This window comes from Delphinus delphis, chromosome X, assembly GCF_949987515.2.
Source record: "Delphinus delphis chromosome X, mDelDel1.2, whole genome shotgun sequence".
Lineage (NCBI taxonomy): Eukaryota > Metazoa > Chordata > Mammalia > Artiodactyla > Delphinidae > Delphinus > Delphinus delphis.
Window position 1 is genome coordinate 113343774 of NC_082704.1, and position 260329 is coordinate 113604102.

The following is a 260329-nucleotide window of genomic DNA, read 5'->3' on the forward strand; positions in this document are numbered from 1 at the left end:
TTTCATTATTTATTTAACAAATAGTCACTTGGCTTTTCTTTTCTATCCTTTTACATTCCACCCTTCTGTGTCTTTATGCTTTATATGTGTCTCTTATGAACAGCACATAGTTTGGATTTGGGGTTTTATCTAATCTAAGAAGCTCTGTCCTTCTCTGTCCTCTGAGGAATGTTGAACCATTTATACTTATTGTTACTACAGTTATATGTGGATTTCTTTTCATTATTTTGAGTGATCTAGCTACTTAAATTTTTCTTTGTTTCTTTTTTCCTTTTTCTATTTTCCATTTATTTAAAAGGTAAACATCTTATTTCAATTATTTTAGTAGAAAGATTTAATATACCTACTTGACTTCAATACTTTGAGTGTAATCACATGTTTAGACTCCTCCTGACAATCCAAAGTACTCAGAATACTTTAACACCATAGATACAACCCGATGTTCCATGATAGGTCATATATTTAATTCCACTTTATTTATACTTTATACCACTTTATACCCCCCTCCATTGTCATAATTGCTCTTATTATTATGGGGTTATTTTTAGACAGTCATTGGGTATTTAAAATTACCAACCTGTTTGCCAATTTCTTAGTTCAACATGACTTCCTAGATACTGATTCTTCTTTCTAGGTTTGATTTCCTTCCCACAGAAGTACATCTTTTAATATTAAGGGTTTGTGAATGGTCAACTCTCTCAGACTTTATTGGGAAAAATCTTTATTTCACCTTTAGTCTCAATAGATAGTAGTATGATTTTTTAAATGTTCCTGCTAGTCATTTGATTGTTCCTCCTTTGTCTACATTATCTGACTCTTAATTCCCCCTCATCCTTTAAATTTTCTCCTTCCAAATCTCACATTAGCACATGTTGAGCACTCTTATTCTATCCTTCACTTTCCTTTAACCTGTATTTCACAATTTCTCTTCTTTTTATCTCTGTGAGCTGAACTCTGGGGAAATATTTAAATCTATATTTCAATTCCCTAACTATTCCTTTAGTTATGTCTTATCAATGGCTCAACTTGGTTCAGCTATGAATAGCATTTATATAGTGAAATTATTGAGCTAACTAAAATTATAATGAAATTATACTGGGAAAATGAGTGTATAGGAAATGTTCATGAGTGTGGTGGGGTGAAGAGATCTGAAAGAGGTAATTCTTGATTTAGGATAGTGAAAAATAATTAGATGATTCCTACAAGTTAAAAAAAATTAAAAGTAGTAATATAAGCATGTTATTTAAAGCTATAGAGATAAACACCAAAAAAAAAAAATTAAGAAGTTGAAAATGTTGCCTCTAAAGAAGGAAAAGGGGTGAAGTAGAGGCTGGGAACTGATATTTAGTCATAATAAGTCTTGGGAAGTATTTGACTCTTTAAATTACACACAGGAATAACTGATAAGGAAAACTAAAATTTTTTTAAAGTGGCTGAATGGAAATGAAACTGTTGAGAAGAGTTGTGCATATTTAAAAATCAAGTAAGAGGAATGAATAGGTGGAGCACAGGGTATTTTTAGGGTGGTGAAACTATTCTGTATGATAGTATAATGGTAGATACATGTCAGTATACATTTGTCCAAATCCATAGAATATACCACACCAAGAGTGAACCCTAATGTAAACTATGGACTTTGGGTGATTGTGATGTGTCAGTGTAGGTTCATCAATTGTAACAAATGTGCCACTCTGCTGGAGGTGTTGATAATGGGGGAGGCTGTGCATGTTGCAGGGGAGGAGCAGGGGCTATATGGGAAATCTCCATATCCTCCTCTCAATTTTGCTGTGAACCTAAGACTGCTGTAAAAAATAAAGTCTATTTTTTTAAAAAAATCAAATAATTAGCATGTTACCCCACTTGCAATTTGAAAGTATAATATTAAGGTAAAATGACATCCTCTTGGTACTTGCAGTCAATTCTAAATTTTTGCTATGAATCTTTTACCACTAATTTGCCATGTTGAAGTTCGTAAAAAGAAACCCCTAACCTACATTTGTTTCTATATCCCATGCTGTAATTTTAACGTTTGCAAAATATAGAAGTACCAGTGGGAAAACTTGTGTTAATAAAATGTCTTAACATTTTTAACTGCTGTAAGATATTTAGAAAAATAACACTTTTCAACAACTGGTACAGCAGTAAATACTTAATTTTACTGGTGACCCAACAAATTTGGAGGTACTTGTCCACCACTAAATTGCTCTGTCTACCTGCCTGGTTAAGACGACAACTTTCTGGGCTTCCCTAGTGGCGCAGTGGTTGAGAGTCCACCTGCCGATGCAGGGGACACGGGTTCGTGCCCTGGTCCGGGAAGATCCCACATGCCGCGGACGGCTGGGCCCGTGAGCCATGGCCGCTGAGCCTGCGCGTCTGGAGCCTGTGCTCCACAACGGGAGAGGCCACAGCGGTGAGAGGCCCGCGTACTGCAAAAAAAAAGGACAACTTTCTGTCCAAAGTGGCAGAAATTGCTCACAGAGAAACAAGAAGGTGGTGAACTCTGATAAAGTACCTGTCACGGTGTTTCTAGTGACTCAGTAGAGATTTGCTAATAGAAAACTGGCTCAGTTATAAGATGAATAAGTTCTGGAGATCTAATATACACCTTGGTGGCTGTAGTTAACAATACTGTATTATATACTTGAAATTTACTAAGAGAGTAGATCTTAAATATTCTCTCTCTCTCTCTCTCACACACACACACAAAATGGTAACTATGTGAGGTGATGTTAACTAACCTCATTTCATAACATATACATATATCAAATCATCATGTAGTACAATGTAAACTTACAGTGTTATTTGTCAATTATATCATAATAAAGCTGGAAAAAATAAAACACAAATTTGACCCCCAAAAAAGAAGGAAAAAATTCTATTTCCTGGGAAAAAAGAGAAGAAGTGAAAGGATTCAAACCAGCACCGTCCAAAGGAATATAACATGAGCCATACGTGTAATTTTAATTTCTCCAGCAGGCACATTAAAAAGTAACAAGAAGCAGGTGAATATTTTATTTAATCCAATATATCCTAAATATTATAATTTCAACAAGTAATCAATACAAAAATATTAATGAGAGATTTTATATCCTTTTTTTGTACTAATTCTTCAAAATCTGGTGTATACATTTATAGCACATCTCAGTTTGCCCTAGCCACATTTCAAGTGCTCAAAAGCCACACATGCTAGCATCTACTATCTTTGATAGCATAGGTATAAACTACCACCTTTTATGTCCAAGCAAGACTCAAAATTGCAGAAAGAGAATTTACTACAAAAAATGGCAGAAAAGCAGGAAAATCTGATCAGAGGTGCCTAGGTTAGCATTTCAGACAAGAGAGCTTCTCTTTCTATGTCCAAAGTCCCCTTGATCAGGATTGATCTAGAGCAGGGTCAGCAAGTTTTTTCTATAAAGGGCCAGATGGTAAATATTTTAGGCTTTGCAGGCCACACAGTCTCTGTTGCAACTACTCCATTCTGCTGTTGCAACATGAAAGCAGCCACAGACAACACATTAAACAAATGGGCATGGCTGTATTCCAACAAAGCTTTACTTATGGGCACTGAAATTTGAATTTCATATCATTTTCACATGTCATGACATTTTTTTTCAAACATTTAAAAATACAATAAACATTCTTAGCTTGTGAGCCCTACCAAAAAAGGTGATGGGCCAGATGTGGCCCACTGGCTGTAGTTTGCCAACCCCCTGACCTGGAGGACAGAGATTAAGAAAAGGGAGTGCTAAGAGGTTGTTTTAATTACAGACATTTGCTGAAGAATGAAAACTAGAGCTTTGGAAGCTAGAGACAGAGAATGTGAAAAGAATAACAAGACTTAGTGTCCAAACATCTCTGTTTTGACATGTCTAGGTTCTTGTACCCTAGTCACATTGATTCCTCTCTGGTCCTCAGCTTCTTCTTGCCAGCTAGATGATTAATTACCATGGCAACCCCAATGAGTCCAACAATAGCTCATATACTCGTGCTGCATTAAATCAAAATTGGTAATATTTTGAACAGAGTCTGGGCAAATTTATTATTTAAAATACAAGAGGAATGGCTTTGTTGAGAAATAAATAGGATTGCAGAGAGATATAAATAGCTTTACACTGGTATACTAATTTGGAAACAACTCTTACTATAAATAAGTCAATTATCATGCATTACAATAAAAAGCGATTATATGTGACAACCCTGGAGCCTAATTCTAATTATTATTTACATTTTAAAGAAATAATAGATGCATATCTTGAAATATTCAAAATTTCAGACTCTCCACTATAATTAGCCAAAATATGTGTAGTTGTCCAGTATTTCACATTATTTCTTATTTTGTCTTATTTTACAAATCTTCCATTAAATAAATCTCAAGAAGGCAAACTCAGCCAAACCTTTAACCTAATGTAAAATAACTGCTCGGACATAAAACGTTAGTTTTCTTTAATGAATTAGATTTCAGAATTAAAGTGTAAATGGAAAGACAATTTGTTGATCCTATTTTCCTATTAATAATAATATGAGGACTTTTTCCGTCATGACCTACCCCAAGAATTTCAACCAAAAAAAAAAAAAAGGGGGGCCTCCCTGGTGGCGCAGTGGTTGAGAGTCCGCCTGCCGATGCAGGGGACACGGGTTCATGCCCCGGTCCGGGAAGATCCCACATGCCGCAGAGCGGCTGGGCCCGTGAGCCATGGCCGCTGAGCCTGCGCGTCCGGAGCCTGTGCTCCGCAATGAGAGAGGCCACAACGGTGAGAGGCCCGCGTACCGCAAAACAAAAACAAAAACAGAAAGAATGAAAGAAAGCAGCAACAAAATTAGCTATAAGTTGCAACTTGAAAGAGATGGTATGGATTGGCCTCCCCCAAACTATTCTTACCTCCATCCCTTTTCCTTTGACTTTCTCTATCATAAAGACTAAAAAGCTAACGTTTATTTAACTTCCAGTGTTAGAGTTTGCCACGTCACATGGTTCTAGCCACAAGAGAAAGGCTAAAGAAATCCCTGGGCAGAGTTACTTTACCTGAATAAAACTAGGAGAAGCCCTTTGTTCTTCCCTCTTTTCCCTGCCTGGAACAGAGGAGTAATGCCTGGCAGCACAGCAGCCATCTTGCAACTCTGGTGACAAAGCCACTTGCTAAGAGTAGGAAAAGAGAAAGCTAGAAAGAGCCTGGATCACTAGACACCATCCTTGAGCCCTGGATAATAATCTGGAAAGTCTTCCTCGGTACTTCTTATTTTGTGAGGATAATAAAATTCTTTCTTACTTACACAGTCACTATTTGCTAGGTTTTCTGGGGGGTTTTGGTTTTAGTTTTTGCAGGTAATTGTATTTGTAACTGATAAACAAGTAAAACAAGGCAGGATTACTTGCCATCTATTATACACCAGTGGTTCTCAAACTACAGCACAGATCAGAGTCACCTGGAAGACTTATTAAAATTCAGATTGCTAGGCTCTAGCCCCAGAGTTTCTGATACAGTAGGTCTTGGATGGCTAACAGGAAACTGCATTTCGAACAAGTACCCAGGTAATGCAGCTCTGGCTGCATCAGGGGCCACACTTTGAGAACCACTGGATTACACAATAGCATTTCATAACATAACATAACACACAACATAGTATAGCATAGCATACCACAGCACACCATAGCACAGGACTGCATAATACAACATAATATATATAACATAACATCCAACTTTCCAAGTTCCTATTTCCCCGTTGCTTTGTTTTTGGGTTTTTTTTTTAAACATCTTTATTGGAGTATAATTGCTTTACAATGGTGTGTTAGTTTCTGCTTTATAACAAAGTGAATCAGCTATACATATACATATGTCCCCATATCTCCTCCCTCTTGCATCTCCCTCCCACCCTCCCTATCCTACCCTACTAGGTGGTCACAAAGCACCATTGCTTTGCTTTTTAAAAAATAAATTTCTGCCTGATCTCCAGCCCAAATATTCCTTAGTAATCTTAACTCCAAGTGTAAAATAAGTCACAAAAAGATCAGTAGATATTATAGTTCTGCTCCTGCCTGAAGCTAGAATATAGGGAAAGAGCCGTCTAGTACTTGCCAGGCTAGACTATTTGCTATGTCATTTCCTGGCACATAATTATGCTGCTTGCTGACAACTATTCTACCTTCTGTCCTTCCGTAAATTGTAAATGACAGTTTGGAAGCTGTTGGCTGAAAATTCTGAGAAAGAAACCTTTACATGGAGCAGCAAGGATAAAATCATGGTCAATTTAGAGTGGTTGCTGATAAGCTAGACCTGAGAAACATTGTCAAATTAGCACACTGCAAAAGAAATGACACTTCCTGTCCCTTCCTCTTCCCCACTTCCACTCCTACTACCTGGAGTCTCAAAGCATGTGATCCACTCAACAATTCAAATTTCATTGGAATGAGTTAGAAAGACTAGTGCTTGGAAGACTTTTGCTACCTGCAGAATAACACACAGTTGAATTTTACACTTAGGGTGAAGAGAAAAGTTTCTATCATGCCCATACGTTGCCCTATACTCACAGCCTGCCCCCCTCCCCATTATGACATGCTTCAAAAGCCCTCAAGAAGAGTCATCCTTTGAAGACTTCCCTAGTGGCACAGTGGTTAAGAATCCTCCTGCCAATGCAGGGGACACGGGTTCAAACCCTGGTCCAGGAGGATCCCACATGTGGAGCAACTAAGCCCGTGCGCCACAACTACTGAGCGCACGTGCCACAACTACTGAAGCCCGTGTGCCTAGAGCCCACGATCTGCAACAAAGAGAAGCCATCGCAATGAGAAGCCCGCGGGCTGCAACGAAGAGTAGTCCCCTCTCTCCGCAACTAGAGAAAGCCTGCACACAGCAACAAAGACCCAACGCAGCTAAAAATAAATAAATAAATTTGTTAAAAAAAAAAGTCATCCTTTGAGAAAAGCAATTCAGCCATTTTCCAGGTCAAATATATGGTCTACTTTAGCTCCGCTCCCAGGAACTGGTCAAAATAATCCTTGTGCCCTAGTAGCTACATGTTTTAAGCCCTGCTTTGTTAATCAATTAGGGGTGATGGATGAGTCTAATTCACCCGTCACTCATCCACTCCCTGTTGTGTCCAGGATCTTAGTGAGTGGGACAAAAGAACTAGTGTGACTTAAATAACCAAGCCTGGCCAGGCTTCACAGAAATTCAGAATTCGAGGATCAGAAAAGCTCATTAGTCCTCCACAAAATGATATTTAACACCTTGACCTTCTTTTACCACTGCCCCACCCGCTGAGCTAACAACTCATGGGTTCCTGGAATATACTTCTATGATCACTTACATTCCTTAAAACACTTGCAGACCTTAGCACCAGGGATTTCTGGTTTTAAACCCTCTCCAGTACCTTAGTCTTCCAACAAGTTTTGATTCTTTGCCATTTCCCATGAGAAGCCTGAGAATAAGAAACAAAGTATAGAGCCATCTCTCACTGTTCCTTCTTGATCTAACTTAGCTTTTCAAGTGTAGCCAAAGCTACACTCGTAAGCTTCCCTTTAAAACAACTCCAGCCGCAGATGCTTGAGAGTATACTTTATATAAGGTATTGTGCTGAAGGCACAAATTATAAGAAGCCAAGCGTTCAACGGGAGGCACAAAGCACCCATGTAAAGCGACTATAGAGGAAAAGTCATCCTCAAATGCGGGCAAAGTGGACAGGGCCTCACAGTGGACATGAACTTGCAGGAAAGGTAGAACATAACTACACAGAGAAACTTCTGAGAGATGGGATTCCAAGGAAGGGGAACATCTGGAGTCAGGAAACAGTGAGGTATGCTGGAAAGAACATGGGTTTGAGGGTCAGGCAAATCTGGGTTTGAAGCCACTGCCTAGATGTGTGAGTTGAGTGAGTTACTTCAATGCTCTGATGACTCAATTTCCTTACGTGTGAAGTAGGAGTAATAATACTTCTCTTGAAGGATTGTCCTAAAACTACTAAAATTTTTTAAAAGGATGTAAAATTTCAACATACAGCTCAATCAATAGAGCTATTATAGCAAAATCCCAAGTGTGGGCTTAAACATGAGGTATACCAGGTAGGACAAGTTTGGTTGGGGTGAGTGCTTTCCAGAAGGGGCTTAGACATTAAAAGGAAAAACTGAATCAGTAAATTAAATGCAGATTTCAGCAGGCCTTGAATTGCCAGGCTAAAGAGTTTGAACTTGATTCTGGAGACAATATGAATATGAAATCTATCAAGAATTTTTTAGGAAGGGAAGTGACATGTTCAAACCAGTTTGTCCAAGTAATTAAGACTCTTCTTGTACTGACTGGAACTGAGGAGATTAGATGTTATTCTCAGGTGGGTTAATTTCCCATTCGTGCCAAACTAGTGTTCTACTCCAGCCGAGTATCTGGGGCATTGCAGCTCTAGTAGTCAGGCTAAGCTAAGTAACGAATTAACTCCCAATCTCAGTGGCCTGACCCAACAAAGATATATTTTTTCTCAAACTTCAAATCCAGCACTGGTTCATGGGGCTCTGCTCCATATAGTAACTCAGGAATCCAAGCTGATGGAGGTGCTACCATCTTGTCACACAATGATCTCAACACAAGATTTCTAGGGCCACTGCAACAGGAGAAGAAAGAGTTGAGAGGTGATACAGAGACCTTATGGCCAGGCCTGGAAGTGGTACACTTCACTGCTGCCCACATTCTATTGGTCATAACTCAATCTCAACCTAACTGCACAGGTGGCAGGGAAATGTAGAGGAACACATGCAATGTTAGGCAAGCAGCTCACTGCCACCAGGGAGCCACCCCTTCCTTTTATACTCCTCCCTTTATGCCCTTCCCTTATGCAGCTGCAGGCCCACCGCCCTAAGGGCTCCTCAGAGGCTGTAGCACGTGAGGTCTTCCCTCTAAGTTCTCTTTAAGTCATTAAGTCGAGCTCCATTCCACAGTGCAGTTCAATGAAGACAGAATATTGCCCTTGTCCACTGAGCTACTGAGGGTACAAAATAGGCAGATCCGGAAAACTTGATAGACAAAGTTATTTCAGATGTGTCTGCTCTTCAGAGCTTACAAAGTATGCATAAGAGCTGGAAAGCTCTTGGAAAGCTCATTGGAAAGCCAATGATGTAGTTTAAAAAAAAATTCACCGGAAGGATTCCAATGTCTTTAGTGAGGTGATAAAGTACAGATGTTCAGTGTGCCAAGAACACAAAGAAATTATATATGTACAATGGAACAACACACCAAAGGTGAGTGACTATACATGAATCATTCCAACTAATCCATAAATAAAAACATATACCAATACATTAGTCCTTGCAGAACAACTGGATATGTCATGTGTTTAAAAAAATTCTTAGGTGAAAGTTTGAGAAGTGATGAAAGTTGGATCTTTAATACTATTACTAAGAATGACTCTCTTCATAAGAATGTTTACTAAGTGCTAAAAATCTTCAAGTTGCTTTGCATGAATTAATTCATTTAATCTTCACAACAACCTATGTGTCGATGTTATCACCATTTTGCAGATGAGGGAAGTGAGATTCAACTGTTTAATAACTCATCCAAGGCCTCCTAACTAGTAAGTGGAAGATCTAAGATTCAAACGTAAGCAATCTTTCTAGAGAAATTGAACTTCATTATTGTGCTTGGCCTCCTATATAAATATACCATATCTGGGATTCTGCAGACCTACTGAAACCTCCTGAGGCGCCTCTCAAAACCTCAAGGTGCACCCGAAGCCCTAGTGTGTTGTGAAGTTCACTCCAGTGCCACCATGCTCCCCAGCATCTGGCCAAGAAACACAGTCTTTAGATATCACCTTTCACAAAGCTACTCATATGGCTATTTGGCCTCTAACTGATTCAGACTTTGGGAGAGATTGGAAGAGGTCTGTCCAAGAAGAACCAGATTACCCTGCTAACCTTGGACAAACAGCAATAAAAATGAAAATACTATCACAGACACCGTGAATCAAAAGACTTGTATTCTAGTCCTGATTCTACACTTTCCTAGCTGTGTAAAACAAAGTCACAAATATTTATGGAGCATTGTTCTGGCTATCCACTTCTTAATAACAAACCACCCCAAAATTTAGTGGCTTAAAAGAACAACCATTTTTATATCTCATGATTTTATGAGTCAGGAATTTGGGCAGGGCTCAGCTGAATGATTTCTCTGCTCCTCATGTTATCAACTGAGATTACTCAGTGGTATTCAGCTGGTGGGTGGACTGGTCTGGAGGTTCCAAGGTGGCTTCTTTCACATGTCTGGCAGTGATAGCTACAACACTAGGCTCACCTGAGACTGTTGACTAGAGTTCCTGAACGTGGCCCCTCCAACATGGTGGCTTCAGGATAGTCAGAATTCTTATGAGTTGACTGGTTTCCCTCAAGGTAAGCATTCCAAGAGACTTAGAAAGCTACAAGGTGTATTATTTCCTAGCCTCAGAGCTTCAGAACATCACTTCTACCACAATTTATTGATTAAGAAAGTCACTAAGTCTAGTTCTAAATCAAGGAGAGAAGAAATGGATTCCACCTCTCAGCGGGAGGAGTCACAAAGAAAGAAGCCATTTTGAATCTACTGCAAGCACCTACTCTGTGCCAAGCACCGTACTAGTCATACATACATACATACATACATACATACATACGTAGACATACAAGGCCCCTGTTCTCCTGGGGTATATGTATGCTTTTCAATATAAAATGAAACATTTTTATTATGAGATTGTATATTTTCTTTGATTGTTCATTTAAGATAGGGCTCCTCTTGATCCCCCAGGAGGATAAACTGGTCCTATAAATATTAGTAAAGCCAAATAGTAAATATTTTGGCTTTGCAAGTCATACAGTCTGTGTTGCAACTACTGAACTCTACTGTTTATAGCCCCAAAGTAGCGATAGACCACATGTAAATAAGTGGGCATGACTGTGTTCCAATAAAACTTTATTTACAAAACCAGGCATTGGTCTTGATTTGGCTTGCAGAACACAGATTACCAACCCCTGGCCTAGCAGATAATAGGTGCTCAAATAAGTACTGGCTGGATGGACAAATTTTAAAGCCTGGAATCTGAAGAAGTTATTTTTAAAAAATACTTGTATGATTTTTCATTACTTCAAATACTCATCTGTTCCTTTTCACACAGGTTTCGAGAAGCCCAAACTGACATTCGGGTCAGCCCCACAGGACCTCATGGACATCAAGGGTCTAGGCACAAAGGGATCAGGCCATATGACCCATAATCTAAGCCTGGATTAGGAAAAGCAGCAAAAAACTTCCAAGTGGCTAGATCAGATATGGGAGATCAGGAATTCAGGTTAAGAACTCAGGAACAAAGGGACAGTGTGTCCGTTTTAGCGATTGATTTTATATACCATGTTTCATCAACTCTAAAATGGCATTTATGGGTTGGGGGGAATGCTGCCAATTAAATAATGAAACACCCTAGCCTATAAGATGCACCCCAGTTTCAGAGGTGTTAACAACTGGGAAAAAAATGAATGCCGGAGAACCAATGAAATATAAATTTTCTCATTCATTTGTCCAGGAAACAAATGAAAGCAAAGTATCATTTATAGTGCCTGTAAGTCCATAGCACTTTCCATAAATATTTCTGTGCGATCCTTACATCCATTTAGAGTGGTTCATTATCCTCCTTGCTTTCTACATTCCTGCCTCCGTAGACCACACTTGGTTTCTTGGATAGGCCATTCTCTTCCCACCCCAGGTACCTTGCAAATACTATTGCTTCTCCCTGGACCCTCATCCCTTTCCTATAGTTCATCCCTAAACGCCTTCAGGCATCAACCCTGTGGTTTCTGACTAAAGAAAACATTTTCTGGGCTTCCCTGGTGGCGCAGTGGTTTAGAGTCCGCCTGCCGATGCAGGGGACACGGGCTCGTGCCCCGGTCCGGGAAGATCCCACATGCCACGGAGCATCTAGGCCCGTGAGCCATGGCCGCTGAGCCTGCGCGTCCGGAGCCTGTGCTCCGCAACTGGAGAGGCCACAACAGTGAGAGGCCCGCGTACCGCAAAAAAAAAAAAAGAAAACATTTTCCAAGCACAATGCTCACATTGCTATAGTTCAGCAAATCTAAGATGTCCTTAACTCTAAGACACACAACTATTTTCTATACCACTAAGAAAGAAAAACAGAACAATTAAATCATGACCTACTATCAGGCATAATACACATCTCAGTTTCACAGTTGTTTAAATGTGTGTGTGGCGGGGCGGGGGGATGTGTGCTTTGGAAATGATGAAATCTGTAGTTCAGTACAAGTCAGTGATCTTCAGAAAGACTTGATAGCTGAGCTAAAAGGTGGTGTCGCCTTCCATACTGTTTGCCTTTCAATACAAGGGATGAGATGAAGGAAATTTTACTCACGAAAATTCCTAGGGAAGCTGCAAATGGTGGGAAGAAAGCCCCAGTTGAGAACCACTGCTTTAAATGATGGGTCCAAAGGACACCAATGGTTGTGGGGAGACCAGTTAGGAGGTGGTTACAGAAATCCAGGGAAGAGAGAATTGTGACATGGACTAGAGTGTGGTTTAGAGAGAGAAGAAGAGTCATAGTTGCTAACTTTCCTTGCAACAACCTATCTGGTAGGTACTATTAGCACCATTTTACAGATGAGGAAACTAAGGAACAGAGAGTTTAAGAAACCTGTCCCCAGTGGGAGAACCAGAACTCAAGCACAGGCAGTTGGTATATATTTTAGAGCCAGAATCAACAGGACTTAGTGATGACATTAGGTGGGAGAAGGAAAAGGGGAATAACAAGGTTACTCCAGTTTGGGACCTAAGTAATGGTGGACGGAGGTGACATTTACTGAGTAAAGAATACTATACGAGGAACAGATTGTGAGGGGAGAAGAGAGAGAGTCAAAAATTCCATTTTGGACAGTGTTACATTTGAGGTGCCTGTGAGACATTCAAGTGGACGGATCAAATAAGCAGTTGGAGTGGCTTAGAATTATTCTGGATAAAATTCTACAGTTGTTCCCATTTAAAGTTTTAGTTCCAGTTGTGGATAAGATCATTAACACAGAGTGGAGAATGAGAAGGAAAGTTGTGTAACTTTCCAACTGCTTTTTCTGCTCCCTTTTGCTTTCTTCTCCTCTCCTGAAAAATTTTCTGGCTGACTGGCCACTCTTTTAAGGAGATGTAAAGGCCAAGTTTGGCCTTTCATCTATTCCATGTTGTTCCATTATTCAACACATCACCATTATTTGGCATCTTCTTTCCAGGAGACCTGTAACTCAAAGAGGTCTACAGTCCAGGCCATAAACAGCTCTCAAAAATCTCAGATTGGTTAAGAAGAGGCAGCATAATTAGTAAGAGTTCCATCTCTGAAGTCAAAATACAAGGGTTTGAATCCCAGCTCCATAATGTATCAGCACATGAACTTGGGGAAGTTACTTAAGCTCTCAAAACCTTACTTTCTTCATCTGTAAAATGGGCTTGATAATAGCTCCTGAGCTCGTTGGCTTATTTTGAGAGAAGCACATAGCAGGGTGCCTTGCCCATAGTAACTGGTAAATAAATATTAGCTGCTCTTATTAATTCAGATGAACCATAAGTAAATGGGCCATGTTGCTTGTAAAATTTCTTTTAAGCAAAGTCAATTCTAAACACTGACATAAAAAAGAGAATGACAGTCTCTCGGCAAAACTAGGTAGAGAAACGCTAAAAGGAGGTGAATTTCTGCAGCGTGAGAAGTAAGATTGTGGTTACTTATGTGGTAGGATACTGTTAGGAGCCCTGAAAGAGCTCTATGGCCCATCCTCACACTTCATATTTCCTGGTGCATGGGACAAAGCCTTCCATTCCTCTGTTCAGGCATTTGGGGAGGAGTAGGCAGTTAATGTGATCTCAGATGAGTATAGCAAAAGAAAAGAACTAGGAGGCAAACCCCAGAGAGCAAATCTCCACTCCTTCTCAGATCTACAGACAAGGAATGATTTCCCTATTTTGGACAATAAATGGACTCTTTTGGGCTGAGATGATCACAAAGATACATGCCTGGGCATTAAGGCTGGGCCGCAGAGACCCTCATTCTCACTGGGCATCAGAACCACCAAGCAAGATTCTGAATGATACCTATTTCCTCCTGGCTCCAGGAAATATCAAATGGCGAAAGCTCTGCCAGAGTTCTCCATCTCAACACTAAGACCCAGCTCCACTCAAAGACCAGCAAGCGACAGTGCTGGACACCCTATGCCAAACAACTAGCAAAAGAGGAACACAGGGGCTTCCCTGGTGGCGCAGTGGTTGAGAGTCCGCCTGCTGATGCAGGGGACACAGGGGGTTCGTGCCCCGGTCCGGGAAGATCCCACATGCCACGGAGCGGCTGGGCCCGTGAGCCATGGCCGCTGAGCCTGCGCATCCGGAGCCTGTGCTCCGCAACGGGAGAGGCCACAACAGTGAGAGGCCCGCGTACCGCAAAAAAAAAAAAAAAAAAAAATTTTCGATCCGTGATCAGTTGAATCTGTGGATGCAGAACCTGCAGATATGGAGGGCCAACTTTATAGCAGAATGGGCAAATAAAATGTAGTAGATTCATGCCATGGAATACTACACAGCAATGGAAAAGAGCAAACATCTGATACACACAACAGCATGGATGAATCTCACTCATAATGAAATAAGTGAAAGAAGCCAGATACAAAAGTATCTACTATATGATTCTATTTACATTAAATTCAAAAACAGGCAGGACTCATCTATGGTGATGGAGGACAGAAGAGTGGTAACCCTCGGAGTGGGGCGCTGAACGAGAGGTGTTCTTCGGAGGTGTTGGGAATGATCTATATATCTTGACCTGAGTAATGATAACACAAGTGGATGCATATATAAAATTCATTATGTTGTACACTTAAGATTTTTGCTCTGTGTGTCCATTTACTTGTTTGTTTTAAACTTCAATTACAAATATTAAAAAGTCCCCCAAGCGATTCTGAGTTGTGGCCAGAACTGAGAACCACTGCCATCAGGCTACCATGTCTGCCAGAGTATCATTCTACCCACATCCAGCTTTGTCCTCAGGTAGCAGATTTCGCCATGTCATTCTTTGCTCTCATAAAAACACTTATGACACTTCTGAGAGGCTAACAGAGAAAGCACTAAGTGCATCTTTTAAAATTCCTAACGAGGCTGTTATCTTCATTAATTCAACTTTTCTGCACTTTGCAGTTTCTAAGAGTCGGGAATTCTCTTGTCAGTCCTTCAACTCTGTAGGTCCAAATGTCCAGAAAGAAATCTATGGCATAACAGCTGACCTCTTAACATCCCCCTGGTCTAGAACTTTCTCTTCTGCACTGCAAGTCCATGCAAAAAATTACAGAATAGTAGAACTATGTAGGAACCCGAGAAATAATCTACTCTGAGGCCCAGACAGGAGAAGTGATTGGTTACCCAACAAATCAGTAATCTGACTCTCATACACTGACACTCTGACACTTTGCCATTAACATGCATTTTTGAATAAGAAATGCTGTCCCCTCAGCCACCTGGTGAAACACTGGTAGTGATAGCAGAGGCCTTGGGAGATTTGGTTGTTGCTCACTTAATGTGTTTTTAAGCCAAACATTAGCTAAAAATGCACGTTTTATTTTTAGCATTACACTTGGCCTGTGGAAATGCAACCAATAATCTTGGAGCCCCCGTGTGCCCTTGGTCACTCATCTGAAGGCACCAGAGTATCCCACACTAGCTCAATCTGCAGTGAAGAGAGTGAAAGAAGGGGGAAGTGTTACAGTGCAAAAGACACTAATCAGATATAGAGTTCCATTCCAAATTTGCCTCCTACCTGACCTTAAGCAAATCACGAAAACTCCAAGAACCTCAGCTTGTTTATCTATAAAATGGGAAAATGAGCTATGGTTCAAATATTTCACTGACTTATTGTAAGTTTCAAATTGAGACAAGGTTTATGAAACTACCACAAGCCTCTACCCAAACACACAAGGCTTCCTCCTTTTTTTTTTTTCTCTTCATGATACTAAATATATCTGTGAAGTCAAAGGAGGAGAACAAAGCTGGGAATGTGCAGATGGATGGTTTCTCTGCTAAAATATTTTCCAGCAAAAGACATCTTGTTAACAAGCTACTCTGTATACTGTAACATGTATTTCACAATTTACCTACCTCCTGCAGGCTGTCAAAATAATTGGCCTATAATATTTCTAAAATATAGTCAGCCATCTCTGGATTTATTATGTGTATATCCATTTGCATAATGATGGCTGAATTTACACATCGTGCATCTTTCCAGACTTTAGGCTTCTATTACTCTTTCTTTTAAAATCACAAGTCTTGTTATGGAATGTAAGAGTGTCTGAGCATGGTTACCATTTTCTTCAGCATAAAAATAAGTGATGGAAGCAGTGCTCCACTGTTAGCCTGGAGATGAGACAGTAGTTACCACTGATAACAAACTTGGAATTTCTCTTGCATTGGCCAGAGAAGAGATGGTTCCAGATTTGCTACTCAATTCTGTCAAGGCAGCAACCCCGACCTCAGTAAGCTGGCAGAATACTTGAGGCAGAAGGATTGCTGCCCGCTACCATTTTATCTGCTATCAGGAAAAGATCTTATTACCCCAATCCAAGGTAAGTGGAAACAGAGAGGCGATGGCCCCAGCAGATAGCGATCAATGGCTGGTACTGCTGACTGGCTATCCCGAAGCCGTCCCCAGCCCCATTCTCCCTTGCTGCCTTACACTACAGAGAGTGGAAAGTCAAATGCCTTCCCATATTCCCTTGCAGCTTTGGGTTGCTGTATGACCCAGCTCTGGCCCGTGAGCCACAACTGAGTTTTTCAGCTTTTTGTGTCCATAGGGTATATCTCACTAGGAATATATAGTCAAATTACTGTGGTTTAAAGTCATGTGAAATATTTCTTCCCTCTGTACTTTTGCCGCTAACTTACTGTACCTTTAGATTTGTCGGTTTCATTTTGATTTTTAGGAAATGCTTTTAAATTTAATTTTGTTTAGAGTTATGTAAAGTGTTTACATGATTGCAAAGTCAAATCTGCAAAACGTATTAAATCAGAAAGCCCAATTCCTATCCCTATCTCTTCTACTTGGTTTCTTCCTTACTCCTACATGTGACTACTTTAAAGATTTTGGCTTCCTTTTCCACTGGTGTTTTGTTTTTAATTTTTAAATAATTCTAGATTTACAGAAAGTTGCCAAGATAACAGACAGTCCTCATATACCTTTCATCCAGCTCCCTTAATACTACATGTTACTTAACTGTGGTACATTTGTCAAAACTAAGAAATTAACATTGGTACAATACTATTAACTAAACCATAGACTTTCTTCAGATTTCATTGTATTGTTGTTGTCCCACTAATGGCCTTTTTCTGGGCCAGGATCCTCCTTTACATTTGGTTCTTATGACTCCTTAGTCTTCTCCAGCCTGAGATGGTTTGCCAATCCTTCTTTGTCTTTCATGATTTTGACACCTTTGGAAAGGACTGGCCAGTTATATTATGTAATGTTCCTTAATTTGAGTTTGAATGATGGCTCTTCATGGTTAAATTCAGGTTATGCATTTTTGGCAAGAAAATCATAGACATGATGCTATACCCTTCTCAGTGCATCATATCAGGAGGCACATGATGTCAGTTAACCCCATTATCAATGAGGTTAACTTGGTTAAGGTAGTATCTGCCATGTTTCTCCACTGTAAAGCTACTATTTTTCCCTTTGTAATTACTAAATATTTGGGGGAGATACATTGAAACTATGCAAATATCTTATTTCTGCTCAAACTTTCATCCACCAATTTTAACATCCATTAATAATTCTTGCCTAAAACAATTATTTGCGTAGCTTTTGCCAAATGGTGATTTTCTATTTACATCATTCTTTCTATATTTATTTATTTATTTTAATTAATTAATTAATTTATTTTTGGCTGCGTTGGGTCTTCATTGCTGTGTGCCGGCTTTCTCTAGTTGTGGGGAGCAGGGGCTACTCTTCATTGTGGTGCATGGGCTCTAGGCGTGCGGGCTTCAGTAGTTGTGGCACACAGGCTCAGTAGTTGTGGCACACAGGCTCAGTAGTTGTGGCGCACGGGCTTAGTTGCTCTGCGGCATGTGGGATCTTCTTGGACCAGGGCTCAAACCCGTGTCCCCTGCATTAGCAGGCGGATTCTTAACCACTGCACCACCAGGGAAGTCCCTATATTTATTATTGAACTTCTATCAAAAACAGAACTTTTCTGCCTCTTTCAGTTATTTTTTTACCCAATTATTTATTTATATCAGTATGAATTCATGGATATTTATCTTATTCTATAGGTTATAATCCATTACTATTATTATTGTTTTATTGCTCATATTTTCCCAGATTTGGCCATGGAGAGTTCCTTCAAGTTGACTCTCCTGTCCTTTCAACACATCCCCATGATTTTTCAGCACTTTTATTTTCTGACACCACAAGATGTTTCGGCTCTTCCTCTATCTTCCCTGCCCTAGTCCTGGAGTCAGACATATCTCTAAGGAATTCTGGTTCCTGTTATTGGAGAATAGATTTGGGCACTATGTGTGCTTCTTGCTACTGGGGTGTCACTGAATGTCATCAAAATTAAATTATTTTGCTTTGCAAAAGATACTGTTAAGAAAACGAAAAGCCACAGATTGGAAGAAAATATTTCTAGAATACATAACTATCTGATAAAGGACTTGTCCCAGAGTATTAAAAAAAAAAACAACTCTCAAAACTCAATAGCAAGAAAACAAACAACTCAATTAAAAACGTGCCAAGAATTTGAACAGACACTTCACCAAAGAAGACACGTGGGTGGCAAATAAACATATGAAGAGATGCTCAACGTTGTTAGTCATTTGAATATGTGAATTAAACCATAATGAGACACTACTATATACCTATCAGAATCGTCAAAATTGAAAAACAAAAACAACTCAAATATCTTCCATTGGAGAATATGAAAGAAATTAAAGATGAAAGAAATTAAAGATGATACAAATAGATGGAGAGATATACCGTGTTCTTGGATTGGAAGAATCAACATTGTGAAAATGACTCTACTACCCAAAGCAATCTACAGATTCAATGCAATCCCTATCAAACTACCACTGGCATTTTTCACAGAACTAGAACAAAAAATTTCGCAATTTGTATGGAAACACAAAAGACCCCAAATAGCCAAAGCAATCTTGAGAACGAAAAACGGAGCTGGAGGAATCAGGCTCCCTGACTTCAGACTATACTACAAAGCTACAGTAATCAAGACAGTATGGTACTGGCACAAAAACAGAAATATAGATCAATGGAACAGGATAGAAAGCCCAGAGATAAACCCACGCACATATGGTCACCTTATCTTTGATAAAGGAGGCAGGAATGTACAGTGGAGAAAGGACAGCCTCTTCAATAAGTGGTGCTGGGGAAACTGGACAGCTACATGTAAAAGTATGAGATTAGATCACTCCCTAACACCATACACAAAAATAAGCTCAAAATGGATTAAAGACCTAAATGTAAGGCCAGAAACTATCAAACTCTTAGAGGAAAACACAGGCAGGACACTCTATGACATAAATCACAGCAAGGTCCTTTTTGACCCACCTCCTAGAGAAATGGAAATAAAAACAAAAATAAACAAATGGGACCTAATGAAACTTAAAAGCTTTTGCACAGCAAAGGAAACCATAAACAAGACCAAAAGACAACCCTCAGAATGGGAGAAAATATTTGCAAATGAAGCAACTGACAAAGGATTAATCTCCAAAATTTATAAGCAGCTCATGCAGCTTAATAACAAAAAAACAAACAACCCAATCCAAAAATGGGCAGAAGACCTAAATAGACATTTCTCCAAAGAAGATATACAGACTGCCAACAAACACATGAAAGAATGCTCAACATCACTAATCATTAGAGAAATGCAAATCAAAACTACAATGAGATATCATCTCACACCAGTCAGAATGGCCATCATCAAAAAATCTAGAAACAATAAATGCTGGAGAGGGTGTGGAGAAAAGGGAACCCTCTTACACTGTTGGTGGGAATGTAAATTGATACAGCCACTGTGGAGAACAGTATGGAGGTTCCTTAAAAAACTACAAATAGAACTACCATATGACCCAGCAATCCCACTACTGGGCATATACCCTGAGAAAACCATAATTCAAAAAGAGTCATGTACCAAAATGTTCATTGCAGTTCTATTTACAATAGCCCAGAGATGGAAACAACCTAAGTGTCCATCATCGGATGAATGGATAAAGAAGATGTGGCACATATATACAATGGAATATTACTCAGCCATAAAAAGAAACGAAATTGAGCTATTTGTAATGAGGTGGATAGACCTAGAGTCTGTCATACAGAGTGAAGTAAGTCAGAAAGAGAGAGACAAATACCGCATGCTAACACATATATATGGACTTTAAGAAAAAAAAATGTCATGAAAAACCTAGGGGTGAAACAGGAATAAAGACACAGACTTACTAGAGAATGGACTTGAGGCTATGGGGAGGGGGAAGGGTAAACTGTGACAAAGCGAGAGAGAGGCATGGACATATATACACTACCAAACGTAAGGTAGATAGCTAGTGGGAAGCAGCCACATAGCACAGGGAGATCAGCTTGGTGCTATGTGACCGCCTGGAAGGGTGGGATAGGGAGGGTGGGAGGGAGGGAGACGCAAGCGGGAAGAGATATGGGAACATATGTATATATATAACTGATTCATTTTGTTGTGAAGCTGAAACTAACATACCATTGTAAAGCAATTATACTCCAATAAAATGTAAAAAAAGAAAGGAAACAAACTGGTACACATATATAATGAAATCTACTTAGCAATAAAATGGAACAAACTACTGATACAGGCAACAACACAGATGAATCTCAAATGCACTCTGCCAGATGAAAGAAGCCAGACCAAAGGCTACATCCTATATGATTCCATTTATGTGACATCCTGGGAAAAGTACAGAGACTAGATCAGTGTTTATCAGAGGCTGGAGTTAGGGGAGAGGATAATTACAAAGGCGCACCAGGAAATTTTGGGGGGTAATGGAAATATTCTATATCTTGTTTGTCATGATAGTTACAAAACAGATATGTCACAGTGGGTACATGAATTGGTCAAATTTCATAGACCTGTATACCAAAAAGAATGAATTTTCCTATATATAATTTATTCCTCAATTTAAAAAAAAAGCAGGGAGGGATGCAGACAGGAAATTCAAATCAGAACTCTGAAACTCCAGATTATCTATGTCTTGTCAAATGCTGCCCACCACACTTAACAGGGTGCCATTTAAATTTTCTATAACTTTCTGTGCTTCTGTGATCAGAGGCCCGGAAATAGCCATGAAGCATCATGTGAATAAAGTACCTTGTACATTTGGAATAGGGTTTTACAAGAAAAGATGAGAAAAGCAGCTCTTCTTCTATGCTGATAAAAGGTGTAAGAAGTAAACCATGTTAAGAGGCTTAAAGACCTGAGCTCTGGAAATCTTAATTTAAGAGGCACAGGTGGGGCTTCCCTGGTGGCGCAGTGGTTGAAAGTCCGCCTGCCGATGCAGGGGACGTGGATTCGTGCCCCCGGTCCGGGAAATTCCCACATGCCGCAGAGCGGCTGGGCTCGTGAGCCATGGCCGCTGAGCCTGCACGTCCGGAGCCTGTGCTCCGCAAAGGGAGAGGCCCGCGTACCGTAAAAAAAAAGTAAAAATAAAATAAAAAAAAGAGGTGCAGGTGGGCCAAACTCTTTTTGAATAAAAGGCAGAAAATCTTCCCCAGCTTTGTCCAGGCCGGTGAGTCATTTTGGGTGAATCTGTTCAGAACAACAATTCTGCAAGGCAACAGGCATTGCTCATGACGGAGGCGGGGAAGAGGTGCTCGCCCACTCTGAAGAACAGCTGTCTCCCCTGTCCCCTCTAAACCTGAAGTCAGGTATGTTCTTGTCTTAACGTCCTCCTCCCAATCAAGCCCACATCTTTTTCATCCAGTACAAATCCCTTAAAGTCCCTACTATGCTAATGAGGCCAGGAGTCTATAAACTGTGGCCCATGAGCCAAGTCCAGCCAGCTATATGTTTTTGTACGAACTTTGAGCGAAGAGTAGGTTTTTACAATTTTTTAATGGTTGAAAAAAAATCAAAAGAAGAATAATACTTCATGAAGTGTGAAAACTAAATGGAATTTGAATTTAATTAATAAAGTTTTAGTGGAACACAGCCATGCCTGTTTGTTTCTGCATTGCTTATGTCTACTTGAGCTTCACAACAGCTGAGCTGAGAAGCTGCTAAAAAGACCATGTGACTCACAAAGCCTAAAATATTTACTATCTGGCTCTTTACAGAAAAAGTTTGCTGACCCTTAATTTAGGCATGTTCATTCTGTTGGCTCTAAGTTGATGTCTACACTATAAATTTATAAAAAGACAAAGCCCAGAAGCATCCTTTACACAGTAGATCACGTCTCTATGACATCATAACAAATTGTGCTCTTGTACAATACCTTTTGCTGCTGCTAAGCAGGATAAAGAAATGTAGAATTGCAGGAGGAAAAGAAATAATTTGAGAAACACATGGATTCTTTGTTTCTAAAACTACTTAAGTACCCCATAGTTGTACGCGCTCCTACAGGAAATTTGTAGAGTTCAAAATAATAACTATTCATTAAGTACTGGTTCACAATATCCAGTCACTCAACTCAAAGAACATTTTACCAGTCTCTCAACTCTACAAGCTACATTGTCTTTCCAACAAAAGTGTAACAATCCTATCCAGAGCTGTGAGGGCAAGTTATACTGATTCTGGGCATTTGCCTCCTCACCTGTTTATATTCTAGCACTGCCCATATTTTCTTTTGACATTAATCAGAATATGAGGCCAAATGATATAGCAAAAGGAGTGCTGGACCCAGAATAGGATTTAGAGTCTAAAAATGTGCATTTACATCTTGGTTATACCATTTACACTGGATGAATTTTGTAACATCTTGTAGCCCTGATGTCCTTATCTATAAAGTGTGAATAAAAATTACACTTCACAGGACTTCTAAGTAGTAATAACTACGTGCAAGCATCATGCTTACGTTATGATGATGATGATGATGATGATGATGATCATGATGATGATATGTTCATTCTGTCTTCTGGTCCCCTTCCCTTTCTGCTCCCTCAACCTCACTAAAATTACTTGTCTGATATTGGGAAAGCCATTCTGTTAAGTAAGAGAGTTCCTCAGCCAGTGTGGCCAGCAAATCATTAAAAAAAAAAAAATCAGTTGTTTAAACATTTTGATTAATTGTTCCTATAAACTCACTTAACTAAAGTTTGGCCCTTAAGCAGACAGAGACTAAACAGTTTAATATTGCTTTTATTCTGTGCTTAGGAAAATAGTCTTGTTTTCAATTAGCAGGATCAAAGATATCTCACTAATAGGAGATGATGATCAATTAATTACGAGCTACACTGCCGTAAAGAGAAAATGCTCACTTTTCTTGCGCAGTCATTATCCCTCAAAAACACTGGGGTGTATCATCAAATACAGAAATGATGATCAGATCTTAGGAGTTCTGAAGTAACTATTTAAAATGTTATTAACCGTTTCCATGGAAAACATACCTATTAAGGGCCATAAAGGAACAAAAACAATTGGCTCTAGAAGTCGTTGTGAATAGTGTCAACTCCTACGTACATGGGCGAGGCACTGGGAATTTAATAGCACTGAATTGGGGGTCAGGGGCCTGAGTTCTCATCCCAAATCTAACGCTAACCAGTGAAATGGGCAAGTGTTGCTTTATGAGCCAGGTTTTGAGTTCACAAATGTTCTCTCTCATGCAACTCAGTGAGTGTGCCTCTTGAGTGTTCTTGGCTCAAATCAGGAGGATGTTCCTTCTAATAAAGCAGTGATTGAAAGGTTCAAAATTCTAACAGACATTGGTTATAAGCGTTGTTGGGTTTTTTTTTTAAACAATCTCTTTTGTGCTATTGAAGATTGTATGCAATAAGAATCTGATACCACTCACCGAGTCTCTTGGCCACCTGCTTGTGAGGTTTCTTTGCTTTAATTGTCTCCTATGACCTAGCAGTAAACACCCCATCCCAAACAAGGTCAGGTCCCCTTGGATGAGTCTTGGCCCCAGACAAAGAGATCTGCTTTGCTCTTTAATACCTAAAATGATTAAGAATAATGACCTGAGAAAAAGAAAAAAGCAACCTCTGATATCGAAAACTAATCTGATGTTCACAACTAGACCTCAATATTTTTACAAGCTCGTTTGAGATTCACAGCCAGGACATTTTTGTTCTCCTGTAGAACATAAAATCACAGAATATCAGCCTCAAACAAGGTTACTCTGAGATCACGATAAAATGAAATGAAACAAGACCACTTCATAATTTTAAGCACAAACAAAAACAAGGTCACTGTGACACCCACAGAATACCCAATCATAGCACTATCCTCACTTTCTGACAGCAACCCATCTAGACCAAACTCCTGCTTCCTTAGATTCTCCCCTCACTCACCCCACTGGAACCCAAATCTTATAATATGTTCTAACACCCTCTTACTAAGGGACCCCATGATTCCCTGCAATGAGTAATAAACCCAATTTATTTAATCAAGTGTGCTTACAGTGGTCTTTGACTAAAAGCCATTGACACATCCAAATATATCTTTTCCTCTCTCAACTGGGACACCTAGAGCCAGGCTGATAGAAATACTATAAAGGCACAAGCACACCAAAAAAAACCTCACCACACACAGCAAGCTATAAAGACTTGGCAGAACAACTTTGCACTCCAGTTCCTGTCCCTTTTGTATCTTTTCTTTATCTCTTGGAAATGAAATCTCCCAAGCTTCATCTACAAAAAGAAGAAATTGGACTAGAAGGGTATTTCCCAAACTATGTTCCTTGGGAAACCAGTGTCCTTCAAATGCTGACAGATGTTTTCAGAAAGGATCCTGTGGGAAAACGTGCTTGAGAAACTCTACAATCTAGAGTAAGTCCCCTTTCATAGTTCTAGTTCCCATTCTACAAGCTACTTTGAGAGTCATTTTAACCTCCCTTTACTTAAATCTCAGTTCCTTACCTGCAAAATGGTTGTTGTAATATGCCCTGCCTATTCCCCAGTGTTTGGAAGCAAATTAAAAATGTGACAGAAAAGCCTAGTCCAGAAATCAGGCCAAGAGGATGTGTCTGTGAATTAGAGCGAGCACAGTGAGGAAGGGGAGGCTGGGTATTCCAGGGCTATGTCTGCATGACAAATCAACCAAAAACTTGCATAAATTTATTATGTTCACAGATTCTATAGGTCAGGAATTTGAACACTGCATTATAGGAATCGCTTGTCTCTGCTCTACAATGTCTGGGACCTCGGCTGGGAAGTTTTGACAATGGCTGGTGGCCACAGTCACCTTGAAGGCTTCCTCATTCACCTGTCTGGTGGTTGAGGCCAGCTATTGGCTGAAACACTTATATATGGCTTCTCCATGTGGTCTCTCCATGTGAGCTAGTTAGAGCTTCCTAACAGCATGATGGCTGGGCTCTAACAGAGCAAGAGGGATGTGCATGGCATGTTTATGACCTATCCCAGAAGTCACATAGTGTCACTTTTGCCATATTTTAATGGTCAAGGCAGTCACAAAGTTTCACCCAGATCAAGGGGAAGGGACATAGACCCTACCACCCAATATCAAGAGTGTCAAGGTCACACTGAAGAAGAGCATGTGGGATGGGAGACATTTTTGTGACCATCTTCAGAAAATACAGCCTCTTACTCTGGGGCAGATGCAAAGTCAATGAAAAAATACAGATTCTTGAAGTCTGGCTGGAGGAAGAACAAGAGGAAGAAATCAAGGATTTTCCCAGATTTCAAGTCTAGGTGGAAAAAGAATAACCACAAAAGGGAAGGCTTGAGTCAGAGTCAGTTTGGGGAGAAAGACAGCTCAAAAGATGTTCCCAGTAGTTCTGCCTTTTGAGTTTGGAGAAGATATGAGCATGTTTACTGGCAGAGATAATGGAGCCAAGAGGAAGACTAAAGATAGAAAATGGGGGAGAGAAAATTAATAGGACAAGATTCTGGAGGAGACAGATGTGACGAAATACTCAGATGGAGGTTTAACTTCACATGGAGAAATGCTATTTCTCTGAGGAAATAGGGGGAGAGGATGGGGGAAATAGAACAGAATTCTGAGACATTTTGAAGTACAGAGAAGGGAAAACGGCAGATCTCAAACTGAATAGCCTATCTTCTCAGGGAAGTAAGAGATAAGAAAATCTGTTGAAATTAACATGAGATGTCTTAAAGTCCATAAGGAATAGAAATGACTAGGCAAGAAACTGAATAGGATATCTGTAGGATATGACTCAAGTAGTTCTTATTTTTGAAAAAAGTTGAAAGAATGTTAAAATGATAATTATTGACACTGGGTGATGGAATATGGGAATTTATTATACTGTTCTCACTAAGTATGTGTGTGATTGAAATTTTCATAATAAAATGTTTAAAATTTTTAAAAGGCTTTTGAATAATACACTTATCTGGTTTGTTTGTTTTTTTAAAGAAACTTATAACATTGCATTTTTATTTGTGGGTTGTCAATAAAAATGTTTCCCTTAGGTCAATGGCTCTCAATGGTGAAAGGATTTTCTATTTGTCTCATACTTATTACTGCCCTAGATAAAAGTTCAATCAATTCACATGTACCTGTAAAACCCTCTGCCTAATATTTTTTAAATGCCTGCCGTATACTTTAGGCAAGTTCTGAGATGATTTTGTTTATTTCCCCTAAAAGCACATTATTGCCTTTTGTTGAACTAAACAAAAGTCTTTTATTTCTTTACTATCGTTGTTATTATTATTATTACTTAAGACAAGTTGGTTGCAGGTTGGGTTTTTTTTTTAAAGGAATTTTTTCTTTTTGTTTCTTAATTTATTTTTGGCTGCATTGGGTCTTTGTTGCTGCGCGGGCTTTCTCTAGTTGTGGCCAGTGGGGTCTACTCTTTGTTGCGGTGCGTGGGCTTCTCATTGCGGTGGCTTCTCTCATCATGGAGCACGGGCTCTAGGCGTGTGGGGCTTCAGTAGTTGTGGCATGCAGGCTCACTAGCTGTGGCGCACGGGCTTAGTTGTTCCACGGCACGTGGGATCTTCCCAGACCAGGGCTCGAACCCGTGTCCCCTGCACTGGCAGGCGGATTCTTAACCACTGCACCACCAGGTAAGCCCCACAGGTTGGGTTCTATTCTGTCCTTTTCACAGCGATACCCACGTGAAGAATATCACAGGGTTTCCAGTCTTGTTAGATTTCTTCTTGGCATTGGGAAAACATTGAGCTGGCAAAATAAATAGCTCAAATCTCAGAAACATGTTAGAGTGATATGGAATCCTGTATGCTTCACAGCACTAACCAACAACCATTTATATTCTTGGGGATTGAAGGAAACATATTAAGAAAGGATATCCTTGCCTTGTACAAAACTGTCACAGCCAGCTAGCAAGAAATATTAAAGACTGAAGAAATATCCATGAAGCAGCCACTTGGTTTTCTGAATCATGTCAATGATACCCAGAATTCATCAAGTTCATGGTTCCACATCTTGGATTGTGAAAAGTAACTAGGAAGTGTGCGTGATTTTGACCTTTAATCAAGATCTCTTTTTCTGCATTATATTAGGAATAATGAATTGTCATAAATATCATGTGGCTCAAACCAATATTCTGGGAAAATGGCTGGTGGGTTTTAGAAATTAGATGGCAAGCAACTCAAAATCAGATACTGCAAGTATCTTAAAAGGAGAGTAGCCTAGCTTTCCAGCTTTAGATCTTACCAAACCATCCACATGCTGACCAGGCTCCTGTTCAGGTAAGAAGCACTAGAATGAAGAACATATTTACATAATATGGTGGATGAAAAATCTGAACAGGATAGAGGGAGAGGGAGAGAAGACCTGGGAGATTAATGAAAGGGAAGACTCAAAAGCATGAACTCAAGGTCTGAGGGCCAGAAGACATCATGCATCCCTTGCTGAGGGGTCAAATTATTTCTTTCATATCAGGACAGCAATGCGAAGACAGAAAACAGGAAAATTTTCAGTCAAATGTATTTTACTGGGCAAAATGCATTTACTGTAGCCAACTTCAGTCTCAATGACATTTCATGGCAATTTGAGGATTACAAAGGAAAAATTACTGACATCAAATGACAGCACCCACTGACACTATTCCTCCCTTGACTGACATTAATCACAAGTTGCTGTCTATAAAGGAATTTTTATTTAATGGAGAAAGAAGCATATGCCACTTTATCTTAGCATCTTACTAAATAGTAGTTCTGGGATTCATGTGCATGGACTACAGACTATGTCTAGAGCTCTGCTCCTGATTTTGATGTTGGAAAAATTGTGAAGAAGTATAATACATGACAAACTAGGGGAGAGAAAAAGACGGAGAGTGAGGCTGGAGTGGGACTGGTGGCGATTCTTTCTCTAAATCCCCTCACTTCCTTAGTGGATATAAAATATGAGCCAGATATACACAGACACTCTTAGTGGCCAGAGAAGAATCATCCCATCCTTTCCTTTTTGGCTTTAATGAGTTCCCAAAGATCTAGTCAAAGCGTCTGTGTTGGATGGACCTAGTGGAGATGCCACTCATGGTTCGGCCCTTGTCCAATCATCCCAGGAAAAAGCCTTGTCCATGGATAGGCACAGCCATACCACGCAGCCCCTGTACTCTCCAACCCTGTATGACACAGACCCATGGCCCCAGTAATGGAGGCAGGGGCCCACCTTGGTCCAGCTCCAAGCCCTGACACAGACTAACTCTTGTGCTAAAAGAGGGAGGAGTAAGTGCAGACATTAGCTCAGCAAAATTGATTCCAGGCATTGAACATGAAGCAAATGTTGAAAGGAAAATATAATTTTTGTGTCCAGGTTTCCCTAACTGTGGTAGGCTGAACAATGCCCTTCCCCAAAGATGTCCATGACCTAATATCGAGAACCTGTGAATGTTGTTACCTCATGTAGCAAAAGAGATTTTGTAGATGTCATTAAGTTAAGGATCTTGAGATGGGGAGATTATCCTGGATTACCTGGGTGTGCCCAATGTATTCATAAGGGTGCTTATAAAAGGGACACAAGAGGAGTCAGAGAAGGAGATGTGATAGCACAAGCAGAGGAACAGAGAGAGAGAGATTCAAAAATGCTACACTGCTGGCTTTGAAGACAGAGGAAGAAGCCATGAGCCAAGGAATGCAGGTGGCCTCTAGAAGCCAGAAAAGGCAAGGAAACAGATTCTGTGCTAGAACATTCAGAAGGAATGCAGTCCTGGAAACCCATTGCAGACTTCTGACCTCCAGAACTATAAGATAATAAATCTGTGGTGTTTTAAGTCACTGAGTTTGGGGTCATTTGCTTCAGCAGCACTTGGAAACGAATATGCCAAGAGCCCATACAGACAAGATGAGATCAGTTCACTCCTGGCCCCTAAATTACAACCACTTAAGTCCTAGCTCACTTGTTAGTAGAAGTCCAGCCTTTCTTTGACTCCTCTCCACAAATAAAAGGGAAAGTTTACTCCTTCCAGGAAGTTGCCTTGGTTGTTTCCAGCTGACTCAGTCCCCTCCTGCTTTGAAACCACTCCTTCCCTCCACCCATGGGGCCACTGATGACCCTGCTGCTGGTCACCGTCCACCCCCAGGATTCACTTCCCTTGCATTCCTGCATCACTCCTTTGTATTGCTTCACCCAAAGCATGATCCTGATCAGCTTCCCTAATTTCCGAAGTGAAATGCAAATGCAAGGGTGAAGCTTGTTGTAATAAGAAAAAATAATAAGTAATGATAAAACTACTAGTTGAGGAAGTTACAACACAGAAGTAACCATCTTAGGTTGGATTCCTTAGAACTGGAACCTGAGATGAGAATTCTTAGGCATGTGATTTCTTCTGGGAGAGAGCAGAGGAATGAGGGAAGCAGGATGAGCCAGGGGAAGGAGTGAAGTTATCATGGGATCTTACTGGGAATTCAGCTTCAACCTGATTCCACAGGGAATTCTGGCGTACAAACCACACCAGAGGATAGTACCACCTCGAAGGCAAAGGGGCCAGCCTTCTGTACCCTGTGTCAGTCCGTCGTTGGCCATAGCCACTTGGGGAATGGGGTAGCATAACCTCCCAGATGAGGAGACTCCCATTCTGCTGAGAAGAATTCTCCAGATAAAGAGGTAGGGATGAATAGGCAAACCCATAGTTGCTGAGGGATGCCATCAGGGGTCCTTAAAAGGGATGTGCGTGGGCACCAAGTGCATCCATGACAACAACCTATAACATAGCTCACAACTAGTCCCGGAAGAGCACCTCTGCCCTGGCCTGGCCTCACCACTGTTCGAAAGAGTTAACTTTACTCTTCATTTTTCCACCTCCTTTTCACTCCACCAACAGAAACGTCCTTGAGCTGTCTCTTCTCCCTGGAGGAGAGGTCCCAGAGACATTTCTTTCTCCCTTAAACACATCACCCAGTCCTGTTTCAGTTTCAGGATTTTCCAAAATGATTGACAGCCCTCACTCCCTAATCTTGGTCTTAGGACTCCAAGAAGACACTGGAACACAAAGGCCCAACATTAGTACATTTGTCCTAGTTTGAGTAACATGTGTGTACGGCACCAACAGTCCAATCTACGTTGAGCCAAAGTGATTAGCTCATCATTTCCCTTTCACAGCCATTCAGTCCTCCTTGGGGAGGTAAAGATTAACCCTCCACTTTATTCCTGCCATGCACAAACAGCTCCATAAGAACAAGCAATAACATGCAGGCACTGAAATCTATAAACCCCTTCCTAGGGAAGAACATATCACCAAAAAGTGTTATTCATACCGCAGGTAGCAACACATTAGTGGTCTTGAGAAAAAATTAATGAAAAAAGGCAGACTAGAAAAGATTAAAATTCATTTCAAATAACAAATGTACATGCTGTTTCATGGAGCAAGACTTTGTTTCAGTTATATTTATTCGTATATGTATATTCAAACATTTGTATGTCTGGGTCATGATGTATTTCTTATTATAGGTAGGAGTCAAAAAAAATTGGGAAAAAAACTCACCAATGTAAACACTTTTCACTACACAGATAACTTCTCTCATTTTCATCTGGAACAGATTGGTTTCTTGATGTCACTGGAGGTTTAGAAATCTTCATTTATTGTTGTGTGTCTTTGCTTCATGTCTACAAAAGAGAAAGATCCATCTGGGTATTTGCTTTCCCCCAAACAAGAGAACTGTCAGCTCCATTCCATATCCCAAAGGTGAACTGAACTCTACTTCTCTACAAAGCCTGCTTTAAACTTTGAAATTATAACATTATGGATTGAAGTAGGTAGAATTATGTCCCCTAAAAAGATATGCTCAAGTCCTAACTCCCAGTACCTGTGAATGTGACCTTATTTGGAAATAGGGTCTTGGCAAATGTAATCAAATTAAAATGAGGTCATACTAGGTTAGGGTGGGTCCTAATCCAGTGGCTGGTATCCTTGTAAGAAGAGGGAAATTTGGACACAGAGACACACAGGGAGAATGCCACGTGACAAGAGGCAGATATTGGAGTAATGTGTCCACAAGCCAAAGAATGCCCAGGATTGCCAGAAACCACCAGAAGCTAGGCAGTGGCAGAGAAAGATTGTTCCCAAGAGCCTTGAGAGAAAGAATGGCCCTGCTGATACCTTGATTTTGGATTTCTTGCCCCCAGAAATGTAAGAGAATACATTTCTTTTGTCTTAAGTCTCTGGTAGTTTGTTTCGGCAGTCTTAGGAAACTAATACATGGGTTTTCCTATTTCTACACTCACCATTGAATTTTCAAAGATCTTAGCAAATATTTACATGTACCTACTTGAATATTCATAAAACATCTCTGAAAAGATAACCAAGAAACTGACAACACTAGTTGCCTTTGGGAAAGGGAAGTGGGTAGCAGTAGAATAAGGGAAGGAAATTTTTTACTATAATACCCTTTTGAATTTTAAACCATGTGATGTATTATCTATTTTTAAAACAAAAATAAAAATTTTGAAAATTTATGCCTCAAACAACCTACCTAGCAATCTTCCCCACCTCCCCAGAGATCACTGCTGACGGAAGCCTGTCCCATTTTTTTCGAACGAAGATGTAAAGTCCTAAAAAGAAGGATCACCCTCTTTCACAGAGAACACCTGGTTCACAGTCATTTCCCTTTTGTACCAAAAACCCAGGAAGGCTAACTGTCTAGTCTTATTCAGAGATATCTTTAGTCATCTGCCTCTCTTTCCAAGCTATTTGCTTAAGGATAAAAAGGTACAACACTGGCAGCTGAAACAATGTTCCTATCTATGATATCCTTAATTACTGACTTAAATGAAGAGCTATTGTCAGATTTCCTCATTAAAAGACATATTTTATGAGCAGATAACTCACACGAATGATTTAAGAAGGACAGATTCATCAGACAGTTTGAGGTTGAATCTAACAAAGTATGCAAAGTTAATTATATAATTTGAAGTGTTGGACAAAATGGGTCCAAGGGTCTTTCAACATCAAAGCCTCTAGTGGAGAAGGATGCAGTGTAACTGGGTCCTTCAGCTAAACTCTCCCGTGAGACAACTCTGTACAATACTGGTGATCAATGCATATTTCATGAATTGAATAAAATTAAAAGCATAAAGTGAAGAGCTAGAAGAGACTCTAGAATTCTTAGGCATGTTTCCCCAGCAATGCTCTGAAAATGGGCACTGGGCTGTCTGGGCTGGAATACTGACTTCACTTTAGCCAGGCTTTTTCTATGCCTCAGTTATCTCACCTGAAAAATACAGTGGATATACTTTCTGCCTCTTAGCGTTGTTGAGTAGGTGAAGTATATGCAGTAGATGCACTTGGTACCTTGACCAGATTCCCTTTACAAGGCCAGAGCACCCATCCCCTAGCAGGGGAGAATGTGGATACCCCAGCTGCCTCCGTCTCTGCAGAACTGCCCCGGACTGATGGTAGCCATGCCCTCCAGTAAGTTACCCCACCCCATGGCCCACAAAGACTGACTGATATGCGGGTACAAAAGAGACCCCTCCTCTCAAGGCAGGGATAACTCCAAGGTGTGGTTTGTATTTCAGAGCCTCTCTTTAAGGAAGCAAGACCGCGCGTGTCCTCGCTCACCTTCCCCCACCCCTCTCCTTTCCTGCTTCCCTCCCTCCCTCCCAGGTTCTTCCTGAAGAGCACGCCCCGCAATGCGCCCAACTTCCTGCTTCAGGCTCTGCTTCTAGGGAACCCAACCTAAGAGAGGAGGTAGAGAGCTTCAAAGTTAAGTGTATAAACAGTCAATCCAGTTTCATCGTTATTGCTTAAACATTCAAATTTAGAGCAAGCACAAAAGCAAAGGACCTTTGACATAATCCACCCCCAAAGGCTTACGGAGGAAAGTGGTGATACAAAATCTGAAAAGACAGAAAATTACTTGGGTGAGTCTATTCCCAAACTAAGACTGAGGAGACAAACCAGGAGCCAGAAAGAGATAGACTGGCCCTGCTTAGATTTCTTTTAAAAACTAGAGACCCTGTGGTGAAGGCCTAAAATTAATATTATGCGCTGCCTTGAGATCTGGTGAAATCAGCAGGGTCTCCAATAGCCTAACTGCAAGTGCCTCTCCCTACTCTGCCACAAAGATCCTCTAGCCAAACAACTCTCCTTATCACAGGGCCCAAGAACAGTTCCCTGCAGCCCTCAGAACTATTCAAACAAGCCAATCACATCCTCCTACAGAAGCCAGGGTACACCTCACCCTCTTGATACCATGAAGCCTGCCTCTCACAGGCCCTGGTTGTTCGCTCTGCTTCTGAGTATAACTCCCATGTAGCCCTACATGGCACGTGGGATCCTCCTGCCCCAGACTGTGAGTATGTGTGACTAATAAACCATTGTCCATCTCATCTCTCCAGTGGTGGATGCTGTGTGTTCAGCCATCTCTATAACTCCATGGTGGGAAGCCATTCATCACCAGTGGGGTAAAGAGAAGGCAATGAAAACAGACCCTTATTACCAGGGCTTTTAAGACTTCTTAGTTTTTTAACTTCTCCATTGTTTTGTTAAACTTGTCAATTTTCACATATGAAATTGAGAAAAGCCAAGTGTGTGTGTACGTACGTATGTGTCAAAGAAACAAGATTAGGTTGGAAGAAGCTGGAAAACTGTCTTTCTCTGTAGCAAACACAGTAAAGAGGCTGTGTGTGTGGATAAGAGGCAGGGGTGGATGAGGCAGAGCTCGCTTGGGCCAGAGGGAGAGAGGAAGAAACGAACAACTTGCCGAGACAAAGCTGTGTTCTAGGTAGAAGCCTGGCCGCTCCCCATTAGACCAAGGTGCTTCCCGTTAGAACAGAAACCAAAAATCAGTGGGAACGGATCAGAGCTCAAAAGTAAAGGAAGTAAAGGTGCTTGGGCAGAAACGAAAAATGAATGAAGAACAGGTGAAATATACATTATTCGTCAAGAACTCCTGACACTGTGGTTCTTATTAATGCAGAATGTGAGGGATGAGGTTTGGTTTCTCTCACTAGTTTTAGCTAAGGTCATCAAAAATTTTCGCTGCCTTTTAAGTACACAGTACCTTGACCTTGATACTCAGCCTAGTTATGAGATCACTGGGGACAAGTTGAAGGAGGTGCCCATTTCTAGAGCCTTACAGGAGAAACCTTTCTGCTAATCCCCAAATCACATCCCTGTGGACTTTTCATTCAATTCAACTCATGATTTAGGCACTAAGCACCTACACTATACAATACCTAATGTACCGTGTTTTTCCATATGTGCACCTATGATAGGAGAGAATCTGCCCTTTTAACAAGCCTAAAGGTGAGTCTTATGTGTCCAAAAATTTGAAAAGTAATACTTGAAAATATGCAAAGGAGAAAAAGGGAGGTGAAGCACTGACATTAAAATACAAGAATGTCCTTTGGGGGGCTTCCCTGGTGGCGCAGTGGTTGAGAGTCCGCCTGCCGATGCAGGGGACGCGGGTTCGTGCTCCGGTCCGGGAAGATCCCACATGCCGCAGAGTGGCTGGGCCTGTGAGCCATGGCCGCTGAGCCTGCGCGTCCGGAGCCTGTGCTCTGCAACGGGAGGGGCCCCAACAGGGAGAGGCCCGCGTACCGCCAAAAAAAAAAAAAAAAAGAATGTTCTTTGGAAAAAATGGGTCAGAGGCATTTCTCCAGAGAAGACGTACAGATGGCCAACAGGTACATGAAAAAAATACTCAAAATCACTACCAGTCAAAATCACCTTATACCAGTCAGAATGGCCATGATAAAAAAGTCTACAAATGGGGAGTTTCCTGGCAGTCCAATGGTTAGGACTTGGTGCTTTCACTACCGTGGCTCAGGTTCAACGCCTGGTCAGGGAACTAAGATCCCATAAGCTATGCGGCACAGCCAAAAAAAAAACAAGTCTACAAATAACAAATGCTGGAGAGGGTGTGGAGAAAAGGGAACCCTCCCACACTGTTGGTGGCAATGTAAATTGGTGCAGTCACTATAGAGAACAGTATGGAGGTTCCCTAGAAAACTAAAAATAGGGTTAGCATATGATCCAACCACCCCACTCTTGGGCATATATCTGGAAAAGATGAAGACTCTAATTCGAAAAGATACACGCCCCCCCAGTGTTCATAGCAGCACTATTTACAATAGCCAAGACATGGAAACAACCTAAATGGCCAGTGACAGATGAATGGATAAAGATGTGGTATATATATATATATATACACAATGGAATACTACTCAGCCATAAAAATGAATGAAATAATGCCACTTGCAGCAACATGGATGGACCTAGAGATTATCATACTAAGTGAAGTAAGTCAGATAAAGAAAGGTAAATATCATATGATATCACTTATATGTGGAATCTAAAAAATGATACAAATGAACTTATTTACAAAACAAAAATAGACTCACAGACATAGAAAACAAACTTAAGGTTACCAAAGGGGAAAGGTGGGGGGAGGGATAAGTTAGGAGTCAGTGATTAACAGATACACACTACTGTATATAAAATAGATAAACAATAAGGACTTACTGTATAGCACAGGGAACTGTATTCGATACCTTGTAATACCCTACAACGGGAAAGAATCTGAAAAAGAATATACATATGTGTGTGTGTGTGTGTATGTGTGTATATATTATATATACACATATATGTGTGTATATATATATACACACATATATGTGTATATATAACTGAATCATTTTGCTGTACACCTGAAACTAATGCAGCATTGTAAATCAAGTATACTTCAATTTAAAAAAATGGGTCAGAAGGAGTTAGTCTTTAAAAAAACAAGATAAAATAAAATGAAATAAAATAAAACAAAATAAAATACAAGATCACATAGATTGAGTCACACTATTAATGGACCAACAGGAAGGACAGAAGCTGTTGAAAAGAGGATGAAGGTAACTGTTCAGCCTCCTGAAAGATAGGGAGGTTAACCTGGGCTTTGAAGGTGAGTAGGATTTAAATTGACATAGAAAGCATTCCACACACCCACACAATAATGGAAGTAAGCATTCAATGCAGCTAGTATTCATTAATTGCTAAAAAAAAAAATGGCAAACGTCTCAACAAGTACACAGTGGTTGCCATTTTTATTTGGCTGACTCCCTATTTGAGGGAAACAAGTGACCAAAAAACCTATTTAAATACTTAAAGCATAAAAACCACAACTAAGTGGTACCGCACTAATTCTTTATTCATGTGAGATTTGACCGTGTAGCTCAGGCAGTGCCACCAAGGACCTGGTTTCTCACTATGTAGTTTCTTCTCACCCTTCCATGCTGTTGGCACCATCCTCAGGGCTTTCATGCTGATCCCTTGGCTTGCCCCTCACTGCAGCAAAATGGCAGCTCAAGTCCAAACCTCACATCCTCACACCAACTCTTCAGGACAAGAGATGGTCTCCTTCTATAGCCTCTGCCTATCTTTCAGCCCCATCCTGAATCATGTTCTCACTTGCTCTCTGCACCCCAGCTCCATTGGTCTATTTCAAGCTCATCAAATATGCTATTCTTACTTCTATCACAGCACGTGGGCTTCCATGGTGCATTCTTCCTCCTCTTCACCTAGTTCACACACACTCAAATTTCATCTCCCAGCATAAACTTCATGACAAGGTCAGCCCCTGTTATATGCTCTCAATACATAGTGTAGTTCTCCTTCGTGGCAACATATACATATAACCATTTGATTAGTGTTTGTCTTTTCTACAAGAAAGAAACCATGTCTGGTTTGGTTTATCATTGTATCCTCAGCATCAAGCCAGTGTCTGGACAGTGGGCACTTAATACGTATTTGTTGATTGGATAGTTGGATGGATGGATGGATGGATGGATGGACTTGGCTTCTAAACACGGCCATGTAACTAATTAGCTACATAACCTTCAGCTTTTTTGAGATTCAGTTCTCTCAACTGTGAAATGAAAAGGTTGGACTAGTTGACCTTTAAGACCCTTTCTGAATTTAAAGTGCTGAATTCATAAAGTGTTACTGGCAAGAGAATTTCTTTAACTGTAAGTATGGTGGAAACAAACTAAAAAATGGTGTTTTGGGTTACTCTGCTGTCCTTTTACACTTGTCATTTTTAATCTAATTCTGACTTTGTGTGGGTCTCATGCAGTAGTTAGCAATCTGGAGAAATTGATATCCTACAACTGTTACTGAGCAGCTGGAATTGCCAAATAGCTAATACAAGTTAGAAAAATATATATTGACAGTCTAGGCAGATGTTAAATTAAATGTTATTGAGAACATTTTACACATGTTCCTTTCCCTACCCTATCCCCCCATATTTGCAATATTCAAAGTAAAGGGTGGGGCTTCCCTGGTGGCGCAGTGGTTGAGAGTCCGCCTGCCGATGCAGGGGACGCGGGTTCGTGCCCCGGTCCGGGAAGATCCCACATGCCGCGGAGCGGCTGGGCCCGTGAGCCATGGCCACTGAGCCTGCGCATCCGGAGCCTGTGTTCCGCAACGGGAGAGGCCACAACAGTGAGAGGCCCACGTACCGCAAAAAAAAAAACAAAAAAAACAAAGTAAAGGGTGGATTCGGTTTGATGCACTGCTAAAAATAAAATTTCCATCTTTGAGTGATGTTTAGTACAAAGCACTATTATCATATTGAAATAGTTTTATCTTGAATTTACAAAATAACCTTGCTGTATCCAAATTCATAGAAATTTGATTAGATCCTAAATATATTTTCATTCAGGGTCCAATTCATATCCATCGATTTCTGCATCTTAAAAGAAAATATAATTCATCTTTTCACTTGACATGCCTATGAAGCACAAGATAACATTTCCTACCTGCTCCCCCATTCAACATCTGGATCTGAACTATAATTTGCCTATAAATAAGAAATGAGAATTTTGATCAGGCAGCTTTGCAATCTGTTCAAAAGAGTCTGGGAATACTTGATTGCATAACAAACCTCCAAGTAAATCAAGTGGTGTTAAGACAGTTTAACTACTATACAATATTTTATTATATTCTATCTCCCCTTAAAAATTTATACTTTCTAATGAAGTGATGCAGCCAGAGTATCGATAAAGAGAAAGCACTATGTGGAAAGGTCCTTGTGAAAAGAAACTCCCCTGTTGAGGAAACCAAGGCCCCGTTGTTCCTCTTCTAAGTGGCTGGGGCAGGAACTGGCTAACTGTTCCCCAAACCCATTTCCGTATCCTCCTTGGCTCCCAGGTAGACTGCATTTCCCAGCCTCCCACGTGACAGATTCCTGGCCAATGGAATGTAGGCAGGAAGTTATACACCCCACTTTTGGACCTGGCTTATAAAATCCTCCCTTGTAATCCTCCACCCTCTTACCTCCCACATATGAAAGATGGCAGAGCTAGGTATGCCTTGTTTTGTGAACACTGTGTAGGGCAGAGCCTCTCTCCACTGTCTCATACTCTCAACCAAATTATGAGCTAGCTGAAGAGAGACTACATTATAGTATCTGTCATTCTTCTCAGTATCTTAGGCTTCTGAGCACAGCACACTACCAGAAGCCTCCATTAAAAATTTGCTATAGGTGATTATTCCTTTTCCCCCATTTTTTCTTCATTTTAAAGACAGAAGAGTAAAGAAGAGGGGAGATCCTGACATTCCATGACTTTTTTGCCCAAGAACCATCTATCCTTGCATAAATTGGGCCCATAAAATACATTGGCTGCAAGAATGGAGAAAACGTTTAGCGTCTTCAAATGAGTGTATTAGTCCACGTTCTCATAGAAGCATATGCCAAGATAAGATTAAACATACAAGGATTTTACTAGGAGAAATGCCCATGTAAGAAAATGGAGAGTGAGCCAGGAAAGCTAGAGGGTCATGAGACCACGACGCGAGGCTGACCCAGAGTGAAGAAGCGAGGGGGAGAAGGTTGGGCAGAAGTGTGCTGCCATGTAGTCTAAGGAAGGTTTGGCAAGGCCATCAGGGAGTCCTCAAGCCAAAGCTGGCCATCGGAGGAATCCCATGTCCCTCCAGAAAAAACCTGCCTTGGTACTTCTGCCACACATCATTGGCTGGGAGCACCCCTTGGGAGGCAAGGCCTTGGCTCAAACTTGGGGATGGATTTCAGAACCCAGCAGCTGGGGCCATCAGTCAGTTATACTCCCCACAGTTCTTCAAAGCACATTCTCATCGCTTCTACAGAGTGTTCTTTTAAAGGTAACATGAGCTTATCCATCTTATCTGTATATCTTTTTGTTTTAATAGATTTTAGCCACTAGGAAAACATAAAGGATCAGGACCAGAAAAAACTAGTCTCCATGATGGGCCTTGTCATAAATTTTGTTTTTATCAGTCACCATCAGTCAATCACATAATGCTCCCCCATTGAATAGAGGCTCATTAACCGAGTTAGGATTTATATTCAGCTGCTAGTTACGGGGACTGGAGATTAAAAAAATGGTTTAACCAAGACAGAGGTTTATTTCCCTCTTATATAAAATAAGTCTGTAGTTAAGCAGTGCAGTGATAGTATTGGGTTGGCCACAAAGTTCGTTTGGGTTTTTCTGTACATCTTATGGAAAAACCTGAAATAACTTTTTGGCCAACCCAATATAATAGCTCTAAAGTATCATCCTGGACCCAGTCACCTACTGTATTTCTATTCCTTCATTCTTAGAGTATGATTACCATCCTCAGGTCACTTCATGTTCCAGAATGGATTCTGGGAATCCAATCATCATGTTTGTATTCCAGTTAGGATGGAGGGGAAGAAGTGAAAACAGAAAGGGACATACACGCTAGCTACGTGCCCCTTTAAAAAACAAACAAAAGTAACTATTCCTGGGAAGTACCACTGTATGCAGACAATTTCAAGATACAACTCATGGGCAACACTTTGCTACACAGGAGGCTGAGGAATGAATTCTTTAAGCTGTGCAGAAAAATTCCCCAACTCTTTTCATAGAAGAAGGGGTATGAATACTGGGCAGGTATTCTTTTTCCCAGCCATTTCTCGGGTTTGGTTCTGAAAAGAAAGTTTTTTTGTTTGTTTGTTTGTTTGTTTGTTTTTTCGGTACGCGGGCCTCTCACTGTTGTGGCCTCTCCCGTTGCGGAGCACGGGCTCCGGACGCGCAGGCTCAGCGGCCATGGCTCACGGGCCCAGCCGCTCCGCGGCATGTGGGATCCCCCCGGACCGGGGCACGAACCCGCGTCCCCTGCATCGGCAGGCGGACTCTCAACCACTGCACCACCAGGGAAGCCCAGAAAGTTTTAATGTAAAAAGGCTGGTGAGGTTTTTCCTCTGCTACTAGATGAATCTATTATATTAATGACAGCCACTGATCCAGTTCAATTGCCTTCCATAAATTTGCACATATTGTTTATTGGTTGCCTTGTCCATATAACCTGTTCATTCTGTACTTTCTTTCCTCTCTGAGGAGAAGTAAATTTTCTTTTTTTTCCATTATATTAGAGGCCTTCTAAGCTATCTGCCCACCCCATCAGCTTCCCTCTCTGAGAACTGCTCTCCCAGACAAGAGTGCTTCCTGAGTCGTATTTCTAACTACCTAATGCATCCCTGACCCTTGAATATTGGGTCAGGAATAGAAACTAAACCAAGCTGAACAGACCCATTTCTCTCTTCCGAGAACTGGGATCTGGAATCAAGATCACACCTGTCTCCACTGGACATCTGAATAAAGGAGATGTAAATTTATTTTATTAATTAATTTATTTATAAATTTATTCATTTATTTATTTATTTTTGGCTGTGTTGGGTCTTCGTTGCTGCGCACAGGCTTTCTCTAGTTGCGGCGAGCAGGGTCTACTCTTTGTTGCGGTGCGCGGGCTTCTCGTTGCAGTGGCTTCTCTTGTTGCGGAGCATGGGCTCTAGGTGCATGGGCTTCAGTAGTTGTGGCTCATGGGCTCTAGAGTGCAGGCTCAGTAGTTGTGGTGCACTGGCTTAGTTGCTCCACGGCACGTGGGATCTTCCCGGACCAGGGCTCGAATCCATGTCCCCTGCATTGGCAGGCGGATTCTTAACCACTGCACCACCAGGGAAATCCCAAGGAGATGTAAATTTAGAAATGATAAGGACAGACATCTGCCATGTTTATGGAACAGTCAAGAGAGCCAGTTTGCTGACAGAGGAGAGTAAAGCAGAGATGGCACAGCTCTTACTTTGCTGTAGTTATGTGGATCAATCCCTTCCACAGATATTTTCCCAAATATTACATCCAAGTAGATGAACTGGAAGGACCATAAATAGCTGGTAGCTAGTGTCAGGTGCATTCCAAGCTACCTCTATTATTAGGATCCAACCGATATAACCCCAGCCTTTTCTTCTATGGTCCTTCCAATGTGGTACACTGGAACCAGCATGAGATTTGTTGATTTTTTAATGTGTTCCCTGATTCCTATTCCTATCCTTAGTGTATATTTCTTTGAGTAGCTATCTGTTACTTCCTATCAGTAGACTCATCCTGCCTGCTGTATGTTATCACAGCTACTAGTGATAAAGATAGTGATACGGTTTGGGCTTGTTGGATTCAATTTGAGAAACTGAGTTCATTTGGAGTTCTACACTATGCTAGGTCTGGAGAACAAATAGATAAATAAGACATGGACCCTGCCCAGCAATTTATAAGTTGCTATCATAAGTGACTCTCAACCAAGTTCTGGTACTGTATTTGCATGTCAAGTCATATCTAGGAAAAGGAGTTAAGATCTCTCAATTGGAAGATGTCCAATAGCTTAGAGGCAGAAAGGGATGATGACTCCACTGATTTCTTGGAAAAACGAAATCCTTTCAAAAGTTTTTCTTTTTCCCCTCTCTGAGCTGATTTTTACCTACACCCCTCTGTTTGCACTTGGTGTATAGATAGCTCCACTGAGAAGGGGATCAAAAAGAATGCCACAGCACTTTTTTTTTTTTTTTTTTTTTTTCGGTACGCGGGCCTCTCACTGTTGTGGCCTCTCCCGTTGCGGAGCAACAGGCTCCGGACGCGCAGGCTCAGCAGCCATGGCTCACGGGCCCAGCCGCTCCGCGGCATGTGGGATCTTCCCGGACCGGGGCACGAACCCGTGTCCCCTGCATCGGCAGGCGGACTCTCAACCACCGCGCCACCAGGGAAGCCCCAAAGCACTTTTTTGATCAAAATGCTATGATACTAGAAATCAACTATAAGAAAAAAACTGCAAAAAACCCAAACATGTGGAGGGTAAATAATATGCTTCTAAGCAACCAATGGCTAACTGAAGAAATCAAAGAGGAGGAGAATAAGATTCCACAAGCCTTGTGGCCAAAAAAAAAAAGTAATCATGAGGGGAGGAGAATACAAATGCAGGGTTTTAAAAATTTATTTGAAATTAAGAGATAAGCAACTTAAAACAATCATACACACGCGCGCACGCACACACACACACACACACACACATAGACTGCTATACAAAAACCTCATGGTAACTGCAAACCAAAAATCTGTAATAGATATACACACAAAAACAGAAAAAGGAATCCAAACATAGCGCTAAAGATAGTCATCAAATCACAAGAGAAGAGAGCAAAAGAAGAAGAAAGGGGAAAAAGAGACCTATAAAAACAAATCCAAAACAATTAACAAAATGGCAGTAAGAACATATATATCAATAATTACCTTAAATATAAATGGACTAAATTAAACAACCAAAAGACACAGAGTGGCTGAATGGATACAAAAACATGACTCGTATGTATGCTGCCAACAAGAGACTCACTTCAGATCTAGAGACACAGACAGACTAAAAGTTAGAGAATGTAAAAAGGTATTCCATGCAAGTGGAAATCAAAAGAAAGTCAGTGTAGCAATAAGTATATCAGACAAAATAGACTTTAAAATAAAGGCTGTTATGAAAAAGGACACTACGTAATGATCAAGGAATCAATCCAAGAAGATCTAACAATTGTAAATATATATGCACCCAACATAGAAGCACCTAAATATATGAAGCAAATATTCACAGACATAAAAGAAGTCGACAGTAACACAATGACAGTAGGGGACTTTAACACCCCACTCACATCAATGGACAGATCAGCCAGACATAAAATCAATAAGGAAACTGGCCTTAAATGACATGTTAGACCAGACAAACTTAATTGATATATAGAGCATTCCATCCAAAAGCAGCAGAATACACTCTTTTCAAGTGCACACAGAATATGCTCCAGGATGTTCACATCCTGGATGTCTAGGACCTAGGTCACATGCTAGGTCACAAAACAAGCCTTAGTAAATTTAAGAAAATTGAAATCATGTCAAGCATCTTTTCTGACCAAAATGCTATGAGACTAGAAATCAACTACAAAAAAAAAAACTGCAAAAAACACAAACACATGGAGGCTAAACAATATGCTACTAAACAACCAATGGCTAACAAGAAATCAAAGAGGAAATAAATACCTAGAGACAAATGACAATGAAAACACAATGATCCAAAACCAAAGGGACACAGCAAAAGCAGTTCTAAGAGAGAAGTTTATAGCAATACAACCTTACCTCAGGAAACAAGTAAAATCTCAAATAAACAAGCTAATCTTACACTTAAAGCAACTAGAGAAAGAAGAACAAACAAAACCCAAAGTTAGTAGAAGGAAAGAAATCATAAACATCAGAACAGAAATAAATGAAATAGAGACTAAAAAATAATAGAAAAGATCAATGAAACTAAAAGATGGTTCTCTGAAAAGACAAACAAAATTGACAAACCTTTAGCCAGACTCATCAAGAAAAAATGGGAGAGGGCCCATATCAATAAAATCAAAATGAAAAAGGAGAAGTTACAATCAACACCATAGAAATGCAAAGGATCATAAGAGACTACTATGAACAACTATATGCCAATAAAATGGAAAACCTAGAAGAAATGGACAAACTCTTAGAAAGGTACACTATCCCAAGACTGAACCAGGAAGGAATAAAAATATGAACAGACCAATTACCAGTAATGAGACTGAATCAGTAATTTAAAAACTCCCAGAAAACAAAAGTCCAGGACCAGATGGCTTCACAGGTGAATTCTACCAAACATTTAGAGAAGAGTTAAGACCCATCATTCTTGAACTATTCCAAAAAACTGCAAAGGAAGGAACACTTCCCAACTCATTCTATGAGGCCAGCATCATCCTGATACCAAAACCAGACAAAGATAGCACACAAAAAAGAAAATCACAGGCCAATATCACTGATGAACATGGACACAAAAATCCTCAATAAAATATTAGTAAACCAAATCCAACAATACATTAAAAGGATCATACACCATGATGAAGTAGGATTTATCCCAGGGATGCAAGGGGTTTTTAATATCTGCAAATTAATCAACGTGATATACCACATTAACAAACTGAAGAATAAAAAACATATGATCATCTTGATAGATGCAGAAAAAGCTTTTGACAAAATTCAACATCCATTTATGATAAAAACTCTCCAGAAAGTGGACATAATGGGAACATACCTCAACATAATGAAGGCCATATATGACAAACCCACTGCTAACATCATACTCAATGGTGAAAAGCTGAAAGCATTCCACTTAAGACCAGGAACAAGACGAAAGTACCCACTCTCACCACTTTTACTCAACATAGTTTTGGAAGTCCTAGCCACAGCAATCAGAGAAGAAAAAGAAATAAAAGGAATCCAAATTGGAAAGAAAGAAGTAAAACTGTCATTGTTAGCAGATGACATGATACTATAAATAGAAAATCCTAAAGATGCTACCAGAAAACTACTAGAGTTCATCAGTTAATTTGGTAAAGTTGCAAGATACAAAATTAACATACAGAAATCTGTTGCATTTCTATACCCTAACAATGAAATATCAGAAAGAGAAATTAAGGAAATAATCACATTTACCATCAGATCAAAAAGAATAAAATACCTAGGAATAAACCTACCTAAAGAGGCAAAAGACCTGTACTCTGAAAACTATAAGACACTGATGAAAGAAATTGAACTCTACACAGATGGAAAGAAACCGTGTTCTTGGGTTGGAAGAATCAATATTGTTAAAACGACCATACTACCCAAAGCAACCTACAGATGCAATGCAATCCCTTTCAAAGTACCAATGGTATTTTTCACAGAATTAGAACAAAAAACTTTACAATTTGTATGGAAACACAAAAGACCCCGAATAGCCAAAGCAATCTTGAGAAAGAAAAACAGAGCTAAAGGAATGAGGCTCCCTGACTTCAGACTATACTACAAAGCTACAGTCATCAAAACAGTATGCTACTGGGCTTCCCTGGTGGCGCAGTGGTTGGGAGTCTGCCTGCCGATGCAGGGGACACGGGTTCACATCCCGGTCCGGGTGGATCCCACGTGCCGTGGAGCGGCTGGGCCCGTGAGCCATGGCCGCTGGGCCTGGGCGTCTGGAGCCTGTGCTCCGCAGCGGGAGAGGCCGCGATGGTGAGAGGCCCACGTACCGCAAAAAAAAAAAAAAAAAACAGTATGCTACTGGCACAGAAACAGAAATATAGATCAATGGAACAGGATAGAAAGTCCAGAGATAAAGCCACACACCTATGGTCAACTAATCTATGACAAAGGAGGCAAGAATATACAATGGAGAAAAGATAGTCTCTTCAATAAGTGGTGCTGGGAAAACTGGACAGCCACACATAAAAGAATGAAATTAGAACATTCTCTAACACCATATGCAAAAATAAACTCAAAATGGATTAAAGAAAAAAAAATGGATTAAAGACCTAAATGTAAGGCCGGACACTATAAAACTCTCAGAGGAAAACATAGGCAGAATGCTCTTTGACATAAATCACAGCAAGATCTTTTTTGATCCACCTCCTAGAGTAATGACAATGAAAACAAAAATAAACAAATGGGATCTAAATAAACTTAAAAGCTTTTGCACAGCAAAGGACACCATAATCAAACAAAAAGACAACCTACAGAATGGGAGAAAGTATTTGCAAATGATGTGACCAACAAGGGATTAATTTCCAAAATATACAAACAGCTCATGCAGCTCAATATCAAAAATAATAGTAATAATAATAAAAAATAAACCCAATCAAAAAAAGGGCAGAAGTTCTAAATAGACATTTCTCCAAAGAAGACATACAGATGGCCAACAGGCACATGAAAAGATGCTCAACATCACTAATTATTAGAAAAATGCAAACTGAAACTATCGATACAATGAGGTACCACCTCACACCAGTCAGAATGGCCATCATCAAAAAGTCTACAAATAATAAATGCTGGAGAGGGTGTGGAGCAAAGGGAACACTCCTACACTGTTGGTGGGCATGTAAATTTGTGCAGCCACTATGGAGAACAGTATGGAGATTGCTCAAAAAACTAAAAATAGAGTTATCATATGGGCAATCCCACTCTTGGGCATATATCCATAAAAGATGAAAACTCTAATTTGAAAAGATATATGCACCCCAATGTTCATAGCAGCACTATTTACAATAGCCAAGATATGGAAACAACCTAAATGTCTATCAACAGATGAATGGATAAAGAAAACAAAAGAAAAAATCTACAGGTAACTACTTTTAGGTGGTTTTCAAATGAAAAAGCTCAGAATTATGCCAGGTTATGAAAGTTTATAAAAATTTTAATGCAAATACAAGGAAACAGCAATACTTTTTCTTAGTCTTCCCTTTTCACTCTGGCCCACCTTGCTGTTAAAAAAAAAAATTGAGTTTCCTACCTTCTGGAACTTTTTATCAGCAGGAGGTGAGAAATCATATAAATTGCTGGAAACAAATGGTAACAGTCAGTCATTTCTTTTATAATAGACCATTAGATTGGTGTATTTGCATGTATCATCAAATTCTCTAATGGAATGACAATGCTAGAGAGATAGTCTAATACAATTAGAATGTAGGCTTCTGGGATAAAATTACTACATGTTTTCCTTGGAGGAGGAAAAAATGTATATCCTCTACCATGAAAATACCAGTGAGAAAAAAGAAGCTGTTCTGAATGATTTTGTCCAATATAACATTTTTCTATCATAACAAAATTCTTATGAATTTCACATTAGCCAGTGATTTGAAGGCAGGCATCTTCCAGAGTGAATTTTAAAAAAATGTAGGGCTTCCCTGGTGGCGCAGTGGTTGAGAGTCCGCCTGCCAATGCAGGGGACACGGGTTCGTGCCCCGGTCTGGGAAGATCCCATATGCTGCGGAGCGGCTGGTCCCGTGAGCCATGGCCGCTGAGCCTGCGCTCCGCAACGGGAGAGGCCACAACAGTGAGAGGCCCGAGTACTGCCCAAAAAAAAAAAAAAAAAAAAAAGGAGAACACAGGATAATCAAGATCAGGAGCATCATCTTTTATTCTTTGATGCAAAAGGCAGATGCTTTATGAATACAGTTATCAGTGAAGGCCAATGTTATGTCTCTAACAAGGAACTGCAGGAGCATTCACCTGAGCAATGCTTCTTTGTGGCAAATGAGAGCTGGAACTACATACAAACTCCCAAGTGGGACAGAACCAGAGGCATGCCCTTGTTCAGAGTTGCACATAGGTCCATCCCAGCCTAGAGGTTGGTTTTCAAGAGTTTCTGGCACCAGATTTAATTTTCACACCTCCTTTTCTTATCAGTACTTGGAAGTACTGGTCAAACACACCCTATCCCCAATGGAAGGCTTCCCTGGTGAACACTGCTCCCTTCTACTCCCTCAAATGACAGAACGATCCCATCACTCCTTGCACTGTTGTCACAGCTCCCATGGCACCCTGACTCACTCCAGAGAAATTATAAAACCATATGGAAATCAAACCCAATATAATTCTGCATCTGGAAGAGTTTGGGGAATACCTTCCCAAGCCTGTAGTTCTATACTAACTTTTTAAGTGAACCTAAGCATTTTGGAGACTTTATTTTTTAAATACAACATTAAATTAACATATTAAATGTTATGCATATATTCTATAGAAAGGTGGGAATAGTAAAAAGAGAAGAGAGAGCTAGAATTAAAAACCAGTGGCTTGGACTTCCCTGGTGGCACAGTGGTTAAGAATCCACCTGCCAATGCAGGGGACATGGGTTCGAGCCCTGGTCTGGGAAGATCCCACATGCCGCAGAGCAACTAAGCCCATGTGCCACAACTACTGAGCCTGTGCTCTACAGCCCGCAAGCCACAACTACTGAGCCCACGTGCCACAACTATTGCAGCCTGCGCACCTAGAGCCCAAGCTCCGCAACAAGAGAAGCCACCACAATGAGAAGCCCACACACCACAACGAAAAGTAGCCCCCGCTTGCTGCGACTAGAGAACGCTCGCGCGCAGCAATGAAGACGCAACTCAGCCAAAAGTAAATAAATAAATAAATTTATAAAAAGAAAACAAGCTAAGTGAAAAAAGCCAGTCACAAAAACACAAACAAACAAACAAACAAAACAGTGCCTTTAACATGTATTTTAACAACATGAATAATTTAAATCTGCCTCCTGGAATCAGAAAAGACATTCTGAAATATTTTCCAGAGATGAATTTTGGTTTTTTGAAATTTAGTGATAGGATGGGCTTTAGCTATACTCAAATGGATTATTATAAATGAAGTATAGTTAACATAGGGGATGCTAGAACCCCAGAGGAAAAATATTCAAGAGAAATATGCATTTTATTACAATTCAGAAGCTTAAAAAACAATTTTTTTTGTTATACTTAAAATGCCTATGGTGTACTATATTACAAATGAGGAAATAGAGTGTGAAATTAAGTGAATTGCTGAGTGGTCAACCAGTTTAAGTACATCAAATGGCATATTCACTAAACTGGTTATATCATGTTACTTATTCTAGACAGACCCATCATGGGATACATACACTTTGAAAACAACCCTGAAGAGTGTAAAGCTATTGATATGTTGATGAATGCTTTCTGCAGATATTCTCCCAAATGGTATATCCGAGTAAATGACCGTAGATAGTTGGTGGACCCAGTGTCAGGTGCTTTCCTAACTACCCTTTTATTATCATAACCTGACAGATACAATCTCAAACATTTCCCTCTCTGGTCCTTCCATATGGCATATGGAAATCAGCATGCAATTTGGTGATTTTTTTTTTTATCCCCATCCCCACCCCCAGCCCCAGTGCATATTTGTTTGTTTGTTTCCTTGTTCATTTATGCATTTGTTTGCCAATCTGTGAGCAACCTGAGATCAGTAGTTCATCTCAGTCAGCATCCTCACTGCCAGAGACATGATAAGCTTCTAGCAAATGTTTGATGACAGCAAAATTATGAATCAGTCCCTTATCAGTGGTGGGATCTTGGGCAGTAAATGGAAATCTCTGAGGCTCAAGTCTCCTCATCTAAAAAAGTGGGGATTAATAATAATACTTGCTTACATTAGAGTTATTTTAAGAAACAAATGAGATTGTTAGACTATTTGGCTTTTATTGCATTGTCATCATCATTATTTTTGCCATTATTATTCTCATGGTGAATTTTCAACCTTTATCCAAGAAGAGAGATTGACTCAGTCCTCTCAATGTATATGACTAAATTTGAACTTGAAAGATGGAGCCTGACTCATGAGAAGAGGATAATAATGGGCACTATGTTTTCATTGGAAATTCTGAGTTAGCAGCAAGAATCCTGTTTGTTAAAATTCAGATGCAGATAAATAATGAGTAAGGTTCAGGAATAATTGCAGAGTATCCATGGTTACAGAAAATGCTGTCAACACCCATTGTTCTATATATACCTTGGGAGATATGTCACCACATTTCTATAAATAGAGTAGAAATTGATTCATTTCAACCTTGATCATGTGCAAGGCTCCAATCTTCTCAGGAATAAAGGAACTAGACTTGATGTAATGGGGGAATATGTAGTTTAATGGGTGTAATGGGCCATATGTCTGAGGAAGGTCAACAGAGCAAAGAAGAAAGAAAGTTTATGAGAGCAAATGGGGCTTCTGAGTCTCCAGCAGGCGACTCCTTGGGGGAAGAATGACCCTGAGAACCTGAACAACCTCAAGCTACTGAAGAGTTTCTCCTGACCACTCATTCAGTTTTAAATACAAAACAAAAAGACGACTGGAAGATTTCTAATTAAACATGACAGGAAAAATGATCTTTTAGAAAGGCCATAAGGCCAGAAAGAATGAAAGAGTGGATGACAGCAAATGAGAGATGGCCATAAAATTTTAAAAGCTGGAAAGCAGATGGCTAAGTGGTAAACGACTTAGCATAAACGTAAAATTCGAGTATCTATAAGGATTCAGGGTCAGATAGCAGTATCAACAGAAAAACCAATTTGAGCTGCAGAATCCCAGGAATGCTTAGAAATTGGCAGCACCAAGTACTTCTGAAGGTTGAGTGGCAAAAGGCTAAAACATAACCATAGCCGAGGGCACTAGTACTGAACTAAAAACAGAGGAATTAGTGATATCCTCCCAACCTGCCTCCTACTTGGCTCTGAGAACACCATCAGCTGCTCACTTACTTCCCAGATAAAGAGAATGACCCCTGAGAAATACTAACATGTTTAGCATTTGGTTAGTTACAGATGCTAACATTTGGGGGTCTCCTATGAAACATTCAGGCCTCCTCTTTGTCAAGCCCCACCAATGTACAGTTTCCACTAAACTAAGCTTTTTAGTGTTTTACTCTTAGACAGACTACCAAGAATTCCTATTTAAAGAAATTTTCTAACATGACAGACAATGAATATATGGAAAAAAGGAAACCAGAGAAAACAGAAACAATGCAGAGAGCAGAAGAAAACTAAACCTCACTATAAGTAGTATCTTCAAATGATAAAAGACTGCATCATCCAAGAAACAAGGACAAAATACTATACAGTAAAGAAGCAATCCAAGAAGAAATAAAGAGCTCTTGAAAATTAAAATATAACAGAAGATAAATCAATAGAGGAGTGACAAGAGAAAGTTGAAGAGGGACTTCCCTGGTGGCGCAGTGGTTAAGAATCCGCCTGCCAATGCAGGGCACACGGGTTTGAGCCCTGGTCCAGGAAGATCCCACATGCCGCAGAGCAACTAAGCCCATGTGCCACAACTACTGAGCCTACGTTCTAGAGCCTGCAAGCCACAACTACTGAGCCCGTGTGGCACAACTACTGCAGCCTGTGTGCCTAGAGCCTGTGCTCTGCAACAAAGAGAAGCCACTGCGATGAGAAGCTCACACAATACAACAAAGAGTAGCCTGCGCTCGCTGCAAATAGAGAAAGCCCGCGCACAGCAATGAAGAGCCAACGCAGCCAATAAATAAATAAATAAAAAGATAAAGTTGAAGAAATTTTATAGAAAGTTGAATGGACAGAAAAAGAAAGAAATGGAACATACCAGAAAAAGGATAAGAAAATCAGAGGATCAATCAAGGAGGTCCAAGATTGAATTATAAGAGTTCTAGAAAGAAAGACAAGAAAATGGAGAGGAGAAAAAAAAAAATCAAAAAAATAATTTAAATTTCCCAGAACAGAATAAGGGGCCAAGCTAGCACCACGCCCTTGCTAAGGTATTATTGTAAAATTTCAGATCACTGGGTATATGAGGAAGATTCTAAAATCTTCCAGAGAGCAAAAATAGCTCACAAATAAAAGCTAAAGAAGTAGACTAGCTAGAAGAAAATGGAGCAATGCTATTAAAATTCTTTTAAAAAATAGTTTCTATATAGAACTCTAAACACAATCATATTATCAATATGTTTTGAGAGTAGTTTAAAAATATTTTCAGGGGCTTCCCTGGTGGCGCAGTGGTTGAGAGTACGCCTGCCGATGCAGGGGACACGGGTTCACGCCCCGATCCGGGAAGATCCCACATGCCGCGGAGTGGCTGGGCCCGTGAGCCATGGCCGCTGAGCCTGCATGTCCGGAGCCTGTGCTCCGCAACGGGAGAAGCCACGGCAGTGAGAGGCCCGCGTACCGCAAAAAACAAACAAACAAAAAATATATATATATTTTTTCAGACATGTAATGTCTCAAAAACATGCAAGGTCTAAAAAACCTCAGGAAGCTACTGGAGTGCTGTGATCTTGTGATTTATAATAAGAAATACATATTTGCTCTTCCTCCAGGTCCTGTCACACAGCTCCTAAAACCCTTGGAATTTCCTGTGTTGAGAGGGATAAAGGTGTCTTTTGTTATGTTAATGAGGAGACTTTTGCCAGTGGAGCCAACCTTGTGATTAGAGGGTTGCAACTTTCAGCCCCACCCCACCCCAACCCACCCCCACCTCTGGGAGGGGTGAAGGGCTGGAGATTGAACTCAATCACCAGTGGCCAATGATTTAATCAGTCATGCCTAATGGAGCCTCCATAACAACCTAAAAGGACAGGGTTCAGAGAGCTTCTGAGTTGGTGAGCACGTGGAGAATGGGGAGAGAGAGCGAGCTCAAAGAGCATGGAAGTTCAGAGAGCATGGAACTTCCACACACCCCCTTTCCCCATGCCTTGCCCTCTAAATCTCTTTCATCTGGTTGTTCCTAAATTAGATTAAACCTGTAATCTAGTAAGTAAACTGTTTCTCTAAGTTCTGTGAGCCACTCTAGCAAGTTAATCCAATACAAGTAGGGGGTCGTTGGAATCAACAATCTACTAGAGTCAGTAGGTCAGAAGCCCAGGTGATACCTGGACTTGTGATTGGCCTCTGAAGGGCGGGGTGGGGGGGGACACCAGTCTTGTAGGACTGAACCCTTAACCTGTGGGATCTGATGGTATCTCTGGGTAGATAGTGTCAAAATTGAGTTGAATTGTAGGACACCCAGCTGGTACTGGAGAACTGCTTGGTGCTGTGGAACCACAACCCCCAACCCCACCCACTACCACTACCATTGGAATTGGTACCTGAATCATTAGATGTGCTCCACCAAAATGAGGTAGTAAACTAAGACAGAAGATAAAGGATCAAGTAAAGGAATCAAAGAGAGGAGAGATGATAATTCTCTTTCACCAGGATGAGGGTGAAGGGAACCACACAGCTAAGAAGTGAACCCAGAGAACCACTGATTCACATTGGAGAAAGTGGATGGAGGGCTCCAATAAGGATAACTCCAAACACAAAATGAAGCAGTAGATTACCACCAATGTTTGATGTACTCAAAGGGGAATGATGCTTCTGGAAGAGTGTTTGGGGATGAATTAGAGAAAGGTATATAGAAAAAATATAGGCCCAAAATGATACAATTATTGGGACTTCCCTGGTGGCGCAGTGGTTAAGAATCTACCTGCCAGTGCAGAGGACACAGGTTCAGTCCCTGGTCCGGGAAGATCCCACATGCAGCGGAGCAACTAAGCCCATGCGCCACAACTACTGAGCCCTTGTGCCACAATTACTGAAGCCCATGTGCTTAAAGCTTTTGCTCTGCAACAAGAGAAGCACCGCAATAGGAAGCACACGTACTACAAGGAAGAGTAGCCCCCACTCGCTGCAACTAGAGAAAGCCCGTGTGCAGCAGTGAAGACCCAACACAGCCCAAAATAAGTAAATAAAATAAATTTATGGAAAAAAAATGATACAATTATTAGCTCCAGAGAAAACAAGTTTTCCAAGAAAAGAAACGTAATAATTGTATACTACCTTTACAATGTATACTATTTATGCATAATAGTTACAAAATCACAACATGAATACTGAATTCTGATCTAATTTTCTAAAATTTGGTATAACCGTACTGTAGGATGGGATAGGGTAAGCATGTGTGTTCTGGAACTCAGTGTGACATAGGAAGGGGAGGTAAGAGAGTTAAATCCTCAGCCTCAGTAGTAAGAAATCAATTAATAACATTGAATTAGAAAAAATTAGAAATATCAGTGTTGATTTAAAATAAGGAGATAAATTCCAGAAAAAAATAGTTAATGCAATCAAAAGTGGTTGACTCTTAAAAGTGGGTAACAGGGATGCAAAAAGGTGGGAAAAGAGATTGTTCATTTTCTTTGAAAACCTTGTAGAACCATATGAATTTGTAGAATCATATAATAAAAATGAATTTTTAAAAAAAATTACTGCTGTACATCTTTTATTTCCCCCTCAGATCTACTCTTTGTCCTGCTCCTTTCATTGAGTATCCTGGGAATTTGACTCATGTGGACCACACCAACAGTCTTAGTTGAATTGGCTATACAGCAGAGGTTGGAGTGAGAGAGAAAGACTTATTTTCACAACTCCAGTTGGGTGGTCCATAAAGCTCTCTCTCCTCTTGCCCTCCAGACCTAATGGCAATAATAATTCTAATGATCTATCCTCAGGTACTGCACTCTCCCTTACGATTTCCCTCCATTCTACCCACATCTTTAGAAATAGTCTCTTCATTAGAATTCTCTTTAAATTACATCATTTGAACGTGTCATGTACTTCCTCCCAGGACCCTGACTAACACAGAGCTTTAGCTACATCTGCATCTAGATTGACTAGAAAATAGATGATAATATTTTCTTAACTTTTAATAACAATAATAATTTATTATAACAATAACAATGTAAATAACACATACACACCTTCCTTCATTATAAATCTCTGGAATCATGGGGTTTTTTTAGGGTAGTTACAGGTTCACAGCAAATTTGAGAAGGAACAGAGATTTCCCATATTCCCCTGCCTTCCACACATGCACAGCCTCCCCCATTTTCAACACCCCCATCCGAGTTCATCACTTGTACATTTGTGACAAGTGATGAACCTATGTTGACATATCATAATCACCCAAAGTCCATAGTTTACATTACGGTTCACTCTTGGTGTTGTATATTCTTTGGGTTTGGACAAATGTATGACATGTACTCAACATTATGGTATCATACTGAGTATTCTCACTGCCCTAAAAATCCTGTGCTCTGCCTATTCATCCCTCCCTTACCCTGCCACCAACACCTGGCAGCCACTGATCTTTTTACTGTCTCCATAGTTTTGCCTTTTCAAGAATGTCACATAATTGGAATCATATAGTGTATAGTTCGTGTTGTTTCGAGGTCTTTTGTTCTAGTTACATACTCATAGAAAAATTAGAAAATAAAAAAATTAATCACCATAATTCCACAAGCCTGAGTCAATCGATATTGATATTTTGGTGTGGAAACCTAGAGCAAAGTAATAATTAGGCACTCCTTCAAATGGATATTCTTTAGTGATGCTCAGTGTTTATATAGAGAGGCAGTGTAGGGGAATGGCAGAGCATTAGGATGCTTGCTAGTTCCAGCCTCTCTTAATATTCCCAGTAATGCAAGTCCAGTCCCCAAATTCTACACTTCACTCAGCTCTACTCTGAGTTCACCATCTTCACCTCCAAGCAACTTTGCAAAGTGTTCCTTCCGATCATGCACAGTGCTGTGTGTAAGAGAAGTTCTGTCAGTATTCCATCTTGGCAACATTTCCGACGATGTTTTAGTGCTCCAATGATCTTTTACCCACCCCACTTCTTAGCCATTGGTACCCTGGGATAATGTCCATGCCTTTTTTTCCGCTTTGGCACCAAACTAAGCATGGTAGCAAGAGATCATTTCAACATTGTCAGCGGCAGTGAAGGCAAACTAAAACACGATCTCCGCTTTTCCAGCTAAAATGTCAGCTTATCTTGTTTTACAGTCACCTCCACAAAAGTTTCTCTGTGAAGGGTTCACAAAGAGATATTGATTTTGATCCACAGCTGATGTAAGGGGGAAAAATCAGTGTTTATATATAAATACTTTTAACTTGGATGGGTGAGATGGACTATAGATTAATGAAGCTCATCAACAGAACGCCCTCACTCATCTCCCTGTGAGGGGGGGGAAACTTGTGTAATCGAGGAGTCAAACTCACTGCTGTTTAACTTTATACTGTTATTGCTAAAAGCACAGGAGCAATGGTGACATCTTGTGTCAGGTTAAAAACTAACAGGATCTTAATTCCTTGTGGTGTCTACTGGGAGTACTTCAGAAGAGTCCCGACTAACACTCATGTGTATCTGCTCATTTTAGCTGCTGACCAAATAATAAAACAGGGGCATTGGTTTTTCAGGTGCAGAGATTACATCTTCAGGAATGATGGGGAAAACTCCACTTGGCATTTGACTGATCTAACTGCCACCTTAAGAACAAAGCAACCAGGAGTGCCAGTCTAGTTCTTCAACTCAGCCCTTACACGTTGCCAGGATATCCTTGTAAAACACATGGGCTCTGGGCCCATCCACCATTATTCTGAAGCAGCCAGAGGAGAGCTGTGGAGTTCTGTAATGATTGCAATTAGTTATCTTACTGCTTCGAGCATTTTCTTCATTTCTTTGGCAAGCCTTTGAATGTCACATGACATGACTGGAACCTCTGGAGCCCAATAGATGCCATATCAAACACTGCTGGCAGCAGATGCCTGGGAAGCCAAATCTTTTTGTTTCGTGTGCTCTTTATGAGAGCAGTGGTTCTTAACCGTGGCCATACAAAATCACCTGGGGAGCTTATACAAATATCAATACCTGGATCCATTCCAGACCAATGAAATTAGAATTTCTGGGAGTTGAAGGCAGACATTTTTGAAAAGCCCCCAAGGTGATATTAGCATGCAGCTCTCACCTGGCTCTCCTGCCCTGTTAAACCAGCCACCACACTGTGAAGAAGCCCATGTCACATGGAGAGGCCATATGCATCCTTGTGTTTAAAGATCTAGGCCTTAGTGTAAATCTCTGATTATTTTTTCTTAGAAAACAGAAGACAACAACAAAAACTTCTTAGAATTACTGAGTCAGAGAGCATCCTTTAAAATACATATACTGATTACAAATCATTTAATTTTTAAATTTTCATAATTAAAATAATTTAATTATTTATTTTGAAAAATTTGTTGCCAAATAACTTTCCAGGAAGGTAGGTCTTTCCTCGGAATAGTCCTCTGTTCTTGCCATCTTCAATCCCTCTCCTCCCATGCTCCCTTAAATTCACATCAGTTATGCCTTTGACCCCATCACTCCACTGAAGCTGCTCTCCATAGTTCCAAGTTCACTAGTGATCTTCACATTGTTGAATTTATGGCTAAGTCTTCTCTTACTCTGACCTAGAAGCAACGTTTTGCACAGTGTATAATCCCTTCCTGATACACACTTCTTCACTTGGTCGCCAGGTCCCACCCTCTTTTCGTTTTCTCATCTCACTGGTTGGATCTTCTCAGTCTCTTTGCTGGGTTTTTCTTCTTTCCCTGTAATGCTCCAGGGCCCAATCCTGGCTCCTTTTTTTCTTTATCTGCCACTCCCTGTATGATCTCAGCCTGTCTCAAGGCTTTAAATTCTACAAAATGCCTTTAACTCCTCCAAATATATCTCCAGCCCATACTTCTATCCAAACTCCAAGCATCTACATCTGACTGTGTACATCTCAAACTCAACATTTCCAAATCTTTTCCCCCCAAACCTTCTCTACCAGCAGCCTTCCCATCTCAGGTAATGGCAGTACATGTTTCAACTGCTCAGGCAAAAAATCTTGACACATTCTCAAGTCCCCTCATCCTCTGTCATTCCATATCCAATTCCTCAAGAAATCCTGATGGCTTTACCTTAAAAATATATCCACAATCTGATCTCCTCTTAACATCTCACTGGTACCACCCTGGTCCAAGCACCTGGCCTTTTGCCTGGCTAACTATAATACCCTCCAACAGGTTTCCCTGCCTAAACTTGTCCCTGCCACACACACACTCTAGCAGTCAGAGGGATGGGAACTTCTGTAACACGTGAGGGGGAGCAGAATACATGACCACCAAATATGCCTCTTTGGCATGTGAATTATTTTGTTGCAATTGATGGGATATAAGCCTCAACTGCCCAACTTGCTGTTGGGTCTCATATCTTTGGGGGTCCCACACATATGAAATTAAAATGTTTTCCTGTTAATTTGTCTTATGTCAATTAAATTGTTACGCCAGCCAAAGAACCTAGAAGGGAAGAAGGGAGAATTTTTCCACCCCTACACATGTCAGATCATGTTGCTTTCTCTGCTCAAAATTCTCCAGTGACTCCCCTTTTCCTCCCACATCCACTGTCCCTTTTCCTGCTCCACATTTTTTTCTGTTGCTAGTGTCACTTCCTAACATGCTGTTTGGTTTGTCTACTTATTCTCTCTTTTGTTTATTGTCTGTCTCTCCCCACTAGCATATAAACTCCATTGGGGCAGGATCTCTGTTTTCATCACTCATATATCCCAAGCACCTAGAAGACTACCTGGAACAATGAAGGCATTCACTGCATGTCTGTTGAATAAACAAATGAATGAATGAAGGCTATTACTCTTTATCTTGAGACCGCTGTGATCTATATGGGCATGTAGACAAGGTTTGTCTACCTGGCCCTCCGCTTCTTCATGCAAGGTGTATCATCCTCTAGTTTCTCTTCAGTTGTTCAGATACCCTCCACTCAGGACTCCTTTCTCTCACAGAGGTCTAGACTCCAAGATTAGGCCTTGTTCTTCTCCTGCCCCCATTCTGTCAGTCTCCTTCCTTCCATCTATGAATATTAGCAAGTAGTCAGCAGTCAAGTTTCCAATTCAAGTCATTCCAGTTAAACTAATTCATGAAGGTCTTTGTGCTTTCTTATTCCCTTCTCCAAGTCCCCTCTCTGAGAGCCCAGGCTGAGGATGAGCCTAAACGTTAGCTAAATTCGCTGTATCCTTTAGTTCTTTAACATTATAATATGTTACTCCCTAGAATATTTGTATTTCAAAGATAAACGCTCCAAGAGGGCAATGCTTACTTGTTGACTAACTCATACGGTATCCTAAGCCTCCATTATTCAAGATTTGGAACATGAAAAAAAATGATTTTTGCAATAAGAAAAGACAAAGAGAGGTAGGTAGTCCTTTTGAGACAGGAGGGAGGGGGACAGGGCACAACCTTTGAAAAGAATGACATAGCCGTTGAGGATATGACAAAAACTGGTTAGAACCAATTAGGCCCAAGCTGGAGGAAGATTCGACTTCCTGTACACTTTGAGCCTCATTATATGCTCATTGTAATACATTAGCATATGCTAAATGACACACCCGCAGGTGCCATGACAGTTCCAAGGCTGACTATAAAGGGCAAAAAAGTGGGTGGTGGCCCAATCCCTGGAAATCCCCACCCCTTCTCCGAAATAGTTGGAATAATCTTCCCACTCGTTAGCCTATGAAATTACCCAGCCCATAAAAACTAACCACCTGTAAAACCGATAGCTAGTGGGAAGCAGCCACATAGCACAGGGAGATCAGCTTTGTGACCACCTAGAGGGGTGGGATAGGGAAGGTGGGAGGGAGACACAAGAGGGAAGAGATAGGGGAATATATGTATATGTATAGCTGATTCACTTGGTTATAAAGCAGGAACTAACACACCACTGTAAAGCAATTATACTCCAATAAAGATGTTTAAAAAAACCCCAAAAAACTAACCACCACACACCTCTGGTGCTCTCACCTTCTGAGACTGATTGCATTCTGTCTATGGAATGTGTATCTCCCAGGGCTTCTCACCTTCTGAGATGGCCCTCACTCTGTCTATGGAGTGCGTATCTCCCTAAATAAACTGGCTTTCCCATTTAGTTCTTGGGGCAGAGCCCCCTTATCTGCCCACTTGTATCCCTCACAAGCGTTCTATATTAATAAATCTACTTCTTGCCTATCACTTTGCCTCTTGCTGAATTCCTTCTGTGCTGAGACATAAAGAACCAGAGCTTCAGTAAGTCCTGACACCGGGTGAGTGATTTTAATTTAAAGACAGTGGGTTCAAGTCCCAATCTGAATTTTGGCTGGGTTGGAATCCCAGCCCGTGGGTTTAAGTTCCAATCCAAGTTTTGGCTGGGTTCGGGTCCCATCTGAGGTGCGATTGGGTTCGAGTCCCAATCTGGGACCAGGTGTGCGGTTTCACTTTCATTTATTGATTCATTCATCAAATATTGATTAGCAACTATTATGTACAGTCACTGTGCTAGGCACTGGGGACAGAGTGGAGAACAAGACAGACCAGGTCACACTCCCTTTGGAGCTCCAGTCCCATACCTGGATTTAAATGCTTTATGCAATGGCTTTAACATTAATTAACTAATTAACATTAAATCACATTAAATAACTTACATTTTTCTTCAGCGGAAAATGCATAATCTCCTTAATTATTAGAAACCACCGTGATGGGTTTTTGCTTCTTTGCCAGTCAAACAAAGCACAAAGGAATCTTATGCTACTAATGAACGGACTGTTAAAATAACCCACGAGATAGGTTTGGGAAGAAAAAGCTGATATCCTAAGCAAAGCCAAAACATTATATTACCATCAAGTCAATAAAGGACCTCGCTATTCCTCTGTTCTGAGCCAGAACCATCCACAAAAGGATTAGAAATGGCACAAACCCAAACTGACCTCTTTCTATTCCATCTGTGTCATTTTTTTAGGCTAAGATCACAAGTCCCATTGGTCAGGCTGTGAGCCTCCTCTGTTCTTTGTTTTATAATGTGATGATTGGGCCTTTCACACGTCTTACCTGACATAATCAGTGAGCCATCCTGTGAGGAAAGCATTGCGATCTCCACCTGGGGATTGGGAGAACAAAGTAATTAGCACAAGACTACCCCTGCTACAAGTGCTGATGCTAGTATTTTAAAACCCAAATCTGTCTGCCTCTTGAGCTTATTTTATTTTCACTGTGACGAAATGTCTCGGATTGTAAGTTTTGTGAAATTGAAATAAATATCTTTCTAGTTCTGGTGTCAGAATGGAAGGGACTCTTCTCTGTTCAGACAAGAACCAAGAGGGGACTTAACTGGTTCTTGAAGTTAACAGCAGTGGAAATAAGCATCAGTGACAACAGAGCATGGGCAAATCATTTATATTTTTTCCTGCATCTAAGTGTCTTTAGGTGATAAATGGGAATAATAAAATAGAAAAAGCTCGAAGGAACACTATACAAATCAATCTAGTGTTTATGACAATTTGACAAAAGAACACTAAAAATTCTTATTATTATATTTCTCATCTATGTTAACAAGACTATTATTAAAAAAGAAAACACCTGGAAACAATAAACAACCAAAATGTTCATAGATAGTACTATGGATAAATGAACTGTGGTATGCTCACCAAATGGAATATAGGAACAGTAGTAAAAATGAATGAACTTCAGCTACAGACAACAACATGGATGAAATGATGAATGTTAAAAACTTGAGAGAAAAAACACTACATATGTTATGATGCCATTTTGATACAGCTCAAAAACAAGCAAAACTAAACAAACTGTTTAGGAATGCATCTATATATGGTAAAAGTGTTTTGTTTTTAATGAATGGGAATGCAAAATTTAGAAGAGCAGTTATTTTTGCAGAAGTAGAAATCAATGGAGGAGAGCCCAGATATTAATGTTCTAGGCCCTGTGTGTCTATATTTTAATATTTCTCACAACTTACATATATATTATATACTACATTTATTATTTTTGCATACATAAAATATTATGTGATACAAATTTAAGTTAAAAATATATTTTCTGTCATAATATTGTGAAACCAATTTTTTTTTAATTTTTAAAAAAATTTATTTTATTTTTGGCTGTGTTGGGTCTTCGTTGCTGCGCACGGGCTTTTCTCTGGTTGCAGGGAGCGGGGGCTACTCTTCTTTGTGGTGTGCGGGCTTCTCATTGCGGTGGCGTCTGTTGTTGCAGAGCACAGGCTCTAGGCACGCAGGCTTCAATAGTTGTGGCACACGGGCTCAGTAGTTGTGGCTCGCAGGCTCTAGAGTGCAGGCTCAGTAGTTGTGGCGCACAGGCTTAGTTGCTCTGCGGCATGTGGGATCTTCCCGGACCAGGGCTCGAACCCGTGTCCCCTGCTGATTCTGAACCACTGCGCCACCAGGGAAGCCCTGAAATTAATTCTTAAAAGATCTTAAGACCAATCTAGTTTCCTTGAAAAGTTAAAAATTTGTAAAAATTGAGAAATAGGGATCAAGTGAAGTCTGAATCCTGGTGCAAAGGACTCACAATGCATTCCTCCAGCTAGCCTTTGGAGAAGCCCTTATCAGCTGATACAGCAGTTTCCTGAAACAAAGGATCATCCTTCCAACCCAACTCCAAACATCTTAGAATTACTGAACTGGCTCATGTTAGCCAGCCAGCTCCCTTCCACCAGATAAGACCATTTGACATATTATGTAAACACTTTTAGAGTTTATCTTATTCACCACAACAACTCTTCAGTCTGACACACTGGGCAGTCATTTTTTCAAAGACTGGGAAAATAATGACTGTTATCAGCAACTTCCCATCATTCTTTGTGTCCTTGATGCTACAAGGAAAGAGTTCATGAGAGAACTCAGAAGTGCTGGAAAAGCCTTTTGGGGCCTGGATTTATAAGGTGGTTTTCCTTCTGCGTATAATTCCCTGCACTTTTTGGTCTGTTTCTAAGGAGAAATAAAATGACTTGGCTTTTAACCCCTCTTATCCTCATGTCTGTCTTCCTGGACAGGTTAAAGGGGAGAGGAGTGGCGGGGGTGGGGGCGCGGGGAGGAGGAAGGAGAAGTGGAGAGGGAGGAAGGGAAGGAAGAGGAGAGCATGTGACAGGGGAGGGGACGTGGGGAGGAGAGAGGGAGGGGAGGGAGAGAGGAGAAAGTGACTTAGTCTGAGAAACCACATTTCCACATGCTATGCTAGATTATTTCCACATGGGTCATCTCATTTACTTCTCCTGACAACCTTGTGAGGTAAGTCAGGAAACTTGAAACTCAGTAAAGATAGAAGCCTTAAAGTGACAAAGCCAGTAAGTGATGGGATTTAACTCCAGATCTTTCTGACTCTGAAGCCAAACTCCTTCTAAGTGCCCACCTGTGGGAATTGGAATTTCAGAACAAGGTAAAGCACCAGGGGGCAGAGGCCTGGAGCACAGCAATAAGATGGGAACCCCAAATACGTGCACATCAAAAATTTCGTCTCACTAAAAAGAAGAATATTTGATCATTCTTGGACTAGTTTTGCTAGCAATTTCATTGAACACAAGGTAGACAAAAAAATGGGACAGACAATTCTTAACAGCTGAGAACTGGTTAAACAGAAGTGTGAAGAACCTTTGAAGAAAGAGATAGCATTATCTAAAAATCCAAAAGGCGAGGAAGGTAAAACTGGATGTAGACTTTAAAGAAACACATTTCTACTGATTCACAGAAAAGACAGAATCACAGAAGAGATAGTATCAGGGGACTCAAATTCAAGCTAGAAGCTCTAAAAATACAGTTCTGTATATGTAATAAGAATACTGTAATACCACAAGTCTGAAGTGAAGAAAGAATTAAAGAAACAAATTTTGCTATGAGCTCAGATGTTTAAAAGGTTAAGAAATGGTCACACAACCTCTTCCAATTCACTGTGACTCCAGCGAGGATTTCGGGCATCGAGAACAAAGTGAAGGTAGCACAGTCCTTGCAGTCAAAGTTCCAAATTGGAGGGCTGAAGGGCTCTCCTGGTTCTCTCTTGTGCTCCCCGCCAGAGTGCCTCAGTCATAGTTTGAGAGATCCCCATGGCACTTATGAAAAGGTCCAGCAGAAAGAAATGGGAGACGGCAGCTCAGTGGTCACTGGTGTCTAGGTCTTAAGTCAAAAGAGAAAAGGGAGTTCTTGACTTTTCTACATGACCCAACGCAGGTAAGCAGTTAGGGATGCAGAATATGCTAGGGAAAGGACTATGCTTTTACCATCCAGGGTCCTGCTACGAAACAAACGGCGGGGGAGCAGAACAGGTTACCCCACAATGTGCCACTTTGGCGTGTGAACTGTTTTGAGCTGGAGGCAATCAAGACCCAGTAGATTCAAGAAAAACTTTTACCTCTCCCTTAACTACCTAAAAGAATTTAAATAGGGGGCCTGGCCCAGAAAGAGAGCTACTACCAGAGATAACTTTTTATCTGAACGACCTATCTGTATGGCAGAGCAAACATCTGCCCTTCTTATCATCCTGTGAATTACACCCCTCCCCTTTTATCAACGTTTTTTTTTTTTTTTTTTTTTGCCATACCTCTTGGCTTGCGGGATCTTAGTTCCCGGATCAGGGATGGAACACGGGTCCTCCACAATGAAAGCACAGAGTCCTAATCACTGGACTGCCAGGGAATTCCCGGCCCCCCTCCCCTTTGAAGCCTCAGGCTCCTATCCCGTTCCTTAGCTTGGGATGGGCTATAAGCCTCAATTGCCTGACTTACCCTTGGGTCTCATTTTTTATATGGTGCTCCCTTTACGTACAAAATTAAATTTGTTTTTCTCCTGTTAGTCTGTCATATGTCAATTTGATTCTTAGACCAGCCAAAGAACCTAGAAGGGAAGAAAGGAAAATTTTTCTATCCCTACAACCATGGGGTAAGTGAGAGGGTTTAATGAAGAACCCTCTACGGCAAGGTTAAGGTAAACCAAAAAGAAATGGTGCAGTGTCATGGTGTGAGCAACTCCCTGAAAACTGAGCTCTGGGAGAAGGGCGCCCAGGCACAAAAGCCATCATCAATGCAAGAAGGTGGCTAATGACAATCCATAAGGAGGGAAGGCGTGAGTCAGAATATATCACCCATCTCTCTCTACTACCCTCCTCCAATGTCCTGCTTGTGCTTCCCATTGCCAGAGGGTAAATGAGCCCAGTGATGAGGGCCACATAGCAAGGCAAAGAAGCATGGGGAGTAAACCCAGAGGGGCAAACAGAGTAGCCAACGCAATCATTCAAAAATTATGAGTATATGCAAAGATTTAGCTACAAGGAAATTCATCACAGCGTTTGTAAAAGCAAAAATATGGAAATGACCTAAATATTACATAGAGAAAATAATTATGTTACCCACATGAGGGCAGAGACAATCTTGCCTATTTTTGTATATAAAGTGCAGCAATTGGAATAATGCCTTGCATAGAAAATATTCCTTAAACATTAAAAATGCTAGTGTAGGGATATATTTATGGACATGGAAAGATGTTCATAATTCAATATTAAAAAACAGGTTACAAAATAATGTGGTAATGATCCCATTTTGTTTGATAGCTAGCTACATAGATAGATACGGGATGCAGGTTTGGAAAAACACACAAGGAGATGGTTATAATAATTAACGATGCTCTGAGGGAGATTGTGTTTCGTTTTGTTTGATTTGTTTTTATGCTTCATTTTCTGATATTCCTGTAATGAATACAAATTGCTTTTATAATAAGAAAATACAGCTTTTTTCAGTTTTATTTATAAAACAGTGTTCATTTTCCTGGTGTTTTCCTTTCCCTTCCCTGTGTCATCTCTTGCTCCATAACCTTGAGAGTGGCAGCAGATGGCTGGGCAGGCATGTAGATCGAGGGGAAGGGAGGGAATCCCACCATATGGGAGTCATGACTCACAGCTTTCCCAGCTTGCGGAGCACCGAGGACCAAAATACAGAAGAGTGGTAGGGGCCTAGGAAAACCTCCTGTTCCCAAGGCTTAAACCCTAGGAAGCTGAGAATTATAGTACATGCTGAAGATGACTAAAAAGTATTTTTAAGCTGCACTGGAAGCAAGATGAACAAGCTGGGAAGAGCATCACTGCTAAGGAAAGATGTCACATTACCAGAGAGCAGGGAGAGGAAGCAGTCAACTCCAATTTTGCTTTCATGTCAACCATAAATAAGGCTTTCTTCTCCTTTTCTCTTTCTTGGCCATCGTCATCATCACCGTCACCATCGACACCCCCATTATTCTTGTAACCTCCTCCAAAATCACTACCATTATCATCGTCCCCATTCCAGATAGTAAACTTCCTAAGAGCAGTAAAATATGCCTTATGCTTATATATACACTGGAACATTTAGCACATGATTCTACATAGGATAAACACAAATTGAATTGACAAGGATGAGGGCACTCTTATCAAGTAAGCAGAAAACGTGACACTGGTAGGAAGACTTGATATACTGCATGAAAATCTTATAAACTTTAGTGAGCCAGTATCGCAAAGGGCCAGAACTTTTTAATCACGTACGCTCCCCCCAGTATATTTACATGTGTTTAGTTATAAATTTTATACATGGTCTACCTTATTAAATATTTACATATAAATTAAAAATTTTAATGAAACCGGTAATATTTGTTTTCCACATCCCAGTGGATCATTTTGGGGTTTACACACCCTGCATGGGAGACCACTGTCTTAGACAACAGAATCAGAATCAAAAGTTTCTGAAGCAAATCTATGATGGTGGCTGTAACCAATAACAGGAGATTAAATATAGATGAAGGTCAAATGTTGCATCTGAGTTCCCAAATTGAGCCCAAGTTGAGGAATTTAATATGCAAGGACACTCTTGTAATACTAAGACATCACCACCAGACGACTTCTAGGTCTAGTAATTGAAGATGAGTGGACTGAGCAATAAGCAGCATTTAAAGAAAAGCCAACCTTGACAATTAATCAAATGCACCAGATGGTGCCCCACTCTCGCTACTATCACTATTTAACATTGCTGTATTAAATTAGTGTGTTTTCTTTCTAGGGATTTCTTGAAACAAAATAAGGTTTCAGAGGATAGGAGCAATATGTGCCTGCTTCCATCACTTTTGGAAACTGCTTTGATACCAAGCAATCAGAAATTCTCATTTACCTGGGAGAGCCCTGCTTTTCATCCCTTTGGGACCAGCATCCCAGCTCTGGGTTGCTGGTTATTAACTGCAGCAGGAGGAGGCATCCTTACGAGTTCATCAGCGAGCGTGGTTTCCTTGAACAACTCCACCCAAATCTGAACGCTTATGTCATAACTTCAGATCAAGTTATAGAAACTCTGTAGAAACTGCCACCCCCCAAAAGTGGGGTTGGGGCAACCAGAGTGTGTTCTGGGTAGAATAACCTTTGGGCCACAGTGGCTTTGTATAAGGTTATGGTAGGACAGAGTAGAGAGAACAAAGGCTTTGGAGTCAGACAGATCTGGGATGGAATCCATCCACACTGCCTGTGTGACAATGGGCAATCTACTGAACTTCTCTGTCACAAAAGGCAGTTGGTAAAATGCCGTAAGATTTTCTAGGCTTATTGTGAGCGCTGGAAAGAATATTTATAGAGCATCAGGCACAGGATCCAAGCTCTCCATTCACTCAGCCATGCCTGTGGATGTGAATACCTGAGGCACTTATTTAAAATACAGATATTTCTCCCCTAGAGTTTCAGATGTCACAAGCCCAGAGTGAACAAAGGATAAACCAGGGTGAATATTCCATCATTCCCTGCCTCTAGAGGAAACTTTATGTTTTAAGAAGTCCCCCTCAGCCCCCAGGTGATTATTATTGTCAAACAAGCTTAGGAATGCCCTCACCAACAGTTATTTACCATTGTTGTGCCCACTGCTGTGTCACTGCTATTTTGTTCCTTCCTGCCACCCCGCAGCACTACTCCAGTGTGCCGTCGTTATGGACTCTGCCTACTTTCTTCCACCAAGGAAAATTCCCTGCATTTTCTACTCCACTTCCCTCCTCCCGCCCTCACTCCTCAGTCAACCTACTCTCTGCCATCTGTCGAGTTGGAAAGGTGTGAGTGGATGGATTCACGTGAAGGCTTTGAACTGAAAATGACTTACTTAGTTACGCAGGCCAGGGAGTTTTTCATAATAAGCGGCTTAAACTCGAGAGATTCATCCTAAATAATAGCAGTACTGGCCTGGCGGCAGACGTTTTGAGAAGAAGGATCTCTCAATTCCTGCCATGGCCTACTTGCTGATTCATCTGTATGTATGTAAGAATCAATGGAGAGCTCGTTAAAATGCAGATTCTGTTATTAGATACTGGATCTAAGGTGGGGCCCCAGACTTTGCATTTCTAACAAGCTCCTGGGTAAGCCGATGCTGGTGGTCTAAGGACATTCTGAATGTCAAGGGGTGGGTAATGGTGAAGAAAAGACCTACATCCCCAAAGGCTTGGAAATATACCAACACCTAGAGACTAATGTGATCATGAAAGTCTAGAGTCTCTTAACTTAGGTAAGCACCAAGAGATAGGCCTGTTACCCATACACACACACAACCCACAAACAACAAGTCAGAACTTTTCAACACCTTCAACAACTTAAAAATCATTACTTTCCACGAGGGAACATTTCCGCAGAGAAATGACAACTAAGAGCTCCAAAGTTTATTGTAAAAGCATTTTATGCAGTTATTTTCAAAATTACATCTCAACATTCATAAAAGGTAAATAGAGGTAAATGTGTTTGTTTTACACATGACAGACAATACAAGAGCACCAAGATAACTGTTGAAAGAGCCAGCCCTCCTGGAACAAAGAAATTTCCATTCACCTGTGTGGCACAGTCAGCTCCACAAACGTAAGTAAAAGGTTTTCAACATGTTCAGCTGGCTTCTGCTGTTAACCTCCTGGAGGAAGTTAAAGCACAACGTGAAACAATAAAATACTGAATGTGAGAGCTGGGGACAATGGAGCACAGTCCTGGTGTTCTGGAATTTGAGCAGTAACCCATTTGTAAACCTCGAAGGTTTCTGCAAAGCGGCCACAGGCTGATCTAAAAGGTCACACGGTGCAAATTCCTTAACTGCGATCGTCTTTCGAGAAGACAAGCTCCACCTTGGGTGTGTGAGAGTGATGCTTCTAAGGACACTGACATCCATACAAACATATCATTTGACTCTGAAGCTCCATACATTATCTTTTTTTAAATTAAATAATTAATTGATTGATTTTTGACTGCGTTGTGTCTCGCTGCTGCACGGGGGCTTTCTCTAGTTGCAGCGAGCAGGAGCTACTCTTCGTTGCGGTGCGCAGGCTTCTCTTGTTGTGCAGCACGGGTTCTAGGCGCACGGGCTTCAGTAGTTGTGGCGCGTGGGCTCAATAGTTGTGGCTCACGGGCTCGAGAGCACAGGCTCAGTAGTTGTAGCGCATGCGCTTAGTTGCTCCTTGGCATGTGGGATCTTCCCGGAACGGGGCTCAAACCCATGTCCCCTGCATTGGCAGACAGATTCTTAACCACTGCGCCACCAGGGAAGTCCCCATACATTATCTTGAAAAGCCAGCTTTGGCACTTGCGCAGATCCAAAGCCTCTTCCTAGGGCAGCTGGAACTTTCTAGATCAACATGAAAATGTTGGTTTACAACCTGTTTAAAACGGCCACCACTTACAAGAGGACCCCGGCTATGCCCCTGATCTGGAGCCCATATTGCCCCTTCCGCAGAAAGCTTTCCTCCTCTCCCCGGAAACCTGGATTTTTAGCCTGCAGCTGCTGAGCTACCAGGCGGAGAAAAACAACATCAAGCAATGTCAGGCAGAAATTTTCACTGTGTCTGCAGTTCTGGTGGTACTGGTGGGAAGATAATACTATGTCAACCTTATACAGGGATAATCTTCTTTGTATGCTCCCACTCATTAGATTTTAACCTCTAGTGACTTTCTGAACTAGAAAAGACAAAGGAGGAGTAGCCTCTTTGCTGTTTAGGTTGGGACAAAATGGGATAATTGTATAGTTTACCTCTGGTACTAAATGCATGACTCAGATTTATTTTTCTTTTGTGTTTTAGTTTTTGGTTGACCTATAACACACATACAGATAAGTGCACAAATCATTATGTATGAACAGCTCAGCAAGTATTCACAAACTGATCACATCCTTTGAATCAGCACCCAAACAGGAACTGGAGCACTGGAGCAACCCAGAAGTCCCCTTTGTGCCCTCTTTCGGTCACTATATCCTCCCCCTCCCCAGGAACGGCTATCCTGACTTTTAATACTCTAGTTTGGTGTATTTTCGAACTTTAAATAAAATTCTAAAAACTGACTTATTTTTGAAACATGAAATTAAAAGGTAATAATATTAATACCAAATTTGTTTAAGTTGGTTGTTTTCATGGTAATCTGAGAGTCCGAAAATTAAAGTGTCTCCTTTAGTCCAATCCAATTGCTATGGACTGGACTGTATCCCCCCAAATTCATATGTTGAAGTCCTAACAACCAAACTGACTGTATTTATAGATAGGGCTTTTAGAAGATAATTACGGTTAAATGAGGTCATAAGGGTAGAGCTCTGTATAGGACTGTGGCCTTATAAGAAGGGGAAGATCTCTTTCCCTTTCCCCTGTTAGAATACAGCAAGAAAACTACAAAAGGCTACCATCAACAAGCCAGGAAGAGAGGGCTCACAAGGCTCCGAATCACCCGGCACCTTGATCTTGGACTTCCCACCCTCCAGAACTGTGAGAAATTAATTATTATTGTTTAAGCCACCCAGTCTGTGATGTTTTGTTATGGCAGTCTGACCTAATACATCCATTTTCCTAAAAATGTATTTCACTTTTTTTAGTAAGTTTATCATTGAAGACCAGCCTCTACATTTCAAATTAATGCATTTTTTTTTTTTTTTAGTTTTAAGAGAAGTTGGCACACAAAATTAAATTGCTACTGCCCAGTAAGAAAACAAGGATTTATTAGATAAACATAAGGAGATCTATACGCTAAGTGCTGGGGTGCAAAGACAAAAAGGCAAGATCTCTCTCGTCTAGGAAATTCACACTTTACTTGGGAAATTCAATCATTCCAAGCCAACGGCAGATATTAATGGCATCGCTGACATAGGTTTAGGTGCCCTGACTTTGAAGTAATGTAATAAAACCCTGTCCTTGCCACCACCTTTGAAATCAGGGTGGTAGCTGCAGTGCCTCACACTAAAAGTAGACATCCAACACATGTTGTTGATTAAAGAGGTGGCTGGAGGACTCTGAAGTGTAGCTGGAGCAAGAGAGGTGCCAAGAGGTGGCTCTCTTTAATTAACACTCTGTTGGGAAGAATCAGGCTCCCGGTGGAATCACCCATAGTACCCAAAGGGAGTGCAGTGATCCTATTTGCAAGCCAGTGTGACGAGAAGTGTTTCCACTGAGTCATATTTTCAAAAGCCATCGTTTTCCCCTCCTGTAAACAAATGCCAATTAATGTGTAGGATGCGACTTTCTTAGAGTCGAATAAAAGTAACACAGCAACCAGGTGGTCTGCAATGTGCCACTTGTGCTTTTTATTTACAAACCTATTGCATGCCACTTGTGTCGTCAAAGAAACAAGAAATAATTAGAAAGGTAGACTAATAGGGAAAATAAGATGTTTGTGATATCTGGGTCCTCCTCATAGCTCAAAAGGCACTGTTTGTTATACTGCATCCAAATATAAAACAAATGATCTGTCTCCAACATAAACTATTTAGACTGAACACCAGCCAAATGAAAGCAGCTGCCACTAGATTAAAAAGTCATTTTCTCAGCCAACTCAGATTAAAAAAGAAATATTTTATGAACATATTTCTTCAACTCAAGCAGATTTTTATTATTCTGTGTTTCAGCTGCACATAAAAATAAAAACAGCATCTCCTGGCATGACCATTTGTCAGAAATTTAATTTCAGATAAACAGATGGTGCTGAACTAAAAATATTAGTAGGGTATCATCTGTAAAATTCAAATCATTTTAGTATGTGTTGTCTTTAGTCTTTTTCTTAAACAAAGAAGTTTCTTTTTCTAAATTGATCACACCAAAATATAGCTCATATTCATTTTCAAGGATCTTGAACAAGGGTCTCTTATGTCCCCATCTCTAGGGGCTCTTGACAAGAAATAAACTTAGAATATACTGTTCCTTCTTCACTTCACTGCCTGGAGATAAATCTGGATAAAATTTTAAAGGCTACAAATTGAAGTTAGAATTCTCTTTACTGGTTGATTTACTTGCTATTCAAGACTTGGGCACATTTTGTGCAGCTGGGGGTCCAAGTTCTACACGACCAATGTCAGTGAAATGAAAGGAAACAGATAAAGGAGAAAAGGACTGGCACAGCAAACAGCTGAAAGACGACTTTCCCAACTTCCATTAGTTATTAAAACAAAAAATTAAAACAGTCCCTCCAACGGCTCAGTGAAAGTTCTACCCCAGGACCAATAGGCACAGCAACTCTGGGGACCAACCAAAGCTCTCACTGATTCGAAGCATAGATTGGATTAGAGTGCATTTCATTATGTACAGTCTTACTGCACAGCACATATCAGGTCGAACCGCGTGAAACTGCCAATAGTCAACCAGTTTTGACCAACATATATTTCAACCTAATATGGAGACTGCTTCCAAAGACCACTTCATTTCTAACCCTACCCATAGTACAAATCAAGAACATTATTCAATATGTACCAAGTCGTATAGGAGGTGCTTGGCCATTTTTGGCTGCTTCCTTGCCCTTAGAAACCAATTCTTTTCCTCACTGGTCTAATCATATCTAATTCTCTAACACAACAGAGCTTTTTCACCAAGGCTGTGGACACCTTTGGAGTTTGTGCATAGGCTTCAGGGTGTCAGTGAAAACTTAGATATCGTATACATAATTGCGTGTGCATTTTGGAGTCGGGATTGGGCAAGAGAAGTGAGTCCACAATATTTACAAGCTTTAAGAGAAGTGAGTCGGTCAAAATTGTTAGGTAGCTGCTCAAAAATCCTGCCTTGTCCCTGAAAACTCTAGCTTATGTTGATCTCACTCTGGAAGCAGTTCTGAAAGACTTAATGTACTTAAACATAAATTGGCTCACATGCTACTTGCTGGTTTGAAAAATAAATGTCTTCTCTTACAGATCAGATAGAAAGTTCCAAGAGGCATAGTTCTTTTATGCCTCTTGTATCTCCCCTTAGTTTCTAGCACAAGGGTTTAATCTTACAGGTTAATTAAGGTTTTTTGTTAACAAGTAACATGTATCATTGCTCCTTAAAATTATTAAAAAATTGAGTTTTCTAGTGAAAATTCGTCTACCAACACATACTTCTACATTTCTATAGTTTACATTTGGACTTGCTTATTGTTCACAGGAATTGTTTTATTTGTAAAAATAACAATAAAAATATATAAAAAATCATTATTCAGAAAAACATAATTAAGAGTGCAAATCTGATATCAAAAGTCGATTGCAATACACGGTAAAGTATGTAAAAATTTGAGTCTATTCCTGCTGCCACCAGCATCCATAATTATCAGTTAGCTGGTTCAGATAAATAAACAGCTGTGATATTGTTTTTCTGAGAAATAGAAGAAGGCCAAGCCCTATTTGGAAATACATTGGTAGCCTTAAAAGGATTTAAAATACATATATATATATAATTTTCCTGGATTTACACTACCTTAGATGAGTGATTCTTTAAGGCAAGTTTTCTCAAGCTTGGTACTACTGGCATTTTGGACCAGATACTTGTTTGTGGTGGGGCTGTCCTGTGCACTGTAGGGTATTTAACAGCATCCCTGGCCTCTACCCATGAAATGCCAGTGGTAAGCCCTCCTCCAGTTAGGACAACAGAATATATCTCCACTTACTGCTAAATGTTGGGAGGGGGCAAGATCACCCACAGTTAGGACTTCAGAAGATTTCCTTAAGGTTTTTACTCAGTAGCCAACCTACCCCATGTGTTTCTCCTTACCTAATGAAGAGGAGAGCCTCGCTAGAAATAATAAGGTTTTTCCTCAAAGGTTTTGGGTTAGGGTTGCCGGATTTAGCAATTAAAAATAGAAGATGCCCAGTTAAATTTGAATTTGGATAACAACGAATAAGTTTTTAGTATACATATGTCCCAAATATTGCATAGTGTTTAATCTGGCAACCTTATTCCCAGTGAAGTACTAATATAAATAAATTGCTAGTTCCTGACAGGGGAAAAACAGTATTAAATAGTTACTGTGACTCTTTTCTACTCCAATGCTGTATTAAAGTGATGGGAACTAGGTTGTGTTGCAAATAAGTCGTTTAGTCGTTGTTTTTGTTGTTGCTGTCCTTTAAAAAAAAAGGATAACATACCTCACAGTCAGCGAGTGACAGTGAAAACAGCACATACTTTGGAACCAGGCAGCTTTGAGTTGGAACTTGACAATGTCATTTTTGAAGGTGTGACCTTCGACAAGTTAACTTCTGAGTCTTCACTTCCTCTTTTACGAAAAAAAAAGTCCGGGGTGGGTGAGGGGATTATAATTCTGTTACTGAGTAGTTGTGTGAGTGTATGATGAAGTGAGGTAGCTTTTTAAAGATGAAGTGAATATACATAATGTTGCTGGCACTGGGCACTCCCTGGATGTGTGGGGCTGACGACCTAGGACTCTAGGAGGCTGTGGACCGGATGTTCTTCTGGCGCTGCACCTACCCCAGATGTAACCGCACAGGCTCCAGGCAGCACCTGCCCAGGGCAAAAGAGGAAGCCGAGGTTGCCCCGCATAGCCACCCATCACACCTGACCCATAATAGCTCAACGACCCACTGGAGCGGGGTCCCGTGAATAGGGCTGGGAGCAACACTGAGCAGACAGGTGTGCAAAACCGAGAAAAAGAGAACCACAGCCTGACATTTGTAGGGCTATGGGCTATGGTGTTCAACTCCTAAAATGCTCTTCTCAAAAGAGCGTTTCACTCAAATTTTCCCCCTTGCAATTGGTCTGACAATGTAGAAAATATATTGAGCTTTTTTTTTTTTTAAAGATACTTCCCTATATCTCTATTTCTTCATCTGCAAAAGGAAGGGGTGGGGCAAGTTTGAAAAATTATGTGATTCCTCCCTCCAAAGGCCCAGCTGAAGTCTCGGCTCCTCCTGAAGGGTTCTGCTCTGAAAATCCTGCCAGCACTAACCTCTCTCCCTTAGCTTTTACTGTCTCTACCATTCATTAAAGCAAACAATCTATCACAAGCTACTTCATATTTTAAAACATTATATTATCTATATAATGTACACAGAATAATAAAACAAATATCTATGTATCCACTGCTCAATCTAAGAAATAATGTTACCAATGTTTTCAAGGCCCCATCTGCATCCCTTTCACTCCCAGCAGTAACCACTACCTTGAATTTTGTTAATTACGTATCCCCTTCTTACTACTCCCTTGCTTTTCTTAATAATATTACAACATATATATCTATCCCTAAAGAATATTTGTTTAGAGTTGCTTGCTTCTGAATGTTATATCTGTGTTTTCATACTTTATATTCTATATTCTGTGACTTCTTTTACTCACTAGTATATTTGTGAGACAGCCATGTTGATGGGTGAAATTGTAGTTCAACCATGATCACTGCTCTACCATATTCTATTCTGTGAATATATTACCATTTACTTATTCATTATTCTGTCAGTGGACTATTGGGTTGTTTTCAGTTTGCTGCTGTTTTGAATAATGCTGTGGTGGCCATTTTTTTCATGTTTCTTGGTGCACACAGACCAGGGTTTCTTTAGAGTATAGCAATAAGGCCATGGGGTAGGTGTATCTTGTCTTTTCTAGATGATGCCAAACTGTTTTCCAAAGGGGTTTACCAAGTCATATCCTCACCAGCAGCCTATCAGTTCTCCTTGCTGCATGTCTTCCACACTGGGTATTGTGAGAGCAAAAAAATTATTTTCTCTGCTTACAGTGGGCAAAGAGACCATTCTCCCACCCACCCCTTTTCTTAGAGTACTTCGGAAAACTTAGGGACAGAGTGAATCTGAGCGCTTACTCTAACCTTTCGAACAGAGATAAATCTCTCTAGGGATTAATCCGAGTCTCCAGGTTTTTGTTTGTTTGTTTGTTTGTTTTTGCGGTACGTGGGCCTCTCACTGTTGTGGCCTCTCCCGTTGCGGAGCACAGGCTCAGGACGCGCAGGCTCAGCGGCCATGGCTCACGGGCCCAGCCGCTCTGCGGCATGTGGGATCCTCCCGGACCAGGGCACGAACTCGTGTCCCCTGCATCGGCAGGTGGACTCTCAACCACTGCGCCACCAGGGAAGCCCCGAGTCTCCAGTTTTTACAACAGAGTTATCTCCAAGGCCAGGACCAAACAGTCTCTAGATGTGTAAATAGGTGTACCTCCGGAATTAGCTAAGGGCTCTCTTGAGGGGTGGGTAGGAGACTTTCAGAAGGCACAGTCCTTTGTCTCTCTCGGAGATAAGAGAAGTCATTGTTCTTTCTTCTGATGTGCTCTTTAAATTACACGAGATTTTGTCCTAACTTGTCGTCTCTCGCCTGGACCACCTGTGTCATGTGTTTTCTCTCTTCTATACTGGTACGGAGGTGATCTTGCTGGCAGGATTGTTTTGTTTCTCCAACATATTATTCTTCCATCCATTATTAAAATAATTAAAAAATTTTTGGAATAAATTTAGATTTGCAGAAAAATTATAAAGATAGCATAGAGAGTTCCCATGCACCCCTGATTTCCACTCATTGGAAATTTTTATTTAGTTTAATATCTAGTATCTTGTATTACTTGCATATCATGTATATTATACATATATTATATTATATATTTGCTTATATGTATTTTTGTCTCTGTAAGGGTCGTGGCAAGGTGTTGCTCTATGTTTCAGTACTTACTATAAGACCTTAGCTATGAGAGGAAAGGCCCTAGCTGAATTTGAAGGCAGAGGTGGGAGAGGGCCAAACTGTTCCCCTAAGAAAATGAAAGGAACTTCCAATATTTGTCTCCTGAGAGGAACAAAGCAGAGAAGGGGAAGAAGAGGAGAGCTTAACAAGGACACAAGCTGATACAGAGCTGCAGAGGGGGCCAAGGAATTGTTTTAATAGGATATCGAATGTTAATTTTAAGTTGTGTCCACTGTAAAGCAGGGATGCACAAAATACACATTTCAGCCACATGCCTAATGGCCCGAGCAAGGCCAGAAACAAATATTCTATCCTAGAATGAACTTCCATACATAAAATTTTATTTTAAAATATTACAGGGCTTCCCTGGTGGCGCAGTGGTTGAGAGTCCGCCTGCCGATGCAGGGGACACGGGTTCGTGTCCCGGTCCGGGAAGATCCCACATGCCGCGGAGCGGCTGGGCCCGTGAGCCATGGCCGCTGAGCCTGCGCGTCCGGAGCCTGTGCTCCGCAACGGGAGAGGCCACAACAGTGAGAGGCTCGCGTACCGCAAAAAAAAAATAAATAAATAAATTACAATTTTATTATTAAAAGCTATCATAGTCATTTTTTAAAGTGTGAGGGTTTACTGTAGCTACAGAAATATCTGGGCTCAGACAGCTGCTGGCCTGCTCTTTCAACCACTGCACCACCGTCTGTAATTTTGTACCAAATGGATATTCACTTTCAGGTGAAGTCAGAACGGGCACACCGTGTTTTTGGCCAGCACCGCCAGCATGGAGTTCTGCCCCTGGTGATGCTGTCACCGATTTAATTAAGTTTCTTTCCTAATAGTAACTGACCAAGGTAAAAATTTACCTCTTTAAGTCCAACGTTAGGTCGATGGTGATAGTGCAATTTCACTGAAGCAGGGTCACCAACCGAGCTTTGTGCACAGTTTAAATAAGATAAGTTCTGAATATTTTCAGGAGCAGCCTTAAGATTGTTTTTCTTGCTCTGGTTTTTTATTCCTAATATGTGTACAGCACTTACAATGCTTCACATGCTCACAGGAGATAAATTTGTCCTCAAACCTTGGACGTGGAAATGTGGCATTGGAGCAAATAATTGGCTTTCAAGATGACAAAACTATCTCTGAATCTCCACCTGCATCTCAGCTTTCATTGAATTCACACCAATTTCAGCATCTTCACTGGAGAAAAATGATGGAGGTATCTCTCCGTCAGGTCATGGAGAAAATACTTGCAGCTTCAAGGCACATCAGTCTGGTTAACTGCTTCAGTAACTTTCAGCAAATAACTACCTTCTCTGCAAATAACCACTGGCTGCTAATAAGCCCTGCTATGTTGGTAACGTTACCTGCAAAATACAGAATTAAGGTTCCTTTGTCCAAGTAACATTTTTAAAAAATTCGTTAATGCTGCTTTTATATCTTGTTTGGCTTGCAGTTTGGAAAGCACCTTGCACACTGTTAGGGGAGGAGTTCTTATTTATTAAAAGCAACAATGAGTTAAATTAATACTTCCTCAACTTTAGTGATGCCCAAGGATTCTGATTTGGTAATTTGGGGTAGGACCCAAGAATTCACATTTCTAATGAGTTCCCAGGAGATGCAGCTGCTGGTGAGGGGCCCACACTTGGAACAGCTCTGAGTTAAATCATGACCTTGTCCCCACCCACTGTCTTCAGCTGGGGGTCTGGTTTGCTGCAGGGGTGTCCGTCTGCTTTTCTTATTTTGCCAGTTTCTAAGCTTCTTTCCAAAGAAACCATTCAGTCCTCTATTTTTTTTTTAACAGCTTCATTGAGATATAATTCACATACCATATAATTCATCCACTTAAAGTGTACAATCCAACGGTTTTTAGTATATCCACAAAGTTATGCAACCATCATCATAATTTTAGAATATCTGCATCACCTCCAAAAGAAACTCTATATTCTTTAACTCTCATCTCCAACTCCCCCCAGCCCATGGCAACCACTAATCTACCTAATGTCTCTATGAATGTGCCCATTCTAGCCATGCCACAGAAACAGAACCATACAGTCAACCTCTGTACTTAAGTGTTTTCTTGTCAGCAACACAGCAATATTTGTCACGACTAAACATGATTAGAAAAACAACTCCGTCGGGCACCATTCTTTAAGAGATGAGGCCCTGGGGACTTCCTTGGTGGTCCAGTGGTTAAGACTCCGTGCTTTCAATGCAGGGGGCCCGGGTTCGATCCCTGGTCAGGGAACTAGATCCCGCACGCATGCCACAACTAAGATCCCACATGCCACAACTAAGACCCGGCACAGCCAAATAAATAAATAAATATTTTTTTAAAAAAGAGAGAGAGATGAGGCCCTTGCGTTCAGGCCCTTCTTCCTGAACGGTTATTTGGATTTTGAAGGTTTACTGCTGTGGTGGGATCTACTTATCTTACGTGGCCACCACCCCACCTTGTGAGAACGACTCATTCTTTCTCTTGGAGGATTCATCTTCACTGCTCCAACTGTGTGGTTTTAATGCCACTGCTAGTCATAATACCCTCCTCCCAGCTCCCATCACCCCGCCTCCTTAACCCATGTTATGGACTGAATTGAATGTTTGTGTCTGCCCAAAATTCATATGTTGAAACACTAACCCCCAATGTGAGGGCATTAGGAGGCAGGGGCTTTCAGAGGTGATTAAGCCATGAGGTGGAGCCCTCATGAATGGGATTAGTGCTCTCATAGTAGACGAGAGAGCTTGCTTCCTCTCTCTGCTCTGCACTACGTAAGGACACAGCAAGAAGGTGGCCATCTGTAAAGCAGAAAGAAGGCTCTCACCAGAACCCGACCATGACGGCACCCCAATCTCAGACCTCCCAGCCTTTAGAACTGTGAGAAATAAATGTTGCTTGAGCCACCCAGTATATAATATTGTTATAGCTGCTTGAGCTAAGACAACTCAATTCATAGGAGAGGGTACATGACCCAAGCTTGCTCTGTCAGAGGCCTTCCCTGGACATTTTCAAATCAATCCTAAGGGAAGGGAACTGTGCTGGGAGGGTATGAGCCCTTGGGCTGCCAACAACCAGTTTCAACATCCTGGCTGAGATGGGGAGGGAGTCAGAATCTTGAGGAGAGGGGGATCCAATCTTGTCCCAGAGGTTCCCAGGGCCACCGTGGTTCTTCTTGCTTCCCTAAGACTTGGTTTGTTCGTTCAGCCTCTATTCTAGAAGTATGGAATGGACCCCAGTCAGGCCTGAAGGCTCAGACCTAGAAACTCGTGGTAAATTCACCTTTAATGTCACCAGTCTCATGGCAAATGAGGGATGTACCTACTTCTTATATCTTCTATCCTCTTATATCTCTGTGTCTACTTCTTATATCTGGTGAGCAGGCAAGCAGGTACCCAGGCTCTCTCCAGTATGATTGAAAGGGACTAAGAGAGTAAAAAGACCCCAAGAGAAGAGAAGAGCAAAGTTCTCACTCTGTGCTCACTGTCCTTAAAGGGATCTTGGAGGAATCAGGATGCGAGCTGCGTCGTCTCCTGCTTTGTGAGGCTGTTGGGTGCAGCTCAGTTTCTGTATCTTTTGACATCAGAGGAAACATATTCCCTTAACTGTGTCTATGGGCATCTTTCCACCAATCACATCACTGTCTCACTGAGACTCACTGTGCAATGAATTATCCCAAGATCCTTCCAATAAATCCCTTTTAATCTAAAGTCCTTTTTGTTTGCTTTACCACCTGTTTTGAAAAGTTCCAACTATACAACTACTGATGCTAAGAAATTTAGTCATCACCCTGCTTATCTAAAGATAAGGCATTCATTATACTTTTGTGTAAAACGTGACTGTATGTAACTGTCAAGCTGAACACCAGGTACCAGCTACCAACCCCAGAGGAGGACTCCAAACACTTCTGCCTGTTGCGTGTTGGGGTTGGGGTCGCCAAGTGAAACACAACACAGTCAAGCCCCAGACGGAATGGTGCTTTACCTACGTAGAGAGGGGACAGAGCAAGATCAGCTTCGATGTGGGTGTTGGTCCCTCGTGGCCAGCAGGTCCCCAGGGCGGCCAACACGGTGCAACTGGCCTATGCACACCCCTCTTATGCTGCAAGAGAAGGACCCTGACCCTTCCCTGTGGAGCCTGAAATATTGAAAGCTGGGTGCATGCCTGTGGGCCGTTGACATGCACACGTAAGCAGAATGAAGGAACACTCAGTGAGCATGAAACGGGGAAAGATATTCCACACAATGCAGAAAGCCCAACACAGGCTGTGTGCGCTCTTTACCTCTTGGTAAGGAAGTGTTCCAGGCCCAAGGCCGTTTCTTATCTGGCTGAGCAGAGGGTCAAAAGATTGCCTCTTGACCCTGTCTTTCCCAACAACAACCATGTCACTTGGAAACTGGCTTGCAAGGTATAGACACCCCAACTCAAATAGAATTGGTTCACAGAACTGATAAAGTCCACTAGTAAGAGTCCCAGCTCCATTTATTTGTGACTCTTTCCTCTGCCTTCCTACACAATACTGTCACCATTTTAAGACTGGCATTCTTTATGGAAGCAAAATGGGTGCACACTTTGTCTCTCCTGACATTAAACTCTTCTCTACTTGGACAAACTCAGCAAAAAGGGGAAGGGATTAAGGCTGCCACTTGTGAGAAACAATCTCAAAGTCTGCCATGTTGATCTGCGCTCTGTTTTGACTTAGATAATGGTTGAACTTCAAATGTACCAAGTATTGTCAATGAATGAACAGGGCTTCTTTGGAGCCCTGCCCCAAAGAAACTCAGTCTTCTAGTCAACACACAAACAGTTACTCTGAATATAATATTGAATGCTAATTTAAAGGTAACCCAGGAAACCCAGAAGAGGGTACTTAGCCTAACCTAGAGTGCTGTAAAGGCTCCCTAGTAAATATTTTACCTGCACTTTGAAGGTATTTCCACTTGGGACTTTAACTCCATGCAGACATTCCATGAGGGTAAGGCCTGACCCCACAGTATCCACTTATCCTGGCAGGGACTAGCTCTCATGCCATCCTAAATCTGTTCCAGAAGAAGCCTTTGCATAATTGTATTTTAACTGGTTAGTGGGTTTCTTGTTTCCATTTTCAGCCAGTTGTTTGTTCTCTTCTTATAATCTCTTTCTTTAACTTCTGACAGTGTAACAATCCTATCCTGCCCTCCTCCATTTGTTCTAACAGCTCTCCGCCCTCTCCACCTACATGTGAAAACTTAATTTTCATTTTCCAATGTATGGAGACACAGAAGTACTTTTCAGAGCAAGTCTGACAATACTGGGAAGGTGAGAACTGACATTTATTAAGCACCAACTATGTGCCAGAAACAAGAGTAGGCTTTTTTACACCCATTTAATTCTCAAAGAAGTCTGTGAGACAGATATAGTATCCCTGTTTTACAAATGAGGAAACCGAGGCCCAGAGAAGATATGTTACTCATAGAATGTTATACAGCTGCTTAGTGGAGTGGCCGAAATCTCTACTCAAGGCTATCTGATTCCAAAGTTTTTCCAAAGCTACGTTCTCTTCATTACCCAGTGATTTCAATTTTGGCTGCAAGAAAAATCATCTGGAGAGTTAACACACACACGCGCGCGCTCACACACACACACACACACGCGCACCCCAAGACCTCGGACCCACTCCTAGAGATTCTTATTTTAAATGGCGGGGGGGGCTCAGTATTTTCCTTCAAAGTTTCTTGGATGATTCTAATGAAAACCCAAGCTCAGAACAAATTATACTAGAACGTACTGCCTCACAAACCATATCAATAAATTTCATGAAACCTAGCAGAGGCTGGACAGCACTTCAATCTCAACAACTAAAAATAGCTAATAGTGGCACCAATACACAGTATTAAAGGAAACTCAGGGTAATCTCACCTAGGATGCTTCACCCATGCAAAGTGCTTATGATAGGCCTGGGACCAAGATAGACAGCACAAATCAGATCCCGGAAGCCTGCTCTTGACTTTGCTTCTGAGACTCTGTATGATGGTTGTGTTCTCAGTACACACTGCAAATGCCCTGCCCCATGTGCCCTTGGCTGGGCCTGGGTTCACCTGCAGCTGCTGGGAAAGACAGCCTTGTACCTGCTGACAGCTCCGTACCTCCAGCAGCCACCCATCTCTCTCCACCTCTGACCCAAGGCTTCACTAGCACCTTCAGAGCTGGCTCAGCTGTGCAGGGCGTCTAGGAAGTGTCACGGATTTATCATCCCCAGGGAGCAGCCCTTAACCAATGAGGGACAGAAGCCTGTGGCTAAACACCTCTGCTTCCCATCCTCAGTGGGACGATTCAGAGGATGCTCAGTTCCCTTGAGCTTCATGTGCACACAGTTATAATTACTCACAACTCACCCTTTTTGCTGACTTCTCCCTCGCCTGCCTAAAGGTGCCCCACTCCCTCACTTTATGCTTCCTGGTGATCCTGGGATCACCCCCCTAGTTTACTCCCTGTACCTGAATCCTAGTCTCAGGATCTGCTTTGGGAGAATCAGACTAGAATAACCTCTAGGCGCTTCATTTTAGCCTCAGATATAAATAAGCATTAGGCCGACAATGATACTAACTTATATTTGAATATTACTTTATAGCTTACAAAGAGCTTTCACAAACACTCTCATTTTGATCACTAAAGGAGAATATTTCCTAACACCATCACAAGGGGGGTTGGAGATAGATACAATTCTCTTTCATTTCTTAAGAGAAAAGTACGCCATTATCATACTAAAGACAGGCATAGATTAATTTTTCCCTGTATGCATGCACTCTGCTGATTCTGAGTCTGCTAGTGGGTTCTTCATAAGAAAAATGGCCAATTCAAGCAAATATTAGAAATAATTCTATTGTTTTATACAGCGGATGCTCAAGCAATTAGTGCAACAATGTTAGTGTGTTTTTTTAACTTCTATTGTGAATAGTCATTCATGCTCCATCATGTAAAATTATATGTTAAAAATGTGTGTTGTGGAAACATTTTTCACTGAGATAAATACAATTTAACATGGGTCACAGACTAGGGATAATGGAGAAGTTCAACATTTTTTCTGTCTTCCTGTAAGTGAAATAAAAATGAGACAGAAAGGGGGAGATCATTGGGATTGCACCACAAAATGTAATACACCTTTGCCATTTCTTTGCAACATACAATAGATTCTGCTGGGTATTAGAGCTTACAGCAGTCTTAGCTATAGAAAACTTTAAATAAAATTGACTGGCTCAAGGAAAGGATATTATTATTTTGAGAATAAGAACGAGCAAAAATGCACAGCTCTCTCTCTGAGTCTAAATCCTTAATGAAATGGATAATCCTGCAGTAGAAGAATTCAATTTAAGCTATTATTGTCCCATCTGTGCTGAGTCAGGGCTGGCTACCTTGTACTTTTCTTCACAGAAAGTAGGTCTCCTTTTCAGTAGAACTGCAATCTTTTTCTCTACAATTTGGACCTTTTTACTGCTGGTTGGATTTCTATTATTAGTATTTTAAGGAATTTTAAAGCATTTCCTTAAAAACAAGATTAGAGGTTTTAAGTTTATATGAGAGGTACCACATAAACCATGTAGGTAAGGTTCTTTTAGTTTTATACTTACCTTTACTTTTAGGTTTATATTTACTTTTCAAGAAAATCTAGAAGATTGCTTAAAATGTCTAAGCTCTAACATCCACAACTGAAGCCTTGAACTTACAGAGTTTTTTTTTCTTAATCCATTGGACCAAAGAGAAGCTGGATTTGCTAGTGACTGCATATTTGACCTTCTCAGTATAGTCATAGTTCCCCCAATACATAACAATTCCTGTTTTAGCCACCAATCCCTACTGGAACATTCCGTGTCAAAATGGGGAGACCAGTGGGTTGGGCTCAGTCTGTAGTCTAACATTTTTATTTTTGATAATAATAGTAGGGACATGTTCACATATTAATTAAGACAGTAGTAGTGTTCCTGATCATGACGCTAATTATTACTGCATGCTTAGGATAGACTGCAAAATAGTAAAATGTAAAAAGTACATATATTCATCCGTTTTCCTGTGCTAAATTAATATGACATTTATCTTGGGGAAGTGGGAAGATGTAACGCTCTTTTGTTTTTGTTTTTTTTTTTTGGCTGTGCTGTGAAGCATGTGGGATCTTAGTCCCCCGACCAGGGATTGAACCCGCGCCCCCTGTCTTGGAAGTGCGGAGTCTTAACCACTGGACTACCAGGGAAGTGCCTGTAATGATCTTTTCAACATTTTTGGGGGGGACTTTTCCTCTTTACCATTGGCTTTTGGATTGTAAATGGAAATCAGTTTTCTGGAAAAACTCGAAATGCATTCACATCTTCTTTGAGGCAGATTTTTATCTCAGAGGTGATTATTTATTAGCAGCATTCCAAAAATGCTATCTATTGGGAATGACTGCCCTCATATGCACTTATTTTTATAACTTACCAAACACTAACATGCTAGTCTGCAAGTGACTTCAAGAGAAAAAAAAAAGTGTTTGAAATGGATTGTACTGAAATTAATAGAGACTGCAATTTTGGTGTTTCCTATCTGAGGACTGTCTGAGACTCAGTTTAGTTGTTTTAGAATCATCCAACGGCCCCACACTAACTTGCATTTTATGATTGTTGCTCATGAGGATGTCATCTTATCCAGATGAGGCATTTACATTTTACTCTGGGTTTTGGAACAATTCCTGCTTTTCTCTTTGCTAGGGTAGACATATTTTTGATACATGAATTTGTGAGTCTGAAAAGTTTTGAGTAATCAGTTAACTTAAGTTTAAACACTACCACATAACACAGAATACTTGTTTGTGTTTTCAAACAGCAAATATTACTTTAAAATCATGTCTGCTGTAACGTTCAGATGAGTTTTCTTTCAACACTTGGAAACTATAATATTCTCGGATGTTTTATTTATCAGCTCCCTTTCTCCTATTGCTGTTTGCATGTTGAAGGAACAGTGCAAGACAAAAGATTTAAGTTTAAATCTGGTGAATGCTATAAATGGTGGTGACTGGAACTGGACCGGGGCACAGATATTCCTATGTCACTTCATGTAGTTTTTTCTGCGTCTGGCTAAGAGTTAGGTCCTTCAATATCAGCTAAAACTGTCAAAATTAAGTCAGTTGTGAAAAGTCAAGCCTTAGGAGGCATTCTTTATCTGAAAATCTGTAAGTATTATGCCCAGGCCCCCAGGAGAAAATCTGGTGAACAAGACTTTGCAAGAGTAGATTCGAATTTTCTAATGCATGTTTCCCAGCTGGAAACAAATCACTTTTATTACCTTTTTCTTATTTTTCATCTGCAATTTGTGGACTCATAAATATTATACGCAGTTGAAAATTGAATGGAATTCTATGATTTACTTTTTCATAAATTTTTTAGAAAGTAATTGGCTTGTTCTTTGGTTCTCTCATGATATTGAAGATGAAAAATATTATATAAGCATTTTGATGGATTTTGAGGTTTTAAAAAATTAATGGTGTGGAAGTTGACTCTGGAATAATACGGTTTCTGATTTGGTGTCTAAATTGTACTTTTTCTACCCCCACTCCCACGCCCATGTACTCACTCCGTTCCTTTTTTTTTTATTTTTTTAATTTTTGGGGTATAATTGCTTTACAGTGGTGTGTTAGTTTCTGCTTTATAACAAAGTGAATCAGTTATACATATACATATGTTCCCATATCTCTTCCCTCTTGCCTCTCCCTCCCTCCCACCCCTCCAGGCGGTCACAAAGCTGATCTCCCTGTGCTATGCGGCTGCTTCCCACTAGCTATCTGCCTCACTCCGTTCCTTAACTGCATTATGTGTGGCACCTGGAGGGGAAGGTGCTCAGTGAAAGCTGCTCCTAACAGAGGAGGAGAGAGATCAGTACATCAAGCAAAATATTTGGTAACCAGTGGTTTTTGAGTTTGCCGATTTAAATAGAAGGAGATGTATTATTGAAATTTTAACATTGATCTGTTATGGGATGTTGGAAATACATCCAGGCAATTTTAGTGCATTCCTTAGTAGGCTACCTGGGTAGACTCTGGTTTCTTGTTAAGAGCACTAGTAGCTATTTTCATGTTGATTTTCCTTAAGCAGGCATTTATTCTTTCTAGCTTTTGTTACTCTTTGAAGGAAAAACTAAATCCTTAAAATTAATCCCGGGTTAAAAAAATATATATATATTAATGTGTTAACCGGCCTAGAAAATCTCTGGTTTTTTTCCACAGGTGACCCATCTGACTCACTGATGTTACTCACACACACACAAAAAAAATCACAAATATTATCTGGTTAGGTTTTAACTCATCTTTCTGGTTTGCTTCAATCTTTTAAAACCCTGATTCTAACTTTGGTATCCCTTCCACTTGGGTGTCATCTGAAAATTTGATCAGTTTGCCATCTCAAGAGAGACGGATGGTCTGCTGGACGGGCCTGGGCCTTCCCTCAGGGAGCCTAGCGACAGGCTGTCTCACAGGAAGAACCTCAAGGTATTCAGCTGAGAAAGATTTATGGTGTGCAAATTCCAGGTGCCTCACGTCCTAGATAAGGATGAGCCTCGCTTCAGCAAGGCCATTCCACTGACCATTAATCCAAGTTCTCCTAATTCCTGATGATGTGCTCCCGATCCAGTGCCTCTTGCCCTTCTCAACTTCTCTAGAGGCACAGTGGAGCAGAGTCCTCCTGGAGCCAACCCTTGGTGCTTCCAACTGTACCCTGCCCCCAACACTTCCCACGGAAAGAGCAGCTGCTGTGGAAAACAGTTCAGTAGTTCCTCAAAAGGGTAAGGACAGAATTACCATATGGCCCAGCAATTCCTCTCCTAGGTATATACCCAAAAGAATTAAGAACAGGTCTTCAAACAAAAATTGTTCACAAATGTTCAGGGTAGTACTATTCACAATAGCCCAATGGTGGAAACAACCCTAATTTCCATCAACTGATGAATGGGTGAACAAAATCTGGTATATCCATAAAATGAAACATTAGGCAGCTATAAAAAGGAATGAAGAACGTTACTGGTGGTCCAGTGGTTAACACTCCACACTTCCACTGCAGGGGGCACAGGTTCGAGCCCTGGTTGGGGAACTAAGATCCTGCATGCCGCATGGTGCAGCCAAAAAGTAGGAAAAAAAGAAAAAAAAAAAAAAAAGAATGAAGTACTGATACAGGCCACAACATGGATGAACTTTGAAAACATTATGCTAGGTAAAAGAAGGCAGACAAAAAAGGCTGCATATTATATGATTCCATTTATACAAAACAACCAGAATAAGCAAATCCACAGACACAGAAAGCAGATTTGTGATTGCCCAGGAATGCGGGTAGGGTAAAATGGAGAATGAGAATGGGGGTTTCCTTTTGGGGTGATGAAAAAGTTCTGGAACTAGATAGTGGTGATAGTTGCACAAGATTGTCAATGTACTTAATACCCCTGAACTGTATACTTCAAAATGATTAAAATAGTAAATTTTATATGATGTGTATTTTACCACAAAAAAATAATAATAAAAAAGAACAAAGTGTATTTTACCACCACAATAAAAAATAATAATAATAAAAAAGAACAAAGCCATCTAACAGGGTGACCATTCAGAGCATGTCCATCCATCTTGTCTAGGAGGGTACAAGACCTTGCCAAATACTTTGCAGAAATCTCTGTACACTATTTGTACCACATTACTTTGATCAACCGGCCTAATATCATTCGTGAAGGTACGAGTAAAAGGAAATCTGATAACTTATGTGATATTCTTTGTGACCCCCACTATCCTAGCTCCTACAGCTCACTAAGTTCCTGTGTGGGTGCTTACAAATCATTCTTTGAGTACTGTAATCACCCGGGAGTAACATCAAGTACACTAGGCTGTTATTTTTGGCACTGTCTCCTTTTTCAGAATTAGGACACCCCCCCCCCACGCCCCTCCATTCCTCTGGTTTTTCTCCTCCTTCCCAACCACAGGCATTCAGGGTCTCATTTGTAAGTTTTCTCTGATGGTTTATCACATTCACCTGGGCCCAAATTCTAGCACTTACAGCCAATCCACGCTGTACCTTGTGTGGTGGTGGTGGTGGTGGTCTTCTTCTTGTTTTTATCTCACCTCTCACTACTCTCCTCTTCACTCACTTTACTCCAGTCACACTAGTCTCCTTCCAATTCCTTACATCAGATATGGCACGCGTCCTCATGCCAAGCTCTAAGATTTGGCACTCTCTGCCCTCTCTGCCTGGAAAGCTTATGCCCCAGGTTCCACTGGTTCATTCCCTCACTTTCTTCAACTCTGTGCTCAAATATCACTTTGTCAGAGAGGCCTCCCCTGACCAGTCTATCTGAAATAGCGACCCCCAAGACCCCTCTCTCATTTTTCTCTCTCACTGTTTACCACCTTCTGACCTATTTGTTTATCTGCTTATTGTGTGTCTCCCACTGTCACTCTCTTCCCCCACCTCGCCACCTGACAGATTTATGTGTTTATATTTGGGTTGTCTGCCTCTCCTGCGATATCATGGGGGCTCAGTATTATTTATTTAATAAATCAAGATTGGCCTTCAACTCTCCCCTGACCTGTTCAGTCCATCAACCAGGAGTTATTGAGCAATCTTTATAAGCCAGGCACCGTGTTAAGTCTCTGAGCTACGTAAAATGAAAAGACATGGTTCCTGCTTGTAAGTGGCCTCCGGACTAGTCAGAGTAGGTCATAGGAGAGGCCACGATCTAGGGAATGTCAAGGAGTCCTCACTGAAGAGGTGAAAAAGGCTGAGGTTTTCTGAAGGCCAAGGAAGGTTTCTACAGGTGTTCGAAGTCATCATTGAGGTGGGAGAGAACACAGCTCATTCAAAGAACTTGAATATTCTGAGGCTGGAGCCCCAGAGGCAGGGGAGACAAGGGTAGCACTTATCATCACCTGATTATTTGTTTATTCTTCATCTGCCCCCACTCTCTTCGCCTTAGTTCTTGGGCTTATCACCTCCTGGGCAAGCCCCAAGGGCCTGACCCTGAAAGGCCACTGCACACAGTTTGACACCTGCAGGTGATGGAGCATGTGGTCAAGAAGACAGAAAGGGGAAAGGAGGCCTGGAGCCCAGCAGCTATGCTGTTTGTACAAAGCCCTCATTATTCCTGCTTGCAGACGGCTGTAGTACTTAAGAAAGCTGCCAAGTCAGATTAAACTCAATCAAGAATGTAGAATACGGGTCTTAGGTTCAACAGACAGCACTACTGGTGAGGGAGTCATTGCTATACAAAAGCCTCCGTGTTTCAGTGTAGGCTGGAGCAGGGCAGTGTTCAGGGAAAGGCTGGGTAACCAACCCAGCAGGTAATTGAGTCTGTTCTTTTCTCTGTTCTACTAATGATTCATTAAGCAGAGTGTACTGCTCACTGTGATCCAGACTCATGACTTCAAATCAAACAGAGGAGGCCAATTTTTCTGCAAAGTACAGGAAGGAAACAATCAGTGCCCTGGGCTTGGTTAGGACAGGCTACAGAGGCAGGAACCCCGCAACTGCTTTGCTCTGGGCAAGGCATTTTGGGAAAACTATAGCTTCTTCCTACAGAATGGGTTGTGGAAAAAGTTGAGGCTAATAATAAAGACATGCCTTGGACTTGGTTACCATCACACAAATTTTTTTTTCACAAACTATAAATAATTAGGAAGTTAGGACATTTTAGCTGTAGTTAAATGATTATGTTAGGGAAAGAAACAGACAACTGGCACTAAATTTTTTAAAATAGAAACATTATAGTGTTAAGAAATTAAATTTGATCATTACTTTAAGGGAAGCTGAGGATTATCGGAAAATTACTGTGTGATGAATTAATAATAATATTCACATTCCATGGTATACCTACTATGAACTAAGCATTATGATAGGTTATTAGCATACTTTATTTCATCTTCAAAATAACTACCTGAAGTATACATATATTAATAACCTCATTTAAGAGATGAGGAAACTACCGTTCTGAAAGATTAAGCAAGCTGACTATGGTACCCAGAAAAGCCAGGATTTAAAGCCTGAGTCTGTCTGGCTTGGAAGGGCAAGTTTTATGGTTTGTATGTTGCCCTGAAAAGCTCTTCCAGCTTTTGTGGCAAACATCAAGTACCTTCCAAATCAAAGTCCTATTGGAGAGAGACTAGGATAAGAATTAGGAAAGTATTTTTACTTAATGTGAATTTGCAATGATGGAAATCATAGTAGGGAGGTGCAGTTTCCTTAGCAGTAAAAACACATGATTCTTCACTCTTAACTTAGGAGATATCCAAAAGCAAAAAGAAAGCACTTGAAGGAGAGAAATCGCCTCAATTCAAGGCTAAATCATGAATATAAATGAGATATAAAATAAGAAAGCATCTTCATGAGAAACACAGAGAAGCTTCAAGAAAAGACCCTCTTCGTTGAGTCCCTGTGTGTTGGGCATTATGGGGTAGATCCAAAGCAAATTCCAGACACTGGCCTTCTAGCCCATTTGTGCCTGACTATTCTAGACTTCTGACATATAAATCAGGAAACATTTCCTTTCTGTTTAAGATGGAGAGAAACAACACCAATACGCATACCCACAAATCCCAGAACAACAGCTGCCCTTGAAGTGGGGTTTTCTGGATCCCCAAATTGAAAAAAGCCTTAAGGTTCTGAGTGTCCAGCCCTTCACATAGCAAAGGAGTCCCCACTGCCATGTCATTTGTTTGAACATCTCCAACAACTGGGCGCTCACCTACTTTGATTCGACTCCTAATTATTAGTAGTTACTTGTTTATATTTTATCTGAAATCTACCACCCCAGTAACTTTCATCCGTTGATGCTCATTTTCCTCTTGGAACGAAACAGAATTCTGTCTTATGTCCCATCTCTTTCGATGCTGTAAGAGAGCCATCCTTTTGCCCCTAAATATTTTACTCCCAAGCTAACTATCCTCACTCATTTCAGCTGTTGCTCATATGCCATGATTTATAGCACTCTATGATATGACTCCTATGAAGGAGTTGAAGTTGGTCTATGTCCCTCATGAAATATATTTCCCAGAATTGAACATAATAAATCAAAGTATAGTAAGATTGATTATCAAAAGCAAAGAACAGTCAGAATACTATGGATATATTTCTAATTAAACAGCCCAAGATTCCTTTGGGTTCTTTTTTCTTCTTTTGTTTTATAGCCTTATCATGCTCTTGGCTCTTATTGCCTTCAGGCTACTAACATCCCCAAGTCTTCTTTTCTACATGCTGCTATTTAGCAAGTTCTCCTTATATCCTTAACTTTGGTTCCAAGGATAGAACACTAAAACTTGTCCTATTTAAATTTCATTTTAACAGAGATGACCACTTCTGCATTTATTTACATATTTATCCTGCCTTTTTGCAAAAGATACTAGCTGATACATCATCCCTGGGCCAATGCCAGTTTGGAATCTGCTTTGTCATCTGATTTATTCACACTCCCTCCCAGACTCTTGTTCTCTATACACTGATACCCAGGTCCACTTAGCCCATATCCAGGTTACTTAAAAAGGACCATGCTAGGAAAGGAACCCTGGTTGAAACAGATCTTCAACAAAATTTGCCAGATTTGACAGAGATCCATTAATCAGCATTCTTAGGATAGAATGATTATGCTGCTAAATTATCCTATCACCCATCCAGTTTCTCCATCTTCTCAGCAAGGATGTCATGAAAGTGTTTGAAAAATGCCTTGCAGAAGCACAGAAACGCTATGTCTGCAGGATTCCTTTGACCTACTAGCCTAATAAACATATAACAAAAGAAACCAAAGCCTGTCTGTCAGGCTGTCTCTTCTCAGTGAATTCGTGCTGGCTTCTTTAAGGATCACCTCCCCTCTCTCTGGGAGTTCACACACCACCCATTTGATATTCTTAATAGAGAATCAATATTGAAATCCCCGTTAACATTTGCATCATCTACCTTCTCCCCATTTTTGAAAACCAAGACATTTGCCCATCTCCTGTCTTCAGGAAGCACTTCTATTTCTAATCTATGGGAAAAATAGATTACAAATGATATTTTAAGGATCTCTTTAAAAAATTGTTTTCATATTCTCAGATATGATTTGTCCCAACCTGAAGACTTGCATTCTTTTAGCTTACATCCTTGGAATGGGAGTGATGGTGGTAGGGGGAGAGAACAGTTTCCCTGAAGAATGGGGGTACTGTTTTTAGAAGGAGTGAGGGATGCTGGGCAAACAAAAGAGATTCCACTGCAGCAGTGAACCTTCAAATTCAAATATACTTCAGCAAGCCTTGGTTCTCTCTAGCTGGTCTTTCTTGCATTAGTGTTACAGCTCTGTGCTGTTCTTGTGGTTTGAGTCTTTGATTGCTACCTCCCTCTTCCCAGGTTTTTATGTGTCCTTTACATTCTGAGCTCCTTAAAGAGACTTAGCCTCTCTCACCAGCACATTTAGTCTCTTGGATTACTTCCTCCACTATTATTAATAAGAGGCTCTAGTCCCTTCATACAGACAACAGTCCCTTCTGCTTATTTGTAATTGACATTTCCTGGAAGTTGACGCATTTATTCGGTTTTATTGCTTTTAGTAGGCCCTGATCCCATTTTCGCAGTTTCTGTTACTAACATGGTTGAAAAAAAATTAGCCAAAGACCAGAGAAGATAAAGCCGTCGAGGGCTTCTGAGGTTAATAGGCTAGAAAATAAATTATTCCATTATCAGGATGGAAACTGAATCCTCACATTAACCTTCCTAATTGCTGGCTTACCTTGTTTTCATACTTTCTAAGTGAACAGGAACAAAGCCACTTGCTGCTGTTCTCATTAACACTAATGATCAATAAGTAGAAAAAATTTTTTTTGCTGATTCTTATATTTTGTTCAACATTATGTAGGCTTAATTTAGAGCTTATTAGGGCATTGCCAGTTTTGCTCATTATCTCCTCTATAAGATGAATATGTTTCTTAGGCAAGTAGTTAACATGAAGCAACAATGACTGACTCAGTTTTTGTCATTAAGCAAGGCTTTCAGTTATGTTTACTGCTGGGGGTGGGGAGGGAAGAAGCAAGCATGAGCATTTAATATTGACTTATTTTAGATACTCCCAAGAAAAGGACAAGACGTACTTTACAACAATTTTGGCACTGAATGTCAATGACCAGAGCTGACTTGGTGTACAAGGGAAGTGTTTGCCTTGCATCCTCCCCTAAACTCTTCTGAGGTTCTTTCCAGCCATTAAAATAGTGCTCTGAAATGAAATTCCGATGCCTGCTACAACATGGATGATGAACCTTGAAAGCACTATGCTAAGTGAAGGAAGCCATATACAAAGGACCACCTATGATATGCTTCCATTTATACAGAATGGCCAGAATAGGTAAATCTATAGACAGAAAGCAGATCAGTAGGGGAATTCCCTGGTGGTCCAGTGGTTAGGACTCGGCGCTTTCCCTGCCGTGGCCCAGGTTCAGTCCCTGGTCTGGGAACTAAGATCCCTCAAGCTTTACCCTGCGGCCAAAGAAAACCCCCCAAAAAACAAAAAACCAAACAAAAAAGAAAGCGTATCAGTGGCTGCCAGGGGCTGGGGGATGGGGGGAGTGTTCGGGAGATTGGAAGTGATGACTAAGGTGTGTGGGGTTTCTTTTAGGAGTGAGGAAAATGTTCTGAAATTGACTGTGGTGATGGTTGCAAACTCTGTGAATACACTAAAAGCCATTGAACTATAAATGGGTGAACTGTGTGGCATGTGAATTACATCTCAATAAACCTTTTTTTTTTTTTAAATCACACCCTACTCCTCCTGCTGCCATTATATACCACTCCCTCTTTCTTTGGAGTCTTTAGCAACTGAGTCACTGTCACCTTTTCCATCAGGTCCTGCTACCATCCCAAATGACTCTGACATCCACATAGATGACCTACTACTCAACACCCAAGCAAGTCCCTTCCTGGGTCTTCTCTGCTCCAGTGACCTTCCCCTCCTTTCTACTAGGCCATCACTCCGCCCTTATTTGTTGCATTCCCCACCCAACCTCCCACTTCCCCACCTCTGAAACAATGTCACAGGTCCCTCTCAGAACACGACTCCCAACACTTCCAGCTGGCTCTAATTCTAATCTGGCCCTGGTGGGCGTAGGGTTCTCCTCTTCCTCGACCTCATCACTTTGCCTCCTTCTGCTCCATCATACCAGCATCCACCACCTCCCTCCTGCCCTGAAACTCCCCGCTTTCACCACCACAGCTCTCCTTGTCTGGCTTGAATTCCACTACTTTGGTGTCTCATCCTTCTATCTCAGCCGTCTGGCAAATCTCAACCCTCCACCAATGCACCTAATTCCAGAACGACCCAGCCACATTTCTAGTCTCCACTGTACACTCAGTGCCCTCAGTGATCCGTTCATATTGCGCCAGAAGCCTCTCTCCAGTTCTCCAAGGTTTCTAGGAGAAACCTGCTTCATGTTTCTCAACCCATCTCCACCTCCCTCTTCATGCCCAGCAGATAATCTTCCCTCTGCCTCTATGTCAGAGAGGAAGAAGCTGCTTCCCTAGCACCAAACTATGTGCTTGCCTACATCCTTTCTTCCTCCCCCACCATTCACTGGTCTGAGCAAAATGGAAGAAATGCCCCTTTTCTTATTTAGCCTCTAGTGTGTCTGGCTTACATCACCTCCTCACTACTCAGTGTCCTTGTAGGACTGAGTATTTAACTCCTTTCCCCCATATCTTCAACCTCTTCCTCTCTATTGGCTCCTAGCTTGTCTCTCCCTCCTTAAGCAACAGCAGCACCTCCAACTTGATGCCACACCCCCCTCTCCAGCTCTCTCTCTTTCCGCCTCTTTAAATACAAACCTCGGGACTCCCCTGGTGGCAGAGTGGTTAAGAATCCACCTGCCAATGCAGGGGACACGGGTTCGAGCCCTGGTCTGGGAAGATCCCACGGGCGGCGGAGCAACTAAGCCCGTGCGCCACAACTACTGAGCCTGCGCTCTAGAGCCCGTGAGCCACAACTACTGAGCTCGCAAGCCACAAATACTGAAGCCCGCGCGCCTAGAGCCCATGCTCCGCAGCAAGAGAAGCCACCGCAATGAGAAGCCCGCGCACCGCGACAAAGAGTAGCCCCCGCTCGCTGCAACGAGAGAAAGCCCACATGCAGCAACAAAGACCCAATGCAGCCAAAAATAAATAAATAAATAAATAAGTAAATTTAGTAAAAATATATAAATACATTCCAACCTGCTGCAGTGTTCCTCCCAGAAAACAAAAAACTACATTCCATAGCCAGGCTTCTGGTTGTGATGTAGATTCCAACAATCAGGTGTACCTATGCGAGATTTGGAAGGGAGAAGTGATAGATCATGAAGAGGGGGCCTCACCTCTCCTATTTCTGCTGATGAGCATGGTTATGGAAGCATCTGGCTTTCAGTGGCAGTTGTAGAGGGAGTCCAATGTCCAGTCTCTAGCCACATGAGTGAAAAGAAGGAGCACCCATGGCATCCACTTTGCTGGCAGCAGATTCCTGATTTCTTGATCACAGCAGAGGATGTATAGGCTTGAAGCCAGCAGTTATGAAGACAGCTTCTTAGCATTCCAGCTCACTGATCATGGCAGACACAGTGGCTCCCTGGCAGTCAAGTTCTGCAGTGTTATTCTGGAAGGTTTTCCTGGAAACTCAGCCTAGATTTTGCTCTTCCAATCATATTTAGACTGCTTTTGTTCATATTAGTTAGAACGGTTTATTTTATCTTCAACTAAACTCGGACTACAGTATATCCTGCAGTTAACCACATTTCACCCTGAGTGATTTTTCTGAAACTCTAAAACTCAAATCCAATAATGGCGCTGCCTTTGCTTAAAATCCTTCAGTGTCTCCCAATATCTTTATATAAAGCCCAAATGTTTTAATCTTGTTAAAAGGTCCTGTATAACCTGGTCCTCTTATTCTCTGCAGACTTATCTTTACCCAGGTACTCTCTGACCACAATGACCTTCTATTCAGGTCCTTAAGAGAGTCACACACCCATCTCTTTATCTTTGTACATGTTACTCTCCCTGTGCGGAACACTCTTGCCCAACTCACTTGTTTTGTTTTGTTTTGTTTTTCAATTTTGGCCTAAAGTCTGTGTCCTCCAGGAACCCTTCTCAGATTCTACCACCTATCACGATCACCGAAACTCTGGATTAGGCCCTCTCCTATATGGTCCCTTAGCACCCTGGCCTTCCCCCTTTTGAAACACTTACGTTACTGTATTGGGACTGCCAGTTGTAAACTGTGCCCTCCTGCCCTAATACCATATGCACCTGGCAGAAGGTTCCATGTCTAAGTTGTTCTCTATGTTATCCCCAGTACCCAATGAGTACCTGGCTCAGACATAGGCATACAAATTGAAGTAATAAAGAAACTGAAACATTCTAAGCAGAGGGTCTAATCTCTATTGGATTTATGTTTCAGAAAAAACACTCAGGTGGCCACATGCAGAAGGAATTGTAGTAATGGGATCAGATGGAGGGGAGGGGCTGAGACGGAAAGTCCAGTTTGTTGGTCTGACCTAGGGCAACATTAGTGGGGATGGAAAGGAGGAGATTACTTCGTATGCTATGGTAGGGGGAGGGGAGCAGAAAATCTGCTAACACTCAAGAAGCAATGAGACAGGGGCTTATTAATTTTTCTTTTGGCGTCAAAGTAATTAACATTTCAAAGTAACATTTTCTGAGCGTCTACTCTATGCCAAGTATTGGATTAGATTCTGTGATAGAAAGATTAGTAAAATACTATCCCAATCCTGGAGATCACAAGGGTTTCAGTCCACTAGTGGAGACACAAATACTTTAGTACCAGGCTGAGAGATAAGAGAAAGAAATGAAGAATTTATGTTTTGAGGGGCTGTGGGTGTGTGGTTTTTCAGTTTATTTGTTTGTTTTTGTCTAAAGATAATGGGCTAGTAGTTTATGGGCAACAGACAGTGGACTATGGTGGGAAAACACTGGCTGGAGACAGAACACAGGGCTCTTAGTTCCTCATCTACCACTAATGAAGTAGTATGATATTGAGCAATTTGTTTACTTCTCTGGGGCTTAATTTCCTTATTTGTAAAATGAAGTTTTTGAGTGAAATCACTTTTAAACATCTATTATTTTACGTATTTGTTATATTTAAAAGGTGTGCATTATTTCTAAAAGTTTTTCAAATCATTCAATTAAAATGTCTGTGTATTCTAAATAGTGCTTTAGGATAAATGTTTTAACTTTGTCCTATATTATTTAGAAGACAAGGATATAATCTGATCATAAATCAACTGTCATCTTTGGTTTCTTGGTTCTAAGAAACTGACAACATCATGCACTTTTGACAATTAGGGATAGTTAGCCAGAATATGCTCCCCCCGTTACCCCCATTTCCTTGGCTCTTTCATCCACATGATTTTTAAAATTTTGCATTATCTACTGCCTGGTACAAATGCTATGTTTTGCCACAGGAATGTAAAGCTAATGAAAAATCTCAAATCAGTCTTTCCTGCCCCTTTGATAGATGAGTAGTTTTAAATTCTGGACTCAGACCGTATGAGGATTCTCTTTAAATTTCAACAGAAAGGAGACACATGGAGGAGCACAAAAAGCAGGTTTAGAATCGAGACAAAGAGCTAGCCACTTGAAAATGCACTGCTCTACCCATCACTATGGCTCCTTCTCTTCGTAAGGAAGTGTGTAACAGCTTGCAAGGATGGCCAGTAATACTAGCAGTTTTAACAGATGAACCCGGAAAAATGACTGGCTTAATACAAAGTTATTTCTCATTCACTTAAAGTAAAATTGGTGGTAGGAATGATGATGGTGGTAGTGGTATGTGCGTCTGCTCCACGCAGTCATTCAGGAACCCAGGCTGACAGACTCAGCCATCCTCAAAACCCTACTTCCAAGGACACCTCGAAGTGTCAACATCCAGAGAGCAAAAGCAGTGTTGAGGAGGGAGGGAGGGAAGAGGCTTTCCTGTGGAGGGTTTTCTGGGCCCAGACTGACAGCACTTCCATCCACACTTCATAGCCTGATCTCAGCTCCATGGGCACACCTAACTGCACGGGTGGCTGAGGAACAGGGTCTAGCCGCATGTCATGGAAGAGAAAGGGCAGATTTTGATTACTACGTAGTCGTTTCTGCTTTATCCAGGGATATGGATTCTGTCTACCTGGTCCCTCTCAACTCTCTCCTTTCCACCTCATGTCTATAATCGCTAACAAAGTATTCAGAGGTGATTCCTACTTGGCATAAGTAGTTGGAAAAATTTTTAGAGTAGTGATATTCATCACGTAAGCATCTGACTTTTATGGTGCAAACTTCAAGTTTCTCTAAGTACTCTAATCTCTAACTTAGACTACTACAGTACATTAGTTTGTACAGGGCACACCATGATCAGAAGCCACTATGGGTTGTGCATATAGACTGAACTTCAGGTTCATATAACTGAGACTATTACTCTCCCAATGGTATCAGACTTAATGAGGTCAGCAATAAAAAAATTCAGATCTCAAGTTTCCTCTAGATCATTTGTCTGGGAAAGTTATATATCACAATTACTGGCTTTGAGAACTTTCCTGTTATATGTCATAGCTTTTTTTTGGTATAGAGCAGTGGTTCTCAAAGTGTGGTCTCAAGACCAGCAACATCAGCACCACCTGGGAACTTCTTAGAAATACAACTCTCACCACAAAACTCCTAGAAGAAAACATAGGCAAAACATTCTCTGACATAAACCATAGCAATGTTTTTTTAGGTCAGTCTCCCGATGGAAAAGAAATAAGAGCAAAAATAAACAAATGGGGCCTAATTAAACTTAGAAGCTTTTGCACAGTAAAGGAAACCATCAACAAAATGAAAAGAAAACCTATGGAAATGGAGAAAATATTTGCAAAAGATGTGACAAACAAGAGATTAATTTCCAAAATATACAAACAGCTCATATAGCTCAATATCAAAAAAAACAAACAACCCAATAAAAAAATGGGCAGAAGACGTAAATAAACATTTCTCCAAAGAAGCCATACAGATGGACAACAGGCACATGAAAAGATGCTCAACATCGCTAATTATTAGAGAAATGCAAATCAAAACTACAATGAGCTACCACCTCACACTGGTCAGAATGGCCATCATTAAAAAGTCTACAAATGACAAATGCTGGAGAAGGTGTGCAGAAAAGGGAACCCTCTTACACTGTTAGTGGGAATGTAAGTTGGTGCAGCCACTATGGAGAACAGTATGGAGGTTCCTTAAAAAACTAAAAATAGAGCTACCATATGATCAGCAATCCCACTCCTGGGCATATATCCAGAAAAGACAAAAACTCTAATTTGAAAAGATACATGCACCCTTATGTTCATAGCAGCACTATTAACAATAGCCAAGACACGGAAATAACCTGTGTCCGTTGATAGACAAATGGATAAAGAAGATGTGGTGTATATGTATATAAATACACATACACATACACACACATACACACACACACACACACACACACACACACACTAGAATATTACTCAGCCATAAGAAAGAATGAAATAATGCCATTTGCAGCAACATGGATGGACCTAGAGATTATCATGCTAAGTGAAGTAAGTCGGACAGAGAAACACAAATATCATATATCATATATATGTGGAATCTAGAAAAATGATACAAATGAACTTATTTACAAAACAGAAACAGGCTCACAGGTATAGAAAACAAACTATGGTTACCAAAGGGGAAAAGTGGGGGAAGGGATAAATTAGGAACTCGGGATTAACAGATAGGCACTACTATGTATAAAACAGATAAACAATACCTACAATGAAAAAGAATCTGAAAAAGAATGTATATATTCTGAATCACTTTGTTGTATACCAGAAACTAACACAACATTGTAAAACAACTATATCTCAATTAAAAAAAAGAAGAAAAAAGAAATGCAATTATCAGGCCTCATGTCAGACGTGCTAAATCAGAAACTCTGGTGGTGGGGCCCAGCCATCTTGTGTTTTCACAAGTCCCCTAAAGAATATCCTAGAACCACTAGTCTAGTTGAGTTAGATTACTGCTGAAACATCTCATTTTAAGGACCAGGTCAAAAGATAATTATTTGAAACTGTTTTGTTGAAAACATAGCAAATCTCTCTGTAATACTGCTGTGAATTAAGAGTATTGTGGAAAACTGACAGAATGAAAAGACTGCTAAGAGCCCTGGGAGGTCATTAGGGCGAATAGTTTCCAAAGGGGTCAGTCACAGACATCTAAGGTTCTATGAAGCATCTCTAGGGGTTTCCTAAAAGAAAATGTATTCATATGTTTGGTGACTGCTCCCCTGACCATCCAGAGTTTGTTGCCAAAAGACATGGAATTTTGTGTCAGGAGAAATAGTTTTGGAGCTTTAGGACAGAGTCAACATCTTACTCATCTTTGTATCACCATTATCTACCACAGTGCCCAGCAGAGAGCAAACACATAATAAACATTTATGTTAATAAATGAATGAATTGGGACTTCCCTGGTGGCGCAGTGGTTAAGAATCCGCCTGCCAATGCAGGGGACACGGATTTGAGTCCTGGTCCAGGAAGATCCCACATGCCGCAGAGCAACTAAGCCCGTGCGCCACAACTACTGAGCCTGCGCTCTAGACCCTGAGGCCACAACTACTGAAGCCCATGTGCCCAGAGCCCGTGCTCCACAATGAGAGAAGCCACCGCAATGAGAAGCCCACACACCACAACAAAGAGGAGCCCCCACTCGCCCCCGCTCGCCCCAACTAGAGAAAGCCCACGCGCAGCAACGAAGACCCAAAACAGCCAAAAAAAAGTGAATGAATGAATGGATGGAATAGTCATCTCATGGATCCCGGTTTTAAATAACTTCCACTAATATTCCAGAATCACTTTGAAAAAAAATCCCGTTTGGATAGTTTATTCTAGTTACTTTGATGAATACTGACTGCCTCATGTATGTGGCCAGTCTTTTCAGCAGTTAAGGATTTTACCTATCAAACATTAAGAATGCCTCCAACTCCAACCCCTCCGAGAGAAAAACAAACATATGAAGATAAGTGCTTGTTCCATTTCTTGAAATGTCTATAAAATATCTCCATTGCTGCATGTTAACCTTTTCAGTGACTAACTCAGGGTTTCTCAACCTCGGCACTATTGACATTTTGGGCTGGATAATTCTCTGTCATGGAAGCTATTCTGTACATTGCAGCCCCATCACCAACTCTTCCCCCACCCCCGCCCCCCTGCCCCACTGTGACAACCCAAATGTCTCCAGACACTGCCAAGTGTTCCCTGGTGGGGGATAAAATTGCCCAGCTTGAGAATCAATGCTTTAACCCAATATTAAAAGGAGAAGAGTCATTCTCCTGCATTTTATTCAAAGCTATGGAAACAGGCGTCAAGAAAGAACGTATGTTCCACATTTCCCTTTAGCTCATTGTTGAGGACTTCAGCAGTGACAGCTCTATCTATTTGAAATGATTTGGTTCACAAATCCTCATTATTTTAGGCCAGTTTTCTCCTTGGAACAACTTTATCTTAGAAGATGCAAATTCACAAACTCTGAGCATCTTTTTACACTTACTGTGATCTTCTACAATGATTCAGCACTGAATTTCATTACAAAACATTTTTATTTAATAAATTTTATATAATATATAGACTGGCTAAAGGAACACTGTACAAATCCTTAATACAGTGTTAGCACTAACAGAAGAATTTTTATCTACTTCATTACAATATTTTTAAAAATTATCTAAGTAAAACCTACAGTAAAATAAAATGTAATAATAACCTTTATTACATCCTACCTCAAGATTCTGTCTCTGGAAAGAAAGTCTTCATTGCATCTGGAATTTACTTCTTGGTATTGAAAGAATATGCTAATAATTCTATTTCTTGATTCACGTTGGATCGTATCTATTTTCTTCCTGTTACCGCATGAGGATTTAGCATTATTTCAACATCCCCTCACGTCTGTCCTCCATATTCTCAAGATAAATATACTACAATTTTTTCTTAAATCGTCAGTGTTTAATCATGAGCCAATAGTGTACCCTGACATCCTCGTTGACATCCTCACGCTACTGTCCCCTCCCTTATTGTCCATGTGGGTCTATACTTTAAACATTCCTCTTCTTTTTTTTCATTTAATGGCATTTTGAGAGGGAGAGGAGATAAAAGCATATAGCCATCACACATTTAACAGGAAACTAAAATTATTTTTGAAAACTTATAAAAGACTACATATAAAGTCTCAAAATTTTACTGTTAAAAGGTAGAATCTCTACTTTACCCTCACCTCTTGCATTTAGCACAAATAAAAGCTAGGCACTTTTTTTGTTGTTGTTTAAGAAACAAGTGATGTTAAATAGACTTACTCTGATCATTTTGTAATATATATATAAATATCGAACCATTATGTTGTACACCTGAAACTAGTGTTATATGTCAATTATATCTCTATAAAAACATAAATAAAAGCAAAGGCAGGTTACCAGAAAGACTTCAATTCTTCCCCTTCTGTACACTTGGGACACAGTTACCATTCCTATTTCATGATAAATCTGTTCTTCTCTCTTCTGACCTTGCCGAATTTTCCTTTATCTACCTGGGACATTGAAACCTGGGAAACATCTGGCAGCCGTGCACCATGAAACTACGTGTTCTTGTTCCATGAGAAACGGTACTGTAATAAATGTTTCCTGTATCAAAAAAAAAAAAGTATAAAATCTGATTTTTAGTTTTTCATAAAAAATAATTTTTGTACCATCAATCAATAACAACCAAGAAATCAGGACCACCCAGATAACAAAAGCAAAGGACTAAAAAAAGAGACCCTATTAACATGACAGATGAAGAAGATACCAGGTGAGAAGAATCAGCTATATAACAAAGCCCACAATTTGGAAATTGTGGGAATCAAAGTCAAACAGTTAATTACCAACAAAGACAATAACAGTGCTTCTTTTGTCTTTCACGGTGAACGCACAATAAGCTCTTAATACTAAGACTGGGAAATAAACCATCTATAATCTACTGAAAAAGACCATCTGCTTCTATAAATTTTGTTCTTATACACTTGCCAAAAGAAGAGAACATATTAACAAAATAATGGGCCCTGCACTGTTAATTGCTAGGTTGTTTGCAGTTGTGCTGTTGCTATTAGAATTTAATAAGCCATTCCTTCTGCTAAATTAATAAGCAGCCAAGATTATGTAATAGCTGCTTTCAGCTGCTAATTATTTTTCCCATAATTCCCTACCCTCCCTCCCCCCAACCTCCACCTTTTCTTGGCTAGGAATACCAGAGACTGCCAATATGTCATCAGCAAGTCTCCCGTCCTCGTTTTCAGAACCACAGACCAACATCAGGAGCATAACCAATGAGCTTAAACTTGGAGGTAGTTATCTCAGGAACCTTGAGGACATGAGTTTTGTACAGAAAAAGAGAAAAGCAGCATTTGGATTCAGAGGGCGAGTTTTCATTACATCGTATTAGATATATCTTTGACTGGCTAATGGCATCTGTTTTGTGTAGTAAGGGAGAAATGGGGCATTAACATGTGCCTCTGGGGCAGGATTGGTCCCGTTGCTGAAATTTGGGCAGGGGGCCTAAAGACCTACAGAAAGCCAGCTCTGTGCTTTGTGTCGACCACTTCTTTAATACTACAGTATATACGTTTAGCATACACGTTGGTAGGAAATTTTCCAAGCAGCATAGCAGCGTTTAAAAGGGAAGGTATTCCAGAAAAAAAAAAAAAAAGGAAGGTATTGTATATTTTTATTTTGCCAAAGAAGGGCATTAAAAAAATGCCCCCAAATTCCTATTATATACTATCTTAGTTTTATAGACATTTTAACACACACAAAAAGAACCCAATCTCTAATAAAGGATTCCTTTAGATTGATTAAATTTAGCTTCCTGTAAAACTTAGCATCTCTTTTTCCCTTTGGGCCGTTAAAAAATTCGGGCGACTATGTTTGGGAACCTCTGCAAAAAGGGCATAGCTTAACAAAAGCAATTTTCTAGCTTTCTTTGTAAGAACCGAGGTGACTGGGGTAATGAATAGCAGTCGACATGAGAAACCCGTGGCTGTTCAAGCAAGGTCACTTAATCCCGTGGGGCTCCCCTTTCCTCATCTGTAAAAGATGAGTCGGACTGGATGATTCATCCATTCTTTCATTCAAAAAAATATGTACATCCATTATGTGCCAGACACAATGCTCAGCACTATGGTTCTAAACAAATCTACAATTTTATAATCCTTATCAGTCAGCTCACATTTACTAGTGGTGTTATATACTAGGCAGTGAACTAGGTTCGGATACAAAATGAAGAAAATTCAAGATGTGCTAATGGGCATATGGATGAAAGAGGGATTCCTTCTTACAGGGTTTGAGGGTGAGGCTTCATAGGAGCTGTGACATTTGAGAGCAAGGGCAAGCCAGGCAGAGCAAGTCGTCGACAAGACTAACTGGAACCCAGGCGGATGTGGGGGAGGAGAGGGGAGACTCCGTGTGAAAGAAGCGGGATCTTGAAATGAGGTGCTGTCTAGGCTTTTCAGCTGAGAACGGACAGTAACTCCTCAGGTCCGCAGCACTGAGGACGTACGAGGCAAGCCCCGGGAAGAGACACTTGCACAGCTTGGGGCGAAAAGGTGTCTAGGGCTGTAGCAGTGCGATGGGAAGCAGGGGTCGGATTCCGGACGGTTTTGAGGCAAAGTAATTGTAAAGAGCACTCTAAACGCGTGCACGAGCTCCAAGAAAGAGCTGACTTATTTTCCTCAGAGTTGCAGCACCCCCTCTCTCCCCTCACCAACATCACCAGGCATTACACCGCCCCGTCCCACCCTCTTGGGGCACGGAAAGTTATCCGAGCTCGAATGTGGTTCTTGGCAGTCCAGATCTTCCCTGCCCCGCATAGCAGGGTCAACAAAGGGCACCGCGAAACACTACCTTCTCACCACAAAACAGCCGAGACAGCTGCGCGCGCGTCCCGGTGGCACACTCAAGAGTGCGCAGGCGCGCCGGCGCCGGCAGCGGCCGCTTCCGGGTCACGTGGCCTGGCTTCCGGTTCGGACCACCCCCCCCCCCTCCCCCCCCCCCTTGGTAAAGACGCGGCCAATCGGCTTCCTCGGACTGGGCGGTCACCTGAGCTGTCTCCGGTGCCGTTGGCAACAGCCGAGCTGCGTCCCGCGCACCGCCCAGCCCGCCCCTCTGCTCGCCGCAGCCCTGGCTCCTCCCTCGTCCGGCCCCCGGGGCGGGGTCTGTCGGCTCGCCCTCCCCTAGCCGCTTAAGCCTTCACTCCGCGAACCGGGTCCTCTCCCCACAGCAACACGGCTTCTCTTCCTCAGCTCAGCGACAGGGGCTTCCCCTCAGCCGCCGCCGCTGCCGGCCGAGCCCCGCCGCGCCTGCGGCCCGCGGCCGCCGTAAGTCCCGGGAGGCGATCGGGGGCGCTGGGGACGGGGAGCGGGGAGGGAGGGTCGGGCGAGCCCCCCGCTGCCCCACGAGCGCCCCGACGACCCCACCCTGCGTCCGCCCGCCCGGCCCGCCACTGGGGCACCGCGCCTCGAAACTCACTTCTCTTCGCGTCCGCGCCCCTCTCCACTCGGCGCCGCGCCCCAGGATGCGGGGGCCAGTCTCGGACGCTGCGGCGGCCCCGCGGCACCTGTGGTTCGGAAATCGCCTCAAGTTTTGCGGGGCATTTGCGGGCGGGGTCGGCGGCCGGGGGCGACGGCGACCAAGGACCCTTGGCGCCCCCTGCGCGGCGGCGGTTGCCATTGTCTGCCCCGCTCCTTGCCTGTCACCTCGCCCGGGCTCGATCGGTCAGTGATGGAGTGCGGCCCCCCGTGGGGCGGCGGGCAGGCATCGGAGACGGCCGGACCGAGGAACGCTGGCCCCGAGCCCGTTCCGCGGCCGAGCCCATTGTTTTTAATACCAATCTCCAGGAATTGAGGTGCTCTGTGATTTGTGGCAAAATCAGAGCGTTGGTTTTTAACTAGAGGAAAGGAATACTTGTGCCTTGCGACCGGGCACCGTCCCATGTTAACATATAATTTATTTTCAAGAGAGTGAATTATCTATTCGTCATAAAAAGTGGTGGTGGGGGAGATGGGGGAGCCTGCTATAGCCTCCCTTGAGTCCTTGAGTTCCGAAAGCAAACCCCCAGCCCTCCTGGTCATCGAGATCCTGGAATACGGGTCTGTTCTTTTCCAAGTTCTGCTAACGGGTTTGCATGAAACGTTGTCCAGTTGATGCTTTACTTGCTGTCCCCTTCTAATGCCACTATCTTAACAGGACTTCTATGTGAGGCACTTTGACATCAATAAACAAATATTGTTCGTTTACTTCGTGCCAGGCATCCTTTTTAAGTGAGGTGTTTTCAGCCAATTTTAACTTTAATAAAGTTAAATTGTTGCATCGTAAATTTCTAAATATCTTGATGCCCGTTTGGATTATTACAAAAAGCGGCAATGATTTCTTAGCGAAATTTAGGGCCCATTTTATTCAAATTGATTGTATAAATTCCCCCACCCCATGTTCATGGTGTGGTGAATATTAAGAGTCAGGCTGAATCTTACTTGCAGTAACTAGTACTGGAACATACAATAGTTAAAAGAAAAAATATATATGTATCTGAATTCTACCTTTAAATTACCTTTGTAGAAACAGTGCTTATCTGTTTGCAGTTGAGAAGACCAGTTGAATTATACAAGAAGGTTTCCTTAAAAACTAAACATGTAGACTAATCATCATTTGCAGATTCCAAATAAATATATACAAAACAGTTTGTGTAAAATACACTAGAATTCAGCATCCACTCCATCTGTAGATGCTGTGTTTTTTATCGTTTTAAATGAAGTATTTCATGTAATGTGTGTAGCTCTTAGTTTGGCTTTTTAAAGGTTTTATTGTCTTAGGTAAAATTATATTAACTCACTTTATTGTGTGTATATTTATGGTGGGATTTTTAAAATGAGATAAGATACTTAAATCAGGCTTTTATTAAGAAAAATGCATTTATGGGATTTTTTTGGTTTATATTTTAGATTTTTTGTTTTGCTTAAAATATGTAAGCATAAACTGAAGAGAGCATTCTAAGTTATAGCAGTCTGTCTACAAGTAATTCGGTCTGGAACCAGGACGGCTTGTTCTGTTTAGGGTGAAAAATAGTAGATCTGTTTCTTTCAAATGCATCTAAACCAGTTGATGTCAACAATTCTCTTTTGATGCATATACATGCATTCCTATAGCACAGGTACACAATAGTTTCTTAAATTGCAAGAATTATCTTTTTCATCAGAATTTTCACTTCGCCTGTTTTTGTCCTCCTGTCCCGCCCCCCCAAACTTACGTGGAACCGGGTGGGGTGGGAGGATTTGCATCTGGTGGGAAGATCTTTCTATAAGAATTTCCTGCTATTTTAACTGGCATAGAAATATTGATGGCTACTCATCATTTGTTAGCTAAACGCCCTGTCCCCCAAAGCTTCTCTGTGCAGCATGTCATCTTAACCTTAACTTTATTGAATCAAAGTATTGTCTGTAATCTTGGTTCTGTTTATCTTAACAGATGCAGTTTATGTTGCTTTTTAGTCGTCAGGGAAAGCTTCGACTGCAGAAATGGTACGTCCCATTATCAGACAAAGAGAAGAAAAAGATCACAAGAGAACTTGTTCAAACCGTTTTAGCACGGAAACCTAAAATGTGCAGCTTTCTTGAGTGGCGAGATCTGAAGATTGTTTACAAAAGGTATATTTTGATTTATCAGGAAGGTGAAATAGAATCAAATGTCAGATCATTTATAATGTGGAAACTGCAGACTTTTGAGGGATGACATTTATAAATAATGATTAATAAAGGTATAGATGAAATAGTCTTAAGGTAAAGCTTTGTATTTTTAAGATAACTGCTGTTTTGATTTATTACCCAGGCTAAAATGTTAAAATTATGGAAATCTTTTTACACGAAATTATGTGACTGAAGGCATGAATGATACTTCATGCTTAATCATCTTTTTAGGAAATTTGAAAGAATTCATTTCTTTGCAGGGGAAAATAAGATCAGTATTTTAAATTGTGTGAGTAATTCTCTGAATTTAGATAAGCATTTACCCTCCACCACCACCTTCTCCCCACAAATCTGTAAAGTAATGACTGACATTTGACATGCCTTTTAATCTGACTTTTAGGATCTCTTACTCACTTATAAACACCTTGGATACATAGACCATTTTAGTTACAGATGTAAAAACTGGATATATACAGGATTTGTTCTTTAGGGCTTATTAATTTGAAGTACACTTGTTGCTGTGGTGGAGGTGTGATTATATCTGGTAGATAGATAATTTTGCCAAGAACAGACTTTTAAAATTTTGATGTTGCAAAATGACTCATAGGTTGGCCTTGAACACTAAGCTTTTTAAAAAATGCTATACATCTTTATTAATATCTGAAACTTTTTATACCTTAAAATAAACTTCTCAAGATTGTTCTCATAAGGTTAAAAGAAATATAATTACTTTGTTTCTTCCCCATTTCTGTTCCCTTACAAATAATTTAGTGAATTTAAGATAAGAACATTCATGCATATAAAAATTCTTTCCTGAGGGGGATGTGCAGGGAACTGACTGTATGGGCTTCGAGGAGGGTCAAAGAGAAGCCTGGGTTTTCTCTCAGTTTTCCTTTATTCCACTACAATATGAGTGGGGTTTGTAGGGGAGATGGTAGAGAAAGTCATGAAGGTTATAGGACATCTAGAACTTTAAAAATACCATAGACTTCTCTTTAGAATAGAATGAATATTAGTCATCTTTGGGTGATTTTGTATCCAGTGTTTGGTTTAGTATTTGTTGAGAAAAATCATAGCATTTTAGAGCTGGGAGATGTTTTAGAGTAATCTAGTCAAGTGATTTTTTTTTTTTAAAAAGCTTTTTGCCCCAAGGATAGAACTTTAAATGAAACAAGTGGAAGTGGAGGTGCTCGTGTGAAATCAGGACTGTGTCTCAACTCATTTGGCTTCCACCCTCTCTGTAGATGGTTCCTGAGTTTGAAAACCACTACTGTTGATCAAACTTCAGCTTTATAAAAAATGAGAATTTGGGAGAAGTGACTTGTCCAAGGTCAGTTGCTAGTGACTGCCATAGTGGCCAGAACTCAAATCTTAAGCCTGGAGGCAAAGGTTTTAAACTGGGATGAATAGAAAATTTGCATTTCTTTAAAGATCCTGTAGTTGGAGAATGGGTGGGGGGAGGGCTGAGACTGGCACCTGAGGGATCTGTTAGGAGACTGCCTCATCCGGCAGTCCTGAAGGAAGACCTCTGCTGTGGGCTCAGCAGGTGGAAGAGCTGTTCCGAGGTAAGTTTGGTAAGACTTGGTCACCGCTAGAAGCAGGGAGGGCAGTGAAAGAAGAGGAGGAGTGGTGTTATTCCATATTTCTGATTCAGTTGATGGGGTAAATGGTGAAGTAGAAGGTTGGCTTTGAGGGGCCTGTGTGACTTCCATTTGGAGATGCCTAGTTTTCTCAGGGTGGGCATAGGCATGGAAGTCTGGGGGAAAATTAGGCATAAAGCGTTAGATCACCAGCATTCAAACAGCAGGCAAAGGATAAGTATAAGGTCAGTCACATTGGGGAAGGGGAGAGAGTTTCAAAAATAAGGCCACCAGTGCCAAAGGTCGCATAAAGGTCAACTAAAGTGAAGAATATTAGATTTTACAGTGAGCATTTCACAAAATGCCCTTCATCAGAACATTTTCAGTGGAATAGTAGAGACAGAACTCTCGAAGAAATGGGGCAAAGTGTGAAGAGGTGGAGACAATAAAACAGCAGGTGTAGAGTATTTGGGGGAGCTTTGCTATGAAGGACAGAAGAGGTGATAACCACCTGTAGACAGGATTGGGGGACAGGGTTAAAAAATGGCATAAGAGACTTAAGCTTATTTCTAGATAGGGGAAGGAGTCCCCCGTGTGGAGGAGGAAAATACAAGCAAGGCAATCAGTCCCAGGAATCAAGATTCCTGTAGCTGAAGGAGATGGCCTGTCAAAAGAAAAGAAGGCACTATTTGGTGCTCTGTGCACAGCATTCAGCCCATCCATGTTGGGCCACCGCTTTTTCCGTTAAAGGCTGTAAAGGGTAATCTCACCTGACTCTGATATTTACATCAAGCGCCTATAAATAAAGGTGCACTAAAAAAAACCCCAGCTTTACTGAGATGAAATTCACATATAAAAGTTAGAATTTATAATCAGTTTTCCTCTGCATTTCCCCATTTCATACTGAAAACTCATCTAGAGTACTTAAGGACATATTTTTTTGTAGCTATGAACAGGTGATTTTTTTTTAAGAAGATGTTGGGGGTAGGTGTTTATTAATTTTTACTTTATTTATTTTTGCTGTGTTGGGTCCTCGTTTCTGTGCGAGGGCTTTCTCTAGTTGTGGCGAGCGGGGGCCACTCTTCATCGCGGTGCGCGGGCCTCTCACTATTGCGGCCTCTCGTTGCGGAGCACAGGCTCCAGATGCGCAGGCTCAGTAGTTGTGGCCCACGGGCCCAGCTGCTCCGCGGCATGTGGGATCCTCCCAGACCAGGGCTCGAACCCCCGTCCCCTGCATTAGCAGGCAGACTCCCAACCACTGCGCCACCAGGGAAGCCCCAGGTGATTTTTTTTTCCCTAGACCAGCTGGAAGAGGAGACCTTTTAAGCAAAGGAATTACCACTTAGCTGCTGAGAAATTCTGAACTAGCACTTTCGCTGTTCATACCACCAAGTGATCTTTATGTCTGCCTTCCTCAAGTTGCCTCATCCACATTCTTCATCCCTGAGCCTTTCTTTACAGTTGCCCCTCTTGGGGAGGGAGAGGTGAGAGGAGAGTAAGGTTAATATAGCTGAAAAATTAGACTGAAAGTCTGGGGACTTGAGTTCTTTTCCTTTGGCCATTAGCTAGTTTTGTGACTTTGAACAAGTCATTTTGCCTTTGTTTCCTCATCTCTAAAATAAACGCTCTTGAAGATCCCGTGAACACAGAAGACACTGTATGCGTTTTTTATTCCTATTTTGTGCAGCATGTTATGGATTAAAGTCTTAATATTAATTAAAAAATACACACCTACCAATTACGAGCTTCAGAATTTGTTGAAGAGTACTGTATTGATTTTCTTTACTAACAAAAGAATTTTTAATGACATAGCAGTAGAATATTGAGAACGGTTTGGTTACAGTCACCCACAGTCAGCTGATATTTAGCTGACTGGGGAGAAGTCATGTGTTGTGAATATAAGAATAGGCACCTTCAGATGTTCTCTGAGTGCCAGTAATTAGAGTAAGCCGTAATCTACTCTGCTAAAAATAACCAAACATACCTTTCTTCTTACTAGTCTATTATTAATTTTACTTCAGATTTAGACTTACAAATATATACTAAGAGAACAAAATGAGCTCATTATTGAATTTTTTAAAACCACTTGCTTCTGAAAATAGGGAGTATACCTCAGGTTCTCCTGGTAATCTTTTACTAAATCAAGATAACAATTTTTATTTCTCTCTTCAAAGCATGTAAAATATTGCTTTGAATATGTTTTAATTTTTGCCAGTTGCAGGATTACTTTATTTAGCACAGTTCTGGGCCATAGTTTTTAATATACAACTCAGGCTCTGGAGTCAAATCACTGTTCTGGGAAGATTACTCAATTAAGCCTGAGTCTCCTGTAAATGAAAATAATAACGGTATCTCTCTGGAAACGTTTTTTTGAGGATTAAATGGTAAATTATGCCAAGGCCTTAGGTAACATTTAGTGCCTTACTCAGAGTGAGGACTCAGTAAATGTTACCTGTTATTATGCTTCTGTTTCTTTCTTCCTTAAGCCTTCTGGAAAGAGGTGCCTTCTTATAATCCTGATAACTGGATGCTCACCTACAGTGAAGAATTCATTTAATTTGATATTAAAGTAATATTTCCGAATGACTCGTATAATCTAGGACCTTTGATTAGTGTTTAAATGCTGTTTACTTATAAGTAAAAAGCGGTACTGTGGATAAGGAGCAAGGATGGTGTAAGCATTAGATTGCTTAACAGTAGCATTGAAGAAATCTTGAAATTTAAAAAACAAATTAAATTTACCTGACGTTGCCTATTAGTAAATTCTTTCTAATGGAATTATTTAGCACTCTGTTCATAGCAGCTAGTTATGTCTGGTTTTTATCTACCATTTTTCATGTCAGCCCCTTTAATCTTTAGTTTTCTTAATTCAGAGAATCTTATGTGTCAATTGTATCAGTTTTCCCAAATTTAAGACTGTTTGAGGAGCATGGGTTAGGGAGGATGGAAGGTTGGAATATCCCATTGCCTTTTAAAGCAATAAACAAAACATAGGATAGTGCTGGGAAAGATAGGAAGCGCTTTGTTAGTAAGGTTGGAGGTGGTGCCTGTTATGTCCTTCATGATAATAAATGAACGTGTGTGAATGCCTTCTCTAAGACTGCAGGGGACCCTTTTTTTTTTCCGGTACACGGGCCTCTCACTGTTGTGGCCTCTCCCGTTGCAGAGCACAGGCTCCGGACGCGCACGCTCAGCAGCGTGTCCCCTGCATCGGCAGGCGGACTCTCAACCACTGCGCCACCAGGGAAGCCCCGAACCACCATTTAAAATAACTTAGTGAAGGACTTACCTGGTGGCGCAGTGGTTAAGAATCCGCCTGCCAATGGAGGAGACACGGGTTCGAGCCCTGGTCTGGGAAGATCCCATATGCCACGGAGCAACTAAGCCCGTGTGCCACAACTACAGAGCCTGCACTCTAGAGCCCGTGAGCCACAACTACTGAGCCCGCGTGCTGCAACTACTGAAGCCCGTGCGCCTAGAGCCCGTGCTCCGCAATAAGAGAAGCCACTGCAATGAGAAGCCCGCGCACCGCAACGAAGAGTAGCCCCCTTCCCTTTCACCCCAACTAAAGAAAGCCCACGCACAGCAACAAAGACCCAACACAGCCAAAATAAATTAATAAAGAAATAAATTTATTTTTAAAAATAAATAAAATAACTTAGTGAATGTAGAAATCAGGTAGAATGGACGTGGCAAAAAGTGCATGTGTATGACAAGGGAGTCAGTGTGGTAGAGTGGAAAAGGCCTGGAGTTAAGGTATGAAGATCAGATTTCTTGTCACAGTACAACCACTTGGCAGGCCCTTGTACTCTTGGGCCTCTTTTTTTTCCTTCCGTAATCAAGGATGCTGCTGCTTACTGTTGGAAAAATCAAATAAGAGGAAATGTTTTTAATAATATTGAAATTAATAGTGTTATGAAAATACTCATACTGAAGTTATTCTCATACTGAAGAGCAGGAATTCCTTGAATTTCAAAACTGAGATTGTGTGTGTATGTGTTTGTATGTTATTTTACATTAATGCTATGAGCAGTAATTTCCCATTGTGTTTTCTAAAAATCACTTAAATGCTCCTCTGTGAAAATTACAATGGCAACTGAGACTTGTTTAGAATGTCTTAGGTTTTCATTTTGTTTCTTTTCAAAAGCCTTAAATACATTTAAACCATTTGAAAATACTCTTTTAACCCTCCTCAAAGGACTTGGTTAGGTCATCCTTCCTTATGTATGCCTCAAGGTTGTGTTAATAACTTTTGGCTTCCTTGGATCAAGTATAACCTAGTCCCATGTGCTAGAATCCTAGTTTGGAGAATATGACTTTTCCAACCTTATTATACTTTCTTCAAGGGTAAATAACCCGAGCTTTAATTTAACAGGGTAGAACTTGGAAATTTTGAGGACATGTCTCAGTTTCCCCTGTTCTCTTTTTCTGACTTCTATGATTACTTGGAACTGTTGTTTTTTTCTTGAGGTTTATTCCATAATCCTATAAAACTCCTTTAAAAATAATTCTGTGCTGTTAGAAGTCAAGATAGTAGTTACCTTTGGGGGTGGGAAGCTGTGACCAGGAGAGATTAGAGGGGCTTCAGGGGTTCAGTAATAATTCTGTTTCTTGGTGCAGGTGCTGGTACACAAGTATGTTCACTTCGAAACTCATCAGGCTGTACATTTATGACTTGTGTTCTGCTCTGTGTGTATATTACACTTCAGTAAAATGTTCCAGAACATTGACTTAACGTTGACGGCATCTTCAATAAGTCCTTCAGTTGGAGAGTTTATTTTCTTCCCTGTTTACTTGTGGTTTGAAATAGTCAACAGTGCACTTTGTTTTAAGTAAACTTGAGAACAACCTGGGTCAATTGTGTTTTAGAATATTCTAGAAAGGAGCCTGAATGGAAGAAGAGCAAAATAAGTAACTCTTTCTTTTTTTTTTTTTGCTTGCCTGTACTTTTCAAAATTTCTTTTTGTACATTTATTACTTTTATAGTCTAGGAGAAAAATAATCTACTGTTGTAAAGAGGAAATAAACTGTATAAGCATGACATATTTTACAATAGGATATGAAAATGTATTTTAGAAAACATGATTATAGGGTAAATTTTTTTCTACATCTGTTTTTTGTTACAGATATGCCAGTCTGTATTTTTGCTGTGCTATTGAGGATCAGGACAATGAACTAATTACCCTGGAAATAATTCATCGTTATGTGGAATTACTTGACAAGTATTTTGGCAGTGTGAGTAGTATTTTGTTTTAGGAAATTGAATGCCATAGTGCTTTTTTTTTAACCTTTTCTGTAACAAGTTTATTATTTAATTATCTTGGGGATTCTGACTATTTGATAGTAACTGTGGGAGAGGGAAGGAATGGCTATTTCTTGTCAGTGTGCCTAGTGAGTTAACTGCCAGAATTGCTTGACCCCACAGACCTACTCATTTAACTATGCTGCTGAGAACAAGGTTTAAAATAGTGAAATAGAAAGGGGTCCAACTGCAAAGATTAATATACTGGAAGTGCTTAGTATAGAATTTAGATTTGGTTAGCAGTTACAATCATATTACCCAGAAATATGTATTTCAAAAGATCAGTCTTTATGAGTAAAAAATTATTAAGTTGCCCATGTTAGGAGCTTGCAGAGTCTGGTCTTCCTTAGCTTGTAGGCATTAAGATTGATTCCCTCTGGTCAGATTTTACTGACTACCTGATAGTAGGTAAGTAGGTAAGTATCTTTTACTTTCTTTGGTTTTATTTATTTATTTATTTATTTATTTATTTATTTATTTATTTATTTATTTTTGCTTTTCAGGTGTGTGAACTTGATATCATCTTTAATTTTGAGAAGGCTTATTTTATTTTGGATGAGTTTCTTTTGGGAGGAGAAGTTCAGGAAACATCCAAGAAAAATGTCCTTAAAGCAATTGAGCAGGCTGATCTACTACAGGAGGTAAGCTACTCAGAGTTCTCTTGACTGGACACTAGCATGTTTTGCTCTTGCTAGGGAAGTCTCAGTCATCTTCCCTCATTCTTACAGTTTCAGAAATTACTCTGAAGCATGCTTGGCATGTAGTGTCCATGTGCAGTTTATTGATTGGAATATGTGTCAGCCACATCGACTCAGTTATCTGTGGATGGATTGTTTACTTTGGAGATGATCTGGAGATGGCCCATTTTGGGACCCCAAAACACCAGAGTCCAAACATTTAGAGGATGGACTACTTTAAGATGGGAAAAGTAACAGTAATTTGAGAACTCTCTGTCCATTGTTCTGAATTACTTAAGATAACCCCTTTTCTCACTAGTGTGTACAATGAGGAGTTGACTGTGAGATTATGGCATTTTCATTCCAAGTTGGTTCATATTTTCACCTCATGTCCATTAAGTGCAAATGTAGCCAAGCAAATGATAGTGTTATAATTATACTTTTTGTAGAATCCTCTAGTTTTGTGTTAGCAAAACTAACTAAAAAGTATTTCTACTTCTCTATGATTTTCTTAAATAACAAACCATGTTCTGTTAAACAGCTACATTCTTGTCTTGCCTTGATATCACAAGAACCATTGATAAAACCCCTTTCCCTTTCTAACTTCCACAGTTGTCTTGGGTTAATTGTATATTTGATACTTCTGTACCTTCAATTTCTGAAGTTAAAAATTTCGTAGATAAGGCTACCTTTTCCTAAAAACTTAATGATACATTAATTCAGGTACCTAGTTGAATTATGCTTTAGTCATAATTGTGGTTTTATTCAAATAGAAAGTTTATAGCATGAGGAGAAGGAGCTAGTCAATATAAAAAAATTAGTTTTTTCATTATGGTAATTGTCTTTTTTATTATTAAAGGAAGCTTTAAATCAGAGTAAATCTTTTTCTTCATTATAACTTCTTTTTTTTTTTTTTTTTTTTTTTTTTGCGGTACGCGGGCCTCTCACTGTTGTGGTCTCACCCGTTGCGGAGCACAGGCTCCGGACGCGCAGGCTCAGCGGCCATGGCTCACGGGCCCAGCCGCTCCGCGGCATGTGGGATCTTCCCAGACCAGGGCACAAACCCGTGTCCCCTGCATCGGCAGGCGGACTCTCAACCACTGCGCCACCAGGGAAGCCCCCATTATAACTTCTTAACTGTTGGCCTCAGTCAGGAGAGTGGGGAGCTCTCGGTAATCCCTCTGCATCAGTCACTGACTAGGTCGGTTGTGGGGATTGTTTGAAGTTGGGATGACATCATCTGGAACATTCATAAGTTAAATATGAGACAATGCTTTGTACATTTAATTATCTTGAGTTACCAAAACAGAGGTTAAGGTGCCTGCACAAGTGAAGTATTTTGTTGACAGCCCTAATGGCATCTGCTGTTCAGTAGTGAAATGAGCACAGCCCTTTTTCCATGTGTGTATGGTTTGCCACAGTTGTTTATTAATTGATTGTATACATGTCATTCGAAGATTTTCTTTTTAAATGTCAGATGTGCCGACTACAAGTTCATATTCTACTGTTGTAAAATTGCTTTAAAGTTAGCACCTCCTTATTTTGCTGTTCACTAACCAGACTTTTCTAAAAATTAGGTCAAGACCAGGGTCAGAAATTGGGAATTTTTCTTTCTTTTTTTTTTTTGGCCGTGCCTTGCAGCATGTGGGATCTTAGTTCCCTTACCAGGGATCAAACCCATGTCCCCTGCATTGAAAGCGCAGGGTCTTAACCCCTGGATTGCCAGTGCAGTCTGGGAGTTTTTCATATTTGTTCCTTCCCTTGATCACTTTTATATTTCATTATTATGGAACTATATTCGGTTCTATCAGATCCTGGTCCAAGTTCTTTGTCATTTCCTGATTAATTACGTATGCCTTGAAACATTTCTAAAGTTGTTGAAGTTCAGCTTTTAATTTTAATATTTTTTTCTGGAGAGTAATGTTTAGGGCATTGACGTCTCTTGTGTCTGGATTGTTTTTTAAACCCTACTGGGAAATCGCTATACACTTTACAATATGACGAATATGCTAAGTTTACTTTATAGCATGTATTGAGTAATATACTAGAGGATCCAGAAGTTATTACAGGTACACGTTTGTTTGTAAATGTGTACATGTGTGTGTATCTCCCCTATAAAAGTATTTTAATAAGAAGTACTGTCTCTTTTTTTGAAGTAGTATTTTTATATCTCTAATTGGGAAAAGTAGGAATGGAGAGAGAAGCATAGGATGTCCTTAGTTCCATGTAAAATTCTCCTTACCCCATCTCACCCTAGTTTAAAAAAAAAAAACCTGACTACTGTTAATTACAGTTCTTTGTCTTTAGAAGAGAGCTTTGGCCCTATTTCTCATCTGTGACTACATTGTTTTGTACATAAACCAAATTGATACTATATTAAGACATTTTCTATTCAATGGTCCAGGTGAACCATCTTTCTTAATTTAGCCATTCAGGTCTTGAGGAGGCAGAACGTGGCTGGTCCATTCTGAATTTAGAGTGAGGTTAAGGCCTTTATGAAACCAAGCTAGAGTCTGTATGGGGCAGTTAAGCTTCATTCAGGTTATTCTGTTCAGGTTAACTTGTTTATTCAGGTTATTCACCAATACTGTCATAAGAAATCCAGGATGATAAGATGTTTGTTTCCTACAATAGAGTCATTTATATGTTGATACATGATACAAGTTTACATCTCTGGGAGAGTATTTGAATATTATGTTCATAAAATAGGTGATAGAATAAGATGAGAAAAAGCATTCTACAAACTGCTGAAAAAGATTTGTCTGGGCACAATGATAGCAAAAAAGAACTATGATGATAGCTAATGCTTATTGAGCAGTTAGATGTGAGGCATCCTATGCTAATCATCAGGATTTCCTGAGAAGGTCACAAGAGCCTTTTGTTTTTGTTTTTTTGTGGTACGCGGGCCTCTCACTGTTGTGGCCTCTCCCGTTGCGGGAGCACAGGCTCCGGACGCGCAGGCTCAGCGGCCATGGCTCACGGGCCCAGCCGCTCCGCGGCATGTGGGACTGGAACACAAACCCGTGTCCCCTGCATCGGCAGGCAGACTCTCAACCACTGCGCCACCAGGGAAGCCCCCACGAGAGCCTTTTTAACCAAAGAAGAAACAGAGGCTCTAGAGGCTCGGTGAAGTTCCAATGACTGGTCCTAGGTAGCAGTTGGCAAAACCAGGATTGTAAACCCAGATCTGCTAGACTCCAGAGCTGTATGAAATCTTAACCACTGTGCTCTGTCCGCCCCAACCCCCATTTGTGTATTTTCTTGGTATGTTTTAAACATTCTGTTTTAGACACCAACTTCTGTATGTCTCAGTAATATAGTAAAGAAATCCATAATTCTCCTGGAGGTTTCTCTATGTTGAACAAAGTAGGTTTCCTAAGACTGATGCTATCCTTTACTTTTTAGACTGGAAATTTTCATTGTCCAAGTTATCAATAGTTGGAATTTATTAATTGGCTATATAGATATAAATAGTATTTTTCAAATCATTTCTTGTTGGATTTATCAAAATGCCTAGATCTATAGTAGCTTTTTTGGTCTTATAATTTAGGGTATAATATTCACTTAGTCTATGTCATGAAATGATTTTGCTTCCAAAATTGTAAATATAGCTGTAAAGACACTTATCTAAATGCAGTCTTAAATTTGTAGAAGTCCTAATTAATTGATCTTAATCTAGTTTTTCATATATTGTGATTTTTTTTTCTTTTTCTATTTAGTGTCAGGTCTTTTACTTGAATTGATTTTTTCTAAACACCAAAGATGACTTTGAATTTATATTGAAAATATCTGTTGGCTTAAAGATATATGCAAAGCACAAAATAATTTTGGTTTTAATCCTTTTTTAATCTGTGAAATACACATTTCTATCCTTAAGAATGTTTATTTTCTTTAGAAAAATTTCTTTAAAATGTCCTTTTTACTCAATTTGTGTAAATGTCATATAGTTTGTTTAGATAGTCCTTCATTTTATAGGCAAACAGGGTTAGAAAGTCAGTGCATAAAGTAGATTTTCTATTAGCATTTTATAGTCAGTAATGAGAACATAACATAAATGTGTATCTGAATAATAATTACTAAAATATCAGATATTATGATTAAATAATAAAGATGTCTTGTTTTACTTAATTACTTGGTAAGGAAGGGTTACAATTTTGATATTTCTAGACCAAACTCTATGTTAATTCCTTTTGGTATTCTGTTGTATGAATACATAATTAGATTTGGGGGTAAAGCCCAGAATAATTGGTCTGTTATCCAATTTTTAACATTTGACCGTTGGAATTTAAAACATATTTTCTTAACATGCCACTCGTACTTAACTTGATTCTTAAATTATTAAAGTGCAACATGCTGAGATTACTAAATTGACATTTTTTATTTGCAATACTTGGAACATTTTCCCCAGCACCAATTAAATACCTATTTTAAGCTAGATTTTTTTGGAGGGAGGGCATGGGGTAGCAGTACAGTTGGATTTATTTTATAAACATTACATATAATGACAAAGGAAATATAGAGTGCATTTTCTTTGTGAAGTCAGGCACTTACCAGTTTTTCTCTGCTCCTTAATTTTATAGAGCCAGAATGAAGAATGGGGAGGTTTGTCTGAGGATATCTTATGATAAAGAGCAGTCTAAGGCTTTAGTCCCTTTGACCCCCACCTTATTTATTGGTAACTACTAAATTTACCATTTTCGTGGCATGGATAAAATGGGGTGTTATGCCAAAACTGTTGCACGTGAGATGATTTCAAGTCCTTGCTTGATCTGTGAAGATCAAATAGTTAAATACTGGGTGTTGGGCTTTAACCCTCAGCGGTAGATGCATGATGGTGTTGATCAGTGCTTTGAGATGTGTCAACCTTTTTTTTTATACTAACAGCATCATTTTCAAATTCATGGGGGTTTTCCTTTTGAGCTTTGTTTGCTGTTGGTATTGTTTCTCACTAAAGTAATCTGAGAAATGAAAAATAAGTGAGGTACCAAAAGCAAGCATTACACTCATGAATTTGCTTCTACTTCAAGGTGGTCCACTTTATGAATAGATTTATTGGATTTACAGTTGTTAATTTGCCTCATCTAGAAAGTGGTACTCTATGGAGAATTAGTGCTGCTAAAATTGATTTGTTTTAGTGCTGGGCCTGCATGATACATCTTAGTACTATACATCTTTGTGGAAGTAGTAATTAATAAATCTCTTGGACTGCATAAAAATGGAAAGGTAAGAATCTTAAGAGAAAAAGTGATTTCTTTAAAAATGAATCTTTTGTAACTTAAAAGTATTTTAAGTAAGTAAGTACTTATTGAAGTATTTAATAACATGCCTTTTAATAAGTTTGGGGGTTTTTTTTAATTAAAATCTTGCTCATTAAGAATATTTGGGCTTTGGGCAAGGTAGTCAAACTCAAGAATAAAGAATATCTTAACATTGTTTTAAAACAGATGCTTTAAAATATATACAGTAATATAACAGCAAAAAGCATTTTGATAAAAATCCTCTTAGGATTGGCTTTAATAAGACAAGCTCCTGTAATTCCTTTGTAATTACCACTGTTTGTATTAAAACCTTTAAGCCTAAACCTTCTTCTTTTCAATTGGGTAAAAGTTAACAAGGCTATATATATAATCTTTTACGCCAGCATATTTTAAATTTTTTTTTTTTTTTTTTTTTTTTTTTTTTTGCGGTACGCGGGCCTCTCACTGCTGTAGCCTCTCCCGTTGCGGAGCACAGGCTCCAGACTCACAGGCTCAGCGGCCATGGCTCACGGGCCCAGCCGCTCCACGGCTTGTGGGATCTTCCCAGACCGGGGCACGAACCCGTGTCCCCTGCATCGGCAGGCAGACTCTCAACCACTGCGCCACCAGGGAAGCCCTATTTTATCTTTTTATGAGTAAACTTGATTGGGGTCTGCTAGAACAAATTCTGGATAAGTGAGGTTTAGTTACATTAATGCTTGAAATAGAAAATACAGAAGGGTAGATACAGAGAAAACAGAAGGTGGAACAAATCTTGCCTTTCACTTTGCATTTAATAAGAAACAGTTTGGCCAATGCCCTTGGTCACTGGTTTTTAGGTTGTAATCATTTTGCTGTATGTTTGTTTTTTGAACTCTTTTTCTTTGTTTGCTTTTCAGAATTTTGAGGATTTCCCCCTTGCTGTTTCATTTTAATTCATTTTGAGTCCACTGTTGCTACTCTGGTCTGTTTGTAATAATGAAAAGTTGGAATAACTTAAAATATTCAGTAACTGTAAATGTGATTTTCAAAAGTATTTGACAAGAAGCCACAGTAATAAATGCAATTTTATATCACAATAGTTACATAAACCAAAAAAATTTTTGGTTAAATAATATATACTTACTTATATTTCTTATTTTATAGTCTCATGTTTTCTATTCTATTCTTTTTTTCAATGCTGGTCCTGATCCACTAAGTTGATTGCATGAGCCCTAGGATTGGGACCTGCACAGGAACCTGCAAAGATCATATTCCTAGCTGCTGGTGGTGGTTTTATGTGTTTATTTATTTATTTATTGAAGTAAGTTGACGTGATTTTTTTTCTTTAAAAAGTACTTTCTGAAAAATTGCAGGGTTTGAGTTCTTTTTTCCCCTATTGAGACATTCTTTTTTCTTTTATTGTTTCCTCTGCTGTCTTTTTTTTTAAATAAAAATTCCCATTATAGGAAAATTAACAAATACAGGCAAGCACACGAGAACATAATTTTACCCACCAGCCAGAGACAATTTATTGTGGTTCTCAACTAGGGTTGGGGGTGGGGAAGTTGTGCCTCCTCAGGGGACATTGGGCAATGTCTGAACACATTTTTGATTGTCACTGCTAGCCGTGAGGTGCTACTGGCATCTAGTAGGTAAAGATCAAGGACGCACTGTTAAAGAACCAGCAGTGCCCATAACGGCCCTCTCAGAATAAGAAATTATCCGGCCTCAAGTGTCAACAGTGCCAAGGTCCAGAAACCCTGGTTTAATTTAACATCATGTAATATATAAAATTTTCATTTATAGATTCCATTTACATTTATGGACTGCTACATCTTTTCAATATAATGTATAGTCCAGATTATAAATGACTGGCTGAATCAAAAGTAGAAGGGGAAAAAAAACCCTAAAAATTTCGAAAGAAGGAGAAATGTGCTCAAGTAAATGGCTATAAAAATCACCTCTGTGATCCACCAAAATTACTTTTACTTGATAACCAGAGATAGCCCGTAGCAAAACTTATGGGATGTCACTATATAATTTAATTTCCTCAGCAACAACCAAATCTGTTAACATCTATTAAGGTAATTGAGTTTTTGCCTGAAAACAGAATTGAGCATACCCTGCAGGCAGTTAGAACACTTGAATTTTCTGCTGATTTCCCTATCCACCTTAGGGATTTGATAATTCCTTAAGAGAGGAATAGTTTAAATGACCAGAATTTACATATATAGACTTATGTTGTACCTGTAGACATTTTTGTTGTTTTTCTTTTATACCCTATTAGCGTTAAAGAATTTACTTAGTAAAGATATTTAGAGTTTGAATATTTGAAATTCAGTGATTCCAAGAAATCTTTTCTATTTTGAAAATCCTGATTAAGTTTAGGGCATTTCAAGTTATGATCCTAATGGAAGAACAGGGCAAATACAATGCAACTACCCTAAAATGTGCTTAAAACTATTTCTTTATAGTTTAAAGTTATATTAGCTAGGTTAATTATTCTGCTTCTTTATTAAAAAAGTACAATTAACTGCCGGAGAAAGTAATTTCTCTTTACTATTTTATCACTAACGGGTTTTAGAGCAGGGTTTTAGGAAATGTAGTTAAGTTTTCCTCATTATTATTTTTAAGACAAATGTAATAGAAGTAGACCAACAGCACAACAGAATAAGACAGCAGGAGATATGAATAAGTAATCCACAGATGAAAGAAAAAACACATGGTCCTTTGACTAAGGGAATGTAAATTAAAATATCAGTTAGCTTTTTTTTTTTGGTTTCTTGGATTGGCAAAGAATAATTGTTTGCTTCTTATGAACGCATAAATTTGTATTCCATTTTGAAGGATTAGTTTAGTGATATCTATTAACAGTTAAATGTGTACACCTTTGCCCCATTAGTTATACTGGAAGGAATTTTATCCAACAGAAATATACAAATGCAGCAAGACACATGCTCAGTATAATATTGAGCCATTGGAACCTAACCAAATGTCCATCAATGGGAAATAGGTTAAGAAAATTACAGTACAACCATACATGAAACTGTTAACCTGGCTTTGAAAGAAATGAGATCAATTTCTATGTAATGATATGGAAAGATACGCATCAAGTAAGAAAAGATCTAGGAGTAGGACATTAACAGTATTACCTCTGAAGATATTTGAGGTCCCTCCCTCCTGTTTTCTAGAAGTGTAAGACATGTACTTTAAGTATAATTTTTTTTAATTTATAAATTTTTTAAAAAGACAAAATGCTGCTCTGTGAATGGAAGACTACATTGTGTTGTTCCTTTAGTTGAAACTAGAGTAGAATTTGCTAAAAAGGAAGTTTCAGCAGGTAAAGTGAAGCACTTATGTTCTTTTGGCCATTTTAACACTAACCATCTGGAACAACCATATTGCTCTTGCCACATTGCTAACTTAATGTAAAAAAATCGCTCGATTTTCCTAGTGCCTCACAAGTGCTTTTGTAATAAGACACCGTGAGCCCTTTCATCTAAAAGGTACCTTATAAAGTGCTCTCATTTCTTCTCTTTTTATTCATTGCTAAAAAGAGATCTTAGTGCATTTGGATACTCTGCAGCCCTTTGGTCTTTAGCTCAAGAATTAGAGTTCCAGAGTTGAGAATAAGGACTTTGCCACAGTATCCAGTGAGGGGCAATAAAAAGGACCATTGTATTCTAGAACATGAAGGACAAAGGATACAGTTCAAGGAATAAGTGAAGCCCCTTCAAGAAAAACTGAAGTAGAGCAGTAACTACAAATTACACTTTCTTATATATATTTTTAATTAAATGTACATTATTTCTCTTTGACTACATAGTGTACCAGAAAGAAAAATCAGGACACTAGGTTTTCAGTTTTGGATCCAATACCACTAGTTTATTTAAGCACTTCTCATTTCAACAAGACTTAAGCCTTCAGATAATTACTTGCTTACCAGTTTTCATTATAGTTTATCAGATCATTTTACTTTTGAGTCATTGGCCTAGTATAGTGAATATCTGGGAATTTTTAAGGTAATGAGGTTTGTCTTAGGAACGTAGGTGGTTTTGAGAACAGGTGTAACTTAATTCCTTTCTGCTGTGTTTGTTGTCCTACACTTCCCACTACATCTGGTCCTTTTTGTAGGGGATTAAGAAAAAGATTATTCTTAGTATGGAGGAAAGTTGAACATGCATGTATACTGAGAAGAGGAGCTAATGGAGAGAGCGATGAAAAACAGGAATGGAATAATGGGAAAAGTATATGCGGAGGGTGAATAGGAATGGAATCAAAAGCATTGGTCTTGAGTAAGGTGAGTCTTCTCCCTCCTCTGTTTTGAGGAGATGAACGGGTTAAAGATGTAAATTTTTTTTTTTTTCCTCATGAGTTGGATGAGTTGAGAAACTACATCTAGAAGAGAGCTGCAGGGACTGAGGAGAAAGAAGAGGTAGATAACTTGAGGAAAATGTTGAGGGTTTGGAATAGGTTTGCCCAGGATTAAAGGCCCATTTCAGACTGAAAATAGTAAATATCTAATCTTTATTTAAAAAAATAGGTCACCAAAGAATCTGTACTAAGGGCACTTGTGGTTTATGTTTGTGTAATACAACTTGTTTAAATTTTTTTTCTCACTATTTTCATTCTGGTCTTTATTCCCACACAATCTAAATCACTGACATTTCAGTGTATTAAACTCAGTTTGCTAGGTAATAGAAGACAGTAGGTCTAATTCTGCACAGGACTATAAAGTCTGTGTATTGTAACAGACTTCATTCTCACTCTCCCCAATTCTTAATTAATATAATTATTACATGACTCATAAAATGTACTGGTGGTAAGAAGGCCCAGAATACTGGAGTTATATTTAATCCACTATAATGTTTTCCTCGTATATAAGAGAAAAAATAACTTGGTTAATTATGGGCATATCTGTCATTTAGCTAAAAATCAGCCTTAAATGCTCATTAAGGCATTTATTTATAGCACAACTTTCTCAGCCCCTAGCAGTTTAAACTGGGCAAGTACTTAAAACGTGTTATAGCAACTTAAAAGTGGTTAAAAGAATACATTTATTTTTTTTAATTTAAAAAAAATTTATTTTTTACTTTTGGGTGTGTTGGGTCTTTGCTGCACACGGGCTTTCTCTAGATGCGACGAGCGGGGGCTCTCTTTGTTGCGGTGTGCGGGCTTCTCATTGCGGTGGCTTCTCTCGTTGCGGAGCACGGGCTCTAGGTGCGTGGGCTTCAGTAGTTGTGGCTCGCGGGCTCAGTAGTTGTGGCGCACGGGCTTAGTTGCTCTGCGGCATGTGGAATCTTCCCGGACCAGGGCTTGAACCTGTGTCCCCTGCATTGGCAGGCGGATTCTTAACCACTGCGCTACCAGGGAAGCCCAATACACTTATTTTTGTGGGTTTTAGAGTTTGTTTTCTTCTTGAAGAATGTTTTTCCGGTGAGGAGGTTTTTGCCCTTTGAAGAGTATTCTTCTCAATTGACTGGATGATAATTTCTTAAGTACAGTAATATGGATCACTGTTATAAAGAATAGTTTGGCTTTATCAACCCTTTTCTTTCCTAAAGGGTAGTAAAGGTCTGTCAGAAATGCCTGGGGGGCTTCCCTGGTGGCGCAGTGGTTGAGAGTCCGCTTGCTGAAGCAGGAGACACGGGTTCGTGCCCTGGTCCGGGAATATCCCACATGCCGCGGAGCGGCTGGGCCCGTGAGCCATGGCCGCTGAGCCTGCACGTTTGGAGCCTGTGCTCTGCGATGGGAGAGGCCACAACAGTGGGAGGCCCGCATACGGGGAGGGGGGGCAGACGGGGGGGGGCAGTCAGGGTTGAGAATTGCTTCTATAGAATTGTTCTCTTTCATAGTTAAGTCTCCTCTGGGGAGGAACCGCTGTGTACTCAGCCCTATTTGAGAAACTACCTTTTTCTTTTCTTTTAATTGTTGGTTTTTACATGGTGTGATATAAAATTAAGACAGAGGGCTTCCCTGGTGGCGCAGTGATCGAGAGTCTGCCTGCCGATGCAGGGGACACGTGTTCGTGTCCCAGTCCCACATGCCACAGAGCGGCTGGGCCCGTGAGCCATGGCCGCTGAGCCTGCGCGTCCGGAGCCTGTGCTCCAAAACGGGAGAGGCCACAGCAGTGAGAGGCCCGCGTACTGCAAAAAAATAAATAAATAAAATTAAGAGAGAAAACAAAAAGATGAAAAGCTGTAATATAAAGTCTCAAAGTACTGGTATTATTTAGGTGAAAAGTTATTTGATAGACAAATTTTTCTTGTTCTCTGTCCAGAAAACGGAACATGTATCACAGCAAGAGTTTCATTGGGTGTAAGAAAGCATAGTAGAATATGTGCTGGAGTACTTACATGTATCAAAATGTAGTAGGATATATAAATTCCGTTTGTAATTATAATTTTGTCAAGTTCGTTGTTTATAGTTTAGCATTACCTGAAAAGTTTAATTACATTAAATCCCAAGGGATAGTCCCAATTATTTCATTTAACTGATATTTTCATAGGAAATTTTGCTCTGATAATGATCTATCATTGGGGCTTATAATTTATATTTTTTACACAGAGAATATTGAAATAGGTTCAGAGTTCATTGACCAAAATACTATTATTAATACTATTGATACCGAAATCGAATTCCCTCATGAAAATGAAGCATTTAGGGGTTCAATTTATTATTAGTATTATTTTAGCTTGCTGCTTCATTCCACAATATTCTGAGTGGGAGAAAAAAAGCAATTATATCTTTAAACTGTTTAGGAATTATCTGAGGATTAAAATTTAACTGGCTTTTTTCCTCAAACACTTTTGTATTTAATGGTTATTATTTAAGTATAAGGTATCTGTTACATATTTTATTGAAACAGTTTACATGAGTTTGTAGCCTAATATTTCAAAGTGCCAAGTTGAATAAATATTAAATTGAGGATATCTTAAAAGCACTCAAATAAGCAGTTTTAAACTTTTTTGAGTCACAAGCCTTTTGGAGGGGTATAATCGCTTTGAGAGTCTGATGGGCCATGGGCCCTCTTCTCAGGAAAATCTGTACCTAATTTTGTCTCTAGTTTCAGGGAGGTTTTGGAGTCCCTAGACATTCATCTCTTCTGTGCACTCTAGGGTCAGTTTAAAACCTCACCTCAGGTTACCTTGTTGATGTGAGAAACATCCTTTTAGGTACATTTATAGAGAGAAGGCATAGACATTTAACACATCTATTTGGAGAGTCCTTTAAAATCTTTCTCGAGGATTATTTTAAAAGTAATATCCTTAGTCGCAAGGGTATAGTCTTGGGAATTTTTTTTTTTAAGCTAAGCAAACCATTGAAAACCTCTATTGCTACCAAATGGGTGACTACTTTTCTCCTTTTTTCTTGGGAAAGATTTTCCTTTAGGATCTGTAAAAGTTCATGGTCATTCTAGGATGTAATGATTTTCATTAAGGGATTAAATTCCTTTGCTTCGTGTGGTAAAATTCTGATGAACTTGAATACTGGTGGGAGGGAGTATTCTAACTGGATTTTGAGTTAACTCAGTATTTACCAGATGACTTATACTGAAAAATCTTTTCAGAGTATTTTTAGTAAATACAGTGCTTTCGGATTTTGTAGGACATATAGGTCATCATATAGATTATCATTATATACAGTAAAATTATAGAAGATGAATCTGAACTCCTGGGCTTTGTTTAGAAGTTAAATATTCATCCATGAACCAAAATTCTAAAAACAAACAAATTCTAAGTTTCAATTAAAATTTCTTTACTGTGCACTAAACATTCTAGAAATCTGATTGTGTCTATGTCAGTTTGTATACTGTGTGTAAGAATATATGCATTTCTTTTGTAGCCACGTCATGAATATTTTAATGTCCCTGTGTACTAAATGACTACTCATCATCGTGTATGCAGAATTTCACAGAGGAAATAGAGAGCTGATATGCTCATGAAAGAAAATACCCTCAGCTTGGTGACTGATTATCTTGTATAATAATAATAGAACATTTCAGAACCATTACCTTTATAATTGTAATAATTTTCCTGTTTTCATCCTGTTTTCTGTTTTATTTTCATTCGATATGTGATCTTGATATAGCTTTTCCTGCTTGCAGCTGGTTTAATTCTTGAAAAAATATGACCTATGACCATTTTGAGTAATGCTTCATCTTAAACACATACGTGTCATCATTTATGAACCATCTGTGATTAATCGTGTAAGAGGAATACCTAGCAATTGTTAAAATGTTTACCAAAGAAAATATAGCTGAAATGCTAGGGCAGAATAAGCAATGCATAATATAGTGTGGTTTCATCTTCAAATGTTGGTGGGGGGCGGGGGGAGCTATATTTAGGGTGATTATATTATAGTCTATATGAGCAAACGTTTTCTAATGTATCACATAAAAGTGTATTTGGAAATAATACAAGAAAGTAAAATCTACTCATATAATATTTAAGGTAAAACATTCAGTTTCTAAGAAATTTATAATGCCACATTTATTGAATCACATTTGTGCTATACGGTATCAAACAGTCCCTTTAAGAACTATTAGAAAGCTATATCAGAAAAGTCTCTTCTGCAATATCTGTTGTTCAATAGTAAGTAATCCTTTCAAAGTATTAATACCTGCTTTATTTTATATAGTTAAGATTCTAATATTGCTTAAATACTAATATTTTACTAGTTATGGTTTTATAATTGTCTGCATTTACTTAATGATTTGTTAAATATGGTTTTATATTTCTGAATATGAAAACCTTTAATATTGATAATTTTTGTGTATATTTTTAATAAAACATGCAACATATATTATTATAAAGGGGAAATTACCAAATAATTCATTGTTTATGTCTAGAGAGTTTAAAGCCCAAGTTAAGTAACCTATCATTAAACAATACATTCAAAAGATGCTCAAACTGATTTACCATTGAAAGAAGACCTGTGAAAATGTGTATAAGGCAGGTATGCAGATCAGTTGTTTCCATTCTTACCATTCTCACTGTACCACATGACATTTGAAGCAACCTGGGTGGGCGGTCAAATGAGAAATTTAGCATTATATACATTGATAGCATTGGGAAACATTGGTCTTTTCGTTTCCATTTTTTTCCTCTATCCCTCCCCCAGCCCTGCAACATGTCATTCATGTGGTTTTAATGCTGCATAAATATGCATTGTCTCATGCCTGTTTGCTTTGGATGCTGTGTGCCCAGCTGTAACAAGATGTTGCTTCTTTTGTTATTTGTATACAGCTGCTTGCTTTAAACTAGTAGATTCTGAAATACCTTTCCTTGCATGTCTAAAATAAAAGTATTGCATGTACTTTGTCTCATGTGAATGACTTTTTTCTTCTCCATCCTTTTGATAAATAATATATTTCATATTTTAATTTTTCCAGGTAATTTTTTTTAATTGTCTTTTAAAAATAACAAAATTTACTAGTTTAACCATTTTTAAGTGTACAGTTCAGCAGTGTTCAGTATGTTCACATTGTTGTGCAACAGATCTCCAGAAGTTTTTTATCTTGCAAAACTGAAACTCTACCCATTATAGACAACTATTCCCCACTTCCCCTCCCCTCAGCCCTTGGTAACCAACCACCTTTCTACTTTCTGTTTCTATGGATATTACTAATTCAGATAATAGTTTTTCTAGGTAATTTTGAGCTACAATTTCAGTGTGAACATGTGAAAATTAATTTTATATTATAAATACAACTGATTAAAAAACTCTAACGTACTCTTTGTATAAGTCTCAAAGGAAGAAAATGTGTAAATGATTCTTTGAAGTTAGGCCTTTCAGAAAGGACAGATACTTTAAATAATGCATATTTGAGAAGTAACGTGGTTCTCTTCAAGAAATGCTGTATAAGATTGCAAGCAGTGAACACATAGGGGAAGTCTGACCAGCTCCAGGGAATAGGATAGGGGGACATTTTTACATGGATAAGCTAAGAATGTTAACTATAGAATTCAATGTAGGCACCCTTTAATAAATACATTAAAGGTTATATGATGTTTTAAAAATTATTTAACATTAAATGGAAATGATTCTTTTTAAATTGTCCCCTTTATTTAATACATATGTGATTCAGATGTCAGTCTTGCAGTGTATTTAATGTTTAAGGCTAAACATTTATTATAAATGAAAGAGATTGGCTTACATCATTCTTGGGAGTGTTGCATCACTTCCATTAAACTTTCTTTTAAAGCTATATCATGAAAACTCTGAGACATACAAATAGAATAGTATAAGGAACTGTCATGTACGCATCACTCAGCTCCAACAACCATCAACTCAATGCTAGTTTCATAAATCACCACCCCACCCTGCCTTTTTTTTCCACCCCACCTTTTTTGCCTATTTTACAGCAAGCCCTAGACATCCTACCATTTCATCTTTACTACTTAAGTATGTATCCCTAAGAGATGAGTACCACACCCCCCAAAATTAATAGTAATTCCTGTCTTATTCCTGGTTGGGTTTTTTTTCCTAATTGTCTGAAAAATGCATTTTTATAATCGGTTTGTAAGAGCCAGATTCCAAACAAGGCTCACACTCTATCTGGTCTCTTTAAGTCTCTCTTAATCTTTAACAACTCCTCTGCTTTTACCCGCCTTTGCCTATTTTTGTTAAACTGAGTCCCCTATGCTGTAGAATTTCCTCCATTCTGTATCTGGCAGATTATAATGGTGATGTTTAACTTGTTTTCTTATCCTCCATGTATATTTAGGTCTGTAGCCTGGTTAGGTTGAGGTTCAATTTGGAGGTGGGGAGGGGGGCAAGAATACTTCATAAAAAATAGCCTTTTTTCACCAAAGCTGACTTTTACCCATTTTTCATTAATACACAAACATACTAAAAGGTCATCATATGAACTTTATATAGAGAGCTGGTTTATAGTAAGGCTAAATACCTTCATTTAGATTTCAGTTGAGTAATGTATCAGCTAACATTTTTTGAGCACTTTCTGTGAATCAGGCACTAAGCCTTATCTCCCTTAATCTCTACATATGAAGGTAAGTACTATGATCCTTGTTTTCATAGTATAAGGAATAAGGAAACAGACCAAAGAGTTTAAATAATTAACTTAAGATTATTTCATGTAGTGCTTTACATACAATTAAATCTAATTTATGGATTTATGGTTTAATTAATTTTTCTTTTCCTTGTTTTGTGCTGTACCACAATTAGGATGCAAAAGTAAGTTATTTGGGTACAAAAATTGTTTTCCTCTGTTAAAATCTAGTATGCCTTTTAATTACAAACTTGTTGTTAGTAATACCTGAAATTTGACCTACTTGATCCTTTTTTATTTTGTGCCGTGCAAAATTAGACACTTGGGAAAAACTTTTAATTTTTTTCTAGTATGCCTACTTTGTTTAGTGTTCTTTTGACATTTAAAAATGAGTATTGGTTGTTCCATAGAACAAAAGGCACTTTTGTCCCAGATCCCAGAGCACTCTTTCTGTATGTTACTTCCACTGAAACCATTGGTTGCTCTGGGGAGGTCTGGGAAGGTGAGTTTCTGTGCTCTGGGGAGGTCTGGGAAGGTGAGTTTCTGCAGCCTTGCTGCTGGGGACATTTAAGTCCAAAACTGAGTAAAAACTCAGAGAAGAATAAATACATATGACTTGAAAAAAGAGCAGGGAAAACAAAATATGTGAAGAATGGGGAGAACTCAGCGGGGGTTCCCTGGTCTTTATTTAGGGGAGGTTTTGAATTTTAACACTAAGGTAACTTACCTTTCCTGTAGAAATGTCGGGTAGCTGTGGGTTTGCACTGCGTTTGCAGTGGGCTTGACTGCTTTTTGTGTTACAGCAATGGAGCCCAGCACAATTGGTAGGTAGTCAGTAGGTATTTAATGCATGCTGAAAATATCCTCCTGTGGTCTCTGATGTTTGGGGCAAAAGTCGCTAAATAAGCACTGGCTCTCCATAGAAGTGCCCATACTGCTGAACTGCTTGCGTTCAGCGTTCTCTGAAACTTGCACGCCCTTCCGTGTCAATTTCACATTCTCAAGCCTCCCCGGATCTGCTTACCAGAGTCTCACATTTTCCCTCCACAGGAAGCTGAAACCCCACGTAGCGTTCTTGAAGAAATTGGACTGACATAACTCTCCTCCCCTGTTGATGACTTCTTGTGGCATTTCACACACTGTAGATGGTCACTGCCTTCATGTCCGTGTTAGCTAATGGTGTAAGATGACGTCTTGTCAGTATTACTGTTCTGCTAAGCTGCTTCATTCAGGCCTACACAATCTTTTTTTAAAGGGAACTTTGGTTAATCAAGTGATAACAAGGGACTTAAATATGAATTAGAATGAATGCAGGAAAAGAAAGGTACTTTTTCTGGCTATTTTAAAGTTTATAGGTCTTTCTCTTGAATAGATTATTATCATTACCTTGATTATGTGTATCTATGAATATGACACAGTCAGGCAATATACATTTATTAATTACTGTCTTTGGCAAAAAAGTTAAATTATATGAAACCTGGTTTTATGAAACCAAAGACTAGTTCATTTTATTATATATGCGAATAAAGGGAATTGACATGTCACATATCAAATGAATAAAAATTTCACTCTATGTTGAAACTTTAGAAAAAAAACAAATGTATACCAAAGACCCTTATTAGAAACTAAACACCTTAAAACAAAGGGAATACACAAAAGACTAATGGAATGATGCTGTTTTACACTAAAAATTATTTCTTAGGCATTCCAGACCTGGGACGAGGAACAGAGATCAGCTGTTTCATAATAGTAAGCACGTTATTTTTAAGGCCAAGGAACATTTGACTCCTGAGATAAGTTTCTTGTTGTCATAATCATTTAGTCACTTAGTTGTATTCTTTTTGATGCCCCCAAAATAAAATGGAAATGTTGACTTACCAGGGATTCTTAATAACAGTATGTTACGGAAAATGTTTTACTCCCTTCACAAAGTGTTGCATAAGTCATTGTTTAACGCAGGAATATTCCTTCCAGGGTGCTTGTTACAGCCAAATTTATTTTACTCCCCTATTGCTTCCCTCCACTTAGAAGTGCAGCAAACTTTAGGGCAGCTTCCTTCCCTTCTATGGCACTGCCTAGTTATTGGAAGTCATAAATATAAAAACAGATACCACCTCTCATATGAAAGTGTGAGTTGAATGAGGTAAAATGGCACTAGTGGGCTCTATATTTTTTAAGGATATACAGTTGTTTCAATGTCACTTTTATACATACTTCTATGTATGTAAACATGTCTTCACAGTTTACACTTTCATTTGTATCTGCTGGGCTGGATTAAGCTTTGTTGTGATTGTGACCAGTATTCAGGCCACGTGAGCACGTCTTATCACATCGCCAATTAGTTGTAATAAATGTTCAATGTACACCACTGTCGTGTGTTTTTATCTGTCTCTTTCCAAAAGTTTGTCAAATTATGAAGAGCTGCTGAAGGAAGAATTTAAAGAAAAAATTTTTTGAGTAAAATGTTGAAAATTCACCCACATTTGAATGTGGTGGTGGTTAAAAGCACACACAAGATAAATGGCGGAAGACTTAAGGAGTCTTCATGTACTTCAAGCTCATTAAAAAATAATGTGGAGTCCATGCTACTGAGAGCTTATCTACACATTTATTTTCAATCAATAAATACTGCTTTTAAAACCTTGATGCAGTTGACTTTCTCTTTCTGAATGAGCAACTCAGATCACTCCAGGTAATCAGAGGTATTCCAAATCAACTGGAGTCCACACACACACACACACACACACACTAACCGGAGGTGCTAGCACACTTGCTGAAATGGACGGGTATGTGCCAAGTACTGCCTAGTATGAGTAGCAAATCAAAATTTTGGTTATCATGATAGTTAAGGGACTGCCTATTACCTACAGATAGGAAATGTTACATACAAAATTGTGGATTTTTTTTAAGTATACTCGTTGATTTCTAGAAAAAATAGGAAAACAATGAAATGAGGATATTTAAGATCAAGGAAACAACTACCATCAAACGAATTTGCTAGTCTGCTAAAAATAGATATGTGTGCAATTAAAAGAAAAGGATATGTGTAGATTTAAAGAGGCTCCAACATGCAGCTATCTCTTCACTGAAAACAGGCATATGGCCTTCTGCTGGCAATGTAGAGTTGGAATTTTTGAATCATAAATAGTAATCAAATTGTAGGTTTAAAAAAGGCATTAATAAGTCTAAGTTCAAGATGGACATTTATCAGGATAATGACCCAGTCAGTGGTTTAAAAACTACTTCCTTCCATCCCTCTCATACTACCCATTAACACTTGAGGGAAAAGTCACCAACATCTCTACCTTGAGGACAAGCTGGTGTTCATCTCGTTTTTTCCTCCATGAGCTATTAAGATGAATATTCAGCTTTGAATGCCCACATTTAATTGTGTATGTCTTGGCTGTATTTAGAAAAGGATTGAAAAATTTTGAATTTAGTGAGAATTATTCAGCATTTGTAAATCCATTAGATACTTACAGAAATTTTTCAATCATTTTTAGGGTAGAGGCATTTAAATTCTGGAACAAATCAAATTTTCTTTTTCTTTTTTTTGGCCGCACCACATGGCCTGTGGGATCTTAATTCCCCGACCAGGGATTGAACCCCGGCCCACGGCAGTGAAAGCGCTGAGTCCTAACCACTGGACCACCAGAGAATTCCCACATATCAATTTATTTTTTCCACATATCAATTTTTAAAGTAAAATGTATTCTGGACCACATAATTCCTTTCCTTTAGACTACAGATTAAAGAACTTTCATTTTCCACAGATACCACTCAGAAATCCCAATCCTGAAGAAATTTCTTTTCCTATTTCTGTTAAACTCAGTATTTTGTGAATCCTTAAGTCCTTATTTCCAAATCTCAAGTTGCCAAATGCCACATACTCGGAAACTCGAGATCTCCAGTACATCAATGGAGAGGAGGTTACCAAGAAAATAAAAATCTTATAAGGAAGTATGAGAGCATCTTTTCTTTTTTATGATCTGAAACCTAAGAATGATATTTTGTCTTAAGCTTTTTATTTATTTTTTTGGCCATGCAGGGTATCTTAATTCTCCAACCAGGGATCGAACCTAGGCCCCTGGCAGTGAGAGCGTGGAGTCCTAAGCACTGGACCACCAGGGAAGTCCCTAATTTTTTTTTCAAGCAAGTTTCTCTGACCACGCTTTTTTACCAGAATTGCTTTAACACCAGGCATATTCAGTAGCAACGAACTCTGTAACACTGTAAAAAAGACGAACATCCTAATGGAAAACTATGGGGTAGGAGGGAGGGGAAAAAATTGACTCCACCCTTTAGTACTTTAAGAAAGTGAATTTTAAAGTAAAAAAGCTATTCGGCTATTAACATGTAAAAAATCTAACAATTATTAATAATTTGGGGCAAACAACCAAACTTAATACCCATTAAATACGGAAAAATGTGTTTGGCTTAGCCAATATGTGCAGAGATGAATAAACACATAAAATTTACCAAACCGGCAAAGGTTACAGTAATTTGGTGCAGGAACAGCAAAATTTACTGTTGACGGTAAAGTGTTTTGTAGTCTTTATGGAGGGCAATCTGGAAAGACTTCTGTATTCATATTTCTTGATGTAATTTATCCTAGGGAAATGACCAGTAATGTATGAAAGTATTTAAGGAAATCCACCACAGGATTGTTTATAGCACAGGATTCTTTAATAGTTCAAAACTTAAAATAACTTAAAAATCCAACAATAGGGATACTGTTAAATTGTTAGATCCAAACTATGCAGCGAGTGAAAATAACAGTAACACTAGGGCTTGATGAAATAGGACAATGTTTGGTGTGAAAAAAAGCATATTCAACTGCAGACATATATGTTATCTTTGTGTAAAAAAAATGTGTACACACCCATACACCCATAAGAGAAAAAAAAGACTTAAAGCAATGCTCCAGTGTTAATTGGTTTTATGTTTTGTTTCGTTTTTTTTGCGGTACGCGGGCCTCTCACTGCTGTGGCCTCTCCCGTTGCGGAGCACAGGCTGCGGAGCACAGGCTCCGACGCGCAGGCTCAGCGGCCATGGCTCACGGGCCCAGCCACTCCACGGCATGTGGGATCTTCCCGGACCGGGGCACGAACCCGCGTCCCCTGCATCGGCAGGCGGGCTCTCAACCACTGCGCCACCAGGAAAGCCCAACCGGTTATATTTACGGGTCAGGAGTATAAATAATTTTTGTGTTGTATACATTTTATGTTTTCTAGGTTTTCTATAGTAAGCACACAGATTACCGGAGAATAGAAGTATTTTAAAATAGGGTTCCAGGCTACATAGGCTTTTGCCAGACTTGCTAACCCACGTGAGCTGAGAGCCCTCTATCCAACTACGCAGCCGCCATAATAAAGGGTGTACAATCACTGAAGGACATGGTAAGTTTATTTGGATTTGGGGCTGTGCAGGGTTCAGTCTCGGCTCCCCGACGTCCTCCTGCCGCGGCTCCTGGACCTGGAGGAGCTCCGGCTGTGGCTGCGGCGGCTGCGGCTGCCCCGGCCACGGCTGCGGCCCCTTTTTCTTCCTCTGCTTCGGGAACTGTGCCTCTCCCGGCTTTTGGACGCGTGCTTGTGGGATTTCTTGCCCCCGTGGCTCCTCCTCCTCCTCCTCTCGGCCATCCCGTTCCTCTTGTAGGAGTGGGCCGGCCCGGGGCTCCTCCTCCTCCGCGGCCTACTGTAGTAGTCGTCGTGGCGGCCCGGCCGCTCTCTCCTCTCTGAGTTCTTACTGAAGCAGGAGCCAGTCCGATCCGGAGACAGGTACATGTCTCGATTCGCTTCCCAAAATTCATTGTTGGGATTTCTGAACACGTGAAGAAAGTTGCAGTGTTTCCCTCTTGGACACTGCTGTATTTCAAATAAACCTGGAGGGGCACAGTGAAGAAACGGCATTTACTGCTCGCACTTCATCCTTTTCAGAAGGTACATTTCTGATGTTCGCTTGTGATAGGACTATTTTCTCCTTACGTACATTGATGTCATAGTTTGGTTCCCCGAATTTCAAAAATATTCAATGCTCTAACAAAGGGCACTGTGAAAAGTAACAGATAAGAACTTTTAATTAACCAGAATGCCCTGTTCCCCTACTGGATTATGGTGTGGAGTGCAACCGAACCAATGGCGACCACATTATTTTTTCTAGGCTTTTACCATCCTGCTGACAATGTAGATCCCTAATTAACAGTGAAGAACCAGCCCTGGGAGTCCCCCTGGCAACATGCTTTGAGGGCACGGTGGTGGGAGGACCAAACCACTGACCAAAAGAAAGAGCCTATCGTAAGTAGAAGATCCTGTATTTTCTTATACTTCAAGAAGATGATAAACACTGGCCTAATGCTTTAAATTTACCAGGTGCTTTTAACATGGAAGATTTTTGTCAAAGGTGAAATCTACTTGAACAATTTAGAGATCTTTTGGGGATTTTCAAACTTTTTTAAAAGCGGTGAATTCCCTAAATATGTAAAAGAGTTAAAAGTGAAATACCTCCATACCACACACTATATACAAAAAGTCAGTCAAAATGGATCAGAGTCCTAAACGTAAGCTATGAAACTATAAGACTCTTTGAGGAAAACATACAAGTAAATCTTCGTGACACGGGCTAAGCAATGGATTCTTAGATATGACACCAAAAGCACAAGCAAAAAAAGAAAAAAAATAGAAAAATTGGACTTCCTCAAAATTAAAAATTTTTGTGCTTCAGAGGACAACATCAGCGTGAAAAGACAATCCACATGATGGGAGAAAATAGTTGCAAATCATATCTGCGATAAGGGACCTGTCTGTAGAATATATCAAGAACTCTTACAACTCAATAAGACATATAACCTAATGAAAAATGGGCAAAGCATCTGAACAGACATCTGTCCAAAGATGATATACAGTGGCCAATAATCCAATAATAAGGACACGACAAAATGCTCATTAGTTACTAGGAAAAAATAAAGCTGTTATTTAAAAAATAACAAGTGAAATAAATAGTTTCCTGCTTTGGGGGAGTCAAAGTCACACTCAGAAGCACCTCACTGAAATGGAGAAAACAGACCCATCTCTTTCAGCACCCCAGTCTTTAAATCAGGCATAATGGTTCTTCTGGTTTGCCAAAGCAAGGAATTCTAAATTCCTTTTTTTTCTTCCTTCAGATAAATGGTTTTTAAGTGAGAGCATCCATTAAGACCGGGTTGCCAAAGATTCAGACTTTATAAATTATAGATTTTGAAACAAGAGGTTTTAAGCAGGCGAGTATAAAGCAAAGCAACGCAAAGGGTAAGGGAAGTGGTCCCGTAAGGCATGGGCAGCTCCTCTCGTAGCTCCCGGAGCACTTCAACAAGAAATGGTTCGGCGAAGCCCATCTGATAGAAATCAAAACAGAATGAGCCCTTCAAAATTGCCAGCTACTCAAAGGACTGACTCATTTCCTGACTTGGCAGCCACTGTCTGATGAGTCAGCCTGACTGAATGTGCCCTGACCAGGTTCTACAGCTATAATCAATCTTTATGACACAAAAGCTTGTATTTCAATAAGGCAGGAAGTGTCATAGGTAATGTTTTAGGTGGCAAAGATGACAGAAGGTTCATTAGGGATAAAGATGGGAAAAAACCCAGCTCAAGTGAGGAGCCAATGAATAGAAAACACTTCTGAGACTGCAATCAGGAGACGGCGTCCCTGATAGACACAACTTCTCAGGCTTCCTGCAGAGCCCAGGACTTCGAGCACCGACTCTGTCACCTATACATTGTGACCCCAGTCACCTCATCCATAAAGTGACCCACAAGGTCGGTTACAGGTCTAAACTGTGATGTACTTTACATAATGATCTCTGCTCATCTACCAGGTGAGGCAAAAGCTATGCTTCACACCTTTAAAAGGTTGGTTTTTTTCCTAAAACTATTCTTTATATGACAGTGGAACAGTGGGGAAAAAAGTCACGTATTTTACCACAAATTGCCATTTTCCATCGGGTCACTGGGCAGAATTCGCACTGAAGCTGTCTTCCCGCGTACCACCGTCCATTAAACAGAGAAAAGGCTGCTTGGCATTCTTCTTCCCTTGAAACCACAAATTAAAGGATGCACTTTAGAGTAACTTTCTAATATGCAGATTAACCCTACTGTTAATTAACCCTTGTATTTGTTTACTGTAGGACCACCTAGTTCACTGCCTTTGTGCTACCTAGGGAGTCCTTATTACAGCATTCAAGGTCCTGAAGCTCACTTTATTCAGGAACCGTTTTGTTTTTTAGTTTTTTTTACTAACCCTCCCAGAGGTTTTGATGCAAGGAAATCTACTTGAGTCAAAGCTTCTTAAACCAAAAGATTGGACCATTAAAAATGCAGAAGTGTTTTCCATTGTCACTGCCTGTTCCTTCTCAGCTCAGATCGCTGTCCTTCCTATTATTCAATACAATGGTTAATTTATCCCATTAGCCATGGCAGCACAGGCAAACAGCAAGACGAGCAGAAACAACACACTAACTGCTTGCTCTCTTAGCGGGCCAAATGCACACTGAAATTATTTGGGGCTTTTATTTGGGGTTCTCTATTCTAGTTATCCCTTTTCAGTTTGTGTTTTAATTTTAAAATTATATAAGTAAAAAATTAACTATAATGCAAAAAATTAAAAACTCTCTATACGAAAAATGAAATACAAATATATAGTTTTCTAATCCTTTCCATATTTCTAGGTCAGCTCTTAATATTTACATTTTTAAAAATACCATGCATATGAAAGGTATATATTCAGTGGAAAAATCCCAGATGTCAATGTAATCACAACACTATATTGTGACAAATGTGAAGATGTTTATGTTTAGAATACTTACGATTGATATTGAACATACACATTGCCCCTCAGATGAGGTTCCAAGTTGCAGCTGACCTAAGGAGCAATGAAGAATTCCATCATTAGAAAACAAACAAAAAAGGCAAAAACCTAAGGAAAAGAAGCCCTCCAGTCATCAAACGCATTTTTTGTCCAGGCCAACATTACCAAAAGTTGTTATCAATCAAAGATTCCAAAATTAAGATACTACCCCACTCTTACGTCTATTTAAGGCATACTTCAGCAGACGGTAGTGTTGCAGGCCCCAATTACCTGATCCCTGTTGATCCTGATTCTTTTTTGTCCAAAGATATGAAATGCTTCACACATGCATAAAAATACAGAGACTATTTTAAAAAAAGAAAAAAAATACAGAGACTAGAAATCAGCCCCTATATACACCACCCAGATTTAACACTAACATTTTCCATTTTTGACTGAGAATGTTTAAATACATAAAACGTGAAAGACCCAGTTGAAGCCCTTTCATCCTATTCTTCTCCCTCCTCCATCACATAGGTGGAACACTATCCTGAGGTTGGGTATAACCTTCACATTCCAAACACACACACACACACACCCCTATCTACACAGACACAATACCCACAGCCATACATACACACAGACAGGCATATACACATATATCATATGTGTGCCATAAAATATATACATATATTATGTACAGACATACAAAGAAGTGTGTGTCTGTTATGTACGTATGGGTATACACATATTTATGTACATATATGCTAAGAAGCACGTATATATATTGATAAACAATATACAGTATGGCTTTGTACATTTTAAAATTTTATATAAATAATATTTATTTCACATCCTTTTTTCAAGATGTAATCATGTAAACTTAATGACTCATTTTAAACTACTAAATACTGGCTATATCAAATTATCAAATATATTTATCCACTCCTCTAATGATGCATATCCAAGGTGCTTCCAATTTTTCATCAACAAACAGCGATGCAGTCAGCATGCCTGAACACCTCTCTGGGCGGTAGGACTTTGTCTAGTGTGCATGACCGGAAGTAGTATGCTGATTTGTAGGTTCCATGTACTTTCAACCTCACTAGGTACTGACAAACTGCTCTCTAAAGTGGTTTTACTAATTTACACAACGTCACCCATGCTTGATATTAGAATTCATAATTTTTTTCCCGATGGGTATGAATAACATCTCATTTTAATATGCACTGTTCCCATTACTTGTGAGGGTGAACATTGACCATTTGTCTTAAAAAATGACAAATCTGATTTCGTTTTACATAACGGTATAAAAAGGTCCTTAGGGCTTCCCTGGTGGCGCAGTGGTTGAGAGTCCGCCTGCCGATGCAGGGGACACGGGCTCGTGCCCCGGTCCGGGAAGATCCCACATGCCGTGGAGCGGCTGGGCCTGTGAGCCATGGCCGCTGAGCCTGCGCGTCGGAGCCTGTGCTCTGCAACGGGAGAAGCCACAACAGTGAGAGGCCCGCGTACCGCAAAAAAAAAAAAAAAAAGTCCTCAAATACTCATACTAATGTTTAGCATTTCTTTTCAAAATGAATCTATCGATATAATTTTACAACTTAGTTGCAGAGTATTTTTATTAGAGCATCCCAAGAGAGGCAGGATGCGTACTGACTGACACTACTGACTGACACCATCCTTAGAAGAAAGACTGGGGGGGTTTACCTAGTGGCGCAGTGGTTAAGAATCCGCCTGCCAAGGCAGGGGACACGGGTTCGAGCCCTGGTCCAGGAAGACCCCACATGCCGTGGAGCAACTAAGCCCGTGCGCCACAACGACTGAGCCTGAGCTCTAGAGCCCATGAGCCACAACTACTGAGCCCGCGCACCTAGAGCCCGTGCTCCACAACAAGAGAAGGCACTGCAACAGAAGCCCACGCGCCGCAACGAAGAGTAGCCCCCGCTCACTGCAACTAGAGAAAGCCTGTATGCAGCAACAAAGGCCAATGCAGCCAAAAATAAAATAAATAAATAGATAAATTTATTTAAAAAAAAGAAAAAAAAGGAAGACTGGGGACTTTCCTGGTGGGCCAGTGGTTAAGACTTCACCTTCCGCCTTCCAATGCAGGGGGTGCGGGTTTGATCCCTAGTCAGGGAGTCGGGGAGCTAATATCCCACATGCTTCTCGAAATCTTTAAAAAAAAAAAAAGAGAGAGAGAGAGAGAAGGAAGACTGAAAGGCCCCAGGAGGCCACGTGAGCCGCACCAGGGCCCTTAGAGATCATTTAAGCCAGTGGTTCCCAAAGACCCGTTATTAATTTTCCATGATGAATTTGATGTTTTGGAAATTTTTCTACTAAAAGTTTATTAAACAGCTTTCCATTTATAACTGCCAACGTGATTAGCATGAGCCTGGCTGACAGAATTCTCAACAAAAGAAAAAAAAAACTCCACGGTTAGTAGGTACGGCCTGTTGCAGATAATGGGGGTGATTTCCATTAAGCAGCCTGAGGTGTTGAAAGCTCCAGCACTAACTTCCCAGAAGCGGTATGATGTAGGGACCCCATGCGGGAAAACACTGATGTAGTCCAGTCCTCGCCCTTCAGGGATGAGGAAAAGGCACAAAGAGGCAAAGAGCCCACGGCTAGTCAGCACACCAGCTCCTCAGCGGTGCTTCTCACGTGGCACCGAGTCGTGTGTGGCCAGGCACTTAGAAGTACTGTGAAGACGGGAAAGTGCATGCAACAGAAAGAAAAGGTAAAGGGGAAAGAGAAATTTTGAAAGAATTTTTTAAAATCTTGAAATCAGTAGTAAGAAGGATAGCCTTGAATTTCACGAGGGCCGCAGTTGCTCTGTTTCTTAGCTGTTCCAAATTTCCACTGTCATTTCCAGCTAGCAGAAAAAATTCACAGCTTTATTCCTATCTCTTTCCAAATTATGGGCCATTTCCCCCATCCTAACATAACAAAATCATTCAGGTTCGGATCTGATCAAATTGCAGACAGCAGGAGACTTCACTGTGCTAGGATTTGACCACTGGGCCCAGGAGCAGCAGCCATTACACCTGACTTCACGCTTGCTTTAAGGAATGTTTTAAAATAACTCTGTAATCTGAACACTTCTTTTACCCCCTATGCTGCATCACAAACCATGACTCTGGGAACACTATTTTCAGTATTGAGAGTATTCAGTGAATAAAAACAAAGTAAAAATAAAAAAGGAAAAGGAATCAAGGTTTATGTACTTAGGGAGCTCCAAAAGAAAGAACATGCAACTTGGGTGGAAGCTGCAGGCAGGCACCATCAACACAATACAGTAACAACAAATCAACCACCTCGGTAGGTGGAGTAAGTAGACGATTGTCACACTCTGCTCTCCTCGGCTCTAGGGGAGACCGACCACGGGAGGGAGGGCATTCCGCATCATATGCAGCCCCTAAGCGAACGCTTGGATACCTATTTGCAGAGGACCTTATGCAGAGAATTCACAGGCTGCAAAAGAATGGGACCATAAAGGTACTGAATGGATGAAATATCTTTTCCCATCAAAACCTCAGAACCCAGGAAATGTCATGCTAGTACCTGTTTAAGATTTCAAGTAGTACCTCAACCGTACTGGCAATGAGGTGGATGGAGAGAGAGAGAGAAAGAATTAACATTTCCTTCCAACATGGCGCCAGGCCCTCCACCACAGCGCACGTCCCACCCAGGCAGAGAGCCTGTGCCCTCGCTTTCCCATGCCATCTGGTGCTTCAGAAGGAGGCGAACCAGTCCCGTCCTCCACGCGCACTGCATGTGCCCACCTTGAACTGTATCACTTTCCCCACATTCTTGAACTCGGGGAGCACGTCGTCATAGAAGTCCAGGAACTGCTGGTAGGTTTCCTCTTCGCTGTACTCCAGACTTGCGTCGGGGTCATAGTCGTCCCTTCTGCACTGCTCCATCCCAAATGTCGTAAACATGCTTTTAATAAGAAGGGTGGGACTTGATGCCGGGAAATTGTGTTTACGTGAACACCTGCGTATGAAGGAAAAACTTCAGCATTCCAATGGTGAGAAATTACACATAAAAGGCTTGCTTTAAACTGTGAGATACTCAAGCAACTTAGCTGTTTCAACTGAACTGTAAGATGATAAACCCCATTCAGACTTTAAATTTCAACACTTAAAACTGTTCTAGGGCTTCCCTGGTGGCACAGTGGTTGAGAGTCCGCCTGCTGATGCAGGGGACACGGGTTCGTGCCCTGGTCCGGGAAGATCCCACATGCCGCGGAGCGGCTGGGCCCGTGAGCCGTGGCCACTGAGCCTGCGCGTCCGGAGCCTGTGCTCCGCAATGGGAGAGGCCACAACAGTGAGAGGCCCACGTACCGCAAAAAAAAAAAAAAAAACCAAACTGTTCTAAGGGCTTCCCTGGTGGTGCAGTGGTTAAGAATCCACCTGCCAATGCAGGGGACATGGGTTCGAGCCCTGGTCCGGGAAGATCCCACATGCCGTGGAGCAACTGAGCCCGTGCACCACAACTACTGAGCCTGCACTCTAGAGCCCACGAGCCACAACTACTGAAGCTCGCACGTCAAGAGCCCGAGTTCTGCAACAAGAGAAGCCACCGCAATGAGAAGCCCGTGCACCGCAACGAAGAGTAGCCCCCGCTCGCCGCTACTAGAGAAGGCCCGCAGCCAAAAATAAATAAATTTATTTAAAAAAATAGTATCCAGCATTAAAAAAAAAAACTGTTCTAAAACTGACCAATATATTGGGTCTCATTAAAATGTAAGGTTGGGAATTATTTCCAAGTTCAGATGCCATTCAGCTGCCTTTTACTGAAGTTCAGGAAGCCTTACACATGTGGAAGCACCAGGAAAGAGATGCATGGGCATGACGGAGCGTGATGAAAGGCACACAGACACCGAGCATGGGACTCCGGACAAGGTGAGAACAGTGCAATCCTGGTTCCATACAATCGCCAACAAACCCGACACTTAGAGAAAAGGGTATTCTGAGAGTTTCAGCTAAATGGATCGCATTTCATAGTTTTCATGGCATTTTTATATTCTTTTTCTGATCCTTGCAAACTGTTAGGACAGCCAGGGCTAGTATTTTCTCCACTTTGAAAGAAAGAAAGTGAGGCCTAGAGAAGCACACGTACCCAGGTCACATGGCTGGGGAGAGAAGATCCCAGAGATCCGAGCTTATCGACAGTCTACTGCCTGTGTTATATGATGTGCTAAATGTAAGGAATTTCTCTTTAATGAAGGTTAACCATTGTGAAGAACAATTTTCTTTTCATAGCTTAAACTGGACCGGGTTGTAACTGAGTAATTTTTAAAAAAAATCTTTTATATGAGTTTACTTTCTTATTTACTTCCTTCTCCTCAAGTAAAATGAAGGAAAAAAATGCAGTTTAGGATTCCAAATCATCAAAATTTTCCTGATTAAATTTCTAGTTTAAAAATTAGTTAAAACAAGAACTTTAGAAAAAAAATCCCCAGAACTTTGGAAGAAAAAAAGTTGAAAAACAAGGCAGGTGTTAGAAAAAAAAAATGGCCCTGAAATGAATAAATGTTTAACTCATGCTTACTTTCCAGTGTCTGTAACATACATCTCTGTACACCTAGTGAGACAATGCACACAGAATGCCCCGCATACACCATGCCCAGCTCAGAAATGGGCAATCTGTGTTCATTAAAGTGAAATTTTCTATTTTTCAAAGGACCCTCCTAGATTATTCAGTCAGAGACCTTGTAATGAGATCCATCTTCCCAAGGACAAATACCCACAGAAAAAAGAACGAGGATTCAACCTGGTTGGCAGCGTTAGCAGAATCAGAATTTTACAAGTATGGAGCACATACAGAATTAAATGAGAAACCAATTTAACAAGGTTAAAATTCTCATGGGATTATCATAACTGAATGAACTTGGCTCTATAGTACCCAGGATGTCAAATGAACATTTGTGAGTTTTGGAACAGCCCCAAAGTCCCCATCTAGGGAAAAATCCCACTTGGCCTAGAGATAGTCCATATAATCTGAGCGTATTTAAGGCCAGCCCTATAGGTTCTACTGAAAAGTCAGCTAAGACAAGAGATATTTGGGAAGGCAGTCTAAAGTTGTGGTATCAAACCCATGTGATTCTCAGAATCACCTGGGAAGAACTGAGATTTCTCAGGTCCTGCCCTAGACCATCTGTTCAGACCTCCAAGAGTGGGGAACCCATGTTTTCAGAGTAACTCCCCACCTGGTCCTGAAGGTTAGCCATGTTTGGGGACTCCTGGTTTAGGCCATGCTATTTACTCAGATCCTTGAATCAAGTAAGACTGCCACAAAATCATGTAGCTGGACATTACCTTAACCAAAGGACAGCCAATAAATGGCATGGGTCTCCAAATGCCCCCTCAGGTAGAGCTAACTGACTATGCCTCTTTTTCTTTTTTCAGGGGAGCACTCCAGGCACCCACTACCTTTGTCCTTTATAGAATCAAGCTACATGCTAAAGGTAGGCTGTGATTATTTACTGAAGGTCTTTGTGAGAAATATTCTCATGAAAATTACATATGCAACTGTTAATAAAACACCTATCAAAGTTACTGTCCACCTTCCTACTCAATGTCTTTATACAGTATTCCACGGGAGAAATATTTAGACTCTGATGCCTGGAAAATCTTTGTCTTTCCAGAGATCCCACTCATTTCCTTTTTGGTAAGAACTACATAGCTCATTTCTGCCTGGGATGGATACAACTCCAAAGCCAAATGTATTGTACGTTCACAATAACTCACTTTCTTCTCCTTTCCTTGCTTTCAATTTCTTTTATTTTATTAAACTTAGTGTAGTAGATTGTGAGCCTTCTTTATTTTATTTTTCATAAATTTATTTATTTATTTATGGCTGTGCTGGGTCTTTGTTGCGGTGCGCTGGCTTCTCATTGCGGTGGCTTCTTTTGTTGCGGACCACGGGCTCTAGGCGCACAGGCTTCAGTAGTTGTGGCACGTGGGCTCAGTAGTTGTGGCTTGTGGGTTCTAGAGCTCAGGCTCAGTAGTTGTGGCACACGGGCTTAGTTGCTCCGCGGAATGTGGGACCCTCCCAGGCCAGGGATCGAACCCGTGTCCCCTGCATTGGCAGGCGGATTCTTAACCACTGTGCCACCAGGGAAGCCCTGTGAGCCTTCTTTAAATCACTTCTGGAAACAAGTGAGGTATAAATAACTACTCTGATTAATAAATTTTACTTTTCATCAGTGATTATGTTCTTTAAGGACCAAAAAATAAATAAAAATTGAACTCCCCTCAAAGCTGTGACTCCAAGTGCAAAAAGGTTCTAGAATCAAACTCGTACTAATTACAAAAACAAAGCAACCAAAGAAATGCTTAGCTTACGGGAGTGCTTGATGTTGTGACAGACCTTAACAGAAAAGAACAGTTGTATGATCTGGAGCAAGTCACTGGGGCTCTCTGTGAAAGGGGGGCAGTATCTTTGTTTGAAGGGATGGTGCTGGATTTTGTAATTGCTGGTTTCATGGAATCTTATTTCACAACTGATCACTTGAATCATGCAAATACCCAAATCGCTCTCATACTTTTTTCTGATAGTTGTGATGGTGAAATTTCACATGCCTGTGAATATATTAAGAAAGGTTCACAAACTAAGCTGACCACCGTCAATATTTCCTTGAAACGGCCCTCAGGGATGGGTTTTGAGAGCCTGACAGTCCATTCCCCTTTTCACAAATAAGTACTGTCAACTGATTTCCTGAAACCACTTAGGACATCTCCCCTTCTCTCACTTATGCCCAGCAGAAGACTCCAGAATCCGATGACCACAAGTCTTCACATTTAGGGAAATGTTAGAAACATATCATAATTGAGGACTCCTGCAGCTGGGAAACCTTACATACAATTTGGTTCAATCCCCCACCCCTACCCCACCCCCGCCAATGCAAAGGTGACTCACATTGAGTCTCAACTGTCTTTCAAAGCTAATTCACTGTACACTTTTTCTTTGGTGGGGGATGTTTTACATCAATCATTACTTTTTTTTTTTTTTTTTCGGTACGCGGGCCTCTCACTGTTGTGGCCTCTCCCGCCGCGGAGCATAGGCTCCGGACGCGCAGGCTCAGCGGCCATGGCTCACGGACCTAGCCGCTCCGCGGAATGTGGGATCTTCCCGGACCGGGGCACGAACCCGTGTTCCCTGCATTGGCAGGCAGACTCTCAACCACTGCACCACCAGGGAAGCCCCAATTATTACTATTTTGATGAAATTAAACATACATTTGGGAAACACTTCTAAGGATACGAAGGGGGGTAAAGTCTTTCTCCCCTCCTTAGTTCCCAGTTCCTCAAGAGGAGACTTTCACTATTGACCGGATCCTGTGAATCCTTTCACAGATATTCTGGGCATATACAATCCCAGCTATAAAATACAAGAGGAGTCACAAATACTACATTAGTGACTCTCAATCCTGGGCCCATCAGAAACACCTGAGCACATTTCAAAAATTAGGGTGCCCAAGTCTCAGAAACTCTGATTTAATCAATTTGAGGTAGGACATAATTTTTTTCAAGCTTTCTAAATGATTCTAGTGTGCATCCAGGGTTGAGAACCACTGTTCTTAAAAAATGTAAAATGACGTGAAGGCTTAAATTAAAAAAGAAAGAGAAAGCTAGAGAAGGTTCATATTTTCAAAGAAGGAAATAAAACAGCATGGATAATTTTATGAATAAAATAAACATGAGAGACAACATACAGTTTCTCATTAAATACATATGAATTTTCCTATTCATATCCCTTTTTATGATGAATAGGACACTAAGATATAATTAGATCTTTTCTTCTGCAGAATGAAAATAATTAGATTTTCCCTCAGATGGATTTACTCACCATTATGAATTATTTATCTACTTTAAGCTGTTCATTCATAAACAAGCCAAATTATAAAACTCACCATTGCCTGGCATACAGTTGGTATTTAAATATTTGCTAAATGAATGAAAACATCAACACTTAGTTTTCCACATGAATGTCTTGTTTTAAAATCATTGATCCAAAAGAGGGAGGGAAGCAGAGTGTCTCAGAGAATAAGGGCAACAGTAACGAAATGAAAATACGAGCAAACACTCAGAACTTGCCATGGGCCTGCCACGTTCTCCCTGCTTTCCCTGCATTCACTCACAACTGCCTTAGAAGAGGGGTACTGCTTTTTTTTTTTAATTTTATTTATTTATTTATTTAATTTAGTTATTTTTGGCTGTGTTGGGTCTTCGTTTCTGTGTGAGGGCTTTCTCCAGTTGCGGAGAGCAGGGGCCACCCCTCATCGTGGTGCGCGGGCCTCTCACTGTTGCGGCCTCTCTTGTTCCAGAGCACAAGCTCCAGACGCGCAGGCTCAGTAGTTGTGGCTCACGGGCCTAGTTGCTCCGTGGCATGTGGGATCTTCCCAGACGAGGGCTCGAACCCGTGCCCCCTGCATTGGCAGGCAGATTCTCAACCACTGCGCCACCAGGGAAGCCCGAGGGGTACTGCTTTTAATCCCCATTTTACAGGTGAGGGAACTAAGGCACAGAGGGCTTAAGTAACTTTCCCACCTTGACAGCCGCTAAAGCCAGATGTTGAACCTGGTGTCTGTTCCTGACTCAGAGCAGACTGAGAACACATATTAGAATTTTCCTCTACTCAACTCGGATCCTGTCTTTCACAGATATCCCTTTGGGCATGCCAGTTTTTTTTTTTTTTTTTTTTTTTTGCGGTACGTGGGCCTCTCGCTGTTGTGGCCTCTCCCGTTGCGGAGCACAGGCTCTGGACGCGGAGGCCCAGCGGCCATGGCTCACGGGCCCAGCAGCTCCGCAGCATGTGGGATCTTCCCGGACTGGGGCACGAACCCGCGCCCCCTGCATTGGCAGGCAGATTCTTAACCACTGCACCACCAGGGAAGCCCGGCATGCCAGTTTTTAAAGCCTCTTTTGTGTACAGTGTTTGCCATTCAAAAAGTAAAGCCAGGGCTTCCCTGGTGGCGCAGTGGTTGATAGTCCACCTGCTGATGCAGGGGATACGGGTTCATACCCCGGTCCGGGAAGATCCCACATGCCACGGAGCGGCTGGGTCCGTGAGCCATGGCCGCTGGGCCTGCGCGTCCGGAGCCTGTGCTCCGCAACGGGAGAGGCCACAACAGTGAGAGGCCCACGTAACACACACACAAAAAAAAAAAGTAAAGCCAGACTGCTCCAGTCTTTTGAAACAGATTATTTCCCCATCCCAGGTGTCCCATGTGGACTAATACAAGTGCAGAAAGGAAATAAAAGCAAAAGGTCTTCAGATAGCTGTGGGAGGAACGCAAAGGAAGCCCTGCCAGAGAACTGGACGAAGCCCACCCAGAGAAGAGGTATGGGGGTGTGGAGGAAGCAGGGGATGCTCAGCTGGGGGAACCGGAGCAGCAGCAAGAATGCAGCAGATGCCTATGAACATTTCAAACTCCAGCCCGTGCCAACTCAAAAACCTCAACATTTCGAGTCACTTAACTCTGACACAATAAAGCAAAATTGGTTACCTATCTCCGAATCTGCAAGCTCCTGTTTTACTGTAGAATGGACAATTAGCTCGATCTTTTTCCATTATCCTCAATTCCATGGGTGGTTCTGGGTTTTGCCATGTGGTGCCATTTTCCAACTGTTAAAAATAACCATGACTTTACTTGGTGTTAAAAATCCATGAAGAAGTAAATGTTTAAAAGGTATTCGAAATATTTGGGTCAAAAATAAAAACAGATTCATGTAAGAATATACACATTCAAGTTGTATCACACAATCTAGACTCTACAAACAACTGTCGTGAGACAGGGTCTATATGTCTCTCCTGGCTCCCAGTCACTGCCCATCATCAGGCATCGATATGGCTACCAGGAGCAGTCACCAAAGTTTCCCTTCGGTCCATCTATTCCTAAAAGGGTTGAAGGACTTCTTAGGGAACCACCCCCTGAGACCAATCTAAGTTACTGTGAATCAAGTTAAACCATCCATCTGGGCGTAAGTGTGTGTGATGCTGGTTACACACACTTTAAGGACTATAAACAAGTCCAGTCCACCAGGGTGATCTTTGCTTTTGTTCATCAGTTCAATTTTGTTGTTGCTGCGGTACAAAGCACAGAGCCACGCAGGTGATTCCCACATTCAGACAGGATCTAAGTAGCTTACCACGAAATTAACATTATTGGAAATATTGTTTTTAAAGAAATGTTCATCGGTCTCAAGTTCTTAATGAAAGGTTTTGAAAATACCTCATTTTCAGCCTGCTCCAGCATCTTCTGCACAGCTTCCTACAAATGGTGCAAACATAGGACTAATGAAAACCTCAAAGTCAGGTAAGTCACATCTGGTTTCTCTGGTTAAGAATCTCATGTGTCACAATTTTAAAAAAAACTTATGCACACAAAAGGCTTCAGGTTCTAATTTGCTTTCTACAGCACAGATCTTCTGAAAAGCTTTCAAAAGACATATAGCTGAGAATCTTCATTCAACTAGGACATTTAACAGCACACATTGCAAAACACAGTCTTCTAATAATTTCAGTAAGAGTAGTATTTAGTAGATTTGAACATATATTCCACATTCTAGTTTTTAAGATGAAGTATTAGTGAATATCATAAAAGACAATGCTAGCTGAAACATCACAGACATTTAACAGACGCTACATTATGACATGAACAGCAGCAACTGGGATTGATAAAAAATCTCAAACTTTCCGATAAGGCAAAGTCAGTCCTGAAATATGCCAGTAAATTTTGACCTCCTTGGCATTTAAATAAGTTTTAAATTATGTTCGACAGACTTCTCTTCCCTAGCTCCTTAAAGCATTACATAGAAGACTCATATGTCTAGCTGCTTACTTGATTAACTCTGCCTGGCCATGTAAGGGTCCTCAGTAACTTAACGTGCTCAAAACGAACCTCACTCTTGCCTACCCCTCGCCCATCTAAATGCCCATCTCAGTAAACGGTGTTGCCATCTGACCACCTGCTCAAACTAAAAAGCTAAAAGTATGACTTGAATTCCCTTCCCGGTCCATTCAGCCTACCAGCTAGAGTTCCGTTGACTGTGCCACGACTCACCCCAAATCTCTGTACTTCTCTGTATTAAGCACTACTGTCATCCAAACCACCATCATGTCCTGTCTGGAACAGCAGCCTTCTAACTGGTCACCATATATCCACTCTTGCCTCCTTGGTCACCACTCCCCACCCCCATCCCCCATTCTTTATACAAAAGTCAGAATGATCTGTTAAAAGTAACGATAAATTAGATGAAGTCAATCCCTGATTAAAAACCCTTTAATGGCTTCCCATGACACTTTAGGTAAAATCCAAACTCGTCCTTCCCACCCAGGAGGCCTTACATGAATGACCCTGCCTACCCTCCTGACTTTCTCCCCACCCCTGCTGCTCTTTCCTTTGGTCTCTAGGATTCAGGCACCCTGACCTCCTTTCAGCTCCACGCTCAGGGCGTCCCCCCTCTGCCTGGAGCCCTTCTCTCTGAGATCTCTGCATTCAGGCGTCAGCTCACACGTCGGCTTCTCCTTGGAGAAGTCTTCCTTGACAGGCAATCGAAAGAAGTACTTTCCTACCCCAATCACTCTGTCACATGACATTCTGCCTTATTTCTTTTTTTTCCTAATGCTTTATTCCTTTATACCGCTTAACATTACCTCAGAGCACTTCAAATGACCTTTTTTGCTTGCTTATATTCAGTTCCGCCATCTAGAAACCGAACTCAATGAGTACAGATCTTTTTCGCTGCCCTATCTCCAACCCCTAGAGAAGCATCTAGTTTACAGGAGAAACAAAGAATGCAGATCCCTTTATATATGCTTAGAATCGACTTCATTTTACCCACTTCTCCTTAATGTCTCACCAGACTTCCTTTGAAACAAAAGCGTTAGCTTTTATCTGGTGCCAGAAAGACCTCAGTTGAAGAACATTCCACTGTTAAAATGGGAATTTATTACACTCTACTAAAAAAATAACAAGCTCCAAACAACTTTCCTGCCCCCTAAAAACTTAGCATGATCTCGCCTCATCTGGAAAGCAGTACTCAAATAAGGGTGTTTAAAATTTGCACTGGAATTAACTGATGGCCTGAGACAAAAGAAACAAAGGTTGCTTCTACCCCATCATGACCAGGATGTAAACAAATGCATTTTCCCCCGTAATCTGGTGATTACCCAATTTTATGTGCTATTCATACATAGCATTATCACAGAAAAGATACATCCTGATGAATCAGTCAAGGAAAGATGAGCTGTGATATCTTTGAAATAAATACACTGTTAAGGAACAGCAGCAAAATAGACCAAAGCAATCTTTAAAAACAATCCTGGAAGATATAGAGGATATATACATATACCTTATAGATTCTTTTTTTGTGTGTGAGCAACTATAGGTTAGCTACAATTGCCTTTATAGCACAAGTTAGAAAGGAAGTCAAGATTTAATAACAAAAAATATTTCCTCATCCCTCAATATTTGAGTCTGATTTCTTTCAATCTATTAGTTCTTGCTGACACGTCCAAAGCAGTGAAGTCTCTTATGAATCAAACAAAGGTGGAAACTATATAAAATAGTATTCTCTAAGTAAGTCAACCCATATACAGCAAAACCTCCGAAGAACACCATTTGCTCTAGAGTGGTACAAAGTGTAAGGCAGGGGCCAGCTGCCGGTTTTTAATCAATACAACAATAAGGTTTTATTAGAACATGTCAACACCCTTCATTTTCGTGTTACCTATGGCTGCTTTCACGGGACACTGGCAGAGTTGGACATTTTCAACAAAGACCATACAGATCATAAAGCCTAAAATGTTTACTCTGGCTCTTTACAGAAAAAGTTGGCCAATCCCTGGTATAGAGAGTAAGATCGGCAGAGATGAAGAAAAACCTTCATTTAAGGCATCTGCCACAGCACCCACCCAAAGAAGAGCATCATAAGGAAACGCTAGTGTATATCCAAACTAAAAACATGACTCTAAAGAAAAAATCAAGTCCAAACCTGACATGCCTATAGCTTATCCTTCAAGCCTATCACCCGCCCCATCCGCTCACTAAGAGGATACGCAGTGCATCTATCCTCCTGTGACTGGAATCACCTCTCTTTCCTTCTTCTCCTGTAGCTTCTGCTGCTCTTCTTCTCTCTCTTTTCTCTGCTGTTCTTCCCATTCTTCCTTTAACTTTCTCTTTACAGAGGAAAAAAGAAAGAAGAAAGGTAATTATTTTTCAGACTCACTTTTTTACAACATTTCACATATGGGGCAAATAAATGAAAAACTTTAACACTGGTAAAATGGATAATATCCGATTTTTAAAGTTCAAGGTATGTAACTCAATGAGAGTCGTTTTGGTTAACTGGTTATCTGATTAATACCATACCTCTTGCTCTTCCTGCCGTTTTCTAGCTGCCTCTTCCTTTTCCTTCTTTATTCTGAATTCTTCTTGCGCCTTCTGCTCCCGCAGCAACCACTCCTCATGTAATTTTTGCCTATTGATGTAACGATGTGATCAGATAAAAGAAATGGGCACTAATCTACAAATACATCCACACACATATATGATAGCAAATGGGATTTTGGGAATGACGAAAGTATCATGAGAGATATTTTCTAGAAAGCAGTTAAGTGGAGGTAAGAGGATCAAGAGATGAGTAGTGATATTGGAAAAGCACTACATTTTAGCATATCCTCCTAGAGGGTGACAGCATAAAATCACTACTTCTACATTTCCTATCTGTAATATCTTTACACAAAACAATGACACTCTAGCTTTCCCTTTAGGTTGACCACAGTGATGTGTAGGTGCCAATAAAGTGAGTAACATCCAGCTTTTCACATTCAGGAAGTATTACCCTTCCTGTTCTATGCATTTTGAAAGTGCCCGTCGCAGGATTGCAGCATGATAAAAACCTGACATCTCCTGCTGTAAACCCTTGGACTGCTACTCTTTACAGCTGAGAGACTCCTGTGGTTTGCCCCAAGCACCTAACTGCTGAGAGAAGAAAAATAGAACTACATCGTGATCGTGTCTTTAAAATAAAGAAAGATACAGGTTGTAAGAAAAGATGACAAAGAGTTACAAAAACAGATTAGTGGGTGTCTAGTTTATTTTTAGAAATGACCAATTATAAAGAGTGATCTTATCTTAAAATGGTGTCTCAGATATCCAATACCACAAGTTTCCAACTTAAAGATGGGTTATATTTCAAAAGTTTATTAGCCGATTAAGTGTTTAAAACCTAGACTGCATTTTCCCACTGAATTTGTAAAAGGAAAATGAAATATGAGAAACTGTTCTATATTACTTCAGGGACATTAGCAGTTAAATAAGGTTTTATGTCTAGTCTGGGGACCCAACCACAATTTCAAATACTTGATGGGAAAAAGTATTCCATTTCCAACTACAGATTCCAGGAACCCATCTTTTAGCCATAGTAGACACTGGCATGTTGCATGTGTCAACGTTCCTGTGTATGTCATAGAGTATATGTAAATGTTTCAGTGTGCAGAACTCTGATTCATGAACCTTTTGAGGAAGATATTCATTGTAAATAAACTGAACCAAAGTGTATATATATTTAAGACCACAAAAGAGTAAAATATTACAAACTTTAAAACTTAGTAACTTGGATATAATACTGAGAACTCTAGAACTCTGGGCACATAACTCTGTCAACCCCCTGCACTAAGAGACTTGAGCAAACTCTAGCATGCCTTTTAGCAGCATAAGGCTGTGTCCCTAGGATGACCCCATCACCTCCCACCCCCCAAGACATTAAAATGCCTGCCTGAGAAAACTCAATGCTGCCTAGAAAATGGACTGTTTGCTCTGGCCAACACCTGATAATAGGCCTCTGCCTTCCCTCTCCTAGAGCATTACTCAAAAGGGCTCGTAATTATGAATATGTGTCTCTTACAGCTCATAAGGGTCTCTCTCAAGGGCCTGAGAGCCATTCCTGGGAAATGCAGTCATTAAGAAGGATGAGGCCTCTGGCTCCCAGTCTCTGTGGGAGGATAAAGCCCTAACTTCCCTAACTGCCCACTAACGAACACAGCTTCCTGGTCACCTTCACAGGGATCAACTCCTGGTACTGTTCACTTTCTTCATTCTCCCTTTTAAATGCCCAAATCGCCTCTACACAAACCAGAATGGAGCTCAGGTCTTCCCCTACTGTCGGGAGTTACTGAATAAAGTCTGTTCCTGCACTTTAATGTCCGGCTCTGTTTACCTTTGACACTATACACCTCCTTTTAAGTAGTACATAAAGCCATTCAGTATTTTCAAATAAGTTTCCTGCTTTTCAACAATAAAGTATTATGCAACTCGTATAGGAATAAACAAAAATCAAGGGAACACAAAGACATGTGTATGTGATTTAAAAGAAGCATCTAAGTAAATGGGAAAGCAAGAAAAATGACTTCCCTATTTCATGCTATACATATCATCTTTATCATTACAGAAATCTCTAGTAGTAAGAACAACCAGAGATATTACAGCACCTCCTATCTGCTCACACTACGTTAAGTGCTATACACTTACCACCTCATTAATCTCATTTAATCTCCCCAATTCTATGCTGTAGGTACTATGATTGATGGTTTTTTTTTTTTGGCTGCATCATGTGAGATCTTAGTTCTCCAACCAGGGATCGAACCCGTGCCCCCTGCAGTGGAAGCGTGGAGTCCTAACCACTAGACCACCAGGAAAGTCCCTGTTTATGTCCATATTTAAGGCGAGGAAATTGAAGCTTAGAGAGATTAAGCAACTTGAACACAGCTAGTAAGTAGCAGGGCCAGGACTGCAATGCAGATCTGGCTGAATCCAACTCCCTGTTCCCAATCATTACTACTTTTTTTTTATTTTTTCAGCATTTTCATATTTCCACCTATTTATGTGCTTATTTGGGTAACAGGAACTAATTACAAGAAAAGAAGCAACATTTCCAGTGAACACACTAAATAGCTAGACAGGACCTATAAAGTTTTTTCTCCTTTAAAAAATTATTTATTTATTTTTTATTGTGGCAAAGTATACATACCATAAAATTTACCATTTTAACCATTTAAGTGTACAGTCGAGTAGCATTAAGCAGATTCATATTATTGTGTACCACTTGGGGAATAAAAAACAAACTACCCCCTGAAAAATACCAAAAGAGAAAAAGAGCAGAATATTTTTGTCAACTTGGGATGGGGGCGGCCTTTTGAAATCAGACATCAAGGCTAGATATCATGATGAAATTGACGACATGGAGATCAAATTATGTGAGTAACACGATAAGCCAAGTTAGGACTGATGACAAATGAGAAAAATATACGTCACACACAGGACAGATAAAGGATTAATATCCTTAATCAAGTAATAACATTGCTTGCACAACAAACTTAAAAAAAATGAATCCCAAAAGAGAAAGGTGCAAGAACTAAGCAAGCTACAAATAGATAATATATAAAAAGATACTCAACCCTACTAATTAAGAAGTGTACATTTGAACTCTTCTCAATACTCTGTAATGGCCTATATGGAAAAATAATCTAAAAAAGAGTGAATATATGTATATGTATAACTGATACACTTTGCTATACAGCAGAAACACAACATTGTAAATCAACTATACTCTAATAAAAAAATTTTTTTAAATGTACATTTGAAACAATGAAATATGACTTTTCACTAAAGGAGTTTTAAGAACTGATAATGCCTAGTGTGAGTGAAGGTGTGGAGAGATGGGCACCTTGCTTCACTCTTGGAAAGGCTGCAAACTGCAATCTGGATGCCCTTTCTACCTGCCCATCTACCTTTTACGTGTACTTCTCCTCTAGGCATTTTCCTAAGGAAATAATAGGACAATTACCATGGATTTATAATCATGGATACTCACTGCAACTTTTTTATAATAGTAAAAAGCCTGAATGTAAAATAATAATAAATTAATAGTAAATAAGAGTAAATTAATAGTACATGGTAAGTGAATGTTATTTAATAGTAAATAACCTGAATGTCCATCAGTAGAGAACTATAAATTATGAATAGAAAATAAATTATGCCAGTCATACAATGGATACTGTGTTGCTATTGAAATGGTTGAATTAGATCTTTGCACCAACACCGAAATAAATGTCCTATATAGCGAAAAAAGCAATTTATAGAAAAATAGGTATAAATATCATCCCACAATAGAAATATACATATATACTACATCTACAGTTTCTTTCTTACCTTCTTATTGGGGCTATCTTTGGTGTGTTGAGTTTACTGAAGCCCTTTCACTGTTTACACTTCTTAATTATTTGGATTTTTTTTCAAAAACATTTACCAATGAGCAAAAAGAGTGAATAATACTTTTTTTTTTAAAGACAATATCTTTTTTCAGCCCATCAGCTAGCGGTTTAAACAGTTTATCCAGGGTATTTTATAAGACCTATTTTGTATAAGATTGTATAAAGAAGACCCGCCCTAGTTAGCAAAGATTTAGGATATTCAAGTAAAATAACTGGGTTCGCAGGAAGCGCTTCAATCAGTGCTGACCTCTCTCTCTCCAGCAGCCTCTCTTCTTCTCGTCGTTGTTCTTCAATAAAGGCATCCGCCGCTGTCTCCTCCTCCTCCTTCTGTGAGAGTCCTGAAGGAATGTCAGTGTTTTAGTACACTATCTGTATATTACAAAACCTTGGTCAATAATTCAGGGAAAAACTTACATACAATTTTTCGTCTTTACAATTATGGTACAAACCTGTTTTTAAAACTTTCTAATAATAAAGGGCCCCAATCGCCCAAATTGGAACAATGTGAACACTGAAAAGAACAATAATGGTAGTAGATAACACATTAAACTTAAAAAATTTATTGATGGTTCCATAGTGATACCCCAAAAGATGGTGAGGTGTGAGAGGGAACATCCACCTGTATAGAAGAATGGCAACTAAAAAATGTAGAAAGACTTAAGTAGAAAAGTCCTCACTTCTGCACCCCACTGTAGGAAGAGGATATTTATTTGGGAAGAGAATATTTATTTACACTATCTCAAAATATCAGCCCTCGGACGAGTACTAATTACAAAGGCAGGAACATCTTTTTCAATGGAGCCATCTGATTGGCAACACTTAGACCACACTTGCATCATTAGGAGTGGAACAACTTGACATGAGAGGCCCCCTGATGTATGCAATGAGAGCTATACAGCATCAGCTTTGTAGTATTTTGCTACAGAGTGTAACCTGAAGCCAATCAGAAGACAGACTAATCTAGAATGCAGAGCATTCCACAAGACAACTGGCTTGAGCTTTTCAAAATAATCAAACTTGAATTGGGAAAGTTTAAATATGGCCTGTATATATATTACTGAATTAATGTTCCTTTGTTTAGTATTATGGTCCTTATTCTTAAGAGATGCAGGCTGAAGTATTTAGGGGTAAGGGGTATGGATATGCAACTGATATGCAAAGGTTCAGAAAAAATTTGTACATATGGATCTATCTATATATAGAGAGAAAGTAAAGCAAAATGTTAACAATTGACAAATCTAGACGAAGGGTTCATGGATGTTTATTGAACCATTTTTTCAACTTTCTGTACATTGGAACATTTTCAAAATAAAAACATGGGGGCTTCCCTGGTGGCGCAGTGGTTGAGAGTCCGCCTGCTGATGCAGGTGACACGGGTTCGTGCCCCGATCTGGGAAGATCCCACATGCCGCGGAGCGGCTGGGCCCGTGAGCTGTGGCCGCTGAGCCTGCGTGTCCGGAGCCTGTGCTCCGCAACAGGAGAGACCACAAGAGTGAGAGGCCCGCGTACCGCAAAAAAATAAAAATAAAATGAAAACATGGGAAAATAAGTTTTAATATAATAAAAATTTATATCCTCTTCTACTCAGAATTTAAATGTGAGGGAAAAAAAGGAGGAAAACTGAAGTGATCTTAAGGAAATATAACAGAAGATCTCAGGCTAAAAGGAAAAAGATATTGTCTGTCACATATATTAAGTATAGGTCTAACCAAAGACTCACCCAGTCCTAGATAATCACCATACAGCTGACCCTTGAACAATGCAGTGGTTAATGGGCACTGGCCCTCCACGCAGTTGAAAATCCATGTATAACTTAGAGTCGGCTCTCCACATCCATGATTCCTCTGTATCTGTGGTTCTGCATCCTTGGATTCAACCAACTGCAGACCATGTAGTACAACAGTGTTTACTATTGAAAAAAATCCACATATAAGTGGACCTGAGCAGTTCAAAACCCATGTTGTTTAAGGGTCAAATGTATATCTAATTGTATTATACATGTAACTGTATATGGAATCATGCTACAATTTTACAACTTGCTTTTTATCCTTCATGTTGCCTTAATTTCTGATAATGCAGCTCGTTTCAGATTATTTAAAGTAGAACTGGGGGCTAAAGAGGCTACCTGTAATAGAGAGGTTGATACTCCAGAAATTTCTACTAATCACTTGCCAATTCACTCTTATAGCAATCCTTACAGAATACTTCTATATTCTAGCCTTCTGTAATGTTTGCCCATGCAACGTGTGCTACAACCCACAGCAGCATTTGGTAGACCACACTATTCATGAAGCACCACTAAGTAAAGAATTGTGAGTTGGAGTAGGCCAAAGCAGGAGCAGCCATCCAGAGACAAGCGCTTAGTCTTGGATCTGCCATTAGCCATATATAATCACGAGCAGACCAGTGAGCTGCATCCTTCAATTGACTAAACTGCCAAAGGACACATCCACCTGCCTATTCACAGAGGCTCACTCCAAATGCACTTTACAAAGTTAAAGGGGAATAAAAAATCAATGGAATATGTTGGATTTAAAATATGTAAAGAAAAAGAAGAGTTTTTAAAAGTGGGGGCATGTTACAAGAAAACAGGTTAACAAAGTAAGGAAGCTGAAAACTTCAAGGAGGCTGGGAAATCACTAAGGGCATCAATAACGTCAACCTAACCTGTTTTTCCTTTTATCCCTGATGCTTTATCCTGCCTCTAGTGGGCCAGTTTTGAACGAATAAAACAGAGATGCTAATACAGGCTGCAGGGCAACGCACTGCCCCTTCCATTCTAAGTATCCCAAGTAATGCTACTGAAACAGTTACAAGGTAACTCCAATGGTAAGTAAAACCTCCATGGCTATTTTCTCAAGGCTGGAGAATCCTGGTTCCTTGAGTCTGTGGACTTCAAGAATTGTCTAGGATAATTTAACAGGCATATTCTGGCTAATGTGTATGGTAACCATTATAACTCAGTACTCCTGCGTGATTTCAGTGCTTTCGTCTGCATTTATAACTACACTATACAACTTTACAACTAAGTTCATTAAACAGGTAGGTTTAATATACAAATGTTAGATTCTGCCATGAAGGCCAAATGACACCACCATCAGTACAGATGAAGGTTCCACAGTATTTTAATAGGAAAAAAAAGTGATAAATAACCACAGGGCAACAGTAGTAGTGGCATTCCAAACTCCACTCAGTACCACATTCACGTTGTGAGCATCTATTTCCCATCATCCCTAACACTACATTAATGTAGATATGGGGACTTCCCTGGCGGTCCAGTGGTTAAGACTCTGAGCTTCCACTGCAGGGGACTGGATGTATAATTGTATAATTTCACTTGGTTTTGTGATTTGTAAGTATATCGCTTTATAAGTCAAGTAAGTTTCACAACTAATTTTATGCATATATGTTTAAATAATGTCAACACGGGGTCTCTCATGTTAGTGAAATTTAAGAAAAACTTGCAAAGTGTCTAAAACTGTCGACTCCTGCTGGTTTTACAAAGAAAACTATTCACCGAATACTTACTACGTGCAAAGGCTGGGCCAGCTACTGTAATTCGTAATGCCTGCACCTGTAATATTAGATACTTCATAAATACCTAACACGTAATCAGTGGGTGATGATTCACCGTGACTTCCCCCCCACCCCTTGAGTACGTTAACATTGTTTCTGTCATGGGTCTAACACAACTTTTTGAGAGGCCGTGGCCACAGCAATTCTTTTTCGGATACGGTACTTGCTTTCCTTCTGACACTGGGGCCTCAGGACGGGAGTCGGGGGAGCAGTTGCATACACAGAAAACAGGATGAATCCATTACCTGAGTCTCTCAGTCGAGCGAGTTCCTGCCGACGTTTCTTTCGTTTCTCCTTCTTCAGGGCGGCCCTGTACTTTTTGTGGCTGGAAAAACAAGACACAAACACACTCCAGCGTCAGTGGCCGCACCTGCAACGGTGCCTGAGCTCCCCTCTCCTCCGCGCCCAATGACAGGAACTCGTTTGGGCGCTCGAAAGTGAAACCTTGCTTCCCGTGTTTTAATTACAGAGCATGCTTTTACCATCGCCTCGCCATCCCATGCGCAGACGGCAGGTCTTCTCCATCCCACCACCTGTACCCCTCCTCGCCTCCCTGAGTCCACAGACGCCCGCGGACAGTCCGGGGCGCGCCGAGGGAAGGGATCGAGCTGCCGCGGTGGCTTATCTGCTTGGCCCAGCTCCCTTTCTGCCTGCAAATCCTTCAACCCAGCCTCGGTCCGCTCCGTCCCCTTTTCTTGTCAGCTCACCTCCCCCAACCCAGCTCACCTCAGCTTCTCCGGAAACATCATTTTCTCGGACGCCGCCATTTTGCCAGCACCGCCACGCCCCGCAACGGTCGGCCGGAAGGGGCAGGCTTGAAGGCGTCCGCGGTCGCGCGCAGTCGCGGAGTCGCGGTCGCTGCGCGGCCTCTCGGGCTAGAGGGGCGGTAGCCTGTCTCCCCCTTGGCTGACCAAAGACGGACGACGGGAGGTAGGTAGCTCGTCTTCCAAAATCCTGCACAAGTAAATGTCTCCTTCTCGAAAAATCCTCTGGGCTCCTAACCCGTCTTGTAAGTACTTTTTCCCTCGTAGCGCGTCCCCAGTGCGTTATCACTCCCTCTCCCCACCTCATTGTGAGGTGTCTTGTGGCCAAGAAGTTAAAGCCACACCTCCCTCTTTCTCGTCCATTCACAAAGCCTCATCTCTCACGCTGCTCGCCTTGCTTTCCAGTCCGAGGCTCTGGCTCCTTCCATAGTTCGACCTATCAACGCCTTAGACAAAGCTCATTACGCCGCCCCCTTCCATTCACACCTGCCGGCTCTATAGGCGAAATTAACTACCGAGGCTGCAAAGGTGCAACCTCTACTCCCAAGGAATTTACAATCTAGAGGCAGAGAAGGACCAATTCATAGATTAGATAATATGGTACAGGCAGCTAAGATTACTTAACATAGTCCGCCTGGAGATTCAGGGAGAGCTTTCTGATGCCTGAGTTGCTTTGAAGGCAGACGACCTTTACTCAGGTGGAGAGGGTGGTAATGGAATTGCAGGTAAACCAGCATAAGCAAAGGCACTAAGAGGTGAAGCAAGGTGGGATCTGCCAGAACCGCGAGAATTTTGGCCATCGAATATAAAGGGTAATTTGAAAGTTTCAAGGAATACAGCGGTATTCCTTGAATACCGCTGCGGCTAGGTTGTGGAGGAGGGCCATTCCAAGAAGCCTTAATTATGCTCTGTAGGGAACAGAGAACCATTGCAAGATTTTAAGTTGAGGCTTGTTGTGATCATATTTGTGTTTTAGGTAAATTACTCTGGTTTGCAATATAAAGGGTACAGCCGGAATAACGCAATCTAGGTGAGAGGTGACAAGGAATTAAACTGGGGCAATTGGGTAAGGGACTGAGAAAACAAAATAAACCCTGCTAATAATTAGACCGTGATTTACACATACAAGGCCAGGGACAAGACCAAAAAAAAGTGTTTCTCCCAAGGACAGGTTGCGACTGCAAAAGGATTAACAACCCCCATCTTTTGATAATTGGATAACTTCCCTGGCTTACCTTTTTCCCTCTCTCCTCCAAATCAAAATTACTGAGATACCCAATTACTAAGCTGCCTGTTTCCCTAGTCCCTCCTTGAAATCATTCAGCAGAAGCCCAAACTCTTCATAAACTGCCCTACTCCCTCTTAGAAAGACACTTGCAGTAACAAGCCTCCAAGTGGAGCTTGTCCAGCTCAGTGCATCGGTAATTAGGGACATAGACTTTGGAGTTGGATGGACTGGGAAACTCAAGGCTTGGCTCTCTGATCTTGAGTAAATTCCTAATTTTTTTTTTCTGGCCGTCCTAACCACTGGACTGCCAGGGAACTCCCAGTTCCTAATGTTTAGGCTTCAGTTTTCTCATCAGTAAAAATCAAGGGAATGCTATATGTTGGCATAGTGCCTGGCAATAGTTAGTGTCCCCAAAACTTTATCTGTTATTAACGGCAGCGGCAGCGTGAAAACTTCCCAACCCCCTCAAGAGTGGGTTAGGTACTTGTCCTGCGGGTGCTCTCAGCACAAGTATTTCACCTTTTATAACACCTATCACACTATACTGTACTTTGTTGCCTTCATAAGACTGCATCTGGCACTAAATCTTAAACTTCTTGAAGGTGAAGACTTGGCAGTTACGGCCTCTAACTAGAGAATGCCCTGGGTGGCACAAAATATAGCTGTGCAAATCTCCAGTTTTGCTGGTTCCTGTGACCAGGGCTTATGCTGAGAATTGCTGCCATTCTGAAAGCATCAGTGTTTGGGTTGCTGTAACATTTCTTATGAATCAGACCAGACTTTCATGTCAGAATAACTAAGAATGTCTTCTAGGAAGATACTTCTAATTAAAAAGGGATACAGATTTCGATTTTATTCTATTATGATTTAGAAATGAATGCAAATCTCCTTTTATAGGAGTTAGAGGTTTATCTTCAACAGTTAACGGCTGCGTTCATTTTCATGAATAAGCTTAAATTGCTCAAGTTAATTTCATTACAGAAGTTACTCTAAAAGCCAATTCCATTTCCAAACTACAGTTACCATCATTTGAATTCGATAAATCATAAGATAAAATAAGGTATGTAAAAATGTAATGCAAAGATACATTCTACTATGATATTCTGATAAATAGAACAAATTTATCTTTGTTCTGCAATGTAACATGTATTTTCTATTTTTCTTGGTGCCTGAAATACAACATCTACTTATTCTCAAATATATATGTTTTGGTTTATCCCCTCTCTATGGGAAAAGGCCTAAACTTTTGTCTTATTTTGTCAGTAGAAAATAGCTGATTGTTCTTAAAAAGTTAAAGAAAATATTTTACTCATATAAATGATGTAATAGATACTGCCATTACTAAATATGAGGGTTTTGTTTTGTTTTTTTCTCGGACCAGGGATCAAACCCGTGTCCCCTGCAGTGGGAGTGCGGAGTCTTAACCACTGGACCACCAGGGAAGTCCCTAAATATGAGTCTTAGTTATTATAAAGTGACCAAAGAATGATCCATAAATGTATTTTTCATTTATTGCAAGCATAAAGGGAGAGCAAGAAATGTCTACTTTCTGAATGCCAGGTTGGAACTCTTTAAATTAATTTGTTTTTTTTCTTGCTCTAGTAGGACAATGGTACTAGGACTCACTGAAAGGTCAATGCAGAAATTCTCAGGAAAGAACATTTCATTTCTCACCTACCATTAATTTCAGTATTAATCACCAGATTTATTCAAGGACATACAGTGGGGTCTCAAGTCCTATCCAACACTCATTGCTATGCCAAAGGCTTTATATATTTTCTAGATTACAGTTATCACTTAAAATAGCAAGATAAGATACTTATAAATGCATATTAATATGAAAATGCATGCAAATCTATATTTGTGCAACTGATTAAAAGTTTTCTTTGGAGCAGGGAACTATCCAGTGGTAGTTATTCTTTATTCAATCAATTCTTATTCAGTTATTAGTGAATAAAGTTATTCTTCATTCAGTTAATATTCTTATTGATTCTTTTGTCCAGTGATAAGCTCAAAGCAACACAACTCCTGGAATGGTGGCAGAGTTGATATCCCCACCTAGAACTGAAACCAAAGTACCATTTTCGAAGAGTAGATTGAATTTGATAAGCAGGGATCAAAATGTACACAGGGACAAGTGTCTTAGTCTGTTCGGGCTGCCATAACAATATACCAAAGACTGGATGGCTTATAAATAACAGGAATTTATTTCTCACAGTTCTAGAGGCTGGGAAGTCCACGATCAAGGTGCTGGCAGATGGCAGATTCAGTGTCTGGTGAGTACTTCCTTACTGATTCATAGATGCCCATCTCTCTGTATCCTCACATGGTGGAAGGGCTGAGAGAGCTCTGGGTGGTCTCTTTTATAAAGGCACTAACCCCATCATGAGGGCTCCAACCTCATGACCTAGTCACCTCCCAAAGGCCCCACCTTCTACTAGCATCACATTGGGGGTTACATTTCAATACAGGAACTTTGGGGGGATACAAACATTCAGTTCCTAACAACAAGAATGCATTACTATTTACATGCAAAGTAGCCAGTATTGTTAATATGTACTAATTACATGGTCAAATTGAGCTTATTTGCTTAATTGAACTGTAACCATTTTGATCAATAAAATTTTGCATGAAAGAACTTAAAGTTGAATTAAAAACACAATAAAACATTAAGTAGAATAGGTATCAAAAGTTGAGTCTTCTAGTGAACAGAAAAATACCTAAAGTGATTACAATACTGTAGTTTTGCTAATACTGTGCCAAAAGAATGTGTCCCCAAAGTGAGCAAGGGAAAGACATCTTCCTAAACTTTTTTGAGGTGGATGCCTGGTTTTAGAATAGCCAACCTCACCCTAACCCATGTAGCCCTGGGAAAGGAGAAAGGGGCTAGAAGCTTGCCCTGATGTCAGCAGATTGTGCACTGGTTCCATAGTGAGCTGAGGAGCAGCGGGTGGATCTTTCCATTCCTGCCTCTCTAGTAAATCCCTCATGAGTTTTCCAGTCACTCTCTGATCTCACGTTGTCTCGCTAATTGTATAGATACCTTACATGCTCAAAAAAACTAATAGGAAGAAAAAGTCATTAAACAAATATTAGTAGTGTAAAGAAAGGGTTTTATTATATTATTTAATGAAGATAAGCAGCAATTTTAGTACAGAATTCTTTCTCAAGCCCTTTGACAGCCCTCAAGCCCACTTTCCCCCTTCATGTCTAGGAAGGCACAAGTAAAACACTTTTTGGAGGCAGAAAAGACTTGAAAAGTTTCCCCTGAGGGTGTATCAGTAGCCAGGGAATTTACATCACCCCCTTGGGGGTCATCTGACTAATGCATGGAAGAAACCACATCCCCAAGGCAGTTTCCATAACCTCTGCAGAGAAGGTGACCAAGAATTTGTCATGCAAAGCAGGACATGGTTGAGAGTGAAAGAGGGTGCTGTTAATAACTATACCAGAACACCAGATGTAAGTTGATCAGGGGTGGCCAGCAGGGACACACCCTATGAATACATCCTTTGTATCTCTGAGATAGAAGGGCAAGTCAGGCATTCTGTGAGTCAATTTGGAAGACTCACTGCAATTGAATTTTGCATTAAGAATTTGCAAGAGACCTAGGAGGGAAGCCTGTGTGCCCTGAAAAATGCATATCTTGTGTGTTTACCTTTTAAAAATAACTATGGTTTAAAACAGAAAAAATATATAAAGTTAACATAACTTTTCCCCCATATTAATCTTTTAAAGGATTTTATTCATTTCCTAGAGCATATATGCTTCCCTTTTCCAGAGAAGGCATGAACTCTAGAAGCAATGCCTTTACCCCCTTCCTTTTTTAAGAGCAGAGATATGCCCCCAAACTTACACATACAACTCCAACCCTATTTTTTTCCCTACTGAATTTATTAGTTATTTTTAATGGTGGTAAAATACACATTAAAATAAAATTTGCCATCTTAACCTTTTTCAGTGTATAGTTCAGTAGTGTTAAGTATATTCATCCAACCTTATCTTGCAGATCGGATGACTAGCATACTAATGAAAGAAATATACTAGTAAATGCAGTATTGAATTTGAACACAGGCATAGGCAATTAAAAACATTCCACATATTTACAAGCAAGGGCAACAGTGGCATGGATTCCTCAGAATATGTAGAATTATCTAGGTTTTAGCCTATTTGACAGGTTTCTTTCCCTATTATTATAGCAAAAGTCTTCTAAATGTTTATTTATTTTATTATTTATTTATTTTATTTTGGCTGCACCAGGTCTTAGTTGTGGCATGCAGCTTCTTAGTTGCGGCACGCGAACTCTTAGTTGCGGCATGCATGTGGGTTCTAGTTCCCTGAGCAGGGATCAAACCCGGGTGCCCTGCATTGGGAGCGTGGAGTCTTACCCACTGGGCCACGAGGGAAGTCCCTGCAAAAGTCTTCTAAACCACTGTATAAATTAGGAGATTTATGTTGATCACCTGCCTTGCACAGAACCTCAACTAATGAAATAAAGTTCAGATAGTTTTAAAGGGAAGTCAAGATAGTTCTGTCATTGTGGAAAATATTGTATTCTATGAAACAATGTACAAACAATTCAAAATAATATTATAAACCATAGACTATTATATTACTAGCCTTTTGAAAAGTATTTCTGTAAATGGATCATGAAAGAATTTTAAGTTCTAGGCACTTAAAGCTTTTTCTTTAAAATATTCTGCATATGCTTTCTATATGATCAAGCCTTTAAGTAAAACATCTGACTTTCAGAAATGCAAAAGGATTTCCAGATATAAGTAAACCCTTGTGTTTTTAGGATTACAAAATATTTTTTCTTTTTTTTTAAATAAATTTATTTTATTTTTATTTAGTTTTGGCTGCGTTGGGTCTTTGTTGCTGCGCACGGGTTTTCTCTAGTTGTGGCAAGCGGGGGCCACTCTTCGTTGCGGTGCACGGGCTTCTTATTGCGGTGTCTTCTCTTGTTGCGGAGCGCGGGTTCTAGGCGGGCGGGCTTCAGTAGTTGTGGCATGCGGGCTCGGTAGCTGTGGCTCACGGGCTCTAGAGCGCAGGCTCAGTAGTTGTGGCGCATGGGCTTTGTTGCTCCTCAGCATGTGGGATCTTCCCAGACCAGGGCTCGAACCCGTGTCCCCTGACTTGGCAGGTAGATTCTTAACCACTCCGCCGCCAAGGAAGCTCACAAAATATTTTTTCTATATTATAAATTGATAGTAAGTAATCATGTCCTGTACTAGTAATGACAAGTGAAAATCGAGGCAAATATACCCATTGAGAAGGCCTTATAAAAGAATACTCATTCATGTTTTAAAATAAAATATACCTAAAACCATAGCCAATGTTCAGCCAAGAAGTACCAATCTGGGTCCTGTGGCTGTTTCTGAAAAGCCTGCATTCTGGATGCTCAGTGTCTGTGCCTTACCAGTTGTTAAATATTTTGATTATCATCCCTACTTATAACTCTGTAGAACCACCAATTGATAAACATATCAGTAAAAAGACAGCTCAAAAATGTCACACATAAAAAGACATTACAATTACCAGCAGGTTGCTATAAGAGAAATCTGTGTCTCTTGCTGGTACTTAATGATAAACATCATTATCAATAAAAGTAAGAATTTGTTTACCAAAGAGCTTCCCTCAAAGACTAAGGAGCGCTGCCATACCAAGAAAGGCACATCCATAATTATTAAATGCAGGCATTTAGAAGAGTCTAGTTAACAATTTTTAAAGAACTAGTATATATTTAAGCAAGATACCACCTAGATAATGGCGTCTAAGGGGGTCACTTGGCTGGTAGACGACTTGGGTTTTGCTTGTATGTTCAGCACATAGTCGTGAGGGAAGGATGAGCGGACAGTGCAGTTCATTAGGGGCTGAAGGGGGCGGAAGTTGTCCACCATTCTTTTCTCTTTCTCCCCCTCAGAAGTGAAGAGCAGGGTCTGAAATTGCTCAAGCTAGAAACAGAAACAGGAAGCATAAATAATTTCAATAGAAAAACAGCTTTACTTCATGAATAAATTACTTTCATTTTTACTACCCTGAAACATTTGTCTAAAATTGGATACAGAAGGAGAATTTACTTCTGGGCAGGAATCCCTTCACTGCTGGACAGGGAATAAAATGTTGTGTGAGGAGAGTAGCAGGACGTGGTGAAGCCAGTGGGGCACTTGGGATTCAAAGACTGGCGATCAAAGGCCCTGTCCCCCACGTATTAGCCATGTGCCAAGTCCAAGTTACTTCATCTTTGGTTCTCAGAAACCTCATCTTTAAATGGGCAAAAATAGCCAGGCTACAGGATAATAAATAAAAGGCTTGATGCATATAGTAACAGTGCCAAAAATGTTTTGTTTTTTCAAAATTTAACTGAATCCTTAACATAACGTAGTCTTGATTGCTTACCGCACCTGGGCATTGCGGACAAGGCAATGCAGGTGGAGGTCTTAACAGGCAGTGGGGTGCCTCCTGCCAGCACTGTCCAATAGAACTCTCCGTGGTGAAGGAAAGGTCCTAATTACAGCAGCCACAGGCCACAAATGGCTGGCTGCTGAGCACTTGAAATGTGGCCATTGTGACCAAGAACTAAATTTTTAATTTAGTTTCAATTTAAATGTATTTATACTTAAATTTAAATGCCCACACGTGTCTTGTGGCTAAGGTACTGAACAGTGCAGCTCAGTATAAAAGGAGTGATCCCAAATCAAAGGCTTGTTTTCCAGTGTGGCAGTAGCATCAATCAGTAGCCCCTTGGCTTTCTGAGCAACCATGTTATAGAACACTTGACTTCAAGCCAGCTGGAAAAGCTCTTTGTAGCATTTTTCCTCACTCAATCAGGCACACTGTAGCTACAGAGAGGACAGCCTAGGGCACAGCAGGCAAGCATGGGAAGATTTGTCTGGATTAAAGACTTCAGGCCAAGTAGGCCAGGGACAAGCACCCAACACAGTGACCGTACTTGCAAATCACACATATACCCTCATTAATTAGGAACGTGTCTGAGTAGTTCAGGTTTATTTTTATTTGGCTAATTGCAAAAGATTAGAAATAGCCCAAGTATCAATAATATATTTCATTAGAGCTATAAAATGGGCTAGTATATAGCCATTAAAAATGATATTGAAGGTAATGTTTATTATCTATAAAATGTTCCACACATCATCGAGTGAAAAGAGCAACAAAATGGCATGTACAGAATGATTCCATTTTGTTCAAAAAATTGTATATATTTATATAGATGAAAGAACAGAAGGATTTATGTGTATCTGTATAAGTAAAAGACCAGAAGGATTTATCCAAACAATGATTAACACTTAGTGGTAAGATTGTAGGCAACTAGGATTATTGATGACAGCTAACATTTTTTTCTTACTGAATTTTCTATGTTGAAATTTCATTTGAAAAGTCCTCACATGGGCCACTGACCCTCTGATTTATTTATTTAATTTATTTATTTTTCAGTGTTATGTCAATTTTTAAATATGAAGGATAGTAGTGGAATAAATGTATAGGCCACCAAGCCCAGGCTTATGAGCAAACTCTGTATTCTGTCATTTGTTTATGGTGGTTTTCATGACACAGATTTTTTTTTTTTTTTTTTTTTTTTTGCGGTACGTGGGCCTCTTACTGCTGTGGCCGTTCCCGTTGCAGAGCACAGGCTCCGGATGCGCACGCTCGGCGGCCATGGCTCACGGGCCCAGCCGCTCCACGGCACATGGGATCTTCCCGGACTGGGGCACGAACCCGTGTCCCCTGCACTGGCAGGCGGACTCTCAACCACTGCGCCACCAGGGAAGCCTGACACAGAATTTTTTTTTTTAAATTATGTAGTCTACCTTACCAGTTGCTATCTCTGTGACTTCTGGTTTTGATCTATGGTTAGAAAAGCTTCCTCCATTTGGATGTACGAAAAGATTTTCCTATGCCTATCCTAGTACTTTTATGGCAGTATTTTTAACATTTAATATGTCTGGAATATATTCTTGTGTAAGGTTTGAATGGTCAATCCAACTTTTCACCCCCAAATGTCTGCTCGATTGTCCCCATCGCTCTTACTGAATAATCTCATCTTTCCCTTTCACTGGGCTGAGATGCAACCTTTATCATAAACTAAATTCTCATATGTACTTGGACATATTTCTGAATCTACAGTTTTCATCCTATGATTGATCTCTTTATGTGTGTACCAGTACAGCACTATTTTAACTATTGAGGCTTTATAACTTGGTTGATTTAATCATCTTTCATTTTCTCTTTCACAATTTTCCCTGGCTCTTTATTTATACTTTTCTTTTTCCACATGAGGTTAGAAGTAGCATACCTATTTTAAAATCCTATTCATATGGGCTTCCCTGGTGGTGCAGTGGTTTAGAATCCACCTGCCAATGCAGGGGACACAGGTTCAAGCCCTGGTCTGGGAAGATCCCACATGCCACGGAGCAACTAAGCCCATGTGCCACAACTACTGAGCCTGTGCTCTAGAGCCCACAAGCCACAACTACTGAGCCCGCGTGGCACAACTATTGAAGCCAACGTACCTAGAGCCCATGCTCTGCAACAAGAGAAGCCACTGCAATGAGAAGCCTGCGCACTGCAACAAGGAGTAGCCACCGCTCGCCACAACTAGAGAAAGCCTGCGCGCAGCAACGAAGACCCAATGTAGCCAAAAATAAAAAAAAATTTTTTTAATAAATTTATATTAAAAAATCCTATTGGTATATTTATCGGGATTACATCAAATTTATGAAGAATAAACAATTCATGGCCAATAACAACTTAAGGAGAATTGACATCAAAGGTGTCTATGATGTCTTCCTATTCAATAACATGGAATGAATTTTATCAACTCAAGTCTTTTGTGTCCTTTAGAAATGTTTTAAGTTTTCTTGTTAAGCTGATTCCAAGGTATTTTGTATTTTTTTCCATTATAAATAGCATTCTTTCTTCCATTATATCTTTTTTAAAAATTCATTTATTTTATTTACTTATTATTTTTGGCTGCATTGGGTCTTTGTTGCTGCGCGTGGGCTTTCTCTAGCTGCGGCGAGCGGGGGCTACTCCTTGTTGCAGTGCGCAGGCTTCTCATTGCAGTGGCTTCTCTTGTTGTGGAGCACGGGCTCTAGGTGTGCGGTCTTCAGTAGCTGTGGCTCGCAGGCTCTAGAGCGCAGGCTCAGTAGTTGTGGCGCTCGGGCTTAGTTGCTCCGCGGCATGTGGGATCTTCCCGGACCAGGGCTTGAACCCGTGTCCCCTGCATTAGCAGGCGGATTCTTAACCACTGAGCCACCAGGGAAGCCCTCCATTATATCTTTTAACTGATTGTGATGTATACATGTCCAGTGTACTGATTTCTAGAAATTAATATTGTACTCCACTAATTACTCAGTTATCTTTGCAGTAGTTCTTTTTGTTGTTTTTCTAATTTATTTTTTCTTTTCTGGTCCAATTATATTGACTACTTCCAAAATATAACTCAGTTAAAATTTAACATAGTAATTCTCTTTTCCGTATTAAGCATACTATATACTTTAGAACTGAGATCAATCTCTTTTATCAAGTTAGGGAAGTCTCCATACATTCCTATTTTATTGAAAATTTTTTAAAAAACTGAATGTTGAATTTTGCTACTGCTTCTTAAGAATCTATGGAAATGATTATTTTTAAAATATATTTAGATTCACTGATATGATGAATTAATATCATTCGTAATATTGAACCATCCTTGCATTACTGGAATAACTACTACTTGGACAAAATATATATTTCTTTTTTTTTTAATTTATTATTTATTTTTGGCTGTGCTGGGTCTTAGTTGTGGCATGCGGGATCATTTTTTTCAGTTGCGGAATGTGGACTCTTCGTTGTAGCATCTGAACTCTTAGTTAACACATGCATGCAGAATCTAGTTCCCTGACCAGGGATTGAACCCGGGCCCCCTGCATTAGGAGTGTGGATTCTTACCACTGGACCACCAGGGAAGTCCCTTTTTTTTTTTTTTTTTAATTGGAGTATAGTTGCCTTACACTGCTGTGTCAGTTTCTGCTTTACAGCAACGTGAATCAGCCATATGTGTACATATATCCCCTCTTTTTTGGATTTCCTTCCCAGTTAGGTCACCACAGAGCACTAAGTAGAGTTCCCTATGCTATACAATAGGTTCTCACAAAGTATATATTTCTTTTAAGGTACTGCTGGCTTCTGTTTATAAAATATTATTTTAGCTTTTTTTTTTGGCCATGCCATGCAGCATTCGGGATCTTAGATCCCCAACCAGGGCTCGAATCCATGGCCCCTGCATTGGGAGCGTGGAGTCTTAACCACTGGACGGCCAGGGAAGTCCCTATTTTAGCTTTTTAGCTTTTTAAAAAACATATCCTTCAGACATACCAGTCTGTACATTTTTTTTTTTTTTTTGGTCTGATCTTTGGTGGGTGTTGGTGTCAGTTATCCTGGCTTCATAAAAAAGGTTCTGGAACCTTTTGTTCTTGTGAAAATGCTTTGTGATTAATTAAAATCCCATAAAGCAAGCATAAGCAAATATTATTGCAGTTCAGTTATGTTATGAATTAAATAGAATATGTGTATTAACATAGTAATCACCACTTAGTTGCTAAGGAAAAAATAGACTCCAGGGTCAAAACAACTGACTTAAAATTTCTGGACAGACATTGTTGGGTTCTGCTTTTATCCTGAGGTTCCATAGCAAAATTCCCTTAAAGATTTTACAGGATTTGAGCACATCCATTTTCAGCCTTCATTCTTCCTTTTAAAAGGGTCTTGTTTATGCAGAGATTCGTATTTATATATAAAATATACAATGCATAAAACATATGTCATTGTCAAATATGGAAGTAAAAAGCTTATGTTTCCTAAGTTTTACCTCTTCTCTCTAGTTAATTTGAAGCATTTCCTAATTCATATCCAAATTAACACAAGATGTTAGCGCATTTTAATAAAAATGTATGAGCATTACAAGATGTTAAAAACTGATGCCAAAGTTTGAGCCCAGCCTTGTTTTAAAGGGGCAGACTAGAATTTCCTTACATAGAAATGTGGAAAGAACGTACCTGATCACGATCAACCTCTATGGGCTGCTTCTTAATGATCCAAGTGACAGACTCAGAGAGTGGCGGGATAGTCAGGGACCCTGAGTAGGTCCAGTAATCTGGGCAGGTAGGCATCAGACAGGAAGGGTCGAATGACCCAAATTCCACAAGCATGTCCTGGCCAAGAGAAGGGGTCATCGAGTTATCATTTTATGCTGAAAACCACTCAGGAATCAGATGATGTGGTGATGATTCTAGGGGAGTCTGAGGACCAGCAGTGGTCCAGATGAGCTCCAGGTACCTCTGGGCACCTTAGGACAGAATCATACCCATGCTTTGTTCCTGCAATTAACCATGTATTTCTGATAGTCCTCAGTGGGAACACAGCAAAAACCATTTTCTCCCTTCGTTCTAGTGAGCTTGTAGCAGGTGCTGTCCTCTGAACTCTTTGGGAGGCATTAGGTGGTAGCTGGTGCATAAACAAGGAGGCTTTTCCTTTTCAAGAGAGATTAATAGAATTCACCTTTCTAAAATGCAGTGCAAATTACGAGGAGACAGGATACTGGACAGAGAGAGGGACAGAGGGGAACAGGGAGGGAGAGAGAGGAAAGTAGATGGGGGTGGAGTGGGGGTGGGGGAGGGAGGAGGAAAAGGAGGGAGATGGAGAGGGAGGGCAGGGTGGAGACAGAGGCAGGGAGGGGAGGGAAGACAGACTTGCAGAGAGCAGCCCCTCTGGGATTCTGAATATTGAACAATTAACCTTGACGGCTGGACAGAGGTATCCACCCTGAAGGATGTGGGTAATTGTTCTGTAAAGCTGGACAAGCCAAGTTTCTGTCAGACTTTTCTGTGCCCCCTGCCTATGGGAGGGTAGCTAGAGCCCAGAAGGCTTCCCTGAGTGTTTGCACAGGACTGTGAAGGAGCAGCAGTCGGGAGCAGAGGAGGGGACTCATGTTCCTGAGTTTCTGAGTGCTCATTGGCATGGCAGCCAAACCAGAGCCGCCGTCTGTGCCCACCAACAGAATCATGTCTCTCCTCTGCAAAGTGTCCCAGGGCCAGGGGCTCTCTCAACACAAGCATCATAAATGGCAAGTTGTCTTAAGGGGCAGCTTTCAAAGAGAGCCTGAATTACACTGAGGTGAATTAACATTTTCCCTTTCAAAGTGCCATGTTAGCGTCTCCACTCTGAGATTAAAACATAAAATATATTTCAAGTGATTTAGGGGGGAAAATTACCTAATGCGTAATTGAAGCCGTAGTATCCACCAGTTTCTGTTGCTCTTTATGATATTTGCCTAGCTAAAGAACAATAGATGAGAAAATATTAAAAACAATTGACATCTCACTCTAGAATTGTAATAGAACGTGAATTAAAATCAGACACCTGGACTTCCCTGGTGGTGCAGTGGTTAGGAATCCGCCTGCCAATGCAGGGGACATGGGTTCGATCCCTGGTCCGGGAAGATCCCACCTGCCATGAAGCAACTAAGCCCATGCGCCACGACTACTGAGCCTGCACGCTAGAGCCCGTGAGCCACAACTATTGAAGCCCACGCGCCCTAGAGCCCACATGCAACTACTGAGCCCATGCCCCACAACTATTGAAGTCCACACGCTCTAGGGCCCACGTGTCACAACTACTGAAGCCTGCGCGCCTAGAGCCCGTGCTCCGCAACAAGCGAAGCCACCGCAACGAGAAGCCCATGCACTGCAAGGAAGAGTAGCCCCCGCTCGCCGCAACTAGAGAAAGCCTGCGCGCAGCGACGAAGACCCAACTCAGCCAAAAATGAATTAGAAAATAAATAAATAAAACATATTATTAAAAAATAAGATAAAGTCAGATACCTGGTGATTACCTAAAAACAGTCCACAGTACTGGAACTGCACTTAAATTGACAATTTAGAATGTTATAAACATCACTGAGTGAAAGTAGATACAAAACAAATGAGCAGGCTGTTTGCTGATAGGCTGGAACCCACAGTCTGCAGGAAAAGGTGTCCCTTACTCCATCAGCTTCCCCCTCTGGGTCTCACTGGTGCTTGGCGCACAGAGGCTCTGGAGGCTGAAGCTGTCAGGGCAAGCCAGCGCGTAGTAAGGCCCAGCTTTCAGTTCAGGCCCCTGAGTCCTGAGGAGCTTCAGTGCAATAGCTATGTTTTCCAGTTTCTATATTTGATGCTTTGATATCTGAGGCCTTGCTGATGCTAGAGGGATCACCTCTCCCGAGGTTAGTCAATTGCTAGAGAGAACAAACAACAGGGAGCATGCCTTTCATGTACAAACCAACCAATCCAGAGCTCAGACCCCAACGACTTCCTTTTTGGGATTCTTAATACTCTGAGCTACTATTCCTCTGCCCTAGTCACCCCAGGGCCACGTACCAGACAACTGGGGGAAGCCTCTATGCCCAGAGCCTGCTGAAATTATCCAAAGTGGCCAATCCTAAGCCTGCTTATGTTGTCTCACCCATTCCTTCCCATGGAAACCACAACAAAGGTTCTGTCCATGTCTTCCCCTGCCCTCTCTGCCTCCTGACCACCCCTGGTACTTCCCCATGTGGCCATGCATGGCATGCCATGTCTCCTCTTTTTAGGTATTTGTGAGTATAATAAAATTCTTCCTTCATGATAGCCATTTCCACGTCTGTGTGTCTTACCATACTTGACTAGACTAAAACCTGGGTATCCTTAAAACACTCAGCATCCAGAGTGGACTAAGGCAGGGAGCCTGCAGGAGGCCTGTACCTATGGAACCTGCAGGAGCTCAGAGGTGCTGTGCAGAGTATGGTCCACAGATCTCCAGTCCAGTTCTCCAGGTGCTAGCTGAGTGACCTGGCAGGAAAGCACTTAACCTCACTGACCTTTACTTTCTCCATCTAAAAACGGAGATGAGGGTCCACCAGAGACTTCTATGGGAGATAAATGAAGCACTCAGCAAATGTATAGTCACATCACACTCTTAAATGTTTAGTTCCTTTCCTGAATTTCCCTTAGTTGTTTGCCTTTATCTTTTTACTCCATTTAAAATACATTCTTATCAAATCTCACATTTTAACTGATATTTAGTATTATTTGCTTTTATCCTTTTATACCAGTGCCTAAAAACAGAAATGTAATGCAAACCACAGAGGTAATTTTAAAGCTTCTAGGAGCTCCATTGAAGAAGTTAAAAAACAAAAAACACACAGGTGAACTTAATTTTGAAAACATTTTATTTTACCAAATATATTCAAAATATTGTCATTTCAACATATAATCAATGTGAAAAGTTACTAAGTCTTGAAAATACGTTGTGTATTTAATACATACAGCACATATCAATTTGGATGCTAACTTTTCATCAGAAATACTTGATTTGTATATTTTACACTTGAAAATGTAGATAACATACCCAAGCTGTCCCAAACATTTTTAAGTTTTCCAGTAACTGAATTGTCAGTTCCTAAATTTAAATGACAATCAACTGAAGCAAAATTTGAAATTCGTTTCCTCACGTACAGTAGCCACATTTCAGGTGCTCAACAGCCACACATGACTTGTGGCTACCATATTGGACAGCCCAGTTTCATACCATTTGAAATATATTCTTAACAGTCCTGTATTTTAAGCATTGTTTATCTTACCAATGTATTGATCCCCATATTCTTAAAGTAAATAACAATATTCTAATGTTCTATCTTTTCATTCTAGAATACAACACATCATTTAAACTTGGTAAGGTTTTTAAAAATAGTTTAAAAAATATTCCTACCATAGCCAAACCATCTTCCTCCAGTTGCTGCATCCTCAAAGCTTTCAAATTGGATTGCATTCTGATGTACCAAGTACAGTTGAAACACCACTAAAAGAAGTACTGCCTGACCATATAGGATTGCTCCAAAATAATTCAGCAGCCTTATTCAGCATACACTATTTAAACATGTTTCCCTACCTAAAATAAAGCCACTGGGAAAGACATGACAATCTGATGCAAAATGAGATAGAAATAAAGAACAGGAAGAAACTTATGCAGGAGCAGCAATTAATTCCATGTGGATTAATATTACTTTGGAATAAAGGGATTTATTTGGGGAGAAAAATTTTTTTAATTATATAGTAAAGTGAGTAACATTTCAGTGAGGGATCAACATTTGTTCATTCCCATCTTGATTTGCAGGAAATACTAAAATCCAAAACCCATTTGCATCAAAAGGAGAGAAGATGCTTATCTTGAGAGAAATAGATTCTCCTTATGGGAATTGGACAGGAGTTGAAGACACATTTCTTTTTTGATGGGTAACCACTTAAAATGTGTTTCTTTCTATTTGTAACGTAACATTTAAAATTAAATTAGGGGAAAAGTTGTAAGAAGAAATTTTATTTCCTTATATGCTCCCTATGCTTCCCTACAAATTATCCTTGTCCATCATTCATGAACTTTCTGGCATTGCCATCCCCAGAGCCTCCCAAGTGAGACACCTCAAGGTCATGGTTAACTTTGCCTTCTCCTCACTTTGAAGCCTTCTCGTCTCCCAGTTCTGTTGATTTTATTTTAAAAATGCTTGTTAAAACTTGCTCTCTCTCTTTCGACTGCCACAGCCTTCATTTAGGCTCCCACCGTCTCCCATGTGGATTAAGCTGTCCTGCACGGTTGCCTGGGTCAATCTCAAAAAATAAAGCAATTGACCAATTATTTAGATGATATCATGCTATGCCACTCTGTTTAAAAATAACCAGTGTCTCATAAGCCTGCCTTCCACCTACCCTCTTTTTTAAAAACTATATATTTTTTTAAATTTTATTTTATTTATTTATTTTTGGCTGTGTTGGGTCTTCGTTGCTGCGCGCGGGCTTTCTCAAGTTGAGGTGAGTGGGGGCCACTCTTCATTGTGGCGCGCGGGCTTCTCACTGCGGTGGCTTCTCTTGTTGAGGAGCACAGGCTCTAGGCGCGTGGGCTTCAGTAGTTGTGGCACACAGGCTCGGTAGTTGTGGCTCACCGGCTCTAGAGCACAGGCTCCGTAGTTGTGGTGCACAGGCTTAGTTGCTTCATGGCACGTGGGATCTTCCCGGACCAGGGCTCGAACCCGTGTCCCCTGCAATGGCAGGTGGATTCTTAACCACTGCGCCACCAGGGAAGCCCTCCACCTACCCTCTTAATCTTCAATGATCACCAATCTTCCCGCTTCTTCCCACAACACACATTCTCATTCTGGCCACTTTGGGTTTTGACCACTTTCTGAACATCTGCTTCTGCACATGGTTTTCCTTCAGTCTGGATGCCCTTCTAATCCTCTTGGCAAACTCCTTTTCATCTTTCAATACCCAACACAAATGTCCCCTCCTTAGTGGAATCATCGTAGACTCCTCTGAGCAGTCTACATCACACCCTCCTCTGTGGTCCCACAGCACTTTTAGAAACCCTTCTTCAAATCACACTTGCTTTATCATTTTAATTTAATGTGTGCTTCTGTCACTAGACTTTGAACTCTGGGAGGTCAAGAATCGAGTTGTTATTCCTAGCACTCAGTGCAATGTCTGACACATGGTTGGCACTTAGTAAATGTTGAATGAATAAATAAATCAATGAATGACAAAATACATACATGTTATTGGGTAACCACAAATATAAAAGGCCTTTTTCTTGCCCGACTAGCCTTTTGCCCAGTACAGTTGACCCTTGAACAACGCAGGGGCTAGGGGTGCCAACCACCTCGCAGTTGAAAATCAGCATATTTAACTTTACAGTTGGCTCTCCTTATCCTCGGTTCCGCATCTGTAGATTCGAGCAACAGCGGATGGTGTAGTACTGTAGTATGTAGTTATTTTTTAAAAACCCATGTATAAATAGACCTAAACATTTCAAACCTGTGTTGTTCAAGGCTCAACTGTATTGCAATTTTATCATTTAAAATCTGACTAAATATTGCTATTTAATATAAAAGTTATTTGTAAAGTCAGCAAGTAGAGGAACATTACCACATATTCAACACACACAGAAAATAAATTTCTAGCGAAGTTTTAACTTCACGCCCTATCTTCTACATCAGTTATAGAATCTATACACAGAGATATATGTATTAACAGGAAATACTGTTTATACTAGTAGATGGAAATGTGCATAAAAATGAAAAGAGACATTTTTCATACACTCAAAAAAGTCCAAGGAGGATCCAGCAATCCCACTTCTGGGTATATACCCAAAAGAATTGAAAACAGCATCTTGAAAAGATATTCGTACACCCATGTTCACAGCAGCATTATTCACAATAGCCAAACGGCGGCTGCCACTCGAGTGTCCACGAACAGATGAAGGGATAAACAAAATGTGGTATATACAGCTGACCCTTGAACGACATGGGTTTGAACTGCGTGGGTCCACTAATACGTGGATTTTTTTCTAAAGTAAATATTCCAGCACTACATGATCCCCAGCTGGATGAATCCGAGAATATGGAGGAATGCAGATATGGAGGGCTGGCTATGAGGTATACTCAGATTCTCAACTTTGTGGAGGGTTGGTGCCCCTGACCTCTGTGTTGTCTACGGATTAGCTGTACATACAATGGAATATTATTCTGCCTTCAAAAAGAAGGGAATTCTGACACATGTTACAATACGGATGAACCTGGAAACATTATGCTCAGTGAAATCATCCAGTCATAAAAAGACAAATACTGTATAATTCCACTTAAGTGAGGCACCCAAAAGTCAAATTCATAGAAACAAAAGGAAAATGTTCATTGCCAGGGGCTGGAGGGTGGGGAAAAATAAGGAGTTATTATTTAATGGGTACAGAGTTCTGAGGATGGATGGTGGTGACAGTTGCACAACAGTGTGAATGTAGTTAATACTACTGAACCATATACTTAAAAAAAGGCTTAGAGAGTACATTTCATGTTATGTGTATCACACAACGAAAAAAAGAGTCCGGTGGGTCCCGTGCCACTGCTAACAAAAGAGGTCCCCGCTCCCATGGAGGCCTTGCGATGTGGCCTGTGCTGACATGAAACTGTCCCTTTAACTCCAGATGAGACCACAGACAGGTCTGGCTCTCACCTGAGTTATCTGCAGAGTCTTCAAGTTCCACGAGGAAAAAGTACCCGTTATTCCAGACGCGGAGGCAGGTGGTCGGGTCGTAAGAGATGGTGAGCAGTTCTAAGCCAGGATCGTAGACACTGTCCCTCCACCGGACGTTGATGGGCGACTGGCGCTCACCCCCCGGGACCAGGTCCACGCTCTCCCAGAGAGGGTGCACTAGGAGAAAGCACATCGGGGGCTGTCCTCGAGATGACACTAGCTGGAATCCCACTGGGGGGATGATATGGTCCCATGTAAGCGTGTATGCTGGGTTCAGCTCTTATGTGAGCCAGCTGTGAGGATTAGGCAGCCATCCTGCAAAGCCTGGATAGAATGTTAGCATTGCTAAGGTCCCTGGAGTCCTGCCACATGAATAGCTATGACACTGTATATATTAAGGTGTACACGCACACTCTGTCCCACACGGGTGCTGATGACATCACTGACGGTGATTTTTCTACCAAAGAGTCGAGCGCCAGGTCTTTGTGGCAAGTCCCTGATAAATCTCAGGAAACTTCTTACAACAAAGAAAGAGCTATCCACACATGATGGATAGAACCCACATGTATAATTCGGGTGGTCCAGCTCTCTGCCCTTTAGAATCAGCACGGATGGGCAGAACCGAGACCAACAGGAAAGCTGGACAAAATACGAATCAAGATAAATCATTACCAACGACCCTCTGCACCTCACCCCACCACTGAGAATGAGTCTGAGGATTGGTGAAAGTGACAAGGCAGCTGCTGCCCAGTCAAACCCCCCTGTGCATGGCAGGGTCACTGGCACTCCACTTGTAAAAAACAAGCTTGCCTCTGGTTTCCTCTTACAGAGGAGACGGTTCTCTTCCTGAGATAGCTGCCCAAAGCAGGATCTTAACCTTCGATTTTTTGGTACAAGTGCCCCAGCGGCATAGACACAGAGCGCTCCAAGGCAGTTTCTGGACCAGTGGTTCTCAAAGGAGGGAGCGATTCTGACCCCGGGGGACATTGGACAATGTCTGGAGACACTCTATCGGTGGTCAAAACTGGAGGAGGGTGCTACTGACATCTAGTGGGTAGAGGCTGGGGATGCAGCTAAACATCCTACGTATACAGGCTGGGCTTTCACAGGAAAGAATTACGTGGCCCCAAATATCATTAATGCCAAGGTTGAGAAATCTTGGTCTAGAGCAGAAAGCAATAGGCAAACTCAGGGCATTCCCTTTCCCCACCCCCCGCTCAATTTTTTCATATAATGCGGTAATCTCGTCTCTAGAGAGGTCTGAACCCAACGTTTTGGGTTTTCTCCCTTAGTGTAAAATAACTTCTGAACAACAAGAACTTACTTTAGAGAAGGAGGACTTTCTGTTTCAGAAATCTAAAATGAAAAATGCATATGAATTGGTACAATAGTCATATTGGTATCAGATTAGAATGCAAGTTCCTTGCAGGGAGGAGCCATACCTCCCTCCCTTTTTTCCGTGCCCTGTAGCGCCCTACTGGGTATATGCCCTTTGAGTATTGATTATCCAAATGCTATTGTTGGGATAAAAAGCTGTATTTGATTAATTTTTTAATTGTTTTTTTATTAATTTTTATTGGCGTATGGTTGCTTTACAATGTTGTGTTAGCCTCCACTGCACAACAAAATGAATCAGCCATACTGATTAATTTTTAATTTGATATTTTAAAACTTCCAGAAACCCCGAGAACAGCCATGATTCAGTCTTAAAGCTGCCCGCCGGCACAAAGAAACCTGACAACACTGTCCGCTCTGAGATGCTCAGACTGAGGCTGAGGGTTTGAGCATTCACGCCCTTCAAAACCAGCTCGTGTGGGTCTCGTAAGGAGACTAGGGGAGAAGGGAATACAGAGCAGATCCCTAAGACGATGCCCTCTTCCACCCAAATCGTCCCCCACTTCATTCAGGAAATGGCCTAGAGTCTACTCTCTCACCCACACAAACACCAGCCCAAGGAAACTGGGCCTGTTCCTTCAGCTGCTCTTGTATGGTCATAACGCTCCCGTCAATTTGTATGCCCCTCTATTCACAGGTTCAGCTTCCAGGTTTTCTTTCCCCCACCCACCTCCTCCTTTAGGAACCCAGAGCATCCCCCCACCAGGGAGCCCTTGGTCACTGTCCCCTTCGTGAAGCCAGCTTTTGCCCAGGGCTCGTTTTGCTAATGATAAATTCACATTTTTGTTCTCTCCTCCCTTCCTCTTCCTGCATTTTAACAAAATACAGATTAAAATGATTTCTTGGTGGTTACTCAGACTTCCCCTCAAAGTCGGAAGGTGATTACGTGTTCTGACTAACGGAGCCTGCGTTTCCAGCTTCTTCTCATGTGGGGAGAATGAAATAAACAGAGAGAGTGATTCTGTCAGCCATGGTTTAAGGGCACGACGTCACACTGTCGTTAGGAAGGTGTCACTAATGTAACACTGAGAGCAACACAATCCCTTTAGATTCCACAGTGAGGATGTGCTCAGCTTTAGTTCCTGTTTACATGACTGGTCCTGTCTTCGATTTACTTTGTGCTTGTACCACCTTCAGCTCCAGCCTCGGGGGTGTCCGTCTTTCGGGATCATTCCTGTCTCAGCCCCTCAGTTCCTGCTCCTTCTCAGAAATCAATCTCCCCTCATTCAGCTCAGGGCTGGCTCCTCTTCTTGGCTTGTCACGTCTTCAGCAAAAGTGTCGCCTCCGCACCTCCCTATCCTCTTATGCGATCCCCTCTTGTTTTTTATTAATCATAGCATTCTGATCTTTTCCTTCAAATCGTTTATTACATGGGTATGATGATAAGTATATGCATATATGCTTAGTTTTCTGCACCCTCAGGGCTCTGCAATCCCCATGAAGAACTGAGCTGGCTTTCAGTCCCTGCTTGTGGATTGAATGTATAAGATAAAGAGCATTACTGGGAAGGGGTCATTCCCGTTTTATCTTTATTTCCTTTTACTCTACTGAGCGCCGCATTGTTTTCTCCTTAAGGATCTTTGAGGTTTATCTCTTCTTTGTCCAGCCCATGACCACCAGCCTCATTCAGGCCCCTGTACCACAGACTTTTCCTCAAGGAAAGGTCCTCTTGCTCACTTTTCCTCCTCTCTTACTCCCCTCTACTGTGTTTTGCCATCCATCAGTTTTCCTAAATTACCACCTTCATCATGTTGTTCCCATGTTAAAGACTATGTGAAGTCCAAGTTTCTGCATCCAAGCATCGAGGTTTTCCTAGTAGGAACCCATCTCGCCCATCTAATTTTATTTCTCCTCATTCTTCCCAAGCTCTGCTCTTGCCACGCTATTCCAGAACCTTGCCAGGCTACTCCCCTTGGTCAGTCAGTGAGATGTGCTGAAACTGTAGGATACCTCACTGGGCTTTGAAGACTTAGGAGAAAATCCTGTAAACTACCTCACTAATAATCTTTATATTGATTACATGTTACAGTGATAATATTTTGGATATAGTGAGTTAAAGTATATAACTAAACTTAATTTCACCTGTTTCTTTATCCCTTTCTTAGTGTGACTGTTAGAAAATTTAGGAGTGTCTATGTGGCTCACATTATGTATCTTTTGGACATTATTGCTCTATACCATCACTAGCTTTCTCTCCAGTGCCTTGCCCTGTACTGTCCTTTTTCTTGAGATGGGCTATTTCCTCGTCAAATTGAACACCATCCTAGCAGGCCTAGGGCTTATTGCAGTGATGGGATACACAGGGACCCTCCATGTGACTTTGTTGGGGATAATCACAGAGTGCCTTGTTAGAGCATCAGGGTTGTAAAAGGCACTTTCATGCTGAGCCCAGGTAACCACAGCATCACATGCAGTTACCAGTGCAGGAGACTAAGGCCCACATTTCCTGGTGGTCAGTTCAGGGCTGTTAGTTCACTGTAGCTGCAGATACCCCTGAGGCCGTTACTGTAATTCCACAGGGCTAATGGGTCCACTGTTTCTCAAGATTATTTGAAAATTAATGGAAGACAACACAGTCTGGGTATCCCAGCCTATATTATCTGGGGATTAACGGAATTCTCTGTGAAGACGTTGCAAAACAAGCTTTTGAATACTCTCGTTCTCCAGGCTTTATTAGTGTCCTTCAAAATGAATTGGAGAAATAATAGAACAGTTTTCTAACACAGTTAAGTTATAATATAGACTTGTCCTGTCAAATAGAAGTTTCTCTGATGATGGAAATTTCTAATATAGTAAGTGGTAGCCACGGGTGGCCATACAATTTGAATATATTTACATGTAAATACACACATGGGGCTAGTAGCTACATTTTATACAGTGCTATTCTACTGAGATTTGTCCTAAAAATAAATGTTCCTCTTACTTCTAAAACTAGGGAGATCATGAACGTTAAGAATCAATAGAATAATAACAAATCTGTACCATTTCCATTCTAGATGACATTCTTTATATTTCATTAAATTAAAAATTAATATTATTAAACTTATTTCCCTATGGTCTAAGATCTCATGCCTAAATCTTTTTTTGTTGTTTTTTTTTTATTCAAGACCCATTTATTCTCTAGTTCTGCCCACATGGAGACACCCTCCTCAAAAAGGCGTTGAATCCTTCCGTTCACTTTAACACCTTGTGCTGAAGACATGTGTTCCGAGGTTTCAACTATGAGATCCACATTCTTAAAGCACTAGTTCTTAAACCTCATCTAGATTTCTCCCCTTGGATGGGGGGAGATGACCCAAACACAGAGAAGAACAGCTCAGGACTGTGGGCTCTGCTCGTCCAGAAGACCTTGCAGCTCCCCTGACCACCCGGCTGGAGCCAGGATTAGGGCCCTGAGACGAGGGGCGCCTGCTGGGCTGCCGCCCCCGCCCCCGCCTCCTGCCTCTTCACTAGGCTGGCTGTCACCTCTAGTTTCCCTGGAGTTTGGGGATTCTAGACGGTCTCTGCTCACACTTCTGCGTCACGCCTGCTGCCTCAGCACTGCTGATCCACACCAAGGGGGAAAGGCACACAGAACTGCTTTTCAGCACACCAACGTTCCACACAAAAGTTATTCTATAAGCCTGCAGGTTCTTTTTCATCAGAGGACATTCGCAAGGCCATGACTTCCCCCGGCTCCCCACTGCCCTTGCCAGCAGACTGGACACGCAGGGCGGCCGTGCTGAGTGCTGCACACCGCCCTGGCTCCACTCTGGCGCACTCTCTTGGAGAGCTGAGGGCGGTGCCCTGGGCTCATCAGCAGGATCTGTCCCGAAGCCAGTCCTAGAGTGACAAGAGCCACACCTGCAGGTCTGTTCCACTGACCAGCCGCACAGGACCGAGCTGGGCCCACGGACCTTGGTCTGGATTGTGTTGGCTGGTCGTTCTTGCCTAGGTTCACAGGCCAAGAGCCAGTGTCCTTCCTTTCCTGCTCATCACCGCACCAGCGGCTCACTGCTACCTGTTGCCGTCACACGCCTGGCAACCTCGTGTTCCGGGGCCAGCCAAGAACTGAGACCCCAGCAGGCCCCTAGTTCCCAGCAGGCCAACTCCCCATTAAACTACTGCTGCCTAGCCGTGTTCTCGAGGCTGCAGAGCCGGGAGGGTGCGGAGAGCATAGCAAGCCGCGGGCGCCCCCAGCCCCAGACCCGAGGTGCTCCGCGGAGGCGCCGGAACCTCGCCGCAGCCCCGCCCCCTCAAACACAAACGACCTCTGCGCCCGCCTGTCCCGCGGACCCGGGCGCACCTCCGACCACCGCGACCCAGGATGGAGGCGCGGGGCGCGGGGCTCGGCCTGCGGCGGGCGCTGGGGCGGGCGGGGGACCCGAGCTCCGGCCCCGAGGCCGTGCGGCCCGCCAAGCCCACCTCCGTCCCCGCCGCCCGGAAACCCTAAATCTTTTTTATGTGACAGAAATTTAGGCTAAATTTCACTAGATGATACAAGAAATGAAAGTGATTTTATTTTCATCGTGGGTAATAGATGCAGGCTTTCATCTTTATTTTATCATATCACCAGTCTGCAGGGTTAGGGCTGTCAACATTTACTGTCTGCCACTTGAGATCACAGCCAACAGCAGTTTGAGTTGATGCCAGTGATTCCTCGGGAAGAGGGATGGTGCGGAGTGAAGGCAGAGCACAGGGCACAGGCCCCAGTGAAATGCTGTTTCTAAATTCGCCGCAGCCTCCTCCTTCAGTCACTCCCTACTCGGCTCCCGGATCCTAACAATGGTCAGACATCTGAGGGAGGTGCTGAGCATATGACAGTGATGAAGGTGGTGGTGATGATAACGACTGTGGTACTAGAGGTCGCTGCCAAGGCCGAGTTCTCAGTGTGTGGCAGGCGCTAGCTAAGGACTTTCCACATTAACTAACCCTCAGTGGTCTTGCGTCACTCTGGGTCACAAGTGTATTGGGCCTTCCGCTGGGGTACTGAGCTTCCAGAATCAATGAGTATCGTCTTTACAACTACACAGGTGAGGGACCAGGATATACAAATAGGACATGCGCAGTGGCCCAGGGCAGCAAAGACCAAATATTCTCCTGGGGGAAACAAGGAGGGACAGAGTAATATTCGAAAACCAAAATCAAACGGTGACTGTGACCTGTTTCTTCTAGTAAGTTACAAACAAGAACATTTCATCTGATGTGGGAAATTAATCAAGAGAAGCCCCTACCTCCCTAAGCCAATACTTTCTGGGTTCTGTCAGCACTAAAAGGAGCAAACTATCCTAAAGACACGAGCATATTGGATTTACTTCCATCTTTCTGTAAATAAAAACAAATACTTTCTGTATATATAAACAAACAAGAAAATAAGGAAAGCACTCACACAAAATTTAGTAACTAGATAAATATGACTACTTTTTTCCATTTTAAGCCTTAGACCGCAAAGTGCCAGTGTTGAGAATAAGCCAGTCCGTGTAGGATGGGGGCCTGATGGTAGGAAGCCGCACCCAGCAACCAGAAATTTATTATGACTCAGACCAGCTCAGTTTAATGAGAACACAGTCAACATCGGAGGAAACAAACTTACAGTAAAAATATATTTATGAAGCAGTTTCAAGGCAATAGATTTAGCTAGATTAGCATTACTAATAAATCCCTTTTGTAATGTGCAAAACAGGGTCAAAGAGAGTAAACCCAAGGAGGAAAAGTTGAGAAAGCTAGAATCTGGAAGCAAACCAACACTGGAAAACTCTGTGTGAATTCACTGTGAATGGTGGAGAATATGTAACTACTTAGCATATATGCTTAACCATTTCATTAAACTTATGTCTCCACTAACACACACATTATCCTCTCCGATCATCTCAGGGGTTCTGTACCAGGGTTACTTGGCCCCCCAGGGGACACTTAGGGATGCCATGCAGCATCTGCAGTGCACAGTCCACCCCGACAGCACAGGACGACCCACGCCCATGGCAGTAGCGCCGTGGTGTCAGGGAGGACCATCTGCTGCCTCACTTGATCTGCTGGGTTCACAGCGGAGCTCACACTGGCGAGCTGGTCACCTAGAAGCACCTCTTCTGCAATTTGTAACGAGGGACGGAATATTCCAGAGTATGAAGCTACTGAACTGCTTGCAAACATGAATATGCAAATTCCAGAATGTTCAGACTCACAGAAATAATTCGCAGTCCGTGGATCAATTTTAGTAAAAAGACGGTTGCTAACAAAAAACAATAAAGAACAGGTTCAAAGTATTTGAAACTTAGGACTTCTTTGACCTATTTCTGCATGACATCATTTTAACAAGTTAAAATTGGTGAAGAAAACACCTTTCCACACGGCACCGGGGTAATCATTTCACAGTATGTACGTGTATCAAATCATCATGATGTATACCTTAGACTTAGGTCAGTTATATCTCAATAAAGCTAGGGGAGAAAAAGGCTTTCCATATTTGAACAAACAGAGAAATAATGGGTTCTGACTCTCAGTTCTCAAGGCATCTAATCCCAGTCTGGAATGCTACTGACATCAGAGCTGCAGACACTCAACACATGTGACTGTTAGGGAACAACCAGGCTTCTGCTCTCTCCAGGCAACCATGTACTCACAGGCTTGGTTCCGGGTTTTGTAAGTACAGGTGTAGAGGCTGCAGGGCCTTGCTAGCATGGACCTCGGAATCTGGAACCTTCTCCACTGTGCATTGCATGGAGAGGCTTGAAGAATGACCCTCAGGCGACTCATCATCACCATCTTTAGCTTGAAGTCTTGATCAGCTCCCAAGTAACTTGAAGGAACCTAATAACCCAGAGCAAAAGGAGGACAGAGGAAGAAAAGTCGCAAACAACAGAGGTGGCCGATCACGTGGAAAACATCATTCAGATTATTAGTATGCGGGAGGGGGAGGTAAATACAGCAGGGGTGGAGTGAACCAGGCAGAGGGTGGTAGGAGGTGAGGTCCAGAGGTAGTGGATGCCATATCACGGAGACATGTAGGCCATTGTAAAGGCTCTTTCTCTAACTCAGGGTTTCTCAGCTTCGGCATTGTTGACATTTTGACCAGATAACTCTGTTGTAAAGGACTAGTCTTTGCACTGTAGCTTGTTTAGCGGCGCCCTTGGTCTCTACCCACTAGATACCAGTGGCACCTTCCTTCCATTTGTGACAACCAAAAACGTCTCCAGGCATTGCAGATGTCCCCTGGAGAAGGGGAATCACCTCTGATTGGGAACCACTGTTCTAAGAGAAGTGGGAACACAATGGAGTTTTCGGAGTAGAGGAGGGACATACTCTGATTTACATTTTTTTTTTTTACATCTTTATTGGAGTATAATGGCTTTACAATGGTGTGTTAGTTTCTGCTTTATAACAAAGTGAATCAGTTATACATATACATATGTTCCCATATCTCTTCCCTCTTGCGTCTCCCTCCCTCCCACCCTCCCAATCCCACCCCTCTACGTGGTCACAAAGCACCGAGCTGATCTCCCTGTGCTATGCGGCTGCTTCCCACTAGCTATCTACCTTACGTTTGGTAGTGTATATATGTCCATGCCTCTCTCTCGCTTTGTCACAGCTTACCCTTCCCCCTCCCCATATCCTCAAGTCCATTCTCTAGTAGGGCTGTGTCTTTATTCCTGTCTTACCCCTAGGTTCTTCATGACATTTTTTTTTCCTCTTAAAGTCCATATATATGTGTTAGCATACGGTATTTGTCTTTCTCTTTCTGACTTACTTCACTCTGTATGACAGACTCTAGGTCTACCCACCTCATGACAAATAGCTCAATTTCGTCTCTTTTTATGGCTGAGTAATATTCCATTGTATATATGTGCCACATCTTCTTTATCCATTCATCCGATGATGGACACTTAGGTTGTTTCCATCTCCGGGCTATTGTAAATAGAGCTGCAATGAACATTTTGGTACATGACTCTTTTTGAATCATGGTTTTCTCGGGGTATATGCCCAGTAGTGGGATTGCTGGGTCATATGGTAGTTCTATTTGCAGTTTTTTAAGGAACCTCCATACTGTTCTCCATAGTGGCTGTATCATCAAAAAATCTAGAAACAATAAATGCTGGAGAGGGTGTGGAGAAAAGGGAACACTCTTGCACTGCTGGTGGGAATGTGAATTGATTTACATTTTAAAAAGCTCATTCACAGTGCCCTACTGGAAACTGACCAGGATGAAAGAAAGAAGCAGGGAGCCCATTCAGGATAATCCAGGGGCTGGAACTAAGGATGTCACAGTGGACGTGGTGAGAAGTGGCTGGGTACTGGATGTATCTTGGGGATACAGCCCGTAAGATGTGAAAGAAAGCAGTCAGAGATGACTGGCAGATGCTTGGCCTAAACAACTGCAAGGATGGACTTGCCACGAACTGAGATGGGAAGACTGTGTATGGAAAAGGTTTTGGGTGGGAAATCAGCAGCTCAGATTTGGGCATGTGGAGTTTGAAATGAAATTCCAGTAATTCAAGTGAGGAAGTATGGTAGAATATTCTACCTCATGGTAGAACGAGGATGAACCCCTGAACAAAGAAACAGAACCCGGCACAGGAGCTGGCGGGGAGGGAAAGATGGCGCTCTTACTACTAATTCTATTGGGTTTGAGGTGCCAAGGGGGCAGGCGAGAGGAAAGGTCTAGGGAGAGTTGGCAGTGCAGCTCTGGTGCTCAACAGAGGTTGTGAGGCTAGAGAGAGAAGGAGGTGCCAAGGGGGCAGGCGAGAGGAAAGGTCTAGGGAGAGTTGGCAGTGCAGCTCTGGTGCTCAAGAGAGGTTGTGAGGCTAGAGAGAGAAGGAACATACCCTCCCCCCAGGGGTAACAGGTGTATAGAGACCAACAAAATGGAGTGATTAAGGAGGCCAAGAGATGGAGAAGGAATGGTCAAAGGCAACCAAGGAAGGAATGGAGCATGGAAGGTCAGGGGCAAGGAGGGTTCCAGGGAAATCCTAATAGAAAGAAACTTAATTTAGCTAATGCTAGGCTACAATACGTGTAACAATATGTGAGATTATTAATGTCCAGGTATGTGCTTCGGAAAGAAAGATGCTTATCAGAAAAACGTTTATGAATTTGCACCTAGACTATAAACTGCAAAATTTAGCATTACAAATAAACGAATACTCATTATTAAATAGGCCCCAGGTGAACCCTGGAACGTATAAATGTAGAATACATTTTCTCAATAAGTTATATTTTGTTGTACAGGCACAGGAAAGGTGTGACCATGAGCTGGATGGGCCCTAGGGAAGGTAAGCTTTCTATGCTACATGCCCTTTGCTATCACTGATTATATATGCTCTTGGGTTTTACTTACACCGTCCTTATCTGCTGTTTTGCAGACAGAAATGTGTGAATGAACAGATTTTAACAGCCTTTTAGAATCACTTGTAGATTGTGTATTTATTAAATGCCTTGGCTCTTCAACTCTGCCTGGTTAAGCCATTTGTACTTATGCAAAACACCAAAAAAAACCAAAAAACAAAGCACAAAAACCTACTAAAGGTTACAGTTGCGTTGAAGAAAAATTCCTTGATTCTTATCAGATGGACCCTTCACTTTCTTGCCTTCTGATTTAGAAAGGAAGACAGCGTTTTTGCAATTCTCTGAAATTTAAATTAGAAGTTATGTTTCCTTATCTTGACTGAGAAAGTTCAGCTTGCTCCTCTCACCCACTTCTTCTCTATGATCCCAATATAGGGTTGCCAAAGGTTACATTTCTATAATTGCTTAGCGCACTGCAATTGCTCCAGCGCACTAATTGCTCCAGTGGAATGATATGAAATGCATTTCCCTCCTTCCATCAGATTTCCTCAATATTCATATTCAGTCAAAAGGAACGCAACTAATTGTATTCCAACTACGAGTGGTGGCAGCCTTTTGCCTGGCTCCAGGGACAACGGGGCAGGCGTGCACAGGCACAGAAATGGTGCCCTTGCTGCTTTCAGCCTTTAGGTGCATTTCAGACCTGGCACTGAGTTTACAATTTCTGAGTGAAGTAGGAAAGCCCTAGAAAGTTGAAAGGTTTTCATTTCCAAAATACTCAAGAACAGTGTAGCTCTTTATCAGGACCCAGAAGGGAGAGTGGGGGCATGGGGCTGGGGAACATTGGTTCACTGTGGACTTCAGTGCAGGCTGAGAACAGAGACCGTTCTGAGGGATGTGCAGGGGCAGCTTATGGGTAGCGTGTGGACAAGCTTCCTTCACCAGAGACTTCCAACTTCTCTCCATACTCCAGCAAGACTTTTAAGCAGCAGAGTGGAGATGACCAGAGTGTCAGCAAAGGAAAAAGGGGAAGCAGAAAGCAATGTGGTTTTCAGTGGTTGACAGAGAATGAACTCTACTCAACATAAGGTGTACACATCTTCATTATCTCCCCATATTTCTCAAGCTTTCTCAGCAAAAAATAAACAAGAGAGAATTACACTAATAACAACGACTTTCCAGCATCCTCTGAGCAGTAGCTTTCAACTCACGCCACAAAGAATTACAGCCACCAACAGCGTCTGTATTTGGTAGGTTCTTCCCCTCTAGCTCCAGGACGGGGCACTAAAGAAAAAGGATAGAAGAAAGAATTGAGGAGTAGAGAAGACTCAGACTTGTCCACATGATATAGCTGCTGATCCCCTGCCCCGGGGGTGGTTGTGAATCCGTCCGTAGCCCTTGGTATAGTCAGGAAGAAAATCAACAACGCAGATATGAGTGAATCCAGTTTGCTGGGCCTCGGTTTCTGAAACTGCAACCCCCTTACTTCCCAGACTCTCTGGGACAGCTGTTCTACCTTTAAATGCACAAAACGGTAAGGGGGTGTAGTTTTCTGGTGACCCTCAGAGCGGAGGAACAGGACTAGAGTAGAGATGGAGCGACTCCCTGCCTCCCCTACCCCCATCGTACAGAGAAGCCCCGCCGGGACTGTGGCCATCCTAGCGGGGCCAACAGCTGTCCCGCCTCCGGGGCCCACTGCAGCGCCTGATCGTGTGTATGAGAGGATCCCTGTTCTCTCTGCTAGCCTACGCTCCCCTGCTGCCCACGCTCCACATCGCCGCCGGACTTTACCCGAACGTTCCCCATAGCGGGAACCACTCTGTTCGCTACCGGGATGAGAGGCTCAGGCGCGCGGCCATCTTGGCCACGCCCCCTTGTGCCTAGCCGCGCCCCTCACGCCGGGATACGTCATTTCGCCTATTACGTCACTTCCCCGCGCGCCCGGCCCACGTCCCGAAGAAGCTTAAAGTCCCGCCCTGGCCACGCTCCCCGTGTCGGAGCCCGAACCTGTTTTCCACCCAGCTCTGCACCTGTTCTCTGTCCTGACTGCCTGACTGCCCCTGCTGCCATCGCTCCGGGCCTCCGGCCGCGGTGACGCGCCGGCGCGCTAACTTGGGCCCACCTCTGGCCTCGCCGTGGGCCCACCCCTCCTTGGAGCCGGACCATCTTTGTTGCACACCTTAGAACTGTAAAGCCACGCCCCCACGGACATGCCGCGCCCACGTTCACGGTAAATCCTTACACTGCGCCTACACCAGGGCCCTCCTTTTTGTTACGTCACTTGCATCCCATACGCTACTCCGTGGCCCCGCCTTTTCATCGGAGTCCACGCCCCTGATCCGAGTCCTTTCACATTCCTCTTATCCTCTGGGCCACGCTCGTTTCGCTGACCCCCCGCCGCTCTCTTGTGCCCATTTCTCTGCTTTCCACTCTGGTAATTCCTCTGCCCACCTCTCCCGCAGTCTCGACCAAGCCTGTCTTGCCTTTACGAGCGGCTACGCACCGACTGAGTCCCACATTTTCAGGTCAAGCCTCTGTGCTACGCCGAGGCCACGCCCCTCCCGAAGTGGCCGTCGCTGCCGCTCCTTCCCACGGTTGTCCAAACCCCGCCCCTCAAGCCCGGGTTATATTCCACTCCCCTCTGTCCTGGCCAATCCCGGCGCTCCGCCCGTGCCGCACTGTACAACCCTGAGGTCCCCATTGATCACGCTAACTCCGCGCATGCGCGATTCCCTGCATTCCGCATTCCGCCATGGCCACTCCCTGGGTTCCCAGGCCATCCCCTTCTGGTTGGACTCTGGCCTGGTCCACGCCTCCTGCTCTCCCTCTGCTGGCCGAGCCTGGTCCTGGGAAGCCGCAGAAGCGGGCGGGCCTCACGAATTTCAGGAGAAAGTCGCCCGGGTCTCGGAGCTAGATGTTAGTGGCGTGTATAGGGTGAGACGAGCCTGCGGATCTCTGCTCCACGCCTAAAAATGGATTTTCTTCATATTTCTCCCAGTTCCAAACACCAGAAGTCCAAGAGCAGAAACCGGATAGGAAACGTAACTGAGGACCAACTGGAACTGTGTTCCTACCAGCTTCCCAGCCGACTTTAAATGCTAGCAGGCTGCATGGAGTAAGCACACTCCTCTACTTCCTGATGGATGTCTCCTTCAGACGACTTTTTTAGGTACCTTGTGCCCTCCTGCTGTCTAGGACCTGTGGAGACAACACCACACTTAGATTTCTGCTTCTGGCCCCCTACTTTGAGATTAATTTTCTTTACTCTCTCCATTTACATTTCTGGGTCCACGGAGAAAAGTGAAGCGGTTATTACCAGCTTTATTTATTTATTTTTTCCTGTCCAGAAACCTTTGAGTGGGCGCTCCTAGGGGAAGGGCACTTTCCATTAGCCATTCAGTTATTCATTCATTGAAGTCATATTTATGGAGTACTATGTTCCAGTGACAAGACAAACTTCAAGGGAGCTTATAGCCTGTTCCCCAGCTTGGGTTTGGATGGGACAAGAATTGATGAGAAAGTTAGGGAAGATGTGGTAAGGGGGTCGGTTATAGGTGGAAAAGGACTTGGTAAGTGCTGGTCTCTTTCTTTTAAATTGAGGGATAATTGACATGTTACATTTTATTGGTTTCAGGGGTACACATAATGATTCAATATTTATATAATTGTGAAATGATCACCACAATAAGTCTAGTTGACATCCACATATAGCTACAAATTTTTTTTCTTGTGATGAGACCTTTTAAGGTTTACTCTCTGCAACTTTCAAATATGCAACACAGTATTATTAACTGTAGTCACCTTTCTGTACATTGCATCCCCATGGCTTATTTATTGTATCAATATAACTGGAAGTTTGTAGCTTTTCGCCACTTTCACCCATTTTACCCACCCCCACACCCTGCCTCTGGCAACCACCAGGCTGTCCTCTGTATCTGTGAGTTAGGTGTTTTGTTTTTTGTTTGTATGTGTGTTTTTTAGATTCCACATATAAGTGAGATCATATGGTATTTGTTTTCTCTGTCTGGCTTATTTCACTTAGCATAATGCCCTGCATGTTCATTTGGGTTTTTTTGTTTTTTATGTTTTTTTGTTTTTTGCGGTACACGGGCCTCTCAGTGCTGTGGCCTCTCCCGTTGCGGAGCACAGGCTTCGGACGCGCAGGCCCAGCGGCCACGGCTCAGGGGCCCAGCCGCTCCGCGGCATGTGGGATCTTCCCAGACCAGGGCACGAACCCGTGTCCCCTGCATCGGCAGGTGGGCTCTCAACCACTGCGCCACCAGGGAAGCCCCATTTGTTTGTTTTTGAGAAGCACAGTTTTTCTTGATTTTTAGTCCCAACGGAAATCCTGATTCCTCATCATAATGATGCTATGAACTAAGTAGGAAACAAGTGTCATAAAGTGTAAGTGTCATAAAGAGTTTCATACAGATCCCCTCAATGTAAACTGTTGCCACAATCACAAAGCACAACTAAATCAATTTTATGAACCACCCAAACTTTCCTGTTTATTTGAGATCACAGGCCCTCAGTGGTATGACTTAGCCAGGGCAGCATTTAGATCATCATTCCCCACGATGGCAAGTAAGTTTTAGCTCACATGTCGACTGACTGAATAACTGCATTGGGAAGTTTTGTGGCTGAGTCCAGGCTCCGAAGGAAAATGTTCTGTAATAGATTAACAATGTCTGTTGTGAGTCCAGGATGGATGAGTGGTTGCAACAACCTATCTGGCATCTCTGATTTGTAGTAATAGAGGTCTTGCATGCACGTCTTTTAGGCGGTCTTCAAAAACAACATTTCGTACTGTAAGTTTTTGATGTTTTCAGACAGTAGAAAGATCAAGGTCACCGTCACTGGGCAAAACTTAAGGGCAGAAACTTTGATGTGTTGATTACTTCATATGCTTTGTATATCAAGCAGAATGAGGGTAGCTTAAAATTCTGTTATGAAAATGAGAGCATCTAACCTGAAAGATACATGGCCCCTCTACCTCGTTGTAGAGGTTGGTAAAGGCGGTACCTATTGGCAGGGCTAAATGTGTCTGGGTGACACTAACTGGCAGCCAGATATAAGATTAAGAATGGAAAATACTACTCCACAGAGCATGGTTACAATAATCTTTAGCCTAGAAAGAATATCATGACTTGTCAAAACTGTGAGAAAACTCTTTTTTTAAAAAAAATTAATTTATTTTGGCTGCGTTGGGTTTTCATTGCTGGGCACGGGCTTTCTCTTGTTGCGGTGAGCTGGGGCTACTCTTCGTTATGGTGCGCGGGCTTCTCATTGTGGTGGCTTCTCTTGTTGCGGAGCACGGGCTCTAGGCACATGGGCTTCAGTAGTTGTGGCACGCAGGCTCAGTAGTTGTGGCTCACAGGCTCTAGAGAGCAGGCTCAGTAGTTGTGGCGCACGGGCTTAGTTGCTCCGTGGCATGTGGGATCTTCCCGGACCAGGGCTCAAACCTGTGTCCCCTGCATTGGCAGGTGGATTCTTAACCACTGCGCCACCAGGGAAGTCCTGAGAAAACTCTTAATACAACACCCAAGCAAAGTTGGAAAGAGTTAAACATTCAGGAAGAAATGTCAGTAAAGTCTTGTTTTTACTACATGGGACTTATTTTTTTTCATTTTTATTTTTAAAATTTTTATTTATTTATTTTCATTGAAGTATAGTTGGTTTATAATGTTGTGTTAGTTTCCGGTGTACAGCAAAGTGATTCAGTTATATATATTTTTTCAGATTATTTTCCATTATAGTTTATTATAAAATATTGGATATAGTTCCCTGTGGTATACAGTAAATCCTTGTTGCTTATCCATTTTATGTATAGTGGTGTGTATCTGTTAATCACATACTCCTCATTTATCCCCCACCTTTCCCCTTTGGTAACCATAAGTTTCTTTTCTATGTCTGTGAGTCTCTGTTTTGTATAAAGATTCATTTGTATTATTTTTTAGATTCCACATATAAGTGATATCCTATAACATTTTTCTTCCTCTGTCTGCCTTGCTTCACTTTGTATGATATTTTCTAGGTCCGTGCACATTGCTGCAAATGGCAATATTTCATTCTTTTTTATCACTGAGTAATATTCCATTGTGTATCTATACCACATCTTCTTAAGCCTATCGTCTGTTGATGGGCACTTGGGTTGCTTCCATGTCTTGGCTATTGTAAATAGCGCTGCTGTGAACATTGGGGTGCATGTATCTTTTCAAATTAGAGTTTTCATCTTTTCCGGATATATGCCCAGGAGTAGGATTGCTGGATCCTATGGTAGCTCTATTTTTAGTTTTTTAAGGAACCTGCGTACTGTTTTCCATAGTAGCTGCAGCAATTTACATTCTACATAGGACTTATTTTAATGTATTGGTCTTCATGCAGATGAGACACTCAGACAGGCGCATATGCATCCTGTTTATGAAACCGTCCTTTAAATTGCTACCTTAGGAATATAAAGTTGGCAGAATTACACTCACTCAGTTTGTCTGAATTAATCTTCATTTCCAAACATTAGTGATTAACTTTCTCTGAACTAGAAAATTGTTACCCTGTGTGAAAAAAAGGCAAGGTTCATAATGGTTACAGTTGTTGATTAACCTACAAAATTTGATGAGCCTTCGAATATCGTAGCTTCAGATTTTTTTTCTCATCTTGAAAAGGGCATAAGGTACGGGAGTGGAGACAAAAATTTTCCAAAGCCCAGGGTTCCTTGTTTATCAAAGATACTGGGAGTTGTTTTTCTCTGGCTGGGAATGTCAAAACAATTGCAGTGTACCTCGTGATACTTCATTTCCACAGTCTTGAGCTCCTTAAACTGCCCATTTATGATTCAAATAAGTCAATTCAGTGTTATTAAATTACCCAATATTCATGGGCCGTGAGAAATGCAAATGGAACCAAATATAGTCCCTGCCCTCCAGGAGCTTAAAATTTGTAGGACCCAAAAGCAAATCATGTTGGCAATAGATCCATGTACAAATGTGAACAAAATGCTATGGGAACATAGGACAAAGAGAGAATAAAAAGTTAGTACATTAGACAAGTCCACAGCAAATAGTAACAGCTAAAAATCTATAACAAAAAGAAAAGAAAAGAAAGATTCCTCGAAGGAGGTGATCATTGAGATAGACCTGTAATAGTGGTTAAGATGTTTAAAGATTAAAAAATGAAAGCTCACAGTGTTCAAGGTTGTATAGGTTTACAAAATACCTGTTTGTGACAGTGAAACAGAACAATCAGCTTCAAAATTTAAAAGCTACATTGGTTCTCCCTGCTACATCTTGTTTTATTGCAGGTAAATGGAGCATACATAATCCCCCACATGCGTTTACAGCTCTGATGTACTTTAAAAGGCATCTTGTGTGAATCAAAAGAACAACTCACATGTTTTCTTTTCGTGTGGTCTCATATTTAATTCACCCTCCAGAGCAGTAGGTCAATAGTTATGTGCCAAGAAACTGCTTTCCAGTAGTGTTGTGGAGTACAAAAAAGCACAGAGAAATCAATTTCTCTTTCCTGTCTCAGGAGACTCAGTGCCTTTCATATTGCTCACGGCTACAGTAGTCTCAATTTTTTATCTGCGTTCTCTAAACTCTAAATATTGGCAGTAAATAGGACCATATTCAGAATGATTGAAAATGCTTTATTTGCCATCATTACCACTGTTACTGATAAATTATTAAGCTCCTATTTGTGAAATTGCTGAAATGAGCATTGTATGAAGCAAGTTTGATATGAATTCTCTGGAGGTTTAATACTTAAAATTGTGCATGAAAATAAAGGCTAAGTATGTACAGGATTTTGAAAAGTGGAAGAAAAAAACCCGATATGTTGAGAGGCAAGAACAATAGCATCTAGTTCCACGTCTTTTATTGAACTCTCAAGCTCTTTAGTTGTTAAATCATTTTTAGCATGTTCCAAGTGATCCAGACCTTGTAAGAGTCTTCATATTTTACATCAAGTTATTGACGGTGTCTTATTTTATCATTATACATTTTCTCTCTCTATTCATCTGACAGGACCTATAAAAGTCAATATTTTAAATCATTTCATTTTTGGCTGCTGTTTCTTTAGCTAATGACAAGTACTCTTCTAAGCAAATACTGGGGTATAGAAAAATAAAACTGTAACTATAGACTATTTAGAAAATAGAATGAGATCACTGTACATCTGTACTTCTTATGTCATGTGGCCAGAACAGTAGTCCAAGGAAAATTCATAGCCACATATATTTTCACATTAACTGAGAAAGATTAAAAATAAATAAGCCTAGTAGCCAACTCAAGAGTTATAAAAAGAACAAGAAAACCAGTATGACAGAAAGAGTAAAGACTTAATAAATGTAAAGATAGATGAATCAGAAAGCAGAAAGAAAGGAATTAAAAATTAAATGCAAAATCTTGTTGTTTGATTAAACAACAACAAAAATAGGTAAATTTCTGGAAAGAACAAAGGGGGAATGAGAAAAAATTAATATATAACTAGAAAATATAAAGGGAATGTAACAGTGAATGGAGTATTTTATGGGAAATATTGTATAAAGTCCATGAGAAAACTGGAACATCTTAATGAAATGAATGCATTTCTTGGATACTGTAAACAGCGAAAAGGGACTCAGAAAGAAATACGAAACCTGAAATTACTGGCAATATAAGAAAAATTTAAAAGAACTCTTCCTCCGAAATATGTATGGTCCAGAATCTTCAACTCTGAATATTTTATTTCTTCTACATTTTCAAGTATTTGTAAACATAGACAATGTTAGAAATCTATCTGTACCATTTTCAACATGGTAATAATACGAGGGCTGGAGAAAAGAATCAGCGCTTGAAAAGGAACCTAAATATTCTTCTACAAAAATGGATTTAAAAACCTAAAGAAAGAAAAACACAGCAACTAAGTCCAGAAGCATGTTAGAAATCATCAAACTGAGCTTATCTAAGGGTTGGATCAGTGTAAAGAAATTTTAAACTATAATGTACCAAGTGGTAAAAATTCTCGGATCATAATAGATACTGAAAAGGCAGGGGATACAATTCAATATAGGTTATTGAATACAATTCAATAAAGGGAATTTTCAGTAAACTAGGAATAAAATAAATTTGATATATCTCATGATCTGTCAATTTTAAAGTGACTCACCAGGGAATTCCCTGACCATCCAGTGGTTAGGACTCCGCGCTTTCATTGCCAAGGGCACGGGTTCGATCCCTGGTCGGGGAAGTAAGATTCCGCAAGCCAGACAGCGCGGCATGCATGCATGCATGTATGCATAAATAAATAAATGAAAATAAAGCGACTCATCAGATCCCGTGGAGGGCCCATGTGATTGTCACCGTGATGTTTCCCTGTTCCCATAGGGCCACTACAGTGAGACAAAACAACAATAACATCACACGAGAACATACAAGAAGATCCAAGGCTACGGAAGGTGTGTTTCAACTATTAAAATATATTCACATTGGTCGTCCATGCGGGTAGTAGTATGGGTATTTAGTACTTTTCTCTTTTTGCCTCTCTGTATTTTCTGTACAGAACTTCTATTCTTTTTTCTATTGTTTTTAAAAATGAGACAACAAACATTGAGAAATCATAATTCAGAAGAGAAGAGATTTTCTTCTTTTTTCAAATGAGTAGCTTACACTGACAAAAACTCAGCATTTTACTGTCTTCAAGCCTCGTCACATAAGTGACTAAGTAAAAGCAGAAGAGAGACATTTGATATATTTATGAAGTTTTAAGGCGAAAAGAAGGCTGAATCAGATTTCTGTCTCGCTAACACAGCTTTGTTCCTTGATGCAAATAATCAGCTTTGTTATGTCTCTGTCTATTCCCTCCCCGCCCCCAGGATGCATTTATCTAGTCTAACATTTCCTAAGATAACTTCATCTAGTCTGACTATTTTCAGGGGTCAGTTATGCGGGCCCTTCCTTCTAGGAAATTTCCATTTCATCTAATAGTGAAATTTCTGGAATGACTACTAGGCTAACTTTTGGCCACTTCTCTCTCTAGTACAACTTTTCCTGACTCTGTGCCCCGGCAACCAAGGTGAAGGAGATGAGGAAAAGCTCTTAAGTGGAGTTAGCCAACAGCAGTGGGTCATCTACGATAAGCTGTCACCCTAACCAGGAAGGGGAAATGAGAAGTGTAGCTGTTGATATTTTTCTTGTTGCTGCTTTAAAAATCCAGATTGTCCGTTTAACAGCCGGGTCACCCGATCTAATTTTTCCATTCATGGTTTTCAAGCAACGAGGTGGAATGTGGGGACTGAACACATGCAGAGGCAGCATGGTAGAGAGGAAAGTCCTGACACTGACCCGCTGGGGGGCTTGATCGGCACCTGTAGAATGCCCACTAGGGGAAAGGTTCTTCTCCACTCACTGCCGTAGTCCTCAGAGCATCTCTGAGGTTTCGTTACTATTTCAGTTTTGATCAGTGATGACCCTGAGACACAGTCGGGTTCAGTGTGGTGGAGATAGGGTTCAAGTGTAAGTCATCCAGCCTGGTAAAGTGACACCCATTCCACTCCCTGTTGCCAGCAATGCCTTAAATACTGGATCCTCGGTTTCCTCATATGTAAGATGATTATACCACAGCAACTGTGGGCTGCTGTTTTGAGGATTAGAGAAATAATTCAGCAAAGCTAGTTCATGGTCGGTAGCTCCTAATTACTGTCGTGTAGCTGCACTGAGCAATGTAGTTGCTTAGCCACATGTTTCTACTTAAATTAACTTAGTAAAAGTTCATTTTCTCAGCAGCACTGGCCCCATTTCAAGTGCTCAACAGCCACCGATGCGTAGTGGCGTCCGTATTGTATACATAGTGTATAGTGCAGATATAGAACATTTCCATCATCACAGAATGTTCCATTGGATCGCACTGCTGTACATCATTAACTTTTGATTTTACACAGCTACCAGAGCTTAGCGCTGAGCAAAACCATTCTCTTTGAGTTGGAAACTCTCCTGAATGTTTACCTGTGGAGGTGAGAGTCTAATGAGGCCAGTCTTGGAAGGGTGTCCTTTGTTCACCAGAGATAGAAAGGAGTGATGTTTGTTTCCTAAATTAAGAGAGTCTATCTATACGCCAGAGATATTTCAGCCCTGAAAAGATGGGACGTTCATGCCAAGGTAAACCTCCAGAAAGGACTAATGCTTTCCACTGTGCATTTAACCAGACAACAACAGAAGAAAGGTGGGGGGAGGATTCCGACTTTTGGGTCAGCAGAGAAAACATTCTTTAGAGGTAGAATTTGGAAAGGACAGCTAATCTGTTTTCCAAACAGATTTTGGTAAATAACTGACAGGAGATGGGCTGCTTCTCTCAAAAGTATTAACCCAGATGATGGGGGTTAATCATTAAACCTTTTAGTTGGTGGCTTGCTTGTTTGTCTGATATTCTAATCCGGGTCACAGAATGGCTAAGGCAGCTTTAAGCGAAGGGTGGATTTTTTTTCCCTCCGTTTGTCTTGTGTTTTCCACTTTGAAAGAATGTTGTGGCTGCTCTTTTTTCTAGTGAGTGCTATTCATGCCGAACTCTGTCAGCCAGGTACGTAAGCCTTGAAACTTCAAAATAGATGAACAGTTTTCTAAATGATTGACAAGTCTCTGCCTGAAAGACTTCTTTATTTTTCTAAATCTGCCGTCGTGTCATGGCTTGGAAGTTGAGCCTGTGAATGTTTTATGAGTTTGAAATTAAAATTTCAGCCATTTAAGATGATTGCAGTTAAACTTCCGGAAGTATCTGGGGCAGTTTACTTGCAATTCTGTTGATTCGAGTTGCATTAAATATTAGCATCTATCAGGTTCCATTTTGGCAGATTTTATCATCATATAGTGCTCTCTGTCTTTTCTCTCTCTGGCAGATGCAGAAAATGCTTTTAAAGTGAGACTTAGTCTCAGAACAGCTCTGGGAGATAAAGCAGTAAGTGAAGAAACTTGTATGTTCCATTAAAATTTTGTTTGCTGATAACACTGCTTTCTCTTCATAGTTATCTTAAACTTGTATAGATTGCTTCTAAAGACCTGAAATCTGATATTTTCTTAAAGCAAAAAAGATTGTAGTGAAATAGAAATTGTTAGTAAAGTGATTTTGCCTGAAGTATTTAATCTGCAGTGTGTGCTGGAAAATATGTGAAGTTCTGTGCTGCCCCAAACAATTTTGCAAGCCTGCACGTTTCAGCCTAGCAGAGTGGAGCAGAGGGGCCTGAGTCAGGCTCTCAGGTGTGGGCTGGGCTCTGCTCCTCACCGTTGTGGTCATTTGAACTTTGTCAGTGACTTTTCTCATCATTGAAAGGAGGGCACATTTCACCCGCATGAGATCTTTCATGGCACAAAACGTTCCAATTCTCAGGTGAGGTTTCTTCAATTCTTCTCAGATGTCAAAGTAATAGCATGAAATATATGCTTATGAAATTAAAGTTAAAAAAATACTCATGGGGCTCCGGTAGCTATAGGAACAGTAAAGACTGTTGAATTAATAAGATGGAGTTGTGTCATTCTAGTTTTGGTTTTCCGGCATGGTCTGTGACCATTTTCCCGAATAGAAGGTGATAGTAAGACGCCTCAGGCTAGAGATGATAAAAGAGTGCTAAAGATAGTTGGAAGTATTCAGTTGGCAGGGCAATCCAGTTTTGTTCGCTCACTCGCTCCGTGAGTAATAATCATTCTAACCGCCACCATTCCTTGAGAACTTAGTTTACTTTCTAGCTGGGACCCTTCTAATCACTTTGCTCACATCAGCTCATTTAGCCTTCACAACAACCCTTTGAGGAAGGTGGCATGGGTATTCCCATTCTCATTAGGTGGATGAGAAAACTGAGGTGCAGAGACATTACGTGGCCTACTCAAGATGTCAAGTCAGCAAGGGGCAGGGGTCAGGTTTGAACCCAGGCAGTCTGACTGCAGAATCCACCATCTCTGCCAGTGCGTAGGGTTGCTTATCTCAGGATCCTCTGAGGGCAGGCACCGTGCTGGATGCTGGGGATGCAGTGCAGCTAAAACCAGGCTTATCCTTGCCCTAGGGGAGCTTATAGTAGTGGAATTGGTTGCATATTAATGAACCAAATGCAAGTGTGTAATCTTGGCAAGCGTTACAGGGAGGAGAAGTACGTAGGGGCTTTGGCCTCATGAGGGGCCGCAGGGACTGGCATTTGCTGTGAGGTCTAAAGCAGGAGTAAAAGTGAACCAGGGGATGAAAGGAAAGAGGGTGGAGGGACCAGCACATGCAAAGGCTTATTATAGGAAGGAACTTGGGGAGAGTGAAGGGTGGAAGGAGGGCAAGGTGCCTGGAAGTGGAGCAGTGGGGAGGACCATGGCGCATGATGAGCTTCGGGTGGAAGGAAGGGTCAGGCCAAAGAATGTGTGGACTGTGTTGAGGAGTTTTGATGTTATATATATATATGTATATATATATTTTTTTAATTAATGTATCTATTTATTTATTTTTGGCTGCGTTGGGTCTTTGTTGCTGTGCACGGGCTTTTCTCTAGTTGCAGCGAGCGGGGGCTACTCTCTGTTGCTGTGCACGGGCTTCTCGTTGCGGTGGCTTCTCTTGTTGCAGAACACGGGCTCTAGGCATGCTGGCTTCCGTAGTTGTGGCACGTGGGCTCTAGAACGCAGGCTCAGTAGTTGTGGCATGCGGGCTCAGTAGTTGCGGCTCACAGGCTCTAGAGCGCAGCCTCAGTAGTTGTGGCGCACGAGCTCAGTAGTTGCGGCTCACGGGCTCTAGAGCGCAGCCTCAGTAGTTGTGGCGCACGGGCTTAGTTGCTCCATGGCATGTGGGGTCTTCCCGGACCAGGGCTCGAACCTGTGTCCCCTGCATTGCCAGGCAGACTGCTAACCACTGCACCATCAGGGAAGTCCTTGATATTATCTTTAAAGCGACGAGGAGTTTCGTGGAAGGGGCGTCATGACAGAATTTGTGTTTACAAGACACTTTGGCTACAGTGTGGAAGACAGAGTCCAGGCGCCTGGAGTAGAGAGGAGGAGCCAGTTGGGAGGCAGGTGGAGTAGTGCAGGTGGGAGATGATGGCTATTTGGAGTATGGTGTGTTGGTGGAGGGGGGGGGGGCAGTGAGGGGATTTGAGAGTCACGGGGATGGGATGACAAGGAAGAGAGGACGACGGGTGAAGCATAAGCTTTTGTTTCTAATTATGCAACTGGATGCCTGATGGCCCATTTATGAGTCAGGGAACCAAGAACCAACAAGAAAACCATGGCTTTAATTTTGGACTTACTGAGTTTGAGGTATTATTGACAAACAGGCAAGGACAGAGCTGGCTTGAGATACACATTCCTGCGTCACCTGCACTGAGGTGGTAATGACAGTGCTGAGGGAGAAAGCGGAGGGTGGCAAGAGGAGAGGGGCTAGCCTTGAGTTTAGCGATTCTCGAAAGCTTAAAGCCCTTGTAGAGGAGGGTGAACCTGCAAAGGAGGCAGAGGGGCAGGAGGACAACCAGGACGATGCTGTATCACGAAAGGGAAGAGAGTGCCTTCAGATGAAGGGACTGTTCAAGAGCATCAAATGCTGTTGAGAGGCCAAGCGAGGCGTGACTGAAAACTGCTCATTGTGTTGAGCAACGTGAAGGTCATTGGTAACGTGAGAGAGCCGCTTTGTGGAGTGGAGTGATTGGAAGGCAGATGGTGGAGGAGGTTAAGAATAAGTGGGCAATGGGGCTTCCCTGGTGGCGCAGTGGTTAAGAATCTGCCTGCCAATGCAGGGCACATGGGTTTGAGCCCTAGGTCCGGGAAGATCCCACATGCTGCGGAGCAGCTAAGCCCGTGTGCCACAACTACTGAGCCTGCGCTCTAAAGCCTGCAAGCCACAATTGCTGAAGCCCATGTGCCACAACTGCTGAGCCCGCGTGCCTAGAGCCCGTGCTCCGCAACAAGAGAAGCCACCACAATGAGGCCCGCTCACCGCAATGAAGAGTAGCCCCTGCTCGCCGCAACTAGAGAAAAGCCCATGCACAACAACGAAGACCCAACACAGCCAAAAATAAATAAAATAAATAAATTTATATATTAAAAAAAAGAGTAAGTGGGCAGTGACCATGTAAAGACAGAAGGATGGACAACTCCTTTGGGAATTTTGGCTCTGAAGGGCAGGAGAGAGACAGCAATGGGTAGAAGAAGGAGGACTAAATAAAGTGATTTAGTTTTGCTGTTGTTTTAATGGGAAAGAGTTGAGCGTGGTTCAGAGTCAATGGACAGCCTCCAGTCAGCACTGAATGCACAGAAGAGAGGGGAAAACTGTATTGTTTAGATCCTGGGAAGGGCCGAATGGAAGCGTTCCTAATAGAGGTGGACAGAACAGCCGTTGACAGGAGGAGAAACACCACATCTGGCCCTTCGGGGGAGGATGTGGATAAGACATGTGCCTATGGAGGAAGTTTTGTACTTGGTGTCAGGAGGGCGGGGGAGTGTGAGTGGATGACTCGAGATGTATCAGTAACTTATGAAACAAGAGCTCCTAGTGAGAGTGAGGTTTGAGGGAAGCACTGAGATTTGGGGAGGCCTGAAGGAGCTTTGAAATAGTCATTGTGAAGTTTGAGAGAGAGAAAACTGATGGAGAATCCTAAGGGGATCCCGGGCAATTTGGGAGTAGGTCATCATGAGTTTAGAGTTAAGCCACAGAACCTGTTTTGTGATTTTCTCCAGTTACACTTGATTACCACCTAAAGTGTGGGGTCAGCCACTTCAGTTTGCTAGGGCTGCTGTAACACAGTACCACAGATTGAGTGGCTTAAACAACAGAAATTTGTTTTTCTCTCATTCTGGAGGCTGGAAGTCCAAGATCAAGGTGTCAGCGGGGTCGGTTCCTTCTGAGTTCTGTGAGGGAGGGATGTGTTCCAGGGCTCTCCCCTTGGCTTCTAGATGGCTGTCTTCTCCCTGTGTCTACACGTCTTCCCTCTGTATGTGTCTGTGACAAATCTCCTGTTCTTCCAAGGACACCCGTCATATTGGATTAGGGCCCACCCTAGTGATCTAATTGTAACCTGATCACCTCTGTAAAGACACTATCTCCATATATGGTTCTATTCTGAGGTACTGGGGGGTTAGGATTTTAACATATGAATTTCTTTGTAGGGGGGTACAATTCAGCCCATAATACACACATACACTCAAGTTTTCAGCTAAGAGTATAAAAAGTAAAATTGTACCAGTGTTAATAAAGGGAAGGAAGCTGAGAAGGGGAGTCAGTTTATGAGGGAAAGGTGAAAGGGAAGAAGGGAATCAACTGTTTATGTCCAGGATGAGATGTCCAAGTGACCTGTTTGTTGACTGGCTACTAATACTGCAGATTTGGAAGAAGATAATGCAATGGGAAACACACCACACTTACAATGATAGAATAGCCGGGAAACTCTATCCTGAACATTATGGTGACATGATTTATCATGGTCTCCAGTCTTTATTGTATGAGGAAGATGAGAGAGAGACACAGACAGACACACACCAACACCAGTGTGGCCACAGTTAGAACCCAGTGGACCAATTTTTACCCCATGCCTCTTCACTTTACCTTCGGTTTTACTTCTCTTTCAGTACGCCTGGGATACAAATGAAGAATATCTCTTCAAAGCGATGGTGGCTTTCTCCATGAGAAGAGTTCCCAACAGAGAAGGAACTGAGTAAGTAAGCAATGAAAAGTCTAAATTGATTGTTTGCAAGTATTATTTGAGACAGGACATTAATTCAAAACTCAATCTTGAAAATAAGGTATACATCTAATTTTTAAGGGACCCACATTTTAATTCAACATTAAAAAGAACCTTTATAATCTAGCTCAGCTTACAGTTTATATCATGTTCTAACAATGCTCTTCATTCAATAGGCACTATGAAGATAAATATAAAAATTTGTAGTTACATGTCATAAGCTTTCTACATTTCTCTCTCTCTCTGCATATATATATTATATAAGTTGAAGTTATATAAGTTGAAGATTAAGATGCTGACAAGGTAGATTTCATTCTGAGGCCTCTTCTTTCAGCTTGTAGGCAACACCAGATCTTTGTATGCTCACACGACCTCTTCTTTGTTGAGGGGGAAGTGGCAGGGGAGAGAGTGAGCATTCTGGTGCCTTTTTGGATGAGGGCGCTAATCCTCTCTATCAGGGCTCCACCATTATGACCTCATTTAACTGTAATTATCTCCTTATAGGCCCTATCTCCAAATACTAATACATTCACATTTGGGGTTAGGACTTCAATATATGAACTTGGGGGGCAAGGGGATAAGTGCATAGCACTCATTTTGAAAATAACTTACATATGTATAGGTTCATTGCACTGTTGGTATCTATCATAGCACCTTGTTTATTTTCTTCAAAGCCTTAGTACAACTTTTAATAGTTTTACATTTGAATCTGTTCTTCCAAAGGAATCTTCCCTATTTGTGATGTTTCCTTCCATCTCCATTTGTGATTAGGGTAACACTCCTGGTTTCTCTCTACTCCCTTACTTCACTCTTCCCTTGAGAGGTGAAATGACTGATTTGATTGGTGGGCTGGAGGGATAAACTGGGCATGGGTTCCCTTCTCTTGAGGAGCCGGCCTGCCCTCAGCATGCATTTTTCTGTGCTGCCCCTCACACTAAGTACAGAATCAGGCCCTGCCTGGGCAAGCTTACACACCCACACGGCTGTCCGTGCTGTCTGTAGCTGTAGACTGTTTAGATTGGTAGGTGCCAGATCCTAAGGTGTTAAATATCTCGCATAGTACACCAGAATATGGCGATACCTGCCTCGGTTCAGCTCTGCCTGGGTCACTATAGATGAATTTATCTCATCGCAGGATATTTTTAAAATTAGGAAGGAAATTTGCCTTTTATTTTGGTCTCCTGTCTGCTTCATTCTTTTGTCTTAATTTTATTGAGAACTTGGCAGAGAGGGTTTCTATTTTTGTCTTCCTCAGACCCACAATGTATTATGCATGGGCTGTGAATATAAGGGATAAAACAGAAGAGTAAAATTTGGGGGAGCAAAATAAACATATGATATGTGGATTTGCATGTACACAAACACACACATATATACACAACACACATATGTATTTTTTCACACATATGTATTTTAAGATACGTAACATATTCACATGATTCAAAAAATTAAAAGAAGGAGGTGTAAGGTAAAACAAAATGATGCCCTACGTGAACTTTACTCTTGTTTTATAGATTTTTAGAAAAGATATATTTGCCTTTATCTTATGCCTTTAAATGGAAGCATTCTTTCCAAAACAATTTATAATAACCTTTTAAAAATTAAAACGAGGGCTTCCCTGGTGGCGCAGTGGTTGAGAGTCCGCCTGCCAATGCAGGGGACACGGGTTCATGCCCCGGTCTGGGAAGATCCCACGTGCCGCGGAGCGGCTGGGCCCATGAGCCATGGCCACTGAGCCTGCGCGTCCGGAGCCTGTGCTCCGCAACAGGAGAGACCACAACAGTTAGAGGCCCACGTACCACAAAAAAATAAAATAAAAAAATTAAAATGAGAAGATTGCCTTCCAAAAAATAAAAAAGGAAAAATATAAGGAGAAGAGGGAACCCATGTACACCATTGGTGGGGACGTAAATTGTACAGCCACTGTGGAAAACAGTATGGAGGTTTCTCAAAAAACTAAACATAGAACTACCATATGACCCCACAATTCCATTCCTGGGTATATATCAGAGAAAAAGAAAAACCCTAACTCAAAAAGATACATGCACCCCAATGTACACAGCAGTGTTATTTACAATAGCCAAGACATGGAAGCCACCTAAGTGTCCATCAACAGAAGGATGGATAAAGAAGATGTGGTGTACACACACACACACACACATATCCACATATATACATATACATACAATGGAATACTACTCAACCGAAAAAATGAATGAAAATTTGCCATTTGCAACAACGCGGATGGACTTGGGAGGCTATTATGCTTAGTGAAATAATAAGACGAGTACTGTATGTTATCACTTATATGTGGAATCTAAAAAATAAAGTAGTGAGTATAACGAAAAGAAACACACAGATATGGAGAACAAGCTAGTGGTTCCCACTGGGGAGAGGGAAGGGGGAGGGGCAAGATAGGGGTAGGGGGTTAAGAGGTACAAACTACTATATATAAAATAAATAAGCTACAAGGGTATATTATACAGCACAGAGAATATAGCCAGCATTTTATAATAGCTATAAATGGAGTTATAGCCTTTAAAATTGTGAATCACTGTGTTATACACCTGAAACATATAATATTGTACATAAAACTATACCTCAATTTTCAAAAACGAAAGAAAAGAGAAAAATATAAGGAAAACAGCCGCTGGTCGTCTCACAATGCTAGCCCCTCAACTAGTCTCTTTTTATCTTATTGTCATTTTTGATCAACAGATTTTATACATCGCTGTGTTCATTGTATTATTACATCCTCTTAGTACCTAAATTTCACCTTGTAAATGACTATGTTATATCACATTTCCATTCTTAGGAAAAGTTAATTTAAATATGTAACATTTCAGATTAGTTTTGAGGAATTCACTTTGGGAATTTGATTTTTCGGAACCCGGACATTGTAGGAGTCTGTGAATATGTAATCTGGTTTATTTGCAAAGGTGTTTTAATTGGAACTGGGTGCATAGGCTCTATAGAGGCTTTTGTTGCCAATGTCAGTTGAAAAATTGAAAAGCGCACACCTAGATTGGGGTCAACAAATTGTTTTCCTGTAAATGCTCAGGCAGCTTGAGTCCCAGCAAGCAGTACTGCTCTCAGGGGGCTGAGGGATGAGGGCTGCCTCATGAATCAGGATGGGCTTAAGATGCAGTACAAGTGCTGCCCCCTAACGGTGGCTGCTTCTTTACATGAGCAGGTTTCCTCTATGGGAAAGGGCACCACACAATGCAAGATGAATTGAAAACAACTTCCCAGACAGGCTGCCTCTCCCGAGTGTGGTGGGTAATAGAAAGGCACCACTAGCTTGGCAAATGGATCCGATTTTAAATGTGCTTTTCAGAGGTCTTTTGGTGCCAGTGTGAGGCAGAGTGGATTCTAGAGGGTGGGAAGTATGCCTGTTAGGATGGCTTTAGGGATTCAAATCTTGAACATTGGCCGATTTTTTAAATCGTTTTTTTCCTATCCTGTCACTGCTTATTCTATGGATACTGCAGAAAACTTAGAGCTACTGAGATGCACTGGGTGGAAGATGTAAAGAGTAACTCACTACAGATAGTCAAATAATGAACAGAGTAATGAAGACTCTTCGTCCCACCTTTCACTCAGTCCTAACTACGGTATCTCATATCAAGCGCGATCACCTCCAGTGACACAGGGCTCAGTGTCTCCTCTGCATATCTGGGAACGTACCGCCAGCCTACCCTTGACCCAGTATAAGCTGGATTGACTCTGCCAGAGGGTGTTCTTTCTAAAGCGAGGTCCTGGCCACATCCATGAAGGACTTGCAGGAGAGCTGACCGGGTCCAGTCACCATGACCCCAAGCGGGCAGTGGAAGAGAAGGTCGAGGGTCCGAGAGGCAGAGGGCGAGGCCCTGCAGGGAGGGTGCGGCGTGTCCACGGCCTTCCCCGCAGGACAGGGGCGGGGATGGGTCCCGGTGCGTGTGCACCACGCAGCCCGCTGGGAGCTGACAGCTGGGTCCATGTGATGGGCGTCCACTAGCGCCCAGGCCACACTAGTGGCCCCCTTGCGTGTTCCCCTGCCCACCTCAGGTCAGGCAGAGCTGCTCGTAGAGAGAGGAGTCGTCTGCGAGAGGAGAGAGGGGCACATCCCTCCCCAGCTCGCAGACGTTCCCAGGGCCACTTCCAGCTGCCACCAGAGTAGCAGCACCTGGAGCGTGAGCCACCGTGATGGTGTCCCCAGCCACTGAGACTGTCCCGTGGGTGGAACAGAAACTGGCGCCTGCCTCTTAGCTGGAGAAGTCTGAAGGCAAAGGCTGGCTTGAGCCTCCATGACTGGGTGAGAGAGGGCGGCTTTGCCAACAGCCTGCACTCGGACGGCTGCCCGCCCGGCCCGGGGCCAAGCAGAGGCCTCCGGAGGGAGCTGCACGAGTTGCTGCCTGTGGGGCCCGAGATCCAAGTGCAGGGCAAAGGGAAGGCGGCAGAGCGGGCAGGGAGGGGCGAGATGGAAGCCTTCGGCCCTGGCCAGAGTGCGTCGTCCTTGTCAGGGGAAGGGGCAGTGCACAGGTCCCCAGACGGTCTCCTGAGGCCCCCCGGGTGCACTCTGGGTGGAGAACGCGAGGACCTGCCCCGGCAGGGGCCACCAGCGGCCAGAGGGCAGCACAAGGAGCCTGGCTAGGGAAAAAGAAGCTTCCCTTTTTCTCTGCTGTCGGATCCCCGCGCTCTCCCACCTCCCTTTTCCATCCCCCAGTGAGCGGGACTGCGGGGAGGTAAGGGGCGAAGCGCAGGAGGGGTGGAGCCAGGAGAGTAAAAGAACAGAGCAGGCCGCTGAGGCCAGCACGGCCGGGGCGAGGGAAGCCATGTGTTAGGGGCGGGAAGACAGTTCGTCTAGGTTTTGATCAGACCAGACCGGCCTGAGCTCTTTAAGGGCCAGAAGTGACAGGCAAGCTCCATCGCGCCTCCTCGAGATGCTGTCAGGGAGTGAGGGAGAGAAAGCTGACAGAGCGCCCACGGCAGTGGTGTGAGAAGCAGAAGCCTCTTCTTCATGGTGCTCCCCTGAGGCCGCCTGTGCGCTACACTGCTGGATGGGGGCCAGAGAATTAAGTAACCTCTGTTGGAAGCCTCCTGTGTAGGCTGCTAGGTAGGCCCTGAGATTTAAATGATGGGTAAATCCAGGTCCCACACAGCACAGGCCCACACCCAAGAAGCCGGCCCTGGGAGTCATGGAAGACGGACGAAATGTGACAGAAACAAGACAGTTCCTTTGAAGCATTACTTACAAATCTTGATATCAAGTGGTTTTCTTGCTCTTCCCTGGATTTTCTTAAAAGTAGAATGGAAGAGGGAAGGACAAGTTTAAGTGGTAGAAAGTTCTGGTTTCATTAGATCAGATTACTTGAAGGTTTCTTGGGACTTTGATTGAAGATGGTAAACAGGTGTTTTCAAGTTTTTATAATAAGGTTTAGGCCAGATTTTCTAAAATAGTTTCATAGGAATTTTTAAATGTTGAAAGTATTATTATCTCAGGAAAATATGATTAAGTTTAAACTTTAGTCTCTTTTCCAGGAAAACTGAGAAATCTAATTGCCTAGTTTACTCCAATATTGGTTTTTTAGAATAATTTATCATTTTTAGCAGGAGAGGCAGAAGTCTAACTCAGGCCTAGCGTTCGTTCCCTTTCTGAGGAAAATGCTGTAGGGCACGGAATGGATTTCTTCCTCTGCCTAATTATTCAAGGATAAGCCTTGTGATCTAAGAACGAACAACATGCTCTTGTATCCACGGTAAGGGGATTAACGGTCTCGTGCCTGTTAAACAGCAGCCCAGCTCCTGTTTAGTCCTTTGATTTCCAGAAACAAGAGCCCGATTCTTCCCACCCTAGTTGGCCCTGTCTGGCGCCACTGATGAGGAGTGGCAGTGGAGCCAGTTCTGAGACAGTTACCTTCAGACCAGGGCTCCCCACACTTGAGGAATGGGAGTGGACCCTTCTACCCTTTTAGTGATTTGCTGACAGGAGCGACTGTATATGTGTAAATACTACAGCTTTGTGAAGCAGTCGGACAAAATTGTTATTCCAGTGAATACAAAGAATTCCATCAGACCCATCTATATTTACAAATCTTGAAAGTGTAGGTTTGCTGTTTAGCTGTGCTGATGCCATTTCAGTCATTATTTATTTATTTTATTGAGGTATAATGGACAGATCACGTTATATTAGTTGCGGGCACACGACATAATGATTCGATATTTGTGTGTATTGTGAAATGATCACCTCAGTAAGTCTAATTAACATCCGTCACCGTGCATTGTGATATAATCTTTTTTCTTGTGAGGAGAACTTTGTAAGATTTAGGCATTTCAGTTTATTCATTACATCAAAACATACTTTAAAAGACATGTTTAGTTCAGTAAGTGCTGTCGGCTGATTAATTTTTCATTTTGTGCAAATCTTAGAGGACATTCAGTGTGGTCACATTTAGAAGAAAGGGCGTGGAAGAAGTCACGCTGGTTGGACATAATCTATCACTGGAAGGAATCTGCATCTTTTGGTCGCTAAGTAAATTATCTACCGAAATCTATAAATCACTCTTCATGTTACTCCCTTTAGCACCCACTTTCCTTATATGTACACTTCCTCTTGGCTACCTCTATCTGCACTATATTCAGGAGTCTTCTTATACTAGAGAGTTGTCTGTGTTATGTTGTCTGAATATTTGTGATTGGGGAAACAAAGTTTTAGGGAAGTAATCTCCCTCCTTTCCTTCCTCCCTTTTCTGTTATGGCCGTGCTGGCCCAATTTACTTTCTCAGTTACTCTCTCTTGGAATAAGGTAGAAACAGTGAGTAAAAACAGTGGAGCTCATTACTCCGTTCTGTTAGTTCATTCATCCATCTATTCATATCACAGTCACTGAGCGCCCACACGGGCCACACTTCAGGAATACAGGGCCGCACAGTGCAGGGTAGGCTTGGGCCTTGGCCTCGTGGCCCAGGGCCCAGAGAAGTCTTGTGTTGCAGATGGACAGAGTGTTTGATAGGCTCCCAGGGAACGCTCAGCTGATAAAATTGAAAACGATGCTCAAAGCTTGGAGACTATGAAGTTCTACTGTGGGTAGAAATTAGAGCCCCTCCTGACAAAGACTGTGGACAAACCACGTGGAATCCAGAAGCCCTGTGCCCTCCCCTCTGTCCTGGGTCTGTTCTCCGACGGAGCATGGCGTCTTGTGGGCAGATCCGGGCATCTCGGGAGTTTTGGCTCCCACTTTGGTTTTAATCTTCTGGTGAGCTCACACTGTGACCTTGATCTTCAAGCGTCTTAATAGCACTAAACTCCTAGACCCGGCACTCATGGGCAAGGTCGTGCAATCTAAATGCCCCTGCAGTAGAACTCTTTTCCTAACCCTCCCTAACCATAGTAGCTAATCATTGTTAGCTCTTGGTAAACATCTGTGAGTGAATGAAGCATGCTTAACGTCCTGACTCTTAAACCAGGGCCCCGTCTACTGGGCTGCAGTGGACACAAGCAGACGGTGTCCCACCCACCATTTCTCCCTCGTGTTGCACCTGAGTCCCCTGGGTGGATACTCCCACGGTGAAGGTGGCGGGAATGGCCACAGTAGAAGGAGCTCCCCGCCGCCTGCATTTTATCTCTTGTTGGACCTCAGTGTCTTACTCTTGCGGTACCCAGGACATCCGTTAATTTCCCAAAGGGTCATCCAGACAAGGAGGAAGCCCCAGCCCACGAGGGTGTCTCCATCGTCCTATGCAGCCTCTGCCTTGCAGCTGGCTCCAGAAGCAGGGCTGTGCTTTCCCCTGGCCCTTTCCCCACAAGCTCGCTACTTTGGGAAGTGGGTTTACTCATTACCAGTTCAACTGCCTGGATCGGAACAAAATGTAAACACATCTCTGTAGTTCTGTTTCTATAGTTGATATTTGTAGAGCAGAAGCTTACTGTTTTGTGTGCTTAAAATCTTTGACTTACTTTTCCTGGCTAAACCATCATGTAGGAGGGATACTTACTACTCTTCTACTGAGGAAGACCCTAAGCAGTTAACCGTACCCTGACTGACACACGAAGGTCTCAAGCCCTTTCTAGTAACTCACGCAGAGTGCAGTGCCTTGTCTCATGTCTAGCAAATGGCAGGTAGTAAACTTCAGAATAAAAGCTTGATTTATAGAGTTTCAGCCCAGGATGTTTTGTATGTAACAGTAACTGTCTCCATTGAAAATGTTGAGTTTAATATTTTCAGCCAGCAATTTTAATGTTTTGGACATCTTTATTTCTAAGTAGATAACATATTTTCCTGTTATTTGCTGAGGTGCTGTGTTAAAGCCTGAGCTGCCACCCAGTGGAAACACGGAATGAAGGACTTGAATTCGTAGTAAGGGATAGTGGGTTCCATGGTGATGGGGACAGAGGAAGCGCTTGGGCCACAGTGTGTCGACGCAGCTGTGTGCATCCCTCCTCCTGCCTTGGTTTCTTCATAGCACATCTCCCCACCTGTCAGTGTGTACATTTATTTAAATGTCTACCTTCTGTCTCCGCCCCCTTAGAAAGCGTGCTCCATGGGAGGGAGAAGGGACTTTGCTATGTTTACAGCTCATTCTCTGACTCTCTAGAGGGGAAACCTTGAAATTCATGTTTGAACAGTATTTGAAGAGGCTTTAGATGGAAAGAACAATACAGGCAAAGTGTCCAAATGACCATTTACTTGGTTTCCGGCCCCCTCTATTATGCCAGCAATATTATTTTGGTTTTTTTTTTGATTTATATAAATGGCTTGTGCGACCCATAATATGCCACTTCCCATCTTTTTCATTTGACAGTGTATTTTTGAGATATACCTTTTTAAAAAAAAATGTGTAACTCTAGTTCCGTAGTTCCCAACTGGGGGTGATTTTTGTCCTTCAGCGAGCGTTTGGCAGTGGCTGGAGACATGTTTGATTGTTTTTACTGGAGGAGGTCCTGATGATATCGAGTCCACAGAGGCCAGGTTTGCTTCTAAACATCCTGCAACGCACAGGGCATCCACATCATAGAATTATCTGGCCCAGACCGCACAGTGCAGAAACCCTGGGCTCTTTCTTTCCTTTAATCTGTGGAATAGTAGTCCCTTGATAGCAATACCATGTTCACTTTATCCCTTCCCCTGTTGGTGGACATTTAGCTTCTTCCAATTCTCTGCTGACAAAGGGGGCTGCGAAGAACATCCTCACCAGTGTGTGTGTGTGCGTGTGTATGTGTGTGTGTGTATGTGTGTGTGTGTGTGTGTAAGAGTGTTTCTGGTGGCCGCACTGTGTTCTAGGAAACACTTCCAAATGCCGCTTCAGAAGGGCTGGACCCATCGACACCCACAGCACGGCCTGGGATTCCAATTCTCTGCATCATTTCCAGCATTTGATATTTTTTAACTTTTCAGTTTTTGCCAACCTGAAGATGATAAATGAGTAGCTCATTTTAAAAAACCGCGTTGTCTGATTGTTAATAAGGCCCAAAACATGAGTCATGCGCACCCCACAGCATTCTGCAAAGTGGGGGATATGTTTTTGCCAAGCACACACCACTTCATGTTGTTCATCTCTGTGTCTTTGAAGAAGGCACATTTTGGGAGACCGGGCTTGACTGTTTCTGCCAGTAGAGGGCACTGTTCCTCAGTGGCTCTCCACCAGTGTCATTGTGCACCGCGCGCCCCGCCCCTCGCCCCCAAACATCTGGCAGGGCCTGGAGACGCGTTGTATGTTTACAATATGGATTATCTACTGGCACCTAGAGGACAGAGACCAGGGATTTTGCTAAAACCCTACAATGCAGAGGTCTGCACCCCACAAAGACTTGTCTGGCCCCAACAGAGCCAGGGTGGAGAAACCATCATGTGGATGAAATCCTAATGTTTGAATCTTTGAAAGAAAGACCATGACAATCTCTAGGATAATGAAGCTATTTTAGTATTATTTAAAATAAGAACAACCTTTAAACCGTATGAAGTGGCAATAGGGGAGAAGCACACCTTCCTGAGAAGGGTCCTCCGAGAAGGGTCTTCTCAGGGGCAAAGGCAGCAAGGGTGGGTGGGCAGGAGGGAGTGCAGGCCTGGACGTCAGCAGTGCTTCCTCGGGGCGGCCTCTGCAGGTAGGAGAGGTGGCTCTGGGGCTTGGCAGCTCCTGGCTGGACTGGAGGGAGCTGGCCTGGCGTTCCGTGCCAGTGACTCAGGCAGGGGTAGGGCAGGTGTCAGCTGGGTAAAAGAAATGTGGGTTTGAGTGTTAGGAGGAGGTGGCCTTGGCTCTCAGGACTCAAGGGGGACGTCAGGCTGCAGGAGGCCCAGGCCCAGGAGTGCTGATCTGCCCCCATCTCTCCAGCGAGGCTCTGTGACTGTGCCCTGGGCGGGTGGGGGGTGGGGGGTGGCCTCACAGCAGGGTGGGCGGCAGGCAGGGAAGGCTCAGGCAGGGCTGCTGTCAGGCCGGGGCTCAGTGTCCTCTTCTCGGAGGCGCTTGCACCGGGAGCAGATGCTTCTTCTCAGAGGCCCCGGCCTGGGCACAAAGACAGGGACCACTCCATTCCTCATCACGGGCCGGAAGGCCGACAGCCTGGGCTCGGGGCTCTTAGACCTGAGAGGCCCGTCGAGCCGCCTTTGTCCTTCCTCGCATCGGCTGAGGGCCCTCAGCGCGGTCTCCTTGGCACAGGGATCCGGCGACTTCTGGCTGGGCGGACACGTGGACAAGCTGCTTAGGCTTTCAACGGGGGCGGTACGGATGTCCACCAGGCTCTGCGTGTGGCAGGAGAGGCGGGCGTTCCACTGGGACCTCATCGTGAAACCGTTGCCATGGCCGGAAAACCCCAGCCCCGAGGAGGTGCGGAGGGGCGGCCCACTGGGAAGCGGCCACCTGCTGCGGAACCAGAGCCTGCGATCCTGGCGGCGGCGGCGGCGGCGGCGGTAGCACAGGATTTGGCACCCGTCCCGGCCCATCGGGAGGCAGGTTCCGCGGGCGGCCCGGTCCATGGGAACCATGGGGACCGGCGCTTCCGGGCGTGGGCTGGCTGCGTGGCCTTGGCCATGCCCAGGTACATGCTCAGGTAGCTGCTCATGCTCACGGGTCAGCGGGGTCGGACCTTCGACGGGCGTTGGCTTCTGGGCGGCCCCGAAGTCTGTAGACGCGAAGCTTACGGCGCTGAGGCGACCGTTGGCATCGGGGTGTGGGACGGTTCGTGGGGCGTCGGAACCTCTGGGCATGAGGTCCTGCGTGCGCCAGGCCGGGGCCTCGCGGACGCACCCGGGGCCTCGCGGACGGACCCGGGGCCTCGCGGACCCGGGGCCTCGTGGGGCGCACCTGTGTTCTGAGCACAGGGGATCCTTCAGCTCCCACTGCTGGCCCAGGCGCTTGGCTCTGGGTGGCGGGGGAGCCCTCCACTTTTTGCCCTTGACATTTAAAGGGAGAAAATATAATAATTTGTACCAGGCCCTGAAAATTGACTGAAGGGCGCTCTCTTTCATTACTGTAAAAATGAACAAAATGCACTTGAATGCTCCTTTAAGGAAAAAGAGCGAATTTACTTGTATTTCTACAGAGGCTGTGTGTTTCTTCTAGAATGGTTGCTAATGTCACTTTTTGTAATTTTATTCTTAAGGACCTGGTGAAAGCCTTTCGGGACTTATTTTTTAGCTCCGACAACGTTGGTTTGTTGTGGATTCTCCTTTTATTTTCTGCGTTCATAGATTTCATACATTCATAAATAGATTGTCTCTAATCTGAACACTAATGCCATTTCTTTCTTGTCATTTCTACTGGTGATCCAGGTATATAGAGTAGAGTGAGGCACATTTCCAATTTATAGTTGGAAGCAGGTACTCGCAAAAACAGTGTTCAAAGCCTGCTGGTAAATGTTACAGCACTTCAGTCTGGGGGTCTGTTGTTGGGCCGACCCCAGTTACTGGAGTAGGAGAGGGGTGGAAACAGTGGCCAACAGAGGAAGCAAGTCCTCGATCAACAGATTTGTCTGGTTCTGAGAGGTGGAAGGCTGAATGAAGAGGACACTAAAAAGATCCTGATGAGGAAACACAAAAGGCTTTTGTGTCAGAGAGGCCAAGAGTTGAGGAAACAGGGATGCTGTCAGCTAACAGGTGATGAAGAATGAGATACGTAATGCCCTCTACTGAGCCATTCTGTTTTTTCTTTCTTTTTTGGTAGATTCCTTATTTTAGGAATGATCCCCAAGTCTATGATTTTGAAATAAAGGAAATTTCCTATATTATTTTCTTCTTAGTAGGACATTTCTTCACCTCTTAAGACGGTAATAACACCAGAGTGGAATATCTAATGCAATTTGGTATTATTCGCTCATAATGTACTTTTTTTCTTCTCATCATCTGCAGAATTTCCCACGTCCTACTTTGCAATGTAACCCAGCGGGTGTCATTCTGGTTTGTGGTTACCGATCCTTCAAGGAATCACACCCTTCCTGCTGTTGAGGTACAGTCAGCCATAAGGTAATCACCGCTAAATATGCCTTCCACTGGTAAATCAAGGTATTGATTAATTCAGCTGTTTTGATAGATTTTGAAGACTTCTCTCTCTGGTTCACAGTGATTTATTTATTAAGATGTCAAAGGTTTCATTTCGTTACTTTGGAATAGAGATTAGTATAGATCAGTGGTTCTCATCCAGGGGCAGTTTTGCCTCCAAGGAGACATTAGGCAATGTCTGGAGACATTGTTGTTGTACAGTGCTGGTGACGGAGTAGGCAGAAGTTAGGGACGCCAGTTAACATCCTCCTGTGCTCAGGATAGCACTTCACAGCAAAGAACTATTCAACCCCAAATATCCATTGTGCTGTGGATGAGAAGCCTTGGTTTAAACATTAGCTAAGAAGGTTTAGTACTGTCTTCTTTTGGCGAGAACACCTTGTACGGCACTATCGTGTGATGGTTTGCCATATGCCTTCTCGAGCCCGAATGCTTAGGTGTTTTTTGTTTTAGGGGAGTATAGTTGCTTTACAATGTTGTGTTAGTTTCTACTGTACAGCAAAGTGAAAGTCTTTACCTTTAAAAGATAATTTTTTGAAAAAAAGTAAAAGCATGACTTTCATACAAATCAAAAATAAATGCTATCCAAGATTCTATTATCTTATTAGTTAATGAGGGAACTAGTAAGATGTTAAAACCAGTTTAAAGGAGACTTCAAGGCAGCATGCAAATGCAGGAATTGAAGAATGGTGATGTTTATTTATTAAAAGATACACCAGTCTATCCATTGGCAGTGCTCCACCAGACACAATTCACCTTGATTTTCTGTGGACAAGAATCATTTACATTGTATCAGTTTTCTCCAACTTACACATATGCAAAATAACTCAAAAACAGTAAAAGGTGGAAATTGTCCAGAAAGGTAGACTTGCAGGACACTCAGTCATATTTTTCACCCATTTGAAGTTTTACCCATTTTTTCCTGACAGTTCCCCTCCTTCTCTCCTTGGGATTATAACAAACTTTCAGAAGTGAAATGTATTCTTTTCTGCACAGAAGCAGAAGAAGCAGTTTGTTTTTATTTCAACTAATGTGCACTTTATGTGTGTCAAAACTTCAAATCCCACACATGATTGGTGTTGGGCAAAGGTATATTGGAAGAATGAGTTCACAAAATAAACTATTTCCTGAAAAAGAATGAAACAAAGTTCATTCTTCTTACAAAGGATTTATTTACAAGTTACTGAAATGCATATTTTTCTCGTTACCAAAGAGAAATGTCTAGTGAAAGAACTCATCTGCTCTTTGTAAAATATTAATGTTTAAGATAATGAGTGTATAATCAAATGCCAAGTGTTTTTGTGTGAATAATCATCTGTTTCCCTTGCTGAAGCAAAGGCATTGAGGCTCTATACCCATGGGAAATGATTTAACAAGGTTTTCTTTGTTTTGTTTTTTTAATAAATAAATAAATCAATTAATTAATTTTGGCTGCATTGGGTCTTCGTTGCTGTGTGCAGGCTTCCTCTAGTTGCGGTGAGCGGGGGCTGCGCTTCGTTGCGGTGAGTGCACCTCTCATTGCGGTGGCTTCTCTTGTTGCGGAGCACAGGCTCTAGGCGCACAGGCTTCAGTAGTTGTGGCTCAAGGGCTCTAGAGCACAGGCTCAGTAGCTGTGACACACGGGCTTAGTTGCTCCGCAGTATGTGGGATCTTCCCAGACCAGGGCTCGAACCCGTGTCCCCTGCATTGGCAGGCGGTTTCTTAACCACTGCGCCACCAGGGAAGCCCTAACAAGAAGGTTTGAGCCAAATTGTTTCTGCACTTTTGCCAGTAAGAATACTGCTAAGAGCCACTACTTAGGGAGTAAGAATTAGGAATATTGTATTTCATGAGAAAAGGGATTTTATTCAAGCCCTGTGATGAGGGAGGGCTACAAGGAAAATGAAGGCCCTGTGGTTAAACCAAGCTTCAGTTAATGTGAGGCGGAGGAGTGAGTGTTTAGGGTGAAGGTTGAAGATCTAGAGGAATATGTTCACAACAAAATGTCTGTTTCAAAGGCCCTAGTAAGAAGGACTATTGAGGGGGTGAGGATGGCCAATAGAATGGGAATTTATGTCCGGGAATGGATAGGACTCATCAGAATTGTATGAAAATAAAGGAAACAGTACCAAGAGGGAAGGATAGACTGAAAAGAAAGGAGATGGTACCTGGAAGGCAGGTAGTAGGAATTTCAAGGCTGAAGAACCTATGTGGTTGGGCAAAATAATGCTAGTTCCACCTAATGCTTGCATAATATTTTCTGGTTCACAAGGCATGTTCTGATGCGTCTGTGGAATTTAGTATCAACACCAATCATTTGTGAGCTATTATTATTATCCCTGCTTTATAAATGAGGAAATTGAGGCTCAGGGAGATTAATTGATTTGCTCAGTTCACCTAGAAAAATAAAGAGTGACGACTTGAACGCAGGCATGCTGCCAGCACATGCAGTGATTTTTTTTTTTCTCCCGGTCTGCTAGAGTATCCACACCTATGGAATTAGGCAAGGGGATGACAGACCAGTTTTAAGATGTCTGCTTTTGATCTGTTTTGAGGGCCTGGCCTTATTCAAGGCCAATCTTGGCTAGAAGATATCCATGGTGATTGACGCCTCTTGGGGATTTCAGTGGTAGATGGAGATATAGTTTGTACTAAACTAGAATTTCTTATCAGCCTGAGTGCTAACCAACCAGGTAGACAGAATGAGAATGCAGAGCAACTTTTCACTTTACTCTGTTATACCTTGGTAGTGGGGTTCATTATTTTGTGGGAAGCTTTTTGTTACCGTGTTAGCAAAATTAGGTTACGATAAAAGAAAACATTCCGTAGTTTGACAAAAATTGCATGGAAATTATCCCCTGCTGCAGATTCCCTGGCTGGGATTCTCCTTCCCATTTATGAACAATCAGGCCTCCCCACAGATTTTCATTTGCTAAAGGAGGTCTTTCCTGATACCCCGGTGCTGGTCTGCAGAGATTCTCCAGCTTTTACTCTCAGGTTCAGGATCAGTAGTCACCAGCCACATGTGGCTCTCAAGCACTTGAAATGTAGTTAGTCCAAGGTTAGATATGCTCTAAGTGTAAAGTACACACCAAATTTCAGCGACTGAGCACAAAATAAAATGTGAACCAACTTAAAATTGATTACATGTTGAAATTATATTTTCTTGGATATAGTGGGCAATATATATATATTTTTTAAAATATTTATTTATTTGGCTGTGCTGGGTCTTAATTGCGGCACAGGGGAGCTTTAGTTGTGGCATGTGGAATCTTTAGTTGCAGCATGCGAATTCTTAGTTGCGGCATGTGGGATCTAGTTCCCTGACCAGGGATCAAACCTGGGATCCCTGCATTGGGAGCTCAGAGTCGTAACCACTGGACTTCCGGGGAAGTCCCAAAATATATGTTATTAAAATTAATTTTCCCTGTTACTGTTTACTTTTTTTTTTTAAACGCAGCTCCTAGAAAATTTGACATCACACGTAAGGTTCACATTATATTCTGGTTTCAGTGCTGCTCTGGAGGTTGTTGAAGTCAGCTTGCCTAGTGTGAATTCAGTAAAGGCCACACAGTTATCTCCAAGAAATCTCCTCATCTAATTTGCAAATTCCAGTTAGAAATTTAGTTTCAGTCAAATAAGTTTTTGCTACCAACCCCTCCCTAACTGCCACCAACCCCTCCCTAGGTGCCACTACCACCAAAAATACAGATTTTCCCTGGGAAAAGCAATGCATTTACCTTCATATTTTTCTAGACTTTTGTACTCCTAAAGCACCATTTACTTTAGTCATATGGAACTACTTGCAGCTGACGCAACAAATCATACTACATACCATGTCTCCAATTCCTATGCTCACTGCACACTTTGGTCTAAAGAACTCCTACTTGTCCCTCAAAGCACAGCTCAAAAGTTGCCTTCTTAGGAAAGCAGCTGTGACATTTTACTATGATGTACTTACCCCTCTGCTGTGCTCCCACTGTGCCCCTCCCACTGTGCCCCTTGCACTGTGATTGCACTGTGATTGTGGAGGGACTGAAGGGCCACTCTTCTAGACTGTAAGCTTCTTGGGTATTTTTATTTCATTCTGTATCTCCAGCACCTAGCACAGGATCTGGTACTTAGTAAGTTTCCAGCAAATGTTTGTTGAATTGAATGAAAAAAAAAAGATCAAATTGATGGATTTGCAGCTGCTCCTGGCTTCGTGTTCTCTTTTCTGCTGCTGGTTTTGTTTTTTCTTCTCATATTTATCACCTACTTTTTGCATATTATTTTATCTTTTCAGGCTGTTGGTATTTATGTAAGGCACCTTAAATAGAGTTCTGTCATTTTAATCTAGATGCTGCCTCTCAGGAAATAAAACATGGTGGGCAGAGCTCAAAGCTCAAGACTTCCAGTTACTTCTAGGACATTATCAACAATGGAGGGCAGTAGTACATAGAGAAGCATCTTTCTGGCAACCAGCACTGCTACTTATAGACAGAAAACCACAGCATGATTTGTCCTTATCAAACTGTCTGTTCAACCTGAAGTCTCCTGCTAGGGGGATGCTCTGTTTATAGAGATAGTTATAATCGTGGGGAGATAGGGTTATACCTTCTGTTTCTAATGTTTCTTCTGTCTTGTTTCGTTTGTTTTTAATCATCATTGTATTTTAGAATGAATAGGAACCGGATCAACAATGCCTTCTTTTTGAATGACCAGACTCTGGAATTTTTAAGAATTCCTGCCACTCTTGCACCACCTACTGACCCATCTGTGCCCATCTGGATTATTATATTTGGTGTGATATTTTGCATCGTCATAGTGGCAACCATGCTATTGATTTTGTCAGGAATCCGGCAACATAGAAGGTAAGATATTTAAAGGGAGTGATTTAAAGAACATTTTCTTGTTTACTCATGACTTGGAAAAACAAGGAGAGGATTTTCCCCTAGATGAAGAAAATGTGTTATATCTGAAACTGAAAAAATTGGTGATTTTTCAAAATATCACTTATGCTCTTGTTTTTGGAGACTTTTTGGAGTCCGTGTCCCTTAGTTAACTATGGGTCCTTCCATTACTATCTTTCTTTCTATTCTACACCATGTGAATGTTTTATATCTAGAGTTGGTTTTAATATCTGGGTTATGATTTTGTAAGCTGGATATACAGAGCTAAGCAGACTTTTTGGGTAGGCAGAGTTAATCTTTGCTAGTCATCCACCTCCAAAGACTAGTAGTTCCGTAGTCCTTTTCATGCCTCCTCACCCTGGCCTGCCTCTTCCAGTGCCTGCAGCCTCCACCTTGTACTACACACTTTTGCGATGTTTTATATTCCCTCCCTTTGATGGATGCTCTCCCTCTAGTGCCTATGATTTTATATAGACCCGTGTTCTTCACAGTGGCCTTTGAATCAACTTCCTGCATCAGAATTGCCTGGAACACTTGTTTAAAATATAGGTTCCTTTGCCCTACCACAGACCCACTAAAGTTGATTCTCTGAAGGAGGTGCATTCTTTTAACTGAAGTTTAGTTGATGTACAATTGAAGAAAATATGTTTTAATGAATATCTAGGCTATTCTAATTCACTTAGTTTCAGAGCTTCCAAATAAAGTACTTACATTTAGATTCCCACTCCTGGAGTTCATTTAGCTGGATTCTGGGGCACATGCAAACTTTGCTGTCAAAATTATTGGTATTAGAGAATTTCAGACCAGTGGGAGAGTTATTTAGGTAGAGAGGAGACAAGATTTCTTAGCACAATGAAAGGAGAAAATAATTTTGTTTACAAGCACCTCTGATCCAGAGGGGAAGTGAAGAGAGTCCTTAACTCTTCAGTAGACACTCTGATGCTTCTAAACCTTCCCTTCTGATACCAAGGAAGAGGAATTCTGGTAAGTGGAATCACAGGCACACACATTGGTTTTCAAAAGGGTTGGTGCCCACACGGGACATGCAGGTTGTGTTTGGCCAAGTGTGTGTTTGACTAAATGTTTCTCCTGAGACTTTCTACTTTCCATATTGTTCACCCTGGTTATTAGCAGAAGGTAATCATTTTAAATTTGGGGCTTTATAATTTTTTTCACAAATGGTAAGTGAAATGCTATGGAATAAATGTGATTTATGTGTAGTGCCCAAATTAAGCTCAAAGATTAAGATCAAGTTGTACTTGCTTGCTTTTATTGCTCTTGGCGTGACACATAATGCTGAGAGGCTTGGTACAACTTATTAATCTGTTTTGTTTTGTTTTTCAGAATATTAAGAAATATTCTCTTGTAGTATTTGAATACCTATGTTTAATAGTTTTAAGTTTTATATTAATCCTGAAATGCTAGGATTCTATGGTTTCCAACAACTGTAACCTTTGTGAATTCACGCCATCTCCTTGGTTCCCAATTTCCTCACTAGTACAATATGGTGAAGGAGGTAGAAGAATGGGCTCTGGAGATAGACTGCTTGGATTCAAAGTATTTATTGCCTAGACTCTGCTCTTGTATGTAATCCATTAACTGTATGGATATCAGGAAATACAGGCAATGAGTCAGGGAAACCAAGCTCAAGAGGATATGGTTTGTGGTGCTCGAGTCAAGTTGGTTAAATTTTTCTTTACTGTCTGTGCATAGATAACTTTGCTCGAGTGACAGTGAGGTATATTAGAAAGAATTAATTTGCTGGGATCAAAAGAGTTAATAGAGTTCTTGAAGTAGTGCCTGGCACTACTGCTGTTAGCTGTTACTGTTATTTTATTATCCTGCCAGTTGCTGGTCTTTCAGCTCGTTAGTGCTGGGATCAGCTATCTCTTCCTTCAGAGCAGATTCTGCAGTAATATAAAAACTGAGTGTGTAGCATCATAATCTGTTGCCCGGGAGAAGGGAGGCTGTTGTCACAACCTTGCCTTCACAAATTTAGTTCATGTTCAAACCAGGAAACAGATGGACAAATCTCCTGTGTCAACCTGGAGAGCATCAGTAGTTAGCAAATAGAGTCAGGACAGTTATGACAACCTTTTGAAGAGAAATTAATTTGTTGGGTTTTCCATTTGGTACGGAAAAAATTTGGTGGGTTTCTCTTGGGCAAAGTATCACTTCAAAGTTGGGGCGAGGGTGCAGTTTGAAGTGGGGAGAGCCCTGATCATTGTGATGAAAGCCTTTTCTAATTGTGGAAAAATAGGAGTTGCCCCTGAAAGCCTTTACTGTTGAGGAAGACAAAGATTTGTTCAAGAATCCAATTCATACATTAGGTAATAATGAACACAGTTTGTGTGATACAAAATCTTAAACCTAGAAGACCAGGAGGGACCACAGGGTCATCTGAATCACCATTCTGCTTCTGCAGAGAAGAGTGCCCATGTCATCTAAGACATGTGCATCTTTATACTTACTACTGAAGAAATTGCTCAAGTAAAGCTTTAACTATTCTGTTAGCTGTGTCAATAACAGCATTCCATTGACTGTTCAGAACCACTGGGTGGAAAGTATGCAGTCACTGGGGGCCCAAACTAGGTGAACTCAAATACTAGTTATACCCTTTAGCTGAGTGACCTTGGTTGCATCATGTAATTTCTGTGGGTCTGTTTCTCCATCTGTTATAGGGAGATAATGTCTCACAGGACTTAAATGAGGATTGGGTGAAAAAATGTGTATAAAGTACCTAGGTTATAGCATGTACTAAATAAACAGTAATTAGTATTATCCAAGATGAGCTTAACCCATTTCTGTGATTAAGGGATGCTAGAAAAAGATCTCTTTTCCATCCAGATATTGCCACCGTACTGCAGAAGATTTTCCAGTTCAATGACTTATTGCTTGAGATTTTATTAGTTAACAAACACCTATTTTATTTTATTATTTTTTTCATAAATATTTTATTTTATTTGACCATGGAAGTTTATCAGTCTATATTTGACTATGTCCTCAACCAATATAACTACAAATGAGGTCCAGCAATGCCATTCCAACTGCATGATTTTAAGAAATTTATTCTGACATGGTGCCTAGACATTTTCTCCCACAAATTAGCCCCACTCCTAAGGATCAAGCAAGGCTGGAGATGGTCTCTGGAGAATGTGGTCTTGACCATGGGCTCAAATCTCAGGTAGAGTTGGTTTTTTTTTTTTTTTTTTTTTTTTACCATCTTTATTGGAGTATAATTGCTTTGCAATGGTGTGTTAGTTTCTGCTTTATAACAGAGTGAGTCAGTTATACATATACATATGTTCCCATATCTTTTCCCTGTTGCATCTCCGTCCATCCCACCCTCCCTATCCCACCCCTCTAGGTGGTCACAAACCACCTAGCTGATCTCCCTGTGCTATGCGGCTGCTTCCCACTAGCTATCTATTTTACATTTGATAGTGTATATATGTCCATGCCACTTTCTCACTTTGTCCCAGCTTACCCTTCCCCCTCCCCATATCCTCAAGTCCATGCTCTAGTAGGTCTGTGTCTTTATTCCTGTCTTACCCCTACGTTCTTCATGACCTTTTTTTTTTTCCCTTAGATTCCATATATACGTGTTAGCATACGGTTTACGTTTTTCTCTTTCTGACTTACTTCACTCTGTATGACAGACTCTAGGTCCATCCACTTCACTACAAATAACTCAATTTCATTTCTTTTTATGGCTGAGTAGTATTCCATTGTATATATGCGCCACATCTTCTTTATCCATTCATCTGTTGATGGACACTTAGGTTGCTTCCATGTCCTGGCTATTGTAAACAGAGCTGCAATGAACATTGTGGTACATGACTCTTTTTGAATTATGGTTTTCTCAGGATATGTGCCCAGTAGTGGGATAGCTGGGTCATATGGTAGTTCTATTTGTAGTTTTTTAAGGAACCTCCATACTGTTCTCCATAGTGGCTGTATCAATTCACATTCCCACCAACAGTGCAAGAGTGTTCCCTTTTCTCCACACCCTCTCCAGCATTTATTGTTTCTAGATTTTTTGGTGATGGGCATTCTGACCGGTGTGAGATAATATCTCACTGTAGTTTTGATTTGCATTTCTCTAATGATTAATGATGTTGAGCATTCTTTCATGTGTCTGTTGGCAGTCTGTATATCTTCTTTGGAGAAATGTCTATTTAGGTCTTCTGCCGAGTTTTGGATTGGGTTGTTTGTTTTTTTGATATTGAGCTGCGTGAGCTGCTTGTAAATTTTGGAGATTAATCCTCTGTCAGTTGCTTCATTTGCAAACATTTTCTCCCATTCTGAGGGTTGTCTTTTGGTCTTGTTTATGGTTTCCTTTGCTGTGCAAAAGCTTTGAAGTTTCATGAGGTCCCATTTGTTTATTTTTGTTTTTATTTCCATTTCTCTGGGAGGTGGGTCAAAAAGGATCTTGCTGTGATTTATGTCATACACTGTTCTGCCTATGTTTTCCTCTAAGAGTTTGATGGTGTCTGGTCTTACATTTAGGTCTTTAATCCATTTTGAGTTTCTTTTTGTGTATGGTGTTAGGGAGTGTTCTAATTTCATACTTTTACATGTACCTGTCCAGTTTTCCCAGCACCACTTATCGAAGAGACTGTCTTTTCTCCAGTGTATGTTCTTGCCTCCTTTATCAAAGATAAGGTGACCATATGTGCATGGGTTTATCTCTGGGCTTTCTATCCTGTTCCACTGATCTATATTTCTGTTTTTGTGCCAGTACCATACTGTCTTGTTTACTGTAGCTTTGTAGTATAGTCTGAATTCAGGGAGCCTGATTCCTCAAGCTCCATTTTTCGTTCTCAAGATTGCTTGGCTCTTCGGGGTCTTTTGTGTTTCCATACAAATTGTGAAATAGTTTGTTCTAGTTCTGTGAAAAATGCCAGTGGTAGTTTGATAGGCATTGCATTGAATCTGTAGACTGCTTTGGGTAGTAGAGTCATTTTCACAATGTTGATTCTTCCAATCCAAGAACATGGTATATCTTTCCATCTGTTTGTATCATCTTTAATTTCTTTCATCAGTGTCTTAAAATTTTCTGCATACAGGTCTTTTGTCTCCTTAGGTAGGTTTATTCCTAGGTATTTTATTCTTTTTGTTGCAATGGTAAATAGGAGTGTTTTCTTAATTTCACTTTCGGATTTTTCATCATTAGTGTATGAGAGTGCCAGAGATTTCTGTGCATTAATTTCGTATTCTGCTACTTTACCAAATTCATTGATTAGCTCTAGTAGTTTTCTAGTAGCACCTTTAGGATTCTCTATGTATAGTATCATGTCATCTGCAAACAGTGACAGCTTTACTTCTTCTTTTCCGATTTGGATTCCTTTTATTTCTTTTTCTTCTTTGATTGCTGTGGCTAGAACTTCCAAACTATGTTGAATAAGAGTGGTGAGAGTGATCAACCTTGTCTTGTTCCTGATCTTAGTGGAAATGGTTTCAGTTTTTCACCATTGACGACGATGTTGGCTGCGGGTTTGTCATATATGGCCTTTATTATGTTGAGGAAAGTTCCCTCTATGCCTACTTTCTGCAGGGTTTTTATCATAAATGGGTGTTGAATTTTGTCAAAAGCTTTTCTGCATCTATTGAGATGATCATATGGTTTTTCTCCTTCAATTTGTTAATATGGTGTATCACGTTGATTGATTTGCGTTTATTGAAGAATCCTTGCATTCCTGGAATAAACCCCACTGGATCGTGGTGTATGATCTTTTTAATGTACTGTTGGATTCTGTTTGCTAGTATTTTGTTGAGGATTTTTGCATCTATGTTCCTCAGTGATATTGGCCTGTCGTTTTCTTTCTTTGTTAAATCTTTGTCTGGTTTTGGTATCAGGGTGATGGTGGCCTCGTAGAATGAGTTTGGGAGTGTTCCTCCCTCTGCTGTATTGTGGAAGACTTTGAGAAGGATAGGTCAAACACCTATTTTAAAAGGCAAGTGATCTTATTAGGCCTGCTGTTTACTATAATAGTGGTGGACTGACTAATGAGCTCTCTCTAAAAAAAAAAATCCCCTGATTTGTAGCATTTGCTGACTTCCTATCCAGTCTGGAATTTCTGAATGTTTGAGTCACCTCTAGCAAGCCTGTGCCAGCCAGTTTCAACACGCCATTACAACTGCCGCCTCTTCGTGAAATAATTCGAGGAGGTTGCTTCTCTATTACCATCTAGTTGAGAACAGCAGTTTGCAGAATTGAGAGATTTGTTGCAGGAAAAAAGTTGGAAAAGTGATTTTTTTTTTCTTTTGGGGAATAATTAGGGAGTTGGGTATGTGGGAAGACAAACAAGATGAACTGCATATACTTGACAGTGGTGTCTGTACTAGATCTGTGTCTAGCCCCAGCCTGGAAGTGGATATTTTAGCTCTCTGGTCAGCTTTATGGTAATGGTGATGATGGTGATGGTGATAGTGATCACTGTAATGGTGGGGGTGATGTGATAATGCTAATGGTGGTGAAGTCGATGATGTGATGTGTGTTTTAGTTGAAAGAGCACTGGATCAATACTCCTGGTTTTGGGTTCCAGTCTCATGCCCTGGCATTTTTTAGCTGAATGACCTTGATCCAGTCATATATGGAAAATGAGGATAATATTTTCTTAAATAGTTACGATGATGGGAAGACAAAATTGGAGAATACACACAAGTGCTTCATCCACTGGGGAGTGCTATATCAATGTAAAGAAGCATCATCATCAAAAAGCAGTTACAAAGTGCTAATTCTATGTAACCTGGCACCTTGTGCTATAAAAGAAGAGTCACAGACACAGCACAATTTCAGACTTGTATGTATATAGTAGAATTGATTCATGAGTCCTGCATATAAATAGACTGTTATAATGTTATTGTCTTAGGAAGGGATCTTAAACAATGATCTGAATCCATCTCTCCAGAAGCCAAGGCCCAGAGAGGTAAAAATATCTTATTCCTTTATTGACCATCCATTATGTGATAGGAGCTCTAGAATGTATCATGGAAGAGACGTACATAGATAACATGGGTGGTCTTTGCCTATAAGGAGATGATAATCTTGTAGTTGTAACAAAGCCAGGTCAAGGACTCAGGACATTGAACCCTAGCTAATGCTAGCAGTTGAGCAGAGTCACTAGTAAATTCACTTGGTTTATTTCTGGTTATATTTCTCTTCTCATAAGGTCAATAGTAAAGGGAAGTGCATTTGGATTTCTATGAATTTTTTCACACAAGGGGCTGGGGCTCAGCCAATATTTTCATATACTGAAACTTCACTTTCTTATAGAGTCGCAATTAAGTGAATAAATTGTCTTGAAAATAGAAATGTAAATGAAATCAGAAATGTTAGAGCTAATAATTGTTTTACTTTGCTGTTCTTAAATGTACACACTCAATAGGAGTCAAATATGTGTGCTTCGCTGGTGGCGCAGTGGTTGAGAGTCCGCCTGCCGATGCAGGGGACACGGGTTCGTGCCCCGGTCCGGGAAGATCCCACATGCCGCGGAGCGGCTGGGCCCGTGAGCCATGGCCGCTGAGCCTGCGCGTCCGGAGCCTGTGCTCCGCAACGGGAGAGGCCACAACAGTGAGAGGCCCACGTACCGCAAAAAAAAAAGTGTTTTGAGAGAAGCCTTGGGAGATGAAATAGAGTTCTAGGTCTACTCCTTTCACCAGTCTCATTCCATTATGAAAGACAAGTTGCTCTACATATTTGAGTCTCAGCTCCTGCATTTGAAAAACAGTGATAATAATAAAATCTACATAGTATTGCAGTAGGAATTAGGTGAGATGATGTGTACAAAGCACTTAGTCTGCCGTGTAATAGATACTAATTCTTACTGTTCTGCTATCACATCACCAGTCTCACTGTGCTGCAACACCCATTAAAATCGTTCCAGCAGTGCTGCCATTTCCCCAGGACTCATCCACACTGATTATGACGACAGTCCCAGTTCCCCAATAATTAACTCTGTCCTGTTTTGGAATCATATTTGTCTGTCCTTTGTTGTTTGTCTGGCTGTTCTTGGGCCTTGGCTTTTCAGCCCTGTCTTGTTTGAAGGGAGACAAAAATACTGTTTCTGCTTTTAGCTGCCACTACTTTATCTTGAGCAAACCCTGATCCTCAACACCCCCTAGCTATGTGGGCCACCCGATACAGGCAGACCTCACTTTATTGTGCTTCACTTTATTGTGCTTCTCAGATACTGTGTTTTTTACAAATTGAAGCTTTGTGGCAACCCTGCATTGAGCAAGTCTGTCAGCACCACTTTTCCAACAGCATTGGCTCACTTTGTGTCTCTGCGTCACATTTTGGTAATTCTTGCAATATTTCAAACATTTTCATTATTGTTATATTTGTTATGGTGATCTGTGATCAGTGATCTTTGATGTAACTATTGGAATTGGGGGGGCGGTCCACAGAGCACATGCACATAAGATGGCAAACTTAATGATGAATATTGAGTGTTCTGACTGCTCCACCAACAGGATGTTCCCCGTCTCTCTCCCTCTCCTCCAGCCTCCCTATTCCCTGAGACACAACAGTATTGAAATCAGGCCAGTTAATAACCCTACAGTGGCTTCTGAGTGTTCAAGTGAAAGGAAGAGTCACATGTCTCTCACTTTAAATCAAGAGCTAGAAATGATTAAGCTTAGTGAGGAAGGCATGTTGAAAGCTGAGACAGGCTGAAAGCTGGGCCTCTTACATCAAACAGTTAGCCAAGTTGTGAGCGCAAGGGAAAAGTTCTTGAAGGAAATAAAAAGTGCTAATTCAGTGAGCACACAAATGGTAAGAAAGTGAAACAGCTTTATTGCTGATGCGGAGAAAGTTTCAGTGGTCTGGACAGAATATCAAACCAGCCACAACATTCCCTTAAACCAAAGCCTAATCCAGGCAAAGCCCTGATTCTATTCAATGTTATGAAGGCTAAGAGAGGTGAGGAAGCTGCAGAAGAAAAGTCTGAAGCCAGCAGAGGCTGGTTCATGAGGTTTGTGGAAAGAAGCCGTCTCCGTAACATCAAAAGTGCCAGGTGACACAGCAAGTGCTGATGGAGAAGCTGCAGCAAGTTACCCAGAGGATCTAGCTGAGATAATTCATGATGGAAGCTGCACTAAACAACAGATTTTCAATGTAGATGAAACAGCCTTCTATTGGAAGAAGATACCCCCCAGGACTTCCATAGCTAGAGAAGAGAAGTCAATGCCTGGCTTCAAAGCTTCAAAGCACAGGCTGACTCTCTTGTTAGGGGCTAATGCAGCCGGTGACTAAAAGTTGAAGCCAGTGCTCGTTTACCATTGTGAAAATCCCAGGGCCCTTAGGAATTATGCTAAATCTACTCTACATGCGCTCTATAAATGGAATAACAAAGCCTGGATGACAGCACATCTGTTTACAATATGGTTCACTGGATATTTTAAGCCCACTGTTGAGACCTACTGCTCAGAAAAAGATCCCTTTTAAAATATTACTGCCCATTGACAATGCACCTAGTCACTCAAGAGCTCTGATGGAGATGTATAACAAGATTAATGTTGTTTTCATGCCTGCTAACACAACATCCATTCCTCAGCCCGTGGATCAAGGAATAATTTAGACTTTCAAGTCGTCTTATTTAAGAAATACACTTCATAAAGCTACAGCTACCATAGATAGTGATTCCTGTCGTGGATCTGGGCAAAGTCAGTCAAAAACCTTCTGGAAAGGATTCACCATTCTAGATGCCATTAAGAACATTCATGATTCCTAGGAAGGGGTCCAAATATCAACATTCACAGGAGTTTGGAAGAAGTTGATTCCAATCATCACGGATGACTCTGAGAGAGGTTCAAGGCTTAAGTGGAGGAAGCAGCTGCAGATGTGGTGGAAAAAGCAAGAGAACTAGAACTAGAAGTGGAGCCTGAAGATGTGACTGAATCGTTGCAGTCCCATGACAAAACCTTAACAAATGAGTTGCTTCTTATGGATGAGCCAAAAAAGTGGTTTCTTGAGATGGAATCTACTCCTGGTGAAGATGGTTAAAATGACAACAAGGGATTGGAATATGACATTAACTTAGTTGATAAAGCAGCAGCAGGGTTTGAGAGGATTGACTCCAATTTTGAAAGAAGTTCTTCTGTGGGCAAAATGCTATCAAACAGCATTGCATGTTACATACAGAGAAATCATTCATGAAAGGGAGTCAGTCGATGCAGCAAACGTCACTTTTGTCTAATTTTAAGTAATTGCCACACCCACCCAGCCTTCAGCCACCACCCTGGTCAGTCAGCAGCCATCGACGTCAAGGCAAGAGCCTCCACTAACAGAAATGTTCCAATTCGCTGAAGGCTCAGATGACGGTTAGCATTTTTTATCTCCAAAATATTTTTAAATTAAGGTATGTACTGTGATTTTTTTAGACATAATGCTATTGCACATTTAATAGACTACAGTATAGTGTGGCTCGCTTTATTGCAGTTGAACCAAACCTGCTGTATCTCCAAGGTATGCCTGTACTTTTTTGGTCCCCTCTTTTGCCCATCTTCTCTCTGGATTTATGAGAAATAGCCACACTAAGGCTTCTAAGAGCTAGTTTCAGGTGTTTTAGTCACGGGTTTTTTTTTTGTTTTGTTTTGTTTTTAATCCTCTTCCTGAACCACCTGACATGCAGGAACAGCGGAAGTTATTAACACTCATTTTTATTTTTCAGGAAAAAGAATTCATGTTTTTAGCAGAACATCAAATCAGAATGATCCAGAAAGATAGTTAAGTTTTATTATACTTAGAGCAATGTGCAGGCAGTGACTCAGTTTATTACAGGACACACTATGAAATGTGACAAAGGGCTGTATTACTGTTAGATAACCTTTGAACTTCTTATCATGTCCGCCAGCCAGCAAGTTACTGACACTGCAGTTTGTGAAGCCTGGCAGTGCCAAGACTGTGAACAACTAGATCTAAGGTCACAAAAAAATAACATGTACCTAATTTGTCATGGACACGGCTCTCGTTTTGATAAATTTCCACAGCGATTTTGCTCAGAATCTTTTTGATTAAGAAATCCTTCTTCTAAAGAAGAGAAACTTGTCCTCATCCATCTGCACCTTCCTTTTTCGTTCTTCCCCATTCCTTGTGATGCCTGGTGGATTATTTTTCCTTTGTGGTTGGCAGGGGGAGGGGAGGCAGGATTTCTTGCCATGATCTGCAAGTGTCCAGCTCTCTGCAATTTTGCTTCTAATTCTGTAAAAACTTTTTTTTTAACTGAAGAAACTGGCAAATGAACACTGGCAACCATTACTTCTAAGACTGCTGTTGCATTGCCCCCTACTTCAGAATGCTCCATCCACAGGATTTTTGTAATATGAGTTTCATACTTACATACACAAATTTCAGGGTAAAACTTCACTGTTAAAAACCTATTTATTGTTATGGAGAATTATTATTCACTCCAAGCCCAATGAGGAGTGACTTGGGGAGAAATTGCGTGAGCTAGGCATTTTTGATGATAACTTATAAATATACATTTGTCGCTAGGGTGTCATTCTTACTGAAACATCACTCCTCTCTTTTATAATCCATGAAAAGGAGGGGAGGATGAGTGAAATTTGGAGTTTTTCTTTTTTATTAAGCCCTTTCTTTCCACTTTAGGACAAGAACTGTGTCCCTTCCAACACATAGTAGGCACTCAAAACATAGTTATTGAATGAATGTTGGATACTATGAATGGAAGTGATGTGTTCGATGGTTATAGAATGTCAGTTGTCTTTGCTTTCTGGATGACGTGGAAAGTGACGAGATACCCCTGTCTACAGGAGGAGGGACCAAAGAATTCTAGTCCTCTGATAGGTGATTTCACCTGGCTGGAGGACCTTCTCATCACAGGAAATTGTATGCCTACTCCAACTGGCACTGATCGTTGACCGCTGATGCTTGGAATGGACAGTGCAGTATCTTCACCCTGAGGAAGGGAAAACACAGCAGCCTGTCCTTACCTAGGTCTCTGGGACTACAACCCACCGACTTCCACTCCCAGCGTTGGGCCTGTAGTGATACATTTTGACATTTGACAGTGGCATGCACAATGGCAAAATACTTTCAAGTGATGACAGTGGGATCTACAGTATTGAAATGCTACTTTACTTTTCTTTATAAACTCCACCTATTTGAAATTATCTAATAAACCATCAGTGAAGCCTGGCAAAATCTGTACTCACTCCTAATTCTTAAGGTATGAAAATGAGTACTTTCCTCCATCCATTTGAAAAAATAACTATTCAATAAATACAAGAAATATCACGTGTACATTCCCTTCCTTCCTTCCTCCCTTCCTCCGTCCCTTCCTCCCTTCTTCCCTTCCTTCCCTCTTTCTTTCTCCTTCTTCTGATAGAGCCCATTCAAAATCTACCTTGGGCTGCTGTCTGAGTAACTTTGCCTACAGCATTAGTCCATCCATTCTTCCATCCAGTTGTTTGTTCCATCACCCAACTACCATCCAATCATCCATCCACCCATTCATCCATCCATCATTAATTCATCATCCAGCCAACCAGTCATTGATCTACATTCATTGATCCATCCATTTATCTGTCTAACTAGCTAGCCAGCTACTCATATGTCTGTCCATCCAACTCTAAGCACATTAGTTGAGTGCCTACTCTATGCTGTCAGCTGTTTTACAAAATATCTTTTAATTTGGAGTTGTCTGATTAGTTCTTCCTGAGAGATTCAGGTCAAAAAAATCTGGTGATGGGGTAGGGCAGGAACACAGAACACAGAATTTTATTTTTAAAAAATATGTCTTCTCGGTGCATCACATCTAGAGGCACTTGTCAGTTTGTCTCATTGTTGGTGATATTCACCAAATTTCTCCCTTTACAAAAAACAAATGTCTCTTTATAATTAGTACATTGCTTGTAGGGGTGTTACATTGAGACCCTGTGAGTATCCTGTTCCTTAGTCATCTCCCACTCAGTGGTTTAGTATCCATTGAGGAGCCTCATCAGAATCAATTATTATTATTTGGTGATTTTCTCTTTCTGTTGCATCTTCTATATTGGTTGTCATTCTTTTGTAAACAAGAGCTCTTTCTTTTCTCTGCCTTCCTCCACCATATTCTTTAAAGCACTTTGAAATGAGCTCTCATGTAGGACTAATAGGAAATTCTACCTTGATCATCTTTGGGGCATCTTCACCACCTCCTCACCCGCTAGAAATTCACTAAGTTTCTAAGGGACTTCCATAGCGGTGGAAGTCCATCCTGGTCACCACAGCAGTGTCCACCATCCCAGCCATGTGATCCACTCAGGTCTGCCTCTTTGGAGCTTCTACAGATTTCTGGGACAAGAGAATCTTTGACAAGTCTGGGAGCCTCGTGTCTAACATCATGCCTCCATGGTGCCCTAACATCTAACTTGTGATAATCCTGAGGGAAACTCTTCTGCCCTCTGATTGCCTAGAGGTACTCACATCTCTTTTCTCCCCCTACCTCTATGATATCAAGCACAACTGGCTCAGTGTCTTGGCCTTTCACAAAGGACAGGAAGAATGTTTGAATTCAAGGCTACATTTTCCCACACTCCAGGGAAAGATTAAGGATCTGGTTACCATTTGGATTGGGGTAGCAGGGTCCTTAAAGGGTCTGAGAATGAATAACTTAAAAATTTACCTGTTAAATAGAATTTTTTGGAATGACCTGGGATTATAGCTATGAGTTGTAATTAGTAAAATGTGTTCGGAGTTCCAAAAACCTGACTTAACAAATGAATACAACTATTTTGTAATGAGTAGAGCCAAGGAATGATACCTGCAGTTTACAATGGTTACATCCTTTCTACAAAGTAATGTGAGTTTGCTTCTTGGTATCTCATTTCAACCTGATTTTTACCTAACATTTGCAGACCATTAATTTGTCAAATCTTGTGAGAGGAATTTATTACTTTTTTAAATTCAATTTTTGTGAAGTTCTCCTAGAGCTAAATTTTTTAACTTGCCAATTTACCATATGTTTTCCTCACATTCCTTCATGGAGTTTGTGTGTGTGAATGTACATACGTATATGTATGTGTATACAAACATATTCATTCATACAAATATATATATTCATTCATATACATATATATATATAATCCATGCAGACTTCTGATCTTGATAGCATCTTTTCACCTCATCAACTCTTTATGATCTTTGAAATTTATTTGAAAATACACAATGTCATCTATTTTCCCCATCATTCTAGGGTTCCTCTTCCCTTTCCTGATCTCCATGTTTGTACAGAAGACCATCCTTTCTCTTCCTAGATCCCAATCATTCTTTTTATGTGCATTTAGGAAGAACAAAGGACCTTCTGAAATGGAAGACACTGAAGATAAATGGGAAAACACAGTCAAAATTGAAAATGGCATCCCCTGCGATCCCCTGGACATGAAGGGAGGGCACGTTAATGATGCCTTTGTGACAGAGGATGAGCGGCTCACCCCCCTCTGAAGGGCTGCTGTTTTGTTTCCCCCTGAAACTCAACACTTGTTTCTGTGCAACTGCTGAACATCACAATTCATTGAGGGAAGATTATATATTTTGTTTCACCATTCTTCTTTTGTAAGAAATTTTGAATGTGCATGAAATTGAAAGGCAATGAATTATACCCATGAAGACCATTGGAATAATAAGCTGTTGACTATCCAGAATATTCTAAAATATTTCTCTGACAGCACAGTGTGTAAGTGTAGTCATGTGGCATTTGTAGTTACTGATTTTAAAATGCATTAGTATTTAAGCATTTCCAGCAATAAGGTCAGGCCAGTATATATATATCACACTTTAAAGACCTAAGAAAAAATACTTTTCCAGTGGAGAATGCCTATAATATGGTGTCCAAATCATTGAAAATGGATCCTTTTTGAATATCATTTATATCACTCTGTATATGACAAGATAAGCAAGAAGAACAAGTAATTACTGTAAATGGGTTGGATAAAAATGGGCGTGTTGATATACAAGGTGGAATTTGATCCTGTTATCATACCAACAGTTGCTTATATATATTTTCTGACTATCGGTCTCTAATAGGGCATCTGTATTCATTGATTATTTCTGCAGTTTGTAGAAGTACAATCTATGCTAACTTAATAAAGTGCTAATCATCTCTTTTTAAGTGACTGACTGTAGTCTGCAATTTATTTTCACACTGTGGAACATAGTAAGCCTTATTTTTATGTTATGTTTAATCTGCTCTCCAGTCCTAGAAATGAATTATTTTTGTTGTGTGTATCCCTGCTTGAAGACTGTAGTTTTTAGACTTGATTTTACTTTCAGGTAGGCCATGTATCATTCTAAATTCTAATAATAATTATTATACATGTATTAATAGAAGGAAAATATGCAGCTCAATCTCCCACTGCTATCACCCATAGTTGGTGTTCCGGCAGTAGTCGCTAACTCACTTCCCTGCCTCCAGTGGATACAAACTCTAAGAGGGGTAGTGGAATGCAGAAGGTTTATTGGGGAGTGCTCTCAGGAGATATACCTGTAAGAAGTGAGGAAGTCACGTGTGGTAGATACTAAGGTGTCTGTCATCTCCTGATGTTCATGCCTTCATGTAACCCTCTCTCCGTGAGTGCGGAGGGGACCTATGACTTACTTCTAATGAATAGAATACAGCAAAGCTGGTGAGATGTCACTCCTGCAGTTAATTTTTTTTTTTTTTTTTTTTTTGCGGTACACGGGCTTCTCACTGTTGTGGCCTCTCCCGTTGTGGAGCATAGGCTCCGGACACGCAGGCTCAGTGGCCACGGCTCACGGGCCTAAGTGCTCCGCGGCATGTGGGATCTTCCCGGACCGGGGCACGAACCCATGTCCCCTGCATCGGCAGGCGGACTCTCAACCACTGTGCCACCAGGGAAGCCCCCTGCAGTTAATTTATATGATATCTGAGTCTGTCTTGCTAGCAAACTTGTTCCAGAGACTCTCCTTGCTGGCTTGATTAAGTAAGTGGGCATGTTGGGAAAGCACAAATGAAACTGTGAGCAGGTTCTAGGAATTGCTGGTGGCCTCTCAGCACCAAAGATAGCCTCCAGCCAATAGCCAGCAAGAAGCTGGGATCCTCAGTCCTACAACCACAAGGAAATGAATTCTGTCAACAACTGAAGTGAGTTTGGAAGTGGATTTTTCCAAAGTCAAATCTCTAGATGATAATGTAGTCTGGCCAACACTTTGACTGCAGCCTGAGCAGAGGATCCAGTTGAGCTGTGCCCCGACTCCTGACACATGGACGTCGTGAGATGATAAATGTGTGTTTTTTAGGCCACTAAGTTTGTGCTAAAGCATTATGCAGCCATAGGAAACTAACAGAGTAGGATTAAGCAGAGGGAGAAGTAACCAGAAACATGGTTACAACAGAGGCCTCAGCCAATCCTTCAGGGATCTTAGGAGCTGAGGTTGTCCCTGATTGAGATAATGTGGCTGGGTCTTTGTATCTCTGCATTAGCTGGTTACGGTCATGGGTGCTCTCTGGGAAAGGATCTGCCCTTGGAAAGGGCAGTTCCCTGTGGCTGAGGGCAATTCCCACTGAAGGACTCAGCCATGAACCTTCAAAAGCCATTATTTCCAGAAGCAGGGGATGGGTATGTGGGCCCTAAAGAGGGGGCCTGGGTGGACCCCCAGAATATCCACGACACCTTCGCCAGTTATTTGGCTGCAATGTAGATTGAATGAATATCCAAAATGCAAACCTGATTCTGTTGGTTTCTCACATAAAAGCTTTTAAAAATGGTTTCTTATTCTCTTTACGATAAAGCCAGACTCCTTAACATGGAGCCTGCTGCGGTTTGACCCCCACCTTCTTCTCTAACTTCATCTCTCATACTTCTACCCTTCTGTTTCTCTGTTTCTCTCTCTCTCATCCAATCCTAATAGATCTCTCACTTCCAGGCCTGGAACACTCTGCCCCATCTTCCAGCCACTCTTCCAGCTTGTCCTAGAGTTTCTCTCACTTAAATCTCTCATCCTCCTAGACGTCTTTCGTGGGCCTCCAGGCTAAGTGCTCCTAGACTGCCCAGATAATGATACTCATCTTGTACTAGAATTATATTACACTTAAATGCGCTTTTGTAGAAAAAGGAGACCACAAAGGCAAGAGTGCCCTGGGGCCCACATAAGTCTTCTAATACAACCTTGTCTCCATAAAGGTTTTCATAACTCACTTCATTTTCTTCCCGCCTCTAACCAGATAGAATTAACCACTGCTTTGTAACCTCACCATATCTACACATCTTTTCAGTTATAACCATCACAATATTTTATTTTGACTATTTGTTTATATACCTTCACACTAAATGTAATATTCTTAGAGGCAGTGTTCAAGTCACTTAGCATACTGCCTTGTCTTCCTATTTCCTTCCCTTTCTGTCTTCATTCTTTCTTTCCTTTATTCTATAACGGTGAGCAAAATCGAAAACAGTCGCTGCCCTCATGGAGCTGAAAGTCTACATAGTCAGAACTCAATAAATGTGTGCTAATAAACAAGCAAATGAGATGGTGGCTGTCACAAGGCCATAGTCTTATACCTTCTGGGAGCAAAGCCTGGCCCCTCTCTGTAGGCGGAGGAGCTTGAATTGGTGGCTGCAAATTTTTTGACTTGGGCACCATTTTGACTTGGGCACCATGTACTCTTTAACGTTATTAGGGCTTCCTTATTTTTAGGAGAGGAATGAGATTTCAGTTGGTTTACTAAAGAACCATTTTCTATCTTACATCCTCTTGAGTTGTGTACTCCGTAATACGGTGGCCTTGCATATAGAATTGGTGAAACATCATCTGAATTCCATCAGTGTGCACTAGCAGGCACCATCCAAGACATTCATTCTCCAGAGGGTGGAAATTGTTCTTGGTGGGGAGAAAAAAAATTCAGTATTACAATGGTTTTTAATCCTCCAAAGGACCACAGTACGTAAACAGGTGTAAAGTGTATCTATGGTATTAAAATGTCCTGGGTGAGCTCTTAGGAGAAGATGTCTGAAAAGTCTCAATAATGGGAAAAAAAATTGAGAAACACCGATCCTAGATAAGCTTCTTATTTTGAAGGCATGGGATGGACCAATTTGATCATTAGATCATTTTCTTCACTGTTTATCCTGAAGGGGAGGGGATCTGTTCCATTGGCAAAGATCTGCTCCACTAAATATCCTTGTTGAGGAAGTTTTCCGTGCTAGCAGAGATGCGCTGTAAACTTGACAGTCAATATAACAGCAAAATAGAGCTTATGTCTCCTGCCCACTGGCTTTGACAAACACTCTGGGTAATTAGAGGGCAGTCAATCATCAACCATACCTTTCATTTTAAAAATAATGATCCTGTAATGTCCCACAAGGGAACACATTGTGAGGTGATATGTACTGGAAATAAAATGCTGTAAAGCGAGTGGAAATATAGCTGTCACTCCAGTCTCCAAGTCCTTAGCAAAAACTGTGATGAAACTGGAAAGACGGAAGCATCTGAAAACCAAGTCACTGCAGAAACAATGAGCTGGGATGGTGATATCTGGACTTGTTTCACAGAAGAAATGTAAATGCAGGTAGATTTTGGGTTTTGGGGTGTAGTTTCATCTACCATGTTTTCCACAAGGACTAACCAATACAAAACATCACTATATAAAAGAATGCAGTGAACTGTTGCATTTAGAATGATACATGATCAGATTCCAGATATTAGTATCACCAAGTGAAGTATGTGCATTTATCATCCCTGGATAAAGAACAAGGAATAGGACAGAACACAGGTGAAGAACCAGAAAGAGCATAAAATCCCTCAAAGTCCAAATTCCCAGTCCTTATTTCAAAGTTATGGAGCCCCTTAACATAGTATTTTATTTCCCACTTTACATCTTGTTTTGTTTCATAAAAAATATTACATGTCTAGTTACCTCAATTACACAAGCAAATGCATGGAAGTTTTTCCTTCTTTCTTACTAACTTTCCTTTGGCCCTTCCTCCCTCCCTCCCTCCCTCCCTCTCTCCCTTCCTTCCTTCCTTCCTTCTTGCCTGAAGAATTTATTGAGCGGAGGCACTCTGTGTAAGATAAGATGCTAGGTTCAGGAAATATAAACAGAGAGATAATTTCCTAGAAGGGACTTGTTCATAATTTATGACGAGATTCAGTTTATTACCAAGAATACCATTCTGTTTTAGGAAATTTTGGTTTGAATGAATGAATAATTTCTAGTTGTTATTTACTGAGTTATTTTGCTCTTTATTTTCACAGCACTGGTTGAAAATGGATTTGATATTAGTTATGGGCAGAGACTATGGGCCAGTTTATAAAGCACAGCGTTAGTCCCTTCTTTATTATAACACATTAGGGGCAGTAGTAGGATGCAAATAGTTGGTACAAGTCTTTATCATGGTACTGGGCAGTAGGGGAGAGTTTGGCCAGTAAAGAAATGACAACTGTGTCCCTAGAAGTAATTTTTCCATAGTTACTCCTTGATATTGCTTATATTTTTTGAAAATTAGTGAACATATGACAATAATATGGGCGTGGGGTGTTGGGTGAAGGGAGAGATTTCATCAGATGCAGAGAAAGTGATCCTAGGTTGGTTGGTTGGTTTGTTTTTTCCCAAGTGTCTGATGTCTTTTGGCCCAATCTGAAAGTAGGTTCCCAGAACAACAGGGCTAGGTCATATCCAAGACCATCGGAAAGGGTAGAACAAGAGCTCCTGGGCCTGGTGTAGAACAAAAGTGAGCACTAGCCGCCATGGGCAGGCAGGCCTAGAAGGTGCCACTGTCAGGTGCCTTGCTGCAGTAAACAAGTGGCCCCTTTTGCACAACTTAGCAAAAGTTCAGTTAAGACTCGTGTTAATCTCTCCTGGATTCCATTTGTCCTCCTCCACCGTAATTAGTGAACAGTGAATCAGGGTGGCAATATTCAGTTTGTATCAGGGTAGCTTTTTTTTTTTTTTTTTTTTTTTTTTTTTACGCGGGCCTCTCACTGTTGTGGCCTCTCCCGTTGCGGAGCACAGGCTCCGGACGTGCAGACTCAGCGGCCATGGCTCATGGGCCCACCCGCTCCGCGGTATGTGGGATCTTCCCGGACCGGGGCACGAACCCGTGTCCCCTGCATCGGCAGGTGGACTCTCAACCACTGTGCCACCAGGGAAGCTCCAGGGTAGCATTTGAAAACTTAGGAGGTGGAACCAGATCAAATTGCTGCCATGCAATCATTTTTGACCTACAGAAATGGCAATTTCCTATACTTCAAGCTGCTAGTCAATTCTTTGGAATTTAGGAAAGATGTTCCCCATGTAAATATGTCATATATGGCAAGACAGCCTTCAGGCCAGTTCACAGGAGCATATTAACCCATAATGCAGCTGAAATGTTGTATATTTATGATGTACAGTATTAGAAGGCAAACTTATAATGCCAGCGATTTAATGGAAACAAACAACAAAAAAAGAAGACTAATAAGAGCCATCTTTGATTGTATTTTATTATCAGTGCTTGAGGAGAAGCAGGTTTTAATGGAACAATAAGGAAGTGCATGGAACTAGTGAAAGGAATTTAACTCTGAGGACCTTTAAAGGATGTTGATCCTGGCTAATTAAAAGTTAGGTCTCTCTTTACTGTCTTGGCTTCACCAATATCCACTTGCTCCCTAACTCTTTGCATTCTGGGTTCCATTCCCATAACCCTGAAGAAACTGCTCCCTCAAAGGTCACTAGGGAATCGCTGGTTGCCAAGGTCACGGCATCTTGGTCCTCACCCTCCTGAATCTTTTTGACACACTTGACAGTGTAGGGCGCTCTGCCCCCCTCTTTGATACACTCTTCCTTCTTGACTTTTCTGTGATATGATCCTATCCTTTTACTCATCCGCTCTCTCTAATCATTCTCCAAGAAGCCAGAGAAGAAGTTGAAAGGGAAAGAAAGACATGGGTGAAAAATTAAGAGATTTTGTGTAAAGTATAGTTGAGCTGTCAGTAGTGAAAGAAAAGAGAGTTGCCTCTTGTGCATAATGAAGGTCATGGAGAAAATACTTGGGCCTGAAGGTTCTCTCTGCTGACCACCAACAGGTTGGTTGCTCTTCAGAGAAGCCTTGGAGTAAGAGATAAAAGGTGCATAGGAGTCATTGTATGTTAAATAATCAGTGCTTCACACAGTGGTGGAGAGCACCAAGGCTAGGGGAATACACATCCACAATCTGCAACTCCGAAATCCAAAACTCTGAAAACCATTTGGCAGCAAGCCTGGCCCAGATATGATACTCTTTATGATCTTTACTGTACTCAGTGGTCTTTATTTATTGTACTTATTGAATGCAGAAATATTCAACTGTTTACTGATAGGATGCTGCCCCAGATCTCACAGGGTGTAGATTAATACATGGTATATGCACAGTATTACCACTAGTATCGCCTGAGTTCTAATCCTAACACCACCATTTACTAAGTGGGTGGCCCCAGGTGAGTAGGGCTTCATAAAAGCGGAGAGGAAGCAATCTGGTGAAATAACTTATTTCCGTTTGATGTAAATAGACTAGCTTTAAAAAGGAACTAATACTTGCCCTATTTGTCCAAAGTGTTGTTGCGAGAATAGAATGAAATAAAGAATAAACACAGCAAAATTAATGAAGAAAGTGTGCACTGTGAGTGAAATTTTTCATTGTTAAAATTGATAGTGAAACTTCTCAACTTGAGGCCATAAAGAGGAATAAGGATTTATTTAAGGAAAATATTTTACTGTATGAATAATTCATAACTACAATGGCTTAATCTCAGAAGTAGATAACCTACCCATCTAGGAAGACACAACTACACACAGATGAAGTATCTATTTGAATTTTCAACCCAAAGAAATTAAAAAAAAACAAAAACAAAAACAAACCTACAAAACTCCACTAGTGTAATTGCAAATAAAAAACTTCCAAGTCCGTACACATTGCTTCTAACTACCACGATGCCTTCATTTTTCCCTAGAGGATATAATTCTATATAAGCCCTGAAGAGACAGAGAGACAGATTGAGACAGAGAGAGGGAAACTTGTGGTAACTCAGCTAATCATCCCAGTATAAACTTCAGTTCAGTTAGGTAATGATGATTATGTTTTCAAATAATTACTCTTTTTTTTTTGACTATCATCATTGAACCAGTTGACATTTGTTGAATCAACTGGCCTCCCAATAAACTGAGTTAAAAATTATACCTGACTGGATGGGCAAGCTGTTTTGTTGAATTAACTACTTAATATGGTAGAACTTTGTGCATCCAGTCAAATTCTACTGATACTTAGACTCTCCTATATTGAGGATTGGTGCCTGTGACTTTTCTGCCAGGTATGTGGGGATGAGTCACCCATCCTATTTCTTCATTAGTTAGGACTGTTACAAGCAAAGACTCAAAGGTCCCTGGGAGGACAGGGCCACAAGACAGCAGTAGAAAAATTTCATATCATAAGCATTTTGGCTTTTTTTTTTAAATTTTACTTGAATTTTATTTTTTCATTTTTTATTTTTTTAATTATTTTTTAACATCTTTATTGGAGTATAATTACTTTACAATGTTGTGTTAGTTTCTGCTGTAGAGCAAAGTGAATCAGCTATACGTATACATATATCCCCATATCCCCTCCCTCTTGCGTCTCCCTTCCGCCCTCGATATCCCACCCCTCTAGGTGGTCACAAAGCACCGAGCTGATCTCCCTGTGCTATGCAGCTGCTTCCTACTAGCTATTTTACATTTGGCAGTGTATATATCTCAATGCCACTCTCTCATTTCATCCCAGCTTAGCTTTCCTCCTCCCCATGTCCTCAAGTCTATTCTCTACATCTGCGTCTTTATTCCTGTCCTGCCCCTAGGTACTTCATAACCTTTTTTTTTTCTTAGATTCCATATATGTGTGTTAGCATATTTGTCTTTCTCTTTCTGACTTACTTCACTCTGTATGACAGACTCTAGGTCCATCCACCTCACTACAAATAACTCAATTTCATTTCTTTTTATGGCTGAGTAATATTCCATTGTGTATATGTACCACATCTTCTTTATCCATTCATCTGTCGATGGACACTTAGGTTGCTTCCATGTCCTGACTATTGTAAATAGAGCTGCAGTGAACATTGTGGTACATGACTCTTTTTGAATTATGGTTTTCTCAGGGTATGTGCCCAGTAGTGGGATTGCTGGGTCATATGGTAGTTCTATTTTTAGTTTTTTAAGGAACCTCCATAATTTACTCCATAGTGGCTGTATCAATTCACATTCCCACCAGCAGTGCAAGAGTGTTCCCTTTTCTCCACACCCTCTCCAGCATTTATTGTTTCTAGATTTTTTGATGATGGCCCTTCTGACCGGTGTGATGTGATACCTCATTGTAGTTTTGATTTGCGTTTCTCTAATGATTAGTGATGTTGGGCATCCTTTCATGTGTTTGTTGGCAATCTGTATATCTTCTTTGGAGAAATGTCTATTTAGGTCTTCTGCCCATTTTTGGATTGGGTTGTTTGTTTTTTTGATATTGAGCTGCATGAGCTGCTTGTATATTTTGGAGATTAATCCTTTGTCAGTTGCTTCGTTTGTAAATATTTTCTCCCATTCTGAGGGTTGTCTTTTGGTCTTGTTTATGGTTTCCTTTGCTGTGCAGAAGCTTTGAAGTTTCATTAGGTGCCATTTGTTTATTTTTGTTTTTATTTCCATTTCTCTAGGAAATGGGTCAAAAAGGATCTTGCTGTGATTTATGTCATAGAGTGTTCTGCCTATGTTTTCCTCTAAGAGTTTTATAGTGTCTGGCCTTACACTTAGGTCTTTAATCCATTTTGAGTTTATTTTTGTGTATGGTGTTAGGGAGTGTTCTAATTTCATTCTTTTACATGTAGCTGTCCAGTTTTCCCAGCACCACTTATTGAAGAAGACTCTCTTTTCTCTATTGTATATTCTTACCTCCTTTATCAAAGATAAGGTGACCATATGTGCGTGGGTTGATCTCTGGGCTTTCTATCCTGTTCCATTGATCTATATTTCTGTTTTTGTGCCAGTACCATACTGTCTTGATTACTGTAGCGTTGTAGTATAGTCTTCTCTTTCTCAAGATTGGCTATTCGGGGTCTTTTGTGTTTCCATACAAATTGTGAATTTTTTTCTTCTAGTTCTGTGAAAAGTGCCGTTGGTAGTTTGATAGGGATTGCATTGAATCTGTAGATTGCTTTGGGTAGTAGAGTCATTTTCACAATGTTGATTCTTCCAATCCAAGAACATGGTATATCTCTCCATCTGTTTGTATCATCTTTAATTTTTTTCATCAATGTCTTATAGTTTTCTGCATGCAGGTCTTTTGTCTCCTTAGGTAGGTTTATTCCTAGGTATTGTATTCTTTTTGTTGCAGTGGTAAATGGGAGTGTTTCCTTAATTTCTCTTTCAGATTTTTCATCATTAGTGTATAGAAATGCAAGAGATTTCTGTGCATTAATTTCGTATCCTGCTACTTTACCAAATTCATTGATTAACTCTAGTAGTTTTCTGGTAGCATCCTTAGGATTCTCTACATATAATATGTCACCTGCAAGCAGTGACAGTTTTACTTCTTCTTTTCTGATTTGGATTCCTTTTATTTCTTTTTCTTCTCTGATTGCTGTGGCTAAAACTTCCAAAACTATGTTGAACAATAGTGGTGAGAGTGGGCAACCTTGTCTTGTTCCTGATCTTAAAGGATATGGTTTCAGTTTTTCACCATTGAGAACGATGTTGGCTGTTGGTTTGTCATATATGGCCTTTATTGTGTTGAGGTAAGTTCCCTCCGTGCCTACTTTCTGGAGGGTTTTTATCATAAATGGGTGTTGAATTTTGTTGAAAGCTTTTTCTGCATCTAATGAGAGTATCATATGGTTTTTATCCTTCAGTTTGTCAATATGGTGTATCACATTGATTGATTTGCATATATTAAAGAATCCTTGCATTCCTGGGATAAACCCCACTTGATAATGGTGTGTGATCCTTTTAATGTACTGTTGGATTCTGTTTGCTAGTATTTTGTTGAGGATTTTTGCATCTATGTTGATCAGTGATATTGGCCTGTAGTTTTCTTTTTTTCTGACATCTTTGTCTGGTTTTGGTGTCAGGGTGATGGTGGCCTCGTAGAATGAGTTTGGGAATGTTCCTCCCTCTGCTACATTTTGGAAGAGTTTGAGAAGGATAGGTGCTAACTCTTCTCTAAATGTTTGATGGAATTTGCCTGTGAAGCCATCTGGTCCTGGGCTTTTGATTGTTGGAAGATTTTTAATCACAGTTTCAATTTCAGTGCTTGTGATTGGTTTGTTTATATTTTCTATTTCTTCCTGGTTCAGTCTCGGAAGGTTGTGCTTTTCTAAGAATTTGTCCATTTTTTCCAGGTTGTCCATTTTATTGGCATATAGTTGCTTGTAGTAATCTCTCATGGTCCTTTGTATTTCTACAGTGTCAGTTGTTACTTCTCCATTTTCATTTCTAATTCTGTTGATTTGAGTCTTCTCCCTTTTTATCTTGATGAGTCTGGCTAATGGTTTATCAGTTTTGTTTATCTTCTCAAAGAACGAGCTTTTAGTTTTATTGATCTTTGCTATCGTTTTCTTCATTTCTTTTTCATATATTTCTGATCTGATCTTTATGATTTCTTTCCTTCTGCTAACTTTTGGGGTTTTTTTTGTTGTTGTTGTTGTTCTTTCTCTAATTGCTTTGGGTGTAAGGTTAGGTTGTTTATTTGAGATGTTTCTTGTTTCTTGAGGTAGGATTGTATTGCTCTAAACTTCCCTCTTAGAACTGCTTTTGCTGCATACCATAGGTTTTGTGTCCTCGTGTTTTCATTGTCATTTGTTTCTAGGTATTTTTTGATTTCCTCTTTGATTTCTTCAGTGATCTCTTGGTTATTTAGTAGTGTATTGTTTAGCCTCCATGTGTTTGTATTTTTTACATTTTTTCCTGTAATTGATATCTAGTCTCATAGCGTTGTGGTCAGAAAAGCTACTTGATACGATTTCAATTTTCTTAAATTTACCAAGGCTTGATTTGTGATCCAAGATATGATCTATCCTGTTCCTTGAGCACTTGAGAAGAAAGTGTATTCTGTTGTTTCTTGTTGGAATGTCCTATAAATATCAAGTCCATCTTGTTTAATGTGTCATTTAAAGCTGGTGTTTCCTTATTTATTTTCAATTTGGATGATCTGTCCATTGGTGAAATTGGGGTGTTAAAGTCCCCTACTATGATTGTGTTACTGTTGATTTCCCCTTGTATGGCTGTTAGCATTTGCCTTATGTATTGAGGCGCTCCTATGTTGGGTGCAGAAATATTTACAATTGTTATATCTTCTTCTTGGATTGATCCCTTGATCATTATGTAGTGTCCTTCTTTGTCTCTTCTAATAGTCTTTATTTTAAAGTCTATTTTGTCTGTTATGAGAATTGATACTCCACCCATCAGAATTTTTCAGTCCCTTTCTTTTTCTCTTCTTCTTCTGGGACCCCCTATAATTCGAATGTTGGTGTGTTTAATGTTGTCCCAGAGGTCTCTGAGACTGTCCTCAATTCTTTTCATGCTTTTTTCTTTATTCTGCTCTGCAGTAGTTATTGCCACTATTTTATCTTCCAGGTCGCTTATCCATTCTTCTGCCTCAGTTATTCTGCTATTGACTCCTTCTAGAGAATTTTTAATGTCATTTATTGTGTTGTTCATCATTGTTTGTTTGCTCTTTAGTTCTTCTAGGTCCTTGTTAAACGTGTCTTGTATTTTCTCCATTCTATTTCCAAGATTTTGGATCATCTTTACTGTCATTACTGTGAATTCTTTTTCAGGTAGACTGCCTATTTCCTCTTCATTTGTTTCATCTGGTGGGTTTTTACCTTGCTCCTTCATCTGCTGTGTGTTTCTCTATCTTCTCATTTTGCTTAACTTTCTGTGTTTGGGGTCTCCTTTTCTCAGGCTTTAGGTTCGTAGTTCCCGTTGTTTTTGGTGCCTGCCCCCAGTGGGTAAGGTTGGTTCAGTGGGCTGTGTAGGCTTCCTGATGGAGGGTACTGGTGCCTGTGTCCTGGTAGGTGGGGCTGGATCTTGTCTTTCTGGTGGGCAGGGCCATGTCCGGTGGTGTGTTTTGGGGTGTCTGTGAACTTATTATGATTTTAGGCAGCCTCTCTGCTAATGGGTGGGGTTGTGTTCCTGTCTTGCTAGTTGTTTGGCGTAGGGTGTCCAGCACTGGAGCTTGCTGGTCATTGAGTTGAGCTGGGTCTTAGCATTGAGACAGAGATCTCTAGGAGAGTTCTCGCCGATTGATATTACATGGGGCCGGGAGGTCTCTGTGGTCCAATGTCCTGAACTCGCCTTTCCTACGTCAGAGGTTCAGGCCTGACACCCGGCCGGAACACCAAGACCCTGTCAGTCACACGGCTCAGAAGAAAAGGTAGAATAAAAGAAAGAAAGAAAAATAAAATAAGATAAAGTTAATAAAACTTTAAAAAATTAATATAAAAAATTTCAAAAGGGGAAAAAAAGAAGAGAGCAACCCAACCAATAAACAAATCCATCAATTATAACAAGTGCTAAAAACTATACTAAGATAAACATAAAAATCAGAAACTAGTCAGTCGCATACAGCAAATCCCACGTCTGCGGTTGCCCAAAGTCCACTGCGTCAATTTTCAGATGGTTCGTTTTCTATTCAGGTATTCCACCGATGCACGGTACCTAAGTTGATTGTGGGGATTTAATCCACTGCTCCTGAGGCTGCACAGAGAAATTTCCCTTTCTCGTCTTTGTTCGCACAGCTCCCGGGGCTCAGCTTTGGATGTGGCCCCGCCTCTGCGTGTAGGTCGCCTGAGGGCGTCTGTTCTTCGCTCAGACAGTACGGGGAGCCGCTGATTCGGGGGCTCTGGCTCACTCAGGCCCGGGGGGAGGGAGGGGCACGGAGTGCGGGGTGAGCCTGCGGCGTCAGAGGCCGCCGTGACGTGGCACCAGCCCGAGGCCGCCGTGCGTTCTCCCGGGGAAGTTGCCCCTGGATCCCGGGACCCTGGCAGTGGTGGGCTGCACAGGCTCCCGGGAGGGGAGGTGTGGAGAGTGACCTGTGCTCGCACACAGGCTTCTTGGTGGCAGCAGCAGCAGCCTTAGCGTCTCATGCCCGTCTCTGGGGTCCGCGCTGATAGACGCAGCTCGCACCCATCTCTGGAGCTCGTTTAGGCGGTGCTCTGAATCCCCTCTCCTCGCGCACCAGGAAACAATGGTCTCTTGCCTCTTCGGCAGTTCCAGACTTTTCCCCGGACTCCCTCCCGGCTAGCCGTGGCGCACTAGCCCCCTTCAGGCTGTGTTCACGCCGCCACCCCAGTCCTCTCCCTGGGATCCGACCGAAGCCGGAGCCTCAGCTCCCAGCCCCGCCCGCCCCGCCCCGGCGGGTGAGCAGACAAGCCTCTCGGGCTGGTGAGTGCCGGTAGGCGCCGATCCTCTGTGCGGGAATCTCTCCGCTTTGCCCTCCGCACCCCTGTGGCTGCGCTCTCCTCCGCGGCTCCGAAGCTTACCCCCTCCGCCACCCGCAGTATCCGCCCACGAAGGGGCTCCTAGTGTGTGGAAACCTTTCCTCCTTCACAGCTCCCTCCCACTGGTGCAGGTCCCGTCCCTATTCTTTTGTCTCTGTTTATTCTTTTTTCTTTTTTCCTGCCCAGGTATGTGGGGAGTTTCTTGCCTTTTGGGAGGTCTGAGGTCTTCTGCCAGTGTTCAGTGGGTGTTCTGTAGGAGTTGTTCCACATATAGATGTATTTCTGATGTATTTGTGGGGAGGAAGGTGATCTCCACGTCTTACTCCTCCGCCATCTGGAAGGTCCTCCACCTTTTGACTTTTATTTAGCACAATTCCAGGTAATCTAACGTGCTTTCTGAGGACCTAAAGAAAATTTAAACCTATGAATGCAAGAACTAAAATCTGCTTGCTCAAAAGCAACGGAGGCTTGCCAATGCTAATATCTTTGCCATCATTCCAAGGGTGACTGAAGCTCATATTAAATGCTCATCATATATTATAGTGTTTGTCTGCTAGATTATCATCTGCTTAGCTATAAAGGGGAATACCAAGGTTCATTTTAGTAGTACAGTGATTGCCGAAAGCCTCAGGTTACAGTTTCAAATATAGTGCTTTGACACAGCACATTCCAATAGATCGGGGTGGGGGGGGAAGCCATTTATAAAACCTCCCCAAGGATTATACAGGAGTCCTTTGGGGGAGAATTGAGGGTGTGGGGGGCTAGAAATCAGGGTACCTGGCAATTTTTCTCATAGTTTTATAGTTCATTTTTACTTTGTGTTGCGAGTGCAGATAGATGCCTTAAATATCTATGTATTCCCTTTCACCACCTTCCTGTCAGACTTATGTTTCTTTCCAGATAGATAGGTTATCTTAGTTAAGATTTAGTCATTGTAGATATGAATATCCGTATTGTAAAATAGTTTCCCTAAATCAGTCTTTTTTTCTTCTCTTTGTGGACTCAAGTTGAATAGTTTCAATAACACTTTTTCTAAAGAGTATAAAAGTTTTATTCACAAGGTCCATTTTATTCATGAATTTTTATTGCTTCTCATTATTTATTTTATTCAAAAGCAAGTATTACTAATCTGACTTAACAAAAGAAGAAACAGCTGAGCGAATTTAAATATCTTACCTGAAATCATGCAGCATTTAAAGATGTTCACATGTTGTTAGAGGGTTTGGAGCAACTGATTCCTTTAGTTTCCATATTTTAACTATACTGTTCTACGTTTAGCTTATTTCCGTTTAAAAAGGACTTTGTCATCAACTCCTCTTCCTGGAATGACTTGAAACATGTCATCAGTGCCATGCCAGCCATGTCCTCAATGGAGGAGAAGAGCTGGGTTTGGCGTGCCTGAAACCCCATGACTGGCTAATGTGCAGGGTGGTTGCCAGGATTATTCTTGGTCCAAACCAAATACAGTACCATGGGCAGTGGCATAGAGAGAAATCAGAATCTTAAACAGATTGAATGTGTTTCACAGCTGGAAAATTTTTAAAATGAGGATTATAGTTTTGCTTCAGCATTTGTATAGCTCTTTGGATCATTGTTGGCCATTCCTGTGCTATGCTTGATTTAGGTCATTTGCTATTTATACTTGGCTCAGGGGTAATGAAAGGCACATTTTAGTGGCTGTGATAAAACTGCAATCAGAACTGCAACTTTCCTCATCCTATATTGAGTCAGACTTAAATGGAGGAAGAAAACCCTGACATATCCTGCTAACATGGAAAGTCAGGGAATTCCCTGGTGGTCCAGTGGTTAGGACTCCACACTCTCACTGCCGAGGGCTCAGGTTCAGTCCCTAGTCAGGGAACTAAAATTCCACAAGCCACACAGCACAGCCAAAAAAACCCAATAAACAAAAAACAAAAAACCCCGAAATAAACAAAACAAAAATTAAAAAAACAAATGGAAATTCAAACCATGATATCATTCCTTTACTTAAGCCTCTCCTCTCTACCCATCTCTTTCTAGGTAGAACCCAACCTCTCTAAATGGTGATGGGGCCCTACACGATCTGCCTTCGGTTCCTGTACACCTCCTGCTACCTTTTTATTATAAACATTATCATGCATAAAGAAAGGTGGAGGAGTAGTATAATGAACACCCACTTATCCACCACCTAGATCTAACCATTCAAAACGAATTATAAAGGACTGGGAGAGATGAGGTGCTGAGAGGGTTGGAAATGAAAGGAGAGAGGACACACCGGGTCAGGCTGTTAGAGATGTAATGGAGGATGGGCTGGGCTCCTTACACAGGGAGTGGGAGGTAGGGGTGGGGAGGGGAGTGGGGAAGAAGCCCCATTTGGACTGTGGTTGGGGCTCATTCTCAGGGCAGCATTTGCTTTCCTTTGTTTGTTTCCCAGCTTTATAGAGATATAACTGACCTATAACACTGTGTAAGTTTAAGGTGTACAACATGTTGATTTGATATAGATTTCAAAGTGATGACCACTATAGTGTTAGCTAACATCTCTATCACATCACATAATTACCATCTCCTTTTTTTAAAAAATTAAATTTACTTATTTATTTTTGGCTGCATTGGGTCTTCATTACTGCACGCAGGCTTTCTCCAGTTGCGGTGAGTGGGAGCTACTCTGTGTTGCGGTGCATGGGCTTCTCATTGTGGTGGCTTCTCTTGTTGCAGAGCACAGGCTCTAGGTGCACGGACTTCAGTAGTTGTGGCTCACGGGCTCAGTAGTTGTGGCTCGTGGGCTCTAGAGCGCAGGCTCAGTAGTTGTGGTGCACGGGCTTAGTTGCTCCACAGCATGTGGGATCTTCCCGGACCAGGGCCTGAACCCGTGTCCCCTGCATTGGCAGGCAGATTCTTAACCACTGCGCCACCAGGGAAGTCCCCCATCTCCTTTTTTGTGGTGAGAACATTTAAGATTTACTCTTAGCAACTTTCAAGTATTTAATATAGTATCATTAATTATAATCACCATGTTTTACATTAAATCTCCAGAACTTAGTTGTCTTATAATTGGAAGTTTGTACCTGTTGACCAACATCTCCCCATTTCCCCCACCCCAACCCCTGGCAACCACCACTCTACTCTCTGTTTTTAAGAATTCGGCTTTTTTAGATTCCACATAGAAGTGATATCATACAGTATTCATCTTTCTATATCTGACTTATTTCCCTTAGCATAATGCCCTCAAGGTCAATCCATGTTGTCATGAATGGCAGAATTTCTTTTTTTTTCTCATGGCTTATAATAGTTCAATATATATGTGTGTGTGTGTGTATATATATATATATTTCCACGCCATGTTTTTTTCCAGGTTCATTGAGATATAATTGACATATAACACTGTGTGAGTTTAAGGTGTGCAAGGTAATGATTTTTATTTATTTATTTATTTATTTATTTATTTATTTGCAGTACGCGGGCCTCTCACTGCTGTGGCCTCCCCCGTTGCGGAGCACAGGCTCCGGACGCGCAGGCCCAGCAGCCATGGCTCACGGGCCCAGCCGCTCCACGGCATGTGGGATCCTCCCGGACCGGGGCACGAACCCGCATCCCCTGCATTGGCAGGTGGACTCTCAACCACTGCGCCACCAGGGAAGCCCTGATTTTTTATATACATATACTGCAAAATAATTACCACAATAAAGTTAGTTAACACACCCATCACCTCAAATAGTTACAATTTTTCTTTTTGTGGTGAGAACTTATAAAATCCACTCTCTTACCAACTTCCAAATATACCATACAGTACTATTAACTATAGTCGCCATACTGTACACTACATTTCCAGAACTTCTTTATCCATTCATACATTGACAAACACTTATGATGTTTCCATATCCTGCCTATTGTGAATAATGCTGTAATAGACACAGGAGTGCAGATATCTCTTTGAGATCCTGTTTTCATTTCCTTTGGATATATACCCAGAAGTGGGGCTGCTGGATCATATGGTAGTTCTATTTTTTAACTTTCTGAGGAACCTCCGTATTGATTTCCATAGTGGCTGTACCAATTTACATTCCCACCAACAGTGCACAAGGGTTCCCTTTTCTCCATCCTCACCAACACTATCTTTTATCTTTTGATGATACCCATTTAAAGAGGTGT

General features: G+C 41.2%; 4 protein-coding genes across 9 annotated transcripts; 2 read left to right on the forward strand and 2 right to left on the reverse strand.

The window, feature by feature from the left end:
• Positions 1 to 106065: 106065 nt before the first annotated feature.
• AP1S2 (adaptor related protein complex 1 subunit sigma 2) lies at positions 106066 to 134978 on the forward strand. 4 transcript variants are annotated; one of them, XM_060001800.1, is made up of 5 exons: positions 106066 to 106186; positions 108330 to 108508; positions 115254 to 115362; positions 115933 to 116070; positions 133390 to 134978. In XM_060001800.1, exons 2-5 carry the CDS (start codon positions 108330 to 108332, stop codon positions 133435 to 133437), a joined length of 474 nt encoding a protein of 157 aa, XP_059857783.1. In that variant the 5' UTR covers positions 106066 to 106186; the 3' UTR covers positions 133438 to 134978. The 4 variants fall into 4 exon arrangements, with proteins under 4 accessions (XP_059857783.1, XP_059857785.1, XP_059857786.1 ...); XM_060001802.1 differs by lacking the exon at positions 133390 to 134978 and adding an exon at positions 129171 to 130635; XM_060001803.1 differs by lacking the exon at positions 133390 to 134978 and adding an exon at positions 122243 to 122302.
• A 2034-nt stretch (positions 134979 to 137012) lies between these two features.
• ZRSR2 (zinc finger CCCH-type, RNA binding motif and serine/arginine rich 2) lies at positions 137013 to 163980 on the reverse strand. Its single transcript, XM_060002134.1, has 11 exons — positions 163747 to 163980; positions 163266 to 163345; positions 159692 to 159782; positions 155543 to 155651; positions 155263 to 155349; positions 152402 to 152440; positions 151676 to 151794; positions 144942 to 145155; positions 141179 to 141234; positions 140296 to 140405; positions 137013 to 138220 (listed from the first exon to the last, which is right to left on the reverse strand). The coding sequence occupies exons 1-11, from the start codon at positions 163785 to 163787 to the stop codon at positions 137772 to 137774; spliced, it is 1395 nt and encodes a 464-aa protein (XP_059858117.1). The 5' UTR covers positions 163788 to 163980; the 3' UTR covers positions 137013 to 137771.
• On the forward strand, positions 163855 to 243511 carry CLTRN (collectrin, amino acid transport regulator). Of its 3 annotated transcripts, XM_060002135.1 has the most exons (10): positions 163855 to 163950; positions 167231 to 167288; positions 193698 to 193741; positions 196753 to 196923; positions 203117 to 203187; positions 205621 to 205679; positions 210305 to 210390; positions 222737 to 222850; positions 227524 to 227718; positions 242050 to 243511. In XM_060002135.1, exons 4-10 carry the CDS (start codon positions 196898 to 196900, stop codon positions 242204 to 242206), a joined length of 708 nt encoding a protein of 235 aa, XP_059858118.1. In that variant the 5' UTR covers positions 163855 to 163950; positions 167231 to 167288; positions 193698 to 193741; positions 196753 to 196897; the 3' UTR covers positions 242207 to 243511. The 3 variants fall into 3 exon arrangements, with proteins under 3 accessions (XP_059858118.1, XP_059858119.1, XP_059858120.1); XM_060002136.1 differs by lacking the exons at positions 163855 to 163950; positions 167231 to 167288; positions 193698 to 193741 and having other exon boundaries at positions 196618 to 196923; XM_060002137.1 differs by lacking the exons at positions 163855 to 163950; positions 167231 to 167288; positions 193698 to 193741; positions 196753 to 196923; positions 203117 to 203187 and adding an exon at positions 205161 to 205304 and having other exon boundaries at positions 242050 to 243509.
• On the reverse strand, positions 170772 to 191895 carry CA5B (carbonic anhydrase 5B). The gene is given in 7 exon segments (XM_060002082.1): positions 170772 to 170966; positions 176070 to 176225; positions 177285 to 177349; positions 179781 to 179820; positions 179822 to 179902; positions 182935 to 183278; positions 191096 to 191895. Coding segments are annotated over 7 exon segments (1023 nt in total). The 5' UTR covers positions 191238 to 191895.
• Positions 243512 to 260329: the final 16818 nt, after the last annotated feature.

Coding starts and splice junctions, on each gene's coding strand:
- AP1S2 (XM_060001800.1), top strand. CDS start 108,330: ATGCAGTTTATGTTGCTTTTTAGTCGTCAGGGAAAGCTTCGACTGCAG. Junction 108,509..115,253: donor CTGAAGATTGTTTACAAAAG/GTATATTTTGAT, acceptor TTTTTGTTACAG/ATATGCCAGTCTGTATTTTT. Junction 115,363..115,932: donor TTGACAAGTATTTTGGCAGT/GTGAGTAGTATT, acceptor TTTGCTTTTCAG/GTGTGTGAACTTGATATCAT.
- ZRSR2 (XM_060002134.1), bottom strand. CDS start 163,787: ATGGCGGCGTCCGAGAAAATGATGTTTCCGGAGAAGCTGAG. Junction 155,350..155,542: donor AACGGCAGGAAGAGCAAGAG/GTATGGTATTAA, acceptor TCCTCTGTAAAG/AGAAAGTTAAAGGAAGAATG. Junction 141,235..144,941: donor GGAAAGTGATACAGTTCAAG/GTGGGCACATGC, acceptor ATTGCTCCTTAG/GTCAGCTGCAACTTGGAACC.
- CLTRN (XM_060002135.1), top strand. CDS start 196,898: ATGTCTCCTTCAGACGACTTTTTTAG. Junction 203,188..205,620: donor AAGATCCAAGGCTACGGAAG/GTGTGTTTCAAC, acceptor TCTCTCTGGCAG/ATGCAGAAAATGCTTTTAAA. Junction 210,391..222,736: donor CCCAACAGAGAAGGAACTGA/GTAAGTAAGCAA, acceptor CATCATCTGCAG/AATTTCCCACGTCCTACTTT.